The 248,863-nt window shown below is 44.6% G+C and overlaps 7 protein-coding genes across 28 annotated transcripts in view; 6 read left to right on the forward strand and 1 right to left on the reverse strand.

Annotated features, from left to right (window-relative positions):
• The window catches only part of LOC106610218 (hedgehog-interacting protein), a 44,805-nt gene extending 42,920 nt beyond the window's left edge, over window positions 1-1,885 (forward strand). The window contains exon 13 of the mRNA XM_045722765.1: window positions 1-1,885. This exon is cut by the window's left edge and continues 1,209 nt beyond it. The gene's annotated coding sequence lies outside the window, so the exon portion shown is untranslated.
• Window positions 1,886-20,909: 19,024 nt separating this feature from the next.
• si:ch211-194g2.4 (nephronectin) lies at window positions 20,910-37,961 on the forward strand. 2 transcript variants are annotated; one of them, XM_045722767.1, is made up of 8 exons: window positions 20,910-21,123; window positions 21,816-22,123; window positions 26,211-26,335; window positions 26,440-26,532; window positions 26,727-26,849; window positions 31,507-31,626; window positions 33,804-33,938; window positions 36,197-37,961. In XM_045722767.1, the coding sequence occupies exons 2-8, from the start codon at window positions 22,017-22,019 to the stop codon at window positions 36,415-36,417; spliced, it is 924 nt and encodes a 307-aa protein (XP_045578723.1). In that variant the 5' UTR covers window positions 20,910-21,123; window positions 21,816-22,016; the 3' UTR covers window positions 36,418-37,961. The 2 variants fall into 2 exon arrangements, with proteins under 2 accessions (XP_045578723.1, XP_045578722.1); XM_045722766.1 differs by having other exon boundaries at window positions 20,936-21,123; window positions 21,812-22,123.
• Window positions 37,962-50,015: 12,054 nt separating this feature from the next.
• LOC106610230 (mucin-5AC) lies at window positions 50,016-80,821 on the forward strand. Of its 2 annotated transcripts, none has more exons than XM_014209445.2 (10): window positions 50,016-50,224; window positions 51,450-51,701; window positions 51,920-52,039; window positions 52,141-52,194; window positions 52,383-52,462; window positions 52,658-52,751; window positions 53,236-53,307; window positions 60,312-60,530; window positions 61,888-61,979; window positions 79,192-80,821. In XM_014209445.2, exons 1-9 carry the CDS (start codon window positions 50,179-50,181, stop codon window positions 61,938-61,940), a joined length of 990 nt encoding a protein of 329 aa, XP_014064920.1. In that variant the 5' UTR covers window positions 50,016-50,178; the 3' UTR covers window positions 61,941-61,979; window positions 79,192-80,821. The 2 variants fall into 2 exon arrangements, with proteins under 2 accessions (XP_014064920.1, XP_014064921.1); XM_014209446.2 differs by having other exon boundaries at window positions 60,315-60,530.
• A 16,093-nt stretch (window positions 80,822-96,914) lies between these two features.
• On the forward strand, window positions 96,915-148,060 carry LOC106610216 (FRAS1-related extracellular matrix protein 2). Its single transcript, XM_045722768.1, has 24 exons — window positions 96,915-102,174; window positions 102,526-102,615; window positions 122,263-122,409; window positions 124,870-125,100; window positions 125,471-125,596; window positions 127,207-127,458; window positions 132,417-132,566; window positions 134,470-134,679; window positions 135,128-135,325; window positions 135,648-135,812; window positions 136,009-136,191; window positions 136,808-136,938; window positions 138,038-138,196; window positions 138,634-138,937; window positions 139,114-139,245; window positions 139,456-139,787; window positions 140,323-140,515; window positions 140,830-140,934; window positions 141,360-141,487; window positions 141,902-142,036; window positions 142,270-142,396; window positions 144,967-145,154; window positions 145,591-145,737; window positions 146,014-148,060. Exons 1-24 carry the CDS (start codon window positions 97,137-97,139, stop codon window positions 146,614-146,616), a joined length of 9,474 nt encoding a protein of 3,157 aa, XP_045578724.1. The 5' UTR covers window positions 96,915-97,136; the 3' UTR covers window positions 146,617-148,060.
• Window positions 148,061-148,179: 119 nt separating this feature from the next.
• Window positions 148,180-159,953, reverse strand: LOC106610209 (SWI/SNF-related matrix-associated actin-dependent regulator of chromatin subfamily A member 5). The gene is made up of 23 exons (XM_045722770.1): window positions 159,663-159,953; window positions 158,682-158,792; window positions 158,411-158,577; window positions 158,171-158,271; window positions 157,597-157,697; window positions 157,160-157,339; window positions 156,611-156,766; window positions 156,317-156,448; window positions 156,044-156,112; window positions 155,621-155,730; window positions 155,288-155,514; window positions 154,940-155,061; window positions 154,554-154,706; window positions 152,610-152,742; window positions 152,341-152,489; window positions 151,923-152,150; window positions 151,264-151,377; window positions 150,860-150,982; window positions 150,539-150,671; window positions 150,276-150,394; window positions 149,360-149,572; window positions 149,075-149,188; window positions 148,180-148,825 (listed from the first exon to the last, which is right to left on the reverse strand). The coding sequence occupies exons 1-23, from the start codon at window positions 159,735-159,737 to the stop codon at window positions 148,757-148,759; spliced, it is 3,099 nt and encodes a 1,032-aa protein (XP_045578726.1). The 5' UTR covers window positions 159,738-159,953; the 3' UTR covers window positions 148,180-148,756.
• Window positions 159,954-160,171: 218 nt separating this feature from the next.
• Window positions 160,172-169,779, forward strand: LOC106610239 (ubiquitin carboxyl-terminal hydrolase 38). Its single transcript, XM_045722769.1, has 11 exons — window positions 160,172-160,433; window positions 160,981-161,716; window positions 162,381-162,516; window positions 162,682-162,811; window positions 163,519-163,620; window positions 164,232-164,390; window positions 164,607-164,800; window positions 164,954-165,053; window positions 165,184-165,290; window positions 165,764-167,138; window positions 168,781-169,779. The coding sequence occupies exons 2-11, from the start codon at window positions 161,035-161,037 to the stop codon at window positions 168,943-168,945; spliced, it is 3,150 nt and encodes a 1,049-aa protein (XP_045578725.1). The 5' UTR covers window positions 160,172-160,433; window positions 160,981-161,034; the 3' UTR covers window positions 168,946-169,779.
• Window positions 169,780-174,269: 4,490 nt separating this feature from the next.
• Window positions 174,270-242,297, forward strand: gab1 (GRB2-associated binding protein 1). Of its 20 annotated transcripts, none has more exons than XM_045722787.1 (15): window positions 174,274-174,582; window positions 174,664-174,719; window positions 174,826-174,955; window positions 225,214-225,342; window positions 225,653-225,818; window positions 228,867-229,083; window positions 229,494-229,577; window positions 230,116-230,786; window positions 231,944-232,038; window positions 232,254-232,599; window positions 234,938-235,027; window positions 236,127-236,220; window positions 236,613-236,730; window positions 239,926-240,054; window positions 240,140-242,297. In XM_045722787.1, the coding sequence occupies exons 3-15, from the start codon at window positions 174,884-174,886 to the stop codon at window positions 240,296-240,298; spliced, it is 2,370 nt and encodes a 789-aa protein (XP_045578743.1). In that variant the 5' UTR covers window positions 174,274-174,582; window positions 174,664-174,719; window positions 174,826-174,883; the 3' UTR covers window positions 240,299-242,297. The 20 variants fall into 20 exon arrangements, with proteins under 20 accessions (XP_045578748.1, XP_045578745.1, XP_045578747.1 ...); XM_045722788.1 differs by having other exon boundaries at window positions 174,664-174,711; XM_045722792.1 differs by lacking the exons at window positions 174,664-174,719; window positions 236,613-236,730 and adding an exon at window positions 239,485-239,560 and having other exon boundaries at window positions 174,270-174,582; window positions 240,143-242,297.
• The last annotated feature ends 6,566 nt before the right edge of the window (window positions 242,298-248,863 follow it).

Consider the following 248,863-nt stretch of genomic DNA (forward strand, 5'->3'; position numbering starts at 1 on the left):
TGTCCCAAATGGCACCCTATTCCCCGTATAGTGCACTACTTTTGGCCAGAGCCCTATGGGCCCACGTCAAAAATAGTGAGCTACATACGGAACAAGGGTGCCATTAGGGACAGAGCCTATGACATTGTTAGGATAGAGCTCGTAGCTTTGCACTCCCAATGTCAACGCCAGTTTCATACATTTGAAATGGAGTCATCAACTCCACGCACTGTAATGTAATGATTTTTTGTGTTTCACAATCAAGGGCAGACGATTATGTTGGGACTAGTACGGTGTCCTACAGCAGTGACATTGTCGCACACTAACACAGTGGCACGCAGCAGGTCAAATCTCACTCTTAATCTCTCTCTCTCTCTCTCACACACACACACACACACACACACACACACACTCGCTACACAACTTCAGTGGTAGTTATAAAGGGACAGAAGCTGATGTATATTTCATACATAAAGAGCTGAACTAAGTACTACTTAGCCTTGCTAAATAATATAGCATTACTATTGTTTTGATAGAGGAGGGTTTATTTTTTTAACTGTGATAATGTATGGGAGAGGACGGTGTTTGTAGAAAGTGGTTTTGCATTAAGCTTAAAATAAATCATGTTTTTTTTTTTTTTTTTGCTAACACAAAACGTATGCAGTGTTTTTCCACTGTATAAAAACACACAGCGACATGTGCAGTACAGATCAGCACCGTGTGTTAAAGGCCATGCATGTCTACACCTGAATGGAAGAGTTTGGAACCGATCACTGAGACACAACACAAGGGTCTCTCTGTGTTTCCTTCCCGTAGTACGCCTCTGTCTGTGGCATTCAACTGCAGCGTAACGGTCGGTGTTTGGTCTTTGTTTTAGAAATTACCCGAGTTTCGCTAGGCCACCAACTTATTGGAGCCTGTTCACAATCGGATGAGAAGAGTTCCTCCAGGTAGATCAGATGAAAGATGGTTTCACACCAGACGCTCTACTCTACATACTGTGAGACGTTCAGATAACACAGATGGAATGATAAAATGTGTCAAGTATGAACCCAGACTTCTTTGATCCACTTTGTGGTGAACTGTGATCCCTTAACAAATGAACAGCATAAAGAAGACCTTGCTCATCTCAAAGCCGGGAATCAAAACCGTTTTCGGCGAGCCAAACGATAATTAAAAAAAAGACTCTAATTATGTTGGAGCCCATCTGTGTTGTCTTTCTTCAGAAGACGGTATAAAACACATCGCATAATGCCACTAATCTACAGGTTGATCAGGATTGGTTCATTTGATATAGTGCCATTGCAAATTCCTTGATACCATATTAATCTTGAGTCTCCTGACAGTAGTTCAGCAACGAGCAAAGCAACCTCTTACATCTTGTGCCAATGTTGTCTTTAAGTGCCTGCCCCCCACACAATTGGAATGTCTTTATTTCTATGATCATATTTTGTTTTGAGTTCCCGTTCTAAGCATGGTTAGAAGTGTTCAGGGTTTTCCAATTCCTCTCACTCTCTCACTCTCTCTCTCTCTCTCTCTCTGTTTGTTTTCTCCTCTGAATCCTCAATGACAGCAGTTGTTGAACCTCTGTCTCGCCAGTGTTCTCTCTGGTCTATAATGCGTCAAATGGAACTCATGCTGTAAAGTCGATACTATAATTTTAGCACTTAATGTGAAACTTGCATTTTAGCTGCTGAGACGGCGTGGTGTGAATAAAATAGAGTAACCGTTTTCATTATTTAAGTAGTTACGCAAACAAAGTTATTTAAGTTCTCTACAATTGTTTTTGCCGCTGTATGTGACGATTTTGATTTTGATCATGTATTGTAAATAAAACCTAGGGCTATCTTTTGTTTCTTTTCAGAAATATCTATATGTCTATTAAAGTTTATAGCATGTCTGAAAACCTCGTCACAGTGTCTGTTTGATGATGACGTCTAGGATGACGATGTAGCACAGAGCAGAATTTGTCTTCTTGAATAACAACCTGTAGAAAATAGTCATAGAATCTATTCATTCTATTTCTATGTGACTAACAATCCTTGATTCAGCAGGAAAGGAAATGATAGGTTGTTGCAGGATGATTACAAATGGAGACAGATTGAGGCCTTCTGCCAGGGTGTGGAAGAGTGACCTCACCTTAAATGTATCCTCGTAATGTTAGATCTGAGCACACAGAGGTTGTCTACAGGAGCTAGTCTATTTGGCCTTAGATTTCTACATTTCTGAGATTGGCATGTTGAGCCGGACAGTCTTTTACTGTTCTATGAGTGTAAATCAATAGCGTAACATCCTTCCACTATTAGTATTAACAGTGTAAGCAAGTGATGGTTGCTTAGTAAAAGAACACTATCCATTGACATAGGTTGCCCCCTCTGTCTGTCTGTCTGTCTGTCTGTCTGTCTGTCTGTCTGTCTGTCTGTCTGTCTGTCTGTCTGTCTGTCTGTCTGTCTGTCTGTCTGTCTGTCTGTCTGTCTGTCTGTCTGTCTGTCTGTCTGTCTGTCTGTCTGTCTGTCTGTCTGTCTGTCTGTCTGTCTGTCTGTCTGTCTGTCTGTCTGTCTGTTGTGGCCCAGTGCTGGGAAGTGCTTCATTAAATGTACGTCACTGAGCATTTCACTATTACACTATTATTCTACACTCTGTTGTTTACGAAGCATGTGGCAAATAAAATTTGATTTGACTCACCACATTTCCACCGTCACAGAAGGTTTTTTCTCTAGCTAGGTAAAGTGTACAGAGGGATGTTGAGGAAATGTTTGGGGAAAGCCAGCCCAAGGGCCAATGTGGATCATCGGCCAAAGTTTTCCCTAAAGTTTACTTGAATTGAAAAGTCTGTTAAGCAAAGCTACTGTTCAGAGAGGGAGGGAGAAAGAGAGAGAAGCCCCGTTTAAATCAAATCAAATTTTATTTGTCACATGCTTTGTGAACAACAGGTGTTGACTAAGAGCTTACTTACGGGGCTTTTACTTCCGGGTCTTCTATAAACTGTCTCCTCCCCTTCATCTACACTGATTTAACAAGTGGCATCAATAATGGATCATAGCTTTCACCTGTAAGTAAGCATGGGACAAATACAATTTGATTTGATTTGATTCACCTGGTCAGTCTATGTCATGGAAAGATCAATGTGTTCTTGTACACTCAGTGTACACGGGGCACCAGTACCGAGTCAATATGCAGGGGTATGAGGTAATTGGAGTAGATATGTACATATAATGTAGGTAGGGAAGTTACTAGGCAACAGGATAGACAGTAAACAGTAACAGCAGCATATGTGATTAGTTAGTACAAAAAGGGTCAATGCAGATAGTCCAGGTAGCTATTGATAACTATTTAACGGTCTTATGGCTTGAGGATAGAAGCTGTTCAGGTTCCTGTTGTTTCCTGACTTGGTGCATCAGTACCGCTTGATGGTGCCCACATTTTTAGACAGGTGAAAACTATCAAGACACATTGTGATCAGATCTTCAAGCCCACCTCCGGAGGAAGTCGCTCTGGATAAGAGCGTCTGCTAAATGACTTAAATGTAAATGTAAATGTAAGTCAAGCAGACATTGTGTAGATGGATCTGGACAGGGAAACTGGTTATTATCCCTCCCTCTAAAATCATTGACTGTCATTAATATGTGAATTCAAATAAATAAATACATATTTGTTCGAAATAATATCTGTCAAATCATTTGCATACAGGGAAGGACCAGGATAATATGGTCACAATACGGACACAGCAAACCGATAAGAGTCACAATTTAAAACATGTGGACAAGATCAGGACACAGGACGCCTGTTAGCTCCAGGTATAAACGAGACTAGAGAGAGAGACATATGTCCCTGATATAGACTTGATAGACAAGAGCACTAGAAGATATTTAGTGAGTATCATTGGAAGACTTGCATACAATGGCTATGGAGTTCACTACTACTTTCCCAGGATTTCCTTTTCAAAGGAAGAGTTTTTATGATGAGAATGTTTATAATGTTACAAATGATCCTGTAGTTATAGTACACAAAAGGGTTCTCCGGCTGTCCCCATAGGAGAACCCTTTGAAGAACCCCTTTTGGATCCAGGTAGAACCCTTTTTGGTTCCAGATAGAACTCTTTTGGGTTCAATGTAGAACCCTCTGTGGGAAGGGTTCTACATGGAACCCAAAAGGGTTCTACCTGGAACCAAAAGGGATTCTTCAAAGGATTCTCCTATGGGGACAGCCGGAGAACCCTTTTTGGTTTTATAGCAGCTTGTTTTATAAGTGTGTAGGTTTAAGGCATACATGTCATTAAAGCACCTTAATAAAATTTCACGGACTAAATGCATTGAGCATGAAGCTCAGACCTAAACTCTTAATTTCACCTCTCCCTACACACACACACGCACACACACACTCACAAATACATACACACAAACACACTGAAGCAACAGCCATCACTGATGGCATTATTAATTTCCTTCTGGAAATATCAATCAAGCTCCCTGGTTGTAAGGATAGTGGAGTTGGACCACCCACCTCACCACACAGTCCTCTCAGGCAGCTCCCTCCGTATTCAGAGTAATGCAATACTAAGTTGTCTGTGCACTGTTTAGAGCCAATCAAAATTGCGTAAAGTGGAACTGGGCAATTGTGCTTCAAGGTCCAAGCAGCTAGCAGGCAGCGTATATTTTAGTTCATACACTATCTGTGGCATGAATCATGACTTTTCCTTTGGAATAGTTTTCTTTTCCCCCTCCCATAGGGCCCTGGCCGGCATATCTGTCATAAACAGTGTAACCCAGCACTTTGAATAAACATGAGGAGTCTGAATGCTAAATATTTGTAGGACCAAGATGGCTAGAAGTGCATGTCATAATATTGTATACATGAGCTGAAGAGGTAGTCCAACCAAATACTATGTGAGGACAGACAGACAGAGGGAGACAGACAGAGAAAGAATGACAAAACATTTGACTCTTTGTGATTTGAATGGGAAAGAATACATTTAATCCTTTTCCCCAGAAACATTTTATTTCAGTGAGTATAACTTTTATAGAACTGCAATACCTCTCAGAACAAATGTAAATCTTTGGTTTCAAAATGTTGCTTTTCAAAAATCGGACCACAGCCTGTCATTATCGTATTTGTAGTATAGGGGACTGAAATGGTATATCTATCCAAAATAGTGCACTACTCTTGTCCAAACCACACAGGGCTACCTCATAAGGTCCTGGTCTAAATAGTGCACTACAGTGAGCTCCAAATGTATTTGGACAGTGACTCATTTTGTTGTTGTTTTTGCTCGGTACTCCAGCACAGCACTTTGGATTTGAAATAATACAACGACTGTGAGGTTCAAGAGCAGACTGTCAGCTTTAATTTGAGGGGAATTTCATCCATATCGGGTGAAACGTTTAGAAATTACAGCACTTTTTGTACATAGTCCCCCTATTTTAGGGGACCAAAAGTATTGGGACAAATTCACTTGTATGTGTATTAAAGTATTTGTTCCCATATTCATAGCACACAATCACTACATCAAGCTTGTGACTCTACACATTTGTTGGATGCATTTGCTGTTTGTTTTGGTTGTGTTTCGGATTATTTTGGGCCCAATAGAAATTAATGGTAAATAACTTTTGAGATTATGGAGTCACTTTCATTGTAAATAAGAATAGAATATGTTTCTAAACACTTCTACACTCATGTGGATGCTACTATGATTACGGATAATCCTGAATGAATCGTGAATAATGATGAATGAGAAGGTTACAGACGCAGCAAATATCATACCCCCCCCCCCAAAAAATGCTGGCTTCCCCTGTTATTGAAATGGTGAGAGGTTAGCATGTCTTGGGAGTATGATATTTGTCCGTCTGTAACCTTCTCATCCATCAAATCAAATCAAATCAAATGTATTTATATAGCCCTTCTTACATCAGCTGATATCTCAAAGTGCTGTACAGAAACCCAGCCTAAAACCCCAAGCACGGTGGCTAGGAAAAACTCCCTCATTATTCACAATTCATTCAGGATGATCAGTAATCATGGTAGCATCCACATTAATGTCGAAGTGTTTAGAAACATAGTATATGCTTATTTACAATAAAAAAAAGGACTCCAAAATGACACAATACATTATCACTCATTATTATTTAAAGATGGCAGTCTGCACTTTAACCTCCAGTCATTGTATCATTTCAAATCCAAAGTGCTGGAGTACAGAGTCAAAACAACAATGTGTCACCGTCCCAATATTTTTGGAGCTCACTGTACATAGGAAAAAGGGTGTGAGTTCAGATGGCTACTGATGTTCCTCTATATATCATATAGTATTTCTACAGCGCTGCAACAGATGGCTAGTAATACAGTCTAGCCGTAGACATAATGGCTGAGGCCACTAAGGTCTGTCAATGACAATGTCTTGGAAGGGTGGGTACCGTATACAAATGATCACTATGGCGTCGGCTCCAGCCTGACTTGACATCTAAACAGACTCCTTCAGGATGAATCATGGTTTCCATAGTAATCTAATGGTACAGTTCCATTTTACAGTACTGCGACAACTGGCGACTGAAGGATACACCATACAGATATGCTGTACGCTAGGCTCTCAGTACTAAAACAACACATTTTACTGCACCTATCTGGTGTACGTAACATAAAAACATCAATTTAATCAGTGCTTGTGTCATATGTAATGAAGCGTTTATGTCACGCTATGGAGAGGTCATAACATAACAGCATGAGAAAGATGATTTATCAAGTTGGGTGGATTTATGTACATTATCTACATTGCTCTCATGTATTCCAGTATTCCTATTGCTCTATTGGCTGATTTAAAACAACACAGCCCACACCGCTTTGTAACAATATTGATTTATGTGCGAGAGCTGGATTTGGCCTGTATAAACATCGATGGTGGTTTCCGTGTGTGTCAATCCCCTGGTTGTGTATCTGGTTTTGTCACACCCCTAATTGCGTAGTGTATTCTATTACTTCATGTGTTTACATGGCTGACTCAGGGACTACTACTGGTGTAATGCATGACCGACCCAGGCAGCTGAACTCTCATATTCCCCGGACCGAGCCACCGACTGATGAAGACATGCTTTCCTACAAAATGTGCACCTTTCTTTTCCTTCCCCCCTCTAAACATTCATCCCAAACCCTTATCACATATCAAAACAAACAAGGCAGAACCAAATCACTGCCCGCCATGTGTCGTGTTTGATTGTGAGCCTATATCTCTCTCGCTCTCTTAGCCTGAGAAGTCTTGGTTTTTTGGCATCTAAACTGAAAAAAAGGCCTCTCTCTCTCCCCCTCCCTCCCTCTCTCTCTGGCCCTGGATCCAGATCCCTGTTTACCTTTTCTAGGCCACCGCACTGACTCGCATCCATGAAATGATGCAATTAAGGTTCCCACTGGGGAGCAATCTGTCATGTAAACACAGAACGGGGTTACAGGCAGGGAGGATCGGCCCAGGGAGACAGGTAGGTAGGAAGGAGACAGGTTGAGGATGGGAGGAGAGAGATGGAGGAGGAGAGAGGGCTAGAAAGGGGGGAGGAAGGGAGGGAAGGAGTGGTGCGATGCGTACCCCTTTTGCTGCAGTGGGGCCGTACATTTGAATTAATACCCCCTCCCTCCCTCCCTCCCACCCTCCCTCCCTCCGTCCGTCCATCCGTCCGTCCGTCTGCCTGTCTGTCTGTGATTCTCAGCAGAGCTAGGTAAACAACTGCTGTGGGTCGGAATGGACCACCTAGGTACAAGTTTCCACGTTGAGGTAGGCTTTTCAAACGAATGCGGAGAAATTTTCCCAAACACATTAAAAAGAGTTGTGCAAATGGATTATGGGGGCGCTGGCGTGGTGCATTGTTATATTAATCTGTATACACTGCTTCTCGTCTTGGCACGGAGCTGTGTTTGCCTTATTCTGTTAATCTGCCCGTCTCATCGGAGCTTACATCACTGAGAGTCAACACTTCCATCCACCCCAGACCCACTGAGAGTCAACACTGTTCCATCCACCCCAGACCCACTGAGAGTCAACACTGTTCCATCCACCCCAGACCCACTGAGAGTCAACACTGTTCCATCCACCCCAGACCCACTGAGAGTCAACACTGTTCCATCCACCCCAGACCCACTGAGAGTCAACACTGTTCCATCCACCCCAGCCCCACTGAGAGTCAACACTGTTCCATCCACCCCAGCCACACTGAGAGTCAACACTGTTCCATCCACCCCAGACCCACTGAGAGTCATCACTGTTCCATCCACCCCAGACCCACTGAGAGTCAACACTGTTCCATCCACCCCAGACCCACTGAGAGTCAACACTGTTCCATCCACCCCAGACCCACTGAGAGTCAACACTGTTCCATCCACCCCAGACCCACTGAGAGTCAACACTGTTCCATCCACCCCAGCCCCACTGAGAGTCAACACTGTTCCATCCACCCCAGACCCACTGAGAGTCAACACTGTTCCATCCACCCCAGCCACACTGAGAGTCAACACTGTTCCATCCACCCCAGACCCACTGAGAGTCAACACTGTTCCATCCACCCCAGACCCACTGAGAGTCAACACTGTTCCATCCACCCCAGACCCACTGAGAGTCAACACTGTTCCATCCACCCCAGACCCACTGAGAGTCAACACTGCTTTACCCACCCCAGCCCCACTGAGAGTCAACACTGCTTTACCTACCCCAGCCCCACTGAGAGTCAACACTGTTCCATCCACCCCAGACCCACTGAGAGTCAACACTGTTCCATCCACCCCAGCCCCACTGAGAGTCAACACTGTTCCATCCACCCCAGCCCCACTGAGAGTCAACACTGTTCCATCCACCCCAGCCACACTGAGAGTCAACACTGTTCCATCCACCCCAGACCCACTGAGAGTCAACACTGTTCCATCCACCCCAGACCCACTGAGAGTCAACACTGTTCCATCCACCCCAGACCCACTGAGAGTCAACACTGTTCCATCCACCCCAGACCCACTGAGAGTCAACACTGCTTTACCCACCCCAGCCCCACTGAGAGTCAACACTGCTTTACCCACCTACCCCAGCCCCACTGAGAGTCAACACTGTTCCATCCACCCCAGACCCACTGAGAGTCAACACTGCTTTACCCACCCCAGCCCCACTGAGAGTCAACACTGCTTTACCCACCTACCCCAGCCCCACTGAGAGTCAACACTGTTCCATCCACCCCAGCCCCACTGAGAGTCAACACTGCTTTACCCACCCCAGACCCACTGAGAGTCAACACTGTTCCATCCACCCCAGCCCCACTGAGAGTCAACACTGTTCCACCCACCCCAGCCCCACTTAGAGTCAACACTGCTTTACCCACCCCAGCCACACTGAGAGTCAACACTGTTCCATCCACCCCAGCCCCACTGAGAGTCAACACTGCTTTACCCACCCCAGCCCCACTGAGAGTCAACACTGCTTTACCCACCCACCCCAGCCCCACTGCTAACACTGGAGCCCTGGGGTCAAGTGGGCAGAGATGTGTGTGTGTGTGGGAGAGGAGGGTGAGTGTGTTGACCTCAGTGACACACACACCAGAGAGGGGTTAGCAGGTTGAAGAGTCATGTCCACACCCTGACCACCCTAACAGGACAACGTCCCTCTGTCTATACTCTGTGTAGCTCAAGGCATTGGTTGCCAGACGCAAAGAGCAAACCCTCCTCTTCCGCCTTCTTTTTCCAAACACTCTGCCTGTCTCATACATAATTGCTGTTCAAACAGTGGGTGACTAAGCTTGACTCTGCTCCAGAGCTCCCCGCCCAAAGAGAACGGGAGAAAGAGGACAAAGTACAGGTGGAGTTCTATGCTACCAAAAGATGTGGTTTTCCTTCTGTGTTCTGGCTGGCAGCTTGGCTGTATCATTGAAGGGGAGCCAACGGCATCCACCATCCATCTGTACATTGGTCTGTCTGTCCCTCAGTCCTGACACGGGAATGTTCCTCCTCTTCTTCTTGCATTACAATAGCAGTGGATCGAAGGGATACTCTGTGGTTCTGACTGGTGATGTTTACCATCTAGCCCCATGTCATCCTCTGTCATGAAGCTAGAGTGTGGGGACGGTTTAGATATTATAATAAAACGCCATACATATTTTTTTTTTAAGGCGTTTGTGAGCTAACACTCGCACCTGACTCTTTTCCCCTTACTACCGCTGACTTTGCTGATAGCTACTTTGAGGAAAAATGTACTTTGACTGTGATATGTGGTTGTCCCACCTCTCTATCTTAAGATGACTGCACTAACTGTAAGTCGCTCTGGATAAGAGTGTCTGCTAAATGACAACTTTTTTTATCGAGTGACTTACTGTTCTCATCAGCAGTAGCACATTGTTACTGTATGGCTGCATTGGTATTGTCTCTCTGGCTTCCTCTGACATGGTGGTGTAGAAAGAAGGAGGAAGAGGAAAGTGTGTGTGTGTGTGTGTGTGTGTGTGTGTGTGTGTGTGTGTGTGTGTGTGTGTGTGTGTGTGTGTGTGTGTGTGTGTGTGTGTGTGTGTGTGTGTGTGTGGTGTTTATGAGTCTCCTATCATACTGAATTGCAGCAGCGAATGGCTGTTCCTGGTGGCCTGTTCCCGGTGGTTTAGACACACACACACACACACACACACACACACACACACACACACACACACACACACACACACACACACACACACACACACACACACACACACACACACACACACATGGCACCACTGCTGCCTCCTCTAAAGCTAAAGGAATAATCCTTGGTTACAGATGTAGGATCTTAATTTGAGCCAGTTAACTACAGCAGGAAAGATAATCCTGCAGCAACAGGAAATGTGAATTATTATATGGATTATAATACACTGCTCAAAAAAATAAAGGGAACACTTAAACAACACAATGTAACTCCAAGTCATTCACACTTCTGTGAAATCAAACTGTCCACTTAGAAGCAACACTGATTGACAATACATTTCACATGATGTTGTGCAAATGGAATAAACAACAGGTGGAAATTATAGGCAATTAGCAAGACACCCCCAATAAAGGAGTGGTTCTGCAGGTGGGGACCACAGACCACTTCTCAGTTCCTATGCTTCCTGGCTGATGTTTTGTTCACTTTTGAATGCTGGCGGTGCTTTCACTCTAGTGGTAGCATGAGACGGAGTCTACAACCCACACAAGTGGCTCAGGTAGTGCAGCTCATCCAGGATGGCACATCAATGCAAACTGTGGCAAGAAGGTTTGCTGTGTCTGTCAGCGTAGTGTCCAGAGCATGGAGGCGCTACCAGGAGACAGGCCAGTACATCAGGAGACGTGGAGGAGGCCGTAGGAGGTCAACAACCCAGCAGCAGGACCGCTACCTCCGCCTTTGTGCAAGGAGGAGCAGGAGGAGCACTGCCAGAGCCCTGCAAAATGACCTCCAGCAGGCCACAAATGTGCATGTGTCTGCTCAAACGGTCAGAAACAGACTCCATGAGGGTGGTATGAGGGCCCGACGTCCACAGGTGGGGGTTGTGCTTACCCAACACCGTGCAGGACGTTTGGCATTTGCCAGAGAACACCAAGATTGGCAAATTCGCCACTGGCGCCCTGTGCTCTTCACAGATGAAAGCAGGTTCACACTGAGCACGTGACAGACGTGACAGAGTCTGGAGACGCCGTGGAGAACGTTCTGCTGCCTGCAACATCCTCCAGCATGACCGGTTTGGCGGTGGGTCAGTCATGGTGTGGGGTGGCATTTCTTTGGGGGGCCGCACAGCCCTCCATGTGCTCGCCAGAGGTAGCCTGACTGCCATTAGGTACCTTGTGAGACCATATGCTGGTGCGGTTGGCCCTGGGTTCCTCCTAATGTAAGACAATGCTAGACCTCATGTGGCTGGAGTGTGTCAGCAGTTCCTGCAAGAGGAAGGCATTGATGCTATGGACTGGCCCACCCGTTCCCCAGACCTGAATCCAATTCAGCACATCTGGGACATCATGTCTCGCTCCATCCACCAAGGCCACGTTGCACCACAGACTGTCCAGGAGTTGGCGGATGCTTTAGTCCAGGTCTGGGAGGAGATCCCTCAGGAGACCATCCGCCACCTTGTCAGGAGCATGCCCAGGCGTTGTAGGGAGGTCATACAGGCACGTGGAGGCCACACACACTACTGAGCCTCATTTTGACTTCTTTTAAGGACTTTACGTCAAAGTTGGATCAGCCTGTAGAGTGGTTTTCCACTTTAATTTTGAGTGTGACTCCAAATCCAGACCTCCATGGGTTGATAAATTGGATTTCCATTTAATATTTTTGTGTGATTTTGTTGTCAGCACATTCAACTATGTAAAGAAAAAAGTATTTAATAAGATTATTTCTTTCATTCAGATCTAGGATGTGTTGTTTAAGTGTTCCCTTTATTTTTTTGAGCAGTATATATTTTTGTGTAGGGGTTGATACCTTTTTTTTATTAGAGTATATCAAGTCTGTCATCTAAACCTAGAATACACTACAAGTTTGCATTTCCTGGTGTACAGGAAAAATCTCAGCAACAAAAGTGTGATCAAATAAAGATCCTACATCTGTAGGTACAGAAACAGCCTGTGGAGGTGTTGTGATGTGTTGTGTTGTGTTCATCCCTACCCTAATCTCTCCCAAAGCTCTGTGTCCAATGGCTGTTTTCTGTTCTGTTCTCTGTTCTATTCTCCCTGCTGTCCCCACAGTCTCTCTGTACACCATGTCCTTCCAGTCTGAATGAAGCCAAAAGGCATCTGTGGCATGGTTGGATAGAACATAGCGCAACCTGGTCTCAGAGCATTTTGTATTATTCTGTACGTAAATCCGAGACACACAATTTAGTATGATACTGTATGCTACGTTTCGTATGATATGTATTAATTTGTGAATGTCCATCATCCATTTTGTATGATATGTTACGAATTACAATTTGTATGATATGTTAGGAATTGCCATTTGTACAATATGTTGCAAATTGTAATTCGAATTCACAAAACATACATTTAATACATTTGTAACATATTGTATGATATGTTACAAATTCCATTTTGTTGTTAGCAAACTTTAGCTAGGTGGCTAAGTGGCCAACGCCAACGTTAGCTAGCTGGCTTACGTTAGCTAGGCTAGGGGTTAGGGTTAGGGGTTAGGGTTAAGTTTAGGGTTAAGGTTAGAAGTTAGCTTAAAGGGTTAAGGTTAGGGGAAGGCTTACCTAACATGCTAAGTAGTTGCAAAGTAGCTAATTAGCTAAAATACTAAAGTTGTCCGTAATGAGATTTGAACACTGAACTCTTGGGTTACTAGATGTTCGCAATATACACCCACCCAACCACCCCCCTTAAATGTTTGCCTTAAGTAACGTTCTGTCTTATGTAACCATATACATATCACATATCATACACATCTGAGGAGAAAAACTGTGATTTTCATGGATAAACCCATCAAGCACACACTGGAAGAGCATAAAAAGTCAAGCACTCAGAAGGCAAAAATACAAATTTCCCTGCATAAAAAAAACAGCTGGAAAAAAGCAAGCCCAGACAAACCACACTGAACAACAACAAAAACTGTCCTGCTTAAGAAAAGAGCCAAAACAAAGCACATTGACCCAGAAGATTCAGACTCCTCCAACGAGGAAAACTTCTGCACTGTGTGGATGGACCACTTTAACAATTCCAAGTCCAAGGAGGTCTGGGAGCAGTGCTGGGAATGCAAATTATGGGCCCACCAAGCCTGTAGCCCAGGATAACCATACCAATGTCACAACTGTGACTCTGATTATGTGACGTCCAGTCACACACACAGACACGCATGCGCGCACATCACACACCTAGCCTAGTTGTTGTTTGGTTGAGAAGACCATTTAGTGGAGGGGAAAATAATAAACATTTTATTATTTACATTTATTATGATTTCTACCAAATGAAATGTTGAACAAGGCAATGTTGCTCTCATGGTCTCAATAAAGGTGTACAATAATTAGTTGCGTGCAATGATTTCTGCACTTTTTCATTCTGTTACAATTCACCCCAAGCACTGTTACAACTAACCGAGACCATGGGGTAAATTGTAACACTTCACTCCTTGTACTTAAGAAAACACCATGAATTTGCGATTTGATTTACATATATAATAACCACACCAATTTGTAAAGGACAGGTGTAGGTTGTTTGTATCAAGTTTTGAATATACTACCATAAACGATCTCTGAGAAACTGACGAGAAGGTAAAAGTGTTACAACCATCCCCAGTGTCCCTACATTCAGCTTATCTTCTGTCATTAGCATGTACAGTACCAGTTAATAGTTTGGACACACCTACTCATTCAAGGGTTTTACTTTATTTGTACTATTTTCTACATTGTAGAAACTATGAAATAACACATTATGGAATCATGTACACTTGAAGTCGGAAGTTTACATACACCTTAGCCAAATACATATAAACTCAGTTTTTCACAATTCCTGACATTTAATCCTAGTAAAAATTCCCTGTCAGGTCAGTTAGGATCACCACTTTATTTTAAGAATGTGAAATGTTTGAATAATAGTAGAGAGAATGATTTATTTCAGCTTTTTTTTCTTTCATCACATACCCAGTGGGTCAAAAGTTTACATGAACTCAATTAGTATTTGGTAACATTGCCATTAAATTGTTTAACTTGGGTCAAATTGGGTGAATTTTGGCCCATTCCTCCTGACAGAGCTGGTGTAACTGAGTCAGTTTTGTAGGCCTCCTTGCTCGCACACGCTTTTTCATTTCTGCCCACAAATTTTCTACAGGACTGAGGTCAGGGCTTTGTGATGGCCACTCCAATACCTTGACTTTATTGTCCTTAAGCCATTTTGCCACAACTTTAGAAGTATGTTTAGGGTCATTGTCATTGAAACTGGCTCTCATGAGGACCGCCACAGGAAAGGAAGACCCAGAGTTACCTCTGCTGCAGAGGAAAAGTTCATTAGAGTTACCAGCCTCAGAAGTTGCAGCCCAAATAAATCCTTCACAGAGTTCAAATAACTGACACATCTCAACCTCATCTGTTTAGAAGAGACTGCGTGAATCAGGCCTTCATGGTAGAATTGCTGCAAAGAAACCACTACTTAAGAACACCAATAAGAAGAAGAGACTTGCTTGTGCCAAGAAACAGGCAATGGACATTAGACCAGTGGAAATCTGTCCTTTGGTCTGAGGAGTCCAAATTTGAGGTTTTTGGTTCGAACCGCCATGTCTCTGTGAGACGCAGAGTAGTTGAATGGATGATCTCCACATGTGTGGTTCCCACCGTGAAGCATGGAGGAGGAGGTGTGATGGTGTCGGGGTGCTTTGCTGGTGACACTGTCTGTGATTTATTTAGAATTCAAGGCACACTTAGCCAACATGGCTACCACAGAATTCTGCAGCGATACACCATCCCATCTGGTTTGCGCTTAGTGGTACTATCATTTGTTTTTCAACAAGTCAATGACCCAACACACCTCCAAGCTGTGTAAGGGCTATTTGACCAAGAAGAAGAGTGATGGAGTGCTGCATCAGATGACTTGGCCTCCACAATCACCCAACCTCAATCCAATTGAGATGGTTTGGGATGAGTTGGACCGCAGAGTGAAAGAAAAGCAGCCAACATATGTGGGAACTCCTTCAAGACTGTTGGAAAATCATTCCAGGTGAAGCTGGTTGAGAGAATGCCAAAAGTGTGCAAAGCTGTCATCAAGGCAAAGGGTGGCTACTTTGAATAATCTAAAATCAAAAATATATTTTGATTTGTATATACATTTTTTGCTTACTACATGATTTCATATGTGTTATTTCATAGTTTTGATGTCTTCACTATTATTCTACAATGTGAAAATAGTAAAAATAAAGAAAAACCCTAGAATGAGTAGGTCTGTCTGAACTTTGACAGGTACTGTATGTTGCCCTAAAATACTAAATGATCCCTTGCTCACCAGAATGATGTCATAAATCGATAGAATGAATGCTTCAATCTGGTTTATATCAGTTGACATTCATAAAGTTTTCTCATCCATTCACGTTTCGGGAGAGTGGAGAAACTGCACAAAAAAATAACATCTGAATGACATCAGTTTGACTGGTTGTAAGGAAATATAAAGCTGTAAAAACGACCCATCAGATTTCAGTTCAGCTTGGATGCATATTCTATGTGGTTGAAATACTATCAAATCAAATCAAATTATATTGGTCTCATACACATGTTTTCAGCAGATTTTATTGCAGGTGTAGTGAAATATTTTCTGATAGCACCTCTACAGATGGTACAGTATCTAACTGCGCATTCACATTCTTTGAAGATGCTAAAAGAAAGAAATCATATTTCTCTACTCCTGTTCCCAAGTCAAAATTTAGCATACAATTGGTGTATCATTTTTTGGCAAGAAATGCTTAATTCTGAGATAATACTATGGCTATGTGAACCGTATTTTAAATCCACATCTTGTGAATGTCTAATTTGTATATAGCCTCACAGCACTGATATCATCTCTTTTACCACTTCACCAAATCTTTCCCAAACATGACTTTTCTGTCCCTCCCTTCTCTTTATTTCCAACTCTCCATTTTGTAGCTTTCCTCTTATTGAATTAAACTCTGATATTGCCCTTTTAGCCTCAGTAGATCGAAGTTAACTTATTCTGCCCTAAAGCTTAGGCTTATGCACTAATGCTAGATAGACAAAAATAATGAAAGAAAAACCTGAATGTAACCTATGCACAACAATGATACATTTATGGATTTTTTGAAAGGTATTGTTTTCTCTTTATTCAACCCGCCCTTCATCCACACAATATTTCATGACCCTAAACCAACCCTCCCCACTGCAGGTTATGAGTCACCCCCTCATCACTAGTGTGTGTATGTATGTGTGTATGCATGCATACGTGTGTAGGCCTGTGCATGTATGTGTGTGTGTGACCTCAAGTGTCTGTGTGCATCCGCCGGAAGGGCTAAAGTTACCAACTGACTGGGTGGGTTGAGTCAGAGTCAGTCGTTGAACCCACATCCATCCAGTGACCAGACCACATAGTGATGGATGGAGTGATACTTCAGACTTCCCCCTCTTCCCCCACTCTTCCCGTTTAGCTGGGGATCTGTCATTCAGCCCCTTCTGTCCCATGTCTCACCCTTCCTCCCACCCTTCCACACTCCCTCCCTTCCTCCCTCCCTGCCGCTCTCATCTGGCCCTCGCAGGTGTCCCTCCCGTCTGGTGACCTGAGCCTTGACCTATGCCCTCTCACACCTGGGAGACTCCTCCCACTGCAGCACGCCCTATGAACTCTGACCCCAGCCTGTTGTCACTCTGCCTGGCTACCTGCTAAACACATTAGGACCCAGTCCAGGAGCTGGTTGGTACCGGAACTTTCTCTGTGTTCTGAAATAAAGAGCCAGAGGGTTGATTCTGATTGGAATGTTGCTTAGGGTCTATTGGAGGTGGGTAGAGACCAAGGATTTAAAAGCAAGTTACTATTTTTAACTGCTGACTGGGCTCCTATTCATAAAGTGTCTCAGAGTAGGAGTGCTGATATAGGATCAGTGTTGCCTTTTAGATGATTATGCATAAGATTAAATGGACAGGGAAAACCTGATCCTAGATCAGCACTTCTACTCTAAGATGCTTTATGGGCCCTAGCCTATAGGAGACGGTGCTACGAGAAAAAAAAGGGGTCGTCTATCTTCCTGAAGCAGACAGAAGGTGGCAGTCCTCCCTCACAACTCTGGTTGACTGAACCACACTGACACCCTTAGAACAACCTCACACTGTCACTACCATCACTGCTGTTTCAGGTGTGGGCTCCCGAGTGGCACAGCGGTCTAAGGCACTGCATCTCAGTGCAAGAGGCGTCACTACAGACCTTGGTTCATTTCCAGGCTGTATCACAACTGGCCGTGATTGGGAGTCCCATAGGGCAGTGCATAATTGGCACAGCGTCGTCTGGATTTGGCCGGGGTAGGCCGTCATTGTAAATAAGAATTTATTCTTAACTGACTAGCCTAGTTGAATAAAGGTTAAATAAAAATAAATATCATTGCTTCGGTGACTAAATGGTTGGAGCATAATAATAATTTGGTGGGTGCTTATATTTGTCAAGTGTGTATTGGAAATGTGTTTCATGCATATCCTATCTCCCCCTGAGACACCATGGGAGAGTGGGTTCTCCAACTCCCCCTGAGACACCCTGGGAGAGTGGGTTCTCCAACTCCCCCTGAGACACCATGGGAGAGTGGGTTCTCCAACTCCCCCTGAGAGACCATGGGAGAGTGGGTTCTCCAACTCCCCCTGAGACACCCTGGGAGAGTGGGTTCTCCAACTCCCCCTGAGACACCATGGGAGAGTGGGTTCTCCAACTCCCCCTGAGACACCCTGGGAGAGTGGGTTCTCCAACTCCCCCTGAGACACCCTGGGAGAGTGGGTTCTCCAACTCCCCCTGAGACACCATGGGAGAGTGGGTTCTCCAATTCCCCCTGAGACACCATGGGAGAGTGGGTTCTCCAACTCCCCCTGAGACACCATGGGAGAGTGGGTTCTCCAACTCCCCCTGGGACACCCTGGGAGAGTGGGTTCTCCAACTCCCCCTGAGACACCATGGGAGAGTGTGTTCTCCAACTCCCCCTGATACACCATGGGAGAGTGGGTTCTCCAACTCCCCCTGAGACACCATGGGAGAGTGGGTTCCTCAACTCCCCCTGGGACACCCTGGGAGAGTGGGTTCTCCAACTCCCCCTGAGACACCCTGGGAGAGTGGGTTCTCCAACTCCCCCTGAGACACCATGGGAGAGTGGGTTCTCCAACTCCCCCTGAGACACCCTGGGAGAGTGGGTTCTCCAACTCCCCATGAGACACCCTGGGAGAGTGGGTTCTCCAACTCCCCCTGAGACACCCTGGGAGAGTGGGTTCTCCAACTCCCCCTGAGACACCCTGGGAGAGTGGGTTCTCCAACTCCCCCTGAGACACCCTGGGAGAGTGGGTTCTCCAACTCCCCCTGAGACACCATGGGAGAGTGGGTTCTCCAACTCCCCCTGGGACACCCTGGGAGAGTGGGTTCTCCAACTCCCCTGAGACACCATGGGAGAGTGTGTTCTCCAACTCTCCCTGATACACCCTGGGAGAGTGGGTTCTCCAACTCCCCCTGAGACACCATGGGAGAGTGGGTTCTCCAACTCCCCCTGAGACACCATGGGAGAGTGGGTTCTCCAACTCCCCCTGAGACACCATGGGAGAGTGGGTTCTCCAACTCCCCCTGAGACACCATGGGAGAGTGGGTTCTCCAACTCCCCCTGAGACACCCTGGGAGAGTGGGTTCTCCAACTCCCCCTGAGACACCCTGGGAGAGTGGGTTCTCCAACTCCCCCTGAGACACCATGGGAGAGTGGGTTCTCCAACTCCCCCTGAGACACCATGGGAGAGTGGGTTCTCCAACTCCCCCTGGGACACCCTGGGAGAGTGGGTTCTCCAACTCCCCCTGAGACACCATGGGAGAGTGGGTTCTCCAACTCCCCCTGAGACACCCTGGGAGAGTGGGTTCTCCAACTCAAATACTGAATATGTGTGTTGTGCAGTCGCTATTCCAACAGTTTTGACGTGACTTGTTGCACATCAGATTCCACCACTGTTTGATGGTGTTTCAGCCTGTCTGGTGCCTGTTTTGACAGTTGCCGGTTTCTTCAACCCTGAAGGCTTTGGTGCATCCGATAGAAGGGTTCAATAGACTGTAAAATACTCTTAATTTGATCCAGTTGGGCAGTCCCACCTTTGCCTTTATACCTACCATGATGCCATTGATCTACTCAACTGTCTATTCCATACCTGGGGTCTGAGTTATGGAGAAGTGTCTGTATGAATGATCTACTCTAATGGAGAACTGTCGGTTCCTATACCTTGTGTCTGAGCCACGGTGTACTGTCTGTCTGTCTGTCTGTCTGTCTGTCTGTCTGTCTGTCTGTCTGTCTGTCTGTCTGTCTGTCTGTCTGTCTGTCTGTCTGTCTGTCTGTCTGTCTGTCTGTCTGTCTGTCTGTCTGTCTGTCTGTCTGTCTGTCTGTCTGTCTGTCTGTTTGGCTGTCTGGCTGTCTGTATGGCTGATCTATTCTATTCTTTCTGTTTCTTTACCTTATGTCTGAGCTAGAGTGCACTGTCTGGCTGTATGGCTGATCTACTCTGTCTGTATCTATACGCAGCGTCTGAGCGGTGGAGTTCTGTCTGTATGAGGCTGATCTACTCTGTCTGTATCTATACGCAGTGTCTAAGCGGTGGAGTTCTGTCTGTATGAGACGGCCCCCCCAGGTTGAAGAGACAGACCACCACTGCACTGTATAGCTATGATGTGGTGGGAGAGGAGGACTTGGTGATTTGGTGTACTTTGTGGAGCTGCAAATTAACCATTCCCACAAAAATGAATGTGGGCATAATCGACGTAGAACAATCTCCTCCAGTACATTACTGCACTTCAAGTACCCCAGGGCTTTTAAAGCAAACAGAGTCAGAGACAGAGGGATGAAGAAGAGAGAGATGAGAGAGAATTTTACCATACAGAAGAAAACCACAGAGCATCAGAGAGAAAGTGGGAAAAAGACAGAAAGAGAGCAAGAGAGAGAGAGAGCAAAAGGGAGCGATTAGAGAGAGAATGACAGGAAGAGCCGCAGCACTTGCCACACATTGCGCTATCCACACACACAGACTACCGTCCCTCCCTTCCTCTCCTCCTCCTGTTCACCATGGTCACTAACTACACTTATCTTTTATTCTTCCCTTCTTTCGTTGCCAGGCAGGATAGTGTTTAATTGTATCATAATGACGAACGAGGTCTGAGGCTTGGCTGGGATTTTACTGGGTGGTTTCTTCTACCTCGCGTGGTGATGCGCAGCGGTGCACTTGACAAAAAACACACCGTGCGTGTGCGTTTCTCAAAAGAGCGCAGTCCAACCCCACCCCCGATGCCAAATGATTTAATCACGGTGATTGGTTAGATGTTGGAGGTTGGATACCATGTGTGGTTGGGGAGGTTTAAATGCCTCACATGTGTGTGCTCCCTGTACAGTGCGTGGTGGATGGTGGCTCTGCAGTCTACTCAGAGGAACCCTGAGGCGATCTATCTACCACAGTCATCTCATAATTAGCACAAGGGGGTTTGGAGAGCGCTGCCAAATATGTGCCATTTACAGTAAGTCTTTACTTGTTTTGGGGTCGGACAAATTGCGGTGTTGATTTGGAGCAGGGGAGCGTGTTCCCTCTCAGGATAAACAAGCTTGATGTAATGCAGGCCTACATAGGGATGCAATCAGCTCAGCGTTTTGAAATAAATACATCTAACTTTCGTCCTTATCAGAGGAAGCAATAGGAAAAGCATGCCTTTGCATTGCCCATTGAAGTAATGTCCCAAATCAATGCACAGCTTGTTTCCCTTTAACTGTCCTATATAGTGCCTGGTGTGATCACTATTTGTTTCATTCAGCCCACCATGCAGGCGATTAACCATGATTTCTGAGTCTAATGTAACTGATTGCTCACTGGTCATGCCTGGAAATAGTTAACGGTTTAGCGTGTTACTTCCAATGCTTTGGTTCTGCCGTTGTCACTGGTGATTCTCGCGCTTATTATCACAAAATGGGCCTTTAAACTCTTATTCCCATAAAAAATACATGTTTCCTACATGATAGAGACAGACCATGGGTGAGACCTTTGGTCCAGTGTCAGTCACGTCCACATGTGGGTTTAAGATTCTAACTAAATTAAGTGTGAATAAAAACTGAAATTGTCTCGCTATTTTCTGTCTGTGTATTTATTATTTAAATGTGATATTCAAAGTTGTCCATCTCTCTCTCTCTCTCTCTTTCTCTCTTTCTCGCCAGCCAGGTAACCTGTCCCACCTATTGGACAAAATTCCAAAAGTTCCAAGACACTCAATCATAAAATGAACTAGGAGGTGACCACGCCTTACTCCAGACTCACCGCAGGAGACATGCTGGCACAATAACGTGTCTCTGAAATGCGCTCATCACAAAATAAGGATAATAATATGTAGCTGTTTTATGAGCTGACAATTACCTTCGTGATATGATGGTATTTACGGTTGTCAGCGCGCGTCTGGTGCGCCAGTGGTTGCTGGTTATCACCGTGCGTTTTATTGCGATCTCCATGGCTTTTCAACAGGACAGGAGCAGGTATGAAACAACTATAATTTGCAGTTGCCGCTAATTAAATGATGTGCGGTGATGATGCAGGCTAAATCGCATGATTTATTTATCTACTGATCATGACTGTAGGTTATTCATCTCATGACACCTGACTATCCATGTTTAGAGACTCTTCTTTACTGTTCTACTACGTACAGTTACTATATTCTAAAGTCTGTGAATTGTTAGACCCACTTGGTTTGGGAGTAATCACTCAATAGTCTCCTTTTCCTAGCCTTATTATATACCACTTTGGTGTGGAGGTATGCACCCCTCAAAATGACTGCCTCTGGCATTTTGGACTGAAGATTGTAGGAAAGGTTTAACATCAGCTACACAGTAAATGGTATCAAATCTCCCCTGCAGTTTTGTTTATTTCCCTCTTTTTAATGAAACAGCAATTATTGCCATTTGGAATACAGCATGTGTGTGTCAAGGCTTCTCTCCACTGCATGTGAATCTAGAAGGTGTTTCATAAGTAGTTACAACAGCTCAAAATGACTTCCAGTCATAGAAATAGAATGTGTGTTCCAGAGTTCTGCTGTATTTGCTACAATGCTTTGTAATAGTGACTCCTTATGAATATGTTGTTACCAATTGATTATAGATCCTCTTCCACAAGCCTTAGAGAGCCTCTGCACTCTCAATTATACAGTAGGTTGTCCACATTTTGGACACACCTACCCACTGCAAGGTTTTTCTCTATTTTTACTATTTTCTACATTGTAGAATAATAGTAAAGACATTAAAACTATGAAATAACCCATATGGAATCATGTAGTAACCAAAAAAGTGTAAAACAAATCAAAATATATTTTATATTTGCGATTCATCAAAGTAGCCAGCCTTTGCCTTGATGACAGCTTTGCACACTCTTGGCATTCTCTCAACCAGCTTCATGAGGTAGTCACCTGGAATGGATTTCAATTAACAGGTGTGCCATGTTAAAAGTTAATTTGTGGAATTTCTTTCCTTCTTAATGTGTTTGAGCCAGTCAGTTGTGTTGTGACAATGTAGGGGTGGTATACAGAAGACAGCCCTATTTGGTAAAAGACCAGGTCCATATTATGGCAAGAACAGCTCAAATAAGCAAAGAGAAACGACAGTCCATCATTACTTGAAGACATGAAGGTCAGTTAATCCGGAAATTTCAAGAACTTTGAAAGTTTCAAGTGCAGTCACAAAAACCATCAAGCGCTATGATGAAACTGGCTCTCATGAGAACCGCCACAGGAAAGGAAGACCCAGAGTCACCTCTGCTGCAGAGGATAAGTTCATTAGTTACCAGCCTCAGAAATGGGCAATTAACTGCACCTCAGATTGCATCCCAAATAAATGCTTCACAGAGTTCAAGTAAGAGACACATCTCAACATCAACTGTTCAGAGGAGACTGCGTGAATCAGGCCTTCATGGTTGAATTGCTGCAATTAAACCATTACTAAAGGACACCAATAAGAAGAAGAGACTTGCTTGGGCCAGGAAACACAAGCAATGGACATTAAACCGGTGGAAGTCTGTCCTTTGGTCTGATGAGTCCAAATTTGAGATTTTTGGTTCCAACAGATGTGTCTTTGTGAGACGCAGAGTAGGTGAACGGATGATCTCTGCATGTGTGGTTCCCACCGTGAAGCATGGAGGAGGTGTGATGGTGTGGGGTTGCTTTGCTGGTGACACTGTCTGTGATTTATTTAGAATTCAAGGCACACTTAACCAACATGGCTACCACAGCATTCTGCAGCAATACGCCATCCCATCTGGTTTGAGCTAAGTGGGACTATCATTTGTTTTTCAACAGGACAATGACCCAACACACCTCCAGGCTGTGTAAGAGTTATTTGACCAAGAAGGAGAGTGATGGAGTGCTGCATCAGATGATCTGGCCACAATCTCACAACCTCAACCCAATTGAGATGGTTTGGGATGAGTTGGACCGCAGAGTGAAGGAAAAGCAGCCAACAAGTGCTCAGCATATGTGGGAACTCCTTCAAGACTTTTGAAAAAGCATTCCAGGTGAAGCTGGTTGAGAGAATGCCAAGAGTGTGCAAAGCTGTCATCAAGGCAAAGGGTGGCTACTTTGAAGATTTGTTTAACACTTTTTTGGTTACTACATGATTCCAAATGTGTTATTTTATAGTTTTGATGTTTTCACTATTATTCTACAATGTAGAAAATAGTAAAAATAAAGAAAAACCCTTGAATGAGTAGGTGTCCAAACTTTTGACTGGTACTGTATATATATATACTGCTCAAAAAAATAAAGGGAACACTAAAATAACACATCCTAGATCTGAATTAATGAAATAATCTTATTAAATACTTTTTTCTTTACATAGTTGAATGTGCTGACAACAAAATCACACAAAAATATTAAATGGAAATCCAATTTATCAACCCATGGAGGTCTGGATTTGGAGTCACACTCAAAATTAAAGTGGAAAACCACACTACAGGCTGATCCAACTTTGATGTAATGTCCTTAAAAGAAGTCAAAATGAGGCTCAGTAGTGTGTGTGGCCTCCACGTGCCTGTATGACCTCCCTACAATGCCTGGGCATGCTCCTGACAAGGTGACGGATGGTCTCCTGAGGGATCTCCTCCCAGACCTGGACTAAAGCATCCGCCAACTCCTGGACAGTCTGTGGTGCAACGTGGCATTGGTGGATGGAGCGAGACATGAAGTCCCAGATGTGCTCAATTGGATTCAGGTCTGGGGAACGGGCGGGCCAGTCCATAGCATCAATGCCTTCCTCTTGCAGGAACTGCTGACACACTCCAGCCACATGAGGTCTAGCATTGTCTTGCATTAGGAGGAACCCAGGGCCAACCGCACCAGCATATGGTCTCACAAGGGGTCTGAGGATCTCATCTCGGTACCTAATGGCAGTCAGGCTATCTCTGGCGAGCACATTGAGCGCTGTGCGGCCCCCCAAAGAAATGCCACCCCACACCATGACTGACCCACCGCCAAACCGGTCATGCTGGAGGATGTTGCAGGCAGCAGAACGTTCTCCACGGCGTCTCCAGACTCTGTCACGTCTGTCACGTGCACAGTGTGAACCTGCTTTCATCTGTGAAGAGCACAGGGCGCCAGTGGCGAATTTGCCAATCTTGGTGTTCTCTGGCAAATGCCAAACGTCCTGCACGGTGTTGGGCTGTAAGCACAACCCCCACCTGTGGACGTCGGGCCCTCACACCACCCTCATGGAGTCTGTTTCTGACCGTTTGAGCAGACACATGCACATTTGTGGCCTGCTGGAGGTCATTTTGCAGGGCTCTGGCAGTGCTCCTCCTGCTCCTCCTTGCACAAAGGCGGAGGTAGCGGTCCTGCTGCTGGGTTGTTGCCCTCCTATGGCCTCCTCCACATCTCCTGATGTACTGGCCTGTCTCCTGGTAGCGCCTCCATACTCTGGACACTACGCTGACAGACACAGCAAACCTTCTTGCCACAGCTCGCATTGATGTGCCATCCTGGATGAGCTGCACTACCTGAGCCACTTGTGTGGGTTGTAGACTCCGTCTCATGCTACCACTAGAGTGAAAGCACCGCCAGCATTCAAAAGTGACCAAAACATCAGCCAGGAAGCATAGGAACTGAGAAGTGGTCTGTGGTCCCCACCTGCAGAACCACTCCTTTATTGGGGGTGTCTTGCTAATTGCCTATAATTTCCACCTGTTGTCTATTCCATTTGCACAACAGCATGTGAAATGTATTGTCAATCAGTGTTGCTTCCTAAGTGGACAGTTTGATTTCACAGAAGTGTGATTGACTTGGAGTTACATTGTGTTGTTAAAGTGTTCCCTTTATTTTTTTGAGCAGTGTATATATGTGTGTGTGTGTGTGTGTGTGTGTGTGTGTGTGTGTGTGTGTTTTAGTCATACTGTTGAAGAGAGAAACAGTGTAGCAACACAAATAAGGCATTGATGACAACAACTATAGCCAGAAACCTTGGGGTCTTTCTTAATTGTGGCTGATGAACCATTAACCATTAACCCACTCTTCCTCTCCATCCACCCACCTTTCCATCTTCCTCCATCCACCCCTCCATCTATCTACCTATCCATCCATCCCCCCAGGACAGTGACAGTGAGGGACGTGTCTGGGCGTCTCGGTGGGCCGTCGGGGTCCGTGGGGCTCTGCACCTTTGGCACGTCTATTGCCTGCTGTTTAGGCTGGAGGAATGTCATGGGTGTCTGCCAACGTAAGTCAGCAGCCACTGGGCTAGTCCTCCAGAAACAACAACAATGCAACAATACACCAGCCGAGGTTATCATATGTGTTTACCTGCTCTCTCTGACCATCTAGCTGTGTGCCACAAGTCTTGCAGGAATGGAGTCTGTGTGGGTCCAGACAAGTGCTCCTGCTCTGTGGGATACAAGGGCCAGCAATGTGACCAAGGTGGCTATATTTGACTCTATATGATTCATGCATGTTGGTTTCAGATTCTGTATGATTCAAGCATGTTGATTCCAGATACTGTGTGATTCATGCATATTGATTCCTGGTTATTGATTCCAGATATTATGATTGATTCATGCATGCGGATCTTGATATGATTCCTGATCCTGATTGTTGTTGGTTGTTGATTCCAGATGTGAATGAGTGTGGTCTCCCAGAGCGACCGTGCTCCAACAGCTGTATGAACACCCAGGGTAGTTACCGGTGTTACTGCGACCCCGGATACAACCTCATGACAGATGGATCAACCTGCACCAGTACGTACCAGTTCAAACCGGTTTCTGCCCACTTTCCTGGAACATCATGTCCCAACCATTGATGGAATACCACGCCCGGGTAGAAGTTCCCCTCAGGCACTGATCTAGGATCAGCTCACCATCTTCTAAACTCTAACATTATACACCAGGGGGTACAATTTAAAACTGATCATAGATCAGTTTCTTGGGGGCAACTTCATCCTACTGTGAACACCACAGGGCTCAGTGTCAGGACTGCATGTACTGGCGTGCCGATATGGGTCAAATGTTATTATAGACAAGGGGCCAAGTTTCAGTGGTTCTGGATCTTGATTGGCTGCTCAGCTTCCCCGTCAGCTACATACCTCCAGTCTGGATGATATATTACCCAGAACCCCCCTGTTGTCCACGGGCCAATAGGGTCAAGTCTTATTCACTTGATCTGGAGTGTGATATTTTTGTATGGGGCACAGGGTTGGGTAGGTTACTTTATGTTACAGTCAGGGTTGGGTAGGTTACTTTATCGTACAGTCAGGGTTGGGTAGGTTACCTTATGGTACAGTCAGGGTTGGGTAGGTTACTTTATGTTACAGTCAGGGTTGGGTGGGTTACTTTATGGTACAGTCAGGGTTGGGTAGGTTACTTTATGTTACAGTCAGGGTTGGGTAGGTTACTTTATGTTACAGTCAGGGTTGGGTAGTTTACTTTATGGTACAGTCAGGGTTGGGTAGGTTACTTTATGGTACAGTCAGGGTTGGGTAGGTTACTTTATGGTACAGTCAGGGTTGGGTAGGTTACTTTATGTTACAGTCAGGGTTGGGTAGTTAACTTTATGGTACAGTCAGGGTTGGGTAGGTTACTTTATGGTACAGTCAGGGTTGGGTAGGTTACCTTATGGTACAGTCAGGGTTGGGTAGGTTACTTTATGTTACAGTCAGGGTTGGGTAGGTTACTTTATGGTACAGTCAGGGTTGGGTAGGTTACTTTATGTTACAGTCAGGGTTGGGTAGGTTACTTTATGTTACAGTCAGGGTTGGGTAGGTTACTTTATGGTACAGTCAGGGTTGGGTAGGTTACTTTATGGTACAGTCAGGGTTGGGTAGGTTACTTTATGTTACAGTCAGGGTTGGGTAGGTTACTTTATGTTACAGTCAGGGTTGGGTAGTTTACTTTATGGTACAGTCAGGGTTGGGTAGGTTACTTTATGGTACAGTCAGGGTTGGGTAGGTTACTTTATGGTACAGTCAGGGTTGGGTAGGTTACTTTATGTTACAGTCAGGGTTGGGTAGGTTACTTTATGTTACAGTCAGGGTTGGGTAGGTTACTTTATGGTACAGTCAGGGTTGGGTAGGTTACTTTATGTTACAGTCAGGGTTGGGTAGGTTACTTTATGGTACAGTCAGGGTTGGGTAGGTTACTTTATGTTACAGTCAGGGTTGGGTAGGTTACTTTATGGTACAGTCAGGGTTGGGTAGGTTACTTTATGGTACAGTCAGGGTTGGGTAGGTTACTTTATGTTACAGTCAGGGTTGGGTAGGTTACTTTATGGTACAGTCAGGGTTGGGTAGGTTACTTTATGGTACAGTCAGGGTTGGGTAGGTTACTTTATGTTACAGTCAGGGTTGGGTAGGTTACTTTATGGTACAGTCAGGGTTGGGTAGGTTACTTTATGGTACAGTCAGGGTTGGGTAGGTTACTTTATGTTACAGTCAGGGTTGGGTAGGTTACTTTATGTTACAGTCAGGGTTGGGTAGGTTACTTTATGGTACAGTCAGGGTTGGGTAGGTTACTTTATGGTACAGTCAGGGTTGGGTAGGTTACTTTATGGTACAGTCAGGGTTGGGTAGATTACTTTATGTTACAGTCAGGGTTGGGTAGATTACTTTATGTTACAGTCAGGGTTGGGTAGGTTACTTTATGGTACAGTCAGGGTTGGGTAGGTTACTTTATGCTACAGTCAGGGTTGGGTAGGTTACTTTATGGTACAGTCAGGGTTGGGTAGGTTACTTTATGGTACAGTCAGGGTTGGGTAGGTTACTTTATGTTACAGTCAGGGTTGGGTAGGTTACTTTATGTTACAGTCAGGGTTGGGTGGGTTACTTTATGGTACAGTCAGGGTTGGGTAGGTTACTTTATGTTACAGTCAGGGTTGGGTAGGTTACTTTATGTTACAGTCAGGGTTGGGTAGGTTACTTTATGGTACAGTCAGGGTTGGGTAGGTTACTTCATGGTACAGTCAGGGTTGGGTAGGTTACTTTATGTTACAGTCAGGGTTGGGTAGGTTACTTTATGGTACAGTCAGGGTTGGGTAGGTTACTTTATGGTACAGTCAGGGTTGGGTAGGTTACTTTATGTTACAGTCAGGGTTGGGTAGGTTACTTTATGGTACAGTCAGGGTTGGGTAGGTTACTTTATGGTACAGTCAGGGTTGGGTAGGTTACTTTATGTTACAGTCAGGGTTGGGTAGGTTACTTTATGGTACAGTCAGGGTTGGGTAGGTTACTTTATGGTACAGTCAGGGTTGGGTAGGTTACTTTATGTTACAGTCAGGGTTGGGTAGGTTACTTTATGGTACAGTCAGGGTTGGGTAGGTTACTTTATGTTACAGTCAGGGTTGGGTAGGTTACTTTATGGTACAGTCAGGGTTGGGTAGGTTACTTTATGTTACAGTCAGGGTTGGGTAGGTTACTTTATGGTACAGTAGGGGTTGGGTAGGTTACTTTATGGTACAGTCAGGGTTGGGTAGGTTACTTTATGTTACAGTCAGGGTTGGGTAGGTTACTTTATGTTACAGTCAGGGTTGGGTAGGTTACTTTATGGTACAGTCAGGGTTGGGTAGGTTACTTTATGTTACAGTCAGGGTTGGGTAGGTTACTTTATGGTACAGTCAGGGTTGGGTAGGTTACTTTATGGTACAGTCAGGGTTGGGTAGGTTACTTTATGGTACAGTCAGGGTTGGGTAGGTTACTTTATGTTACAGTCAGGGTTGGGTAGTTTACTTTATGGTACAGTCAGGGTTGGGTAGGTTACTTTATGGTACAGTCAGGGTTGGGTAGGTTACTTTATGGTACAGTCAGGGTTGGGTAGGTTACTTTATGTTACAGTCAGGGTTGGGTAGGTTACTTTATGGTACAGTCAGGGTTGGGTAGGTTACTTTATGGTACAGTCAGGGTTGGGTAGGTTACTTTATGGTACAGTCAGGGTTGGGTAGGTTACTTTATGGTACAGTCAGGGTTGGGTAGGTTACTTTATGTTACAGTCAGGGTTGGGTAGGTTACTTTATGTTACAGTCAGGGTTGGGTAGGTTACTTTATGGTACAGTCAGGGTTGGGTAGGTTACTTTATGGTACAGTCAGGGTTGGGTAGGTTACTTTATGGTACAGTCAGGGTTGGGTAGGTTACTTTATGGTACAGTCAGGGTTGGGTAGGTTACTTTATGGTACAGTCAGGGTTGGGTAGGTTACTTTATGGTACAGTCAGGGTTGGGTAGGTTACTTTATGCTACAGTCAGGGTTGGGTAGGTTACTTTATGGTACAGTCAGGGTTGGGTGGGTTACTTTATGGTACAGTCAGGGTTGGGTAGGTTACTTTATGTTACAGTCAGGGTTGGGTAGGTTACTTTATGTTACAGTCAGGGTTGGGTGGGTTACTTTATGGTACAGTCAGGGTTGGGTAGGTTACTTTATGGTACAGTCAGGGTTGGGTAGGTTACTTTATGGTACAGTCAGGGTTGGGTAGGTTACTTTATGTTACAGTCAGGGTTGGGTAGGTTACTTTATGGTACAGTCAGGGTTGGGTAGGTTACTTTATGGTACAGTCAGGGTTGGGTAGGTTACTTTATGGTACAGTCAGGGTTGGGTGGGTTACTTTATGGTACAGTCAGGGTTGGGTAGGTTACTTTATGGTACAGTCAGGGTTGGGTGGGTTACTTTATGGTACAGTCAGGGTTGGGTAGGTTACTTTATGGTACAGTCAGGGTTGGGTAGGTTACTTTATGGTACAGTCAGGGTTGGGTAGATTACTTTATGTTACAGTCAGGGTTGGGTAGATTACTTTATGTTACAGTCAGGGTTGGGTAGGTTACTTTATGGTACAGTCAGGGTTGGGTAGGTTACTTCATGGTACAGTCAGGGTTGGGTAGGTTACTTTATGGTACAGTCAGGGTTGGGTAGGTTACTTTATGGTACAGTCAGGGTTGGGTAGGTTACTTTATGAATGTAGTCCGTTAGAGTTACTGGTTACTTGTCCAAAATTGTTAATTCTTACATAACTTCTTACATAACTTTTAGATTATCCAAACTCAGTAACGTAGCGTAAAAACATCCTTTCTGAATTTAAACGTAATACTAGAAGTAATCTAGTTTTTCAAAAGTAGACCTATCTGTAATCTGCTTACAATTTTTTTGCTGGTAATGTTAGTTTTTTTGTAATACATTACTCCCCAACCCTGTGGGGGCAATATAGAGGAGCAACTGTTATCATGACTGGTGTAATCAATCTAAAGCAAGGAATATAATATGAGTATGACAGAAGACCAAACCAAGCTGGTTTTATATCACTGCTTGTGAGTCTATAGTATTACAGTACAGCACATGGTTTGTGTGTGGTGGCATGTGTTCGTTCCAACCATCCATTTCTGCCTTGACTCTCAGCCAGTTTATCCTGTGTTCTCTTCCAGAAGAGCCTGAGTGTTCCTCCTCACGCTGCCAGTTCAGTTGCCAGATCGACCGGGGGGGAGAGGTGCGCTGTCTGTGTGCCCCCGGCCTCCACCTGGCCGCCGACAACAGGACCTGTGAAGGTGGGCTTCCTCGGCAACCCCATGGTAACCCCGTTGCCATGGGAACCACCAAACTCCTCCCTCCCCTCTAGTTCTTTCAGTTCCAATGCCATGGGAAGTAGTAAGGGGGGACTGGGATTGGGAAACAGCCCAGAGTTTGGTCCATTCCCTTGGCATTACGACGGGGTATACTGTATGCTAGCCATGATCGTAGCGCGACAGTGTGTAGCTACTAGTTCGGTCTCTGCCATTAGAGAGCAGGTGGAGAAACAGGTTCCCATATGCACACTACTAGAGGACATGTTAACGACCTCCACCCAGCTATTACTAACAGCGCCTACCCACTGAGTCTGTCCACAGAACGATAAACCCCGCAATTACCTCAAGTGTTAAGAAAACAGACCCCGGGTCCCAGTAGCTGTACTCTACTCTTTGCCCTCTCCTCAGCCTAGCTAGCGCTCATTACTTTGAAGTCCCTTAGCTCGATAACTGTGGTGCGGTCGTAAAGTCCTCGCAGCAGACACCTCCTGTCCTGCTAACGAGGCCCAGCCTCCATGGTTGATCCTGAGAGCCCTTGCCACATTCTCACGCCACAGGAGAGTAGCTGTAGGAACTAACCAATCAGACCTGAGACCTCAGAGAAATCATAACAGTCATATACTGTAGGAAGTTACAGTGGAACATATTTTTAATTTATTTTGTATTCTTCCCCTCTAATCAGGAACTGATTTAGACCTGGGACACCAGGTGAATGCAATTAATTATCAAGTAGAACAGAAAAGCAGCAGTACTCCGGACCTCTTAGGGTAAGAGTTTACCACCCCTTCTCTAGGTACTGCAGAGGCCTAGTCAGCAGGGCTCACTAACCCTGTTCCTGGAGAGATACCCTCCTGTAGGTTTTCACTCTAACCCTGTTCCTGGAGAGCTACTGTCCTCTAGGTTTTCACTCCAACCCTGTTCCTGGAGAGCTACTGTCCTCTAGGTTTTCACTCCAACCCTGTTCCTGGAGAGATATCCTCCTGTAGGTTTTCATTCTAACCCTGTTCCTGGAGAGATATCCTCCTGTAGGTTTTCACTCTAACCCTGTTCCTGGAGCGATATCCTCCTGTAGGTTTTCACTCTAACCCTGTTCCTGGAGAGATATCCTCCTGTAGGTTTTCATTCTAACCCTGTTCCTGGAAAGCTACCGTCCTGTAGGTTTTCATGCCAACCCTGTTCCTGGAGAGCTACCGTCCTGTAGGTTTTCATTCCAACCCTGTTCCTGGAGAGCTACCGTCCTGTAGGTTTTCATTCCAACCCTGTTCCTGGAGAGCTACCCTCCTGTAGGTTTTCACTCCAACCCTGTTCCTGGAGAGATATCCTCCTGTAGGTTTTCACTCCAACCCTGTTCCTGGACAGCTACAGTCCTGTAGGTTTTCATTCTAACCCTGTTCCTGGAGAGATATCCTCCTGTAGGTTTTCACTCCAACCCTGTTCCTGGAGTGCTACCGTCCTGTAGGTTTTCATTCTAACCCTGATTCAGATAATTAGCTGGTTGATAAGCTGAATCAGGTTAGTTACAACAGGAGGGTTTCTCTCCAGGACATCGGCAGCTTAAACAGAAGCATTAGAACAAAGACAAAACCATAGCATCATCATGACAGGTTCAGTTCCCCTGTTATTATGTACTTGGACCAAACTCCTCAGTGTCTGAAGTGACATCATATTGTGGGATATAAAGTCATTTGTCACTCATTTGTCTTCATTTCAACTATATCTACATTGGAATAACATTAGAATTGTACTAGTTACAGAGAGAGAGAGAGAAGCACCTGAAAAGTATCACGAGTTGTTATTGTGTGTGAGTGTGTTGTGATTCCTTGTTGTTGAACAACAGCAGTGTACATTTCAAAGCACCTGTACAAAAAAAACTCCCAAGATGGCCAAAGCACTCATGTCCTCTTTCTGATGTATAGGTAACGATTGTTTTGATCTGAGAAAACCCTAGGTTCTTTACAGCACTTTGTCGTCTCCCTTGTATATGTTACATCTTGTGTGTGTGTGTGTGTGTGTGTGTGTGTGTGTGTGTGTGTGTGTGTGTGTGTGTGTGTGTGTGTGTGTGTGTGTGTGTGTGTGTGTGTGTGTGTGTGTGTGTGTGTGTGTGTTTATATGCATGCTCAGGAGTTGAGTTGTTGTGGCCTTGTTGTGCTGTTTTGCAGATGTGGACGAGTGTCGCGGGGCGCCAGATGTTTGCCCTCTCCGGCACACTTGCAAGAACACCTTTGGCAGCTTTGTGTGTGCGTGCAGGGAGGGCTTCGTGTTGGGGACGCTCCAGAACTCAGTGCGGTGTCGAGGTGCGGACAACCCCCATACTGTACAGCAGGCTGTAAAGACTCGTAGAAACCAGTATTAATATTAACAGGGAACGTAACGCTGTTAGATACCAGTATTAATATTAACAGGGAATGTAAGGCTCTTAGATACCAGTATTAATATTAACAGGGAATGTAAGGCTGTTAGATACCAGTATTAATATTAACAGGGAATGTAAGGCTCTTAGATACCAGTATTAATATTAACTGGGAATGTAAGGCTCGTAGAAACCAGTATTAATATTAACAGGGAATGTAAGGCTCTTAGATACCAGTATTAATATTAACAGGGAATGTAAGGCTCTTAGAAACCAGTATTAATATTAACAGGGAATGTAAGGCTCTTAGAAACCAGTATTAATATTAACAGGGAATGTAAGGTTCTTAGAAACCAGTATTAATATTAACAGGGAATGTAAGGCTCTTAGATATTAATATTAACAGGGAATGTAAGGCTCTTAGAAACCAGTATTAATATTAACAGGGAATGTAAGGCTCTTAGATACCAGTATTAATATTAACAGGGAATGTAAGGCTCTTAGAAACCAGTATTAATATTAACAGGGAATGTAAGGCTCTTAGAAACCAGTATTAATATTAACAGGGAATGTAAGGCTCTTAGAAACCAGTATTAATATTAACTGGGAATGTAAGGCTCTTAGATATTAATATTAACAGGGAATGTAAGGCTCTTAGAAACCAGTATTAATATTAACAGGGAATGTAAGGCTCTTAGAAACCAGTATTAATATTAACAGGGAATGTAAGGTTCTTAGATATTAATATTAACAGGGAATGTAAGGTTCTTAGATATTAATATTAACAGGGAATGTTAGAGAAACAGTCTGTCCTCTAAGCCTTAGATGTCTGTCTGTCTGTCTGTCTGTCTGTCTGTCTGTCTGTCTGTCTGTCTGTCTGTCTGTCTGTCTGTCTGTCTGTCTGTCTGTCTGTCTGTCTGTCTGTCTGTCTGTCTGTCTGTCTGTCTGTCTGTCTGTCTGTCTGTCTGTCTGTGTATGACTTTACCCGATGTATGACATTAATATAATTTCTTCCTTCAGCATCTCTCAGCAGATGGCCATGTGTCTCGTAAAATATGCTGTGGTAGTGGGTGTGTGTGTGTGCATTCATGTGTGTGTAAGCCACAGACCCACTTTTCTCAGTGTCAGTGCTGTTTAAATGAATGACTACCTCACAGCACGCCCTCACATGTTCTTCTCATTTAGCCTACGTTTCATTGTCAAACAGACCGATCCTCTGTAGATGAGCTTTGGCTGCAGCAACCCAGTGAGAGCCTGAATGTATTTCTCTAGCTTGCCTCCCCCGCTCGCTCAGCTGTGGTAGCTGTTATTGTTTATGCTTCCTTGGTGAACATTGCAACACCTATTTCCTGGAGCTTTGAAACAGACTAGTTGTTACTCAACAACCCCTTGACTTCACACTCAGTGAGTCGCGGGCAGGGGCCAAGTCAAGTCATGACTTCCTGCTGGCTCTCTCTGTGTGCTGGCTGGCCGATAATGTCTTCACCTCAGAGCCAGTGAAAAGGTGGAAAAGCTATCCAGTAATACTCAAAACAAGCATAGGTCTTACTGTAAAACTGCATGGGTTTGGTGTCTGCTTTCAGCTTGGTTTGGGTTGCCAAATTCAGAGCCCACAGGCAAAGGAGAAGTAACTGAAACACAGTTAGACTGCTAATACAACAGACCACCTGTTTGTGTTGAACGTGATGAGTAGTATTGGGATCAGGGCCAAGAGCGAAGGGGGAGAGGAGAGAGAGAGAGAGGAGAGGGAGAGGAGAGGAGAGGAGAGGAGAGGAGAGGAGAGGAGAGGAGAGGAGAGGAGAGGAGAGGAGAGGAGAGGAGAGGAGAGGAGAGAGAGGAGAAAGAGAGAAAGAGAGAGAAAAGAGAGAGGAGGGGAGTAGACAGTGAGAGAAGAGAGAGAGAGGAGAGTAAACACAAAGCTGACTGACATAGATGCTGTCTAGTACTGTAGATTAGGACATCTGGAAAGCATTCTTCAAACATCCACACGTGTCTCAGTGTTAGATTCAATGGAGAATTGACTGATTTGAATTCAGATCTGTTGATACTTTCAACATGACTGTTTCCGTTAGGATGAGACTGACAAAACAACACTTGTGTATTGATGTTGATTCTCTTAAGAATCCACACAAGCTTTATTGCTTGGTGCTGATAACCATCTTCTTCTCATCATGTCACCGTATCCTCCTCTCTCTCCCCCAGATAAGGACGAGTGTCTGGACAGTACTCACCTGTGTAGCCGTCATTCCCAGTGTTTCAACACCTCTGGTTCCTACACCTGTCAGTGTCTGGAGGACTACTCGGGCGACGGCCACACGTGCTGGCCGAGGAGAGCCTCCCAGTCCAAGACCTCCATGTACTACCGGTACAAACTCTCCAAAAGGACCAGGCCCATACAACAACCACACCATCCGCAGCTCTGACGGTGCCTCTGCTTCTGACTGATAACCCTGTTGTGAAGTAGTTACTGGCGGACATTTTGGGTCGAGCCGTGTTGAAGCAGCACATGAGAACTACGGGAGGAAAATAGATTTGTGTTAAAGCAGCCTCACAGGACATTTCACGAGGTAGATGTGCAGGAAAATTGAGGTGGAGTTTCACTATCACAACATAGTTAAAGCCGAGTAATGCTAAGAATTCCTCACACAACTGGAAAGTGTGGTAACGTTCTGTTTTAGCCTATCATCTGCCAGGCCTCTCTTCAGTTACTCAACAAAGACCCTAGATTGCTAAACGGTGCCATTAGTGGTCTACTGTTTGATGTCAGTCAAAGAAGCCACTCATTTGACAAACACACTCGTCAAGGAACCACACTCTGTAGTCTGCCTGCCATGCTTCAGACTCACCACGCTCTGTGATGACATGGAATTTTCCTTTGTTTAGGTTTCCCAGCTTATTGTCTCGGAAAAGGTCACAGTTAAGAACAAGTTTCACACGCACTGCCATACTGCTACTTTGGCATTTGTAACCAATTTCACAATACACATGTTGTCAGCATAAGGGATCTTGATAGGGACTTCATGTAGTGAGTGATTAGCAAATTTTCTGACAGGCCAGTGGGTGTACACGAGGGGACTATTAGTCCATACGGACTAGCCTTTGAGAGGAGTGTATACGTCATTATTTGTTAATAAAAGGCTGACCTCTGGTGGAAAGATAAGGGAGGATATTTGTCTTCTTCTTCGAGAGAGAGAGCAGCGTCATCCTGACTTCTCCATAGATGGGATCATAGATAGCAGCATCTCCCTGACTTCTCCATAGATGGGATCATAGATAGCAGCATCTCCCTGACTTCTCCATAGATGGGATCATAGATATCAGCATCTCCCTGACTTCTCCATAGATGGGATCATAGATAGCAGCATCTCCCTGACTTCTCCATAGATGGGATCATAGATAGCAGCATCTCCCTGACTTCTCCATAGAAGGGATCATAGATAGCAGCATCTTCCTGACTTCTCCATAGATGGATCATAGACAGCAGTATCACCCTGACTTCTCCATAGATAGGATCATAGATATCAGCATCTCCCTGACTTCTCCATAGATGGGATCATAGACAGCAGTATCTCCCTGACTTCTCCATAGATGGGATCATAGATATCAGCATCTCCCTGACTTCTCCATAGATGGGATCATAGATATCAGCATCTCCCTGACTTCTCCATAGATGGGATCATAGATAGCAGCATCTCCCTGACTTCTCCATAGATGGGATCATAGATAGCAGCATCTCCCTGACTTCTCCATAGAAGGGATCATAGATAGCAGTATCACCCTGACTTCTCCATAGAAGGGATCATAGATAGGCTACATAACCGAAAGCTGTTGAAATGCATGTATTTGTTGAGTCGTGTTAATTAATTAAGGCACTTTGAGAGATTGTCTGTTTGATGATGTAAAATGTCTGGAATAATGGTATAATTGTTGAATGGGGACCAACCAATAAAGTGTGTTGTTATTATTATTGTTGTGTGGGTTCTGTAATGTATTGTGGCTCCACTTGCCCTTCACATGGGAATGGAAGTCAATCGGGATTGTAGACGTTTCATGATTTTGGATTCCGGAGAGAAAATTGCCTTTAAATCCATATTGGGCCACAATAATGCTTCTGACTTACAGTACTAACATGGTCATCCCCATTTCATGACCCGTCATGGCAGGAAATCAGGGTAAAACAAGCTGCCACACACTCTACATCAGAGGTGGAAAGTACTTAAGAAAAAAATACTTTAAAGTACTACTTAACTAGTTTTTTGTGGTATCTGTACTTTACTTTAATATTTATATTTTGACTTTTACTTTTACTTTTACTTCACTACATTCCTAAAGAAAATTATGTACTTTTTACTCTATACATTTTCCCTGACACCCAAAAGTACTCGTTATATTTTGAAAGCTTAGCAGGACAGAAAATGGTCCAATTCGCACACTTATCAAGAGAGCATCCCTGGTGATCCCTACTGCCTCTGATCTTGCGGACTCACTAAACACGAATGCTTTGTTTGTAAATGATGTCTGAGTGTGACTCTAGCTATACGTAAATAAAAGGAAACAAGAAAATTGTGCCGTCTGGTTTGCTTAATAAGTAATTAAGGAATTTAAAATGATTTGTACTTTTACTTTTGATATTTAAGTATTTTTTAGCATCTACATTTACTTTTGATACTTAAGTACTTTTAAAACCAAATACTTTAAGACTTTTACTCAAGTAGTATTTTACTGGGTGACTTTCACTTTTACTTGAGTCATTTTCTATTAAGATATATTTACTTTTACTCAAGTATGACAATTTAGTACTTTTTCCATCACTGCTCTACACACACACACACACACACACACACACACACACACACACACACACACACACACACACACACACACACACACACACACACACACACACAGAGCAAGTGAGCACAGACAGGTCAGACCAAAAAAACAGATGTCTTGTTTCTCAGCACCTCTCTAATCCCTAACCCTTTCTGTAGTGACAACATAATGATATGTCCCATTCCTGCACTGTCTGCTCTCCCTGAGGTTGCAGTGACAGTGGCTGGTGGTAGGGGGCGCTGTGTTGTGCACTATATGGGCCCCAGTCCCAGTGGTTCTGGTTGTTGCTGTACTAGCAGGGCTCTATCTGGCACTGTGAGTGTCTGTGGCTGCAGTGGGAAGAGGCAGCTGCTGGATGGGCCCTGCCGCTGACCCCATTCATCCCAACAGCAGGTGTCATGTCGCGTTGCCCTCACATGCACACAGATGCACACACAGATGAGGGTATGTGTGTGTGGGGGGGACCTCAAACTACTTACAGCATAGCTGAGAACAAAGGGGGGAAATCAGGAAGAAATGCAGCCTCTTGGAATAATATCCCAAACTCACCCCCAGAAGCGCGAGAAAACCTGATTTCTCTCTTTCAAAGCAGCACAAATAGAAAACCTTTTAGATGAAAGGTTCCAGACCCCCTTTATGAAAAGGACCTCACACTAAGTTGTGTGTAATTCCTACTAGAAACAGCTTTATTTACCAAAAAATAATAAGATTTAATGCCAAGTGTTAGACTACAAATAAAGGACAACAAGGAGTGGGAGGAGAGGAAGGGGGGAGAGAGAGAGAGAGAGAGAGAGGGGAGGATCAGGAAGGAGTGGAAAGTTTCTCTTTGCTTGTGCTTGTTGTTCTCCGTCCCGTGTTTACGTGACACACTGTGTTTTCACATGGAGGAGTAGCTACAGGAACACAGCACTGGGACCGTCTGCGTAGAGAGAATGCCCTCCTCGGAAAAAAATAGGAAAACAATAAATATGCTAATTGAATTTGGACATCTGCGATGACAACAAGCTCTCCGGTCCTGCGGGCTGTGCTGTGTGTGTGGGGAATTCAACAACGTCCCTCTCGGCTTTCATTATAAAACAATATTAACATTTTCCGAGCAAGTGAGCAATGGCTCTGACAAGTGCAAAGAGCCAACTACAATACTGGGGAGAGATGGTAGTAAGAAGAAACCTTGCCACCCACGTTGCTGAAAGAGCATGCTTTCAAACACAGGCACTGAACTGCTAAACCACTAAAACCCCTGTCTTACCCATACTGTCCTATTCACTTTAGGTGAAATAAGCCCGTCTTTTCTCCCCTCGGCCTGGCCCATCCGGAAGGGATTTTCCATGTCTAATGCTGTATTATGTACCCGGTGTGGGACTTGGTTCGCGTCTCAAAATGGCACCCTAGTCTCTATATAGTGCACTACTTTTGACCAAAGCCCTATCAAAAGTAGTGCACTAGATACGCAACGTGGTGCCATTTGTGGACTCAGCCTGGGACTGCCACTGCTTCGACACCCAGACAGTCACTCTGAGTAATACAACACAGTCACGGTGTGTTTCCATGAATGAATAATTAAAATTATACATGCTGACCCGGCCCACTCCAGGGAGCTCCGGCACAGCTTGAGATCATGTCATAAAATGAGAGCTCGCCACACACACACACACACACACACACACACACACACACACACACACACACACACACACACACACACACACACACACACACACACACACACACACACACACACACACATGCGATCTGCGGTAGAGCAGGCGTGATATACCGTGCTATTACACAGCCTAGTGTGATGACACTCTTTCACAGGTTCGGAGAGTATTCAGACCCCTTGACCCCGTAACATTTTGTTACGTTAGTTAACAAACAGATTACCGACCATTTCGAACCTCACCGTACCTTCTCCGCTATGCAATCTGGTTTCAGAGCTGGTTATGGGTGCACCTCAGCCACGCTCAAGGTCCTAAACGATATCATAACCGCCATCGATAAGAGGCATTACTGTGCAGCCGTATTCATCGACCTGGCTAAGGCTTTCGACTCTGTCAATCACAACATTCTTATTGGCAGACTCAACAGCCTTGATTTCTCAAATGATTGCCTCTCTTGGTTCACCAACTACTTCTCCGATAGAGGTAGTATGTCAAATCGGACGGCCTGTTGTCCGGACCTCTGGTAGTCTCTATGGGGGTGCCACAGGGTTCAATTCTAGGGCCGACTCTCTTCTCTGTATACATCAATGATGTCGCTCTTGCTGCTGGTGATTCTTTGATCCACCTCTACGCAGACGACACCATTCTGTATACCTCTGGCCCTTCGTTGGACACTGTGTTAACTAACCTCCAGATGAGCTTCAATGCCATACAACTCTCCTTCCGTGGCCTCCAACTGCTCTTAAATGCAAGTAAAACTAAATGCATGCTCTTCAACCGATCGCTGCCTGCACCTGCCCGCCCGTCCAGCATCACTAATCTGGACGGTTCTGACTTAGAATATGTGGACAACTACACATACCTAGGTGTCTGGTTAGACTGTAAACTCTCCTTCCAGACTCACATTAAACATCTCCAATCCAAAGTTAAATCTAGAATCGGCTTCCTATTTAGTAACAAAGCATCCTTCACCCATGCTGTCAAACAAACCCTTGTAAAACTGACCAACCTACCAATCCTCGACTTCGGCGATGTCATTTACAAAATAGCCTCCAACACTACTCAACAAATTGGATGTAGTCTATCACAGTGTCATCCGTTTTGTCACCAAAGCCCCATATACTACCCACCACTGCGACCTGTACGCTCTCGTTGGCTGGCCCTCGCTTCATACTCGTTGCCAAACCCACTGGCTCCAGGTCATCTACAAGTCTCTGCTAGGTAAAGCCCCATCTTATCTCTGCTCGCTGGTCACCATAGCAGCACTCACCCGTAGCACGCACTCCAGCAGGTATATCTCTCTGATCACCCCCAAAGCCAATTCTTCCTTTGGTCGCCTCTCCTTCCATTTCTCTGCTGCCAATGACTGAAACGAACTTCAAAAATCTCTGAAGCTGGAGACTCTTACCTCCCTCACTAGCTTTAAGCACCAGCTGTCAGAGCAGCTCACAGATCATTGCACCTGTACATAGCTCATCTGTAAATAGCCCATCCAATCTCCCTCATCCCCATACTGTATTTATTTGATTTATTTATCTTGCTCCTTTGCACCCCAGTATTTCAACTTACACATTCATCCTCTGCACATCCTACCATTCCAGTGTTTAATTGCTATATTGTAATTGCTTTGCCACCATGGCCTTTATTGCCTTACCTCTCTTATCCTACCTCATTTGCACATGCTGTATATAGATTTTCCTACTGTATTATTGATTGTATGTTTGTTTATTCCATGTGTAACTCTGTGTTGTTGTATGTGTCGAACTGCTTTGCTTTATCTTGGCCAGGTTGCAGTTGCAAATGAGCGCGTTCTAAACTAGCCTACCTGGTTAAATAAATGTGAAAAAAACCAAAAAAACTTTACAGCTTATTCTAAAATGGATTAAAATAGTTTTTTTCCCCTCATCAATCTACACACAATACCCCATAATGACAAAGCAAAAACAGTTTTTTAGACATTTTTGCAAATGTATTGACAATAAAAAAACTAAAATATCACATTTACATAAGTATTTAGACCCTTTACTCAGTACTTTGTTGAAGCACTTTTGGCAGCTATTACGGCCTCGAGTCTTGAGGCTACAAGCTAGGCACACCTGTATTTGGGGAGTTTCTCTCATTCTTCTCTGCAGATCCTCTCAAGCTCTGTCAGGTTGGATGGGGAGCGTCGCTGCACATCTATTTTGATTTTGATGTTTGATCGGGTTCAAGTTCTGGCTCTGGCTGGGCCACTCAAGGACATTCAGAGACTTGTCCCAAAGCCACTCTTGCGTTGTCTTGGCTGTGAGCTTAGGGTCGTTGTCCTGTTGAAAGGTGAACCTTCGCCCCAGTCCAGGTCCTGAGTGCTCTGGAGCAGGTTTTCATCAAGGATCTCTCTGTACTTTGCTCAGTTCATATTTTCCCTTGATTCTGACTAGTCTCTCAGTCCATGCTGCTGAAAAACATCCCCATGATGCTGCCACCACCATGCTTCACCGTAGGGATGGTGCCAGGTTTCCTCCAGATGTGACGCTTAGCATTCAGGCAAAAGAGAATCTTGTTTCTCATCGTCTGAGAGTCCTTTAGGTGCCTTTTGGCAAACTCCAAGCGGGCTGTCATGTGCCTTACTGAGGAGTGGCTTCCTTCTTGCCACTACCATAAAGGCCCGATTGGTGGTGCTGCAGAGATGGTTGTTCTTCTGGAAGGTTCTCCCATCTCCACAGAGGAACTCTGGAGCTCTGTCAGAGTGACCATCGGGTTCTTGGTCATCTCCCTGACCAAGGCCCTTCTCCTCCGATTGCTCAGGTTGGCTGAGTGGCTAGCTCTAGGAAGAGTCTTGGTGGTTCCAAAATTCTTCCATTTAAGAATGATGGATGCCACTGTGTTCTTGGGGACCTTCAATACTGCAGAAATGTTTTGGTACCCTTCCCCAGATCTGTGCCTTGACAAAATCCTGTCTCGGAGCTCTACGGACAATTCCTTCGACCTCATGGCTTGGTTTTTGCTCTGACATGCAATGTCAACTATGGGACCTTATATAGACAGGTGTGTGCCTTTCCAAATCATGTCCAATCAATTGAATTTACCACAGGTGGACTGCAATCAGGTGGTAGGAACATCTCAAGGATGATCAATGGAAACAATTTCGAGTCTCATAGCAAAGAGTCTGTTTTCGTTTTGTCATTATGGGGTATTGTTTGTAGATTTATGATGGAAAAAATGTATTTAATGCATTTTAAAATAAGTCTAATTTAACAAAATGTGGGAAAAGTCAAGGGGTCAGAATACTTTCCGAATGCACTGTAGAGTCAAGTCAGTATATAGAACCTGACAGAGGGCTGACAGAGGGCTGTCAGAAACGACTGTGGCCATCATGCCTATATCCTCTAGCTCACATCTATATTGGATTTTCCATGTTATGTATCACTGTCTATACACACTGTCTATACACCTAAAAGGGTTTTCGGCCGTCCCCATTGGAGAACCTTTTGAAGAACCCTTTTTGGTTCCAGGTAGAAGAACCCTTTTGGTTCCAGGTAGAACCGTTTTGGTTCCAAGTAGAACTGCTTTTGCATTCTATATAGAACTCTTTCCACAGAGGGTTCTACCTGGAATCCAAAAGGGTATTTCTACCTGGCACCAAAAAGGGTACTCCTATGGGACAGCTGAAGAACCCTTTTGGAACCTTACTGTCTAAGAGTGTATGTAACACTGTCTCCAATAGAACACGTCCATGTACAGATATTTCATCTCCCCCACTAGGCCGTGCAGCGCTCTTTTGTTGAAATCCTCATTCATATTACTAACAATCCTGACTGATGAATGTAACCCAGCTTTGTGGTGGGTAACGTCGGTCGGTATGGCTGAAAAATGTGGAAATACCCCTCAGACTTCAAACCTCTTAATAACTTCACTCCCGGGACCCCCTGGTTTCAAACCACACACATACACACGAACACACACACTCTCCTCCAAGGGCTCCGACTCTGCCCTTTAACAGTGACCCTAATTCATCTACTCACGTCCACATGATGACTTTGAACTCTGTTTCCACAGTATAAGTAGTATACATTGCCCACTTTCTTGCCCCCTTCTTCAACGACAAAAGACCCCCCTCCCTTAACAATGTAAAACAATCGGAACACCCAAATCATGGGGGGTGCAATGAAAACTAAGGTCCAGCCATGTCCTGCTCTGGCCGGAATACAATGTGCCTAAATCATTCCTAATACACGGTCAAGGGATTATCCTGGCAGAGCAGGAAAGATTTCCAGCTAATCTATATCGGAATGCTTGGTGAGGACAAGGTAAAGGAAGTGGCCGAGACTAGGAGGGTTGCTGCTCTTGGAAGCCAACACTCTTCATTATTTTTTTGCATGGCAATTACGGGGTGGATGGATGCGAGAGAGAGAAGCTACAACCTATTTCTGGTCCTCTGGAACAACAAATTTGCCTTGAAATTACAGAAGGAAACTATCACTATTGTGTAATTTTGTGGTAAGAGGAAGGTTTCCGAGCACCAAACCTGGAGGTTGGCAACGTGGGAAAACAATAACACCAGGATGTGTAATGAACACCTGATAATACCGTGTCAGTTGGTGGCCTGACCTTATATGGTATTTCCTGACTTCTGAGATTATAACTGAGATGTTTTAATTAGGCCAAGATCACCTACTATTATGGCGCAATTGGTATTTATATGCCTTGCTGGCAGCAGGGTGCACCACTGCCCTGCGCTTAATTTTCAAGCAGCTCTGCAAAGGCATACGGGGAACATGAGGAAGGGAGGGGGAGCAGAGCAGAGAGAAGCCCACAGAGAAGGAATCAATTACATGATGATTTAATCAATGGAGGAAAGCGCGAAAGCAGTAAATTTAGTTTACAAAAAGGCTGGTCAATAACTCAATTCAACTGTGCAGTGGCAGCTGTTGGGGTGGGTTTAGGAGGGGGGAGGAGTTTGGGGTAGAGGGGGGAGGAGTGTGTGTGTGTGTGTGTGTGTGTGTGTGTGTGTGTGTGTGTGTGTGTGTGTGTGTGTGTGTGTGTGTGTGTGTGTGTGTGTGTGTGTGTGTGGGGGCGTTCTGGCAGGGACGGAGATGGGCGCCGTTTTAATTAGTTCTGTATTGGAAGTGGAACAGTGGGAGCGTTGTGGAGCGGGACGGAACAGCTGCAGCGGGGTGCAGGGATCGCTGGCTGGCCGACTGGCTAGAAGTCTGGCTGGGCTCTCCCTCCCTCCATCCCTCCATCCTTCCCTCCTCTCCTTCTCTGCTGTGCCAGCTCAGGTGTCTGGGTCTGCCTGGGGAGCGCTGGGTGGCACACACGGTTGTGTGGCTCTGCGTTGGTTGGCAGCGGGTGGGTAAAGGCCTGGGGCTGGGGGCGGTGTGGGGGAATGTATGAAAGGGCTGGTGGCTCGCTGGGCAGGCTGCCCCGAGGGGATCACTGTATGAGAGAGGCTGGGAGCCAAGGGCCTGTCACCGGCCAGCCAGCCCGGCACTCTGCCCTGCTCTTACAGGGCCAGGGCCCAGGGGCCGACACAGACAGGGAGACTACAGTGCATTCGGAAAGTATTCAGACCCCTTCCCTTTTTCCACATTTTGTTACGTTACAGCCTGATTCTAAAATTGATTAAATAAAAAATGTTACTCATCAATCTACACACAATACCCTATAATGACAAAGCAAAATTAGGTTTTTAGAATTTTTCCAAATGTATTACAAGTAAAAAAACAGAAATACCTTATTTACATAAGTATTCAGACCTTTTGCTATGAGACTCGAAATTGAGCTCAGGTGCATCCTGTTTCCATTGATTCTCCTTGAGATGTTTCTACAACTTGATTGGAGTCCACCTGTGGTAAATTCAATTGATTGGACAAGATTTGGAAAGGCGCACACCTGTCCATATACGTAAGATCCCACAGTTGACAGTGCATGTCAGATCAAAAACCAAGCCATGAGGTCGAAGGAATTGTCCATAGAGCTCCAAGACAGGATTGTAGAGAGGGCAGAAGGAAGCCACTCCTCAGTAAAATGCACATGACATTCTCTTTGAGTTTGCCAAAAGGCAACTAAATGACTCTCAGACCATGAGAAACAAGATTCTCTGGTCTGATGAAATCAAGATTGAACTCTTTTGCCTGAATGCCAAGCGTCACGTCTGAAGGAAACCTGGCACCATCCCTACGGTAAAGCATGGTGGTGGCAGCATCATGCTGTGGGGATGTTTTTCAGCAGCAGGGACTGGGAGACTAGTCAGGATCGAGGGAAAGATGAACAGAGAAAAGTACAGAGAGATCCTTGATGAAAACCTGCTCCAAAACACTCAGGACCTCAGACTGGGTAAAGGTTCACCTTCCAACAGGACAACGACCCTAAGCGCACAAGACAACACAAGGGTGGCTTCGGGACAAGTCTCTGATTGTCTTTGAGTGGCCCAGCCAGAGCCTGGACCCGATCGAACATCTCTAGGAAGAGACCTGAAAATAGCTGTGCTGCGACGCTCCCCATCCAACCTGGCAGAGCTTGAGAAGATCTGCAGAGAAGAATGAGAGAAACTCTGCAAATACAGGTGTGCCGAGCTTGTAACATCATACTCAAAAAGATTTGAGGCTGTAATCGCTGCCAAAGGCTCTTCAACAAAGTACTGAGTAAAGGGTCTGAATACTTATGTAAATGCAATATTTCCGTTTTTTATTTTAATACATTTGCTAACATTTCTAAAAACCTGTTTTTGCTTTGTCATTATGGAGTATTGTGTGTAGATTGATGAGGGGAAAAATCAATTTAATCAATTTTAGAATAAGGCTGTAAGGTGGAAAAAGTCATGAATGTTGTTCTGGAGGCAGCTCTGCAGAGTGGTCACTAGCTGGCGCAGCCACAAAGTCATACCATCTGATTTTAAACCTAACCTTAACCCTAACCTTAGCCACACTGCTAACCTTAACCTTAAATTAAGACAAAAAGGCATATTTTTGTTTTCATAAATGTTTACAATATAGCCAATTTTGACTTTGCAGCTGGCCTATCTAGCGGATATCGCTAAGTTCTGTGTTCATCCCAATAAACGTCAATCTGCCACACACACACACACAGACACACACACACACACACACACACACACACACACACACACACACACACACACACACACACACACACACACACACACACACACACACACTCACACACACACTCCTTCGCACTACACACTGTATTCCTCCACCCATCAAAGCGTTTCTATACACAGGCACAGCAACCTATTACATCCAGACACGTTTCGCTATTTTTTTATTCTGCCCTGTGTCGCTGTAGTTAGCCTATCAAAATATCATATCAAAGCCTATCAAAACATACATTTTTTGGGATGTTTAAAATATTTGTGCATGACAAAAGAACATGAAAACTAAGCCTAATGAGCCCTAAAAGGTGAACTAGTATTGCTCCATGTTATAGCAACCAGGCCAAACAGAACCTCAACTTCCACTCAAGTCTAAACCCCAGGAACAACCCACAACCCAAGACCTCACCTCGACCTAACCACACAGCACCACACTCTCACTCCGGTCCAATGTTGAGATCTTATGAACCAATTGGTTTAGATATTATTTTACTTTAGGCCTCAACTCTTGTCTACTTTGGCTCTGTAGACATCAACACTGGCCTGTACTGACTGTACGTTTAGCTACATGAATTACTAGCACATTATTTGAGATTAAAAGAGTTTCTCAGAACTTTGGCTTGTTTTAATGGGGAAAGTGTAAATCATTTGACATGGAATGTTTCTTGAGGACTGAGTCAGAGTCCAACTTTCCGCCCAAAGGTACCAGCAGCGTCTGTCTCACTGTTGGGTCAGATGTTGCCAAGACACTCTCAAAAGCTCCATTGACAAAGCGTTTTGGATTTAGAGGAGAGAGCTGTGGTGATGGTTTTATTTGCCTATGATACAATGCTGACCTCTTGTGGATAAAAATAAAACCGGCATTCTGATCTCCAATCAAATCAAATCACATACACATGTTTAGCAGATGTTATTGCGGGTGTAGCGAAATGCTTGTGTTTCTAGCTCCGACAGTGCAGTAATATCTAACAAGTAATATCTAATAATTACACAACAATACACACTGATCTAAGTAAAGGAATGGAATTAAGAATATCTAAATATTTGGACGAGCAATGTCAGAGCGGCATAGACTAAGATACAGTAGAATAGAATACAGTATATACATATGATGGCCAGCCTGATGGCCTTGAGATAGAAGCTGTTTTTCAGTCTCTCGGCCCCAGCTTTGATGCACCTGTACTGACCTCGCCTTCTGCGGGGTGAACAGGCAGTGGCTCGGGTGGTTGATGTCCTTGATGATCTTTTTGGCCTTCCTGTGACATCGGGTGCTGTACGTGTCCTGGAGGGCAGGTAGTTGGGTAGACCGCACCACCCTCTAGAGAGTCCTGTGGTTGTGTGTGGGGGGGGGGTGCAAATTGAAATATTATTTGTGCATCAGCGCATGTCACAAATAATATTTGATTTGATTGTATCTGACATTCACGCCCCGCATGCGGTTTTGCGCATGTGCTAGGTGATAGAAATGTCAGTACTGGTGCTTTAAACAGTCGGTTTAACAATTATATCATGTGGATATTTTGCCTCAAATTTCGAGCAGTTGAAGGACCAACCGCACAGATAGACAACTTATAGTGTAAGTTCAAATTGTATTCAACATTCTGGCTTGTAAGGAACATGTCCACGATTTTGCAGTGTTTGTTTGACTGCGTACCAATAATTGGTATCAAAGTATGATTTATTAGTTAACTGGAGAGGATGAGGAGTGTGCGAGAGGCCTTTAAATCCGCTATCACTACACTCTTAGAAAAAAAGGATTCATCTGCTGTCCCCAAAGGAGAACCATTTTTGGTTCCAGGTAGAACCCTCAGTGGAAAGGGTTCTACCTGGAATCAAATGGGTTCTACCTGGAACAGAAAAGGGTTAACTCATGGGTTATCCTATAGGGACAACTAAATAACCCTTTTAGGTTCCAGACAGCACCTTTTGTTCTGTGAATGTACTGCCTACTGCTATTGTAAGTAGATATTTCGTTATTTGTCCTTAAAAAGATTGCATGAGCTCCATCTTCGCTGTATGTGCCTGCTGTCTGACGCCTTCAAAGGAAAGAACTGAGAGGTTACAAGGAAGACACAAATACAGCATGAGGACTCAGATCAACAACAAGTATCTGTGGCAACCTGATAAAGACAGACATGACCCAATGCAGTCATAAGATGAGGTAAGATAAGGGTGTTGTAAGGGTACTGTATTACACACACACACCACAACACACGCAAGCATCAGGAATCAAATTCAGCGTCCACCTTTAACGATGGAATCAAACAATAAATGTCTGGGGTTGGGTATGGGCAGAATCCTAGATGATAGAAAAGCATCACTCCTCTGCTTTTGAGAGAATGTCTGAATTCTGAACCCGAAGGGGAGGGGGAGTAGTTTTGTATAAAAGTTTGTAATTTCCCCCAGTACTTTTTCGAGCAACGCTATTTCTCTATTATACATCCTGTGGTGGTGAATGTTCTCTGTGGCTTCATGGCCCAGCATCCTGAGAGGGATGCACTAGACTGCACTGCATTTCCTCACTCAGTTAGTGACACAGTCTACAGCAGGCTACTAGAGTAACAGGGAAAGATATCTATACACAAGGGTTACTCAAAATGGACAAAATACAGTTTACTTTTCCCTGTCTGATTGTCCTTTTGGGTAAGCTGCCTCTCTGCCTTTCTCTGTTTTTGCGACATTTACAGTATGTTTACATTTTAGTCATTTAGCAGACGCTCTTATCCAGGGCGACTTACAGGAGACATGTTGATGTGCCCTTGTGCAAGAGCACGTCAACCAAGTCGGCTCGGTGATTCGAACCAGCGACCTTTCGTTTACTGTCCAAAAGCTATTTTTTATCTTTAAAACAATAACAAAAATAGATTTTATTTTTTGGGGCTGGCCAAACACTCTTAACCACTAGGTTACTTGTTGAATTTTATCTAGTATAACATTACTTTGATGTACTTTGCTTGTTTTTTGTATTGGTAAGATCAAGTCTTTGATTATTTTGCACAGGTTATTATAGAAATACAAGATTGTTTTCTCAACTGGTTTTGTCAATTCAGTTTATCTGCCAAAATGCTGCTGATGTAATCAATGCTCTATCTATGCAATGGTTTCTTCTCTCTATATTCTACACAATGTTGGGGGAAGCTACTTTGAAATCATAGTTTACCAAACTCCCAGTTACTTTACATTGGAAGAAGATGAGCTACACTAAAGCTGCCCTTACAGGGCTCTACGAGGGGCATGGGTGCGCCTAAGTTGAAAAATGCAGGCATACACAAGTCAATTTAGGAGCACAATGAAAGATATTTGAGATTACATCCTTAATTTTTCTATTCCAGGTCTACACAGCAAAATAATTAGGCGCATATGCGAGTAAAAAGGTCGTGCAGTAGAGCCCTACCTTAAGGGAAATATAGTTTACTTAAATAACTTCTTATGGATCGGTGCCCCGTCTACGGGACAGTTGTTGCTCAATATGCATGATGTGACTACAATGTCGTTTTAACAACAACAAAAAAGTAGTTCACTACATTGAAGCTACTTTGTGAAAAGGATCATTTCTAAATCTGAAATATCATAGACCGGGGATTCCCAAACTCTGATACCAAAAAAAAAAGAAAGGAGATTATTTCCTACTTCACCCATACTTTATTTTCTTATTGCAAAAAACAAGTAGTGTGTAGTTCCAGTAGTTAGCTACACCACTACATGGCAACAAAGTAATGAACTACTGAAAACACTACCAAGATGTGAATTTAGTTCAACTACAGAACCACCAAGCTACAGCAAAATGTCATTAATATGACTAGTTGAACTACATGTAGTTCACTACTCCCCAACACTGATTCTAAACCATACCCATGTCTTTTTCCAGGTCTCATCCTGGCTTCTACCACCACAGCCCAGACACAGCCAGTCAATCCCACTGTAACCCAGCCCACCTCAGCCTCCAACCCAGCCAACGACACAGCCACTCCAGGACATGCCATGGCTGTAGACAACAATGATTTAACATTATCCGCCATAACCCCAAGCCTTCCTGATCTAATTTTTGATAACGGCCCTATAACCAATTCCACCGGGAGGCCTAACCACACGGTAACCACACCACTGAAGACCAATTCAGGTAGGTTGGAGTTTCTGCTTTCACTGTATGGTCAGTTTATGGTCAGTGGTCGATACTGGAGATGGAGTCTTGACCTCGTTGTCTTGGGTCTTGAGACCACTCAAGACCAGTCGATACAGTCTCGGTCTCGGGGGGGTCTAAGTCTTGGCTCCATCTCTGATCGATGCTAATTTCCTACCTGCTTTGGTGGAGGTAAAGTAACAGTCATTTCTCTCAAGATGCATCTCCAGGACCTACATCCTGGCCCTCACCAATGGAAGTCTCTACATCAAAGCCCCCAGCAGAGGCCAGCAGTACAACTACTAGCACTTCTGCTACTAGCACCACCAAGAATACAGGTGAGCTGATCTCACCAGAGTGAAGTGAATCCACTGCGAAGTGAATCCACTGTGAAGTGAATCCATCAGTACACAACTTCTATCTTCTCTTTATTTAAAAGGTTTGGCGGGAACTGCTCAACCAAAACCCTCTGCGAGAAAATCGCCCCACATTGGTAACGTGATTGCATTTAAAAAATGTCTCAAACTTGCCCAACGGTGTGTGTTCTGACACCAAATCTGAATTGGTTATCATTTGTCAGACTAACCCACATTATAAATAACATTAACATTTAGGTCCCGAATGACTTGCATGGCCTTTATCTTGTTGCTCAACAATGGATTGTTTTCTGTTTCTTAATAGGATTGATCATCTTGATTGTGATCATCATCACTTCCTGTGTGCTTGTAGCAGCATGCTTCTTTACAAAGAAGACATCAAGGGTGAGTAAGGTGTATGCTGTTTGTCAAATTCAATTCTGTGATTTAATCAATTCTAACGTTCTATAACAAATCTTCAGTTTGACTTTGTACTAACACCAAACACTAGCATTCAATGATGTCTGTAGATGCCTGTATGTTTTGTAGCCTGTTGAAGTGTGTGTGTGTGTGTGTGTGTGTACCCTGTTGTGTTTCCAGAGGTACTCTGTAGATCTCCGAGACAGGCATGAGGATCTGCCTCTGAGTACTGTGGATCCTGACGCCGTGTTTGACAACTCCTCAACACAGAAGGGTGACAACATAGAATTACATGGAATATGTATAGAATAAAACATGTATTATTATACATCTGCATGGATAAGAATACACTACATTAATTTACACTATCATCATGAATGATCATTTACTACACATTAATAGGGAAACTTAGACTTTGTAGAAGCCTTTGTACACAAGACATCACCAAAACACTTCTGTAAATCTTGATTTAGATTTTATTCATCCCATGCGTCATCCCATGCTAACAGTGAAACGCTTACTTACGGGCCATTCCTAACAATGCAGAGAGAAAGAGAAACTGAACTACCCAAAAAATAATAATGAGCATCTAGCTAATGTACATTAACTCGTGGTCAAACTGGTAATAGGTGTTAGACTAGTAGTAAGCATTTTTTATTGAACCTTTATTTAACTAAGTCAGTTAAGAACAAATGCTTGTTTACAGTGGCGGCCTATAAACCATGACTAATGCATGTTATCTTTGATCACTTCTCCAGGGATGGACACCTTTACCGCCGTGGATCTCAGCAGCACCGAGGTCCTGGTTAAGGGAAGTGAGGGAGAAAGAGGTGAGCTTGATGAAGTAATGGGGTCATAGGGTCAGTTTGCTGGGCCTATGATAGTGTGCCCCCAAAAGAGGAACAATTCTCTATTAGAATGATATATTTGTATTTTTTCTATGAGTTATTGAACAGTGATCTGTCAAGTGTGATGTATTGTTTGGTTACTGGAATGGGTTTTGTGTTCAGAGTGGATTTCCTCTTTTGCAACAGCCGTTAAAGAGAAGAGAGTCGAAGTGTGTTAATAACTATACTTTACATTCATAGTTATCTACATTTTAAAATGACTAGAGTCACAGCTGAAATAATACATTTTTCAACTTCATTTTAAAACTTCATGATGTCTTGTGTGGCAGGTGTGTGGGAATAATGAGAGAACTTAAAAGAAAAGACAAACCCCACTCACTGCTCTTATCACTGTTTTTATTCAAGTTTTATTCAAAACAGTGATAAGAGCACTGTGTAAGGTTTAGAGTCCCTAAGAGCTTACATTTACAGTCACGACCGAAATGATTGGCACCCTTGATAAAGATGATCAAAAAAGACTGTGTAAAATAAATAATGCAAATGCTGAGGTTTATTTATTTTGTATTTTTTTATTTAACCAGGTAGGCCAGTTGAGAGCAAGTTCTCATTTACAACTGCGACCTGGCCAATGTATGGGAACAAGTAATAAAACAAATCTAAAAAAGATATCAAAATGATTAGCACCCCTAACAATTCTTATGAATAAAATCAAACAAAATTGAATCAGCATTAACATAGCATACTTTTTTTGTATTAATCTCAGCTTAAAGGGGAACTCTACTCAAACTATAATTTAGTGTTTTTTTTCATTAGTCCACTGTTGATACAGTCCCAAAATGTTTTGCATGTCAGCAGTCAAGTTTTGAAGATATTTGTCCTGTTACACACATGTGTAATGGAAATGTGTTTTTTTGCACGTCACAACTCCCCCTGAAGCAAAGTGTCCCTGACCACTTATTCATGGTGACACAAAATGCATCATTTAAAGAACTGTGTTGTGGCCTTTCATAACTTCCTGTTTCACTGGGGTAAAAATTTGGTAACACGCATGTAAAATCCCTTTGTCATCCATCACAATGGGGAAAAGGAAACTACTGGGTAACATTTACAAAGTTTAAAACCACTGGGACAGTGGTTAGCAGGTCTGGTAGAGAACCCAAGTGTAACTTGTCCCCAATCACAGTGAGGAAGATGGTTAGGCAAAGAAAAGTCCAAGGGTCATCGTTGGAGAATTACCGAACTTGGTCTCATCCTGGGGTCACCAAGACTCCAAATCTACAAATAGACGCCGCCTCCATGCCAATAAGAGCCTTTATTGAGCAACAAATGTAAACACCTGGTGTTTGCTAAACAGCATTGGCACTTGGAATGGACCCGGGTGCTATGATCAGATTAGACAAAAATAGAGCTCTTTGGTCACACACACCGTGGTTTGGTGTTTAACAGAAAAACCCTCAAGGTATGGTGGTGGATCTTTGTGTTGTGGGGCTGTTGGTCCTGGGGCCCTTGCTAACTAAGGTCAACGGCATCATGAACTTTACCAAGATTTTAAAATTAATTTTGTATTTTTATTTAGCCTTTATTTAACAAGGAAGTCAGTTAAGAGTAAATTCTTATTTACAATGACGGCCTACACTGGCCAAACCCGGACGACGCTGGGCCACTTTTGCGCCGCCCTATGGGACTCCCAATCACGGCCGGTTGTGATACAGCCTGGATTCAAACCAGGGTGTCTGTAGTGACGCCTCTAGCACTGAGTTGCAGTGCTTTAGACCGCTGCGCCACTCAGGAGCCCAAAGTTACAGTACATCTTTGCCAAAAACCTGGTTGCTTCTGCCAGGAGGCTGAAACATGGCCCCAAGTGGATCTTCCAGCAAGAAAATTACCCCAAGAACACATCAAAATCCACAAAGAAATGGTTAATTGGCCACAAAATAAAACATTTGTGGTAGCCATCCCATCTCCGGACTTCGAATAATTTTGATACCCATCTTTTTTTAAATTACTTGGTAAACAAACTATGCATTGTTTAGATAGATAAGAACTTCCCCACTGGGCAAAAACTGGTTGAATCAACTTGGAAAACTGATTGGATTTGAAAGAAGTCATCAACGTTAGGGATTTTTATATTTTTTTCTCCTTACTTTTTAACCTAAATCCAATGAGATTGTGCCATTTTTTTGTCACGTTGAATTCACGTTAATTAACAACTCAACCAAATGTACTGTAAATCAAAACTAGACGTTGAACTGCCTAGTGGGTCAGCTCCCATTGTCCACTCCTTTGCGACACCATGGTCACCATCCATAACACATATGATTTGTAAAATATTTTCTCCCGCCCCAGGCTAACTCTGCCCGGTGTCAGATCACACTTTGAATAACCAGACCCGCATTACTCACGGAGGTTGAAATGCGAGAATAGACTGTATGACACGTGTATGTCTGTGTGTGACTTCAGTCTGATCTCAGTGTGATAACCTCCAGATAAGGGGTAGACTGACCTCTATGCAGCAGACCTGGGTTCAAACAGTATTAGTTTTCTTGCCAAAACGTTAAGCGTTAAGCATTTGACTGAGCTTGCCATGGAGTGCCAGATAAGAAGGGTTTACGCATTTGGGACTTCTACAAAACGTCAAATGATTAGCATTTCAGTGCTCTCAATCTGTTGAATGTAATACAAGAGACACTAGAAAATGGAATGTCCCGTCTTGCTCCATTGAATGACAGCACCCAACCTACTCTGTGTAATGTCATCTCTGTGGTGGGGTGCCGTACCAACGTCCGCCACTGGATGGAAACAAAACCCTAGAGAATAAACAGGAGAGTAAAAGCACAGAGCAAGTTGTTCATTGGTCTCTGATGGATATGTAACTTCAGCTTTTATGGTATAGGCTACCTTTTTATATGTTCTTGGGTTATAAGACATTACCTTTTATACTTTGGTCTGTTGTTCTCAGTGCTTTAAACAGAGGACATTTCAAAATAGTGACGGGTTTTGTGTCAGAAAATCCCATAGCTCTAAAATGCTGCTCAACTGGCTGTGGATAACCATATCCTCTTTTACCAGAGTGCTATCTTGTCAAAGAAGTGTATCGTCCTCAACCCCATCTTATCTGCAAAATAAACCTGTTTATGTACTAAATAGGGCTGACTCTACGCTGACCTTTTTTTTAGAAGGAGCACGTGTGCACCTGTGTTGAAAAATCTAGGTGCGCGCAAGTAAGAACATTTAGGAGCACAATGAGAAATATTAAAGCTTGAATCGTACATTTTTTTAATATGTGCACTGGTGCTCCTAAATGACAATTCCAGGTCGCACAGCAAAATATTTTGCCACGTATGCGAGAAAAATGGTGGCAGTGTAGAACCCAGCTAAATAGTCCTGGATGTCAGGCATCAGACACCTGTGTATTAAAACACACACAGTGAAATAATGTAAACATCAACCGTTATAGTAAGAGAAGAGAACACCATGCAGCATTAGCTGTTTTAATTCATTCTTTATCTGTGATAGTCCTTCCTTTAGACGTAACGTTTCATTCAGGTTGAAAGTGGTTGGAATTGTTATTTCTCTCCGAGATCTTCCCAGGATTTGTGACTGTCGTGGGCATGTCTGAGCTTGTCTTTCTCTCTTTGCCCTGGGTCACACTTTGTGGATTGGGTCAGTTTTGATTGGCGCTTTTAAAAGTAACTACCTTTTTTCCTCTCCTTTTTTTAAAATCATCAACTCAAGACGTTGCACTGGCATCATGTGTTACTACTGTTATGATACAGCTCAGTAGCGACAGACGTCGGCTTCTTTTGCAGTTCTCCCGGCCGTAACCTTTCACCTTTACTTTTTTCTGTGCTCTTTCTAAAAGAGATACAAGTCAAACAAATGAAACCATGGTCTGGAGAGGTGTGAATTCCACTGTTGTAAAAGCATACTGCTGCCCCATGACTGTAAAGTCAGTCTGTTAAAAATGAGAGACAACTGTCACTAGGACTGGGTTTGAGATGGACACCATGGAAAGGATCTTATGTGTATGAAGCAGAGTAATGAGAACAGTTTAACTCCTTTTAGAATGAATTAAACACGCGCACACACACTCAAACACAAAGGCCCACAGATACACAATTAGACATGGTCTCTATTTCTTAACCTCTCTGTGGTCTTTATGGGTCAGTGCCAAGATCCTTGCAGTGGAGTCCGTCTCCTTTACTAGAGGTGTGGAGAGAAAGCCCTTTTGAAATATTTTGGTTGTTGTCGGTCCTTTATGTATTTGTGTTCCTTTTTATGGTTTGGCTTGACCTACATGTCCGTCAGCTGATCGATTTGGTCGACTTCGACTTTGTAAGATTGTTTTTCAGTACCATGATGTAATGGCTAGATTGTGTTACTACGTACTTGGTATGATGTTGTAAGAACCTCTTGTTTAGGGAGATATGTTCTCTGCAGAAAAAGGGGACACTTTGCTATACTCGTTTTCAAGAGTTCTCTGCTTGCAGAAGTACACACACACACACACACACTCTACCGGTCCAAAGTTTTAGAACACCTACTCATTCAAGGGTTTTTCTTTTCTTTTGACTATTTTCTACATTGTAGAATAATAGTGAAGACATCAACACTATGAAATAACACATAGGGAATCATGTAGTAACCAAAAAAGTGTTAAACAAATCAAAATATATTTTAGATTCTACAAAGTAGCCCTTTGCCTTGCCCAAATTTCAATATATAAATAATAAACAAATCAAACTATAACACTTTTTTTGGTTACTACATGATTCCATATGTGTTATTTCATAGTTTCAATGTCTTCACTATTATTCTACAATGTAGAAAATAGTAAAAAATAAAGAAAAATACTTGATTGAGTAGATGTGTCCAAAATTTTGACTGGTACTGTATATATTTGTAACCATATTTTACGAACTATGAAAAACCCTAACATTATCATTAATCCTAGCTAGCATGCAGAGCAATGCCTTGGCCTCTAATTAGTCAGCCACTCTCAACTTGTACCTCTGCCTGTCGCTCTCTCATTCTTAGCTTTGGCTCCAGCTGTGAGGGATGACTTGAAACAACCTTAATCTCTACCAACTGCTCTGGCGACCGACCTTGACACTTTCTTTTCTCAATTATCGAGTCTGGTCCCAGAGACTGATTTAGCTCTCATCAAGGCTAATTACAGATCTCACTCTCCATTCCCACATTCCCTTGGACAGTAAATTAGCGTGTTGGTTTTGAGTGAGTCGGGGGCTTGGAAGAAACTGAACTAATGACGGGGATTAGCGTTAGCAACCAGCCACTGAGTGGGGCGGTGGTGGGCTGAGCATCAGAGACATACACACAGCTTTGTTTTCATGCATTTTGGGGGGTAAAAATGTATTCCCGTTCAAAATCCTATTTTCCTAAACCTAACCCTTAAGCCAAAAATAGGATTTTAACAAATTCAAGACATGAAAAAAGCCCTGACTTTTCAAAATGTGTCTTGTTTTCCTACCTTGTCAGAACATTCTGGTGACTTGTCAGGACATTGTGGTCCTGATAAGGTAGGAAAACATACACACACACACACACACACACACACACACACACACACACACACACACACACACACACACACACACACAGTAGCCAGAGGTGTCACGCCTGTTCCCGCTCCCCCCTCTCTGGCGCTCGAGGGCGCCAAGCTGCCCATCATTACGCGCACCTGTCACCATCGTTACGGGCATCAGCACTTCATTGGACTCACCTGGACTCCATCACTTTATTGATTGCCTCCTCTATATCTGTCTATTCAATCAAATTTCAATCAAATGTATTTATAAAGCCCTTCTTACATCAGCTCATGTCACAAAGTGCTGTACAGAAACCCAGCCTAAAACCCCAAACAGCAAGCAATGCAGGTGTAGAAGCACGGTGGCTAGGAAAAACTCCCTAGAAAGGCCAGGACCTAGGAACAAACCTAGAGAGGAATCAGGCTATGAGGGGTGGCCAGTCCTCTTCTGGCTGTGCCGGGTGGAGATTATAACAGAACATGGCCAAGATGTTCAAATGTTCATCGATGACCAGCAGGGACAAATAATAATAATCACAGTGGTTGTCGAGAGTGTAACAAGTCAGCACCTCAGGAGTAAATGTCAGTTGGCTTTTCATAGCCGATCATTCATAGTAACTCTACCACTCCTGCTGTCTCTAGAGAGTTGAAAACAGCAGGTCTGGGACAGGTAGCAGGTCCGGTGAACAGGTTCAATAGCCGCAGTTTGATCCCTGTGTCAGCAATAATGTTATGTTTCCCATGTCCAGACGCTGTCCGTGTTTTGTTTCATGTCTGTTATTTATTAAATATTCACTCCCTGTACTTGCTTCTGGTCTCCCAGCGTCTGTCCTCACAAGAGGTAGCAATGGTGGTTAACAGATACCGGTTTACAGATCTGAAAAAATGCTACAGATATGTCCAGAACAGCAGTGGTGTTCCTAGCACCCTTGTCCCCACCAGCCCCCTCAGTCCCCCCCATCACCTTGGGTAAGATAATAACGAGGCGGCCATACTTTCCCACAGCTCTTAACCAGCTGTGTGGAGCTGCTCTCCCAGCAAGGCCTGGTCAGTAATCAGGACCTCATTAGGCGACCAACCAGAGGCCTGGGCCTGGCCTGGATCAGCTGGTTCAGTAGAGGAGAAATCCCCCAACAGTCAAAGTGGGCAGAAACATTCTTGTAGGAACAGTAAGAGAAACACTGCAGGCCAGGAGACAGATAGGAAATGCTATCATTATAGCAATGCTTAAAGGTAATGACAAAGCACAGTCTTGCAGAGCAAGGTAAATATGCCTTTCTTAGCCGGAATTTGGGTGAACATGTGTTAAATACAGGCATATGCATTAATGGGTGTGTTGAAATGTGCTGTGGCAAGCTCTTCAGAGATAATTGTGTGTATAATTCGACTTCAATATGTTAAGACACTGACATGATTAAACTCTGTACTCCCTCTGTAGCAGATCGTGAGAACATCTCTGACTCCCCACCGCCTGCCAGCCCTGTGGACAAACCTGATGATGGGGCCCCTGGAGATGTGGCCCCTGAGGCCCCAGCGGGGGAGACTGATGACGAGAACACCGTCTCCAATAAGACCTCAGTGGAGTCAGTGGAGGCCAACGAGAACAACAACAACAACACCATCACCACCGCCAGGATGGCTTCAACATCTCCAAGAGGTTGGTATCGTTCAATATCTGCTACAACCTCTTCTGACGGGTTGGGGTAAAGAAGACACATTTCCGTTGAACATTTGTACACATCTTCTTCTAACGTCATGGTATCTATGGCTAATGATGCCGTTAATTGAATTTTGTTCCTCGCCGTTTAAAAAAAGTGGGCTAAACAAATCACACCTCTCTTTTCTCTTCTTTGCGTCGTTTGAAAATACCGACGAGACAGATTGGTTTATCCACTTCCTCTTTCTCTGTAATTGACTCAGGCATACAATGTTGAACAGAAGTGTTCTACTACGTCTTGAACATTCCTCTCCTGGGGAGAATGTCATTAACACAGCATGGTGATAACACTACAACTCCCAGACTATGTCCATATCTCAGCGTGAAGGATTCTTCTATAATTGGGTGGTGAAGACTGAACCAACAACTCAACAAGACAGTTAGTTCAAGCTGTCGTATTCTAAAGCAACATTCACTTAGGCTCTAATAGCAGTGGCGTTCCTCATAAGCAGTGGAACATAGATGAACGCACAATGGGGACACTTGAGTCCGTTTTAAATGTCCGATGGAAAGCATCACTATATGGTCAAGCCATGGCAAGTGAAAGGCAGTTGTTAGCAGCAGCAGATGTGTGTGTTTGACCCTCCCCCCCTACATGTCGCAGAGCTCAAACCAAGAGAGAACGCCAGTTGTCCTTTCAGTCTTTCAGCGGTCCAAAAATGCATGGGATATTTGTAAACTGTGGCTATAGGGTCACTCGTAAGGATGGCTGTAGGATTCCATTGTTTAGTCCCACTACTATCAGATGGTTCTACAGTATATGATTCAGAACACATGTTCTACCATCACATCAGTATTGAATGTTCTACTTTGGCAAAGATCCTGACTTTAGGTCTGCTGCCATTACTCAAATATTTTCTGGAATGTATGAGTGCAGGGATACAAGCATCCTTTAGTAACCATTAGCAGGTGAAATGTAGCCATAGATCTATAAGCATCCTTTAGTAACCATTAGCAGGTGAAATGTAGCCATAGATCTACAAGCATCCTTTAGTAACCATTAGCAGGTGAAATGTAGCCATAGATCTATAAGCATCCTTTAGTAACCATTAGCAGGTGAAATGTAGCCATAGATCTACAAGCATCCTTTAGTAACCATTAGCAGGTGAAATGTAGCCATAGATCTACAAGCATCCTTTAGTAACCATTAGCAGGTGAAATGTAGCCATAGATCTAGGGTTAAAACTCCCCATGGTCATCACTTCATCTATGCCCTGTCTCCTCATTATTTTGTTTCTCTCACGCACACTTTTCCTCTCTCTCTCACACTTTCTCTCTCTCTCACACACTTTCTCAGGACGGGCCATGACCAGCAGCTTCTCTGAGGTTCCTCTGGACAACCCGGCCTAAAAGAGATCCTCCTTTATCTGCAGCCCCTTCACAACCACGGTAAGCCCCCATCGGACCCCCAACCTCCCCCCTGCAGCTGCTGAACTACTTCCCCAGCTCAGGTGTTAGTAAACGGATCAGCCCCCCCCCCCCCAGCCAGGTCAGCAGGCCGCAAACGACTTCTGCTGGAAGTGCCAGATATGTTACTGAACCGGCCTCCCTGAATTAACGTTGCAGTATAAATAGGACGTCATAACCACCAATCTACCGGTACTGCTGGTCATTATCTATCAGTCTGCATTAGATTATGGGTTCCCATCTTCGTAAATCTTCTTGACGAGGCTAATCCACATTGATATATATATATATATATTCCTTGAAGGGATGTTTGTGGTTGTCGATGCATCTGGACTCAATTCTCCATTGACGGTCATAAGATATTCCAGCATATATCACAGTTGAATTACTTGTGTAACGAGGATTTATATAGGCTCCAGGTTGAGTGAGAGGGACACATGTAGGCGTATTTGTTATACCTCTGCAATTTTATAACTTATTTATTGGACAGACGTCGTTTAGCCTCTACAAGAACAAGTCGTACAGCTAGAAGGAAACGACCACAACTTGCACATCAAATATCTTTCGCAATCTACCAAACAGCTCCCAACCCTCTTCAAGATCTCCTTGCCCACTTGCCGCTAAACAATGCATTTCTGATTTCCACTCATACTCTCTCATACAATTGTTCTGCTCATAACTCTGCCTCTTATCTCATTTCGATCAGGCACTCCAGCTAGATTCCTCAGACAGACCCCAGCAGCTTGGGTCCTCTCAGCCAGTCAGTCAGTCAGACAGGAAGTTATAACTATAGCCCCCTGCACCTGTGTCTCTCTTCTCTCTGAAGCCTGCCGCCACTACAGTGCTGCAGCCCAGGGCCTGGACCCTGAAGACCTGAGGAATCCACCCCGATCTTAGCAGCCGATGATAGGCCCAGATCTTAGACGCAACGTGTTAACAGTCACAGGTCGCCTCCCATTTCACAAAAAAGCAAACCCCCAGAAATCCCTGTTATCTCACATCCATCAGGGGTTGTCAGTCCCTCACTTTTTCCCACCCCTCTCTTCCTCCCCCCTTTTCTCTATCGCTCAGTCAGTAGTTTTGCTTGGCCTGCTTTTTTTGTGTGACCCTTAAGATGACATGTAGTGTTGACATTTCCTCATACAGTATAGTAGAATCACATAATGTAGAAAGATGTCTAGTGACCATCCCTCATAAAACTACATTTACAGCAGAATGAATTAGGTCTCATAAAACTACATTTACAGCAGAATGAATTAGGTCTCATAAAGCTACATTTACAGCAGAATGAATTAGGTCTCATAGAACTACATTTACAGCTGAATGAATTAGGTCTCATAAAACGACATTTACAGCAGAATGAATTAGGTCTCATAAAATGACATTTACAGCAGAATGAATTAGGTCTCATAAAACTACATTTTCAGCAGAATGAATTAGGTCTCATAAAACTACATTTACAGCAGAATGAATTAGGTCATGTAGGAGAGTGCAATTAGAAGAGAAGTCTACTGCATAGCACCACTGACAGACCTGTCCTTTATGGGTATTTAGGAAAGGCTGGATAAGAAGGGTGGGGATTTGTAAGGCAGCCCGTTGCGCCATCCCGGTGGGAAGAATAGTCAGGTTTCCCCTTTTTCTCCCTCTCTCTTTATTTTTTATTTCTCTCGCTCTCCCCCCTCCAGGATGGTTTGAGCAGGAGATTTAGAATGAGGGTCAGTAGGGGGAGAGGAGAGGCAGTGGACTAATGGATACATTTTTATGAACACTGTTTTTATAATGCAGGTATGCATGTGTACACTGCATGTACACTAATATGGACAGTGTAACCATAGTCATTCTTAAAGATGACTGACGTGTCTCCAACCTCCGTCTTTAAGGTAGGGGAAACCGTGAGAGAAAGTCTTGGTGGCTATGCTGTGGCTGTGCATGTAATTACAATCATTGCCTTCGGACTGCCATAATTAGTTCATTAGAGGATTGGATAATTGGTCCAGACACTCTCTGAAGAAATTACTACCTTGGTTCAGAGTATTTTACAATACACAAGGCCCCATACACCTCATTGTCCCAGGATCCATTTCACGTGATTTATTAACAGATGTATTTAACAGAATCGTTGGAGACAGAGTTGACCATGTAGATGGAGAATAACTAACCGTAGATAATATATGACGACGTTAATAATCCTACATGTGTAATGTAGCAAAATACAGCTGTTAAAATAACATGTTTTATGCTAGTTTCTATTTACCTATGTCACAGTCATATATATATATAATCACATATACCCACCGTTTAACATTTTAGTTCCTGGAGATTCTGGCATACCATTGCCTTCCAGAACTTTCATATGACTTACACAAACAGTGAGAACTGAGTCTACCAGGGCTACCTTCTAGCAGCAGGTTATTGATATGGTTTAGAGTTTCACACTGGGGGAGTGATATTGGATCACGGTAACTACAGCGACATTATTTATATTTCGGCAATGGAAAGCAAGTATGCCCACTGATAGGCTTGGTAGTTACACTCTTAGAAAAAAGGATTCCAAACGGGTTCTTTGGCTGTCCCCATAGGAGAACCCTTTTTTGTTCCAGGTAGAACACTTTTTGGTTTCAGGTAGATCCCTTTTGAGTTCCATGTAAAACCCTCTGGTAACGTTCTACATGGAACACAAAAGGGTTCTTCAAAGGGTTCTCCTATGGCACGTGTCAAACTCATTCCACGGAGGGACGAGGATTTTCGCTCCTCCTTTGTACTTAATTGATGAATTAAGGTCAACCTGGTTGTCTAGGTCTTCACTGAAAGGGAAAAACAAAAACCAACAGACACTAGGCCCCCATGGAATGAGTTTGACACCCCTGTCCTATGGGGACTGCCGAAGAACCCTTTTAGGTTCTAGATAGCACCTTTTTTGTCCTAAGACTGTAGCTTATTATTCTCACTGTTGAATTGTAGTTATTAACTCTATATTCTAAATACAGTGGAAAAGACGACGGATGATACAGCAGCTTCAGTTGTGGATTTCACATTTAGCATGAGGAGAAAATGCCCTTCTTGGAAGGAAAGCTCGGCCTTGCTCATACACAATAAGAAAAGCTGTCTATTTTGTGTTGTAGATACTGTACATAGAAAACAGACTGAATCGACCTTGAAGGAGTCATAAAAAGGAAAGAAAGAGAAAAGAAAGAAACAACCAGTCCTTTCTTCCTTCCACCTGGTTTAGGTAGTGATGAGCAAGCTGGAAAGCCTGAACTTGAAAGGCCTCTTGTCTCCCCCATCCAGGGGAGATAATGGACATGACCCGACAGCTCATGAAACAGCATAATTAGCTGGTTAGGCCGGCTGTGTTATTTTCCGATCGGGTTTGCTTTCATGCCGCCCGCTCTCGGGGGTTATCATAAATTTGACTGTGGAATAGCCCGTCGGTCCAGAGAGAGGGGAGAGAATGTGGGCAAGCCTAGCTAGTAATTAGTGTGGGCTATTTTATTGTTCAAGAGGTGCTTTTGTTCGATGTGATTGGACACATAGGTTCAAAGACAGGGCAAGGCTGTGTGGAGACTGAGGTCAAGGATCAGATGATGTTATCTCATGTGCTTATGAACAGATCTACTAACTTTGTGCTTAGATATATTTGTCATTCATCGGCCCCAAAATAAATATTTTTCTTGTTTATGTAGTGGCAATGCTGTCCCCAGTAATAACTAAAATAACAGACCTCCATTTTGTGGTTTGAGACCACCATTTTGGACATCCCAATGGCTCTATGGCAGTGTGAGAGGGGGCCTGGGCTCAGTAATAACAGTGGCTGGATGCTGCTGGGTGGTGTTTCCTGCATGTGTGGGTTTTGATGTGGTGATGGAGATGACAGGGCTCTGTCATGTCACCTGACTGGCTTGATGTTTTATCACAGGGAGGGACTAGTGGAAAGGCAGGCTGGGAAGGCCCCGTACACACACACAGGACAAAAACAGCTGGTGTCAGCTGATCCCAAATCTGCCTCTTGTGTCCTGTGCAACACAACAATGTTAGCCCACTAAGCTAAAAGCCTAAGCATTTGCTTGGGGAGCTAACAGAAGTCTTCAGGCCTCAGGCAGTTACTCATCAGACAAGCTTGATTCCCCAAACCATTACATAAGCAGTGTACAGTCGTGGCCAAATGTTTTGAGAATGACACAAATATTAATTTTCACAAAGTCTGCTGCCTCAGTTTGTATGATGGCAATTTGCATATACTCCAGAATGTTATGAAGAGTGATCAGATGAATTGCAATTAATTGCAAAGTCCCTCTTTGCCATGCAAATTAACTGAATCCCCCAAAAACATTTCCACTGCATTTCAGCCCTGCCACAAAAGGACCAGCTGACATCATGTCAGTGATTCTCTCGTTAACACAGGTGTGAGTGTTGATGAGGACAAGGCTGGAGATTACTCTGTCATGCTGATTGAGTTCGAATAACAGACTGGAAGCTTCAAAAGGAGGGTGGTGCTTGGAATCATTGTTCTTCCTCTGTCAAACATGGTTACCTGCAAGGAAACAAATGCCGTCATCATTGCTTTGCACAAAAAGGGCTTCACAGGCAAGGATATTGCTGTCAGTAAGATTGCACCTAAATCAACCATTTATTGGATCATCAAGAACTTCAAGGAGAGCGGTTCAATTGTTGTGAAGAAGGCTTCAGGGCGCCCAAGAAAGTCCAGCAAGCGACAGGACCGTCTCCTAAAGTTGATTCAGCTGCGGGATTGGGGCACCACCAGTACAGAGCTTGCTCCTGAATGGCAGCAGGCAGGTGTGAGTGCATCTGCACGCACAGTGAGGCAAAGACTTTTGGAGGATGGCCTGGTGTCAAGAAGGGCAGCAAAGAAGCCACTTCTCTCCAGGAAAAACATCAGGGACAGACTGATATTCTGCAAAAGGTACAGGGATTGGACTGCTGAGGACTGGGGTAAAGTCATTTTCTCTGATGTATCCCCTGTCCAATTGTTTGGGGCATCCGGAAAAAAGCTTGTCCGGAGAAGACAAGGTGAGCGCTACCATCAGTCCTGTGTCATGCCAACAGTAAAGCATCCTGAGACCATTCATGTGTGGGGTTGCTTCTCAGCCAAGGGAGTGGGCTCACTCTCAATTTTGCCTAAGAACACAGCCATGAATAAAGAATGGTACCAACACATCCTCCGAGAGCAACTTCTCCCAACCATCCAAGAACAGTTTGGTGATGAACAATGCATTTTCCAGCTTGATGGAGCACCTTGCCATAAGGCAAAAGTGATAACTAAGTGGCTCAGGGAACAAAACATCGATATTTTAGGTCCATGGCCAGAAAACTCCACAGACCTGAATCCCATTGAGAACCTGTGGTCAATCCTCAAGAGGCGGGTGGACAAAGAAAAACCCACAAATTCTGACAAACTCCAAGCATTGATTATGCAAGAATGGGCTGCCATCAGTCAGGATGTGGCCCAGAAGTTAATTGACAGCATGCCAGGGCGGATTGCAGAGGTCTTGAAAAAGAAGGGTCAACACTGCAAATATTGACTCTTTGCATCAACTTCATGTAATTGTCAATAAAAGCCTTTGACACTTATGAAATGCGTGTAATTACGTCAGTATTCCATAGTAACATCTGACAAAAGTATCTAAAGACACTGAGGCAGCAGACTTTGTGAAAATTAATATTTGTGTCATTCTCAAAACTTTTGGCCACGACTGTACTCTCTGCCCTGGCTCACCAACTGAGATAGACATTGTGCAGGGCTCCACACTGAGAATCATTCAACAATAGACCAGCTCAGGTTGTGTAATATGACAACAGCTGCATGTATCTACAGACTGATATTTATAATGTTAGATTAGATTAGTATTCAGCCGGTTATGTGGCTCACATAGCATGAGTAGTCCTCTACCCTGACAATTATCTAGTTATTACTGTATATAGCCATGAGATTAAACACTTATTGTGTTTGAATGAGATTAAAACACACATGTTTGTGTTGGTGGCTGACTGCTGCCTGTGACCAAAGTTTGAATGTGGAGTGCGTGGAGTCCGGTTTCAGTGTTGATTGTACTTAACTGTCTGAGGGTCCCAAATGCCCTATGACAAAATGGCGTCTCTGGCGTCTAGCTTTTTAATGTGATACTGTTATATACAGGCTCTGGATGTTACTGTTAGCCACTGTTCTGTCAAAAGACATTTCTTTGATCATGAAATGTATGCATCTTGTTTGACATCAATTCCTGACCTAATATCAACTTGTAATCCCTAAATTCCATTACTGACTGAAAGACCACATAATGAGCATCTTCATAGTCATTGTTTATCACACAACACTGTCAAACGACACCCCACATCTCATTTTGTAAAGGCATTACCCTCAACATTTCATACACCCCTTCTTTAATCCCTTGTGCCCTACTTATTTAAATCAGCTCTACACAGAAGGTCTTGAATTGCCTCCCTGTCTCCCTGTTTCTACTCAGCCAGTGTGTTGAGAGATGCAGAGTAAAGGTTCCCTTTGATGCTCAGATAAAGAGTTAAAAGCCTTCAGACACACCCTATGCTGGCTGGGCTCCGCACACTCTCTCTCTCACACACACACACACACACACACACACTGGCCTGGGTCCCCTCCTACGTTGAAGTCACTGGAGGCTGCTGAGGGGAGGACGGCTCATAGTAATGGCTGGAATGGAGTCATTGGAATGGTAAGAATCACATGGAAACCATGTGTTCGATACCATTCCATTGACTCCATTCCAGACATTATTTTGAGCCGTCCTCCCCTCAACAGCCTCCACTGTCTGACGTTACTGTGCTACATCCATCACAGATGGTTGATTTCTCTGTAAATCTTCACACCTTGTTTGTTTGCCTCTATTTATAGTGCTGATCCAGGCCGGATTGAAACAGGATAGGTCTAGCAGTGGATCTATTGACATATACAGGACCAGACACACCTACTAATTCAAGGGTTTTTCTTTATTTTTACTATTTTCTACATTGTAGAATAATAGTAAAGACATCAAAACTATAAAATAACACATGGAATCATGTAGTAACCAACAAAGTGTAAAACAAATCAAAATGTATTTTATATTTGATATTCTTCAAAGTAGCCACCTTTTGCCATGATGACGGCTTTGCACACTCTTGGCATTCTCTCAACCAGCTTCATGAGGTAGTCACCTGGAATGCATTTCAATTAACAGGTGTGCCTTGTTAAAAGTTAATTTGTGGAATTCCTTCTTATTTTGTTTGAGCCAATCACTTGTGTTGTGACAAGGTAGGGGTGGTATACAGATATAGCCCTATTTGGTAAAAGACCAAGTCCATATTATGGCAAGAACAGTTCAAATAAGCAAAGAGAAACGACAGTCCATTACTTGAAGACATGAAGGTCAGTCAATCCGGAACATTTCAAGAACTTTGAATGTTTCTTCAAGTGCAGTCACAAAAACCATCAAGCTCTATGATGAAACTGGCTCTCACAAGGACCGCCACAGGAAAGGAAGACCCAGAGTTACCTCTGCTGCAGAGGATAAGTTCATTAGAGCTAACAGCCTCAGAAATTGCAGCCCAATAAATCCTTCACAGAGCTCAAGTAACAGACACATCTCAACATCAACTGTTCAGAGGAGACTGCGTGAGTCAGGCCTTCATGGTCGAATTTCTGCAAATAAACCACTTCTAAAGGACACCAATAAGAAGAAGACTTGCTTGGGCCAAGAAACACGAGCAATGGACATTAGACCAGTGGAAATCTGTCCAAATTAGAGATGTTTGGTTCCAACCGCTGTCTTTGTGAGATGCGGAGTAGGTGAATGGATGATCTCCGCATGTGTGGTACCCACTGTGAAGCATGGAGGAGGAGGTGTGATGGTGTGGGGGTGCTTTGCCTGTGACACTGTCAGTGATTTATTTAGAATTCAAGGCACACTTAACCAGCAAGGCTACCACAGCATTCTGCAGCGATACGCCATCCCATCTGGTTTGTGCAACAGTTATCATTTGTTTTTCAACAGGACAATGACCCAACACACTTCCAGGCTGTGTAAGGGCTATTTGACCAAGAAGCAGAGTGAAGGAGTGCTGCAGCAGATGACTTGGCCTCCACAATCATCTGACCTCACCCCAATTACCTGACCTTACCCCAATTGAGATGGTTTGGGATGAGTTGGACCGCAGAGTGAAGGAAAAGCAGCCAACAACTAGGCAAGCATATGTGGGAACTCCTTCAAAACTGTTGGAAAAGCATTCCAGGTGAAGCTGGTTGAGAGAATCCCAATAATTTGATTTTATTTTTTAAACACTTTTCTGGTTACTACATGATTCCATGTGTTATCTCATAGTTTTGATGTCTTCACTATTATTCTACAATGTAGAAAATAGTAAAAATAAAGAAAAGGTTGGTGTAGGTGTGTCAACTTTTGACTAGTACTGTACATCTACATGTACAGTGCATTCGGAAAGTATTCAGACCCCTTGACTTTTTCCACATTTTGTTCCGTTACAGCCTTATTCTAAAATGGATTAAATTGTTTTTTGTCCTCATCAATCTACACACAATACCCCATAATGACAAAGCAAAAACAGGTTTTTAGAAAAGTTTGCAAAAAATTCAAATAACTGAAATATCACATTTTCGTAAGTATGCACACCCGTTACTCAGTACTTTGTTGAAGCATCTTTGGCAGCGATTACAGCCTCATGTCTTCTTGGGTATGACGCTACAAGCTTTGCACATCTGTATTTGGGGAGTTCCTCCCATTCTTCGCTGCAGATCCTCTCAAGCTCTGTCAGGTTGGATGGGGAGCGTTGCTGCACAGCTATTTTCAGGTCTCTCCAGAGATGTTTGATCGGTTTGAAGTTCGGGCTTTGGCTGGGTCACTCAACGACATTCAGAGACATGTCCTGAAGCCATTCCTGCGTTGTCTTGGCTGTGTGCCAAGGGTCGTTGTCCTGTTGGACGGTGAACCTTCGCCCCAGTCTGAGGTCCGGAGCGCTCTGGTGCAGGTTTTCATCAAGGATCTCTCTGTTATTTGCTTTGTTTCTCTTTCCCTCGATCCTGACTAGTCTCCCAGTCATACCGCTGATAAACATCCCTACAGCATGATGCTGCCACCACCATGCTTCACCGTAGGGATGGTGCCAGGTTTCTTCCAGACGTGACGCTTGGCATTCAGGCCAGAGTTCAATCTTGGTTTCATCAGACCAGAGAATCTTGTTTCTCATGGTCTGAGAGTCATTTAGTTGCCTTTTGGCAAACTCCAAACGAGCCGACATGTGCCTTTTTTACTGAGAAGTGGCTTCCTTCTGGACACTTTACCATAAAGGACTGATTGGTGAAGTGCTGCAGAGATGGTTGCCCTTTTGGAAGTTTCTCCCATCTCCATAGAGGAACTCTGGAGTTCAGAGTTACCATTGGGTTCTTGGTCACCTCCCTGACCAAGGCCCTTCTCCCCCAATTGCTCAGTTTGGCCAGGCTGCCAGCTCTAGGAAGAGTCTTGGTGGTACCCTTCCACAGACCTCTGCCTCGACACAATCCTGTCTCAGAGCTCTACGGACAATTCCTTCTACCTCATGGCTTGGTTTTTGCTCTGACGTGCACTGTCAACTGTGGGACCTTATATAGACAGGTGTGTGCCTTTCCAAATCATGTCCAATCAATTGAGTTTACTATAGGTAGACTCAAATTAAGTTGTAGAAACATCTCAAGGATGATCAATGGAAACAGGATGCACCTGAGCAAAGTTTTGAGTCTCATAGAAAAGGGTCTGAATGCTTATGTAAATAAATTATTTTCCTAATACATTTCTAAAACCTGTTTTCGCTTTGTCATTATGGGGTATTGTGTGTAGATGAGGGGAAAAAATGTAATCCATTTTAGAATAAGGCTGTAAAGTAACAAATGTGGAACAAGTTAAGGGGTCTGAATGCTTTCCGAATGCACTGTTTATTCAATCTTTGACACTCTTACTGACAGTTGTGGCTGCTTTGTGTGATGTATTGTTGTCTCTACCTTCTTGCACTTTGTGCTGTTGTCTGTGCCAATAATGTTTGTACCATGTTTTGTGCTGCTTCCATGTTGTGTCGCTACCATGCTGTGTTGTTGTCTTAGGTCTCTCTTTACGTAGTGCTGTGTTTTCTCTCTTGTCGTGATGTATGTTTTGTCCTATATTTATTTTTCATTTTTAATCCCAGCCCTTATCCCCGCAGGAGGACTTTTGCCTTTTGGTAGGCCATCATTGTAAATAAGAATTTGTTCTTAACTGACTTGCCTAGTTTAATAAAGGTTAAATAAATAAATAAATATTCCACGTGGGAGTATATTCACTTTTGGTTGGTAGGCAGAAACAGAAACACTTCCTACAACTGTAACCCAGCTGTCTTTTCCTTTGGCTTTATCGGTCAGGTGTGTTTCGGACGATCTAAATGTGTTTAGAATGCAAGAGGGTAAATTTACAAGAGGGCCACTTACAGGTGCTAATTAATCTATTATAAACATACACCCAAGGCTTCCTGTTAGCTTTGCATCTGTCATGACCGGGTCGTATCCCTTTGCCCTTTTCCTGTTTTCTTTTCTTTTTTTTCTCTTTTTCTTTTACCAACACTCAGCGAAACCATTAGTATATTTAACCTTTACTATATTTAAACGTTAGGATGCAGCCCTGCCTCACAGTACAGTACACAACTGCTGGTGTGGGTGGAATGTAGCTAATGTAGCTATCTAGCTGCTCGTTATTGAAACACTATCACATTCTGTGGCAGAGGTCAGAGCAAACTGGGTGTCAAATTCATCTTGTGAAAAATCCAATAACTGAGTGAAAAAGACATTTGCTAGTTCAGCCAGTTGATTTAGTGGCAGTTGTTTGCTATAACAACCCTAAGTATACAAGTCAATAAAAGACAAAATTCAGATAACCCCTTAGCTAGTTTAGATACCGTTTGGCTCATTGACTATTATGGATCTCCACCAATGTTAACACCATGTCAATCTTCATTTGTAGCCTGTGCTAGAGGACATGGCTTTCCAAACAATTTAGAGGCAGGTTGTTTTGAAAGAAAGCCCCATTATGTGGTCATCATGGCTTGCCTTTGTAGAAGAAGCTGAAACCTTGACAAATGGGGTCAAGTCAAACAGATGCTTGAGAGCTATCTATAACCAATAAGGAACTCCAACCTCCTTCTCCAACCACTCTCTCTCTCTCTCTCTCTCTCGCTCTCTCTCTCTCGCTCTCTCTCTGTTTGAATGATAGTTTAGCTGTTTTATCATATACTTACACCATACTCATATAGTCGCCTAAAATATAGCCTTCCGTTGCTATCAAACTCTTGTTGCGTAGTAAGCTGATTAGCCTTGTTCATTAGCTTTCTGTAGAATACAAGGGAGTATAACTGAGACATTGATTTGAGTATCTATTGCTAGCCCTGGTCCGTGATATTTTTACACACTATACTGTGCCTCTCTTTATGAAAGGAAGCATCTCTCCTTTATGTGACCTGAAACCATCCCCCAACCCATTAGTCATATCGGCAGTGCGTTTACCACTGCTATCTGGTCCAGAGATCAGTCAGATCGCGTTTGTATAATACCACACACATCTCACGTGTTCACTTCCTGAACTTGTCTCCACATCACAAAACCGCTAGGTGGGGTCGGTCCAACTTCCTGCTTGGGTTCCTTGACCTTCAGTGACCCTTTGCGGTGGGAGCTAAGTGAAAAGGTCAGAGGTCAGCGCAACCTAATTAAAGGGTATACGCTGACCACAAGGAGGGGAGTGATGTACTCCCTGTGTCCTAGGAGACACACCCACATTCTTTAGTGGTCACTGAGACATGTCCATGCAGAGGTTGAGCTAGAGGGAATTGTCCTCAAGGAACCTCTAGACCTGCACACACTTAAAGCTGCAATATGTAACTGTTTGGGGGACCCGACCAAATTCACATAGAAATGTGTCATTCTCAACTCTAAGAAGTGGTAGATATGTTCTAGGTGCATTATTTCTATGCTTCCCGTTCTTACCTTTCGTTGTTGCGAAATTTACTTTCTGTTTCATACACCAGCTTCAAACAGCAACATATTTTGGGGTATTTTTATAAGATATTTCACAGCGGTTTAGATGGTACAATGATTCTCTACACTATACATTGCTTGTTTGGTCACATAAACTAAAATTAGGCAAACTATTAGAAATTTAGCAACCAGGAAATGGCAGAGCGATTTCTGCATATTGCACCTATAAACATACAGATGACACACACACACACACACACACACACACACACACACTGTCACGACTTCTGCCGAAGTCGATGCCCCTCCTTGTTCGGGTGGTGCTCGGCGGTCGACGTCACCGGTCTTCTAGCCATCATTGATCCATTTTTCATTATCCATTGGTTTTGTCTTGTCTTCCTACACATCTGGTTCCAATCCCATTCTTTACATGCTGTGTATTTAATCCTCTGTTTCCCCTCATGTCCTTGTCGGAGATTGTTTGTGGTTATGTGTTCGTGTATTTTGTATAGGTGTGCGACGGGTTAGTTTACCCATGTTTATTTTTTTATGTACTTTGGTTTTGGAGTTTGTTTTATATATATTAAACTACTCCAGTTACACCAAGTTGGTTTCTCCTGCGCCTGACTTCCCTGCCACCTACACACACACACACACACACACACACACACACACACACACACACACACACACACACACACACACACACACACACACACACACAAGGTAAAGGAAGATAATTCTTAAGAGCTCACTTTTACAATTTCACTGTTCACTATACCCTCTACCTAACCCTGGACGGTGACCTCTGACCTTTTTTGAGTGTTTGTATTTTAGACTCTTCCCAAGAGTTCCACCATAGCTGTCACGTTTTCCCTTCTCACTCTTGTATTCTCACCATGCTACCAGACAGCTGGTTGCCAAGTGCTGTAAGACACACACCGTCACTGACTTCGCTTTAGGAGCTAAATAATAATAATAATAATAATAATAATAATACTGGTCTGTCAACAAAGGAAAGCAGATGATAGAAAGGCAATGGCAATAAAATAATATGGCTATAAGTTTGATATGCTATATGGAAATGGTATTTACACCTTGGTAGCTTAGCTTGTCAGCGGTCACCCAGGTTCCATAGCTCTCTAAATAGAGGCCCGTTGTTCGACACCACAGGGTTTTCCGAATAGCACCTAGTATCTTCATTGCAGCTAGCAGCAGCCCTTGACATCGTGTGTGTGATCTGGTAGCATGCTATGATGTGATGCCCACTTTGCCCAGACACTATTCCTAGAGATAGAGGCTACTACTCTATTCTATTATTGCATCCGGATGTTCCATTGAGCTTTACAAAGGAGACCAGGCCAAAGGCCAGTCTATTGCAGATGTAGGATCTTCATTTGAGACAGTTTGCAACAGGAAACGTGGATTAAAATTCATCTACATTTTTGTTGGGGTAAATACATATTTCGTAAGGGAAAATCAAGTCTGAAATTTCGTCGTGGAATTACTAAGCCTTTTTGAACCTCAAATAGTCCACAAGTTTTAAATGTCCTGCTTTGCAGGAAAGTTCTCCTGCAACAGGGTGATCAAATTAGATCTGTCCCTATACTCTGAAGTTGAAATCCGGTATCCTAGACTAACAATGAAGGACAATAATACAGTCACTGAACAAAATCCTTACAGTTCCTCTGACCAACACCATCTGTCACTTCCAGTTGTTTTACAGACAGTCAGTGCTTTGAGGACCTACTAGTAGTTCAGAAAATCATTTGTGGGGAGTTGGGAGGTGCAGTTAGTCGAACGTCTCTAGTAGTCAGCAGAACTAAGGTCAGGCTTTGTTTACTGAACAGAATTCCCCTGGGGCAGGATTATCCAGATAATCTCCTGGGAATTGAGTCCGCCCGCCAAATGCCGGATTAGGGAAGTGGCCGATCCTTTCAGCTCCTCTAGAGTCCCTAGGCTCAGTTTTTCAAAAGTTATCTAGCTGGATTTTGGCAATCGGATACGATTTAAATGAATAGAACGAGTGTCCCAATTCAAGTCAATAATTACTCTGTTCTATTCAGTCTATTTCTATGCATTTAATCCTATCCGATAGGCGAAATCTAGATAGATAACTGGGCCTGGCGATGCCTTCTCCACACTCATTCACAAATACTGTCACCTTTCTATGTACAAAGCAATAAGTACTGTGGATGGATTTAGTCTTAGTTCCTGACAAGGTATTTCTATTCTCATGAGCCATAACCAAATCTCTACATCAGTCAAGAGAGAGCATGGTATTTCCAACTATCTTACTATCTCTGGATGGACTGATGTCATAGTACCAAACCAGTCATCGTTCTGATCTCATTGACAGTCCCCATGAGATCAGATTCTGTCCTGGAGGCACACTGTTTGGAAGGAGCAGCAGCCATAACAGCTTCATGTCCATCCCCATAATGCGATTCTGCCTGTGACTTCAATAGTATGTAAGGGATAGACCTGTCACCATCCTCTGCTTGGTGTATTTTCTGCCGGTGTCTCCATCCAACGTAATTGGTTGTTTTAGCATTCCTGTCCACTCCTCCTGGGTCTAACCTACTCTCCGGGCCTCTGGGCCTACTGTGATCAGAGACTTGGTGAAAGATGGACATTCACCTGCTGGTATCGCCTCAAGCATCAGCTCCAACCTCCAACATTCCTTCCTCAGGCCCAAACTGACGAGTCCCACCACGGCTTAACATGCCTGTGTCTTTCAGTGTGTTAGTCATCGCGGTTGGGGGACTTTTCTCCCCACTCTCTAGGTGTTAGAACAGTTTACTTTAAATCAACGCTTTAGGTATGTTACACTGCGGCCACTATTGCTACGTTTTGATGTGTGTGTATGGTGGTTTTAAAATAGAGATGTTTTACCGGATGTTTGATAGTGAAATGTTACTGGTTGAGAAATAGTAATACAAGTTGACGCAGGGCTGTGCATATTCATGACTATGATGAATTTGGCTTTTGTTGTTGTAAATGTAATGCATTATGTTTATATTGCACGTAAACCTATTAGAAGAAACACTGTACCTTTAAATGAACTTGCGGTTTTGTTCTTCCTCAGCAAGCTTTCACATTGATATTAACAACTGCATACTAAATATGTAGTAAATCGCTGCATTGCATTTTTTACATTTACATTTTAGTCACTTAGCAGATGCTCTTATCCAGAGCGACTTACAGTAATGAATGCACACATTTCATTTCATGCATTTTTTTTTTTCTTGTACTGGCCCCCCATGGGAATCGAACCCACAACCCTGGCGTTACACACACCATGCTGGCATTGCAAACACCATGCTCTACCAACTGAGCCACAGGGAAGGCCACTGTTGCTTTGACCTGAAAGCTATTACGATTAGCTATTAAACTTTTCAGCACTTAACCTTTCAGTTGTTAATCTGTCAGATCAAACCGGTTTTTGCTTCCCTAGTTATTTTCTCTGTTTTTACATGCCCATACTAATAGGTAGGTAATTAGCTTAGACACATGCATTGCTCTTTCATTCAAAGTGTTTCCAAAAACGTCTTTATGGAAACGTCTTCTGACAAAATGGACAATTACAGTTCTATTGTATTCTACCATGCAGTGTAGGAATATTGACTGCATGGAACAGGTAGTTTAGAGGAGACCGTTGTGATGACGAGTGGACGGTTCCAAGAGGCCAGATCTGCTTTACTGCACGCTGTAAAAGCCCAGGGGAGATGGAAAGAGCGGTGATAAATTGTAACATTTGAAACTGTCCCTCTGTGATGTCATAAAGCAATGATAAAACAGGTATATAGTCAGTTTAGGACAGAAAGGATTTCGGATTTCACTTAGTTTCCACCTGTCGTTTTTAGAGGGGGGTAAAGGTGAAGGTAGTAAACAGGTCTATGCAGGTTGTAGGTAATGAGACTGAAAACCGGTTGAGGTTTTGGTCTATTACTATCCGTTAACAAAATGATAGGTGGAAACTTACCTCCGCTACAGTTCAAACACTTGACTCCTAGGCCTTACTACAATGTGAGCAATCTAATCAATTGTAATCACTACTTTTGTAAGCCAGCATTTGAGCTCTTGTTCAGAGACCAGATTGAGGAGGTGGTAGTCTCTCGCTGGACTCAGGTTAGCCTTCGTAGCATTTTCCCCAGAGTCACTAAATCCCCAGTGGAATGTCAAGCCTTTCAGTGACTAGGTTTCTCCTTCACTATAGTAACTGCCTAACTGGGGGTTCTCTCCACACAGATCCCTATCTGTTCCTATATGGCTCAACTTTAGCTCAGTTTAGCCCAGCCACTTCACAGAGCTGTGCGAGAGCTCAACTGTCCTGCAATATGCAATCAGACCCTTAGTAATCACATAAAGCTGTTCTCTGTTACCCGGTCTCCTTTTTATTGCATGCATTTGAGATTACCGGGGGTCACATTTGAAAGTGCAACGGCAGGATATAAGAGCTGTGAGGATGAGACACTCCTACAGCATGGCCGGTTTTCATTGATTTGGTGATGTACTATAGACTGCACTCCATCCATATCCAATAAACACCTGTTAGCTGCCTTCAGTTCTTATTTATAGGAGTTTTATGTATGAAATCTGTACACGCAGCTTTTTGTCGATCCAAAAGTGAATCTAGTCTAAGTCACCAATTGCTTTTTAAGGAGTTGAACCACCTCAACTCCACGGTCTTTACACCTAGGGGGCATACACCGGTTCGAAGAATCCATAAAAGGGTCATCATAAATCAATTCAATAGAGATTTTTTTTTTTCAATGTCCGGTATCCTGTCCCGCAAACAGATGTTTCAGCACAGGTGTCAAAGGTCAGAGGCCACGTAAACATGGTCAAAGCAGAAGGTACGGCAGGGGGTTACAGGTGATGAGAGCCAGGATAGTGGTGTCACAGGATGACTAAGGACACAACTTTCCAGGAACATCCAGCCAGGTAGAAATATAGATGGAGAAAACTGAGGAGAAAGTTAAAAAGCCCTGAAAGGTAGCCCAGTTTGATCTCCCCATCGTGACGCTTCATCGATTACAAAGCAGGATTAGCAAAGGTTGAAGCTAAGTGCTTTTCAGATGAATAACTGTTCTGCACAACAAAATGAATCATTTGAATCATGAATGACCCACTGACTTCATGCTGACTTCCACGTTGTTTCTTTGTGTTTTTTAGGCTGAAGAAAAAACGTGAAGTAAAAGGTAAATTCATCGGGAAACGCCTGAAAACAAAGTATTTCTTTCAATTCATATTATATAGGCTAGTTGATTAAGTTGATGTTTTCTCTGTCTATAAACAATTTAACTATTGTTGTCTTTTATATCTCAGGATAACCTACGGAAATGCTAAGTTAAATTTCACAAATGCTATCATTATATTCTGGTACTTTTATTATACTGTATTTTTGTTATCATAGCCTTCGGAGTTAATACGCCTAATTTTGATTCATTCATTTAAATTCTAAACATATGCCCTGCGTCATAGGGTCCATGTCTCGTGTGTGTGTGTGTGTGTGTGTGTGTGTGTGTGTATAGTATAGATAGGAAGTATGTCTTTAGGGAAGAGTAGCAGTGTCAGTATGTGTTCATGATGTTGTTCTGATTTAATTAGGATTTATACCACGGCATTGTTGAATACTGATTTCTGATTGGCTTGAAGGGCATTCTAGAAAGCTGCATTATTTATTTACATAAACTCATATGAAGTCATACGAGATATGAGGTCATGTATGAACTTAAAATTGTTAAGATCTCTGTTTCCAAGATACATTTTTGGGGAGATCAGTTTCAAATCTTTATGCAGATTTTTCACATTCCCCTCAAGCTATATTGTCAATTCATTTGTCTTTTTGAAAAAACGGCAATACTTCCATTGTCATGTTCTGTACATTTTATTTGCATGGATTTGATTACATCCTTTTTGGCTGTTTTGATGTCAGTAGCTAGATAAATGTAGTGAATGTGTCACAATATGTCTGTTATTGGGCGATCTCAGTCCTACTCAGCGTGAAGCTTGTGTTTTATTCATGTTCTTCAACTTCCCCTCGTGTCAGCTGGGCCTCGTTCAGGAGCCAAACGTTGTGGAAACGTTGCAGATAGAAATGTCATGATTAGAGCTGACGTGATACCTGATTCCGCATCTCACAGAGGCATGTCTGTTCTGCAAAATATATTTCTGAACGTTTCACAATGTTGTGCCCTGCTAAATGCAGCCATGGTCCCCCACATACAGTGAACTGGACCCTGCTATTGCGAGGCCACCTGTTAATACCCTCATGAATTAGAAACCAGGCTATCGAGCCAATCCACTGCATCTCCATCCAAGAAGACATCCTAAAAGGCTTATGGGTGGATTGCTCTGGATGATGCTAATAATAGCAGATATGCTATAATTTCCACGTAGTAAAACACAACAAATAAAAGGAGAGGAAAGGGAGGCCAGGGCTAGATACAGTCCAAGCCAAGAAGATAGCAGTGTTGGTTCATGATCCAGGGGAAATGAAAGTGATACTGTGATATAGCTTAGCTATGACAGAAAGATACAGCTGGGAGAGGTGGGATACGGGCGAGAACTCCAAACTGTTTCCTTTACAGGATAGTTTATCTTCTTTCTACACACTCATTCACAAACATCCCAATGTAGTGTGTCAAAATATACCTCCTTTTTTTTCATGCATCAAGTCTAAAATCTTGACACAAATAAAATGTTAAAAGCTAAGTAGTCTAGAAGACGTTTCCATAAACAATGCTCTGTCTAGAACACCTGTTTCTCTTGTTTGTACATTTTAATAAATCTATCAAAAACATCTGTAGCATCTAGCTGTGGTTTTTCTAAAAGTGTGGAGACGGCACTTCCTTCTCTCAGATTTTTCAAGGGGAAAAAACATTTCTAGAAACCTTTTTAAAATAGTTGTCATTGTAACAAGGTTCCCCTAGTCTCAAGGTTCCCCTAAACATGTAATTTCTTCTTGCTGACCGGCCAACTGTCCAGCATCTCGCCTCCGGTCCAGCCGGTCATGTTATGGTGAGTGTAAACACGGGCTACAGGTGTCAATGCGTTCGCTTCAAAGTGACAGCGTTAAAAGACAGGAATTCCCTGACACTGTGCCACACATTCCTGGGACTGCAGTGCAGCACTCCCTCAAGTCTCTAGCAGGGCTCTTTTAGCTGGACTGGCGTTCAATAGCTAGCTCATTATCACCGCTAATTAGACCTTGAATATAGCCTTGGAACATGGATCGACCATGACATTGTGTTTGTAGACTACCTAGCACTCCATCTAAACTCCTTCAGTGTGAACTCCTTCGGCCGTGTGCCTTCTCACACCGCTGGAGGTGTACAGTTATTCCCTGACAATGCACAGTCTTGTGCATTAATGCTTACTTATGACCATAAATTACTTGTGATCATACATACTTTTTAAAGTCTTATGTAATGTAGTTATAGTACCACCCATCTAGTGCCTAGTTTTTGGGCCTGTTCCAGGTGCTATATGAAGCTTGTCTCCAGGGCTTCTGTCCTGTTCTGCCTAGTGATAACGCCAGGTGATAACACCAGTCCCTACAGCCAGCGGACCAATCGGGTGGTTTTTACATCTTAATCCACCATTAAGAGCTGAAATGCTGCGTTGGGCCTTGTGGTGAGTTCGTGACGGCAGGAGAGGCACTGGAATGCAGGCTCATACCCTCCAAAGCTGACCACAGTCATTGGGACCTCGCGCCAACCAGCTAAAGGAGGCAGAATACTACCCTCCTCCCATCCTCTCCCTGAACTGAACCGGATCCAAATGTATTAGGATCCTTCTTGGTATCCCCTATTTATACACTGTGTATTTTTACAGGCGGGCCGGATGATTCGGATGCTAGCGTCAAAGGGTGAAAGCAAAGAGAAAGGGGTTATGGTGGACCCTCTTTCTGGGTGCTATTCTGAGGATGTGGAGGGGGGCTTATCAGAGGTGATCAGGGAAAGGTGGCCACTAGAACTTCTCCATGTTCAGAATCTGGTAAATGGGACCTTCTAAACGTGCACAACATGACCAAAAGTATGTGAACACCTGCTCGTTCAAACATCTCATTCCAAAATCATGGGCATTAATAAGGAGTTGGTCCATCCTTTGCTGCTATAACATCCTCCACTCTTCTAGGAAGGCTTTCCACTAGATGTTGGAACATTACTGTGGGGACTTGCTTCCATTCAGCCACAAGCATTAGTGAGGTCGGCCATTGATGTTGGGCGATTAGGCCTGGCTCACAGTCGGCGTTCCAAAGGTGGTTGATGGGATTGAGGTCAGGGCTCTGTGCAGGCCAGTCAAGTTCTTTCACACCAATCTCGACAAACCATTTCTGTATGGACCTCTGTTTGCGAAAGGGGGCATTGTCATGCTGAAACAGGAAAGGAATTTCCCCAAACTGTTGCCACAAAGTTGGAAGCACAAAATGGTCTAGAATGTCATTGTATTCTGTAGCGTTAAGATTTCCCTTCACTGGAACTAAGGGGCCTAGCCCAAACCATGAAAAACAGCCCAAGACCATTATTCCTCATCCACCAAACTTTACAGTTGGCACTATGCATTGGGGCAGGTAGCATTCTCCTGGCATCCGCCAAACCCCGATTCGTCCGTCGGACTGTGAAGCGTGATTCATCACTCCAGAGAACGCGTTTCCACTGCTCCAGAGTCCAATGGCAGCGAGTTTTACACCACTCCAGCCAATGTTTGGCATTGCGCATGGTGATCTTAGGGTTGTGTGCGGATGCTCACCTATGGAAAACCATTTCATGAAGCTCCAGACAAACCGTTTTTGTGCTGACAATGCTTCCAGAGTCAGTTTGGAACTCGGTAGTGAGTGTTGCAACCGAGGACAGATGATTTTTACGCGCTTCTGCACTCGGCAGTCCCGTTCTGTGAGCTTGTGTGGCCTACCACTTTGCGGTTGAGCCGTTGTTGCTCCTAGAAGTTTCCACTTTACAATAACAGCCCTTACAGTTGACAGGGGTATCTCTAGCAGGGCTGAAATTTGATGAACTGACTGGAAAGGTGGTATCCTATGATGGTGTGACATTGAAAGTCATTGAGCTATTCAGTAAGGCCATTCTACTGCCAGTGTTTGTTTATGAATTACACTATAATTTTAGTAATTTAGCAGACGCTCTTATCCAGAGCGACTTACAGTAGAGTGCATACATTTTTATTACATTTTTACATACTGGCCCCCCGTGGGAATATTGCATGACTGTGTGCTCGATTTTATACACCTGTCAGCAACGTGTGTCTGAAATAGCCAAATGCACTAATTTGAAGGAGTGTACACGGGTTCAAAATAGCAGATTTGGACACTGATAGGCATTTTAAATTGGATGCAGTGGCTGTACAGTAACATGCTATACATGATGTCAGAGGTCAAGGTCTCCACTTCACAATTCAGTATTGGTTTTGACTGACAGCAGTTCTGAATTTGAACATCGCGAGCAACAAAAAATTGTTGTGCAACATATTTTGTTGTCTGAGTGAGGGAAATGCCGTAAATAAAGAGGACTCTATGTATTTTGAAAGACGAGGTGATTAGGATTATAATAAATATACCGCTTTGATGTCATACAAGCCAAACACCAGTGAGTCCAAATGTGCACGTCACATTTCCATATCATAAAACTCAGGTCTTATACAGTGTCAACGTTTATGATCACTAAGCTTGATGTACAGTTACAAGACGACATGGCGTCATGCCCTGGGTTGTTCTGAACAGAATGAACCCGTTTCTACATCTGCGTTTTCTGAGAAAAATGTGAACATCTCACTCACTTGTTCTATGAATGTAAATCTGTGATAGATTTTTGGGAAAACCTTGCTGAATATTTATTTACCGTTTTGAACACTACCCATGTTTTTGACATGAAGGATATAATATGTTACTATTGCAATGATAACAAAACCATTGAAATGATAGTGAATTTGTTTTATTCTTGTTGCCAAATACTTTATACTCAAATAAAAATTACAAATATTTTTGATTGAATTGAATCATCATTGTAAGACATTATCCATAGTGAATAACAAAAAGAATAACATCTTACTGAATCATTATAATGCCGGTTTTTTTCAGTGAATACAATTGCACTTTAATATATTTTTTTTCTTTTTCTTTGTGTGTATTTAGTATTTTCTTGTTTATACCTGTGTTTTGTTTTTGTTAGACATGTTTGATGTAGAGATGTAAGTTGTTGATAATTTTGTATAATAATTTTTAAAAATCTATGAGCCTGTTTGTCATATTGTGAAGAAATTTGGCGTGGAACAAGCATCCGAATGCACTCGTGACTATTCTATGCACACCAAAATTACAATCTGCTTCTCTGAATTTCCTTGTGAAAGCCTAACACTGTAAGATCGTAAGAATGGCTTACCAAGAAAAACTTCCTAGAGGACTCATTCAAGATAAAAAGAAGTTGGAGCACCCAGCAACACAAAAGACAGCCACTGCATTTTGTAACTTAGCTAGCCATGTTGGCAATAGTGCACGCTTTCAAATGATGCCCACCTGACCAGATTTTGATTCATAATGGACCTTTTTTGGAATGTGTAAACAACAGTAATTGTGTGATGCTGGGAATACAGGGCAGTGTTCAACAAGTCTGCTTGCTCTAGTTCCTCAACAGCAGCTAAGAGAGCTGAAAAAAAGCACCTTATAGTTTTAAAGACTCTTTGAGTCATAAAAGTGCATTGAATTTACTTTGGAGTGGTGTGTGGCCACTTGGGGAAAGAAACCAGTTAGTCCTCTCACTCAAGCACTTAAAAAAAAAATGTTTTGTCTTATGTTGTACCTACCCCAAATGTCCCATGAATATTCATATCATGTTACCAGAATGTATCCAGAGTATTTTCAGATTTCGTTATAAAAAAAATGCGGGGAAAATTACAGTAAATGTAAAATGCACATAAAATCAACACTGTAATGTTTGGATTCAGTCTTGTCAGATTGACTGTTTTGTCCTCGCCTTTAGTCGAATAATTTTCTCAATCTCCAAACTGTTCATTTTTAATTGCTACTATGGTTATGCATACGCTTTCCTGTAAGAAACACTTTAATTTCGCCCTATCCATATAGGCCAATTCCCACGATTGTAAGCGGTTAAAGTAACTTTATACCTGACAGAATGGGGACAGCATGGACAAGTGGGCTAGTCTGGTCATTCAACGACACAGTACAGTGCAATGTAACATTCCTATGTAATATACTGTAACTGTGGCAGACAGCGTCCCAGCAGGGTGCATGGCTTTTGCCTGGACAGCAGCTGCAGACCCAGCTCTGCTATATAGGACACTCCATCCACAACTTAGAAAACATTCCACCCCACTGCAACTGTACTGTCCCCTTCCCTCTTCCCCCAAGATGCATGGTTTGACCCTTATGTAGCCTACAGTTCCAGGCTTTCGACTAGAAGTGCTAGGGCCCATAGGTTCACTGAAGTAGGATTTTCTATAACAAGATCCAAGTATGAGGTGACTGAATTTAGTGTGAAGTATGAAGGTGCTGAGTATTTGCCATTGCCTTATTGTCTGTGACTTCTAGACAATGACACTGAAACAAATTATTGGTTTGAGAAAGACTCTTTATTAATTGTCACTGCAATGTATCTGTCACGTCCTGACCATAGTAAGTTGTTATTTTCTATAGTAGAGTGGTCAGGGCGTGACAGGGGGTGTTTTGGGTGGTTCTATGTTTTCTATTTCTATGTTTAAGTTCTAGTTTTTCTATTTCTATGTTGGTATTGTTTGGGTTGCTCTCTAATTGGAGGCAGCTGATCCTCGTTGCCTCTGATTAGAGATCATATTTAAGTAGGGGTTTTTCTCTTCTGGTTTTGTGGTTTATCTTTTGAGTAGTGTGGTTTATTATCTTTTGAGTAGTGTGGTTTATTATCTTTTGAGTAGTGTGGTTTATTATCTTTTGAGTAGTGTGGTTTATTATCTTTTGAGTAGTGTGGTTTATTATCTTTTGAGTAGTGTGGTTTATTATCTTTTGAGTAGTGTGGTTTATTATCTTTTGAGTAGTGTGGTTTCCTCTCTGCGTCACGGTTTGTTGTTTTTGTATATTCAGTTATTTTCATGTATTGCATTTAGTTTCACAATAAAGAAAGTATGTGGAACTACGAACACGCTGCATTTTGGTCCGATCCTTCAAACAGACGTGACAGTATCGCCAAGAAGTAGTAAAGCTTAAATTCAATATTTTTATCAAATAATGTTTGTTTTTTATAGCCACAAGGGACCTAAAATTCAAATATCTAAATGATCCTTGGTATGTCCATCTTAAAACAATTCCATTTGTTAGCTTAGTAGAACCCCCAATGTGTCCATGTGAAATTATCTAAAACCGTTGTTTATAATATGTTGGGATGTCCATGTGAAATTATGCATTTGTGATAGAAAGGTATGGTGGGCTATCATGTTGGAACATTCCTAGCGGAAAGGAGTTCCTGGAAAGAATACTTAGTGCTCAATTTGCCTTTGCCTGGGAGAGTGCAGGCTGGGCAGGTAGCAGGTTGGCTAGAGTAGAGCCATACCTGAGTTTTGTTATCGGCAAATAGTTGTTGCCTGAATAGTTTACTGAGAATATCTTAGATTTTTTTCAAGTCTTTGTCAACGTCCTGTTTTATTTTCTGTACAATGTTTATTGGCCAATTAGTCCTGCACCTGTTAATATTGTAAATCAAAGCCTCTGAGTGGTGAGCACCAGAACATCCTGTCTGTCTCCTCACTGTCCGATCCTCCACCTCAGCATCTGCTTCACACTTATTAACAGTCCTGACAAAGCTTGCTCACTTGAGTACAAAACTGTGGGTGATTAGGGCTGCGTTTACACAGGCAGACAAATTCTGATCATTTTCCACTAATTGGTCATTGACAAATTACATCAGATCTTTTCACATCAGATCTTTTTCAGAACTAATCTGATTGGTCAAAAGACCAATCAGTGAAACAAAAATCAGAATTGGGCTGCCTGTGTCACAAACAGCCAGAATGCATTGACACTATAATTTGTCGTCTGTTAGCACACCAGCGTTGATGGCACATAGGTGAGCACTGAGCGGCCTAGTAAAATAACGGTATGTCCTCTACCAGTAACGTTACTCCCCTTCACTACTGACATTGGCCTACAGGGATGCATGTCCACAACTGTCCGTGCAGCTGTGACTAGCCATTCATCATCACCATGATGTAGAGGTTATGAGATGTTCAAGATCTATAAACTTTACGGACTTGTTGAGAATGTATAGAATGTTTTTAAACACGGTGTGAACACAGTGTGACAGATATGACCAGACAACCTACACGACGAGATGGTGCTACAGTCACAGCAGTACACAGAAGTGGTGTCATGGACATGGTTAGGAATTTACAGACATAACACTAAAGTAAAACAAATGTTTATGTCCTTATATGGTAGCCTAAAAAAGGGTTCCAAAAGGGTTATTCAGCTGTCCCCATAGGAGAAGCCTTTTTGGATCCAGGTAGAAACCTTTTGGGTTCCATGTAGAACCCTCTGTGGAAAGGGTCTACATGGAACCTAAAAGGGTTCTACCTGTAACCAAAAAGGGTTCTTCAAAGGGTTATCCTACGGGGACAGCTGGAGAACCCTTTTAGGTTCCAGATAGCACCTTTTTTCCCCGAAGAATGTAGATTCTATAATTAAATGATTTTTCATTATATTCTTTTGCCAGGTTACTCTTAATGCCAATTTTACCCAATAATAACTTTGTTAATGCATTAATTTGATTACAAAGTGGAGAAAGTCATATACTTGGGTTATTCAGATTTGTGGTTACTTGCTGCCCTGGGCATACAGGTGAGTATTCATACACTGAGTATACAAAACATTAAGAACACCTGCTCTTTCCATGACCAGGTGAAAGCTATGATCCTTTATTAATGTCACTTGTTAAATCCAGATGAAGGGGAGGAGACATGTTAAAGAAGGATTTTTAAGCCTTGAGACATGGATTGTGTATGTGTGCCATTCAGAGGTTGAATGGGCAAGACCAAAAACGTAAGTGCCTTTGAATGGAGTATGGTAGTAGCTGGCAGGCGCACCGGTTTGAGTGTCAAGAACTGCAATGCTGCTGGGTTTTTCACACTCAGTTTCCCATGTGTATTAATAATGGTCCACCACCCAAAGGACATCCAGCCAACTTGACACAACTTTGGGCCAGTCAACATGGGCCAGCATCCCTGTGGAACGCTTTCGACACCTTGTAGAGTCCATGCCCTGACGAATTGAGGCTGTTCTGAGGAAAAGGGGGGTCCCAACTCAATATTAGGGAGGTGTTCCTAATGTTTGGTGTACTCAGTGTACATGATAGATGTTTGACAATGTATATGCATGACTAGTCATCTGTTAGGGACTTCTGTAAATCAAATTCATGGAAGATAAAGACAAAATTACGTGAGCGCTTGGGATTATCAATCAAATGTATTTATAAAGCCCTTTTTACATCAGCTGATGTCACAAAGTGCTGTACAGAAACACAGCCTAAAACCCCGAACAGCAAGCAATGCAGATGTAGAAGCACGGTGGCTAGGAAAAAGTCCCTAGAAAGGTCGGAACCTAGGAAGAAACCTAGAGAGGAACCAGGCTCTATGGGGTGGCCAGTCCTCTTCTGGCTGTGCCGGGTGGAGATTATAACAGAACATGACCAAGATGTTCAAATGTTCATATATTACCAGCAGAGTCAGATAATAATAATCACAGTGGTTGTAGAGGGTGCAACAGGTCAGCACCTCAGGAGTAAATGTCAGTTAGCTTTTCATAGCCTCTCATTCAGAGTTAGAGACAGCAGGTTCGGTAGAGAGAGAGAGTCCAAAACAGCAGGTCCGGGACAAAGTAGCACGTCTGGTGAACAGGTCAGGGTTCCATAGCCGCAGGCAGAACAGTTGAAACTGGAGCAGCAGCATGACCAGGTGGACTGGGGACAGCAAGGAGTCATCAGGCCAGGTAGTCTTGAGGCATGGTCCTTGGGCTTAGGTCCTCAGAGAGAAAGAGAGAGAGAAGGAGAAAGAGAAAGAGAAAGAGAGAAAAAGAGAGAGAGAATTAGAGGGAGCATACTTAAATTCACACAGGACACCGGATAAGACAGGAGAAATACTCTAGATATAACAGACTGACCCTAGCCCCCCGACACAAAGTATTGCCGCATAAATACTGGAGGCTGAGACAGGAGGGGTCGGGAGACACTGTGGCCCTGTCCGACGATGCCCCCAGAAAGGCCCAACTAGGCAGGATATAACCCCACCCACTTTGCCAAAGCACAGCCCCCATACGAATAGAGGGATATCTTCAACCACCAACTTACTACCCTGAGACAAGGCCAAGTATAGCCCACGAAGATCTCGCCCACGGCACGAACCTGAGGGGGCGCCAACCCAGACAGGAAGATCACGTCAGTGACTCAACTCACTCAAGTGACCCACCCCTTCTAGGGACGGCATGGAAGAGCACCAGTAAGACAGTGACTCAGCTCCCGTAATAGGGTTAGAGGCAGAGAATCCCAGTGGAGAGAGGGGAACCAGCCAGGCAGAGACAGCAAGGGCAGTTCATCGCTCCAGTGCCTTTCCGTTCACCTTCACACTCCTGAGCCAGACTACACTCAATCATAGGACCTACTGAAGAGATGAGTCTTCAATAAAGACTTAAAGGTCGAGACCTAGTCTGCATCTTTCACATGGATAGGCAGACCATTCCATAAAAATGGAGCTCTATAAAGCCCTGCCTCCAGCTGTTTTCTTAGAAATTCAAGGGACAGTAAGGAGGCCTGCGTCTTGTGACCGTAGTATACCTGTAGGTATGTACTGCAGGACCAAATCAGACAAATAGGTAGTAGCAGGCCCATGTAATGCTTTGTAGGTTAGCAGTAAAACCTTGAAATCAGCCCTAGCCTTAACAGGAAGCCAGAGTAGAGAGGCTAGCAGTGGAGTAATATGTTCACATTTTTGGGTTCTAGTCAAGATTCTAGCAGCTGTGTTTAGCACTAACTGAAGTTTATTTAGTGCTTTATCCGGGTAGCTGGAAAGTAGAGCATTGCCGTAGTCTAATCTAGAAGTGATAAAAGCATGGATACATGTTTCTGCATAATCTTTGGACAGAAAGTTTCAGATTTTTTCAGTGTTACGAAGATAAAAAAGCTGTCCTTGAAATATTCTTGATATGTTCGTCAAAACAGACATCAGGGTTCAAGAGTAACGCAGAGGTCTTTCACAGTTTTATTTGAGACGACTGTACAACCGTCAAGATTAATTGTCAGATCCAACAGAAGATCTCTTTGTTTCTTGGGACCTAGAACTAGCATCTCTGTTTTGTCCGAGTTTAAAGTAAAAAAAATCCCCTTTAAGTTTATATCTGCAAAAAGATGATTCTGAGATCATTGGCTTTAAAGTTCCGAACCCTCATTGGCTTGAATGGTGTCAGTGATTAGTATTCTTTGGAACTTAACAACATGAATTGGGGTATTTAGAGTACTATATAGGTAGAGAACATTGAACAGAACAAGGCTATGGCAATAATTCAATTTTGACAAAAATGCAGATAGAACCTCATAGTCCTAAATTCTCGATGGTTGTAATGGGAAAGTTTGGAAGATGGGGAAAATATACATTACCGGAAAGCATGAGTCATGTAAGCTTCTGCCTGGACCTCAATTTGACTTCACCTTAGTGGAACCAACAACTGCTGCAAACGTCAAGCATGACATAGACAGTAGGAATTCCCAATCTCTTCTCAAGGAGGAAAGAGGGGGATTTGAGAATACACTTCGGCTTTGTTCTCCATCCATCATGGGTCATTAAGGGTCTGTCATCGTGTGCCTGTCCCCAGGATGGGGAAGTGAGACCTGGCAGCAGCAAGAGCTGAATGCCCTGGCCCCTGCCCAACCTCTCTCTGTTTACCAAAGGCCATCAATAAGAGCATGGCCCCAAGGGAACAGAGAAGGTAAACCTCACACAACTAGGCCATTGATACAGTACAGTCAAGCTAATGAGTCAGTCAGCACTATGCCATGTGTTATATACTGTTACTGTACTGTGACTCAACAGCTATGGCTAATGCTAACACTAGGCTAATGCTAGGCTTGTGCTAATGCTAGGCTAATCCTAGGCTAATGACCCTTATTAGCAGCATCCACAGGCAGCACATACACTCAGCAGTCACTGCTAGCATTTTCTACTTAGCATTTAACCCCTGGAACAATCTAATGGTCCATAATGAACTACAGTACTGCCTTGGTTGGATGACAACTAGAGAGGAAACCCTATCCTGCTTGGAGCGAAACAGAAATAGTTTCTTAAACCGTAGAAATAAAGTAAATAACCATTGGGGTTATACAGTTATATAAAAAGCTTGGTTTGTTTGTTTCTATAGTTACACCATTCGGACACACCCACCGTTCCATTCCTATAACTGTCCAGACGAGCGGAGGTAATGCAGGACTTATTTAGGAGATGTAATGAAAGGACCTAGATGCAGAATGCATGCCATGCTGGGTATTCGGCACACGTTAAGGGGCATTTGTCACGGGAGGAGGTTGCTAAGTGCCATGCAGTGTTGTCCGAAACGCGTCAGCATCTCCAGAAACAGTACAGCCTTTTATTTTTATCAGCGTTATTTAAGGTATAAGTTCAGCAGCTCACCCAGAGTTCATCCACCCATGCATTGTTCAATGGGCCCCCTTGTAAAAATCTCTTCCCCGGGGGGACCGAGTGGCGCAGAGTTCTAAGGCACTGTATCACAGTGCTACAGGGGTCACTACAGACCCGGGTTTGATCCCGGGCTGTATCACAACCGGCCATGATCGGGAGTCCCATAGGGCGGCAAACAGTTGGCCCAGCGTCTTCTGGGTTAGGGGAGAGTTCGGCCAGGGTAGGCCGTCATTGTAAATAAGAATTTGTTCTCAACTGACTTCCCTAGTTAAATAAAGGTAAAAAAATACATTTTAAAAAATGTACAAAAGATTTGTGTCCAGTGCTTCCTATCCGTATTAAAGAGATTTATAGATTGAGCCCATTTCACCAGAAAGTGATTCAGTGACAGAACAGCCATATTAATCACTTGAAACTGTATTTCATTTGTACCAGCTGTGGTAGATTGAATGAATGAGAAATTATTGCTACACTTACATTTCTAGAACAGTAAGTTTGGGTTTCTGCAATAATAATTCCTTATTCTCCTTGAATATACTTGGTAATCATGATAAAAGAGAAAGAACTATAGAAGACTTGCGTTTTTAAAAATTTAAACTGTGGACCAACGTCCTCATGATTATAGCTTAATAGCTATCATACACGTTACTCTATAAAAGGTCACTAAGTATATTTATCTTAACGTGACCTTGCGCCACGCCATACCGACGGTGCATTCTCACATTCTCCCTGGTTCCCCAATCTGACCGCAACACGTCTCTCTGTGTCATGCTGTGTCGTCGTGACCCACCATCATGAGAACCCAGCGAACCCTCATGCTTACTGTCGTCCAATCGAATGTTTAGATGAAAAATATAATAATCCTAAATAACATAAGACATTGACGTGAGAATGCTGACGACCTGGCTGCTGAAGACCTGGCTGCTGGCGACCTGGCCGCTGAAGACCTGGCTGCTGAAGACCTGGCTGCTGGCGTAGATGCCGAGATCATGTGTCGCGTCATGAGATGAGATAAACTCCTCTCCATCTCTCCATATCCAGGGAGGACGGGCCTCGGAGGGGGTTTCCATCATTGCATGGCTTTAAATCTGATGCCAGTAACAGCCCACCGCAAAGGATATATTTGGACTTTCTACTAATAATTTATAGGAAAGGTCATCCAGTGCTTTTTTTAACTACAGTAGAGACATGGTCTATCGAATTCTGCAGGTCACTTCCAATCATCTGTAATATAGCCTAGCTATAAACGATTATGACAAGAATTATAAATATGATATTTACTCATACACATATGGAAAGCCTGGTTCCTCTCTAGGTTTCTTCATACTTGGGAGTTTTTCCTGGACACTTTGTTTCTGCTTCTGCTTGGACTTTGGGGTCTAGGACTGGTTATTGTAATTTATAGATTGATTGACTGATTGATTGAAATGGCTTTTTGCTTACTGTATCTGTCTGATTGTAACATAAGCTGTTTCTAGTCTAGTGTCATTAAGTGAAGGGGTTTGTTAGGGGATGAGGCCAGTGTCCCAGGGTCACTGTCACCCCACCTGCCCTGCTAGGCCAGCTGATGCCAGGTGCTGGGTGGTTCTCAGTGTGTGACCGAGAGGAGTTTGGTACCGGGGTGTCCCAGAGACCTGACCCTAAAGGGCACCAACCCGTGAACAGATCATAAACCGCCACATGACCAGGTCACACATGTCACGTTGTTTAACTTATTGAGGCGTTCAATATTTGCCCTGTAGGCCTGTATACCTGGTGCCATTTTGTTTTGCTGTTGACAGTTGCAGTTTGAAAATGTATTTTGTTCAAGCGAGTGTTGATGTTGAGTTAGGTCAATGTGTACTGTTTGAGTGGACTAAGAGGCTGAACATCCATTTTGTAAACTGATCCTCCAATCTCTACTGTTGTCCATGTCAATTTCTCAGGGACGAAGGATAATGTTAAAACATGGCTCATGTTACCAATAAAATCCTCTCCCTTAGTTAATTTTATATTACACAGGCGTCATATGGAGGACTACATTCAGTGCATTCAGAAAGTATTCAGACTCCTTCCTTTATTCAACATTTTGTTACATTACAAACTTATTCTAAAATGGATTAAATAAATGTTTTTCCTCATCCATCTACACACAATACCCCATAATGACGAAGTGAAAACAGGTATTTAGAAATTTTAGCAAATGTATTAAAAAATAAAGCAATTCAGACCCTTTGCTATGAGACTCGAAATTGAGCTCAGGTGCATCCTGTTTCCATTGATCATCCTTGAGATGTTTCTAAAACTTGATTAGAGTCCACCTGGAGTAAATTCAATTGATTGGACATGATTTGGAAAGGCACACACCTGTTTATATAAGGTACCACCGTTGACAGTGTATGTCAGAGCAAAAACCAAGCCATGAGGTAGAAGGAATTGTCCGTAGAGCTCTGAGACAGGATTGTGTCGAGGCACATATCTTAGGGAAGGGTACCAAAACATGTCTGCAGCTTTGAAGGTCCCCAAGAACACAGTGGCCATCATTCTTATACGGAAGAAGTTTGGAACCACCAATACTCTTTCTAGAGCTGGCCACCCGGCCAAACTGAGCAATCGGGGGAGAAGGCCTTGGTCAGGCAGGTGACCAAGAACACGATGGTCACTCTGACAGAGCTCCAGAGTTCCTCTGTGGAGATGGGAGAACCTTCCAGAAGGACAACCATCTCTGCAGCACTCTACCAATCAGGCCTTTATGGTAGAGTGGCCAGACGGAAGTCACTCCTCAGTAAAAGGCACATGACAGCCCTCTTGGAGTTTGCCAAAAGGCACCTAAAAAAAGATTCTCTGGTCTGATGAAACCAAGATTGAACTCTTTGGCATCAACTCTTTGGCATCAGAGGAATGCTGCCTATGACCCCAAGAACACCATCCCCACCGTCAAACATGGAGGTGGAAACATTATGCTTTGGGGGTGTTTTTCTGCTAAGGGGACAGGACAACTTCACCGCATCAAAGGGACGATGGACGGGGCCATGTACTGTCAAATCTTGGGTGAGAACCTCCTTCCCTCAGCCAGGGCATTGAACATGGGTCGTGGATGGGTATTCCAGCATGACAATGACCCAAAACACACGGCCAAGGCAACAACGGAGTGGCTCAAGAAGAAGCATATTAAGGTCCTGGAGTGGCCTAGCCAGTCTCCAGATCTTAATCCCATAGAAAATTTGTGGAGGGAGCTGAAGGTTCGAGTTGCCAAACTTTAATGACTTGGAGAAGATCTGCAAAGAGGAATGGGACAAAATTCCTCCTGAGATGTGTGCAAACCTGGTGGCCAACTACAAGAAACGTCTGACCTCTGTGATTGCCAACAAGGGTTTTGCCACCAAGTACCAAGTCATGCTTTGCAGAGGGGTCAAATACTTATTTCCCTCATTAAAATGCAAATCATTTTATAACATTTTTGACGTGTTTTTCTGGATTTTCTAGTTGTTATTCTGTCTCTCACTGTTCAAATAAACCTACCATTAAAATTAGAGACTGATCATTTCTTTGTCAGTGGGCAAACGTACAAAATCAGCAGGGGATCAAATACTTTTTTCCCTCACTGTACATTTGCAAAAAAAATCGAAAAACCTGTTTTTGCTTTGTCATTAGGGGGTGTTGTGTGTGATTGAGGGGTAAAACAATTTAATGTGGAAAGTCTTTCAGAATGCACTGCATAGGATGTCTTGGGAACAACACTTAAAGGTTTTCTTTCTGCATAGGTTTTCCTTGTGCATATGCTGTCGAGTGTTTTCTGCTGCATTAAACATGAATGCTTTGTATGATGATATTCTAAACCTTATCAAATATCATCCCATGTAGCGAAAAATAGAATAGAAGCTTGTTAACCCCAAGGTGTGAGGGGTTGTGGTATGGTGATACACCAGGGCCCCTGATCACAGGAATAGAGTGGAGAGGAGGAAGAGGACATTACGTTACTGACCTTGGCTTTGGGTATTCTCTGGTAGCCTGTCTGTCAGGCCACAGTATGATAAGAGAGATGTCATGGTTCATTAGCATTGGATCTGGCCCTTCTGAAAGACCCCACTGTTCACGTGAAGCACAATGTGAAAATACCATGGCGATCGCTGATGATATAGCCTATCAGAGCACCGGGTTGACTTCAAAGTGTCTCCGAAACTAATGGGGCAGGTTACCTGCCTACCTATACCTCATAATATCTGACCACGAAAATACCCTGAGGAAAACATTGTGACATTTTAAAACTCTTATTACTTTATGTTTTGCATTTCATATTTAACTGATTATGTTAACTGACTAAATGGGATTTTTTTTTGTTTTCTATTTTGGTTGGAATGTAGTTCAATAACCGTAGTTCATGTAACCTGCACCAGGTTACCCAATAGAGGGCACTATCGTCAGTGTTCCATAGTGTCATTGCCTTGCACTTCAAACACTCCTGTTCAGTGTTTGATCATGCTTAATGCACAATGAAAGCGAACCTCTAAATCAGCACTGGTGTTTGAATCTGAAATATTTAACGTAATAGTCCACAAAATCATCACATCCTCCTTAGTGTAAGACTCATTCAAAATAAATATGCATTAATCAAACTGTGTATTTATGTAAGGAGGTTTATTATCAATGTGTTTAGACCAGGGGTTCTTAAACTTTTTCAGCTCGAGACCCAAATGAGAAATTGATGTTCCTCCCGTGACCAAAATTGTCCCCCAACAACCCAAATTAAGAAGAAATAGTGTGTGATTACAGATGTATTTTCATAACCTGTGACCCTTCTCTCACATACATGCCCAGGGCCCACTTTGGGTCCGGACCCACATTAAAGCCAATTCTGCATGTGTTGTCTTGGAAACCTGGACACTGCATTTTTGGAGGTCTTCAACTGATGATTTAGGTTTCTTTTGGAGAGGGGGAGTGGTTTAGGTAGTTTGTTGGGTGGCAGAGGAGGATGGGGGGGGCTGAGACAGGGAAGGCTGGGGGGGTATAGAGGAGGAGGGAAGGCTGGGAGGGGATAGGCAGGGGGGGAAGAGAGAGGGGAGGGAGGGGATAGGCAGGGGGAAGAGAGTGGGGAGGGAGGTGATAGGCAAGGGTACTGGAGGGGCTGTCCAATGTGCTTTCTTAAATTAGCTGTTGGGGGCAGGAGGCATTCTCTCCGTGTTGTCAGAGGGAGGAGTCTGGGGGCGCTGTCACTGTCTACTGCTTCAGTATTACCTGCACCATAAGATCAACTACACTTTTCCTGTGTGAGTGTGTGTGTGGACAGAGAGAGAGAAAGAGGGAGCAGAGAGAGAGAAAAAGAGACCCAAGCTTCAACTTTTCAACAGCCAGAGTGGGGTTTACTTTTTCTCATCTTTTTTCTTCTCTTGAGAGATTTGATTTGAAGGACATTTATTTCTGCTGAGTTAAACAAAGTTGCAGGGCAACTGGCAGTGGACATGGCTGGTTGTCTGCAAAGGACAGAACTTTGTAAAGGGCAGGCACGTTTGTTGAGATGCCTCTTTATGCTTTTCACTCTGGTCTTTTGTTTTTCCTCTGTGGACGCAGAGCCCCACCAATTCGATTCTGCTTTCCTTTACCGACAACGACAAGGACATAATGCTGACAGCATCATCGTGGCCAACAATGGCCTCCGTGTTCCCTTCGGGAAGTCTGTGTTCCTGGACCCTGTCAATGACCTGGTGACTGAGGTGCAGCCCGGAGACCGCTGCTCCATCACGGTCCTGGAGAATGACCCACTGGCCCAAAAACCCGGAATGCTTAGCCCTAAGAAGTTCCCCTGTGCGTTTGACGGTGATGAGGTGAAATACACTCATTTTGGTTCCCGGAGCCCCAGTAAAGACAGGGTGAAGCTGCAGCTACGCTACGACTCCCAGACGGACACGGTGGTCATCCCCTTCATGCTGGAGGTGGAGGTGGTCTTCCAGCAGCTGGAGGTCCTCACCAGGAACATGCCCCTGGCTGTGGACAAGCTCAACGGCAACAGCAACCCCATCGACAAAAAGGGCCTGGACTTTTCCTTTGAGGATGGTGTCACTCAGTGCAAGGTCGCCACGCTGGTCGGCGCCGGCGGTCTCCCCAGGTATGGCACCCTTTTAAATAATTCCACTAATGGCCAGATGATGGACTGTGATGAGTTTCTTAAGCAAGGCATTCGCTACAAGCACACATCCACCACCAACTCTCCTAACAGAGACTATATCCCCATGTTGGTAGAGCTGCAGGATAATGAGGGAAACACCATTATGCAGGAGCATTTCCAGATCATGGTTAGAATCAGAGAGGGTACAGAGAACACCCCTCCTAAGCCTAGTTTTGTTGCTATGATGATGATGGAGATTGATCAGTTTGTGATGACAGCTATCACCAGTGACATGTTGGCTGCCGAGGATGTTGAATCTGATCCGGACGACTTAATCTTTAACATTACTTCCCCCCTGGGCCATCAGCAAGGCTACATCATCAGTACAGATGATCAGAACCTCCCCATCACCTCATTCTACCAGAGAGACATTAAAGATTTGAAGATAGCCTATAAGCCTCCGTCTGAGGATTCAGAAGTAGAGAGGATTTTCCAGCTCGAGTTTGAAATTGTAGATACAGAGGGCGCCGTCTCTGATACGTTTGCCTTTATGATTGTGGTGAAGCCTATGAATACTCTTGCTCCCGTAGCAACCAAGAACACAGGGCAACTTTTGTTTGAGGGCCAGTCCAGAACTCTCTCCAGCTCTCACAACTTAGAGATCAGTGATGAAGATAACCTGGACAATGTGAAAATCACAGTGGTGGATGGCTTGAAGCACGGCGAGCTGAAGGTGCTCGGCACTCGCAAGAAATTCTTCACACCTGCTGATTTAGATGCCGGCATTGTGGTTTACCAGCACGACGGCAGCGACACCTACAGCGATAACATAATTTTTAGAATGACTGATGGCAGCAATGAGGTTGAGTTTTTGTTCCCTATCACTATAGCCCCCACTGACGACGAACCCCCTACTATCAATGCAAACACCGGCCTGGTGCTTTTCAAGAATGAAATCATGCAGATTTCCCCCTTCATTCTGAGCGCCACAGACATAGACTCAGAGGATTCTACCATTAAATTCATCCTTGAGGCCCCATACTCCACTGTAGGGGAGCTTATCCTCAGACAAGTGGAGCCTCCCTCTGACCCCTCTCTCTGGAAGTTCAGTGAGACAGATGAAATGTTTGAACAGGTGGTGACCGAATGTTTCCAGCAGGACATTCTAGATGGGAAGCTCTTCTACCGCCACATTGGGCCTCACAGCACCACCACTGTGATGGATCAGTTTGTGTTCCGCGTCCAAGATGACAATAACCCACCAAACCAGTCCGGTGAGCATACCTTCACCATTAAAATCCACCCGGTGGATGACCTCCCACCAGAGCTCTACCCAGGGACCACACTTCACATGACAGTGCAAGAGTATGAGCTGACTCACTTCAAGAAGACGTTTTTGCGTTACACAGATCTGGACTCGGATGACAGGGATCTGAAATACACCGTCACCAAGCCCCCCACTGACACAGACGAGAACAACCCGGCCCCCCTGGGTGACATTGTTCTGACTGACAGTCCCGACTCTGTGATCAGTGAGTTCACACAGGCGCAGGTCAACCACCACAAAGTGGCCTACAAGCCCCCAGACCAGGAACTGGGCATCACTCCAAAAGTCCTTCAGTTCACATTCATTGTGGAGGATACTGCTGGGAATACAGTAGATGGAATATTCACTATTTTCTTACAGCCCGTCGACAACAAGCCTCCCTTTATCACCAACACTGGTTTCACTTGCCAGGAGAGAAGCACGTACATCATCACTAAGAAGGAGCTCGATGCCACTGACCAGGACACAGAATATGAAAATATTCTATTCACTGTGACCCAGATTCCTCGCTATGGGCAGTTGCAGTATTTAGGGATCGATATGTCAAACAGTGAGACATTTGTCCTGGAGGACATCGAAAATGGCCATATTGCCTACATCCATGGCGGGGAGGAAAGCCACAGTGACGTTATCAAGTGTGACGTCAGCGACGGCTTCCATGAGGTACCTATCATCATCAAGATCTCCATTAACCCAGTTGATGACGAGACCCCCACCATCATGCTCCCTGCTGGCCTTCTAGGGGCAACCATCGATGTCCTGGAGAACGGGGCAACTGAAATCACCAGCAACGTCATCCAGGGCCGCGACGAAGACACTGACGACCTCATGCTGACCTTCATTGTTGAGGAGCCCCCCAGGCTCGGTGAGATCCTGGTGAGCGGTGCCCGCGCCGAGAGGTTCACCCAACAGGACATCATCAACGGCGTGGTGATGTATGCCCACACTAGTGGTGAGATTGGCTCCTTCAAAGAGCATGACTCCTTCAACCTCACCATCTCCGACATGTCCGATGAATGGGTGGTCGGGGGCAACAAGGTCCAAGGAGTCCGGGTGCTCGTCACCATCCTGCCCGTCGACAGCATCCCACCCATCGTCAGCGTCGGGGAGCAGTTTGTGGTGATAGAAGGGGAGAAGAACGTCATTACTCTGGATCACGTTATGACTGAGGATATGGACACAGACAACAATGACATCCTGTGCACCGTTATTGTCCAATCAACATCCGGGTACGTGGAGAATATCTCCCCAGCTCCAGGTTCTGAGAAGTCCAGAGCAGGCACCGCCATCACCGCCTTCAGCTTCAAAGATGTCATCCTCGGTCATATCTACTATGTCCAGAGCATCCACAAAGGTGTGGAGCCTGTGGAAGACAGGTTCACCTTCCGTTGCTCCGATGGCATCAACTTCTCTGATCGCCACTTTTTCCCCATCGTCATCATCCCTGCCAATGATGAGAAACCAGAGATCTTCATCCGTGAGTTTGTCGTGATGGAGGGCATGAGTCTGGTCATCGACACACCCATCCTGAATGCGGCCGATGCAGACATTCCAGGGGACGAACTGGAGTTTGAGATCATAAAGAACCCCAAGCATGGCAAGATAGTTCAGCAGCTTACAACGGGCACAGTCCCTGTTGTCAGGTTCTCCTTGGAACAGATAAATGAGGCCTCCAACATCATCTATGAACACGACGACTCAGAGACCAAAGAAGACAGCTTCGAAGTTAGGCTCACAGATGGGAAACACACAGTGGAGAAGAAGATTCTCATCATGGTGATTCCTGTCGATGACGAGACACCGAGAATGGCCATCAATGACGGACTGGAGGTTGAGATCGGAGAAACCAAAATAATCAACAACAGGGTCATGAAGGCTACCGATCTGGACTCTGAAGACAAAGAGCTCATCTACGTTGTGCGTTACGGCCCAAGCCAAGGCTATCTCCAGCGTATCACCAAGTTCGGACACGTTGTGGGCAACATCACCCTCGACATGAACTTCACCCAAGACGAAGTCGACAAAAACCTGATCCAATATGTGCATACGGGCCAGGAGGGTGTCCGTGACCTGCTAAAGTTTGATGTTACCGACGGCATTAACCCCCTTATCGACCGATACTTCTACATCAACATCGGAAGCATCGACATGGTTTTCCCCGATGTCATCAACAAAGGGGTGACCCTAAAAGAAGGGGGCAAAGTGACTCTCACCACTGACCTGCTCAGCACCACTGACATCAACAGCCCGGATGAGTTCCTCAGCTTTAGCATCACACGTGCCCCTAGCAGAGGCCATCTTGAATGCACTGACCTCCCAGGTGTGCCCATCTCCACCTTCACCCAGCTGCAGCTGGCCGGCAACAAGATCTACTACATCCACACCTCAGACGATGAGATGAAGATGGATAGCTTTGAGTTCGAGGTGACGGACGGCTACAACCCGGTCTTCCGCACCTTCAGAGTGTCCATCACGGATGTGGACAACAAGAAACCTGTCCTGAGCGTCCACAAGCTGCTGTTGGGAGAGGGTGAAAACAAGCTCATCACCCCATTCGAGTTGACTGTGGAGGACCGTGACACCCCAGACAACCTGCTGCGCTTTGTGGTAACCCAGGTGCCGGTTCATGGCCAGTTGCTGTTCAACGGCACCCAGCCAATCAACACCTTCACCAAGCAGGACCTGAACGAGAACCTCATCACCTACAAGCACGATGGCACCGAGTCCAACGAAGACAGCTTCTCGTTCACTGTCACCGACGGCACACACAACGACTTCTACGTATTCCCTGATACCGTGTACGAGACACGTAAGCCTCAGATGATGACCATTCACATCAGCACTATTGACAATGGGGTCCCCCAGATCGTGGTCAACAAGGCTGCCCCCTCCCTAAGGGTTCTGCATAGTGGCCACCTTGGCTTCCTGATCACCAGCAAGGCCCTGAAGTCCGAGGATCGAGACAGTCCTCACAAAGTCCTGAAGTACTCCGTGGCCGAGGCTCCACAGCACGGCTTCATCATGAACACCGCCCTGGGCAATGACAGCATCAAGGCCTTCACTCAAGGTAAGACTAGCATTTAATATTACATATATAAAAATGTAAAAAAAACTATTGAGGAAAAAGTGAACGAACATTCAAAACAATTAAAATCTGACAAATGTACTTTTACATTTTTTTATTCTAAATTGATTGAAGTTCCGTACTTTGGGAAAATTATGTTTACAATATCAGTAAGACCAGTATTCATACTCTTGCCAGAATCATTATTGTAATGCCTTTGTCTTTGACATAATCTAAAGTGATGCCTGAGGGCTGTAAGTAACCTTCAGTAAAAAGTGGAGTAATCATCTGATGTTCTAAAGAGTGTAGAGATTCTCCTCCTTACATTTCCAATTCACCCTTTCATGTCATCAGCTGATATCGACGAAATGAAGATTTGCTACGTGCTGCTTGATGGTAGCAATGCCACAAGTGATATATTCTACTTCACAGTAGAAGATAAAGGTAAGACCCTGTTTTTTAATATTTGAACCTCATGCTCATTGACGTTGTAGTTTCCCATTACTGCAGACTTACATCACATGGCCTGTAGACATTCTTTTCGGCATCAGCCTTCTTTTCAGATTGAATCTTCCTGCTCTCTGTCCAAAGTGTTTGCATCACAAAGACTTAAATGCAGTTCGCCATGACTGACAGCTAGCACAGAGCCCCTTCTCTCTCCTCGCCCCACCGCTGAGGGTGGCAGGTTTAAAGGGGGTTTAAAGAAGGGGTGGAAGAGGTCAGTGGGGACATGGGCCAAACAGTGTCCCTGGGTGTGTTAGGAGTGAAAGAGATGGAACGCCCGGCAATTAAAAAAACTCTTAACTTTATTGTATCATGAACAATGGGGCTTTTCCTTTGAGGTTTTTGTCCTGGGTTTCCTTCAGTGTTTGAAGTGATAGCATGAAACCACATTTGCCACCTTCAATGCCTCCAAGGCATTCCAAGTATTCATCAAACCATATGTTCATTTTTATGGAAATCGATCCTAGATAAGTGAGAATAGCATGAGCCTTTGACCCTGTGTGTAGAGGAAACCACTAATTTTGAACAGCAGTTTTGTAAGGATGAAGGTGACTGTTAAGGTCCTGGCCTGCTTCATTGCTTCTCAAGGTTAGTGGAACAGAAACGTGTGGCTTCTCAGACACACGTAACTATTTCATAGTGAAGTTAGCAGGTTTTGCATCACAATCCCAAATTCTCATGGAATCGTTTTAAGTGCTTCTATTTTTTGGATTCTATTTTCTGTTTGACTTGTCATCACCATCCGATATGGTCTTCTGCGTTTTGCTGCCAGATCCATTCCTTACCTTCTCTAGGGATCCTTTGCTTGGGAGGCTTTGGATTTCAGTAGCTGTGTGTATTTATATTCCCCTGGAAATTAACTTTTGGTCCGATGTCATATGAACCGTTCCTTATTGGATTTCATAACTATCCACACAGGTTGCATTTCTATCGTGACAATCCTATTGGTGTTTTCAGTATACAGTCATTAATATGCATGATTATGATGTTAGTGTTTGTATAACGTAGCTTTTCTATCTTATTGTCGGTAGATTTCAACTGTTGGAGTAATGCATGTATATCATAAAATATGTTTTTGGTTTCAAAGTATATTCTACATATTCTACACATTTGTGTATCACACACAGACTGTAGAGTTTTGAAACAAATCAGTTATTGGATATTCGTTTGCACTTTGTTATGGTTCACTTCGTCCAAAGTACCATTATGGACCTACTTTAACTGCATCACAGATATATATAGCGAATGCAAAGCAAAGGAAAAAAATATAGCAGGTGGGGATGGGGGCATGCGTTGCTATTTTAACATCAGCTGTAAATGCTTAACACATTCTGAGGTTTTGAAATGCATCCCTCCATGACACACTGTAAGAAAAGTTTGGGCTATATTTATGCTGGATTGAGGACTAGCTAGCTAGCGCAATATCATCATCATCATCATCATCATCATCGCCATGGTTGTTGGCCACGGAGGGTTTAGGTGTCATGGCCTTTTGGTCAATTCCTCTAGTTGTTTTCACCAAATTGAACCCCTCCTAAGTTAACCCTTTCATCTCCATGTTAGCGTTCACTTCCAGTAATTAACTCTCCTGTTAGGACAGAGAATTGGCTGTGAGAACAGAGTGGGAGAAAGGTTAAATAATTTCTGAAGGTATTGCACAACAAGGAATTATTTTCCCGTACTGTCCCGATTCACACATGCTGAAATACTGAGACTTATTTTCTTAATTATTAATACTTTTTAATGCATGTGTCTTCCCAAAGTTTCCGTATGTTTTGGATGGACACTTCCTCTTACTCTGCTAAAGCAGAACATGCTGAATTCCAGATGTCGCTCTCAGACAGTACAGCCTTAATGGATAATGGGGCTTTCTTTCTCAGGGCTGTCTGTAATTGAGGGTCTGACTACAACAGGAAGGGGACACAAGGGCTTCAATTAGCTCCACAATCCCCTGTGTTTGTAGTGTAGTCTGTCCCACTGTTCTGTTTGAGATTCCAGCCAGCACATCTGAACCAGGTGCAGGGTTGGCTATATACCTCTCTGCCATCTGTCTAATGTGACTTTGTTTCTGTCTGACTATGGTTCACATGTGCAGAGCACTGAGTCAGGGCTGGTAGGACACACACCACACACACACACCGAGTAACATCGAATAAAGGCATGAAAAGGCAACAATTGCCTGAGTCGTAAGTCTGTTACTGTCATGTCGGAACAATTTGAAACAGCATTCTGTTGGTCAGCGAACATGCACATAAAAGTTTAGTGTTTTTTTATGTGTGTGAGAAACACCGCTGGACGTTCTAGATTCTATAGAATAAATGTTTGCAGCAGAAATTACCATGAACAATACCTTAAAACTAATACTATTTACACCCTAAGCGTGCAAAATTCACCTAGAAAATAGTCAAAATGGCTGCGTTGTCTCCCTGTAGAGTTTTATTGCTGCATTGAAACAACATGTCATAAATAATGTGTTATGCGCCTTTTGGGGGCCCTATGCGAGACTGTAGAGACTTATTTTAGTTTTAAAGTTAATTTCCTGCAATTCTACACATTTGCCATTATTCGGCCATGATTACTACAAGTTTAAATAGCTGACTGGACTAACTTACCAATCTAAAAATTGTTAGCTGACATGGGCTAAATGAGTGACAACCAGTGACTGACATAATGAGAAAAAACTGCTAATGCACAACCAAATGTCGAAATTGCACCTTGTGTATTCTACTATTCTTACTCTCAATAGTATGTTGAGACCCTGACTGAATTCCTTTGAATGAAGCTCTCCCCTTGTCCCTCACCTTGATGGGAATGTAGTGATATAGCATAGCATAGCGTTAGCATAACCTTTATGTGTGAAGTGGTGATGTAGCGTTAGCATCCCTTGGTGCGTTAGCATACCTCAAGACAAAGGAGATTATTGTAGACTACAGGAAAAAGAGGATAGAGCACACCCCCATTCTCATTGACAGGGCTACAGTGGAGCAGGTTGAGAGCTTCAAGTTCCTTGGTGTCCACATCACCAACAAACTAACATGGTCCAAGCACACCAAGATAGTTGTGAAGCGGGCACAACAAAACCTATTCCCCCTCGGGAGCCTGAAAAGATTTGGTACGGGTCCTCAGATCCTCAAAAGGTTTTACAACTGCACCATCGAGAGCATCCTGACTGGTTGCATCACTGCCTGGTATGGCAACTGCTCAGCCTCTGACCGCAAGGCATTACAGGGGGAAAGTGCGAACGGCCCAGTACATCACTGGGGCCAAGCTTCCTGCCATCCAGGACCTCTATACCAGGCGGTGTCAGAGGAAGGCCCTAAAAATGGTCAAAGACTCCAGCCACCCTAGTCATGGACTGTTCTCTCTGTTACTGCACGGCAAGCGGTACCGGAGCGCCAAGTCTAGGTCCAAGAGGCTTCTGAACAGCTTCTACCCTCAAGCCATAAGACTCCTGAACATCTAGTCAAATGGCTACCCAGACTATTTGCATTGCCCCTCACCCCCCTCTCCACACCACTGCCACATCTATGCATAGTCACTTTAATAACTCTACCTACATGTACATACTACCTCAACTTTTTGAAACTGCACTGTTGGTTAGGGGCTCGTAAGTAAGCATTTCACTGTTGTATTCAGTGTATGTGACTAATACAATTTGATTTGATTTGCTGGTGTGGTGTCACCCTGGCTACACTACAGCTGCCCAGGCCTTCCTGGGGCAAGTGGGCACATCTGTTGATTGGGGTTCTGACAAGGAGAGCCAGGCAGGGTGAACTGGGTCCAGGCAGGCTCAACTGGGTCCAGGCAGGATGAACTGGGTCCAGGCAGGGTGGCGGTGGCTCTGGTCCTGGTTGTTTTGGAGGGAGAGACCAGAAGAGACAGGGGTTTCAGCTGAGTCAGATACTGTGTGAAATGTGCCTTTTTCTCTATGTGGTACCACACCTTTTACACTTAAATAGACCTGCAGATACATTGATAGTTGCAGCTGTCTTTAACCTTTTACAGTAGTGGGCTAAAGTTGCAGCTGTCTTTAACCTTTTAGGGTCATACAGAGTGATTCTTGGTAGTCTTAAACAAATCTACTTTGAAACAAAAGTATACACCTCACACACGGTTATGGGCTTAAACAAAGAAGACACCTGTACCATGTCAGATATAGAGATGAAATGTATTACATTTGGAGTTTGCATCTGACTATTGATCTAGTGTCAGCCCTCTGTTCTGTCACAATAACAAAACTATTTGACATAGAAACACCGTCATTTCAGTTTATTTGTATTTTTTATAATGTTTATTAATTATGAAATTATGAAAAATATGAATAACATTCCACCCATGAGGCCACAAGGTCATTTGACTGTAGGAAAGGGCTACAGTGATTAGCACCCTTTAAATGGATTAAAATACCTGCCAGGCGGATGCATGTAGTGCACCAGACTCCCTTGCTGCGTCCCAAATGGCACCCGATTCCCTTCATATTACAGCACTTTTGAAAAGCAGTGCACTATATAGAGAATTGGGTGCCATTTTTGGAGGCATCCCATAGCTTTCTAAGTGGAACAGGCTTGTTAAACACACATCATCACAAACCTGCCTAGCAACACAGGACCTCAGCCTCCCCAGACAGTCAGCCAATACCAATATGTAGCGGTCCGGTATGCATCCTCCCTTTTCAATACATACTGTACCTACCTTTTCTGTACCAGTATATGTGTCAAAGATTAGAAGTCTTGTCAAGCTACACATGAAAAAGAAAAGGGGAGCCGCAAACTCTAGGAGCTCAGATGCAATCATTTAATAACCTAATATCCAACGTTTCGACAGAGAAGCTGTCTTCATCAGGGTATAATGACAAACACTGCGGGTCACCAGTTTATATAGTGTCAAAGGACACACAGGTGTCTGTAATCATGGCCAGCTTTGGCCTGATATTATTGGTATATTATCATATATAAAGATAACGTACAAAAAATATGAATGTATAGCATACGATCATAGATACAATTTGGCTACATAGGCCTACAAACATTTATAATGAATAACAAAATCACATTAATCACAGGAATGGCTTAAGATCAAAGTCTACATTGAGACCGAAGGGAGCAAGGATCTCTCCTAGAGAGGGTGACATGTCCGATGCCGATCTAACGTAGGGACGAAATCGAGTGGTTGGCTTCCAAAAAGGGGGAAGCTACACACACATGCTAGTTACACGGTCTTGCATGCGATGGATGGGTACACACTCAATCTCCTTACCTTTAGAGACTTACAGTCTCTATGGTGGAGAGGGTGGTGAGGAAAGGGGGATGAAAGAGGGAGGAAGGGGGAGGAAGGGGGGAGGAAGTATTTCCCAGTCCCAGCAGGTGTCGAGAGACACAGAGGCAGCGGCGGCTCTACCCATAGCACGGCTGTGTGTGTGTGTGGGGGTTTAGTGATGACTTCCCAGTGTCTCTGCATTGTTCAAGAAAGGGGTCAGCAGTTGCCACACTGCAGGAAGTCCTGTCTCTTGAAATGGACAGTGGCCACATTCCAAGTCCTGGTAGCATATGCTATCCTTTTTCTGTCAGGACCCCAGAGGGAGGCCCTGCGGAGTGCCTGTTTAACTTTTCACCCTTCAGGGAGATCCGATGGACGGAGGAATGTGTAAATCACCAGTCAGCCCTGAGGAGTTGCAATTAAAAAATGTAAATGCATTTTGGAAATGGTTGTTTAGAAACTGATGTCAGTGTTATACAACAATAAGCAGACTGCCTGAATCATAAGTGACAAACTCAGACGGGTTCCCTTCATTCAAGCCTTAATGTATTATTCGATGAGGGAATACCTTATCCCTTGAGGCCCATAAGGACACAACCAGCCCACTGGTTCTGTTCTGAGGGGAGATTATGAGGGACTCTGATGGATAAGGTGAGCTGAGGTATAGACCTACTCCCTCATCTCCAGGCATATGGCTGTGTAGAGATTTCCTCTTCGTTGAGTGATGGACTCAAGGAGGAGTTGTTAGAACAGGTGAGAATGGTTAGGGTTAGGAGGACAGGGTATTATCAACCCTCCGTCCCTTCACCTAATCCTGCTGAAAGACACAGCAAAGCCCTGACCTGGAAGGGAGGGAATTCTGCCTCGCTCAAAATGGCCACCTTTGAATGTTTCCTCAACACAGTTTTTGTTGTTGTTGACTATCCCTGTGTGATAATAGGTTTATGACCAGGTGCTTGGATGAAAGGCAGTGTCATTCTATCATTAAAGGCTAGATGTATTTTTCTATCCCAATAATGAAGTTCAGTGTGTCAGTTGGGATTACTCCTCTTCTGTCATCCAGGACTGTCTACAGACGAGTGGTCCATCAGGCCAGGGCTACCCTACCAGAGGCTAGTAGTAACCCCTTAAACTCGTCCAGACTCGTCCAGACTTCTGAAGGGTTTTTCTTCCTCCTTTTGTCTTTTTTACCTGTTGAACCAAGAAAAGCCCATTGAGACCTGGCCAAGAAGGCAGCAGCATCAATACAACATTACAACATTAAAAACATACAATACAATCAGCCCAACAATACAATACAATCAGCACAACAATACAATCAGCACAGCAATACAATACAATCAGCATAACAATACAATACAATCAGCACAACAGTACAATAGAATCAGCGCAACAATACAATAGAATCAGCACAACAATGCAATACAATCAGCACAACAATGCAATACAATCAGCACAACAATGCAATACAATCAGCACAACAATACAATACAATCAGCACAACATTACAATAGAATCAGCACAACATTACAATACAATCAGCACAACAATGCAATACAATCAGCACAACAATACAATACAATCAGCACAACAATACAATAGAATCAGCACAACAATACAATCAGCGCAACAATGCAATACAATCAGCACAACAATACAATACAATAAGCACAACAATACAATCAGTACAACAATACAATACAATCAGCACAACAATGCAATACAATCAGCACAACATTACAATACAACCAGCACAAAAATACAATACAATCAGCACAACAATACAATCAGCACAACAATACAATCAGCGCAACAATGCAATACAATCAGCACAACAATACAATACAATAAGCACAACAATACAATCAGTACAACAATACAATACAATCAGCACAACAATACAATACAATCAGCACAACAATACAATAGAATCAGCACAACAATGCAATACAATCAGCACAACAATGCAATACAATCAGCACAACAATACAATACAATACAATCAGCACAACAATACAATCAGCACAACAATACAATACAATCAGCACAACAATGCAATACAATCAGCACAACAATGCAATACAATCAGCACAACAATACAATCAGCACAACAATACAATACAATCAGCACAACATTACAATACAATCAGCACAACAATGCAATACAATCAGCACAACATTACAATACAATCAGCACAACAATGCAATACAATCAGCACAACAATACAATCAGCACAACAATACAATAGAATCAGCACAACAATACAATAGAATCAGCACAACAATACAATATCATCAGCACAACAATACAATACAATCAGCACAACAATGCAATACAATCAGCGCAACAATACAATCCAATCAGCACAATACAATAACAATTGACCCTCCTCCTGAACAGAGTCTTGCATCAGAGTTTTAAACTCATCCAGTTAGTACAACAATACAATACAATAAGCACAACAATACAATCAGTACAACAATACAATACAATCAGCACAACAATACAAAAGAATCAGCACAACAATACAATAGAATCAGCACAACAATGCAATACAATCAGCACAACAATGCAATACAATCAGCACAACAATGCAATACAATCAGCACAACATTACAATACAATCAGCACAACAATGCAATACAATCAGCACAACAATACAATCAGCACAACAATACAATACAATCAGCACAACAATACAATACAATCAGCACAACAATACAATAGAATCAGCACAACAATGCAATACAATCAGCACAACAATGCAATACAATCAGCACAACAATACAATACAATCAGCACAACAATACAATACAATCAGCACAACAATACAATCAGCACAACAATACAATACAATCAGCACAACAATGCAATACAATCAGCACAACAATGCAATACAATCAGCACAACAATACAATCAGCACAAAAATACAATACAATCAGCACAACAATGCAATACAATCAGCACAACAATACAATACAATACAATCAGCACAACAATACAATCAGCACAACAATACAATACAATCAGCACAAAAATGCAATACAATCAGCACAACAATGCAATACAATCAGCACAACAATACAATCAGTACAACAATACAATACAATCAGCACAACATTACAATACAATCAGCACAACAATGCAATACAATCAGCACAACATTACAATACAATCAGCACAACAATGCAATACAATCAGCACAACAATACAATCAGCACAACAATACAATAGAATCAGCACAACAATACAATAGAATCAGCACAACAATACAATATCATCAGCACAACAATACAATACAATCAGCACAACAATGTAATACAATCAGCGTAACAATACGATCCAATCAGCACAATACAATAACAATTGACCCTCCTCCTGAACAGAGTCTTGCATCAGAGTTTTAAACTCATCCAGTTAGTACAACAATACAATACAATAAGCACAACAATACAATCAGTACAACAATACAATACAATCAGCACAACAATACAAAAGAATCAGCACAACAATACAATAGAATCAGCACAACAATGCAATACAATCAGCACAACAATGCAATACAATCAGTACAACAATGCAATACAATCAGCACAACATTACAATACAATCAGCACAACAATGCAATACAATCAGCACAACAATACAATCAGCACAACAATACAATAGAATCAGCACAACAATACAATAGAATCAGCACAACAATACAATAGAATCAGCACAACAATACAATAGAATCAGCACAACAATGCAATACAATCAGCACAACAATACAATACAATCAGCACAACAATACAATAGAATCAGCACAACAATACAATCAGCACAACAATACAATACAATCAGCACAACAATGCAATACAATCAGCACAACAATGCAATACAATCAGCACAACAATACAATCAGTACAACAATACAATACAATCAGCACAACATTACAATACAATCAGCACAACAATGCAATACAATCAGCACAACAATACAATCAGCACAAAAATACAATACAATCAGCACAACAATACAATACAATCAGCACAACAATATAATAGAATCAGCACAACAATACAATAGAATCAGCACAACAATACAATAGAATCAGCACAACAATGCAATACAATCAGCACAACATTACAATACAATCAGCACAACAATGCAATACAATCAGCACAACAATACAATCAGCACAACAATACAATAGAATCAGCACAACAATACAATAGAATCAGCACAACAATACAATATCATCAGCACAACAATACAATACAATCAGCACAACAATGTAATACAATCAGCGTAACAATACGATCCAATCAGCACAATACAATAACAATTTACCCTCCTCCTGAACAGAGTCTTGCATCAGAGTTTTAAACTCATCCAGTTAGTTAGATAGATATGGGAAGTCTACATCAGGTTTTTTTAAGAGCGTTCGTTAAGAAAATGATAAGCTAGTGAGTAGATAGTGAATATTAGCTTCCAGGCAAACTCTACCAAGGTTAATACGTTATGCAAGAGGAGGTCGTGTCGTTTTAGTTTTCATAGCAATAGCAATGATCAAAATGTACATATATAGTCATGCTAATTGGTTGTATTTTGAAAATAGCCTCCCTGTGTTGAATAGAGTTTAATCATTCTCGGTTTTCTAATCTGGTAGCTTCCCCTTTCACTCCAGGCTCATGTTGCATGGAATAATAGTAGACCAGTGGCAGAGGTAACAGTGTTATGCGATCATTCCTGGGAACAAGGAATGTGCTTCCTGCCTTCAAGACTCCCGTCTCCTGCCACACACACAGACATACCTGGAAGTGAAGTTGGAACACTAGTAGACAGGTGTATGGGACTGGGAGAGTTCCAGGACCGGCAGTATCCCCTTTCATAGTCCCCAACAGACCCCACTCACAACCCCCAGAAATCAAAGCCAATAGTCAGATAGGATTGTTTGACTGCATTACAGCCCCCTGTTCTGTTCCAGAGGGGTAGAATGGCACTTTTTCAGAGGAGGGGAATAGTCTTTTTTTAGAGAGAGAGAGAGAGACAGAGAGCGACACAGAGAGAGCATGTATGATGTTCCATAGTTGTTCCCATGCTAAAACATTTGTTTCCCAAAGGGCTAGTGCACAGCACATAACAGTACTGTAGGTTTGAGTGCTGTCGAGGCAGTGAGAGCCAGTGAATGAGGCTTGAGTGGGTCGCGGCCATTTTACACAGCAGGCACCATGACTTCCTAAGTGTGTTCGGATCTAACCTGTCAGCCATGTCAACAGCCGGCCAACGATTTACTGTCCCCTGGTGCCAGTTGAAGGTCTACCTACATGTATACTGTGACTGTGAGGCAGAGGCTTCTTCCTCTCCCTCTCTCTCGCTCTCTCCTTGCCTCCTGACACGGGGCAGATAGATTTATTGGTGTTGGGAGAGTGTTGGTGTTATGATGTATGGCTCCTAGAGGTTATTCATGTCTGCTTCCATATGGCAAAGCCGTCTGCTGCTCCCCATACTTTCTTTTAAAAGTGTCTTTATATTCTATACTTTACATTATATTCTACTCTCTCGCTGTCTATTTAAAGATGTGTCACTTGCACACTTGTTCTGCACAGATGTAGGGTCTTAATTTGAGCCAGTTTGCCACAGCAGGAAAATAATCTTTCAGCAACGGGAAATGTGAATTATTTTTTATAATTAATAGACATTTTTTTAGGGGTTGATACATTTTTCATAAGGGAAAATTAAGTCTGACATTTCAGAGTGTAAATTACAAATTTCAGAAGCATTTTTCAAACCTCAAATACACTACATGTTTTAAATGTCCTACATCGCCGAAACATTATCCTGCAACAAGGGGATCAAATTAAGATCCCACATCTGTATGTCTTCCACTTAAGCTATAACGTCAGTATCTATTCTCTCTTTCATTTATATTTACATTTTAGTCATTTAGCAGATGCACCTTTCCTTTCCTCTCTCTCTTCTATCACTCCTTCCCTCAGTCTGTACGTTCTGTGAGGATTCACTAAGAATCCTGACACCACTTAGTCGTTTCATTTAGCTCAGTTGGTAGAGCATGGCTCTTGCAATGCCAGGATAATGGGTTCGATTCCCGGGATCACCCATACGTTAAATGTATGCAAGCATGAGTGTAAGTAGCTTTGGATAAAAGTGTCTGCTAAATGGCATATAGACTGAGTGTGCAAGACATTAGGAACACCTTTCTAATATTGAGTTGCACCCCTTTTGCCCTCAGAACAGCGTTCCACAAGGATACTGGCCCATGCTGACTCTAATGCTTCCCACAGTTGGCTGGATGTCCTCTGGGTGGTGGGCCATTCTTGATACAGAAGGGAAACTGTTGAGCGTGAAAAACCCAGCAGCGTTGCAGTTCTTGACACACTCAAACCAGTACACCTGGCACCTACTACCATACCCCATTCAAAGGCACTTAAATATTTTGTCTTGCTCATTCACCCTCTGAATGGCACACATACACAATCCATGTCTCAATTGTCTCAAGGCTTAAAAATCCTTCTTTAACCTGTCTCCTCCCCTTCATCTACACTGATTGAAGTGGATTTAACAAGTGACATCAATAAGGGATCATAGCTTTCACCTGGATTCACCTGGTCAGTCTATGTCATGGAAAGAGCAGGTGTTCTTAATGTTTTGTCCACTCAGTGTTGTGTGTATATATGATTAAATTATTCATTTTGGCATGTTGCCATGGACAGTTAGATTCGTTTTCTCCAAAATGATGCAATAAGCGCCAGTGGCACCATTGGGGGTGACCCAGTCTCTCTGTCACCTTGTGATGTGCGGCATGCTGCCTTTCCGACCCAGATCAGGTCACTGTTCTGGAGTCAGTGTTATTTTACAGTACACGGCAGTGGCCAATAGGATCTATTAATATGCCTGGCTCCTCCAATCCAAAATCCCAACCATGGGATCTTCGGAATGCCCCAGAGGAAACTAAGTTGAGCACTCTGGCATTTGAGAATTCACTTTCTGTACTGTAGCGCCAACGTTAAAAAAAGAGAAAGCTGTTGTAATTGAATAAATGGTATAGAAATTCTGATCATACACCTCAATATAATGACTCAATGAATGGACCACATGTGAAATCTATATTCACACAGGTGTTGTTGATGGTTTTAGCTGCAGGGACTGTAATAATAAGGGCCATAGGTAGCCGAGCGGTTAGAGAGTTGGGCTAGTAACCCAAAGGTCGCTGGTTTGAATTCCTGAGCTGACAAGATGAAAAATCTAGCGATGTGCCCTTGTGCAAGGTACTTAACCCTTATTTGCTCCAGGGGCGCCGTACTACCCTGACCCTGTAAAACAACCACAGGAGGTTGGTGGCACCTTAATTGGGGAGGACGGGCTCATAGTAATGCCTGTAACGGAATTCATGGAATGGTATCTAACTCATCAAACAAATGGTTTCCATGTGTTTGATTCCATTCCAGCCATTAATATGAGCTGTCCTCCCCAATATGAGCCGTCCTCCCCTCACCAGCCTCCTGTGAAAACAACACATTTCATTGCACCTATCCGGTGTATGTGACAATAAAACATTATTATTATTTTTGTATCTATGTGGTTGTTTTGCCTACTTTAGTTGACTGCAAATCACTCTGGATAAGGGAGTCTGCTAAATTACTAAAAATGTACATTTCTGCAAGTTTATACTGTGCCATGTTGCAGAGTGCAATGTGACCCAGTATAAATAAAAAGAGGAATGAGGAAATGTAATAATCATGGTCCTCATTCCTGTCACTCAGCGGGGATATACTTACATGGGCGTCGCTTTCTGTTGCTCACCCTTGCATCATTCTCTTGGCTGTCAAAACCTCATTCTGACCAATGATATCCCCCCCTCCTCTTGAGTCCCACCCACTATCCTAAGTATATCTATGTATGGCTATGAATACTGTAGCAATGTAAATAGGACCTGATGACCTGATGAAGAATGTGGAATGAAAGGACACTGAGGGGGTTTTCTGTAGGGCTGCTGGTTGCTTTATGGATGGATTGCTGACCATGGTCTAGGTTGAAGATGACAAACGTTAAAACAAGGGTATCTAATATCCCATAACTCTTTGCAACAATGGGACCTAGTTAGCTAAGGTGCTGGTAGTTAGCAATGGCGGACAGGCTCATTGTAATGGCTGGAATGGAATAATGAAACGGTATCAAACACATCAAACAAATGGAAACCACGTTTGACTCCTTCCATTTATGCCATTTTAGCCATTACAATGAGTCCATCCTCCTATAGCTCCCCCCACCAGCCTCCTCTGATGTACAGTCAGGAGATACAATCAAACATGTTTGGAATCGGAATGAACCTAACTGATGTCTCCATTATATCCTTAGTTATCGGGGCTCACAGGAGACCATCTTGAGAATCTTGGCTAATCCCCTAACAGGTCATTAAAATGACAGTGGTAAATTAATTTGACCTGTTAGCCACTAAAGTTACATGTTGTTGGAGCATAGGGGGGAGAGCTAGCTAGCTACCGTGTGAGTTAGTTATCCAAAGATGGCTGCACCGTAGGGAGCCCCATACCTGGAAAACATCCAGTCTTCTCACTCAGGTCTAAGAACATGAAAAATGTCCAGGGGCCAACACTTAGCAGTGGCTGTGATATACTGGCCATGCTTACTGCTTACTCAAACGATTAGCCTAGCATTAATAAATCACTCTAAGGACACATTTATTAAGAGCCTGAAACAGGGGCGTTTCAAAATGCCGTCTTCTATAAAACATTTCATCTGATGGTGAGAATGATTATTATTGTCAGTTTGAAACGCAAAAGAAATGTGAGCTGGGAGTGTGGTTGATATGTTAGTTGTAAAGATTGTAATAAATGAGTTCGTAAATCAGTTAGAGACATCAGAACCCCTCCATTTTGATCTATTCCTGTAACTTTCTGAAAGTCGCAGCAGAGACACCTGGTTCAGAGGGAATGTGGCCATTACTTAGCCTTACATACTCGATCCACATTATTGCTCTCATAAATACCAAGGAAGGCGTCCCGCTCCACTTCGGCAAGACGCCTCAGTTCATTTAAATAGGCAGCAGCGCTGAGCACTAATCAGTCTACATATCATTTGAGATGGAGTTTTATACAAACACTGAAAGGCTACCGCTCAGTTTCACTTTAGGTTTATCTGAATCAGTGCTAGTGATGTGACCTTCTCTAATGGAAAGCAGAAGGTGTATGGTGTGCTTGACAACACACCACTGGATCTGTGTCTGGTGTAGTTGGATTCCATGCCAGGTCTGGACACGGTATCTGACAGGATTCACAAAAGGAGCCAGAAGAGGATCCCCTCCTCTGAGTTTGAGAAAGGAAAGCAGGCAGGCAGGCAAGGAGGGAGGGAGGCAGAGAGACATGCCAGAACAGTGGGCTGTGGGCCACCCAGACAGTGGCCTGCTGTCCCTTGTTCATCCTGGAGGGACAAAGCCAACATAGGGATAGAGGGATGGGGTGGGAGGGGCACAGCTGTCACTCAGATTCTTTTTCTGGAATCTGAAGTTCTGGCAGGAGTTCTCTGAGACACCGAGCGAGAGAGAGAAAGAGGCGTTTTTTTGAATCTGTTCTTATTACTTGAAAAACAGATGTTTCCGGTTCTATTGACCCCACTGAAGGTGCAGAGCTTTAGGTTCACTGTGGGCAGAGTGGACACATTTTAATGACAATGGCTGACTGGAGTGTCACACCGGCCGGATCTGAAGCCCCCTATCTCACTGTCACGTCTATGGCTCTGACCATGTCCACCTGGGGGATGGAATGAGATATTAGTGTAATTCATTATACACAGACAGCTCAGATTGTAGTGATATCACCTTGTCATTTTTTTAAAGGGTATGTTTGTCTGCTTGTGTCATTGTAGCAGGTGCTGATTTGTTTTTGAGGCCTGCCTGCCAACCAACTCTCTTGGACGACACACAAAATATATGGATGATGACGACATTGCCTTTGTCATAGTTGTCATAGAGTTTTCAAAGGCTCAGATATCACACAGCCAGGGCTTTGAGGTCCCCTCCACTGGCTGTGCATCTATGTATAACATGATGTATGTATAACGTCACAGCGATGTCATGCTGTCACAACATACAGTATCTCTATCAGGTCTGGGAAATGGAGACATGGTTAGACTTTTCCTCAGCTCTTTTTTCAGTTGACTCCCATCCGCCCCCCGGTCGGAAATCCAACTCTGTTTTTAAACAGGCGTCAGGTCAGGTGGTAAATGCTAGATGTCCTTAAATCTCGCCTGTCCTATTTTATCGACATGTTGATTTAGGTTATTCTGAGGATTTAAAGTCAAATGAACTCCAAGACCTTGTTTCACCCTTATTGCACCTTATTGAGAAATAACAGCAGCTGATCAATTAAATTAAATATTGTCATTAGCGCTTAATTTCCCCAGTGCAGAATAGTCTTTCTAATTCTTACTGGTCAATTGACTCCTTTGTTTTCAATATTATTTTACTTACATAGTCTCATCATCTACAGTATTTCACCAGACAAACTACACCACGTTAGAAACTGAAGGTATTTCTATGCAATCCACAAGACAAAATGTCATTATTACCCGATTATTACATGTCTTGAGGCTAACAGTGTCAGAGCTGAAACCAGAAGCTGTCAGATAGACTGCCAGTCTGGATGCCAGAATGATAGAGTCTTTTTGTCTCTGACCATGTTCATACGATAATCCTATCTGACACACAATACAGGCTCACTAAGCTCAATATCAGCTCTGTGTAAACTGGGCAGCCTGCCTAGGAACACGTGCTGTTCTGAACAGAAACACTCCTTCAGATTCTGTGGGTTTGAGGAGATATGAGCAGAAAGGTATACAGGTTTTATAAATCAAGTTTCTTCCTAGATAAGGGATTATTATACTTAATGTGATGGACTGAGGTGTGACTGATGTGTCTGTAGCATTTAGTTTATGTGCACTGTACGTTATAAGTACAGTGACGGACGAAAGTCAACAGTCACTGCACTTCCATTTTACATTTCAAAGATGCTTAAGAGGTGTTTGATATTTCCACTCAGGCTAAATGAAAATACACTTAATCAAACACTCAACTCTTCTTTTGAAGTTAGCTGGCTCGTCTTGTCTATCAATTGGCCACGTGCACACTCATCAAGCGTGGTGGAATTTGGGGCAGGCAGAGACAAACATGATGAATGCTTCCTGTATTTTTAGCCGGAGCTGTCAGAAACATGAGCATGGTCAAGGATAGCCACCGTTAGGTGCTAGGGGCTCCTATGTCAAACTGGGACTCCATGGCTACTATACTATAGCTTGGGGGATGGCTTTTGTTTGTGTTTGTGTGTGTGTGTGTGTGTGTGTGTGTGTGTGTGTGTGTGTGTGTGTTTTAGAGTAAACAACATAGTGAAATGATCCAATTTATCCAATGCCCCAAAAATCCACTAGTTGGTATCAGTTCAATTCAATCCACCGTCATTGACATCCAGGCTTGGCGGAGTGTGGTTTGATCCTGGCCCTGTTGTGTCTTGGTGCTGGCCCGGTGCGCCATGTTGACATGTGGGTTTGAGGAAGTGGCCCCATTTCCTCCCTCCAGTATTTTCATTCTCCCCAGTCACATAGCAGAACGCCCACAGCTCCTTTCTCCCTCAGCCAGGCAAAACCAACCCCAATGCAGGCTCAGTGTATGAATGAACCAGATGCTCCGTGCTGTTGTCCTCCATAAAGCCTAGTGAGAGTTTATTTCTTTAGTTAGCCTCCTCTCACAGGTTCTCTGTTACCCCTCAGAGGATTGGTTCTGCTTCCTTTCCTTAGTGTTCTGTTATGTAGGGGTTAATATCCAAAGGGTCTTTTCTCCGCATTGACCTACCAAATCCTCGACTCTGGTGCTGCAACCATCATGCTGCAAGAGTGAGATAATAATGATATTAATAACACATAATAATACATTGAATTTAGAGCACCTTTCAAAAACCTCAAGGACACAACAGGGTTAATAATATCAAGGGTATTTACTTCTTGACACGGACCTAACCAAATCCACCACCATATGTTTGCAACCACTATGCTACTAAGCTAACACTAGCACTCCTCTGCTAGAGGGAGATCAATGGTTAATATCACAGGGTTTTTTCTCAGTCTACCTACCAAATCCTCAACTCTGGCGCTACAACCATAGAAATAGAATGATATTCTGATGACCACAACCATCATGGTGCTACACTAAAGGAAGTAAAGGGTTAATATGAAAGGGTCTTTTCTTGACATTGACCGACTTCCTCCATGGCTGATCAGAGTTAGACTCAGGGGTCAGGTTAATAACAGGCTAATAAGGCCTTTCTGCCACTGTGACCAGCGGTGCAAAACCGACCAACACCTCTCTAACCTCCGCGGCTCTCTGAACCCACTAAGCTCTGGCCAAATCAGACACAAGGTCAAGGGTCCTCCTAGGGCCTGTCAGAGAGGGGATAAGCCAAGGCGTTTGGACATTTGGCCGCAGTTATAAAAAAGAAGCTTGGGATTAAGATTTAAGCATTAAGAAAGTTACTGGCTAAGTAAGTAACTCTGTCTGTCTAGAGCGGCCAATGTCAAGCGGCGAGTGGAATACTTTCTTTTGAAGGATAAAGGAGTCATGTGATAGTATGGATTAAGGGCAGAGGAGGCAACGTATAGTCAACGGTGATCAGTTCCAGGTGACTACGAGCTTCAACCTGGGTTCAAATACCGTTTGATATCTTATTTAATTGTCACGTCCTGACCATAGTAAGCTGTTATTTTCTATGGTAGAGTAGGTCAGGGCGTGACAGGGGGGTTTTCTAGTTTAGTTTTTCTATGTTGTTATGTATTTCTATGTTGGGTTGCTCTAGTTTTGTATTTCTATGTTGGGCTTTGTTTGGGATGATCTCCAATTAGAGGCAGCTGGTCATCGTTGTCTCTAATTGGAGGTCATATTTAAGTTGGTGTTTGTCCCACCTGGGTTTGTGGGAGATTATCTTTGAGTCAGTGTATGTTTCACTTCTGCATCACGGTTTGTTGTTGTCATTCAGTTTATTTATGTATTGCATAGTTTCACAGTGTAAATAAAATGTGGAACATCACACACGCTGCATTTTGGTACGCTCCTCCTTTCGACAGCCGAGACATTAATACCTTTAAAAAAAAGGGAGGGGGGGGTTGTACTTTTGGGACTATTATATTGGTCCTATTGCGTCAGGTAAGCTTAATAGAGACCAGGCAACATATTTGAAATTATGAAATTATTTAGAATAGTACTTGAACCCAGGTCTGGTTAATATGTGTGTTTTATGGCACCTGTTCTCTTCATTAGGCCTAATGAGGTAGATACACTTCAAGCTGAGAAAAATGACCTAGATATGAAGTCTTAACCGCTTTAAATCTGGGGTTTTACAGAGGGTCATGTCCAGGTTCAAATCTCAAGTTAGAGGTTTCCGTATGCATGGGTCACAGACTCAAACATTGTAAGGACTAATGAGTTAATCTTTCTGTTTTTCACCACAACAAATGTGAGCTACTTTCACAATACTAAGGTTTAACACCAAGGGGTAAAAGGTATATTTTAAGCCTATAGACATGAAGTTACCCTTGTCCCTCAGAGGTGCTGCTGGTGCTTAAAGGGATACGGCTGGTGCTTAAAGGATATGGCTGAGGCTGCCATGTCAGTGAGTCACCAGGAGTAATGGAGCTTCTCTCTGCACCTCACCTTTAACCCCTCTGCTAATACTGTCTGGTTTGGGTCAGAGGTGACAGACAGACAGACAGACAGACAGACAGACAGACAGACAGACAGACAGACAGACAGACAGACAGACAGACAGACAGACAGACAGACAGACAGACAGACAGACAGACAGACAGACAGACAGACAGACAGACAGAGAGCAAGAGAGACGAAGAGAGACGAAGAGAGACAGGGATTCCCTTGAAAAGACCATCACTTACAGTAGCTATCTGAGTCACTGTCAGCAAGTGATCCATTAAAAACTGGTCTCTCGCTCTCTGTCCTGTTTTGGCCCATTCCCTGAGACTGGTAAGGAGGTACGATTCTCGCCAGGGACAGACAACCCTGCCAAAGGAGCCAGGGAACTGACACACGTATGTGGGTGAGGAGGTGAGAAACCCTAGCCAGGCACTGTCTGAGAGGGGGGGGGGGGACGGGGGGACAATGGAGTGGGAGAGGAAATTAGAAACTAGGCATCATTCAAGAGGCCTGTGATGGAGGATTTGGGGGTAAGCCCTGACATTAAGTTATCAAGTTACCCTTCACAATTTAAAATACTTTCCAAAAACTGATGTCAAAGTTTTGTCTTCCAGGTGGAAACAAGCTGAAGCCGCAGCCATTCCGGCTCAACTGGTCATGGATCAGCCTGGAGAAGGAGTACTATCTGGTGGATGAGGACGCCAAATTTCTGGAGGTGATGCTCAGACGCAGGGGATACCTGGGAGAGACATCCTTCGTCAGTGAGTATTGGAAGTCTTACACAGTATTTACCACAGATCTACAGCAGTCTTTACCTAAACAGATAAATACAGTGACTAAAATGGGACCTATAGCCATATTTACCTCTAAAAATAGATATAGAATGACTAGAATGGATCCTAGGAGAGTATTTAACTCTAAACATTGATATAGAATGACTAGAAGGGTCCCTATAGCCGTATTTACCTATAAACATAGATATAAAATGACAAAAATGGACCCTATAGCAGTATTTACCTATTGACCTAGAAATACAATGGGACATGTGAAGTGTTCCAAAAAAAAACGTTTTCACATGATTTCACATGTGAAATCTAACGTGAAATTGTGATTTTCCACATGTGAAACCATGTGGTTTTTATGTAAGGGAACATAGATATGATTTTTGATTTATTAGGATCCCCATTAGCCGACGCCAAGGGAATGCACTCTTTGAAAAAAAGGTGCTATCTAGAACCATAAGGGGTTAACCTGTTGGGGCTACAGGTTAGCAATGAACCCCGAGCCGGGATTGCTAACAAGGCTGGAAATTCAAAACATCAAAAATCTAATAATTTCAATTTCTCAAACAATCAACTATTTTACACAATTTAAATGATAAACATCTCCTTAATCTAACCACATTGTTCGATTTTCAAAGAGGCTTTACGGCAAAAGCATAACGTTAGATTATGTTAGGACAGTACATAGCCACAAAAGTACAAACATCCATTTTCAATTCAAGGTCAGGCGTCACCAAAAGCAGAAACCAGCTTGAATTATGCACTAACTTTTGTCAATCTCCATCAGATGACACTCCTAGGACATTATGTTATACAATACATGCATTTTTTGTTCCATCAAGTTCATATTTATATCCAAAAACAGCATTTTACAGTAGCGTGAAATTCCGATTTTTTTCTTCTCTGAAATGCTTCCGGTGAACATAACAAAATTACTATTCGAAAACATTGGTAAATTATAATATTGTCATTCAAAGAATAATATATTATCATCTCGTAATTGCTACCGAATGGCCAGATCTCAAAATAACTTTACTGGGAAATCACATTTTGCAATAAACAGTGTGCTATGCTAAGAACAACAGGCTATGCTATACAGTTAGCATCATCTAAAATCGATAATAACATTGTAAATATCCCCTTACCTTTGATTATCTCCATCAGAAGACAGGCATCCCAGGTCCGGAAGGCATCCCAGGTCCGGAACAAATGTGGTTTCTTTTGACAAAGTTCATAATTTATGTCCAAATAACACCAAGTACTTAGCGTTCATTATGCTCCCACAAAACGTGGTGGGGGACTGTAAAATCACGCCGAAAAGCTAAAAAAACCTAGTAAATAATCTATTTATGTTCGTTCAAACATGTCAAATGTTGTTTAGCATTAATCTTTTGGTCCATTTTTAACGTTAAACATCAGTAATATTTTCGAGAATGAAGACAATGAAGACAAAACTCACGTTTCTCAGATTTATGCGCAGGCGCAAAAAAATGAAGTGATGACATGTCAACTTCCTTGGATTCTAATTTGCTCTCTGTTTATCATAGACGCTTCAAACAACTTTATAAAGATCGTTGACATCTAGTGGAAGCCGTAGGTGTTGCGAAATGAATCCTTTCTCACTATGGTATCTATAAAACAATGACACTAAATAGTACAGTCACAAAATTCACATTTTTTTAAATCTATTTTTCACAGGTTTTTGCCTGCAATATGAGTTTTGTTATACTTACAGACACCATTCAAACTGTTTTAGAAAATTCAGAGTGTTTTCTATCCGAATGTGTTAATAATATGCATATCCTAGCTTCTGAGTTGGTGTAGGAGGCAGTTAAAAATGGGCACATATTTTTTTCAAAATGTCTCAATACTGCCCCCGAGCCCCAACAGGTTTTAAGAGTCTTCATGCAGTGTATTTATCTATTATTACCCTGCCATTAGAAGAAACCTAAGAATAAAACAGACCCCCTGGTTATCAATCTGCCCTGTCTGTGTTCCTGTTTGACTGATGACCCATTTCCTGTCTCGCTGGTGAAAAACCTAGTTTGATTGAGGGGTCAGATAGCCCTTCCTCATAGAGGTCACCAGGTAATGTCAACATACTTGTCTGTTTGGCTACATCCAACACACAGGCTTTTATTGGGTACACTCCTATATTCACAGTTGTCTTTGACGACGCAGTAGTGGGCAAATATGAACAAAGACAGACAATGAGAGCTAACCAGGCAACTACAGTCTGTAAATCACAGTCAACCTGCAGTCAACTCACATCCTCTGATGCCCTACAAACTATACAGTGCTACGTGCCATTATTATAAAGCTATTCAGTTCAATTAGGTTCAATTCAATTCAGTTCAGCTCAGCTTACTTCAGCTAAATTCCTATTAAATGTAATTCAATTAGGTTCTATTAAGTTCAGTTCGATATGGTTCTATTCAGGCATCACCACCAAGGATGGCACGGCGGAGAAGGACAAGGACTTCCGGGGAAAGGCCCAGAAGCAGGTCCAGTTCAACCCAGGCCAGACAGTGGCCACCTGGAGGGTGAAGATCTTCACAGACCAGGAGTTTGAGACCAGCGAGACCTTTGAGATCCAGCTGTCAGAGCCTGTCATGGCCGTGCTGGAGTACCCCGATACAGCCACTGTGGAGATAGTGGACCCTGGTGATGGTAAGAATGAACGGCCTTATCTTCAGATTGTCTGTTTGATTTGCCCTCCGACATGAAATCCTTTATGAATAGTAGATAGGCTTAAGTCAATTGGAAAGGCTACATTAATTTACATGGATTGACACATAAAAAAATATAATTGTATCCTTCATTTAAGATTCCGAATCAGATCATGTTTATTGTTCCATTGCTGGGCAATTTGATGGCAGCAGCAAATATGCATGCATCAAATAAGTACAGACCCACCTGGGCTTGTAAACTCTTCTTCTCTTGTTCTCTATGGCCTATCCTCTGTGTTTCTCCCATAGAGATCCTACTAAATTACTATTCTAATTCTGAATTCTATGGTTTCTCCCTCTTTCCTCTGCAGAGTCCATGGTGTTCATCCCCCAGGCAGAGTATAAGATAGAGGAGGACATTGGGGAGCTGCTGGTGCCTGTTCGCCGCTCTGGAGACCTCAGCCAGGAACTCATGGTCATCTGCTACACCCAGCAAGGTGAATACAGTCAATTATATAATTCAAATACATGGGTTTTTACAAAGATTAAATGCATGAATAAAATACACATAGATATACAGTGCATTCGGAAAGTATTCAGACCCCTTCCCTTTTTCCACATTTTGTTACCTTACTCTAAAATGGATCAAAAATATTAATAATCTCATCAATCCAACACACAATACCCCATAATGACAAAGCAAAAACAGATTTTTTGAATTGTAAAAAATGTAAAATAGAAATACCTTATTTACATAAGTATTCAGACCCTTTGCTATGAGACTCGAAATTGAGCTGAAGTGCATCCTGTTTCCATTGATCATCCTTGAGATGTTTCTACAACTTGATTGGAGTGCAGTTGTGGTAAATTCAATTGATTAGACAGGCACACACCTGTCTACATAAGTTCCCACAGTAGACAGTGCATGTCAAATCAAAAACTAAGCCATGAGATCGAAGGAATTGTCCGTAGAGCTCCGAGACAGGATTGTGTCGAAGCACAGAGCTCGGGAAGGGTACCCAAGAACACAGTGGCTTCCATCATTCTTAAATGGAAGAAGTTTGTAACCACCAAGACTGAGCAATTGGGGGAGAAGGGCCTTGGTCAGGGAGGTGACCAAGAAGCCGATGGTCACTCTGAAAGAGCTCCAGAGTTGCAGAAGGACAACCATCTCTGCAGCACTCAACCAATCAGGCCTTTATGGTATAGTGGCCAGACGGAAGCCACTCCTCAGTAAAAGGCACATGTTAGCCCACTTGGAGTTTGGCAAAAGGCACCTAAAGGACTCTAAGACCATGAGAAACAAGATTCTCTGTTCTGATGAAATCAAGATTGAACTCTTTGGCCTGAATGCCAAGCGTCAGGTCTGGAGGAAACCTGGCACCGGTGAAGCATGGTGGTGGCAGCATCATGCTGTGGGGATGTTTTTTTTAGCGGCAGGGACTGGGAGATTAGTCAGGATCGAGAGAAAGATGAACAGAGCAAAGTACAGCGCACTCAGAACCTCAGACTGGGGCGAAGGTTCACCTTCCAACAAGACAACAACCCTAAGCACACAGCCAAGACAACGCAGGAGTGGCTTTGGGACAAGTCTCTGAATGTCCTCGAGTGGCCCAGCCAGAGCCCGGACTTGAACCCGATTGAACATCTCTGGAGAGACCTGAAAATAGCTGTGCAGCGACACTCCCCATCCAACCTGAAAGAGCTTGAGAGGATCTGCAGAGAAGAATGGGACAAACTCCCTAAATACAGGTGTGCCAAACTTGTAGCATCATACCCAAGAAGACTCAAGGCTGTAATGGCTGCCAAAGGTGCTTCAACAAATTACTGAGTAAAGGGTAAGAAAACTTATGTAAATGCGATATTTCAGTTTTTGCTTTGTCATTATGGGGTATTGTGTGTAGATTGATGAGGGGGAAAAACAATTTAATCCATTTTTGAATAAGGCTGTAATATAACAAAATGTGGAAAAAGTCAAGGGGTCTGAATACTTTCTGAATGCACTGTAGATATATTGTAACATAAAAGTACTCTCCTCCCCCCACAACTGCCTGTCATTCTTCTATTGACCCTTAACCATTGACCCCTGAACTCCTTTTCCCAACAGCCAGTGCGACGGGCACCATCCCCAGCACGGTCCTCTCCTACAGCGACTACATCACGCGTCCCGAGGACCACACCAGCGTGCTGCGCTTCGACAAGGACCAGAGGGAGAAGCCCTGCCGCATCATCATCATCGACGACTCGCTCTACGAGGATGAAGAGAGCTTCAACGTGACCCTCAGCATGCCCATGGGGGGCCAGGTGGGAGCCACCTTCCCCAGCGCGAAGGTCACCATCCTGGCCGACAGCGACGACGGTGAGTGGGGTTGTTGGGCGTATGGTGGGTGGTGGCATCTATAGTCACCTGTTGAATACAGAGGTCACTCAATTGTCATGAAACCCTACTTGAAACTTGAAACCCTAGCTCAAATAGTTCAACACACAGGTTCAAGTCAACTTGAATGCTACTTGTCAATGGCAACAGACTCAATGATTCCTGACCCTTTACTATATTGACTATAAAGGAAACTCTACCAGTATCAGATTTACTTCCTATTCAACCCCCCAGTCTCTTGGGTTCAGTGAACACGGGTACAGTCTTTTAAAAAAAGTGTGATCTAGAACCTAAAAGGGTTCTTTGGCTGTCCCCATAGGATAACCCTTTAATAAAAAAGTTTGGTTTCGGGTAGAACTCTTTTGGGTTCCATGTAGAACCCTTCCACGGCGGGTTCTACCTAGAACCAAAATGGTTTATTCTATGGGGACAGCAGAATAACCCTTTATGAACACTGTTCCTTTCAGCTTTTCCCTATGATTTCTTGGGACTTCCTATGGGTCACTCCTAATGATATGACTTCCTGGGACTTCCTATGGGTCACTCCTAATGATATGACTTCCTGGGACTTCCTATGGGTCACTCCTAATGATATGACTTCCTGGGACTTCCTATGGGTCACTCCTAATGATATGACTTCCTGGGACTTCCTATGGGTCACTCCTAATGATATGACTTCCTGGGACTTCCTATGGGTCACTCCTAATGATATGACTTCCTGGGACTTCCTATGGGTCACTCCTAATGATATGACTTCCTGGGACTTCCTATGGGTCACTCCTAATGATATGACTTCCTGGGACTTCCTATGGGCCACTCATAATGATACGACTCCCTCTATGTTTGTTATGGGGGCTTAACTGTTGCCCGAGACACTTTGATTTTCCCAGTTACAATTTACAGGTGTGTGTGTGTGTGTGTGTGTGTGTGTGTGTGTGTGTGTGTGTGTGTGTGTGTGTGTGTGTGTGTGTGTGTGTGTGTGTGTGTGTGTCAGTCTCTGTCTGTGCTGTGTGTGTCTTTGTCTCTGGGTTTTTGTGTGTCAGTCTCTGTCTGTGCTGTGTGTTGTGTGTCAGTGTGCACCTGTGATGCCTTAGCAACCCAAACCCTTTCATCCACATTGATTTATTATAATTTGATCTCCCAGCAGTTGTCTAATATCAAACACAGTCGCTGAAAACACAGAGTCATGCAAATAGATACAACACTATTGAACTGATGATAAACACGTATCAATAGCATTACTTTGCTTCACTCTTTGTTCTCCTGTTAGTGAGGTAGAATAAAGGAACAATTGATGCAGCCAAAAGCACTAAGGTAGAGAGGAAAGACAGGAGACTGAAAGAGAGAGAGCTGGTGCCAAACAGTAGATGAAAGGAGAGAGGAGAGGCAGGAAAGATGTGGTTACAAGTTGGTTTATCAACAACAAAAAACAACTGAGCCACATAGGAACTACAGTAGGGCTTGTGAGAGCATGTACTGTAGGACTGTACAAAGCCCAGTGAAACCTCTTTGGTGAGAGTGGCACCATCAACACCATAACTCAGAGGCCAGGTGCTGAGGATCCTCCAGCCATCATCAACAACATAACTCAGAGGCCAGGTGCTGAGGATCCTCCAGCCATCATCAACACCATAACTCAGAGACCAGGTGCTGAGGATCCTCCAGCCATCATCAACAACATAACTCAGAGGCCAGGTGTTGAGGATCCTCCAGCCATCATCAACAACATAACTCAGAGGCCGGGTGCTGAGGATCCTCCAGCCATCATCAACAACATAACTCAGAGGCCAGGTGTTGAGGATCCTCCAGCCATCATCAATACCATAACTCAGAGGCCAGGTGTTGAGGATCCTCCAGCCATCATCACCACCATAACTCAGAGGCCAGGTGCTGAGGATCCTCCAGCCATCATCAACACCATAACTCAGAGGCCAGGTGATGCCCTTCTTTACTGTAACCACTGGTCTCTACGTGTAATCTATTCCACTACAGGTCCACTCATGGATGGCGCCATTCCCCAAAGCCACACACAGACAGACAGTGGCACACAAACACACTCAACCCAAGACAAAAGCACCTCTCCCAACATGTTTGTCCTGACTTCCCTCTCTTTGCCGGGTCCTTCCCCTCCTCCCTCCTCTCGCTCTACCCCTGACTACACACTCCATCTGTTCTACAATCCTATACTTCTAGTAACAGGTGGTAGAACTGGGAAGAGAGAAAACGGAATAGAATAGAAACTCCAGTCTTAACTACACCGGACAACCCTCTGTCATGACACATAAAAGAGCTCTCTGAACGTGTTTTGTTCTGAGTCACTCCTCCAACTCCACCGTTCAGTGGAGCTGGGGGAAACAGAGGGCTTCCCTTTGTGTTGCAGGGGCCAAGAGGCAGGTAGGAAACAGGGATTTGTGGGAGAGGAATGTCAAATGACAGGCATGTTTTTCCTCCGGCTCCTGTTTGATGGCGTTCAGCCTCCATTTTTGTTTTAATTGTGTAGCTGTTATCTGAGATGGGGGTGATGGTTTGTTTACAACTTCAAGAATGCTTTGGAGGTAAAAAAAAAAAGAAAAAAGAAAGTGCAACATATTAGGATATCATATCGACATAAATGTTCCCTCTTTTCGTTTGCATCTACGTCAAATATCACCCGTAGGCTTTAGATGAGAAAAAGGAGATGTGTTTGTTTCTTGGACACAGGTAAACCAAGAAGCACGTTCAATGGAGATTTTCCATTGATAATGATTGTTAATCCAGGACCAGTCTTAAAGGTCCAATGCAGCCGTTTTTATCTCAATATCAAATCATTACTGGGTAAGAATGAATTACCTCACTGTGATTGTTTTAAATTAAAATGGACAAAAATACACAAAAAATTGCTTCTTAGCAAAGGGTAATTTCTCAAGCGAGAACTACCGTTACTGGTAGAGAGGTTTAGACATCTCTTTCTTATTACCACATGGTGATGTCACCATGGAAGGCCAAAACTCCATCCCAACAAAACAGGCTGATATTTCAGGCGGCCTTTTCAAACAGCTCTTACACTAACAGCTATTTCACAGTATTATTCCAAACTCAAAGTGTGGAAGTATATATAAAACACAGAAAAATCACGAAAATCAGCCTTTAATCTGTGTCTGGGAAACTGCCCCTTAGTGTTCAAGTGATTAACTTTCTGAATCTGAGGCCACTCCAGTCCTCCCCATCCATCTATCTGACTGAATGAGTCATTTATCTCTCTTTAGTTGTCTTTCTGAGCCATTCCTCTCCTCCTCCTCCTGCACTTCTCTCCTCCTCCTCCTCCTCCTCCTCTCCTTCCTCTCTCCCACCCTTCAGAGCTCATTCATTTCACTAACTGGTTTGTTCTAATGACAGACACACTCACAGTCAGGGCTACACTCCCCACTCCCTCCCCTGTAATTTGGAGTACAATGGGAACGTTATGTATAAGTAATCAGCGTGCATTCCCAGACATGATCTCCAGGCGACAAGAGGAGATGTCTTCTCAATGGAAAGATTCATTCCTCCATTGTGCCACAAACTTCTTGGTGGGTCCTGAAATCTGAAGTGACAACACTCTGTGTGTGTGTGTGTGTGTGTGTGTGTGTGTGTGTGTGTGTGTGTGTGTGTGTGTGTGTGTGTGTGTGTGTGTGCGCGCAAACCCATCTTCCTGGCTGAGTAAACCTGTGGTTGGGACCAGCCAGCATTAGGCTTCATTGTTATTAGTCTGGCTCTTCCTTCTCAGTGATCCTTTAAGGATTGCCATGTCTCCTTCCCCCACACCAGCCACCCCTGGTACTAAACAGTATCTCTGGTGATTGAGAGGCATTGAGAGTAAGCTAAGTTTCAGCGGGTCAGTGGTGGTTGTCTGACTGTGGCAGTACAAGCCCTAGTCTAAAAACATCTCTAGACCACCTCTTAAAATAACAGTCAGTTAAATGTGTACATACTTCCTATTCTCCATCTTACTTTTACTATTTTATCCAGCTATAGACTAAATAATCACCAGTGTCACAATATTGTATCTGCCCCTTATAGAGATGGCAGAAAGCTCAATTATAGATCAACCTCATTAGGGGTGTACAGTAGACAGCGGTAGCTTGTCAGTGATGATCAGTCTGGCTGTTATAGAGGGGTGTGCAGTAGACAGCGGTAGCTTGTCAGTGATGATCAGTCTGGCTGTTATAGAGGGGTGTACAGTAGACAGCGGTAGCTTGTCAGTGATGATCAGTCTGGCTGTTATAGAGGGGTGTGCAGTAGACAGCGGTAGCTTGTCAGTGATGATCAGTCTGGCTGTTATAGAGGGGTGTGCAGTAGACAGCGGTAGCTTGTCAGTGATGATCAGTCTGGCTGTTATAGAGGGGTGTAGAGAGATTAATCCGCTGTGTGTTCCAAAGATATGCATTCCTTCCCTCTAGTCTATTACTCAGAGAGGGAGAGGTAGAGAGATCCTCCTGCCTGTGCTGCCTCCCCCATCTCCTCCCTCTTATCAGTGCTACTGTCATCAGACAAGGAGGACATCCCATCCCTCTTCTGCCCCCCAACTCATCCCCCTTTCACTTATCCACCATTTCTACCTGGCTTTTTAGGTGTGCACTGTAGACCTCTGGCACTGAGTTCAGACGACACTGTCTGGCCTCGATGAGGGGAGGATGATAAAGGGATGAGTGGGGTGACAGCTCTCTTCCTGGAAAAAGAGGGGAAAAGGGGGGTGACCCCGTCAGCCGTACCAACTGTATCTGACAAGCCGAGTTCATTCCAGAAATGTGGATTATCCCATGACAGCTTCTTCCCTTAAGACATCCTTAATTGAAACCACATTTTTGTAACTTAATGTTCATATCTGTAAGATGTAGATGATAATATACTGACCTGACCTCTCTCTCTCCCCCCCTCTCTCTCCCTTCCCCCCTCTCTCTCTTTCTCCCTCTAACCCACAGAGCCCTCTCTGTATTTCGGAGAACTAGATTACATTGTGGATGAGAGTTCAGGCTACGTGGAGGTCAGGGTCTGGAGGACTGGCACTGACCTCTCCAAGACGGCCACAGTGACCGTCCGCTCCAGGAAGAGTGACCCCGTCTCTGCTGAAGGTCAGAAGAAGAACGTGGATGTTAGATCTATTATTCCTATCCTCTTTGTGGTGTAGCGTTTCCAGAATACAGTGCTTTGCAAAAGTATTCATCCCACTTAGCGTTTTTCCTATTTTGTTGCATTACAACCTGTAATTTAAATGGATTTTTATTTGGATTTCATGTAATAGACATACACAAAATAGTCCAAATTGGTGAAATGAAATGAAAAAAATAACTTGTTTCAAAAAATGTTTAAAAAAATATATATATAAAAAAGGAAAAGTGGTGCGTGCATATGTATTCACCACCTTTGCTATGAAGCCCCTAAATAAGATCTAGTGCAACCAATTACCTCCAGAAGTCACATAATTAGTTAAATAAAGTCCACCTGTGTACAATCTAAGTGTCACATGATCTCTCTATATATACACCTGTTCTGGTGGTGTTGCAGGCCCCGGAGTCTGTAGCACCACCAAGCAAGCGTCACCACCAAACAAGCGTCACCACCAAGCAAGCGAGACCAAGGAGCTCTCCAAACAGGTCAGGGATAAAGTTGTGGAGAAGTACAGATCAGGGTTGGGTTATAAAAAAATATCCGAAACGTTGAACGTCCCACGGAGCACCATTAAATCCATTATTAAAAAATGGAAAGAATATGGCACTACAACAAACCTGCCAAGAGAGGGCCGCCCACCAAAACTCACAGACCAGGCAAGGAGGGCATTAATCAGAGAGGCAACAAAGAGACCAACGATAACCCTGAAGGAGCTGCAAAGCTCCACAGCGGAGATTGGAGTATCTGTCCACTTTAAGCCATACACTCCACAGAGCTGGGCTTTACGGAAGAGTGGCCAGAAAAAAGCCATTGCTTAAATAAAAAAATAAGCAAACACGTTTGGTGTTTGCCAAAAGGCATGTGGGAGACTCCCCAAACATATGGAAGAAGGTACTCTGGTCAGATGAGAATAAAATTTCACTTTTTGGCCATCAAGGAAAATGCTATGTCTGGCGCAAACCAAACACCTCTCATAACCCAGAGAACACCATCCCCACAGTGAAGCATGGTGGTAGCAGCATCATGCTGTGGGGATGTTTTTCATCGGCAGGGACTGGGAAACTGGTCAGAATTGAAGGAATGATAGATGGCGCTAAATACAGGGAAATTCTTGAGGGAGGTTCACCTTCCAGCAGGACAATGACCCTAAGCATACTGCTAAAGCAACACTTGAGTGGTTTAAGAGGAAACATTTTAATGTCTTGGAATGGCCTAGTCAAAGCCCAGACCTCAATCCAATTGAGAATCTGTGGTATGACTTAAAGATTGCGGAACACATCCAACTTGAAGGAGCTGGAGCAGTTTTGCCTTGAAGAATGGCCAAAATCCCAGTGGCTAGATGTGCCAAGCTTATAGAGGCATACCCCAAGAGACTTGCAGCTGTAATTGCTGCAAAAGGTGGCTCTACAAAGTATTGACTTCGGGGGGGTGCATAGTTATGCACGCTCAAGTTTTCCGTTTTTTTGTCTTATTTCTTGTTTGTTTCACAATAAAAAATATTTTGCATCTTCAAAGTGGTAGGCATGCTGTGTAAATCAAATGATACAACCCCCCCCAAAAAAAAAATCTATTATAATTCTAGGTTGTAAGGCAACAAAATAGGAAAATAGCAAGGGGGTGAATACTTTCCCAAGCCACTGTATCTGTCACAGTATTTACATTTCCCCTGGAGTCCCTCAATCTCTGTTTTCACATTATTCACAATCTCTAGTGTAATTACACAGAATTCCCAATCGTTCCTAATACTTCTCAAACATTCCGGTGTCATCTCTTTCATGGTAGTATTCCAATGCCCTTACTGACTCTCTCCCCATTAAGCTATATGTGTAATGTTCTATTTCTATGTTCCCCGTGTCTCCCTGCCAGCTGGCCTAGACTACGTGGGCATCAGCCGTAACCTGGACTTTGCCCCCGGGGTGACCATGCAGACATTCAGAGTGACCATCCTGGATGACCTGGGTCAGCCGGAGCTGGAGGGGCCGGAAACCTTTGACCTGGTGCTGAGGATGCCCATGAACGCTGTGCTGGGAGAGCCCAGCAAGACCACCATCACTATTAATGATACTGTTACTGACCGTGAGTTATACACACTCTGTTACACATACATGTAGATATATAGCCCCCAGAGAGACCACCATCACTATTAATGATACTGTTACTGACCGTGAGTTATACACACTCTGTTACACATACATGTAGATATATAGCCCCCAGAGAGACCACCATCACTATTAATGATACTGTTACTGACCATGAATTCTACAGACACACACACTTTCACACACTGTTTTAGCGTTAACATAACCCCTGTTTTAGCATTAACATAGGCTGTTTTGTTATCCATATAGAAGTAGCTTTGAGATGATGGTCTAAGGCACATTTAGTCAGTGAGCAATGAGAAAATTAAGCTATGCTCCCTATGCAGAAGCCATGAAAAGAATATTGAGCTACTAGAAAACCACAGTACTGATAAGTAGTATTCTGTTCTCTTCAGAGCCTAATTCAAATCTATTTATCATTCCAGTGCCCAAGGTTCAGTTCAAGGATGCTGCCTATAAGGTGGATGAGGCGGACGGGGAGATGAAGGCCGTAGTGTATCGTAGTGGAGACATCAGTCACAGGTCTACGGTGCGCTGCTACACCCGCCAGGGCTCTGCCGAGGTCATGATGGATTATGATGAGAGGCCCAACACGGACGGGTCACTCGTCACCTTCTTACCAGGTAACCCCAGTCTCTCTCTCTCTCTCTCTCTCTCTCCGTTTCTCTCTCTCCATCTCCCTCCCTTTCTCTGTCTCTCTCTCTCTCCTCTCCCTTCCTCGCTCTTCTCCTCTCTCTTTCTCCTTTCCTCTCTCTTCACCTCTCTCTCTCTCCCCCTTCTCTTACTCTCTCTCTCCCTTCCTCCCTCCCTCCCTCACTCCCTCTCTCTCCCTCCTTCCCTAGCTCTACCCCTTCTCTCTCTCAATGTCTTTTTATATGCCAACCCCCCATATCCTCATATTTCTATGTGTTAACGCTGTGTTCCCCCTGTCTGTCTATCCTATAGGGGAGAGTGAGAAGGAGTGTGTGGTAAACCTGGTGGATGATAACCTGTATGAGGAGGATGAGGAGTTCCGCCTGGTGCTGGGAACGCCCAAGAGCAAGTCACCCTTCGGAGCCTCCATAGGGGAACAGAAAGAGGCGGTGGTCACCATTACTGACGAGAAAGACAGTAAGCATTACCCAAGGAACACGGAGATATCTACCACACCTAACATTGGGCTAACATTGTATAGATCTATCTAATGAAGTATTACAAATAAAATGCCAAAATACTCTGTTTTATTAATTATTTTATTCAGTCTCTAGAGAGTTAGAGTTGGTAGTATGTTTTGTATCTGGAGTCTAACCTGATTCTCTCTCCTCAGAGCCCATCATCCGTTTCAGTGAGATAAAGTACAGTGTACGGGAGCCCCAGATCCAGGGGGAGACAGCCGTGGTGAAGATCCCTATCCTGAGGCTAGGAGACACCTCCAAGGTCTCCCTGGTCAGGGTCCACACCAAGGACGGGTCAGCCACCTCTGGAGAGGACTACAACCCGCTGTCGGAGGGTGAGTCCTACCATTAAGTTCTCATATAGTTTAATCATGTAACACAGACATAACCAACCCTAACGTCTGGAGAGGACTACAACCCGCTGTCGGAGGGTGAGGGCCATTACCACAGTAACAGAATGATGTTGAGACTCAGATTTGATGCTTTAAAATGGATGTCAAAGAAAAAACAATGATTGCAAAGTAAAATAAACCATACGACTCTCTGCACAAGGACGACTTTTAACAATGTCCACTGAACATTTTTCAAAAACACATTTACTTGAAGAAACAGCACAAACCGTCATTCTGTTACCAAACTTTGCATCTGCACTGTTCTTCAAGTAAATTCGGTTTTTTTGTAGAATTTTCAGTGTAAATTGTTAAAAGTAGTCCTTGTCAGAGAGTTGTATGGTTCGTTTAACTTTGCAATGATATGTTTCATGTTTGACAGACATTTTAAATTCTCAGCATTATTCTCTTTCCTGTTACCGTAGAATTGCCCCTATGCAGCCATCGTTGTCATACTGTGTTGGGCATTGTCGTGTATAACCCATTCACACCAAAAACGACCTGATACATTTTTAATAGAGATCCTTATTAAGCTCTTGTTTAACCGTGTGTGTCTCTCAAGATGTGGAGTTCAAGGAGGGCGAGACAGAACTCTTTGTGGAGGTGCAGATCCTGTATGACGGCCAGAGAGAGATGAGAGAAGCCTTCGTCGTCCACATGAAACCTGATGAGTACATGGTCGCAGAAACGCAAGTAAGACTGAGGGCATGGGATCTCACTCACTCACTCATTCACTCACTCACTCACTCACTCACTCACTCACTCACTCACTCACTCACTCACTCACTCACTCACTCACGCACTCACGCACTCACGCACTCACGCACTCACTCTGTATTTATTTAAACCTTATTTTACCAGGTCAGTTGACTGAGAACACATTCTCATTTACAGCAACAACCGGGGAATAGTTACAGGGGAGATGAATGAGCCAATTGTAAACTTGGGATGATTAGGTGACCGTGATGGTATGAGGGCCAGATTGGGAATTTAGCCAGGACACCACCCCTACTCTTACGATAAGTGCCATGGGATCTTTAGTGACCACAGAGAGTCAGGACACTGTTTAGCTACCCATCCGAAAGATGGCACCCTACACCAGGCAATGTCCCCAATCACTGCCCTGGGGCATTGAGATCTTTTTTATTTTAGACCAGAGGAAAGAGTGCCACCTACTGGCCCTCCAACACCACTTCCAGCAGCATCTGGTCTCCCATCCAGGACCAACCCTGCTTAGCTGCTTAGCTTCAGAGGCAAGCCGGCAGTGAGATGCAGGGTGGTATGCTGCTGGCACCCACCTAGACACACACACACACACACACACACACACACACACACACACACACACACACACACACACACACACACACACACACACACCATATAAATACCCTCAGCAGGTCTCAGGGCATGCACACACACTTGAACACACAAATAGCCAGGCAGCAGCTGCCACTGTCAGCAGCCCCAGCACCCAAATCACCAGCTATTATAAAAAGACGTCCTGGTTGAGTCCATGCTATGAGAATGTCCCTCAAGTCATCCCACAGAGCAGTGTGACCTACAAACACAGCTATGTGGCATCCCAGACATGTACTGTACCATACCACTAACCTGCCACAAATAATGCTAGAGGCGTACGCTCACTTTAACTCACTTTTCTCCTTTGGTATTACAAATATGCTGTTCTAAAGGAGGACCCCACCTTCTCAAACGTCCAAGTTTACAATGTAGAACAAGGTGTACCATACCCGTGGAATGGTGTTTTGAATCTCTCTCTCCCGTTCATCAGATGAGTAAGGCAATTGTGTACATCGAGGAGATGGACAGCGTGGCAGACGTCACCTTCCCGGCTGTGCCTACTGTGGTGTCCCTGCTCATGTACGATGACACTGCCCGCGCCAGGGACAACCCTCACCCCTCTACTGGCTACCCCATCGTCTGTGTGACGGTGAGTGGTGGCCACTGGGTCCAGACACACACACGCAGAATGCAACCACCTAGACACACACACCTTACATCCAGGTGTTTAACCATGTAAAGCTAAGCTAGCGACAATGTCGGAATACTTTCATCCAGTCCAAAAAGCCGAGGCTTCAAACTGAAGGTCTTTGTGTTTCGTAGTTTCAAAACCTGTTGTTTAAGTGGTAAATCAATCCATTTTCCATTGAAATGCTTTCTCCAGTTCTGACTAAATCCTAAACGTGAAACCCTTTCACCGGCATAACAAATGTACACGTGTATTCTCAAATACATATTACCGATATACCATTGCATATAGCCTCGTAAACTTCACTTCACGTGTTGAGCGCGGTTTACAAGACTACTGTGTATAGTCCTATTACATGCCATAATCCCACATACATGTGGCCCCTCCCTCACCTGCAGGCCTGCAACCCCAAATACCACGACTTTGACAAGACGGGCTCCATCTGCACGGCGGAGAGCATCAACGACACCCTGACCCAGTACCGCTGGCTGGTCAGCGCCCCCAGCGGGTCGGACGGGGTCACCTCGCCCGTGAGAGAGGTGGACACCAACACCTTCTTCACCAACACTAAGTCCATCACCCTGGACTCCATCTACTTCCAGGCTGGGTCGAGAGTCCAGTGTGCTGCCCGGGCGTTCAATACGAACGGGGATGCTGGTCTGGAGCTGTCCAGCCCCATCATGGTGGTCAGCAAGGAGGAGGGTGAGTAGAGACCGGGGACGACGACGACGACTTCAGAGTTCAGTGACATCAACCTTCATGACTGTTGATGACATCTGTTATGTGTCCTTATTAGGACAGAGTTACGTAGGCCTTGTGATGGAGAGTTCAAGGATGATTGTCTGTCCGACAATAATATGTCTCGTGTGCCTGTGTAGGTCTGTGTCAACCCCGTATCCCTGGCACGGTGGGAGCTGAGCCCTTCTCTGCTAAGATCCGCTACACCGGCCCTGACCACCCTGACTTCCCCAACCTCATCAAACTCACTGTCAACATGCCGCACATGGACGGTGAGTAACAGGCTCTGTCATGTCCTTACATACTGGTCTAGAGTCAGTTTGATTGTTTAGCTAACATGACAATAGGACTGAGGTAGAAAGAACTGATTCAAGATCAGTTGTCAAGGGTAAAAAGTTACCAGGTCATTAAAAGAGTTATAAATGTTGCAATTGATTGATGATGTATTGAAACCGTCTCTCTCTCACCTCTCTTCTCCTCAGGCATGTTACCGGTCATCTCTACGCGGCCCCTGTCCAACTTCGAGCTGACCCTGTCTCCGGACGGCACGCGCGTGGGCAACCACCGCTGCTCCAACCTACTGGACTTCAATGAGATCCAGACGGGCCACGGCTTCATCACCGACGCCACCAAGAACCCTGAGATCATCGGCGAGACGTCGCCCTACCAGTACAGCACCGAAATGCGCTCCACCAACAGCCTGAGATTCTACAGGAACCTGAATCTGGAGGCTTGTCTGTGGGAGTTTAATAGTTACTACGACATGTCCGAGCTGCTCACCACCTGTGGAGGTTCTATCGGGACGGATGGACAGGTACTGGAGAGAGAGAGACATACACACATATGCACTGATGCAAACACACACACACACACACTGACACGCTGGCTGTTCTCTGTGTGCAACTCCCGATTACTCAGTCTGCTGTCATTGTTTTTTTCAGTAATCTGTCAAGTTGAAAGTAGACATTTTGAAATTCCCTCTGTGTTAAATTCCCTCTGTGTTAAATTCCCTCTGTGTTAAATTCCCTCTGTGTTAAATTCCCTCTGTGTTAAATTCCCTCTGTGTTAAATTCTCTCTGTGTTAAATTCCCTCTGTGTTAAATTCCCTCTGTGTTAAATTCCCTCGGTGTTAAATTCCCTCGGTGTTAAATTCCCTCTGTGTTAAATTCCCTCTGTGTTAAATTCCCTCTGTGTTAAATTCCCTCTGTGTTAAATTCCCTCTATGTTACCTTTCATGCTTGAATGCTCTGAAGTGTTCCTATCCTTCTGTTTTGTACTGTGGTATATGTTGATCCAGGTACAGTTGAAGGTGACCCTGACTATGTATCTCTGTGTTGCTCTCCCTCTAGGTGCTGAACCTGGTCCAGTCCTACGTGACTCTGCGCGTGCCTCTCTATGTGTCCTACGTCTTCCACTCCCCCGTGGCCGTGGGAGGATGGCAGCACTTTGACCTGCAGTCAGAGCTCAAGCTCACCTTTGTGTACGACACCGCCATCTTGTGGCAGGACGGAATCGGCAGCCCGCCGGAGGCTGAGCTACAAGGTACAGCCAATTCGGCCCACTGTTGGCTATTTTAAGTGCTACAGTGAGGTGGATGACTTGCTGTATAACTCACTTAATACCTGTATAATTAATAGTCTGCAGGCACATTTGATTAGAATCTCCTAGCTGACGAGGTGAAAAATCTGTCAATGTGCCCTTGAGCAAGGCACTTAACCCTAATTGCTCCTGTAAGTCGCTCTGGATAAGAGTGTCTGCTAAATGACTAAAATGTAAATAATGTCTTATGCATTATTTCACCAGTGAATGATAGAGGTGGACAATAACCCTGGTTCGATGGAACTGTGTCCCTATAGGATCCATGTACCCCACCAGCATGAGGATCAACGAGGAGGGACGTCTGGTGGTCAACTTCAAGACTGAGGCCCGCTTCAGGGGACAGTTTGTCATGTCCCACCCAGGTATTACACACACACACACACACACACACACACACACACACACACACACACACACACACACACACACACACACACACACACACATACCCGATAGGGTGATTGCATAGCTTTCTCTCCTATTGGGTTGCACTGTGACCCAGATTCTGTAGCCGCTATTAGAATGGACCCGTCTTAGGGGTTGTTCTGCTAAATGTCAACAGGACATTACCCTTTTTCAGTAAGAATAAAACTACCATCAACAACGTAAAATGTGTATACCTTACAACGAGGTGCGTTCATCTTTAACTTAGACATACAGTCTACAGTACAACGGCGGTCCTAAGACGGTGTGTTCATGTATGCCCTTGTCAGACACATAAAGCAAAGAAACGCTCAACAGAAATGTATGTGTGAGACTCAAGAGAGGTTTGACTGTGTGTTTCCAGGAACCACTCTGTCGTCCATGGTGATGTGTGCTGACCTCTCTGGCCTGACCTTCACCCTGGCCCTGATCAGGACTGAGCCCACCTACAACCAGCCCATGCAGCAGTGGAGCTTCGTCTCTGACTTCGCTGTGAGCTGCCATCTTGATCATTGTATGTCTTAAAGGTAGACTCAGCGATATGACGTGGATATTGCGATGCGCGAGATGCAAGACTTCACTGTCACACACAGTATCTGCGTATGTGCACGGGTTCGCTTCACGCTGTTCGAGCGTGGTAGGTGCAGGACCAAAACAGCTGAGCGCTCTTAGTTGTTGAGGAAATGGACCCACTATGCTGTTTACTTTGTGTACCTATGTCATATTGCTGAGTCTACCTTTAACTTTGTATTCTTAGTGTTTGTGCTGAAGCCAACTGGTAGATGGTAATGACAGAAGACTAGCGTTAGCTTTAGCAGCACATACAGTATGGATACCAGACCAGCAGTAACTACCTTAAATGGTTGGTGTGTTTTAAAGTTGTTTTAATGATGTTGTTGTCTGTAGGTGCGGGACTACTCTGGCACGTACACAGTGAAGATGATCCCCTGCAGTGCCTCTCCCAATGGGGAGTTCAGCATTCCCCCTGTGTGTCACCCACGAGAACCCCTCACCTTCCACATGGACATCCGCTTCCAGCAGGTCAGAACCACCACCACCACTGCATACTCACAGTCTCTGGCAGACTAGCATACCCAAGACGCTAGAATCAAGAGGAAACTTTGTCATTCACCAATGCTGATTTGTCTTGGTGTTGTATGAGGCTAAAAACAATAGTAGTAGATACTTGTTGATTAAATGCATTGAACCAAACGTTTAAATCTTATCAACTCTCTTGGTGCATGTGTTTGACCTTTGCCCTCTGACCACCCCAGGTGAGTGACCCGGTGGCGGCTGAGTTCAGTCTGAACACCCAGATGTTCCTGCTGTCCAAGAGGGAGCTGTGGCTGTCGGACGGATCCATGGGGTTCGGAGAGAGCACCGACACAGCCTTCTCAGAGGGTACTGGACTACTACTGACCCCTAGTGGGCACTCTAGGAACCACTAGTCAACATATAGATAGATACACCACTAGTCAACATATAGATAGATACACCACTAGTCAACATATAGATAGATACACCACTAGTCAACATATAGATAGATACACCACTAGTCAACACATAGATAGATACACCACTAGTCAACACATAGATAGATACACCACTAGTCAACATATAGATAGATACACCACTAGTCAACATATAGATAGATACACCACTAGTCAACATATAAATAGATACACCACTAGTCAACATATCGATAGATACACCACTAGTCAACATATAGATAGATACACCACTAGTCAACATATAAATAGATACACCACTAGTCAACATATCGATAGATACACCACTAGTCAACATATAGATAGATACACCACTAGTCAACATATAGATAGATACACCACTAGTCAACATATAGATAGATACACCACTAGTCAACATATAGATAGATACACCACTAGTCAACATATAGATAGATACACCACTAGTCAACATATACATAGCTATACCACTAGTCAACATATAGATAGATACACCACTGGTCAACATATAGATAGATACACCACTGGTCAACATATTGATAGATACACCACTGGTCAACATATAGATAGATAGATACACCACTAGTCAACATATAGATAGATAGATACACCACTAGTCAACATATAGATAGATAGATACACCACTGGTCAACATATAGATAGATACACCACTGGTCAACATATAGATAGATACACCACTAGTGAACATATAGATAGATACACCACTGGTCAACATATTGATAGATACACCACTGGTCAACATATTGATAGATACACCACTGGTCAACATATTGATAGATACACCACTGGTCAACATATTGATAGATACACCACTGGTCAACATATAGATAGATAGATAGATACACCACTAGTCAACATATAGATAGATAGATACACCACTAGTCAACATATCGATAGATACACCACTAGTCAACATATAGATAGATACACCACTGGTCAACATATAGATAGATACACCACTAGTCAACATATAGATAGATACACCACTAGTCAACATATAGATAGATAGATACATCACTGGTCAACATATAGATAGATACACCACTAGTCAACATATAGATAGATACACCACTGGTCAACATATTGATAGATAGATAGATAGATAGATAGATAGATAGATAGATAGATAGATAGATAGATAGATAGATAGATAGATAGATAGATAGATAGATAGATAGATAGATAGATAGATAGATAGATAGATAGATAGATAGATAGATACACCACTAGTCAACATATAGATAGATAGATAGATAGATAGATAGATAGATAGATAGATAGATAGATAGATAGATAGATAGATAGATAGATAGATAGATAGATAGATAGATAGATAGATAGATAGATAGATAGATACACCACTAGTCAACATATCGATAGATACACCACTAGTCAACATATAGATAGATACACCACTGGTCAACATATAGATAGATACACCACTAGTCAACATATAGATAGATACACCACTAGTCAACATATAGATAGATAGATACATCACTGGTCAACATATTGATAGATACACCACTAGTCAACATATAGATAGATAGATAGATAGATAGATAGATAGATAGATAGATAGATAGATAGATAGATAGATAGATAGATAGATAGATAGACCACTAGTCAACATATAGATAGATACACCACTAGTCAACATATAGATAGATACACCACTAGTCAACATATCGATAGATACACCACTAGTCAACATATAGATAGATACACCACTAGTCAACATACATGCTCTTTCCATGACATAGACTAATCAGGTGAATCCAGGTGAAAGCTATGATCCCTTATTGATGTCACTTGTTAAAGCCACTTCAATCAGTGTAGATGAAGGGGAGGAGACAGGTTTAAGAAGGATGTTTAAGCATTGAGATAATTGAGACATGGATTGTGTATGTGTGCCATTCAGAGGGTGAATGGGCAAGACAAAAGATTGAAGTGCCTTTGAACGGGGTATGGTAGTAGGTGCCAGGCGCACCGGTTTGAGTGTCAACAACTGCAACACTGCTGGGATTTTTCACGCTCAATAGTTTGTGTATCAAGAATGGTCCACCACCAAAAGGACATCCAGCCAACTTGACACAGCTGTGGGAAGCATTGGAATCAACATGGTCCAGCATCACTGTGGAACACTTTGGACACCTTGTAGAGTCCATGCCCTGATGAATTGAGGCTGTTCTGAGGGCAAAGGGGGTGCAACTCAATATTAGTAGGGTGTTCCTAATGTTTTGTCCACTCAGTGTATATTATTTGCTTTTTTATCTTATAGAACTCACACAGCTTTCTATCTAACTGCTTTCTGAGTTTGAATGTAAAGATCATATTTAACAGTCTAATAACCATTTAATGAAGCTTTCAGTGCTTGTTGAACTGTCACAGAGCAATGGACACCACCCTCCTCTAATCTCTCCCTCCATCCCCCTCCATCTCTCCCTCCACCCCCCTCTCCAGGCTCCTCTATCTACGGCCGTGTGATGGTGGACCCAGTCCAGAACCTGGGTGACTCCTTCTCCTGCAGTATAGAGAAGGTGTTCCTGTGTACAGGAGCTGACGGTTACGTCCCCAAGTACAACCCCACCAACAAGGAGTATGGCTGCCTGGCCGACGCTCCTTCACTGCTCTACAGATTCAAGATCCTGGTGCGTACGGAATTCCTCTGGAGTTTTGTTATGGTCACTTTGAATGCAGTTTGGTCAGTTTTGCTATATTTAGTAATTCACAAGTAATTTCTTGCTTCAACCATCTACAACCATTTGTGTTCTTGACATCTCAGTACGTGAGCTATGCTGCTGTTAGGCTGTTGAAATACATTTTACGTTTTAGTCATTTAGCAGACGATCTTATCCAGAGCGACTTACAGGCGCTATTATGGTTAAGTGCCTTGCTCAAGGGCACGTCGACAGATTTTTCACCTAGTCGGCCACGGTATTCGAACCAGTTACCTTTAGATTACTGGCCCAATGCTCTTAACCGCTAAGCTACCTACCTCTAATCCATAGACATTCTATATAATCTAAGTTAGGTTCTATCTCTAATTATTTCAGCGGTCTAACCTGTGTGTGTTTTCCTCCTCAGGACAAGGCTCAGCCAGAGACCCAGGCCACAGCGTTTGGAGATGTGCTGTTTGATGCCACTCTGGCCCTGGACACTCCTGGAGGCCTGCCTCTGGTCAGACAGCCTGGTTCAGACGGATTCGCCCTGTCCTCCTCGCCTCTCTTCCAGGTCAGCTGACACACACACACACGCACGCACGCACGCACGCACGCACGCACGCCCCCCCCCGCGGCTCTCTCTTTGACTCTAATCGTACCTAATGGTCTGTAAACTGGATACCAATGGGAAAATAGTCTCTGCATGGTTGAATTCAATCTGGTTTCTGAAATCTGAGTTTGATTACTTGCACAAAAAAACTACAATTTTCTTGTAATCACACACTCAAAGGTATAGGCCAAAGTCTTTATCACTAACCTCAAGCTCCACTGTGTCTGGATGTTCCAGGTGGCTGCAGGTCGGGAGTGGTTCATCCACACCATCTACACCGTCCGCTCCCGAGACAACGCCAACCGTGGCATCGGCAAGCGCAGCCTGGAGTACCACCACAGCCTGTCCTCCGTGGCCGACACTCAGCCCGACCTCCACCCCTCGTCCCTGGGTCGCTACCGTCGTGCCGCCCCCGCTCCGGACCTGGCCCAGGACATTGGCACCGACAACAATCGGGGAACCAACATCCAGCACATCGCTCTGGACCGCACGGACCGCCTGGTGGTGAGCCAGCGCCAGCCATGGGGTGGACGTGACCGGGCTGGGTCGGACCGCGACTCACCCTTCCTGGAGCGCCCCCTCCTGGAGAGCTCCGGCAGGGAGCCTGTGGACACCTCCACCCTGCCCACGCTGGTAGGCCTGGCCGGGTTGATCCTTCTCACCTGCCTGGTGGCCATGGTGGTTATTCTGCTGGTGCGGCGCAAGAGGAAGAACCAGAAGAAGAGCCAGTTCCCTCCCTACTCCACCTCGTCGTGCTCGGCCTACAGCGGAGGGAGTGGCAACAGCAGAGAGGGCATGATGGGTACTGGGCGCAGCAGCTTGGACAGCTCCGAGGTCTAGGCTCAAGACTAGAGGCAGCCCTCCTACCAACACCATCCCGTCCCCATGGCCTTCTGATAAGACATTGACAGTTGTCAACAGTTCCACCCTTTACCACTGCGGTGCCGTCTAATGGCTCTATCCAATCCTTACCGCTGAAGCGTTATAGATTGCGTGATAGAAATGTAAAAGGTCATTTCCGATTGAGCCGACATATGCAGCGTTTACCGTGAATACAGCCTCCGCTAACTCGGGAACAATGGCATTCAATTTCAATCGCGCTGTAACACTTGAACTTCAGCAATACGGATTGAATAGAGCCCTAAGACAGGGCTAACCCTGCCTTCTGCTAGCACTGAAGACAGCACAGCCAATTCTTGGGACAGTTGATGTCAGTTGTGTGTTGTGGGCCTATAACCAGAGTATGAATGCATGCATGGCTGGCCAAGCCTGGAGAGAAAGTCATGTGAGGATCCATGAACCCTCAAAAGTGTTTTCACCCCTTTTCCTGTGGTATAACATGGGTTTTAGTCCCCCTCAACAACTCAATTGTCAGAACTCCATTCAGGTGTGCTTTAGTTCATGTGTCAAATATTAGGAGTCCCCAAGGGCTGATGTTGTGGAGAATACCCCTTCCAACTATGCTAACTGCCATAGCTGAACATCCCAATTAAATCTTAAAACAGTAATGGCATCTCCAGAAGGTAAAAGCAACTAAATGTCCCCCTTGATAGTGCAGAGCAGCTTTGAGGAGACTATTCTGTCCTGTTTTTCTTAAGAGAACTAGCCTATCACGGTATGTTTGTTGTCGGTCGTTCAATCCGTGTCAACTGATATGTTTTTTGAGTGCGAGATAGAGAGCCAAGTGGATCGAATGTTGTGTCGGTCCGGTCGAGGCTGGCTGATCAAATGCGCTAAATTTGTGTATTTTCTAATATTGATTGATGCACTGCAAAGCCCTCAGTCGTCAGCAGGTGTGCCCACTGCAGCAGAGCATAGACATGGTGCTATTCAATGGGATTGTGATTTTAGCCATTCAAGTGCGTAAACTATTAATTCAGAATGTTTTTATACATTTTTGTTTCAGGTGCGGTTTTAAAAGAAAAAAAATCCCATGTATGTGCATATTATTAACTCTTATAAGTCTGTACATACCTGCATGTATAGGATGTTCAAAGTCAACACAGGACAATGCAAACAAAAAAGGTATTAATTACTAAACCCTGGTGCAACTTGAAGAATATGTAAACCCCACATTTGATGCTGTTTATCAACTGAAGAATGTGACCATCTTGATCTTATGCAAGTGACAATTTAAGTTAATAGGTGCCAATTAGTTAAGGTATAGAAATTTGTCTCCGACCAATTTAGATCAAATTGGTGACTTATCAATTTTGTGATAATTTCAATCAATTGTTTGATGTACTCCAACTTTAACTGCCAAATACAAATGTACTTTTCTGAATGATTTTGGTCCTAGTCTTCACTCAGACTGCTTGTGAACGTCCACTGCTCTTTGTGTGAAAAGCTTGCACAAATATTCAACATAAGTATTTTTTTTTGTTGCATAAGAATAGACTTATTAAAAAAAAAAAAGGGGTAATTTATTAGTGACACGTTCCAAAAATACATTTTCTACAATGTAGGTCGGTAACATAACAGAGTGGGAGTGGGGGTACATACAGGTATCGTTACAATCAATGGAATGTGATAACATAACCAACGGGCATAAATACATTTCTCGTCACCTCAAGTACTAGTAAAAAAGGGTAGAAAACAACCAAAAAATTCAACTAAATCAGCGCATCTGCAGTATGGCAGTTAGTCCCTACTAGCAGGCCTGTGAGTAGAAGGAATACTATAGGGAAAGGGGGATACCTAATCAGTTATATAACTGAAATGTGTCTTCTGCGTTTAACCCAACCCCTCTGAATCAGAGAGGTGCGGGGGGCTGCATTAAATTGACACTAAGAACCTAGGCTCCCTCCTGGAATCTTCTAGATAGAACGACACGCTATAGTGAAGAAAAGTTCAGTCCTCTTGGGTTTTATACAGTAAATCATCATCATCATGTATCACCACGGTAACCCGTACAAAACAAACAGACGCTACGGCTACTATACTGCTGCCTGCCGCTGCCCTCATTCTGACCATCACCACCTCACAGCTTTAGCTTTTTCCTGCGGCCTCCTCGCTGGTCTGGGGTCCCTTCTCCCTTACGCTTCTGAGCCTGAGGAAGTGTGGGATGAAGAGGAAGACAGAAAAGGAGTGTCAGCTCAAATAATCATAAAAATCGGCACTTCATAGAATAACGTCTGCTTACAATGCTATATTGGTATAGACAAGATTATATAGTGGAAAAGAACATTGTGTGATATTGTTAGTGTCGTGTGTGTCTTCCTGGACAATGCACAGAGATAGAGGACTGCATGACCAGAGAGTTCAGTGATGGGCAGGAAGTGGAGCGTTGTGATCTTACAGAAGACTGACTCCGTGGTCCTTTCTTCTTCTTCTCCGCCTTCTCCCTCTCCTCCAGCTCCATGTTCTCTCGTTCAATCAGGGTGATCAGGGTGTTGCATCGCCTCTGGAGCTCCTACACACACACGTATACAACCACAACTCTTGAAATGTAGAATGTTTTGAATGAATGGTTATCATGTTACTGAAGAAGTAAAGACACATTTCCACCTTCAGGTTGTACTCTATTGATTCTACAACAAAGTTGTACTTAATTCCACTGTCGGCCCGGGGCCACTCCACTCACCATGGCGGTCCTGGACTTGAGGAACCAGTCGAAGCGGAACTGGGGCGAGTTGCGGATGCACTGGCGCAGCTCGTCGTAGACCGACTCCTTTTCGAAGCCCAGCTTGTGCAGCATGCAAATGAGGAAGCGGTCCTCCTCCTCTGTGTAGTTCTTCCCCTTGTTGGTGCCGTACGAGATCCTCAACTGGTGGAACGGCGCCTTGTAGCGACCAATCTACAACGAGGGAGAGAAAAAGATGTCCTTCAGGGTGTATGGTAAGCCTCTGGTAGACATGATCAGACACCAGCTCCAGACACATTCCTTCAGAAGGGTTGGGAGTGCCCAGACACATTCCTTCAGAAGGGTTGGGAGGGCCCAGACACATTCCTTCAGAAGGGTTGGGAGGGCCCAGACACATTCCTTCAGAAGGGTTGGGAGGGCCCAGACACATTCCTTCAGAAGGGTTGGGAGGGCCCAGACACATTCCTTCAGAAGGGTTGGGAGGGCCCAGACACATTCCTTCAGAAGGGTTGGGAGGGCCCAGACACATTCCTTCAGAAGGGTTGGGAGGGCCCAGACACATTCCTTCAGAAGGGTTGGGAGGGCCCAGACACATTCCTTCAGAAGGGTTGGGAGGGCCCAGACACATTCCTTCAGAAGGGTTGGGAGGGCCCAGACACATTCCTTCAGAAGGGTTGGGAGGGCCCAGACACATTCCTTCAGAAGGGTTGGGAGGGCCCAGACACATTCCTTCAGAAGGGTTGGGAGGGCCCAGACACATTCCTTCAGAAGGGTTGGGAGGGCCCAGACACATTCCTTCAGAAGGGTTGGGAGTGCCCAGAGGTTTTCACAACTGTATCGAGCATCTGATCAAAATAAAAGGTCTAGGCTCCCCAACGTTGTTCATGTTAATGATGACCTCACTGGAATGGCTTACCTTTGTGTCCAGTGCTTTCTTGATGCTGATCCTCCTCTGGATGCGGGCCTCTCCTCTCTCGATCTGAGCCATGATCTTCTCAATGTCCTGCAGCTCGTTGCAGCGCTCCCAGAACACAGCTGTGTGCACACACACACACACGTTTAGATCTCTGTCATACACTTGGGAGTAATGTCCACTAGCTATATAAGACGTAGATTCAGATACATTTCTGCGATTTGAAAAAAAAAAAAAAAAAAAAGGTACATGTTTTTTCTTCTTACCGGAATATTCCATGACTTCCTCTGGGGTTTTGCCCTCCACCTCTCTGGCGATGTTCTCGATGTCGTCTCTCCCCCACTTCTCATTGGCTTTGATGAACTGGTTAAAGTCACGCTTGTTCCAGATGGTGAAGCCCTGTGGAGAGATCGATGACAGTTTGTAACGACACTAGCCACAAATGCTAACATTTGTCTCTACTTTGTAGTTGAAGCCATTAAAGAGTATCTCAACTGAACTATATGTAGTTCTATAAGTATGACATGGAGTAGGGCACTATGATGAATGTCTAGAGTGTTTAAGTTGGTCTTGTTTCAGCCAATTACCTGCGAGAGGAGGTTCTCCTTCTCCTCCAGCTCCTCCTCTGATAGGCCCTCGGCCTCGTCAATCTTGGCCTGCTCCTCCTTCTGGTGCTGAGCCGAGTTGGGCAGTTCTGGGTTACGAGGAACCTGGAGAGAAAATGTATATCACTTAAACACTCAACGGATACATCCCATTCTAAACTAAACCGACTGTGTTGGTTTGAAACTGCAAAATGGCCGCCGTCTGATGGAACATTATCATACTGACGGCATCATAATTGACCACAGAAGAGGCTGGTAAGGGGAGGACAGCTCAAGCACATATATACCATTCCAGCCATTACTATGAGCCCATCCTTAGATTTTAAGTGGCACCTGCCATCACTGATGTACCACCAGTTACACTAGTAACAGTACATGTTGTATACCTTGTAGCCAATAGTCTTCCTGTAAAATAGGATCTCTTTCTCCAGCAGTTCAAACAGCCTTGGGGGGAAGAACTGGAAGTCCTGCACATTGGGCTGCTTAGGTGGACGAGGAGCCTGGAAGAGAAGAACAGTAGTTTAAGTCATGGAGAAAGATGGTCTGGAAGAGGAGAACAGTAGTTTAAGTCATGGAGAAAGATGGCCTGGAAGAGGAGGACAGGAGTTTTAGTCATGGAGAAAGATGGTCTGGAAGAGGAGGACAGGAGTTTAAGTCATGGAGAAAGATGGTCTGGAAGAGGAGGACAGGAGTTTAAGTCATGGAGAAAGATGATCTGGAAGAGGAGGACAGGAGTTTAAGTCATGGAGAAAGATGGTCTGGAAGAGGAGGACAGGAGTTTAAGTCATGGAGAAAGATGGTCTGGAAGAGGAGGACAGGAGTTTAAGTCATGGAGAAAGATGGTCTGGAAGAGGAGGACAGGAGTTTAAGTCATGGAGAAAGATGGTCTGGAAGAGGAGGACAGGAGTTTTAGTCATTGAGAAAGATGGTCTGGAAGAGGAGGACTGGAGTTTTAGTCATGGAGAAAGATGGTCTGATTCATTCCACACAGCTATCCCAGTGGCATGCATATACATAGCCAGAGGCCGGCGGTAGCGAGGCTTACCTTGGGTGCTTTGGGCTCGCTGACACGCAGGGCCTCTCTGAAGTAGGCATCCACTGCGTAGTTGGCCTTCCTCTCTCTCTTGGGTGGCTCGATCCAGTTGGTGACCACCTTCTTCTTCTCCCTGTAGTCCTCTCCTTCGAAGGTGTACACACTGTTGTCGGACTCCATGGTGAAGTTCCTCAGGGAGCTCTCGCCCATGGTGTTCATCTTCTCCTTCAACTCCATGGTCTGTCAGATACAAACACACAGCAAAGCGTTAGCATCTAGCTACACATTGCTAATGTGTTTGGCCTCTAGATATCAACCCACATATAGCAATGCTAATGCTATCACATATTATATAAATGATCTGAGTGCAGATAAATGCTAATGCTAGGCCCAATGCCAACGCTAGGTCCTTGTCCGTCTGTGTTCTGACCTTCTTCTCGCCTCGCTCCAGGATCTCGTCGATGTCATCGTCGGTGATATCGCTCTCCTTGGAGGCGAAGACGTGCGTGGCGCCGTGCCGGATGATAGACAGCATCTCGTCCTTCCCCAGCTTGTTGGCATTGGGATCCACTAGCCTTCCTGCAGAACAGACACAGTAGACACAGACAAGTCAGCTAGTTGCATTACCAAGGCATTGACTTCAATAGTGTAGATTTGAAACTGGGAAGAGGAGATCCAAAATGGCCACCGGTGCAGTACCTTGCTGGATGACGATGGAGTCCAGTTGGAGCTTCATCTCGGCCCGCTCCACGATCCTCTCCTCTACTGTGTTTTCCGTGATGAAACGGAACACACGCACCTGCTTCTTTTGACCAATCCTGTGAGCTCGGTCCTGAGAAGAAAAGTTAAATGAACCAATCAGGTAAGTGTCTAACAGTTACCAGGTACAGTGGGGGAAAAAAGTATTTGATCCCCTGCTGATTTTGTACGTTTGCCCACTGACAAAGAAAGGATCAGTCTATAATTGTAATAGTAGGTTTATTTGAACAGTGAGAGACAGAATAACAACAAAAATATCCAGAAAAACGCATGTCAAAAATGTTATAAATTGATTTGCATTTTAATGAGGGAAATAAGTATTTGACCCCCTCTCAATCAGAATGATTTCTGGCTCCCAGGTGTCTTTTATACAGGTAACGAGCTGAGATTAGGAGCACACTCTTAAAGGGAGTGCTCCTAATCTCAGCGTGTTACCTGTATAAAAGACACCTGTCCACAGAAGCAATCAATCAATCAATCAGATTCCAAACTCTCCTCCATGGCCAAGACCAAAGAGCTCTCCAAGGATGTCAGGGACAAGATTGTAGACCTACACAAGGCTGGAATGGGCTACAAGACCATCGCCAAGCAGCTTGGTGAGAAGGTGACAACATTTGGTGCGATTATTCGCAAATGGAAGAAACACAAAAGAACTGTCAATATCCCTCGGCCTGGGGCTCCATGCAAGATCTCACCTCGTGGGGTTGCAATGATCATGAGAACGGTGAGGAATCAGCCCAGAACTACACGGGAGGATCTTGTCAATGATCTCAAGGCAGCTGGGACCATAGTCACCAAGAAAACAATTGGTAACACACTACGACGTGAAGGACTGAAATCCTGCAGCGCCCGCAAGGTCCCCCTGCTCAAGAATACATATACATGCCCATCTGAAGTTTGCCAATGAACATCTGAATGATTCAGAGGACAACTGGTGAAAGTGTTGTGGTTAGATGAGACCAAAATGGAGCTCTTTGGCATCAACTCAACTCGCCGTGTTTGGAGGAGGAGTAATGCTGCCTATGACCCCAAGAACACCATCTCCACCGTCAAACATGGAGGTGGAAACATTATGCTTTGGGGGTGTTTTTCTGCTAAGGGGACAGGACAACTTCACCGCATCAAAGGGACGATGGACGGGGCCATGTACCGTCAAATCTTGGGTGAGAACCTCCTTCCCTCAGCCAGGGCATTGAAAATGGGTCGTGGATGGGTATTCCAGCATGACAATGACCCAAAACACACGGCCAAGGCAACAAAGGAGTGGCTCAAGAAGAAGCACATTAAGGTCCTGGAGTGGCCTAGCCAGTCTCCAGACCTTAATCCCATAGAAAATCTGTGGAGGGAGCTGAAGGTTCGAGTTGCCAAACGTCAGCCTCGAAACCTTAATGACTTGGAGAAGATCTGCAAAGAGGAGTGGGACAAAATCCCTCCTGAGATGTGGCAAACCTGGTGGCCAACTACAAGAAACGTCTTACCTCTGATTGCCAAGAAGGGTTTTGCCACCAAGTACTAAGTCATGTTTTGCAGAGGGGTCAAATACTTATTTCCCTCATTAAAATGGAAATCATTTTATAACATTTTTGACGTGCGTTTTTCTGGATTTTTTTTGTTGTTATGATGATCATTTCTTTGTAAGTGGGCAAACGTACAAAATCAGCAGGGGATCAAATACTTTTTTCCCCCCACTGTAGAAACATCTTGATAAATTAAGTTACTGGTGAGAGATTCTATTGAATGTAAGCTCACTTGTGATATGATTCAAACTAGGGGCAATTGACCATGTTAAATCTGTAGGGCAAATTCTAATTAAAGTAACAGTAAAATGTCATATAAAAGACTGATTAATTAGTCCACTAACGTGGGTCAATGAGAGGTACTGACCATGGCCTGCAGGTCGACCTGAGGGTTCCAGTCTGAGTCGTAGAGGATGACCACGTCAGCTGTGGCCAGGTTAATACCCAGCCCTCCGGCCCTGGTGCTCAACATGAAGATGAACTTAGGGCTGTTCTCCTCATTGTACGCGTTGATGGAGATCTAGAGGAACAAGGGAACATGGGAAATGTAGTGTTAAATGAAGTGTGTTCAAACTGCAACGAGTTAAATTATTTGTATTTACAAGCCATTTATTAGCCTGGTCCCAGATCTGCGTGTGCTGCCCTGCCAACTCCTACGGTCAATGTCACACCAAGTCAGCACAAACAGATCTGGGACCTGGGTAATAAGCCACTGCCGTTAATGAGATCCAGGAGTGGGAGTCATAGTCGTACCTGTCTCTCCTCGTGGGGCGTCTGTCCGTCCAGGCGACAGTAGCCAAAGTTGCGCCACATGCAGTAGTCCTCCAAGATGTCCAGCATCCTGGTCATCTGGCTGAAGATCAGCACACGGGAGCCTGGGAGAGGGAGGTGAGTTCAAAATGGCCGCCAATCAATCATCCACCATGCCTACATTTCTGCAACTTTAACATAGTAGTTTGAATCACAAAAAGTCAAATAGCCTTTACACAACACTGTCTCCATATCAACTTTAAAGTTGAAAGGGCCACAGAGCCATCAAACAAGCCATAAAAACACCAATTTTGTAACTGGTCTTAGAGGGGAGCCATTCGTTCCACCCACCCTGAGCCTTCATCTTGGGCAGCAGCTTGTCAAGGACGGCCATCTTGCCGCTGTTGACGGCCAGGTGCAGGTCGGTGGTGTAAGGCGGGCCGGGCTCGGCCCCGTCAAACAGGTACGGGTGGTTGCAGCACTTCCTCAGCTGCATCAAGACGTTGAGCAGACGCATCTTGTCCATCTTCCCTGCAGAGTTCAGGATGTCTATGTCCTTCATCAGGATCTTGGTGTACCTGAGGAGTGACGGGACAGTGTTTTCAATACACATTATAGTGCATAGGGCTGAAGAATTTGTTTGGCAGGGAAAGGGCACACGTTGACTGTGTGTGGGCTACTCACCATTCTCTCTGCATCTTACTCAGCCCCACGTACATCTTGATCTCTTTCTTAGGCAGCAGAGACTTCTCCACCTCATTTTTGATACGACGCAGCAGGAAAGGACGCAGTACCTACACACAGAGAGAGAGAGAGAGAGAACATGGGGAAAGGCCCCATAACACTATTTGATAAAACCTTACATGGTTACATCTTTAGTTCATTAGGATCCCCATTAGCTGTTGAACATGCAGCAGCTACTCTTCCTGGGTCCACAAAAAAACAGTTATAGACAAGTACATAAGATGTTATTACATTAAAATTGAAAGTAATACATTATCAAGGCACCAAGAGACAAAATTACTATTTACTCACCATTCATATATACACAGTACATATTCACGTATACAGTACAGTTAAATGTAAGGAAGTGTTTCAGATACTTACAGTGTGAAGACGTTCCACCAACTTCTGATCCCCCAGGCAGTTGTTGGTGTCAAACCACGAGTCAAAGTCCTTCGAGAGAAAAATTAAAAGTTAAATCAATCCATATTTTCGGGACCCTTTAAATAAGTGAAAAATAGAGAATATTGTTATTTTCACTAAGTGTTACTAAGCGTTATTCCTAAACTGTAGTATTAATAGAGGGCAATTGTCTGTGTTCAACAATTTGTTCCCCTCAGGTAAATTAAAGTTCATCCTATTTTATCTGCCTCTTACCTCTGAGGAGTTGAAGACGTCTGGCAGCAGGAAGTTGAGCAGGGCCCAGAGCTCGTGGAGGTTGTTCTGCAGCGGGGTGCCGGTTAGCAGCAGACGGTTGGTGGTCTTGAATTCACGCACTATCTCAGACAGCTACAGCACAAACATACACAGGTAAGACAAACCACCTAAGAGTCTTTTGTGAGTTGAGCCCATTGACGTTTTGTTAGTGTATATACACATTTTAAATCACATATTTACATTTAATCAAATATGGATACAGTGCGAGTGTGTCAACTTTAGAAGCTCGCTAACCTTTGACTTCTCGTTCTTGATCCTGTGGGCCTCGTCGATGACCAGGTACCTCCAGTTAAACTTCTTGAACACGGCCTTCTCTATGATGAGCATCTCGTAAGAGGTGACACACACATCCCACTCCCCTGGCAGCAGCACATCTCTGATCAGGGCATTCTGGGGGGGAAAAAAAGAGGGTGAAGATACAGGGTTATCGGTGGGGCACAAGACCAAAGCCCCAGCAACATCACCAGTCTAACGCGCTGCAACTGCTGTAGTACAAGTTATTGAAAAATGACAAGCATTGGCTTGCATTATGCAGAATCTCCATTAGTAGTCTTATTTTGCAGGAAATCTACGTGTTACGTTTTCAGTTGCAGACGGAGATAGACATTAACTGACTATTTCCATGAAAACATTTCTTCCCATATGGAACATTGGAAAACACATAAGCCTCAACACTGTCCCACAGTCACCACCCAATGCTTTCCAGTTGATCTACAGCAATCAACATGCCCTGTTCATTTTACATCAGAGAATTCATGTGGTCTGCTGCTGCTCATAGCTCACCCTCTGCTCTCGGTCTCCGATGAGGCAGACTGCTTTGAGGGAGGGGACCCAACGTTTGAACTCGTTCATCCAGTTGTACAAGGTGGACTTGGGCACCAGCACCATGTGGGGCCCGGGGATGCTCCTGTAGTGCTTCATGTACCCCAGCAGAGAGATGGTCTGCAGGGTCTTACCCAAACCCTGAAGGACAACAAGCAAGGTGAGTATATATACAATTTAAAAAAAGCACAATAATTTGAATACCGAATTTTAGCATGAATGGGTCTTTGGATGCTGTTACTGATGTAGTCCAGGACTAATCTTCATGAGTCTCTCACTCACTCACACACACACACACACACACACACACACACACACAGATCAAGAGATATACATGTAGAACTACCAGAATACCAAAAAGGTAACATTTTTCACTTTATTTTGAAACGAGAACCTACCATTTCATCAGCAAGGATCCCGTTGATTCCGTTCTCGTACAGAGAGATGAGCCAGTTCAGACCACGGACCTGGTAGTCTCTCATTGTACCCCCTTTTACAACTGTTGGGAGATAGATACAGCACAACATACTCAGTAGTGCACAAGTTTGATATACTTTCCATTCAACTATGGACTATAGTAGTCCCGGTCAGGACTTTGCTACATTAAAGATGCACTATGCAGAAGCCATTTCATGGATGCTAAAATTCTAATAGTTCACCTAATTTCAGTTTGTGACAAAACAAGTAAGTTTAGTGAATCTTTGTACCATCTAAACCGCTGTGAAATGTATTTTCCATAACATTTTGTATTTTCAGCTGTTTGAAGCTGGTGTACAAAACCGAAAGTAAAAGATGCAAAACTTAACCATGGATTGCACAGAAAATGAGTACCTAGAACAGATCTACCGCATCTTAGACTTGCTTTTAATGTGAATGACAGATCTATAACACGCATTTCTATGTGAATTTGGTCAGGTCACCCAAGAGGTTACATATTGTAGCTTTAATAAGTAAAACCATGTGACTGCTTACAGGAGGGAGATTCGTCGAAGCGGGTGCAGACGTTGGTGGTCTTGCTGCTTTCGCTCAGCAGCTCTTCATCCTCTTCCTGCTCTGTGCGACGATGACGGTTACTGTCAAAGAGAGAAAGGGGTACCCGCAATTCATCAGAGACAGCATATCAAATGCCCCAAACGTACACCAAACGTACTCCCACGGAAGACTGACGAATCATCAGGTCAAGTTGTTCTGCGTGTTGCGTTGTATACTCACTCTCCGACCGAGAGGAGATTCTGTTTCTCGTCCTTCTTGACACGAGGGCGTCCTGGCTTCATCTTGAGCGGGGAGGTGGGGGTCTTCTGGGCCGCAGGTTGGATGAAATGGGCAAACACCTCTGTCTGCTTCAGTAGGTACTCAAATCGGTTGGTCCGGTCTGATGCCTACACTCAGAAAAGCAGTGAAACTTTGTGAGCAACAAATTACATTTACAACCGGAAAATTAGATATTAAAACTGTAAATGAACATCTAGCAGTGTGCCATTACCACTTTCTCCTCATAGGCTGGCGCTGTAGATGAAGAGGGGTCCTCATCTTGGGCATCCTGTCCGGCTTCAGAAGACTCCTCCTTGCTGGCCTCTGACGCATCATCCTTTTCCTGGAAAAGAGGAATGTAACGCCACTTTCAAAACAACTGAGAACTCAGAAATCTCTGACTTCTGACCTAAGTGGCTTCAAGACAAGTGGGAACTCGAGAAAAAAAGAAGAAAAAAACAACCTCCAACTGGGAAAAATATTTTGAAAGGTCATCTAACTCGGAATTCCAAGTCTGAAACTTGGGCATCTTTCTAGAGCAGTGTTTCCCAACCCTGGTCCTCGAGTACCCCCAACAGTACACCTGTTTGTTGTAACCCTGGACAAGCATACCTGGTTCAACTTGTCAACAAGCCCTAAATGAGTTGGATGAGGTGTGTTTGTCAAGGGGCTACAACAACGAATCTGTTGGGGGTAGTCGAGGACCAGGTTCTGGAAAAACTGCTCTAGAGCTCCGACTTTCCAACCTGAAGATCACTGGCGTCACGATTTGACTGGGAGTTCCCAGTTGTCTTAATGTGAGATAAGCTGCACTAATATAAAGAGGATCGAATGCAGCTTCAAACAGATGTAAACAACTGCTACAATTGTATAGAAACCCTTGATGCGTATTAAAATAAAGTGTATTAGCTGTAACGTTAGCTAGCATAGTGAGCTGAGTGTTTATGAAACAGGCTAGCTGCTAGCTCTACTATACAGTACTGCGAGACACACTCTCCAGGAAGATGGGTCGGAGCTGTCGATTAACGTTAGCTAACGACGCTAATGCTTGCTAGCTAAACAACTCGAGCTAGCAAAGACAAAGTTTGAGATGGCTCGATTTGGAAGTCACAAAAGACATACGGTTGATTTTAGCATAATCTAAAACTTGTTGAGCCATTTTTTCGAATGATGGGCTCAGAATATGTATTATTATTATTTTGTTCAGGCTCACCTCCACTCCTCCGGTTTCTTCAAGTTCAACTGCTTGCTCTTCCCGCAGCTCCACGCCGTTTCCAGTCTCGGACATTGTTACCGAATTTCTTCCTCGATTTAAACCGATCGTCTGTTTATTCGATTACTTCGTCCGCCTATAAATGGCAGATATGGTTTTCAAAAACTTTCTTTCAGAAAATACGCTGCTATAGTCCTACTGTTTATTATGAAAGAGACTGGCTGGCTACAAGTGATTCATTCGCTAGCTTCCTTTCCCCGCTACCCGCGTTCACAAAGGTTCCGCTTTGTCTCGCGAGACTTTGGTAGCGTGGCTGCGTGTTTACTCCCAAAATGCAAAAACTGCACAAATGTACTGACTTATAACCCATCTGCTACTCTATCAGTCTAAATGCTATGCCTGTCCAATGGCTATGAGCTCAGTTTGCGCGTAAAATAAATCCGTGGAATAATACATTTTGTTTTAAGTCATTACAAACCATTGTCAGTATGTTTATATTTGTATTTAAACAAACCTGTAATTCACAAAATGTTTATATATTTTATTTTATAGTCGCCATTTTTGTTCTTTATTAAACAGGCAATGAGATCGTCAAAAGCAGAAGGCTCCTAGAAAAATTCGTGGTCCATCGGAATGACGTTTCTGCAGGGCTTTTAAATCAGCTGATTTTATAATGTCAAAATAAGAGATGAATGAGTTGTCAACAGGCGACTAATGTCAACTGGCATTTTATGATATTTTCATCGGATGCTGGTGTTATGAATTATATTGGTACGTGATGTTTGGGAAGATACATTTCTGCTAGCTAAATTAGTTACATCTCCGGCCTGCTTTGTTGCAATACCATACACAGCTAACGTCATGCTAGCATAGCTAGCTAGTTTGTTAAAGAACGTTAGCTAGCTAGATTGCGAAAAATAAGTTTGTTATCCACACATGTTTTATTTGTGCATCAATGTCTTTAATCTCAGATAATTTGAATTCGATAACATGCCGCTTGTGGTTACTGTAACTATCTCAATGTGTTAACTTGTTTAACTAGCTAAGTTAGCTGACTTTGTGATGATAAGGCAAAGCATGATGCTGTGTTGTTTTTGTTTACCTGTGGCTAGCTTCATAGCCGTGTGATATTGCTATGCTTATACAACTTTTCAGCAATGGCAAAAACGATTACAGTTTGTTATTTACAAGTTGTTGACCGAATCATACGTCTAGCTAGCTAGCTGTGGTGGACATGCCATGAAGAAATGGAAAGCTAGCCAGAATAAGTAACTGGTCACTAATGGTGGTTGATGACCTGCTCGCTTTCGTCTTTTAGGTGTGGACTGCTTCCTGATCTTTCCCCTCACAGCTATATAGATTGCCTGCCATCATGGACAAGATTCTAGAGGCCCTGGTCAGCTCCTCTCACTCAGTCCCAGTGAAGAAGGCCATCGTGAAGAAGGTAGTCGAAGCCGCAGAGAAAGAGGTCACGGCGGAGCAATGTCAGGCCCTGTACACTCTCACCACTCGCCTCATCTTCTTGGGCGAAGACGCCTTCCAGAAACAGGTGGGCTTCCAGGTACTGGAGGCCTATGCCCGCTACCACCGTGCTGATTTTGAGCTCTTCTTCAGCAAAGACTTTGTTCTGGGCCTGTTACAGCAGGGCTACGGCCCCCTGGACCGCAAGGACCCGGCCGTGGTCGACTACATCCATGGCTGCCTGCGGCTGCTGATCAGCTGCCCCTCGGTGCTGGATATCTTCTCCATCATCCAGACAGAAATCCTAAGGATGGTGTGCGAACGGCCCGAGCCAGCCCTGTGCGCCCGTCTTGCCACCATGCTCTCAGACTTCGTACAGTGCATCCCCCGGGAGAAGGCTGCCATTTTGTTCTGCCAGCAGTTGGTGAGGACCATTGGGTACTTCCACTGTCCGGCCAGCCAGGAGCAGGAGCTGAGGGAGTACGTGGACCAGGTGACCAAGGTCAGCACGTTGCTACAGAACATCTGGAAGGCGGAGCCGGTCACACTGCTGCCATCTCTGCAGGAGGTGTTCGCTATAATCTCCTCCACTGGTGAGACTGAGGGAGGGTGCACCACACACAGTCACAGATGAGCACACACGCACAGATTGCACTGTATGTGTCTATGCATCAATGCCCCATACAAGTTGGGGTGGCAGGTAGCCTAGTGGTTAGTGTTGGGCCAGTAACCGGAAGGTTGCTACATCGAATCCCCGAACTGACAAGGTAAAAATCTGTCGTCCTGCCCCTGAACAAGGCAGTTAACACACTGTTCCCAGGTAGGCTGTCATTGTAAATAAGAATTTGCTTATAACTGACTTGCCTAGTTAAATTAAGTTTTATAAATCATTTGAACAAAATAAGCAGTTTCAAATACAATAGCAATTTTTACTGTACAGAAGTAAAGTACACTATAGTATTTTCTAATGCAGTCACTAATTTGACCTCCATCTTCACCCACCTATGGAAAAACTAGGAATGTCAGGCTTGTTAGCACATGCTTGAGACTTGGAACGGTAACTTCTTTGTCATTTTAATGATCCAGGGTGGTGGAGAGTTCATGCACCGCTCAATATCAGACTTGAATTGGGTCACTTGGTTAGGGTAGAGGTTGTAAACAACACATTTGAATACAATTGGGACATATTTCATAAGCTGTGACCCCCCCAAAAAAACATCAGTCAATTATACTCAAGTTTTTTTGTGTTCTGCACAGACCCCTCCTTCGACCCCTCCATTGCCCTAGCCAGCCTGGTCCAGCACATACCTCTCCAGATGATCACAGTTCTCATCAAGAGCCTTACCACCGACCAGAACGTCAAAGACACCAGCATGACTCAAGCACTCTGCAGGTCACTGGGTGCCTTTACTGTGTTTTTTCATTAGCTAAACTGAATAAATGAATCCGTTGTATTTGCGGTGTGTATACTAGATGGGATGTAGTGATTTAATAGAGCTTTTCTGCCCTTCACAGAGCTCGTCCTTATACTGTTCTCTCCATCTCTTTCCTTCCTCAGGATGATTGACTGGTTGTCCTGGCCTCTAGCCCACCATGTGGAGATGTGGGTCATTGCCCTGCTCAAGGGACTGGCTGCGGTGCAGAAGTTCACCATCCTCATAGATGTCACCCTGCTTAAGATTGAACTGGTGGGTAGTGTACTGACCACTATTACCTCAGCAGGGAGTGTCAATGCACCAATGAGCTAAGATGGTAGTTACACATGGTAATAGCAAAGACAGTACTCTATATGAAGATGGGCAGAAATTGCTTCTCCAATAGAAACCCCCGATCACACTGTAGGTGACGCCATGGCGACGTTGGCTAGCTAAGCCCATGCGCAGAAACCCGTCATCGGGTCGAACGGTCATCTAGCGCTGAACTGTGCAGGCCGTCAAATCAAAGGCACTCCTTCCATATAAAGTAGTATTCGACGAAAATTAAAACGTGTCAGTTTGTCACTTTCACGAGGTTGGAGTAATAACATGTTCAACTACTGAAGACATTGGCTGGAATCTAGGCTGTAGCTTTAGATTTTGAGACAAGCCACAACTAAGGAACAATTTTTCACTTCTCTCATTGACGTATCAAACCCCAAACCCCGGCCTGATCTGTTTCGCAAGCGTTCCCAGAAGTCTTACGATGTTGCGCCTCTGGGTTTAGAAACTCTGTGGTGATAGTTATAGATGCTACAAGAGTAACTTCAGTTAGAACTGATGAATAGATGATCACATGAACGAAAATGAGTTCCTGTAGTTTGGTCATTATGGTGTCTAGCTATATCACTTCTGAATTGTGTTTTTCTGTGTCAGTGTGTATACAATACATATGCTGTATGTTATATCTTTGTGTGTAGGTGTTCAACCGTCTGTGGTACCCCATCGTGCGACAGGGGGCCCTAGTGGTTCTATCCCATATGCTGCTGAGTTTCCAACACTCTCCCGAGGCCTTCCACTTGGTAAGAAACACACAATACAACTCGTTCTATTGTGCACCGCATGTCTTTCCCTCCCTCATTCCCCCCATTTAGCTGAAATACCTTCAGGCTCCATTAAACTCCATTTCCCAGAAGCACTCTCCTCTCAGCAGGGCTCTTCCGCTAATGAGGTGTAAAGTGTTTAAAGCACCATGATGGTCCTTTAGTTGACTGGCGGTGGTTTCATCTGCCATGATTGTCAATTCATTTTAAAAGGTTGATTACATTGAAGTCAGTGTGACCCCCACCCCAATGACAGAAAGGGAGGCTTAATGTAGCATGTGAAGGTTGATGTTTTTACCAGTCACTACATCAGTGTGTTTAGTGCTGTTCTACTGCTATATGCAGTGCCTAGTTTCCTCCACTGCACCTTTCCACCTTGTAACAGATTAGAACAGATGTGATGTGCATATGACCAAGAACATCATGTCTATCAGCACTGACTTAGCTGATGAGGATAAATTGACGTACCACGACTGTGATACGTTGGTTGTCTCACCTAGCGATCTTAGGATGAATGCGCTAACTGTACGTCTGCTAAATGACTTTAATGTAAATGTTTGTCTACAATACGTTCAATGTGTGTTCCCCAGGTCGTGCCACACATAGTGGACCTGGTTCAGAGTCTGAAGAGGGACGGCCTGCCCACCAGTGAGGCTTTCCTGCTGCACTTCACAGAGCTCGTCCACTGTATGATGTACCAGTACTCTGGCTTCCCTGACCTCTACGACGACATCCTGGAGGCCATCAAAGTAAGACACCTTGACAACGAGTGATCACTCGAGTGGTGCCCTTGGGGGGGGTTTACGTTATTTATGTGACCAACTGTAGTGTTTGTGGCGTCGTGAATAATGTCGTCATTATTGAAGGATAGACCTTTAAAGTTCGGACAGTGTACAATACTATGCAGCTCATGTATAGTAAACGGGGTGTATGGAGTGTCTGAAAGCTGTCTCCCTCCCCTCTAGGAGCTACCTGGGCCCGGGGAGGAGAAGATCAAGCTGGTTCTGAACCAAAGTGCCTGGACGTCCCAGTCCAACTCGTTTGCCTCAGGCCTGCTGAGGCTGCCGGGCAAGTCTGAGACGGGCAAGACTGGCCTCGTCAACCTGGGAAACACCTGCTACATGAACAGTATCATACAGACACTCTTCTCAGCCACAGAGTGAGTAGTGGATTTAGTACACGTGGTTAACAAAGCTGTCTATATACATTCTCACTTGAATCCCCTCACGATAGAATGATATAATGCTGTAATATTTATGTAGGACGTTCTTATGAAATGCTCTGCACGAACCCTTCTATGGTCCTGTCCCAGTTTCAGGAGGCGTGTCTTATCGTTACATCTGAATGATGCCACTGCCAACACACTGATGAAGAAACTGCAGCTCCTCTTCACCTTCCTCTCACACACCCAGGTTTGTCTCCCGCTGCTGTTAGTGGCCATCGGGTTTTTCAATGGAAATGACTATGGCTCCATCCCTGACGTTTCACTTGGTGTGTGTATTCGGTGAGTGGTCGTTCAGTTTGTGTGTGTCTCTCCTGCAGAGGGCAGCGTACGCCCCCAGAGTCTTCTTTGAGGCGTCTCGGCCCCCCTGGTTCAATGCAGGTTCCCAGCAGGACTGTTCTGAGTACCTCCGCTTCCTCCTGGACAGGTAGGTACACCATCTAGTAGCCTGCTGGAGCACCCTACAGCTCCTTCCTCCTGGACAGGTAGGTACACCATCTAGTAGACTGCTGGAGCACCCTACAACTCCTTCCTCCTGGACAGGTAGGTACACCATCTAGTAGACTGCTGGAGCACCCTACAGCTCCTTCCTCCTGGACAGGTAGGTACACCATCTAGTAGACTGCTGGAGCACCCTACAGCTCCTTCCTCCTGGACAGGTAGGTACACCATCTAGTAGACTGCTGGAGCACCCTACAACTCCTAAAACCTGTATGACTCCAGGTACAGATGGAAAGAATGTATGTATAAATCTAGTGTTTTGAGAGAAGATTTTAAGAAGTTAAAGAATTCATGTTCACTCGAATGGGTGTTATTGAAAAGGACAGCTCCATTTTATTATGCTGTTACATTCATTTGCATGTTGAACTTTCTCTTGTCTCCTCGTGTTCTGTTGCCAAGGTTACACGAAGAGGAGAAAACCATCCAGGTTCTCATGTCAGCCAAGTCAAATGTCTCCCCTGGCAACGGACCGAGCGACGACACCGGGGGTGAAACCTCTGCGGAGGGTGCCGGAGTGTCACCCGTGGCCCCTGTGGAGGGGAAGTCCGAGGGGAATGACGAGAGGACGCTGATTGAGAGGATGTTTGGAGGCAGGCTGAGCACGGGTATCCGCTGTATGACATGCAACAGTGTCTCGGAGAAAGAAGAACCTTTCACTGACCTATCCCTGGCCTTCTGTCCCTCCACCACCTCCAGCCCTCTTCAGACCGAGGGCCCCTCAGAGGAACCCCGGGGCCCCTGCCAGGGGGCTGTCAACGGGGGCAGTGAGGCTCCCGAAGTAGGCCCTTCTCCCAAACCCGCCACGGCCTCCACCACCGGTGTCCATTTTGTTCCAGGGTCCAGCGAGCCACCGCTGTCTGTTCCTGACCTGGTGGACTACTTCCTGGCGCCAGAGATCCTGGACAAGGAGAACGCCTACTTCTGCCAGAAGTGTGGCTCGCTGCAGCGGGCGGAACGGGGGATGAGGGTGGTGGCGGCGCCCGAGTACCTCATCCTCACGCTGCTGAGGTTCTCCTACGACGCAAAGTGCCACGTGCGCCGCAAGATCCTGGACAACGTCACCATCCCGCCGCTCATGAGACTGCCCGTGCACGCCCCTCCACCCAAACACTCTTCGTCCTCTTCCTCGCCACCATCCTCTCCACTCCAAGTGGACTCACCCGAGAGCAGCGAAAACCTGGCCAAGAAACTGAAGCCGTCGCAGAGAGAGGAGGAGGAGGAGACTGGGCTAGAGGGCGACAACGGGATGGCAGGAGGAGAAAGTGAGGTAGGGGTGTGGCCGGCGGCCCAGTTCGTTCCTTACGTCCTCAGCTCTGTAGTGATGCATTCTGGGATGTCGTCGGAGAGCGGCCATTACTACTCCTACGGCCGCAACCTCAACGGGGCCGACGGAGCCCAACACCATCTAGCCAATCCCCTCGCCCTGGGGGAGGAGCCTGGGAACGGGCAGACTGAGCCCATCGCACTCACTTGCTCCGGGGTGACTCATCCCAAACAGGAAGTGGAGGTGGTGTGCGGAGGCCAGGCGGCCGGGGATTGGCTGCTGTTCAACGACAGCAGGGTGACGTTCACTTCGTTGGGGTCGGTTCAGAACGTAACCAACCGTTTCCCCAAGGACACGGCCTATGTGCTGATCTACCGGAAACAGGACGTTACCGGGGGGCAGAACAGTACCGGGGGAGTGACGACCAACGGCATGAGACTGGGCTCTGAACCTCCGCTGCAGAAAGAACTGATGGACGCCGTCACCAAGGACAACAAGCTCTTTTTACAGGTGAGAGAAGGGGGTGTGAGGAGTTACAGTATAGTGAATGAGGCGTTTTCTGTTTGCTCGTGTTTATCCAAGTGCTCTACTCACTTTCATTTACAGTATGTTCATTTTTGGTTTGAAACCTTAAAAAGGATTTGGTCTCTTTAGTTATCAGTGCTTTTAAAAAAAAAATTAATCGAATTAACTCTTAAATTGGTGACGTGTAAGCAGCCTCTTCCATTGGCTTTACAAGTAGGACAAGCCTCACCTTTGACACCCAGCCTCTTAACCACTAGAGGGCAACAACCCATATTATAATAATCTACTTTCATCTCTCTCCCCATGACCAGTTTTAGATAACAGGGTAGCAGAAGGGTGAAAATCCGATTCACTCAAACCAATTATCACTATATAAAAAGCCCTCCAGTCCCACCCTGTGTCGGAGCCTGTCATTTGTCACTAAATACAGGCCAAGGAGGGGTGACGCAGCCATTAGCATAACCGTTTAGTGTGATCCTGACCTAAATGATGCATCAGGCTATGCTAATGTATTGGCCCAGGGAAGTGGACTGTGTTCACTTATGATCACGCTAGCCTCCAATAACCTTCCTCTAATTGCTTGATTAGCATGGGATGCTGAGGTGCATGCGTATTTACATTTTAGTCATTTAGCAGACGCTCTTCTCCTGAGCAACTTACAATTAATGCATTCATCTTAAGATGGCTAGGTGAGACAACATATCATAATCGTATCAGTACATTTTCCCTCAACAAAGTAGTTATCAGCAGGGGTGCAACTTTCACTGGGGAAGGGGGGACATGCCCCCCCCCACACACACACATACACACACACACATAAATGCAATTTCAGAATGTTTGTCCCCCCCCCAGTTTTATCATTGGAATGTGATACAAAACAAGGCAACAGTGTGCTTTAGGACCATGCGGACGCCTCTGAGTGGTCGGTAGGCTGTTTGGCGTGTTTATCTGACTGGATACATAAAAAAAAAAAATTGTGTCCCCCCACTTCTAAAACCAAAGTTGCGCCCTTGGTTATCAGCAAAGTCCGTGATGGTGGGGAAAAATAAATATTAAAAAAAATAAAAAATGTTGTGGGGATGGCATCAGTATGTCAGACACGTTTCCATATTCTTCAGGGTATTTCTGGTAATGTCATGCTTTGCTCTTCTCCGTTGGACTTGTTTTCGGAATTTGTCCTTTCAACTTGTGCCCATGTTCAAAATTTAACAGGACCCTGTTTTCCATGTATCCATTGACAGGAGTAAAGTAGTTCTGTAAAGCTTTGATCAAAACATGTTGCAAGTATTCAGAAAGCCAACCATACACATGTTACACATTTCCTTTGTGCTTTCAAGTTGCAATTAGTCAAGTGAAATTTTATGAGTCGTTAATCTCTCAAAAAAATAAGACTTCAACCACACATTTGCAGAAACCACTAGAGGACAGCAGAGCTGCATTTTCTTGCTCAGACAGACTACCCAAACTCCTGGGTCATACTCATTAGGACAGGCAACATTTAAAAAAGTTCTGCAATGGAAAATTAAACTCCAGGTAGTCCCTGCCTGTTTCTGTGTTCTTCCATTTTGTCCCTAATGAACGACCCTCTGAACAGTGTTTAATGGTCCCGAACTCCTTTGTCCAATAGGAACAGGAGCTGAACGCGCGGACCCGAGCTCTCCAGGCGGCCTCTGCCTCCTGCTCGTTCAGGCCCAACGGACCAGACGACAACGAACCCCCGGGCAGCTGTGGTCCCTCGGGGGGAGGAGGAGGAGGTGGGGGGTTCAACACTGTCAACAGACTGGTCTTCTGATGGAGGAGGGACTGGGAAGAGTGAGAAACAAGTAAATATAACACTGAAAGACCACTGGACTCTATATATGAGAGACATGCACAGAGAAGTCTGGTTGGCTACTCATCCAGTGGATGGTGAAGCACATGACCGTAGAGAGAGCGCTGAAGATCTTGGAGGGAGCACTTGAATACAATGCATAATGTACACGCCCACATGGACTTAAATCCAACACACAACACTGGACTCAACCTTACAGTGAGGGTCTTACCTCTCATGTCTGCCTCTGTTGTTTTATTATCATCCATAACTCACAACTTTCTGCCTCGGGACAAGCTAGACCTCATAACCTTTTCTGGTTTGCATGCATTTCTCTTTATTTTTTTTCAAGCGGTGGGTTTGATTTTTGATAAGGAGATTCATTGACGTGTACTTGTCATAAGACATTTTCATATGCAATAAAATTTACAGATATGGGTGCGAAAGTATATTCAATAAACATGGAATGATTAACTAATGCCATGAATACTGTATACAAAAAGTATAAGATACGATTAATCTTTTAATACAAAATTTGTGTCATTTGCGTGAGAACAATTGCATGCTGAACGTTTGACAATGTTCTTAAGGTGGGGTTATGGTTACTAACATTGACTCATATAATTAAGTTATTCATTCAGGGATACTTTTTTGTTGCAGATTTTGTGCCTTTTAGTTAGATACTATTAAACCAGATTTTACAAGCAGAATTTGACTGGAAAGACACAAACCTCAGCCTTGCTGTACAGTGTTTTAAAGTAATGTACAATACATGATTTTTTTCCCCCCCCCAATATTAAAGATGAATTGCTGAAAGGGTCTTGTTTGTGTCTTCCTGCTCTGTCCACCTCGCGCTACCCACAAGCCCCCCCTGGTGAGTTTATTATTTTATTTTTTTACACACTCTTTTGCTTACATTTCACATTCTTCCACAATTGTCATTTAGATGCTCTTGTATTGTTGGCTTCTCTGAACACACTGCGGTAGCTAGCTATCGGCCGTGTGAATGCATGGCTGTGTTCAGCTTCATGTGTTGTCAGTGGCCAGTCTGCCCACACATAATCAATGCCTCCTCCCTTTTGTCTTATTCAACATTATAATATCGTAGGTTGGGGTTGCTATGTGTATTGTTTTTCTTTTCATGGCATTCCTCCGCTGTAGCCATACTAAACATTTACATGTACTGGCTATGGTTCTTAGGTTTCCAATTGGCCACTTGATGTTTGAGTGAATGTTAAGTCTGGTTTTGAGGCACTGTTAATGATTGAATGTCCAGACATTTACCTTTGGGTGGTGTTCCTATTTAATGAAGTCTGTTGCTGTGATACAGATGAACGGCATGCTAAGTTACAGTGGCGGTAACATTTCCTCTGCCAGTGTGGATGTGATTTCATCAGATAACTTAGAGGGGTTGGGTTAAATGCGGAAGACATGTTTCAAGTTGAATGCATTCAGTCGTGCAGCTAACTATGTATCCCCTTTCCCTTCCGTAGATCAAAGACCGAGCAGAGTGGCTTTGAAGCTGTAGCCAAGACCACCTGCTTCAGGTGTGGTGCGTTTATCACTGCTGTGGCGTCTCAAGGTCTTTCATGCACAGTACCGGCATTCGGTCAATTACCGGTGCTCTTCTATGCCCATAGGTGAATATGTTTGAGTAAGACTGAAGGACTGTCCAGGAAGAAGGAAATAAATCCATCCTCCTTGACAATCTCGTATAATACCATGGGTCGTGTTCATTAGGCACCAAATGGAGGAAAACGTTCTGAAACGGGGAAGTACTATCTGAACATGTCCGTTAACAAAAAAACGCACATTTTTGTTTTACGTTGCACAACATTTTGAAATGTTTTGTTACGGTGTGCCCTAATGAACATGACCCAGTAGAGAGATTATAGGAGTAACAGAAGGGAGAGTTCAAGGTGATGTCAGACACCTTCCATGGGAAAGCCTCATCATTCAACTTACCAGCCAGGATAGGTGTCCTTACCCAGTGGAAACTGACCCAAAACCTCTTAGACGGGGCCGACATGTTATAGAACCCTTACCCTCTCCAAAAGGAGATCGAGAAGCATCTTTATGTAATGGGTCTTAAAACAGTAGTCAGACTTGCAATAGTGGCACTACATGAATAGAAAATGGGAGAGAATGGTATGCAACGGTTGACCCTATCAGCACACTTGCTGTTGCTAATGGCATAGCCAATATGTGTAATGTAGCAATGCAAGCTTGTGGTTTGCAAATGGGGCATTTCTGTGCTATTCGGTATCCCTGCCATTAGGTTTACAACACACTGTAGTAGTAGCACTGTAATCGCCTCAAAAAGCATTTGGGAAAAATCAATGGCACTCAATTATTAATTGACTGATCCATTTGCGTTTCACTTCTACAGTTTTGTAAGGACACATCAAAAGTTTTATTGAGCAATGGCATTCACTGTAAGTTATACAACTCAGTGTTGTATGATATCAAGTGTGGCCTTTTTTTGATAGCACCAGAGCAGCTTCATCAGCAGGTTCAGATATACTGAAAAAAATATAAATGCAACATGTAAAGTGTATTGGTCCCATGTTTCAAGATCCCAGAAATGTTCCGTACTCACAAAAAGCTTATTTCTCTCAAATTTTGTGCACAAATTTGTTTACATCCCTGTTAGTGAGCGTTTCCCCTTTGCCAAGATCATCCATCCACCTGACAGGTGTGGCATATCAAGAAGCTGATTAAACAGCATGATCATTACACAGATGCATCTTGTGCTGGGGACAATAAAAAGTCACTCTAACGCAATGCCACAAATGTCTCAAGTTTTGAGGGAGCGTGCAATTGGCATGCTGACTGAAGGAATCTCTACCAGAGCTGTTGCCATATAATTGAATGTTAATTTCCCTACCATAAGCTGCCTCCAACCTAATTTTAGACAATTTGGCAGTGCGTCCAACCGGCCTCACAACCGCAGAACAAGTGTAACCACGCCAGCCCAGGACCTCCACATCCAGCTTCTTCACCTGCAGGATCGTCTGAGACCAGCCACCCGGACAGCTGATGAAACAGGAGTATTTCTGTCTGTAATAAAGCCCATTTGTGGGGGAAAACTAATTCTGGTCGGCTGGGCCTGGCTCCCAAGTGGGTGGGCCTATGCCCTCTCAAGCCCACCCATGGCTTGATTAGGGCCTAATTTATTTATTTCAATTGAATGATTTCCTTATATATCCCTTATAACTGTAACTCAGTAAAATCGTTGAAATTGTTGCATTTATAAAATTTTTCACTATTGTATGTAGATTTGCCTGGCTGCAATTTTTAGGAGCAACTTTTTCAGTCTATTGTATTTACTGCCATGGTGGCAAAACAACTTCCCTCTGGGAACATATGAAGTACACTACAATTCAATTCAATTGAAGTTATGAAATACTATTATTGTGGCGGTGGGCTTTAAAATGGATGCTATAACCCCTCTATTATTGCAGAGATTTCAATGTGACAACAATGAAGGCAAAAACCAACGTGAGATGAATTGATGAGCAGCTAACATCCCCACACAAACACAAAAGCATATTGTTTGATCCCTGTTTTGATTGTTTTTATTTTTCTGTGGTTGGTCTCCACCCATGGCACGTCAAATGCAATTGGTTTTAATGCCTTTCTCATAAAAGTTTAAGTCCATTGCAAAAGCATGAACTCTGGAACCACTCATTTAAAATGTAATTTAATAAACATAATGCTTTCTCTGTCTCCCTCCCTCCCTTCCTCTCTCCTTTTCGATTTCAGTCTATTGGGGACCATGGAGTTGGGATTTATGCTCCTGTTAACCCAGTGACTAGCATGGCTCAGCAAAATTCCAGTGACTAGAGCAACTTTTACCACAGCAATATCTTTCTTTCAGGTCTATGGTGTCATAGACCCATCTTGAGGAGCACACAGTAAAAAGGAAAAATGATCTCCCGGGCTGAATAGTATTTTGGAAGACATTGACAAGTAGGAGCAATAGTATTATGGATGGTAGACTGACAAATGTACTCAATTGTTGTCCTCACTGGTTGGGCTTGCCTGCTGTATGGAGCTATGCTGTGACAAATATCTTGAATGGCTATGTGAATGTTTAAATTGATTAATATTAGAATGTAAAGTCTCACTCACAACTGGGTGGGTCATGACTGTACTTAGTTGTGAATCTGCATATGATTAATACATTGTATTACTAGTCCAATGCTCTAACCACTAGGCTACCTGCCGCCCTGTGGTGGCTGTTGTGCACAATAATAGTTATTCATTTGTAATAGTAAGTTATATGAAAAGTTAATATTTGTTTTGGTACATCAGTTGACTATTCGTTAATCACAACAATATTGACCTTCATGTATACTATGCTCAAACCCATTAGAAATTGGCAGTCAAACATTATAGACGCACTTACAAATACAGGCTAATAGCCAAAAGACAGTGGAGAGCTTTTTACCATTACAATAACATTCCAGGATTCCACAGATACTTTAACCGTCATGGGAACTTATCTCTGTCAAATTGCCAATAGTCAGGCTCAGGGTCTAGAAGAACAACACCACTAGAGTCTTCAAGGGATGGATAGCCTACTCTTGCAATGAAGCAACAAAGACATTTCATTAATTTGGGCTCCTGAGTGGTGCATGGGTTTAAGGTATTGCATTGCTAGGGGCGTCACTACAGACACCATGGATCGAATCCAGGCTGTATCACAACTGGCAGTGATTCGGAGTCCCATGGGGCACCCGCAGAATTGGCCCAGCGTCGGCAGTCATTGTAAATAAAAATGTGTTCTTAACCGACTTGCCTAGTTAAATAAAGGTAAAACATATGAAGAGATCTGTTTGATTTATTGTTGCTGAAATTATAATATTCCTATTCGAGTTGTTGTTGTTTCTGGTTTTGGTGCTCACACTTACACACATGGATATAATGTAATGGAAATCGCCAACTTTCTAATTGTACGGTCATTTCTACACTGTCCTCGAGGTTGCACGACTTCGAGCGCACAAATGGCGCGCATTGTGGTAAGTGTAGTTTCCACGTGCGCATGGTATGAGAGGTCCTACATTGAACACTGGAATGCAGTTTCTTTGTTATTTCGTTCAGTCATTAGAAAGCCATCTTTTCCCCCGGTATTCAGTCAGATGGGTGTAAATCTATACTAACCATATGCAAAAAATAATTTATCAAAATGCGGTTATTTGTTTTGGGGGGGGGAGTAACGCCAAACAATTGAGAACTACATGTCCCATGGTATGTTGGTTAATTTTTCCTGCACGCCGCCTCTCCCTCTGCCTGCGCGTTCCAAAGGAGGCTGTCAGGCTGAGTTCAGGGAAAACACAGAGCTGCCGATCTGTCAATCATAATTAGCAACCACAGGGAGTGAAACTGGGAGGAAGGTCGGTGAAACGCTACGTTTTTGGGTGAAAAGGCACTGTACTTTCCGTGAAACAATTATGCGTCGGAAAGGAGAGGAAAATACGTATCCTAGTGTGCTTAAAAATATTTGTTCGACTTTGGAAGGAATTGCATAAAAGCGCTTTCACTGAAAGCCGAACTCGGCGAGTTTCACTTGCAAGCAACTATTCTGCTTGGAGTACGAAACATATCCAGAAGAAGGTAACCACGGACGCACGACACTTTGGGATTTAATTTGGCTATTTAACACACTTCTTGACAAAAGTGGTTGATACATTTCAGAGGACTGTCTTAAAGTCGCTGTTGGTGACTCGCAGCGCAGACTAGGAGGTGTGACGGCATTTATCGCTTACCCAACTCGTAAAATCTCAACCAATGCGACATTGTAATTTTTTTTTCAGCTTTTTTTTTTCTCCATTGACCGCTCCCTGTCAATATTTGCAGGTTCACTCAAAACAATCTCGGCCCAAACATCCAGACGGCGAGGAAGAAAGGAGGAAAGATGAGCGGGGGAGATGTGGTGTGCTCGGGCTGGTTAAGAAAATCTCCTCCAGAAAAAAAGTTGAGACGTTACGTAAGTCTAAGCTTGATCATATTCATATCTTGTTTTGGATCGTTACCACAGAGCGGTTCCAGTGTAGCTATGCAAATGTAACACTTTCGATTATTTCGAATTTGCCTACGTTGCCTCGCTGATTATTTCCCCCAGCTGCACAAAGTTTATGCAGCATCTCGAATCTGTGTTTGCTACAACAAAACTATCGACAATTCATGAATAGCAAGAAGTGGATTTCAAATCCTTTTGTAGTATTGTCAAGTGACAATGGCCTCCTAGGCTACATCTTGTTATGATGACAGCCTGCATGCTGTTGACCTTTTCAGTGATTTGATGCAAATTCCAACAGTGGGCCTATTTCAAAGCATTCATGAAAATGGTCCCATACTGTGCAACATTCGCATTCCACGGCAAGGCAACTGAAATGCTTGTCTTGTCTAGTCATAGCATAATAGTTTGAGCACAAGCTTTAATGTCAAAATCCTAAATGTAGGTTTGACTAATGTACGGATCTAACAACCAGATCACATTGACAACTCTCACAATGTCGTGAATGAATTCCAATTGACTTGTGTTCTTAAAAGGAATGCTTTTGAAAGCAGTTCCTGGTTGTCACAGGAAATGAGAATGTTCCGTCTTCTCCATAGTCTAGTCTATGTAGACTAGGGAAACGCACTTCCCACGCCACTTCGATACCGAAGTGACATTTTTTTGTAGCAGGTTAGGAGAACTTACGCAGCAGGTTAGGAGACTGAGGTTAAGGTTACCAAAAATCCTCTCCTAACCTGCAACAAATCACTTTGTATCAAAAGTGGTGTGAAGAGTGTCCCATGTAGACTCGAGACTCGGCCTAGTTACGAGACAGGGAGGTATGCCCATATAAATCAGTACAGTATTCAAATAATATGAAAAAATACATTTCAATCACAGTTGCATAGCTAGAACATGATTATGCAAAATAATGGTTGTCTCTCTATAAATCACACACTTCTTTGGAAGCTGGATGTCATTGTTGATAGTCTTACATGACCTTTGTGTTTTTAACCTGAAAAGTATTAACATTCTCACACCCATAATGAAATTGCCACCCTGTATATGTCCCCTTTCTTTACTGTGTGAATCAGTGGGCGAATCAGTTGGCTCTATATTAGTTCCCATGATATTGGATCTGTTATCTATCCAAAGAACATCTATCGCCATTGTATTCGTGGGCCCTCTATCAGTTGTATTTGCTCCAATCTACAAAGATGGCGTATTAAAGAGACTGCACGCCACAACTCTGAGACACAAATTGCCATTTTTAAAAGAGTCTTGCTGTGTCCAAAAGGCTGTTAAGTGTTGTATTTGTGGCTTATTGGATATCTATCTTATTGGATATCTCTATTGATGTTTGCATTAGGAACTGGACAGCCCTGCACTCTACATGTTTTCACAGCAACCACAGTTCTCCTCAACCGATCTCTCAGGGAGAATCTCGATTGTATACCCCTCGCGTCCTCTCTCCTCGCCGCCGCCTCAAAACCCACTGGAGGCGAAGGACCTCTGGCTTTCTCAACCAATGGGTTTTGAGAAGGAGGCGGATCAAGAGGAAGATGCGAGGAGGATGCAATGAGATTCTCCCAATGTCTCTGGTTGGCTATACTGAACCAAGGCATCGCCTGCCAAATACCATTCCTTCTGTCCGTCCTCCACTGATGTTATGATCAATCTGAATCGGCACAGAACTGTTCATTGTTCCCCATGCCTAGGACCCGACGCTCTAACCACTAGGCTACCTGCCGCCCCAATGCTAGAGCCTGCATCGAGGGCCCAGAGCGTTTCCTGTTCAGGTCACATGGTCAGGATAAGAAGTCCAGCCCCTAGTCATGATCAATCGGCACCCGGAGCTCAACACTCCCTCTGTCCTTGTGAAGTGTGACAGTCAGCCATGGGGGTGTAGGGGTTATTATGGGATGGCTAGTGGTGGTGACACAGTAACCATGGTGATACAGTAACCATGCCCTCCCACAGCAGGAACAGATGAGACAGGAGACTGATCACATGACACTTAGTGACCAAAGTTCCTTATTCCCAAGACACAGGGAGACCGTGTGTGTGATGATTTAACTGGTGGGTAGTGTAGGGAGCCAGCCCAGCTGCTGCACACACTGAGGTTGTGTAACTGCTAACTTGGTGGACTGCGACACCCTGAGGTGTTCATTCATCAAGTCCATCTTACTTACAGCATGTCACTCTGAAGTGACAGACTGGGAACATTTATCCTTATGTGAATGGAGCACTGAGAACGGTCTACTCCCTTAAAAAGTGGACATTTTGTTAAGTGCATAATCCAATGCAGTGCGTTGCATTTCACCAGGCCCCTGAGCAAACTGATTGTGACCTGATTGCACTGTAGCCTACTACTTCACTACCCTCAGGTCTATAGACTAGTGTGTATTTATCTCACCCTACATTTATTAGGCCTTAAGAATGTGTTTATCTATTTGTATGATTTGGTACGTGTCCATTCTGGCCTAAATGGCTTCATTGTGCCCCTATAACAGCCTGTTCTGCTGCTGCCTCGTTGTGGCCCTGTAGGAACAGCCTGTTCTGCTGCTGCCTCGTTGTGGCCCTGTAGGAACAGCCTGTTCTACTGCTGTCTCTGAACAACTCTTTGACCCAATTCATCTGATTCACACTTCTGCCAAAGCCTGGCGGCGTCTGTTTAAACACCGCTTTTGTAACCTTTTGTGTGTGCAATTTTTGGAACTGTGTGTGTCCTTAATGGTGTTCTACAATATGAATAGCTGTGTTTAACCCTCCAGTGTTAATAGGATCTGTGTGGTGTAGATGAGGCCCTGCATGCAGTATGAGAAGGAACACTGATCACTGACAAATTGTTGTTTCTGGTTGAAGCTGTTAGCTGGAGCCCCCACTGAGTTACACTAGGCCAGGTGTGTGCGACCCACTTGCTGAGTGTGTGAAACTGGCCGGGTGTGACAGTGGCTAACGACAGCAGCGGTTGTGGGTGGAGGCGACCTCACTTGAGCCCTCTCAGGACGGCTTGGGTCTGTGAATAACAGAACCCATTATGCCTAACACAGCCTACGGGTCCTCAGGATTACGCCGTAACCACGACATCATGACCCGGTTTCAGGTGCCCATCCAGATTATAGGCCAACATAATATACAGTACTGTTCAAAAGTTTGGGGTCACTTAGAAACTTGTTTTTGAAAGTAAAGCACTTTTTTTGCGTTAGCACAGCTGAAAACTGTTGTTCTGATTTTAAAGAAGCAGTAAAACTGTCCTTTAGACTAGTTGAGGTATCAGCATTTGTGGGTTTGATTACAGGCTCAAAATGGCCAGAAACAAAACTTATTTCTGAAACTTGTCAGTCTATTCTTGTTCTGAGAAATGAAGGCTATTCCATGCGAGAAATGGCCAAGAAACTGAAGATCTCGTACAACGCTGTGTACTACTCCTTTCACAGAACAGTGCAAACTGGCTGTTTCTGTTTCTCAAACTAGACACTCTAATGTACTTGTCCTCTTGCTCAGTTGTGCACCGGAGCCTCCCACTCCTCTTTCTATTCTGGTTAGACAGCGAAGGGAGTAGTACACAGCGTTGTACGAGATCTTCAGTTTCTTGGCAATTTCTCACATGGAATAGCCTTCATTTCTCAGAACAAGAAAAGACTGACAAGTTTAAGAAGAAAGTTCTTTGTTTCTGGCCATTTTGAGCCTGTAATCGAACCCACAAATGCTGATGCTCCAGATACTCAACTAGTCTAAAGAAGGCCAGTTTTATTGCTTCATTAATCAGGACAACAGTTTTCAGCTGTGCTAACATAATTGCACAAGGGTTTTCTAATGATCAATTAGCCTTTTAAAATGATAAACTTGGATTAGCTAACACAACGTGCCATTGGAGATGGTTGCTGATAATGGCCCTCTGTATGCCTATGTAGATATTCCATAAAAAAAACAGCTGTTTCCAGCTACAACAGTCATTTACAACATTAACAATGTCTACACTGTATTTCTGATCAATTTGATGTTATTTTAAAGGACGAAAAATGTGCTTTTATTTCAAAAACAAGGACATTTCTGATTAACCCTGAACTTTTGAAAGGTAGTGTAGGTCTAACTCTGGCAAGGGTTCTGAATGTAAAGGTGACCTTACAGATACAGGATTGGGTATTTTGGTTGTGTGGAGGTGTTGACTGAGAGGAGGGGTCAGAGAGGTGGTTCTGTTGCTTTTTGTCAGGGAGACGGGTCATCTATAGACTGTGTAGGTTGATCTAAGTAGACCTTCTGTTTGTGTGCCCTCTCATTCTCCAGTGTTGACCCTTACCGTCTGAGCATTCAGCCTCTACTCTCCACAGTAGCTCCAGTCCAGACACGTAGCCCTGCCGGCTGCCGCGAGGTTAACCACTCTGGGCAAAGTTTGTCCCCGGCTGGCCAGCTCAGCCCCTGATTGGACGAGATCAAGGGTTAAACAGTTCAGCGGCCTGCCTGTGTCTGCAGCACCGCCCTGTTTACCGGCAGGCAGAGCACTGGGCCGCTCAAAGTGCACACTAAGGCCTTTTTTCAATTTTATGGAGAGTGGAGACATGTAGGCACACAGACAGCGTATATAGTGGGAGCGTAACCATGACAGTGCAGGGCCCCAGAGAAAGGGGTCTCTGTCACATGGCTAGGGGCCATACGTTGGCATATAGACTTCATGGACCACAGGGTTGTGGGTGTTTAGTGTGTTTATAAGTTTATCCATACACAGGATGGGTATTTTTTTTTTTCAATTTGATATACTATAGCCAAATTCAACTCTGGACCTCAAAGCCAGTTCTGCTGCTTTTTTTCATTGTTCCCCTCTAATCAGGTGCTGATTTAGACCTGGGACACCAGGTGGGTGTAATTCATTATCAGGTAGACGAGAGAACCAGCAGGCTCCGGACCTCGTAGAGTAGGCGTTGAATTCCCCTGGCCTATAGGATGTATTAATGTAAGGTCACCTTCAGAACCGTTCTCCTTTCTCGTCTTGGTGAGATGGTATGAGGAAACCTACCACAACCACTTCAGTCTGATTCTTTTTTTCCCCCCCAGCCGCAGAAATGTAAACGTTTGCGCTGAACATGCATCTCTGTTAGGTTTTCATTTCATTGACATTGCACTTTCCATCTTTCTTTTTTACCAACTTCCTCTTTCGTTTCTCGCAATCTGTGAATTTATGGAGGTCCCGCTTGTAAAGCTTTCATCAGAGAGCCCTGCAGGTTGTGTGTCTCGACATCTGCGCTCTGTTTTCTACACTACCCAAGGAAATGAAAGGGGACAGAAGTTGGTTGTTACTTCGTCAGCTCCACTTAATGTGCGGAGACAGTTGAGGCCGGGAGGCAGCAGGGGGGAATCTCTCTCGGTGTCCCCTCCCCGTATGGTGACATGGATCGCTCCTCTCCGCATAGAAAGCTCAATTGGTTGGTCCCATCCAAAGCTTTCAGAGGGGTTATTCACGCTGTGCTTTTCCCATCCTTTCCCTCACAGGGCCTCAATGTTTGAACAACACCACTCTGGAGACAGGCTGACACAACGAGCTGAGAGGGAAAATGTTGAACCCTAAAGGTCCCTGTTTTGAGTCTCTCTCTCACTGTCCCAAATGGCAGACTGTTCCCTAATATAGTGCACTACTTATGGGCCCTGATCAAAAGTAGTGCCCTATATAGGAAATACGGTGCCTTTGGGACAAATCCATAGGGTGATGGCAGTAGACTCACTGAGGACATCCTCTAGCCGGCTCAGAAAATATCCTTCCACTCCTGTAAATGTCTCTCCACCAGTTAGCAGCTTGAGGGAGTCTGTCTCCTGACCTGAACCACTTACTCTATGTAGCTCGCTGCAGCGCCCTGTAAGCCATTACTCGTGCTCAAGCCTAATTTAACATTTTTGATTTGCGACCAACCATGGAGGAAATTCTGCAACTTCTGAACAAACGACAGAGCGGACGGATAGACAGACGGGACTCAGTGGAGTGGTCAAACGAAACAAAGGAATAGCTTTTTTGTTGAGTACAGGATTAAATCTGCTTAGCAAGTGGAACAGAGAAGCGCTTGTGTGGCGTTAGCGTAAGAGGCTATTCCTAGCCAGCATACATTATTGTTTAGACCAGGGCTCTCAACCCTGTTCCTGGAGAGATACCCTCCTGTAGGTCTTCACTCTAACCCTGTTCCTGGAGAGATACCCTCCTGTAGGTCTTCACTCTAACCCTGTTCCTGGACAGCCATCCTCCTGTACGTTTTCACTCTAACCCTGTTCCTGGACAGCTATCCTCCTGTACGTTTTCACTAAAACCCCAGTTGTAACTAACCTGATTCAGTTTATCAACCAGCTAATTATTAGAATCAGGTGCTCTAGATTAGGGTTGGAGTGAAAACCTACAGGACGGTATCTCTCCAGGAACAGGGTTGGAGTAAAAACATACAGGATGCAGTATCTCTCCAGGAACAGGGTTGGAGTAAAAACCTACAGGACGGTAGCTCTCCAGGAACAGGGTTGGAGAGCCCCTGTGTCCCAAACAGCACTATTCCCTATGTATTGCACTGCTTTTGACCAATAAGTAGTGTACTATATAGGGAACAGGGTCCCATTTGAGATGCAGAGTATGTCCTCCTTGCTACCACGACAACGGAACAGTCCATTTTGAAAAGCAGCAGACTGCTGTTGTTGTGTGGGAGCAGTCATGCCCAGAAAATAATGGATTGCATCGGCCATCAATTATTTAAATGTCCATTAGAAATATAAAGAAAAAAAGGCATACAAAATTAATGCAGGGTGATATCTTGTTGACGCAGCAATTACAATGCCGTTACATATCACTTACACCCTGTTTATCCCTTTTTTTCACTCGTTTCAAAAGACTGAAATTAAAGTTGAAATATTTTCCAAACAGATTAACTGCATCAGACCCATTCATTGTTTGTATTTGAATGATTCTCCAAAAGCCAAAACGACCACCTGACTAGTGTTTATGTACCCAGAGCTCCACCAGTATCACCAGACGACCCAAGGCGCTTTTCGCTTGTCGAAGTTTTCATTTGCTTGTTTACGTAGCGGGGGCCGCTTGAAACCCAATCACGACATGATAAACAATGGGCATAACCACAATAACACAGCAGCCAATTAAAGCTAAACCCTATGAATAAAGTTTGGGTTATTTTACAGGGGACACGCATGGGTGAAAACCTCCGTCAGTGTTTTATAACATCGAGGAAGCCTGATTTAACATGACCTGTGCTGTCTGGAGAGGTAGTGTATTTGAGCGGCTTGTTTTTCACTCAGGTGTGTGTGTGTGTGTGTGTGTGTGTGTGTGTGTGTGTGTGTGTGTGTGTGTGGCAACGGGAGTGCTCGCTTTCGCCTGATTTGGTTTCATTGGTGTAGTTAGCAATTCAGTGATGAAAGCCATAGGTCTTTTTATAACAGACACTAGACAGTTAAAGTATGCACACTTTCTGCTTGATAGTCTGTCTGGGACTCGGGGACCAAGAAATAGGGCTGTGAGTTGACCCACGGCCGTAAACTCACAGGCTTAGTGCTACAGCAGGTACGTGTAGCCGGTCAGACGAGGCACACTGTCTGACAGCGTGGACTGCAGTGATATCATAACAGGGATAAGATCTATTCAACTTCTAAGTTATTAAATATTTATAACTATTAAGTATACATTTATCTGTATTTCCTTGGGGTCTGTCTTGTTGTTGTGGAGTGGGAAAGGCCACCAGAACAGACCCCATCCTTCCCCATATGTAACAATTTCCTTGCGTCACTCACTACCGCTGTGTGGCCAGCCCTGGTGACCAGTTCTCTGTTTCTGTGGCTATTCTCGTCAACTGCGGCGGTGGTCATGTGGCGTTCTAGGCCCATGTCGTCTTTCCAAAGTCCCCCTGTTATAACTCCCAACGTGCTCCGCTGACAAACACTGCTAATAATGCTACCACCACCCACCCAACTATTCTTCTCTCCCTCTCTCCTTACCGCTCCTCTTGGGGAAAATAGCAACTAGTTGGAAGTTAATCCCCCCTTTTGAACAACAAGCTTTTTGTCATGTTGCTTGGTGGCTGGGCTGCTGGCCTCACTTGGTGCACTCTGTAAACAGCTGTGTTCCTTTATTGCCTGGCTCTTGCTGTTTGAACTGTCATTGAGTCTTTATCTATCTCCCGCTGAATGTACAAAACATTACAAACATCTTCCTAATATTGAGTTGCACCCACCCACCCCTTTTCCCCTCAACATCCTCAAGTCGTCAGGGCACGGACAAAAAGGTGTCAAGCCTTCCACAGTGATGCTGGCCCATGTTGACTCCAACGCTGCTGTTGACTCCAACGCTGCTGTTGACTCCAACGCTGCTGTTGACTCCAACGCTGCTGTTGACTCCAACGCTGCTGTTGACTCCAACGCTGCTGTTGACTCCAACGCTGCTGTTGACTCCAACGCTGCTGTTGACTCCAACGCTGCTGTTGACTCCAGTTGTCAAGTTGGCTGGATGTCCTTTGATGGTGGACCATTCTTGATACACACAGGAAACTGTTGCGTGAGAGACCCTACAGCATTGCAGTTCTTGACTCAAACCGGTGAGCCTGGCACCTACTACCACACCCTGTTGAAAGGCACTTCAATATTTTGTCTTGCCCTTTCACCCTCTGAATGGCACACATACACAATTCATGTCTCAATTATCTCAATGCTTAAACATCCTTCTTAAACCCGTCTCCTCCCCTTCATCTACACTGATTGAAGTGGATTTAACAAGTGACATCAATAAGGGATCATAGCTTTTACCTGGATTCATCTGGTCAGTCTGTCATGGAAACAGCAGGTGTCCTTAATGTTTTGTACACCTACTGTGTGTATATACACACACACACACACACTCTTTGTGTGGAAACTCTCCTGTGGTTGTTGTAGAGCTCCACAGTCCCATGGCGTTATGGTTGAATATGCCAACTCTAACACTATCCAGAGCCAGTTCTTATGAAGCACAGAAGACACTTCTCCAGACTCTTGGCATGGCTGTTGTGCACAAGACTGGATATGTTTAAATGCTAGCCTGTACCCAGGGCAGACAATTAAGCCAGATTTGGTCCTAAGTTATGCAATGCAGGCTACACAAATGCAACTTGCAGTATGATATAATATGAATGTGTTCAGAGTTCAACTTTAGAAATTGTTATTTATTGTTCCATGTTAAGCCAGTCCAGTGACATCTGGCTGGACAAATGGCTCGCTGTAAAGATATTGCCTGGCTACCCAAACGCTACGCCACGACCATGGATGCTAGTTTCTTCTCTGCAATTTATCTGAGTACCTACTACTTCCCCGACGCAAACATTCTAACCGTTCTGATTGGTCTCAGAAACCGACAGGTTGGGCGGGTACGCTCGTGGGTAAATTGCCGTTTTTATTTTTTTTTACATTTGTCATTGGCTTTGATACTCCGATTGGTTAGAGATGATCCAATCGCTGATTACTTTGTTCTGTACAACACCCCTTATTTTGACGTTGCCATCGTTGAAGTAGTTGGTGGCGGTCTCAGACTGAATTATGTAGTGAACAGAGCAGCGGAAGAATTCGGTTGGAGTCATCGGGCTAGTAAAAATAGACCTTATGACGGAGAGAGAGAGGCTATTTCCAGCCCCAACTTTGAGTCCTACTGCTGCTCCAGAGAGGGGGCTGTTGCAGGGACCCAGGAGCACACAGATGTCCAAAGATGGTCCCTTTGCTTTGGCCTCTCAGGCAGAGCTGGCTTCCCCTTCCAGCAGCTCACGGGACCAGACCATAGAAATACAAATATGACCTGCAGGCCATCCACTCATCACAGAACATTGACTTGAATGGGAATGCTTTTTCTAGTGATCCTGTTTCTATGGTCCAGACCACTGGATTGTTTGTGCAGTCATGGGAACAAGTCTCTAAAGCTGAGAGTGTGTATGGAGCCTGTGTATAAGCACATGTGAAATCGTCCTGGAAGGAGTTCAGGACCAGTTCCGAGGCGAAGTGAGCAAGGTGTGTGTGCATGTGTTTGGTGTGTGCATTTTGGGATATTCCAGAATGTCAATCAATAACCCCATCCACCTCCTCATAGGTCATCGGTAGGGAGAGAGTGGGAGGGAGAGAAAGGAAGGAAAATAAAAGATGCACTGAGCTAGCCTCAAACCCACACCATTAGCCAGCCTCAGTCAGCCTACTCTCTGTCCCTCTCCCTGCTCAGGGCTCCTCTTGGCAGGCTGTGGCAGTAGGAATGTGAGCCTCTTCTGTGCTTCTGCTGTGTTCAGTGAGGGCTGGCCTCTGGCTGATTTGTTGTTTCTGCTGAGCGCAGCGCTGAGTCTGATGGGGGGAAAAAGGCGCAGCTCCCTGGCGCCCCAGCACGGCATGGCGGCCGCTTCCTGTGTGCGGTGCTGATGGCTACCAGATGTCTGGAGGGAGAGAGGGAAGAGAATAGTGGTCTATCACGCTGGTGTCTAGTGTTTTTCATTCTGTTTCACTTTTGTGCTACCTCCTTCTTCTCGGTCACTCTCTCTCGGACAGTCTGACAACTCCTCTCTGGGTCGCTCTGTCGCTCGGTCACTCTGACAACTCCTCTCTGGGTCGCTCGGTCACTCTGACAACTCCTCTCTCTGGGTCGCTCTCTCTGGGTCGCTCTCGCTCTGTCGCTCTGTCGCTCTCGCTCTGTCGCCCTGTCGCTCTCGCTCTGTCGCTCTCTATGGGTCGCTCTGTCGCCTCCTCTTTCTCTGGCTCTAACCTAATCCCACAGTTTGTGGGTGTGTATCAGGGTGTGAGCTGCTGCTGTGGGCTGTTTAACCCAGTAGAGGTTGTTAACTCTGCCTGTCTCTCAGTGCTCCTCTTAGTCAGCTTATAGTTGAGCCTTTTCCCAGATCCACTTTCATAGAAAAGACATGCTTCATTAACAACTACCATTAAATCATCTTCCCTACTCCTGCATGCCTTGGTCACGTCCCAAATGGCACCCTATTACTTATCTAGTGCACTACTTTTTGACTAGGGCCCATAGGGCTCATGTCAAAAGTAGTGCTCTATGTAGGGTGCCATTCTGGGACGCAGACATGAACTAGATGAGCATAACGGGGCCATAAAGCCTGTAATGCTACATTTTAATATCCAGACCTCATACATTTTACAGCCGCTGTAATTCATGGTGGTTGAGAGAAAATGGTGTGCCCTTCACATTTCAGTGTTTAATGACTTTACTGTTTGATCTAGAGATCTGGACTGTTTGACTCTTTATCAATCCATGTGAGTGGTCTACTGTTGAGAGTCGACCACAAGGGACCGTGTGTAAGTGCACCTGTGCTTCTGCAGGGCCTTCATACAGCCTCTAGACCCACTGCTGCTGTGGCCTAGCCCCTCTTTGTGTGGCCCAATCTCCCCTCTTGAGGATTCCTGTGTGTGTTTGTGCGACAGGGGGGAGGGGGCACCCTGGAGACAAGCTGTGAAATGCCCGCCGCCGCCCCGTGTAATTTCTCGGGTTACTGCGAGTCAGCCAGGCCCATACGGACAGACATACACTCCTCCCTACCTCTATCGCTCTCTTTCTCTATTTTTCGCTTTTCATCTTGTTCTTTCTCTCTTTTTAAAATCATTATATAAATGAGTTCATACCAGAGAAAAAGAGATGTGTGTCTAGTCAAGAGGTAGAGGGGGAGAGGGGCAGGCCAGTCCTTTCTTAGCCTGTCCCCAATGAGTGTCCTGCGGCCAGGCTGATTGCATTATAGAGCTCTGCTCTGGTGCTGCTCTATATCTCTGGCCTGGCTACCAGCCAGAGGAAGGGGGGTGACACACACACACACACACACACCTCCCAGTGAAGACCCTGTTGTGAGAGTGGGCTAGTTTACACTCCCTCTGATTGGTGGCTGAGAGACGGTGAACTCCCACCTTCTCTCTCAGTATTCCCATGTACTCTCCCAACGTTATTTCCGTATATCTCTCGGGTACGTCTCAGAACCCTGTGGAATAGCTTGAGTGCTCGACCCGTCGACATTTTGTAGGGCCGACTTTGTCTCTCGCTCTGATATACCAATGGCATTTGGCTAGGCGACTGGACCGGTCGATCAGGCATTGAATTCCAGGTCAGTACTACTATGCAGAATGTAAGCATTTTTGTTTGATTTATTGTTGAGGGAATTCTATTGAGTTAACTACTGCATATCTGGACATTTTGGGGATTTCCAACTAGACCCTGGCTTTCTGGTTCCCAGGTGGACTCACAGGCTGCAGGTGTTCACACAACTCAAGACACCAGCCGTTGGAGCTTAGCTCTTTACTGCTCCTTCAACACACCAACTCGGCTTCCCCTATTCAGAAACCGTACAGCCTATTCAGAAACCGTACAGCCTGTGACGGAGTCTCTAAGTGTTGGGTCAGTGAAAGTAATGTGGTTTTGGTTCTCAAAACGATCATCCCAAAAACAAAAGATCCTTCCTCCATAGTTTATTGGTAAAGTAATGGACAACATTCCAGTAAGTATTCTGACATGCTGGTTGTCTGGAAGGGATTTGTTGTTTACAGTAGATACGCCTCAGCCAGATACTGCTCTTTCAACTAGAACTTATCGATCAACAGGCCATTAAGTTGATCAGTGTTATGCCCATAGATGTGGTTATGTGGGGCTCCCAAGTGGCGCGGAGGTCTAAGGCACTGCATCTCCGTGCAAGAGCCGTCACTGCAGTCCCTGGTTCGAATCCAGGCTGCATCACATCCGGCCGTGACTGGGAGTCCCATCGGGCGGCGCACAATTGGCCCAGCGTCGTCTGGGTTTGGCCGGGGTTGGCCGTCATTGTAAATAAGAATTTGCTCTTAACTGACTTGCCTAGTTAAATATAGGTTAAGAAAAGTCAAAGGTCTGGCATTGGCCGTGCATTCATTGTCATACTTCCTTAACATGTAACATAACACATGGCATAGCCTTGTCTGTTTTGCGTGTTCAGCTCCACTATGCCAGTGTGTGGTTTGGACCACTACTCTGCCATTTGGCTTGTCGAGTTGTTCGCTCAGTCATTCTCTTGTGTGTACAGACCAGACACAGACACGCACTCTCAGGCCAAGACAGACCACGGCAGAACTAAGAGGGGAATTGTCTGGGCCGCTAGTCTTCCCCTCAGCCTGGCTGCTCGCTCTCTGCAGCCAAGAAACACTGATCATGTGAACGGCCCTGCCCTGCCAATGGAATGTGTTGAATTCCTAAAGATGCAGTTTTGACAAACACATGTGATTTTGGGGGGGGGGGCTGCCGTACATGTTTTGATCCTCAACCTTTGTACAGATGTTATTGTTGAGAACCAACTTGAATATCAGGCAAAGAGGAGATGTACAAGGGGAGGGAAGTCTCTGCCACCTACCTCCACCATGCCTGCTCCCCCACGTTAAGTAGACAAACGCTGTTGAACAGCACAGCTAGAAATGTCATGAGTAGAACCTACAGTATTCCTCCTAACATGAGAGAGCATGTTTGTTCCCCATAATATATTTATCTGAGCCTTCCACATTGTTGTGCCCTGTACTGCTATAGTCAGATGACCCAGTCCGAGCCCTTATCTCCAGTCCCCCATCAGTTCTCACGGCTGATCGGTTGCCAGTTCCACTAACAACAATCCCCCTAACTGAATACTATCCTGCATAAATTGAATAGGCTACTGTATAGCAACAAGGGCAATTAACTACATAAATATGGGAATCGCTCTTAGTAGCGGTTCCGTTAGATAAACAATTAACGTGTGTGTGTGTGTGTGTGTGTGCGTGCGTCTGGAAGTAACTGTAGTCCTCTGTCATTGCAGGCCTATTAGGAAGAAAGGACACTATTCAAACTCAAATCATCTAATCCTTCAACCAATCAATAACTCAATAAACCTACAAATCAACGAGTCAATTCTATCAGGTTATTGGGTTAACAAGCTAATAGGGGTCAACCTACTGTATGACTGACTAAAGCAGATCTCTCTGCAGTCTGTCTATCCCATATAAGGAATTCTAAACTAGAATTCTAAACTAATCTGAAACATGAATTACTGTTGCATAATTTATTATTTAGGCAAACAAATTGCTCTTGTTTTCTGTAATACAATTGGAGTACAACCCATCTTATTTGATGACGGAGGCCTACACCACAAATGGACTCTTTCGCGTAGTTGAAGTATTCTCCCATACATATACAATAGCTTACTGTGTTTTCCTTACAAACATGCAACAAGTGAACACATGGACTCCACCTCTGTTCAGTTGTCAGTTAGATAGAAGCCAGTTGGTGTTGTGTTCTCCATTGGGCTAATCAGTGTTTGACTTGGGCAGGAGCTCACCGGAGCTGAGTACCGACACGTCAGATTTTCTACTGCTTGAGCTCCTGTTCCTCTTATAGAACATTAGCTCAAAAGTATTGTGGAGCTCCTGCACTTAAATATAAACAGTACCGGCCCCCAAAATAAGTACCGGAACCCATTTCAGTCCAAGTCGAGCACTGGGGATAATAGCTATTGAGCTTTGGTTTCTGTTGCTCCATCCCTCTACCACAAACCAACATCTATACAGCTCCACCAGCCAATAGCGAAAGTGCATGAAGATGGCGGCCATCATGTACTTACCACAAGTCACATAAGTTGCATGGACTCACTCTGTGTGCAATACTAGTGTTTTAATGTGATTTTTGAATGACTACCTCACCTCTATACTCCACATATACAATTATCTGTAAGGCCCCTCAGTCAAATCAAATTTTATGTCATATGTGTTGGAGGCAACAGGTGTAGTGTGAAATGCTTACTTACAAGTGCTTAACCAACAATGCAGTTCAAGAAATAGAGTCAAGAAAATATTTACTAAAGTAACACAATAAAATAACAATTCTGACGCTATATATAGGTGGTATCGATGTGGGGGGTACAGGTTAGGTAATTTGTACATGTAGGTAGGGGTAAAGTGACAATGCATAGATAATTAACAGTGAGTAACACCAGTGTAAAAACAAAGAGGGGGGTGGTGGTGGTGTGTGTGTCAGTCAATGTAAATAGTCCGGGTGGCAATTGGAGGAATTGTTCAGCAGTCTTATGGCTTGGGGGTAGAAACTGTTAAGGAGCCTTTTGTACCTAGACTTGGTGATCCGTTACCGCTTGCTGTGTGGTAGCAGAGAGAACAGTCTATGACTTGGGTGACTGGAGCCTTTGACATTTTTTTGGGCCTTCCTCTGACACCGCCTAGTATTTACAGTTGAAGTCGGAAGTTTACATACACTTAGGTTGGACTCATTAACTCGTTTTTCAACCACTCCACAAATTCCTTGTTAACCTCTATGGGCTAGGTGGGACGCTAGCGTGCCACCCGTGGTGCACTCCATCAACAGCAGGTGCATTTCAAGAGCGGCAAATTTGAATCCAAATAAATGTCAAAATTCAAATTTTTCAAAAATACAACTATTTTACACCATTTGAAAGATAAACATCTCCTTAATCTAACCACGTTTTACGATTTCAAAAAGGTTTTACGGCGAAAGCATAAATTTAGAGTATGTTAGGACAGTACATTTACAAGAGTTGTGTGTAATGTTTTGTCAAGTCAAAGACAGGGTCACCAAAACCATAAAACCAGCTAAAATGATGCACTAACCTTTTACAATCTCCATCAGATGACACTCCTAGGACATTATGTTAGACAATGCATGCCTTTTTAGTTCTATCAAGTTCATATTTATATCCAAAAACAGCGTTTTACTATGGCATTGATGTTGAGGAAATCGTTTCCCTCCAATAACCGGCAGTCAAGTCAGCGTCACAAATTAAATAATTAAAATTAGAAAACATTGGTAAAATATTGTCATTTAAAGAATTATAGATTTACATCTCTTGAACGCAATCAACTTGCCAGATTTAAAAATAACCTTACTGGGAAATCACACTTTGCAATAATCTGAGCACTGCGCCCAGAAAAATACGCGTTGCGATACAGACTAGACGTCATGTTGGGGAGATCTAAAATCGAAAATACTATGTAAATAATCCATTACCTTTGATTCTCTTCATCAGATGTCACTTCCAGGTATCACAGGTCCATACGAATGTAGTTTTGTTCAAAAAGCTCATCATTTATGTCCAAAAATCTCCGTCTTGTTAGCACATGATCTAACCGCCGGACTTCATACGAGGGAAAAATATATTTCCGTTCGTCAAATTCAACTTTGTAAATCATTAGGGCCTTTTTAACCAAAAAAAACAGGTGGACGAATGCATACTCTTTTATAACGTATTGGAACGAGGGTACCCAACATGAACTCGCGCGCCAGGTGTCTAATGGGACATCATCGTTCCATGGCTCTTGTTCGGTCAGATCTCCCTCCAGAAGACTCAAAACACTTTGTAAAGGCTGGTGACATCTAGTGGAAGCAATAGGAAGTGCCAAAATATTCCTCAGCCCCTGTGTTTTTCAATGGGATAGGTTTAAAGTCAATACAACACATCAGGTATCCACTTCCTGTCAGAAAATGTCTCAGGGTTTTGCCTGCCAAATGAGTTCTGTTATACTCACAGACACCATTCAAACAGTTTTAGAAACTTTAGAGTGTTTTCTATCCATATATAATAAGTATATGCATATTCTAGTTACTGGGTAGGATTAGTAACCAGATTAAATCGGGTACATTTTTTTTATCCAGACGTGCAAATGCTGCCCCCTAGCCCTAACAGGTTAACAAACTATAGTTTTGGCAAGTCGGTTAGGACATCTACTTTGTGCATGATAGGTAATTTTCCAACAATTGTTTAGACATTATAATTCACTATCACAATACGTTTACATACAATAAGTTGACTGTGCCTTTAAACAGCTTGGAAAATGCCAGAAAATGATGTCAAGCTTTAGAAGCATCTGATAGGCTAAATGACATCATTTGAGTCAATTGGAGGTTTACCTGTGGATGTATTTCAAGGCCTACCTTCAAACTCAGTGCCTCTTTGCTTGACATCATGGGAAAATCAAAAGAAATCAGCCAAGACCTCCACAAGTCTGGTTCATCCTTGGGAGCAATTTCCAAACGCCTCAAGGTACCATGTTCATCTGTACAAACAATGGTACGCAAGTATAAACACCATGGGACCACGCAGCAGTCATACCGCTCAGGAAGGAGACGCGTTGTCTCCTAGAGATGTTGGGGGGGCAGGGTAGCCTAGTGGTTAGAGCGTTGGGCTAGTAACCAAAAGGTTGCAAGTTCGAATCCCTGAGCTGACAAGGTACAAATCTGTCGTTCTGCCCCTGAACAAGGCAGTTAACCCAGTGTTCCTAGGCCGTCATTCAAAATAAGAATTTGTTCTGACTTGCGTAGTTAAATAAAGGTAAAATTAAAAAACTTACTTTGGTGCAAAAAGTGCAAATCAATCCCAGAACAACAGCAAGGACCTTATAAATATGCCGGAGGAAACCGGAACGAAAGTATCTATATCCACAGTAAAATTAGTCCTATATCGACATAACCTGAAAGGCCGCTCAGCAAGGAAGAAGCCAAAACCGCCATTAAAAAAAGCCAGATTACGGTTTGCAACTGCACATGGGGACAAAGATCGGTCTGATGAAACAAATATGGAACTGTTTGGCCATAATGACCATCATTATGTTTGGAGGAAAAAGGGGTAATCTTGCAAGCCGAAGAACACCATCCCAACCGTGAAGCACAGGGGTGGCAGCATCATGTTATGGGGGTGCTTTGCTGCAGGAGGGACTGATGCACTTCACAAAATAGATGGCATCATGAAGAAAAATTGTGGATATATTGAAGCAATATCTCAAGACATCAGTCAGGAAGTTAAAGCTTGGTTGCAAATGAGTCTTGCAAATAGACAATGACCCCAAGCATACTTCCAAAGTTGTGGCAAAATGGCTTAAGGACAACAAAATTAAGGTATTGAAGTGGCCATCACAAAGCCCTGACCTCAATCCTATAGAATATTTGTGGGCAGAACTGAAAAAGCGTGTGCGAGCAAGGAGGCTTACAAACCTGACTCAGTTACACCAGCTCTGTCAGGAGGAATGGGCCAAAATTCACCCAACTTATTGTGGGAAGCTTGTGGAAGGCTACCCAAAATGTTTGACCCAAGTTAAACAATTTAAAGGCAATGCTACCAAATACTAATTGAGTGTATGTAAACTTCTGACCCACTGGGAATGTGATGAAAGAAATAAAAGCTGAAATAAGTCATTCTCTCTACTATTAATCTAGACTTTAAACATTAAAATAAAGTGGTGATTCGAACTAACCTAAGAGATGGAATTTTTACTAGGATTAAATGTCAGGAATTGTGAAAAACTGAGTTTAAATGTATTTAGCTAAGGTGTATGTAAACTTCCGACTTCAACTGTAGGTGATGTACTGGGCCACAGTGATGTACTGTGCCATACGCACTACCCGCTGAGCAGTTGCGATACCAGGCGGTGATGCAACTGGTCAGATGCACTTGATGGTGCAGCTGTAGAACATTTTGAGGATCTGGTGACCCATGCCAAATCTTTTCAGTCTCCTGAGGGGGAAAAGGTGTCGTTGTGCCCCCTTCACGACTGTCTTGATGTGTTTGGACTAGGGTTGCAAAGGGTCGGAAACTTGCCGGTAAATGTTCCATGGGAAGTTAAGCCCTGGAATTTTGCTTAAATTCACCAAAAAAGTTAGCTTATAATTGAACCTTTTTTGTGGGACACACAAGGCAATTCTAGGTCTTGTGGCATATTTTGGTTAAACTATCCCCAATTCAATGGAATTGCAACCCTCAGCATGCACAGTGCATTCTTCCATCACATGTGCAGTGCACTCTTACATCACATGTACAGCTGATTCTCAAGATCTTGCACACTAATGAGATGCTATTGAGCCCACGCTACATGCTTTCTGGTAAGTTTTGATTACGATACTGGGTGGGGTGAATATATTTTATATGACATGATTTTTGTTAACTAGTAAATAGTAGCCTACAGCAAAGTGTGTTTAAATCATTTCATACTTGTTAACAATTTCTTCTAGTTAGTTTTTGCTACCATGTGGGTTTTAGCTTGCTTGAGCCTGCTGACTGAGGAGTGTTAATTCACCTGTGTCCATACATTGTTTGATCTAACTGCTTAACTATTTATCTGTATGTGGAATTGTGTTTTTGTATTTTTTTATTCATTTTTGTCTAATCTTTACAGGAAAATGCCTCGGACTATCTGATGTATGGAGACATTTCACTGCAGCTAATGTAGAAGGAAAAGCGGTGTACATTTGCAAATACTGTGCCAAATCATATGTGAAGAATGCAACAAAGATGCAGAATCATCTGGCCAAGTGCATAAAGTTCCCTCAGCGCTCACAACAAGCAACCTCTGACAAAAGTCCCTCTACTTCTATTCAAGTTGAACATGTTGAATCAGACCTTAACTTATCGATAGCAACAGCTCATGGTCCTCCTTGAATCAGAAGTTTTTTTTTGACTCAATGGAGGAACCTAGTCAGAGAATTGCTGATGAATGTCTTGCTCGAGCTGTGTATGCAACTGGTTCACCTCTGATGCTCACAGGCAATGTGTATTGGAAGAGATTTCTGAATGTTCTTCGCCCAGCTTACACCCCTCCAACCAGACATGCTTTTTCTACTCATTTGCTGGATGCAGAGTTCAGGTGAAGGTCAAGCAAATCATAGAGAAAGCAGACCGTATTGCAATCATCTCTGATGGGTGGTCGAATGTTCGTGGGCAAGGAATAATTAACTATGTCATGTCCACCCCTCAACCAGTATTTCTACAAGAGCACAGAGAAGGGACAACTCACACACCGGTCTCTACATTGCAGATGAGCTGAAGGCAGTCATCAATGACCTTGGAACACAGAAGGTATTTGCACTGGTGACAGACAATGCTGCAAACACGAAGGCTGCTTGGTCTGAAGTGGAGGAGTGCTACCCTCACATCACACCAATTGGCTGTGCTGCTCATGCATTGAATCTGCTCCTCAAGGACATCATGGCACTGAAAACAATGGATACACTCTACAGGAGAGCCAAGGAAATTGTTATGCATGTGAAGGGTCATCAAGTTATAGCAGCAATCTACCTCACCAAGCAAAGTGAGAAGAATAAGAGCACCACATTGAAGCTGCCCAGCAACACTCGTTGGGGTGGTGTTGTCATCATGTTTGACAGTCTCCTGGAGGAGGAGGCTCTCCAAGAAATGGCCATTTCAGTCTGATATGGACAGCCCCATCAGGATCCTCCTGGATCAGGATCCTCCTGGGAGAAAGTGTTAAGCAGCCTGAAACTCCTGAAACCTATGGCAGCTGCCATTGCATGGATTGAGAGAGACAATGCCGTCCTGTCTGATGTTCAGACTGCTTGCCGATATAAGAGAATAAATCTGTACTGCCCTGCCCACTTCACTGTTGCTCCAAGCAGAGGTAACTGCAGTTCTGAAATACATCAAAAAGTGTGAAGACCTCTGCCTGAAGCCCATACACACCACAGTGTACATGTTGGACCTCAAGTATGCTGGCAAGAGCATCTTGTCTGGAGCAGAGATCAACGAGGCCTATAGTGTCATCACTACTGTGTTTCGCCACCTTGGCCTGGATGAGGGCAAGGTTCTTGGCAGTCTGGCGAAGTACACTTTCAAGCAAGGGCTTTGGGATGGAGATGAGATGCTGGCATGACTGCCATATTTCATCAGCCACCTGGTGGAAGGGACTTTATGGATCTGTGGCTCTTTCCCCTGTTGCATCCATTCTCCAAATTCCACCAACATAAGCCACCTCAAAGCACAACTGGTCCTTGTTTGGGAACACGCACGCAACAGGCTGACCAATACAAGGGTTGAAAAATTGGCGGCCATCCGGGCAAATTTGAGGCTTTTTGAGCCTGACAACGAGCCATCCTCAACAAGGTTGGAGAGTGACAGTGACGATGAGGCCTCAGTCTGATGTTCAAGAGCTGGACATTGAGGTCGTTCAGGGAGAAGACATTGAAGCCTGAGAGGAAGACAAGCAAGGCTTTAGTCTAGAAACTATCATTTTACAGATGTTTGTTGAAAATGTTTTCTAGAGATGCGATGGATTATTGGGATCATTCAATATTCCATTGTTGTTGTTCAGTGAAATCATCCCATGTGAAGAGTCAACTCATTTAATTAAAGCTCAATTCGTAATGATTTTTTTTTTTCTATTGGAAGGATTTAATCATTTGCATTTGTCTACTTATAAGGTTAATAGTTTGTTTCTGTCTCCATATGATATGGTAAATATATCCAATGCAGAAAACATCTACATTTAAATGGTATTAATATTAATTTGCATATTTCTGTAAATTCCCATGGAAAGTTTCCAACTTTTGAATATTCCCCAAAATATGCAACTCTAGTTTGGACCATGATAGTTTGTTGATGTGGACACCAAGGAACTTGAAACTCTTGAACCCACTACCGCCCCGTCAATGTGAATCGGGGCGTGTTCGGTCCTCCTTTTCCTGTAGTCCACGATCATCTCCTTTGTCTTGATCACGTTGAGGGAGAGGTTGTTGTCCTGGCACCACACTGCCAGGTCTTTGACCTCACTAAAGATACAGGCATCCTTCTTAACTTAGTTGCCGGAGAGGAAGGAAACCACTCAGGGATTTCACAATGAGGCCGATGGGGACTTTTAAAACAGAGTTTAATGGCTGTGATAGGAGATAACCGAGGATTGTAGTTACTCCACAATACTAACCTAATTGAGAGTGAAAAGGAAGCCTGTACAGAATAAAAATATTCCAAAACATGCTTTCTGTTTGCAACAAGGCACTCACTAAATTAATACTGCAACAAAAACTTTTTGTCCTGAATAAAAAGTTATGTTTGGGGCAAATACAACATATTATTGAGTACCACACTCCATATTTTCAAGCATAGTGTTGGTTGCATTATGTTATGGGTATTTGTGTAATTTTTAATGACTGGGGAGTTTTTCAGGATAAAAAAAAAAATGTAATGGGGCTAAGCACAGGCAAAATCCTAGAGGAAAATCTGGTTGTCTGCTTTCTACTAGACACTGATGAATTAATCTCCCATTCAGCAGGACAATAAACTAAAACACAAGACCAAATCTACACTGTAGTTGCTGAAAGGCCGAGTTACAGTTTTGACTTAAATCTACTTTAAAATCTATGGCAAGACCTGAAAATGGTTGTCTAGCAATGATCAACAACCAATTTGACAGAGCTTGAAGAGTTTTGAAAATAACAATGGGTAAAATGTTGTACTATCCAGGTGTGGAAAGCTCTTACAGACTTACCCAGAAAGACTCAAAGCTGTAATCACTGCCAAAGGTGCTTCTAAAAAATACTGACTCAGGGGTGTGAATACTTATGTAAAATAGGCATTTCATTTTCAATATATTTGAAAAAATGTAAAAAAAAAAATGTCTATTTTTCACTTTCATTGTGTGTAGATGAGTGGGGAAAAAAAGGATTTCATAAATTTTGATTTCAGGCAGTAACACTACAAAATGTGGAATAAGTTAAGGGGTAAGAATACTTTATGAAGGCACTGTAATTGAGAAGACTAGGCAACCAGGCTTATTGGCACTTTGTGTGTGTGTGTGCGCGCACGCACACTCTCACTTCCCTACAATTCCTCTCAGACGCAAACAAATGTAAACAAAATTGTGTCACAATACTGATGTGAAAACGGTCATTTAGAACACAAAAACCAGCCCACTGTTATGTGGCAGAGCATAATATAGTGCTTAGTAAGACATTCCAGTGGCTTGGGGGAAATTGCTGCTGTAACACAGTAGGCTGTCATTAGACTAGCCTTGTTCTATCTATGGGAACACATACACAGCAGACTCACTGTAAATCTCTATATAGCCTACGGGCCATTGGCTTTCATTATTTTAGATTATTAAAGTTTATGTCCACTGGGTTCACGGAAACCCTCTGTCCTGTTGGCCAAAACAGTCAGGGTAATGTTATGGATGGAGTAAAGGCCTGGGGCTGGGCCGCTGCTTTATTTGGTGGTGCTGCTGCTATGGCTCATGCTGTTAAGAGAACGAGACACTGGCTGGCTCTGTTGTTTAGAGGGATGGAGACCATTTAGTAGTGGTTTGGTGGAGTGGGATAGGAGTAGGGACTAGAGAGGGTTGGTGCGGTCATGGAGGGGAGAGCGGAGGTGGGGTTATCTTGACGGATCACGAGAGGAGACGCAGACAGAAAAAAAACAAAATCCCATTTGGATTGGTTAGTCCGGAGAGAGTCTTGTCTCTGGCAGCAGTGTAAGCAAACTGTTATGCTGTTTGTCTTGACTACTGTAAACCACATAGACAGCCGCACAGTTCTCTACTCCTGTCTTCTTATTGTCCATCAAGGTGTCTTTGCTCTAGAGGTCGACCGATTTTAATTGGAATGGCCGATTTAATTAGGGCCGATTTTTCAAGTTTTCATAACAATCGGAAATCGGTATTTTTGGACGCTGAATATTCTTTTTCATATTTTTTTTCTATTTTTTTATTTAATTTAAATTTTTTAAGACCTTTTATTTAACTAGGCAAGTTAGTTAAGAACACATTCTTATTTTCAATGACTGCCTGGAAACGATGTGTTAACTGCCTTGTTCAGGAGCACAATGACAGATTTTTACCTTGTCAGCTCGGGGATTCAATCTTGCAACCTTACGGTTAACTAGTCCAACGCTCTAACCACCTGCTTTACATTGCACTCCACGAGGAGCCTGCCTGTTACGCGAATGCAGTAAGTAGCCAAGGTAAGTTGCTAGCTAGCATTAAACTTATCTTATAAAAAACAATCAATCAATCATAATCACTAGTTAACTACATATGATTTATTGATATTACTAGTTTATCTAGCCTGCGTTTCATATAATCGCTTAGGTACACGTTGCTCCAACCATAAACATCAATGCCTTTCTTAAAATCAATACACAAGTTTATATTTTTAAACCTGCATATTTAGCTAAAAGAAATCCAGGTTAGCAGGCAATATTAACCAGGTGAAATTGTGTCATTTTGCGTTCGTTGCACGTAGTCAGGGTATATGCAATAGTTTGGGCCGCCTGGCTCGTTGCGAACAAATTTTCCAGAATTTTACGTAATTATGACATAACATTGAAGGTTGTGCAATGTAACAGGAATATTTAGACTTAGGGATGCCACCAGTTAGATAAAATACAGAACGGTTCCGTATTGCACTGACAGGAAAAACTTTTTGTTTAGGAGATGATAGTTTCCGGATTTGACCATATTAATGACCTAAGGCTCGTATTTCTGTGTGTTATTATGTTATAATTAAGTCTATGATTTGATTTAGCAGTCTGACTGAGCGGTGGTAGGCAGCAGCAGGCTCGTAAGCGTTCATTCAAACAGCACTTTTGTGCGTTTGCTAGCAGCCCTTCGCAATGCATTGCGCTGTTTATGACTTCAAGCCTGTCAACTCCCAAATTGAGACTGGTGTAACCGATGCGAAATGGCTAGCTAGTTAGCCGGGTGCGCGCTAATAGCGTTTCAAATGTCACTCGCTCTGAGACTTGGAGTGGTTGTTCCCCTTGCTCTGCATGGGTAACGCTGCTTCGAGGGTGGCTGTTGTCAATGTGTTCCTGGTTCGTGCCCAGGTAGGAGCGAGGAGAGGGACGGAAGCTATACTGTTACACTGGCAATACTAAAGTGCCTATAAGAACATCCAATAGTCAAAGGTATATGAAATACAAATCGTATAGAGAAATAGTCCTATGATTCCTAAAACTTCTTACCTGGTAATATTGAAGACTCATGTTAAAAGGAACCACCAGCTTTCATATGTTCTCATGTTCTTAGCAAGGAACTTAAACGTTAGCTTTTTTACATGGCACAAAGTGCACTTTTAATTTCTTCTCCAACACTTTGTTTTTGCATTATTTAAACCAAATTGAACATGTTTCATTATTTATTTGAGGCTAAATAGATTTTATTGATGTATTATATTAAGTTAAAATAAGTGTTCATTCAGTATTGTTGTAATTGTCATTATTATAAAAAAATCGTCCGATTTAATCGGTATCGGCTTTTTTGGGGCCCTCCAATAATCGGTATCGGCGTTGAAAAATCATAATCGGTCGACCTTTACTTTGCTCTGTTAGTCACTGTCTGCTCCATGAGGTTCTTCGGATACCAGTAGAGTCCTAGTTGTGCCTTAATGTCTTGAATCTACAGTGAACTGTTGCGCTCCACCACTGTCAAATACATTATGCTTGGAAAAGGTATCGTTCCATGTAAAACAGTGCTAACCTCACGCAATGTAGTTGTGCCCGTGCAGTGTTATGAACGGTTGCACTCCTGAATGCTGCACCCCTGGTGTTAACAGAGTTGCATGTCAATAGTTCCAGAGAACTGCTTCAGGAGTAGGAAGTGGGGTGGTTGCTGTTCTTTCCATGAACACAGTGGTGTTTACCCCATTTAAGGAACTGAAACCCCCTGCAGGCTCTCAGCTGTGGTGTGCAGAGTTTAACAGGAGAGACACATCATGACACAATTCTCAGGAATACACACACTGACAGGCGTACGCGCACACACACGCATCCCAGTCAGATACGCACACAGACACTCTGATTTGTCACATGCTTTGTAAATAACAGGTGTAGACTAACAGTGAAATGCTTACTTACAGGTCCTTTCCCACAAGATAACCTAACTCGTTGCACACGTCATAGCACTTAGTCAGTGTGTACAAGCCTGCTGGGCCTGAGTAGGCACAAGTCAACCCCCGTCCTCTGGAAAAAGGGCCAAAAAACATCTAGAAAACTGTTTGAGAAATTGCTGACATTGTTTTGGGGCTGCTTGCATTAGGCCTGACTTAGGAAATGCTTCACATTTCTCCTCCTGCTGCTGCCTGGTGGCTCCAATCACACACACTATCCCCTTCAATCGAAAGTGAAGCATGGTGTCAGTATCGATGTTATAATCTGGGCCAATGAGAGGGGGAGGTGTCTCCTTGCTATCTGAACAACATGCCTCAACAGGCCCAACACCTTTTTAACACTTTTTTTTTTTGTTACCTTTATTTAACTAGGCAAGTCGGTTAAGAACAAATTCTTATTTTCAATGACGGCCTAGGAACACTGGGCTTAACTGCCTTGTTCACTGGGCTTAACTGCCTTGTTCAGGGGCAGAACGACAGATTTGTACCTTGTCAGCTCGGGGTTACTAGCCCAACGCTCTAACCACTAGGCTACCTTGCCGCCCCACTTCTTAGAGGGGAAACACACAGGCACGTCATGTGACTGGAGTCACTATAGAAACGGCAGGATTATGATCCTCAAAGGGATATACCTGCACTTGTAGGAGGAGACAGGTGTGGTATAACTTGATTTAAAATAAACTGCTTCTCACTGCTTACTTTAGTTGCACGTGTTGAAGTGTTCACATTTGCAAGTAGTGTGTGTGAGAGCTTTTAGCCCTCATAAGGAGTGTTTGATTATAGAAGGTCAAGTATTGCAGTCGTGTTGGTTGCTATATTTCTTTGAACCAAATCATTTGTAAATACTCATTTTACACTGAGTGTACAAAACACCTACTCTTTCCATGACAGACTGACCAGGTGAATCCAGGTGAAAGCGATGTTCCCTTATTGATGTCACTTGTTAAATCCACTTCAATCCGTGTAGATGAAGGGGAGGTGACAGGTAAAATAAGGATTTTTAAGCCTTGAGACAATTGAGACATGCATTGTGTGTGCCATTCAGAGGGTGAAAGGGCAAGACAAAAAATGTAAGTGCCTTTCAACGGGGTAGGTGCCAGGCACAATGTTTTGAGTGTGCCAAGAACTGCAACGCTGCTGGGTTTTTCCACGCTCAATAGTTTGTGTATCAAGAATGGTCCACCACACAAAGGACATCCAGCCATCTTGACACAACTGTGGGAAGCACTGGAGTCGACATGGGCCAGCATCCCTGTGGAACACTTTCGACACCTTGTAGAGTCGATGCTGCGATGAATTGTTGTTCTGAGGTCAAAAGGGGCTGCAACTCAAATATTAGGAAGACGTTAATGTTTTACACTGTGTACTCTAGTGGTTTGGTGAGGAAACAAAAACGTGATGTCCCTTGCGACACCAAGCACATCCACATGTCTGCGACTGTCCGTTCCATTTCCTTATCTTTAAATATAGTCAGTGCAACTTCAGGCCCATTTCCTCTCCCTCCTCCTTAGTCATAGAGCAGAGGAATTGGATTATGGTTGAATCAACGCAGCCCGGGGCAGTAAATGTCATTTAGTCTGGGTTAGCTCTGCTCTCTGATTGGATTAGAGACGGTCTGTGTCTGCTGCTGGTCACTATCTTCAGACACTCCGGATGGGACCCAGGAGAGAGAGAGCGAGAGGGGGAGAGTGTGTGTGTATACCGGCCAGGGATTCCCCGTTAGATGCATACACACTTACTCAGACATGTAAACACATGCATTCACTATGGCTGCCACAGTAATCGTATGAATGTGTAACTGACAATTATGGACAGTAAACGTGTGTAATTATTTATATTTTTTTGTTATGGTCTCAATATATTCATTTTAGGAAGAGGGGGATTTGAACAGTTTTCCATTTCCCCGTGAGGAGGGTAAGGTTGGTCATTATTTTACGAGCAGAACCACATGGTCGTAGCTCAATTTTGAAGATTCATTAAAGCGCACATTTTTTTCCAAATAAAAAATGACCATGACTGTCATTTGCATGAGAATTAATCGTTACCCAAAATCACGTAGTCGTCACAGCCCTAGCATTCACACTCGTACTCAAACCCACATGACACAGGCATGCACGTACACACACACACACACACACACACACACACACACCCTCAGTGGGCAGTGAGAAGGTCTGGTTATGTGTCTGGCTGGCTGGCGTCTCCACCACCCACAGCCTGCTGCTGTAGTGTGGCTGCTCTACTGATTAGTGCTGTCTCTCTCTGGTTCCATCAGCTTCATCAACATACTATGGTTGTGTCTGTCAGAAGTTAACCTGTCCTTCATGGGTAGTGGTGAAGCCCCGACCTATTAGGCATATCATCGTCTTTTGACCATCTGTTAGTAAGGTCATGAACTTTGCATGACGACGTATGACAACAGGTCGGAACGGACTCAACAGGTTGTCAGCAGGCCTTGTGGGCCAGACTTAAGGAGAACTAAGGTCCTGACTCCATTTGGCCACAGCCTGGCGATGGGCGGACGGTGAGGGTGTTTTCTGTCCTGCCTCGCCGCTGTACGACTGGCCTAGCTAGCGTAGGCCCCTCTCCTCTCGGTGGAAACAGCCTGCCGTAGCTGAGCGGGGAATAGGAGGTGGTGGGTGGAGGGGAGGTGGCCTCTGTTATTTTCAGTCCATTGTGTCTACTTCCTGTGGGCCAGTGGTTATTGGAGCAGGGTGTTAGACTTGACGGAGGTGGGGAGGCAAGGAACCAGACTTGGTCGACTTGATGCTGGCTGGCTGGCAAGCAGCTTGGATCACTAGCTACCACGCTCCTGTCTTCGCTTCCCTATACCCGTCTCCACTCCGAATCGGCACCACCAGGTAAAACATTGCCCCCTGATTTCGTTGGCATACTAGTGGTAGCCATGTTTTCCTCTTGTTGCTATGCAGGTTTTTTACTTGTTGTTGGGGAAATTGTTCGATCACCCATGTCTGGCGGGTAACACCTACCCTCACTCAGCGCCTATGGTGCCTATTTCTTTCAAGTTGGACGTTGTAGATCGTCTGTCCGCGGCTTGTTTCTTTATCTGTTGCGTGTGGACAGTGTTTGCCGCCGCCGCTAAAAACCCATAACACGGGAGACAGGAAGTGGGCGGTGGAAGTGTGCCATCCGCCCTCACTCTTATGTAAGGTGAAGCCTCCTCCAGGGTGGCCATGGTAGGCGACGTGTATTATTTGAAGACTAGGAGAGGAAGCTGGGCAGTACCTGTGGTAATAACACTTCTCAATGAGAGCCTTTCTGTATGATAGCATTGGGCTAAACGGTAGACCTTTCTCAAGGGAGCTAAATCTCATTAGGTTTACTTGCATGTCCATGTCAACGGGGGTATTGAGTTTGTAACCTGCACTGTACAGTATATTATCTAACCTGTGTAATCAGTGTGTGAATCCGTTCCGCTCGGTATTGCATTGAGACAACCAAATGGTACACTTGTGGAGTTGTGGGGGCCCAAAGGGGACCTGGATGGATGGGCAGGACATCCCCAGTTCCCCTCACACTCAGGACAGGGCCCCTCTCCTAAAGGATTCCCTCCTCCCATGGGGGGGGGATCTATAGTTAGCCCTGACCAACGGACCCCTGCCGCGTGACAACGGAGGCAAAACAGGAAGTCTTTTTGCCATGTGTGTGTCGGGAACAGATGACCAGGAAGATTAAAAAAAAGAGGAGAAAAATGCCAACAAAGTGGAAACTTCCAGCAGCAAGGGATGGTTTTTCCTTGTGTGTTTGTCTCTCTATCTCCTCTCTCGCTCTTGTGTTTTTCTCTTCTAAAAGACCCTGTTTCCTGGTAAACATTGAGAGAGAAGAGGGGGGGTATTTGGTTTGGCGTTTGAGAAATGGATTAGTACCTACTGTTCAGTCAGTGGTTGTGTTTGTGTGTTCAGTCGCTGTGGGAGAACTGTTACTTCACCACGCTCTCTCAGCCGTGAACGATGGGAAATCAACCAACACGTTAATGTTTAAGCCCACTCACTCATAGTTAATGCTTTACCCGCCTTAGGCCTCTGCAGCCTAACCTGGACTGACTGGAGCTATACATACTGGGGGATGTGGTGGGGAGGGAGGATTTCTCCACTCTGGCAACCATCAACCCTGTCTGTCGCTGGGGGTTTCGGGTTGCTGGTGGTTGAGGAAACGGAACCAGTTGAAGCGGGAGATAAAAACGGTCCTCGGTTTCTAAAACCAGGCCATTCCCACGGGACCGCTGTTTCTGTTCAGGGCTATTGATCTCCCACTCTCCCTTGTTCTCTCTTGCCCTCTCCCTCTCTCTTTTCCCTTCCTCCCCCCTCTCATTCTCTCTCCCCCCTCTTTCTTTCTCTGCCTTTCCTAATGAATGATTGTGGCCTGACCCCTGACTGAGAGCTCCTCTTGTCTCTGCCTTAAGAGTCAGTAACAGTCAGTCACACAGCCCTAGCCTAGCCGTCACAGCAGCAGTAGTACGGCGTTGGGTGGCAGTATGACAGGTGGACAGCAGCAGAGATGGGACTAGTAGGATCTGGTGGACAGGGGAGCTGCCTCTAACTGGTCCTCTGTGGATAACGCCTCCCAGCTGACCAACACTCCCACAGACAGGTAAGAACTAAAGCACCTCGGTTATCTCAACTGGGAAGATGCAGAAGGTGTTGTTCCAGTAGTGCACACTTGTTGTCCCAAGACTACAGGAAAGCCTTTGAAGAAGCGTGTGTGTGCGTGTGTGTGTGTGTGTGTGTGTGTGTGTGTGTGTACACTGTTTGGCTGGATAGCAGGGCTATCAAACATGGATTTGTGTTCTTTGGACTGTCAGTGTAGAGGGCGGTTGATGGATATGAGGTCCGACGGTGACGGCGCCTCGCTGGGTGTGAATTTCACAGCTGCACATCAAAGAGCAGGACTGTGGGACAGCAGAGGGAGGGAGGGAGGCTTGTTTTGTTCATCATGGTAGATCAATACACAGTGATCACATCCAGCCAGCCAGTGCAGCTCAGGGTCTGATGCATACAGCTATAGCACGATACTGGAAGGTTATGTAGATGGGATGCTCTCTATGCATCGCCACTTAGATACATCCCCTCAACAGGACATGGAATTGTAAGGTGAGGATGCTTCTCTTGCTATTGTTTGTGTGTAGGGCTTTTTGGCAGAATACTGTACCTTGGCTGTTTGGTCACTTCATTGTTAACGTCATATGAAAACAAGATGAGATAAGTGGAGCTCCTTTTAAAAAAAAATGTTATTCTGCTCTCGCAACATCACAGAAATCATCATCATTAGTCACTCTTCGTCTCAGCAAAGCAACGTTTTATGAACTCTGCGTCGGTTCTTTTTTGGGGGTCGCCATATTCTCCGGTCTGTCTCCATTGTTATTGCGACCTCATGTGCATGAAGACTTATGCGGATTCCATGCTTTTTTCTGTTGCTGTTAGCAGTGCTCTGCATAGACTGTAGGCTATTTTTACAGCTGGCCTTTCCCTTACAGAGATGAGGAGGAGGAGGAGGAGAGAGGATCGTCCTTATGTTACACGGCAGATGTAGGTCCCGGCCAGTGTATTTCCAGGGGGAGGAAAGTGTTTAAGGTCACAGTATATGATGACGACATTAGGTGGACTGGCCACTGTTTTTCCTTCTGATGTTGGCTCTTATTCAGAAGAGCCTGTCCAGATTCAAATCTACTGCAACACAGGACCCAGGAGTTAGCCTGCTAACGTGCCTAAATATTCTGAATTAACTTTTTTTTTTTTATGTTTAAGATAAGCTTGAAATGGGCATGGTCTACTTAACTCAACAACCAAAAACACATATCTAAGTTCAGCTTCCTTTTATCAACCAGAAAATAAACCTATTTCTGGTTGTTTAAGAAAGTAGCCTACACCTGGCATGGTTGTTGTTTACGAGGTCGCTGTACTAGAAGGTCACGGGTGCTCCTCAGCCCATTCCTCCTCCGTGTCTTTCCTTACCAGTATGACTTTATTTTTCTCTCTCCTTTTTCCCTCTATTTTGCTTAAACACACACAGGAATTGAGGGGGAATCTCCATGATTCATATTAGCCTAGGGCTGTGTAATGTAAGTGTGTGGCCTCCTCACCCCTGTGTCTCCACCTTCATCAAGCCTGCTGCCGGCTCACATATCAGTTCAGGTGCTGGAGATAGGAACTAGGGACTGACTCTCTGTAGAGGGGTTGTGTTAGGGCTATGGGGCAATCAATCTATGGTTCTATGGTGGTTTTCCTGGAGACAGCGTTACCTAATGACCTCAGACTGGATGTGGTAGTCCCCCCCCCCATTTGTGGTTTTCAAATACGGTTTTCTTTTCTCCTGCTTGTAATGTGGGAGAGTATTTTTTTATATTTTTTTATTGGAAGCAAAATTAGTTTGAACTGAAGTTTTGTAACTGACCTAATGTCAAGTTAATCACGATGGGTTGGCCGAATGTATTTATTTTTCCTGTTTCATTGTAATGCCTCAAATTATCCAGTTAAACAGAGCAATTTATGCTCTGGTATAAAAAGCAAGCACCTTAGTCAATATGCACAGAGCTGCGGTCTAGACTGTCATGCATGACCACTCCCTGGGTGCTTGGCAACGTCACTCACTGTGTGCCTTTTTTTAGAGGGCCACTCGTATTCTATTTGGACAAAAATCCCCTTTGCCCCTCGTATGGGTTCTAAATGAGCGCGTAGACTTTGTGCCCATAGAATATTCTGTTAAAGGCAGGCAAAGCCTTTGCATCAACCACTCTCTTACCTAGCCCCCTGTTTCAATCAATTATCAACAAAGTGAAATCCGTGTTTGGTTTTAAATATGAACTCTTTGTTCAGTTCATGCTAGTCCATTTCATACCAGTCAGTCGACACTAGTGGACTTGAGAGGACCACAGTCCGCCCCAGTAACTCCCCTCAGTAAGAGTGTTTTGGTGGCGTAACAACACGGGAGTGCCTCTGACAATTTGCTATGAAATGACACACTAAACAAGCAAAACAGAGCAGTGAATTTAACAGATGTTTTTAATAATTAACATTCAGGATAATGTGTATCCAGGTCTTTACTGTGTTGTGCTGTCAACAAATTGCACATCCTGCTTTCACTGGACATCTTCATTAGTTTAGGAAACGATCAGAAATAAACAGCGCAACGCGGAAGTGTCAATTGTCACTTAGCAACGGAGCTGATAGAGGTAGAGAGGTGACGCTCTAGCTGGGGCCGTGTGTGTGTGGGCTCCTGTGAGTGTGAGCGAGTGACATGGGGAACAGGGAGGAGGGAGGGAGAGAGGAGCGACCGCAACCAACCAATCAGACGTGTTCTAAAGTAGACTAATAGTATAGCGTGAGTCCTACACAGTTACAAACAACTCCGTTTAGAATATAAATGTAGCAGCCTACTGTTGTACTTGGCCGTTGTAGCCTAACCTTCTCCTTTCATTTATAATTTCAATATATCTCCTAATTTTTTTCCCCCACATGGAGGCTCTGACTGTACCTTATTGCTGCTTTGATGACTTATGATTGGCCAACAACAAGAAGCTACGCCCACTACTCTCGTGAAAAGCAAAGAGCTGCAGCATAAATGAGTCTCACGGTCTCTCTCTCTCGCTCTCTCTTTGTCATGGGAAACGCATGTTTACATTGCCAAAGCAAATGAAATAGGTAATAAACAGTACGAAATGAACAGTAAACATTACTCAAGTTTCAAATGTCATATTATGGGTATATACAGTGTTGTAACAATGTGCAAATACATTGAACAAAAATATAAACCACATGTAAATTGTTGATCTCATGTTACTTGACTGAAATAAGAGATCTCAGAAATGTTCCATATGTATTTCTCTCAAATTTTGTGCACATATTTGTTTACATCCCTGTTAGTGAGCATTGTATCCTTTTGTCAAGATAATACATCCACCTGATACCAAGCTCTGGTGGACATTCCTGCAGTCATCATGCCAATTGCACGCTCCCTCAAAACTTGGAACATCTGTGGCATTAAGTTGTGACACAACTGCACATTTTAGTGGCCTTTTATTGTCCCCCAGCACAAGGTGCACCTGTGTAATGATCATGCTGTTTAATCAGATTCTTGATATGCCACATCTGTCATGTGGATGGATTATCTTGGCAAAGGAGAAATGCTCACTAACAGGGACGTAAACAAACATTTTAGAGAAATAAGCTCTTTGTGTGTATTAAACATTTCTGGGATCTTTTATTTCAGCTCATGAAACATGGGACCAGCACTTTACATTTTGGGTTTATATTTTTGTTCAGTGTAAGAGGGGGGCTGTGCTCTGTTAATGGGGAGTGTTTGGCGACCAGGCCCGGGAGGAAACCGACCACGCAGACCGTGCCGTCTCCAACCTCTTTTTATTGACCGTGCAGGAACAAGACCATAAACTGCACAGGAAGGAAGACTTCGCTGGCTCAGGATTCAGGAGATTGGTTGAAGTCTGAAGATGTGACACTGGCTGGAAAAATAATAAAATCCTGATTCTTTGTCTGCAAGAAATGTGGCTGTCTTACTGAGAAGCAAACGTTTTGGTCTTTTAGTTACTGGTAGTGCTGAGATGTTTTTTTGTGGTTGTGATTAGGCCTGTGAAGGTTAATGGAATGACCACCTGCACTAACAAAAATTTGAATAGTATCATTTCTTTTTGGTGCACATTTTCTCCTCTCCTCTGTTCCTGACCGCATGTGCTGCTGGGGGGGGGGCGCGTTGCATAGGCAACCAAATTCTTGTTTGCCGCAACATCTTGCTTGTTTCAGCAAGGAGCAACAAAGTTCTATCATGTTTAGAGGTCATGTTACTGCGGAAATGGACTGAACCTCATGAATGCCCGGCCGTCCCCTCTTCAGTCAGTTGTTCGTTACGCGATTATACAGTAATTGTGGCAGCCCGAGCAACCAGGCCCAGGAGGAAACTAACCGAGCACAGGAAGTAAGACTCTTAGCTGGCCCAGGATTCAGGAACTAGGTTAGTCTCAAGATGTGACACTGAGCATGATTACATGCACATTAATATTTCGATATCAAACTGATTATGGCAGAGTATGGCATTAGTCACGTAAACACCTTTATCTGCTTGTCTTAATTGGGTTAAGGTCCTAATTGATGTAACACCTCGTTCTGAGCAATCTTTTGAATTACTAGGATATTTAAAGGGATTTTTCGGCGTTCCAGCTGTGTATTTGATCTGCGTATGTGCCAGCACCGGTCACGCAACCCTCATATGAAGTGTGTTCAAAAGAACTTAGTATTCACACTTGGTCAATTTCAGCCAATTTTTGTCGTCTCGTGTGCCAGCACATTGGTAGGTTAATTTGTTGTGCGGTGTGAGCACTCCATTTTGAGAGGTGGCCTGAGTTCCGTTCGCTTGAATTACCATATCCGGTTCCCTTTTGTTTTAGGGCAATGTGAACACAGCTCCCCAGGTTCGTGATTCTTCCCGCACCACACACGCCACACCGTTTACCCGACCATAACCCCTCACATTGGTGCCACAACAAAGAGAAGATGTGTGGGTTTGCAGAAAAAAACGTGTCCCGTTTTTGGATATTGATTAACCGTTGTCAAGTATGCACAGGAATTCCAAAATATGTGTGGAGTTTTTAGTTCAAGATTATTTGTTGGCAATATGTGATCTATAGTATAGGCTTAGAGCTTCATAAGCTGTTTATTGGTTTGAATAGTGTATTTGGTGTAAGTCATAACAGGGTACAAAATCTATCTATAGTTGTCACATACAAACGTTATGTCTGAACTGCGAATCGAATATTCTTTGCAAAAATAACACGGTCACTGTACTAGAATGTTTATTTTGATGATTTTCTGAGTTTATTCAAGTCCCATGAGTTGGCCTGATGTCAGATCTGTCCACAACAGGATTATTAGGGACATTTTTCTGCTGGTAAAGCATGTAAACCTGTCTTACTGAAAAGGGAAGGGGATATCTAGTCAGTTGCACAACTGAATGCGCTCAACCGAAATGTCTAACGCATTTAACTCCACCCCTCTGAATTGCCCGGGGAGCAGTTGTTGTTGTTGTGGAGTTAACTGCCTTGCTCAAGAGCAGAACGGCAGATTCCTACCAGCGACCTTTCGGTTACTGGCCAGAAGCAAGGTGTTCGTCTTTCAGTTTGTCTTTTAGTCACTGTTAGTGCTGAGGGGAATTTTGAAAATGTTGTGGTTCTGATAAGTTGTGTGTGTGTGAAACGATGACCATATCCTCGTTCTCAAAGAGGAGGAAGAGAGACGTAAATATTAGAGGAAGACTCTCCCCATGACTGCTGAAGTCAGTTATCCATCAATGTCAGTGAAATGAAACATGATCAACTTTTATAGTGCAATGGGAACTGGTGTGTTTGCTTTTCAGAGATGCTCTTGGGTAATCGTTTCACTATCTTTCCAAATATATGTGTGTGTTGGGGTGCATTTAAATGTTTTAACACACACACACACACACACACACACACACACTCCACCCCTGCCTGTGTCTGGCCCTCCCCCTCTGATTTAGTGGTGGGTTGGGGGCTAGTGGTTGCTGCTTTTTGCTGTGTGCTGCTGGCAGTTAAGGTCTGGGACCACCTGATTACACTACACAGGAAGTCAGAGGGAGAGGTCAAACTGCAGCCCCGCGCAACACACTGCACCTCTCCATAAAGACAGGAGGAGAGCAGACAACAACAAACTCACACTTTAACCAGACGCTTAAGGAGACTCATCAAAACCCCGCGCAGCACTCGTAAGGTACAGTAAAAGGGTACGCTCGGTCTCCTGTGTTTGTTTGGACAGTGTGTCAGCCAGGGGAGGTAATATCAAATACATAAAGATTGTGTGCGTGCCAAGCTGCCAAGAGGGTTGCTGGGAGAGGCCAGGTGAGATGACTGAAACTCACCTGTGGAGTGTGTGTGTGTGAGACAGTGGAGCAGCATGGGCTGAAACTCTGGTCTGTGGTAGGTGTTTGGGGTGGAAGAACGGAGTCAGTGGTCGAGGTGTTTTGCGCTCTCCTTTTTGGCCTGATCCCTCAATGTAACTGGAGCTTCTGCTCCTGCTGCTTTGTATTTGACAGGGTCTGTCTCGTTGACATTGGGCGACATGCGAGAGGCTGGCGTAAGGAGGACCATGCAGCCATACACTATAACTGAACAAATAGATCCAGATGTTTGTTCTATTCAGTTGTTGGAGGGAGTACTATTAAATCCACTCATGCTTGTTGAGGTGTTAGCTCAGTATTTTATTACTGATTGAAAACCAATGGCTTTACAATAGCTGTGAACTGAAACACTTGCCACCTTTTTGTTTAACTATTTTATTTTGGCCTCCTATGTCTGTTTATGACATGAACTGTACCAGCGGTTTAGATGGGTTTTGAATTCCCCTAACGACTGTGCCAGGTTGGACAGAGCCAGATGCTAGCACAGAGACCATTTTCCCTCTGTTCGGTCTCTCTCCCGCTTGCGGGAAAACTGCTATTGCTCCTCGGTCTCAAACTGCCATCGCTCCTCCAGCTCCCAGCCCTCATTTCCTGCCCCCGCGTGGCTCTTTCTCTTTCCCTCTTTCCTTCTCTCTCTTATTCTCTGGCTCTGTGTGTCTGTCTGCAGGGGCGGCTGGCCCGCACCCTGTACCTCTGTCTCTCTTCTCTCTCCCTGGGTTCCTGTCTGGCCAGGGGGGACTGTTAGGACACATACCGACTCCCACTGATTAGAACAGAAACAAGGCAGGCCTTTTCTCACGTAAGAGGAACCTTGAATAAACTCACATTGTGGCAGTTGGGTGGTTTGTCAATGGCCTTTCGACACACTGACAGTTACCTTCCCTAGTAGAATACTATGTGAAAACACTGTTCAATGTATCAGCACCAGTATCATCACTCTGTTTTGTTTCCCCAAACCTCTAGAGGTGCCATACTCATGTCTTTGTGTGCACAATTTGCCTTTAAAAGCAGATCCAGGACCTGTTATGTTGTTGCTAGTGATTAAAGTGATAGTTGCTGGCAGAGAAAGCTGATCCCAGGTCACATGTTGATGGCAGTGAATAACAGGAGAAGGGACTGACCACTGACCACCAGTCTCCAGGCAGCTGGACCTCAGGTCTGCCTGCCTGCAGATGGAAGTCCCCTTTCCCTCCAGCGGGGGAGGGGGATGACGCCTGGGCATACACACTGCTCGAGCGTCAACTGGCCTTCGTTGACCGCCATATCTCTTGTGGCCTATGAGGATGTAAAAATAGCTGTTTAGCAGCAAGAATCTTAGACATGCCCAGAAAACAAAGACTGATTTATGCAAGCTACTGGGCTAAGCATAGAGAGGCTTTTGTGCCCCCAACCTCCCTCTCTCTCCAGACCTCATCACCAAGGCCGCGAGCGCCAAAACCTCTGACGAGCTCTAATACTCTACTTTAAGAACGGGCATTGTTTGGGACGGCCTTGGGGTCCTTGCTGATTGGCTTGGAGTACCACAACGGTGTACGCGATTGCATTTGTTTATAAGCCCTGACGTTGGACTGCGGCGTCATTCTGAATGTGTGGTTGGTTTCAGGACATTTTTGAGTAAGCAGAGAGCTATTTCACAATAAAAAAAAATATAAAACCGTTTATCCTTATCTGGTAGTGGGGGTTGATTCTCACTAGTGCTTTCACGTCTAGTTCTACTAATACTATTTCCAGCAGTTCTGTGTTTTTATTGGCTTCTCCCAAGTCATTACTGGAAGGCTTGACTTGTATACCTGTTGCAACACTGAGCTTTTAAAGAGGACAGCATTATGACGAATGCCAGAGCCAATAGTATTGCAACTGAATGCGTCTCGCGTCTGTCATGAACACGGAACAGGAAAAGTTCCAGAATGGCTCCTCCCACTCTCTTTACCTTTTCCCAGCACTGTTGCACAAACAGTTTTGTGGCCTACCTGTCTGCATGAGCAGATCTATAAGAAAGACAACAAATGCTCCACTACCTGGAATGCCCAATAGAATCTAGGCTACATATGCTCTGAAACGCACTTGATTAGAACACATGCTTGCTGGGCAAACAAGATCTCAATGAGGGTTATTCTGTTGAAATGACCTGCGTTTGCACGGCACCGTCTTTGTTTGTGGGACCTCTCAAAGAACAGTTCATGCGTTCAGTCTGGAAAAGCAAAGTGTAATCAGAGGCAAACCAACCAACGTGTGAGAGATGACTGCAGCGTATCGCTGTGTGGTTGTTAATAAGAATGGCCAATGACGTGCGTACACCGTGGATGTGTTCTGTGGGTTTTCCTCATCTTTTTCTATCCTGGTGCTGGAGCGGAACCCGACTTGAGAACAAACAGACCTGTTTGTTCAAGGTAGAGGGAGCGGGAGGGAGAGGGGAACAAGTTAGTAGTTTGGTTTACAGGCAGAGCTGAGAGGAGGTTGTTGTCGAATGGGGGGGGGTGGCAGCTGAAGAACGCTTCGTTCTCCGGTTACCGCACCTGACGCCTCAACTAGCTCCTTTCTCCCTGGCTGCCTCTCTCCCACAAGACTCCACTCTATTCACCACAACACATGGCTGGAACAGAAGCTTCTACTCTTACTCAGGGCTAGAGATGTAGTTGAAGTCAGAAGTTTACATACACGTCGGTTGGAGTCATTAAAACTCGTTTTTCAACCACTCCACAAATTTCTTGTTAACAAACAATAGTTTTGGCAAGTCGGTTAGGACATCTACTTTGTGCATGACACAAGTCATTTTTCCAACCGTTGTACACAGACAGATTATTTCACTTGTAATTCACTGTATCACAATTCCAGTGGGTCATATGTTTACATACACTAAGTTGACTACCTTTAAACAGCTTAAATTCCAGAAAATGTAATTGCTTTAGAAGCTTCTGATAGGCTAAATGACATCATTTGAGTCAATTGGAGGTGTACCTGTGGATGTATTTCAAGGCCTAGCTTCAAACTCAGTGCCTCTTTGCTTGACATCATGGGAAAATCAAAAGAAATCAGCTAAGACCTCAGAAAAAAAATTGTAGACCTCCACAAGTCCATCCTTGGGAGCAATTTCCAAACGCCTGAAGGTACCACGTTCATCTGTACAAACAATAGTACGCAAGTATAAACGCCATGGGACCACGCAGCCGTCATACCGCTCAGGAAGGAGACGCGTTCTGTCTCCTAGAGATGAACTTACCTTGGTGCTGAAAAGTGCAAATCAATCCCAGAACAACAGCAAAGGACCTTGTGAAGCTGCTGGAGGAAACGGGTACAAAAGTATATATCCACAGTAAAACAAGTCCTATATCGACACAACCTGAAAGGCCACTCAGCAAGGAAGAAGCCACTGCTCCAAAACCGCCATTTAAAAAAAAAAAAGACTACGGTTTGCAACTGCACACGGGGACAAAGATCGTACTTTTTGGAGAAATGTCCTCTGGTCTGATGAAACAAAAATAGAACTGTTTGGCCATAATGACCATCGTTATGTTTGGAGGAAAAAGGAGGAGGCTTGCAAGCCGAAGAACACCATCCCAACCGTGAAGCACGGGCTGGCAGCATCATGTTGTGGGGGTGCTCTGCTGCAGGAGGGACTGGTGCACTTCACAAAATAGATGGCATCATGAGGAAAGAGAATTTATGTGGATATATTGAAGCAACATCTCAAGACATCAGTCAGGAAGTTAAAGTTTGGTTGCAAATGGGTGTTCCAAATGGACAATGACCCCAAGCATACTTCCAAAGTTGTGGCAAAATGGCTTAAGGACAACAGTCAAGGTATTGGAATGGCCATCAAAGCCCTGACCTCAATCCTATAGAAAATTTGTGGGCAGAACTGAAAAAGCGTGTGCGAGCAAGGAGGCTTACAAACCTGACTCAGTTACACCAGCTCTGTCAGGAGGAATGGGCCAAAATTCACCCAACTTATTGTGGGAAGCTTGTGGAAGGTTACCCAAAACATTTGACCCAAGTTAAACAATTTAAAGCCAATGCTACCAAATTCTAATTGAGTGAATGTAAACTTCTGACCCACTGGGAATGTGATGAAAGAAATAAAAGATGAAATAAGTCACTCTACTATTATTCTGACATTTCACATTCTTAAAATAAAGTGGTGATCCGAACTGACCTAAGAGATGGACTTTTTACTAGGATTAAATGTCAGGAATTGTGAAAAACAGTTTAAATGTATTTAGCTAAGGTGTATGTAAACTTCCGACGTCAACTGTACCTCTCTGGGTTTGGTCTCTGCCTGGTCTTTTCCCTTTGGACTACTGACTGCTTATGGTTTCTTTATGGCTTAGGTTAGGCTATGTAGTCCATATGAGAGGGGTTTGGTCGTATGTCACCTCCAAGTGACCTAGTCTGGAAAAAAAGCAGTCACTGTCTGCAGACTGGCCGGCCTGAAAATATGTGACCCCGTTCTTTGTTAGTGTCACCAGGCCATCTTGTTATGGCATCATCAATACCCTGACCTCTTCTCCCCTCTCCAATCCTTTCCTCTCCCTCCCTCCTCCTCCATGCTCACTCCTGCCTCCTCTCTGGTTCTGTCCTGTTACTCTCGGGTTCTCTCCCCCTCTCTCTCCCCTCTCTCCTCTGTCTCTCTCTCTGGGCTTGGAGAGAAGCTGTTTTCAGAGGAACAAATGGAGAGGCTGTTCCCAGCCGGGGATGAGTCAGTGCAGCTGGAGCTGCAGGTCACACGCCCCCGGCGCCCTCTCTCTCTCGCTCCCTCCTTCTCCATCCCACCTCTGCCAAGATTGCCTTTGCTGGGCCCAGTGCTAAATGCTAACACACCCAAAGCCACTGAGGGAGCTATGCTAGGCTTATACTGCTAACAACCACACCAGAGTGATTGAGGGAGCTAGGCTATTATAATGCTAATAACATGTGCAAAGTGAGTTGTGTCAATGCTATGCTACAAATGTGTAATCGCTGTTAGCCCCATGCTTTTGCTAATACCAAACCCAGAAAAACAGAATAAATCTATTGCATTCCACAAGTCTGATTTTAAGCAGAGAGTTCTATGCTAATGCTAACAACAATCTGAGTAAGGGATAGTTCCAGGCTAATACTGACAACTGACTCAGTCATGGGAGCAAAAGGTTCAGGACACTATCATCCAGACGCTACCTTTCATAAATCAACAGACTTTAATACGCTGCTCTTTTGTCAGTCTCTCCCTTTGAAACTCTTAAGAGAGAAGATGGTTTACAATTACATAATTATTCAGGTCAAGACCGTAAAACAATCTGACCTCACCTCACCCCTTACTAAGCACACACAATGGCCGAATGAGGAAAGGGGGACTGAGAAAAAGGGATATTTCGTGAGGCACCTGCTGTCTTGAGTGTAGGAGAGAGACTGTAAATAAACGTAGCTGCTCCATCCATTTAAAGTTAACATATGCTCTTGTTTTGAACCAGAGAGGGAGAGAACACTGGACCAGAGGGGTAATGGTTGACTCTCCACTACGACACTTGCTTAACCCATTAGCCCGGCTGCTCAGACATAATAGCCCCAGAGATAACCACAGGGCGTGTGAGCCTTTAGACCTCATGCAGTTTCCACCTCCCGGAGTATCATCTAGGCAGAGGCATTATGACCTGTTCTGGCCCTTGGAGCAACTGGGAAGTGGGAAGGAAGGGAATCCCAATCCATCTGGTAATGACTAGATGAGGAAATGAGGAAAGTGGCTTTTGATTTGGTTGGTGAGTTGGTTAGGGTTTACCATAGCTTCAATGAGTGACATCACTCCCCTGCAGAAACTGAGTCTCAGCCATTACAATGCAATTAATTGATGTACTTTGAAAGGTGAGGCAATGGCAACGTTTTCAGCGGTCAATTGCCTTTGTAGATTGCAACCTTATTTCCTTAACAGTATCTACTTTTTACGATCCTTGTATGTACTCACTACAGTAAGGCGCTCTGTATGAGTGTCTGCTAAATGACAAAAACATTTAAAAGAATGTAAACTTGGCCTTGATTTTTGTTTTCCTATTGTACCAACCCACATGCTTTCACTTGTCACTAGGCAGCATAGGCCTGCAGTGTTAAATATAATGGAGCAGGAGGTGAGAGTTGGTTGTTGTCAGCGAAGGTGACTGTCTGACTGTGTTGTAGCTAGGCAGAATGCTGTAGCTGACAGACACTGTAACCCTGTGTTGGTGGCAGTGCCAGCAGCACGAGGGGTGGATGCCCGGGACTCTGCCCTGACATGTTTGTGACACACACTGAACACAAGCCAGCGTGCCTGGCTTAGTCTTTCCTCTCAAAGGTAGCAGCTGTGTGTGTTTATATATGGAGTTGGGACAGCCGGGCTCTGGTCACAAATTCCTACACAAACAGCCCCAGTAACCTCTGTAATCAGTTATGTAACCCAGTCAGTCGGTGGGTTATGATTCGTCTCGTGGTGTTACGTTGGTTCGCTACACTTATCAGGACAGATTAAACCCTTCAAGTTAATTTCCTGGTTTACTGTAGTGCATATCCGATTCCAGTGCCAAGTTTGTTTTTGGTCTTTGTGTGCATCTCCTGTTCTTGGCTCATGCCTGGGTGAGTCAGTTGATTACTAGGCCGATCTGTGGTACTCCTTGTTGAGCTGCTGACATCTTAACACCACCCCCCCCCCCCCCCCTGAACCATTCACCACCTGGCTCAATGTGGGAATATCTGTTCCATGTGCAGGTAGGCCCTTTATGAAGAGGCAACCAAGCTAAAGTTGGCTGTAACAGCTATATTATAGACAGCTAATTTCCCCCGGAAGACTAGCACCATGGCTAAATCCCTGACATGTCCAACCAAACACGGTCAGTTTCCACTATTAGGACCAACCCAAGAGCTTATGGTTAGCAGTGGCTATGTGGTTAGTGGCTCCTGTTGTCGTTCCAAATGGACTCGACTCCGCTGTTCCAGCCCAATGAGTCTGACGGTCCAGCAGGGCACACGCTGTGCCACATTAGACCTCGTTGGCACACGAGCCAGGGCCCATTTCACACTTACAAATGACTTCAGCGTCACCTTTCGCCTGCTAATCAGTCGCCGGTGCTGGTATCCTAGGAACAACACCGTCCTATATCTTCAATTGACGGTTCTCTCTTTTGCTCCAAATGCTACTGTGGCAGGCAAAAAGCCCAAGGCCTGCCGTGCTTTAAGTTGAACTATTTGTTTGAAACAATAAAGCCTCCGCCTCTGTTTTGTTAAGGAATGGACCTAAAGAAGTAGAACCACTCTCATTCATAGAGCTATGGATGCAAGGACCAGCCATGATATCAAAATGATAGTTTTAACCATGTTTTGAGGCTTGTTTGTTTACATTTTACTTAGTTAACAAACATTGGAGTAAAACAAGCTGATATTTTGGGTGCTGATGGGTTATGACAGTTGAACTAAGTTAATGGGTATATATCATTAATTTATAAGACCAAAAATGATTGTAGCGCAATTAAGGATTCTAGCTTTAACTCCCAAACCATCAGATATGTAGAGTATATGGATGTGTTTAAGTGTGCCATTTATCTACCCTGGAGGACCATCCGTAGCCATCGGTGCTCTTAAAGGCTCTTCAGGTGCATTAGCTACCTTTTTTTTAATTGCAATATAATTAGACCTCATAAGTGCAGGAAGGAGCTACTATGTAGTTAGCAATGATAAAGAATATATTGAATATTATGTTGCTGGGCCCATATTCACATAGTATCTCAAAGTAGGAACGCTGATCTGGGATCCAGGTCTGGCCTGTCTATGTAATCATATTCATTGAGAGCTATCTAAAAGGTGAAACTGATCCTAGATCAGCAGCAGTCCTGCTCCAAGGCGCTGCCGTCTCAAGGTTGTTAAACACTAGCCAGCTCCTCCAGCTGCCTGGCCTCATTTCTAGCTACAGTACCGGAGAATGTCATTAATCACTGTCCTAAATGGCGGCATAATGTCCCATTCTTCTTCTCCTTCCAGAACATTCTTTGATTAGGATTAGAGCCCGGTGGAACTCCCCAACCAGCTGGTGCGCTTATCCTTCTGGAATGTTCACTTTCACTATTACGTCATTTGGTTGTTTATTATGAGAGGTGCCACAGTTAGACTATGTAATAGATGTTAGTTAGTATGTTAGAACAGTCGAGGGCGGTTGCACAGAGATTAAGCCTACGCCTGGACTTCTTTAAATAGCTTTCAATGAAGATTCTCCATTATAAACACTAAGTACAGGAGTGGTGTTAATCTGGGTCTGTGTGTGTCACTATAATAAACCAGACGCTAGGCTACGTCATGCTGTATGATGGGTTGGTATTGTTTGGTTTTAATCTGGGTCTGTGTGTGTCACTATAATAAACCAGACGCTAGGCTACATCATGCTGTATGATGGGTAGGTATTGTTGCCACCTTCCCAGAATGTCAGTGTTGGTACAGTAATCAAATCAAAGTTTATTGGTCACGTACACAGTTTATCAGATGTAGCTAATGCAGAGAAACGTTTGTTACTAGCTCCTAACAATGCAGTAAAATGTCATAGTAAACAATATATATTTTTTTTACACTGGAAATCAAGAAATATCGGCACGAATCCAATTAACAGCCAAACAGCACTGTAACAGTAATCCAAATTCAATATATATGTACACTGCATGAATCTACACAAGATCTACTGCATCGTATGTACAGCAGTAGATATGTCAAGACTCCAGTATATAAATACATATGTATGGGCAGACGATTGGGTAGTTGGGAGTCTCTAAAGCTCTGGGCCCTTTGTGGCCCCTATCTATCAGGCAGAAGGTTGAGACTGGAGCCCTGGAGCTCCAGATATTCCAGGGGGCAGCTTAATAAAGTCAAGCCCAACAAAGGCCACTGTTCTCTGGATAGGAGGGCAGGGCCAAGGCCATAGCCAGGAATGTGGCGGTTCAGGGCCCCGTGCCCCACCCACTGTTACCCCCTTGCTTAATGTCTGTCCCTGTCCCTCTGATTCACCCACCACACCCCATAACCAGTCTTCAATGTGGGGAAACCCCCAATGTGGTAAAGTGCTTCAAGTCTATTGTATTAGCTTTCTCTCTCCCTCTTTCCTTTTCTCACTCACTCTTGTCTTCTTCCTCCTTTACCTCTCTTCTCTCTATACTGTTCATCCATCTCCCTCTCAGACACTCCATCTCTCTCCCCTTCTCCCCCCTCTCCTCTCTGTCTCTGGGTCAGTGGGGCCCTGATGGCAACAGTGTGACTCCACTCGGATGGCATTCCCCCATCCAGTCCTCCCGGTCGTCCCCTCAATGGTGTCTCTGTCTGGCTGGAGGCTGGAGCGGGCACAGGGGTCTCTTCCTGCATCACACCCTATCAGAGGGCAGGGGAGGGTGCTTGGGGAGGGGGGGGGGGGACAGCTGCTGCACCGGGGCTCCTCCTGTCTCGTCCCACCCCGTCCCACTCCACTCCCCCAGACAGTGAAGAGTCAACACACACTTGGTTACGACTTAGATTGTTTGGTTGGTTGTATGTAAGGACTGATTTGTGATCAGTTGATCGACTCTATCGTCTTGGGCCTTGGGAAGTAGACTAACCTGGATTAGCTGTGTTCTGTGATCAGTAACGACTGCTCTCAGATCAGTTTGGGGACTGTTGGATTATTGACTGTTCTGTGCTCTGTGCCTCATTGACTACAATGGAGGAGAGGACAGTAACAGGAGTTCAGCACTGCTAGAGTCCTCATTGCCTCTGCTGGCCTTTTCAGGATCAATAGCACAAGGTAGGTCTGTGCTGGTCTGGTTCCAGATCTGTTTGTGCTGTCTTGCCATCTCTTATGGTAATTGTCAAAACAAGGGCCATAAGAGTTGGCAAGACCACACAAACTGATCTGGAACCAGGCTAGGTCTGTGGACAGTTATTGTCTAACAGTGCTGCTATTCAGCTACTGTGTGCATCAGTCACTGTCATGTGTGGTTGTTGTGAAGAGCTTTTTGGACTGTTTTCCACTGACAATAGAAAGTATGTGTCAGCGAGATGCCATTGGCTGTCTGGCTGGAGACACCAATGGCATTTCTGGTTGCGTGCAGTTTCACTGAATACGAACCTGGCAGGGGTTTACAGGGACCAGTTTAGCTAAGATTTAACTAGAGTAGAGGTGTGATGAATGGAATGGCCACGTGTGGGTCAGTGGAGAAAGCGAGCTTTTGAGAGTGATTCTCATTGCTCATGTTTTCACACAGCTTTCCATCCCTGACCATTTTCCTCCCACCCCTACACACTATCTGCTACCATGCTAATATGGGAAAAGCACCCCTTAATCAAGTAGGCTTGTAAAACTCACTCCGTGTTGAAGCTGCAATGAAGCACCACTCAAACAAGCCTTCTTCAACAAGCTCTTAACCAGCACCATTGAAACTAGTCAGACCAGCTGTTACTATGGACAGCAGCAGGGCGGCAGGTAGCCTAGTGGCTAAGAGCGTTGGGCTCGTAACTGAAAGGTCTCTGGTTCGAATCCCCAAGCCAACTAGATGAAAAATCTGTCGACGTGCCCTTGAGCAAGGCACTTAACCCTAATTGCTCCTGTAAGTTGCTCTGGATAAGAGCATCTGTCAAATGTCCCCGTGTGTTTAAACCAGGGTCGTTTTCATTAGGCACCAAACGGTAGAAAAAGTACTGAAACGGGAAGGGACTACCTGAGCTTGTCCAATAAGAAATGCTTAGCAGAAATGAACACGACCCTGGCCTAACCTCTCGCTCTTTCTCTCCCCCAGTGTAACCTCACCCCATGGCCCTATCGGTGTCCCCACAGGGTAACCTGAGCCCAGAGTGCTTTGTCATGTACCAGAGAGAGTGGTCGCCCTCTTTTGTCTGACCGCAACAGAGCAGCGCAACAACAACATGCTAATGTGTGCTGCTTGGGTTAGGTTAGGCTGCTGTTCATGCTGGACAGGACCAGTTCTACACAGACTGGGTTAGTTGCTCTGTGTATTGTTATCTGGAGGCTGTTTTTGGTCATGTTTTATGGTTGAATAAACAGTGATTATTAAATGGGGTTGAAATTTTAGAGCAGAGCTTCTTGTGGGGCGTACTGTGTGGGAGCGGGGCGGGGTCAAGCAGACCTCTTGAACCCTGCGCCGGCATGTTTACTTGTAGACTGTAAGGAGTGTTAGGGTTTTTGCAGGGTTGTGCCATGAATGTAGGCCTATTAGAATTTCAAAGGGTGTGTGTGTGAACGTCCATGAAAAGTTCCTCCTTCAGCCAGCCTGTTTATTTCTCCAGGGTCGGCTCTCATGTTGACAGAATAGGACAGCAGGACGATGCTCTCTCTCCTCCTGGCTGTTCTTCCTACCCGGAGCTCTCTCTCCTCTCCTCCTGGCTGTTCTTCCCACCCGGAGCTCTCTCTCCTCTCCTCCTGGCTGTTCTTCCCACCCGGAGCTCTCTCTCCTCTCCTCCTGGCTGTTCGTCCCTACCCGGAGCTCTCTCTCCTCTCCTCCTGGCTGTTCTTCCCATCCGGAGCTCTCTCTCCTCTCCTCCTGGCTGTTCTTCCCACCCGGAGCTCTCTCTCCTCTCCTCCTGGCTGTTCGTCCCCACCCGGAGCTCTCTCTCCTCTCCTCCTGGCTGTTCGTCCCTACCCGGAGCTCTCTCTCCTCTCCTCCAGGCTGTTCGTCCCTACCCGGAGCTCTCTCTCCTCTCCTCTCCTCCTGGCTGTTCTTTCCTACCCGGAGCTCTCTCTCCTCTCCTCTCCTCCTGGCTGTTTGTCCCTACCCGGAGCTCTCTCTCCTCTCCTCCTGGCTGTTCGTCCCCACCCGGAGCTCTCTCTCCTCTCCTCCTGGCTGTTCGTCCCTACCCGGAGCTCTCTCTCCTCTCCTCCTGGCTGTTCTTCCCTACCCGGAGCTCTCTCTCCTCTCCTCTCCTCCTGGCTGTTCTTCCCTACCCGGAGCTCTCTCTCTCTCCTCCTGGCTGTTCGTCCCTACCCGGAGCTTGGCCCGCTAACAAAGGGAACTCTGTGGATGGAAAAACAATTGAAGGGAGGGTGAAAAAAACACACAGCATTGTTAATCCGGTTCAAATCTTAACCCTAAAAAACAACAACAAAGCTTTTAGTTTGCATTCCTCACAGGCCGTTGCTGGCTGTGTTTGGGTGAGGCCAGGGCTCTGATCTCCAAAGGGAGTTGTTTTTCTACCGTTTTGGTTTACCCTCCTTGTTTGAAATCCATGAATAGCATTTGTTTTCTGTTATGTCATCTTTTGTATCCATTTTCACTGTTCAATATTCAATACCTCTATCAAGTGTCCATTGATAGGCAGAGTCTATTTTGCTCCACAATATTGCTCAACCTGAAGCGGATTGATTAAGCACAATTAAAGCTGCAATCCGGGAATGAATCCTTCCAAAAAAACTCAAGCTTAGCGTAAGTGACTCAGCGAATCAGAGTTGGTGGCTCATAGCAATTAGCCACAGTTTGTTTTCATGATGTGCTTTTTACTCCTGCTTATCCTTGAGTTAGCTTCTCCTAGTTCAGGGAGCGGGTTTCATTGAACAAGTTAACCACGTTATAAGTTTAAGCTACACAGTTTAGGTGAAAAGACATCTAGATGGGCCGGGCCTCATTTGTAAAAATAAAAGCATTAGAGAGCGGACTCCTGTTTAGACATCTCACTTGGTTCCGTCTCGTTTTCTCCTTTGACTGACTTTCGGATGGTAGTGGCTGACGATCATTGACACCCGGGATTTATTCTTAGTGCCTTTTGTGCAACTAAAACTAAACCACTCCCCATTGTCAACCTATCCATCCCACAGTCTTAAGTCTGCCATAGAAATAGAATGGGATTCTATTTAGATTCTATTTCTTTGCCATATCCCATTGTCTGGGTTTTGTACCCAGTGTTTAAACCCTAGCTGCCTTGGAAGCTCTGTGCCTGTGTACCAAATGGAACCCTATTCCATATAGGCCCTGGTTAAAAGTTGGGCACTATATAGGGAATAGGGTGCCATTTCTCCCGGAACCTGTGTCTCCTAGACAGATGGAGGACAAATCCTATTGTAAAATCCTAATTGCCTGTGGCCCTTTTTAGAGTGGTTGGTTGTGCTCTTCCACAGTCGGGCTACTAGACCTAACCAGACCAAACTATGTCTGTCTGTGGTGACTGTGGGCTCTTGGTGTTCCAGACACTTAGTTCTGGCTTGTCTGTCCTAGTGGGGCTCAGAGGAGAGAGCTGAAGAGGCTGTAGAGGGAGAGGGATGGATTGGGATATAAGAAGAGGGGGAGAGTGGGTGAATTTTGAGCACAGGCCTGTCCTTGTGTGGCTTACAGGACCAGAGGAAAGAGCGATGGAGAGAGGGAGGGCTAGAGAGAAGCACACAGAGAGGCCAGGGTGGAAAAACAAAGCCCCTGTCCAGCCTGTGGTCAGCCAGGAATGGAGCCGTATGAGCGAACACACAGTGACCTTTCTCTCCCTGTCCCTCTTTCTCTCTCTCGCTCTTCTCTGGTCCCCTGAGCCACTCTAGGACAAGGCCATACCCCAGAATATGTGTTGTGAAGTCTTCAGGGGTTTGCTAAGCTTTTCAAGGGGGGGTGGGGGAGTTTTTCTGGGTGTACTGTGGAATTTAAGTAAGGGATGATATGTGAACAGATCAACATGAAAATGTCTCCTGTCTCCCCTCTCTCTGCAGGCATGGAAGAAGCGGTGGTTTGTTCTCCGCAGCGGCCGTCTCTCGGGCGACCCAGACGTGCTGGAGTACTACAAGAATGACCACGCCAAGAAGCCCATCCGCGTGATCGACCTCAACCTGTGTGAACAGGTGAAACACTACTTATGCTACGGCTGATTAGGGCCCGGAGTATGTTACTCTGGACCCTAGTTATGTGATACGTTTTTTGTCAGGTCACGTGATCAGGGAAAACTAATGGTTCTAGTAATGCTACAGTACCACTAGCTAATACTGCTAAAAGGCAGTTATAACAGTAATGACATTGACAGTGGCTTATAGCTGCTGTGGCTACAACGGATATTGCTACCCCTATTGTTTGTAATGCTACGTGCTAATGCTAAGCCCTATTGTTAAGTAGTTGGTAATGCTACATGCTAATGCTAACCCCCCCCCCCCACAGGTGGACGCAGGGCTCACGTTCAACAAGAAGGACCTGGAGCACAGCTTCATCTTCGACATCAAGACCATCGACCGTGTCTTCTACCTGGTGGCCGACACGGAGGACGACATGAACAAGTGGGTCCGCTACATCTGTGACATCTGCGGCTTCAACCCCACGGACGACGGTAATGATGATGCTTCACACGCACACGCACGTACCACGCACATCCCTGCGCAGGCACGCACACTCGCATGCACACACGAGAGGAACTCTGAGATGTGTCTATACAATGAGAAAAGCGAGAAACGCAGAAATGCAACAGAACAGTAATATGCATGAGAAAACGGTAGTCTTTCCCCACACGTATTATTCTCACATAATGATCACATCCTGGTGTAGTGTAGGTTTGGTTTGAACACGGTGTGCCAAGCGGCCTTTGTTTCCAGCACAGGCTTAATGAGGCCTAACGAGCCGTGTCTTCAGGTGGGTTCACGTTACCACATGTTTCCCTGTATAATTAAAGCATTGTGTGCCCCCTCCCTCCCCCCTAAGCTGAGCCCCACTGCCACTTTATCTCCTTCTCTACCTTTATTGTTCCCCCTTTCTCAGTTGCTCTCTCGGTTTGTTTTCTCTCGCGGTCTTTCTGTCACTCATTTGTTCTCCCTCTCATTTGTTCTCTCACATTCGTTACTTCGTTCGCACGCGCGCTTACTCAGGGAAAAGCGAGTAAATGGGGACCACCAAACCAGAATTGTGGTTTATTTAGAGTTCCTCTTTCTACGTCCATTCCCACCGTCATCAGTGGGGGCCACATACAGGTGCCTCCGGACCTAAACTTCCCTCTCAGCTGACACGGGAGGTACTGTCGAGTTCAGGGCCTAAAAAGTATATTTTTTTAGATGGAAAAATCTACCAGCCACTCAAAACGGATGAGCATGCTTTGTAATGTTTCTAAAACAATACATTTATTACTAGTAAGAAGTAATGTGGTATATTAATTACATTTTTAACCAAAATATCACAGATGAGACAAAAATGTTCCTGTCCCTTTAAGAGCGGGGTTTACCGTGGTAACGCGGCTCCAGTCTTCGTGTTTGTGCCTGTGAGATTGAGTCTGACTAGAAGAGTTCTCTTCTCTAGCTGTTGAAACTCAAACATAGAAAAAAAACCTAGCTTGTGAACAAAACAATGTAAATGGCCAAGAAACACAAGGACAAATTCTCACATCAGTAGACTTACATTTTTCTGTAAATTAGACCAACGTTTATGCCTGTGCGTAGCGCTTCTAAAAATGTATCTTTCACTCTTCAGGTGCGCACAGCCTCCAGCCCAGGCAGTGTCGCAGCAGAGGTGGGATAGGCTATATATGATTCGTAGTTCTTTGACTTTGTGCGACTCATTTACCAGCTATGAAACAAAACCAATGCCCAAATCTACCTGCATTTTGCAGCTGGCGCGTGTTAATTTTAGGCTGTGGTTGAGTTGCAGAAATGGACCCTACAGTCTAAACTCACTATTGTAATGCATGTGGGTTTAATCAGAATGTTAGGGAACCATTTAGAGGCCCTAGTCGAGGAGAAATGTCCTGGACTATGATATCAGCAGTACCCACTACATCTATGACAACAGGGAGACCATGTATTCAACAAGGTCAGCTTCACTCCTTCCTCGGTGTTGTGGCTGCATCCTACCCTCTCTGTTCTAGTGTAACTTCAACCACAACATAATATCTATGGGGCCGTTTTGGAAGGTTGAGTTTATTATGGGTTCCAGCAGCAAGTTTGTCTTAATACCCATGCAGATTTCTGTGGTCGAGCGGCGTGGCTCTCATATTGCAGAGGGGCCTTGGCTACTGCTCTCTGTGCCTTGCGAAGTCTCGCTCGCTGATCATACAGCACAAACAAAGAGGGGACAGTTCAGCCCACTCCCGCGCCCAGGCGAGGGTGCACCGTGGCTGGGGAAATGTCAGCGAGTGGAAGGGGCTGGAGCAGCAGGGCTGTAAACCACCGGTGTGGGAGGGGGAGAATAAGGAGGAAAGGGATTCTCCTGCTGCCTGGGTGAAGCCGCACATAAGACAGACAAACAAGGGGATGGAGAGAGTGAGTGTAGTGTATAAAGCAGGATAGTAGTGTGTGGAGTGAGAGTAGGAGGGGAGAGTGGGAGGGAGAGAACTGAGGAGGGGAATGGGGAGAAGAGACGAGATGAAGGGATGCAATGTATAGGGAGTGAGAGAAGGAGAGTGCACAGGATAAAGCAGGAGAATAGTGACTGATTGGGGCGCGATTGAGGGAGAGGGTGTACAAGAGAACAGTGGAGGAGAGGAAGGGCGGGATGGGACGAGAGGGAGAGAGTAACGATTCAGAGAGCAGCTGTCATCTCAGGGTGCGCATCCTTGAGCTTGAGCACTTAGGGAGCCGCTCAAAGACTGTGTGCGTGTGTGTACGCCACACTGAGAAGTGTAGGCGGGGAGTAATGCAGGCAGAGAGTAGGTTATGAATAGAGCACAACCAAGCACAGTCGCCTCCACACACAGTCGCCTCCACACACAGTCGCCTCCACACACAGTCGCCTCCACACACAGTCGCCTCCACACACAGTCGCCTCCACACACAGAAGGACAAGGCAGAGACCTTGAGGAAATGCTGTTTGGCCGTGGTTGGGATTCAAAAGGCAAAACAGATTTGGATAAGAATACAGCTCAGTATTAAAGGTGTGAACAACATTGGCAGATACAGTAGCTGTAGGAAGAAAGGAAGCATTTGGGTTTATATTTCCCTCAGTAAATTCCCTCAAACTGTAATGTACATGTAATGCTACATTTTAGTTTCATGGTTGTATTTCTCATGCGTAATCATTGATTGTTAAGATTTGAAAGTCAGTATTTGCGTGGTTCACAGACGTGTGTGTGTGTGTGTGTGTGTGTGTGTGTGTGTGTGAGAGAGGTGTCCTTCAAGTCTGACTCATCACCTGTTTATACTGGATGTATCTTGCGGTATCTCAGTCATGTGTTCAACTCCCGCTGCTCTGTAGTGCTTTTATAGAACGTTATACTGTTTTCTGTACACAAACAAGTCAGAAATCTAACCATACAAACACCTATAATATCATCACAACAGAACATGTACGTTTCGGTAATAACTGTTGTGCATGGAAGCATTCTCAACAACATGATCCTAACTCCGGTGCACAGATGTTCTGACTGTCTCCCTCCCCCCCTCTTTCTTCCCCACAGAAGCGGCAAAGGCTGCCCACCAGGCGGCCAGCAGTGGCTCTGTGGTGGACACGCCCCCTCACCCTGGCCTGGGGGGTCCTCCGGCCATGCTGACCAACGTGCCCCCTCCCTACCAGCCGGTCAGCGTGCGCCACCTGGACTCAGAGTCCAGCCTGGACGAACCCCAGGACTACCTGTGGCTGGTCAACTGTGAGAGCAAGAAGCCAGAGCCCAACAGGTGAGTGTGGGGTCATGATATGACAGTGCAGTGCTGCCATTGGTGCAGAGTGGAGAGGTGTTGTGACATTTCCCTATGTGTTTCTCTGACATCTAGTCTCCATCTAGTCTCCTGTTAGAATGTACTTTAGGTTTGTGTCCTTTTTTTTTAACTAAGTATGGTGTCTTTAGCCTTGCTCCCCCCCCCCCCCCCCACCCCCACCCCGCGCTCTCCTCCCCCGCCTCGCTCTCCTCCCCCGCCCTCTCTCGCTCTCCTCCCCCGCCCTCTCGCTCTCTTCCCGGTTACTTTTGTGTGCTTTAGTAGGTCTCTTGTACTGTCTCTATGTTGTCCATATTTTAGTGCCTCTTCTCTCTTGTTGATGTGGTTCTCTGACTCTCTCCTCCTCCTCCTCTCTGCGTGTGGTGGTGTAGCTCTGTGACTCCTCTCCCCCAGGAGTACCTCCTCCTGGAGGAGTGTGAGAGCAAAGGGGCTTCTTCTCCTCCCCAGGTTAAGCAGTGAGTCTGGAGCAGCCTGTCTAGTGTGGAGTGACACGCGCATGCATGCACGCACACACACACACACACACACACACACACACACACACACTTGTGCACAAAGTCACACAGGTTCATAAACATGCACATATACATGTAGACACACACAAATACACACACATTGTAAATACACACAAAACTAACCCAGCACTTACCTTTGGAATTGATGTGTTTGAGAAGTGTTCATTAATCCAAAATGCAGCACAGGGAAATGAGGAATGATCCAGAATAGCTTAATATGTCAATGGACCTTTGGCAAAGGACAGTGCAGTGTTTGACCCTGCATGTTTTGAAATGACCCACAGGATGAAACATGGATCATTATACTGAACCTACAACTCAATGAGATCTGCTCAACAACATATCCAGTGGACCTCAATAGGAGTTATTGGTGGTTCTGTTGACGTAACCCATATCACTAATCTATGTTGAAGTGTGTGTGAAATGTTCACACACCATTCAGCCTCCTGATGTTTATCTATCTGTGCCGTTGCCATAGAGCCCACGCCGAGTGTTCCAAGTCGACCTCGTCGGAGACGGACCTGAACGACAACGTCCCCGCCCACCGCACGCCAACCTCCACTAGCTCCTCCTCTAAGCACGCCAACGGCTTCTTCTCCTCTGTCCTGCCCCCTCACCCCTCCTCCGCCTCCTCCATCTATGACTCTCCGCCTTCCCGCGGAGGCGACCTCTCCTCCAGCCTCTACCACCTCCCCCGCTCCTACTCCCAGGACACTGTGCTCCTTCCCAAGTCGGCCTCCGCCTCCTCGCCCCCCGTCCCGGTCGACGGCGACGCCCCGGAGCTCTACGTCTTCAACGCGCCCTCGCGGAAGCCCTCCATGGAGACTCAGATGAGGAACCTGTCGGTTAGCTACGATATTCCTCCCACACCAGGCAGTAACTGTACCTATCAGGTGCCTCGGGGTCCAGCGAGTGGTGGGTCTGAGGGTGGGGATGGGATGCCTCCGCCCCGGCCCCCCAAGCCTTCCCTCAGCACCCTGACCCCGGGGCACCCGCCGCCCCCCGCGGAGCGCTCGCCCACGGACACGTACTGCGTGCCGCGCTCCATGTCGGAGACGGACGGGAACTACTGCGTGCCCACCAGCGCCGGGAACAAGGCCCTGAGGAGCAACACCATCGGCACCATGGACTCATCACGCCTCAGGAAAGGTATGGCTCATTGATTGATCTTGATTCATTGGTCCTGATTTATTAGTCCTGTCAAATAGATGAGAAACATGTATAATTGATCACGAGCATTCCATTTGACTCTCACTTTTTGCTAAGTGACAGGGTACCACATCCTTTCACTAATCATGAGGCTAAGTGATTGTGTGTGTGTGTGTGTGTCATCATTATAAAGGCTAAATACACATGCTAGCAACGATAGGATGTTCATAACACATGGCTGGTGTGTGCTGTTGTCAGCCAACACTATCATCTGCAGCGCAAAGCAAGTGTCTAATCCTCCAGGATAATTATCTTGACGCGACAGATGTGTTTTTGAATGGCTAATTACAAATACTTTTTCACAGCCGAAGACTGCCTTGCCTCCAAGGACATCTGGTGTAGCAGTATTAGTGGTGTTCGGTTACCATGCAGACAGACAACACGTACTTTCAGAGTTTAGGAGAAAGCATTTTGGTGCCTTAGTTCCAACCTCTATGTACAGTCGATGCTCCCAACCCATTTTTTCTACTAGCAGTAGAGAAAAAACACTGATCATCACCCCCTCTGGTGGTGGCCGCTGGTAATAACCCTTGTCCCCCCCCCAAAAAAAATGTCTAATATTTTTCTTGTTAAAGGACAGTCATTTACACGACCAAAAAAGCATAGGAGGTTAAAGTTCAAGATAAAACATTATCCCCAGCTACATCCGGTCCAACTCTGTTCCTATCATTTAACATGAAACGGGTCTGTTTAACTAACACAAAGACGTTTTGCAAATGTCCCGGGATTCCCCGTTTTGTCTAGTCGTTTGTGTACCAGAGTAGGCTTTGCTTTGCTTGCCTTGGCTTTAGAGTCTGGCGACCTCCCAAGTCGTATCATCCTGTTTGTCTGAACTCCTTCTGAAATGCATTAGTGTGAAGTTACACATGATGACCAGAGCAAGAACGGCAACTATAGTCCAGAGTGCCGAGATGAGACAGACTTCACATATCCCTGTTCAACACTTACTGTGGTTCCAATGGTGCATTTGTATGCCCTTTTTTATTTAGTATTTAACACCATTTTGATTCATACTGCTGTAAGCCCTACCTAGACTACTGTACTGTAGGTATGTTGTGTTTACACTGGTTTTAAGTGTTCTGTCATGTTTGTTGCAGATTTGGGCTCCCAGGACTGTTACGATATCCCCAGGACGTTTCCCTCTGACAAGAGCTGCTCGTTTGACTTCAACGAAAGCTTCAACAGCTACTTGGTCAGTCTTTCCACGACATGCTCCCGAATCAGTTTTAAAACGATCAGCATAAAGGACCTCTCACATCGATACTGAGCCTTCCAAGTATTAGACTGTTATGACTATGGAGTTTTGAAGTGTACTAAGGTGCAGATTAAGATGAGGAAGCTTGCATGCTCTCACTACTTTTCTTGTGTATGTGTTTTTGTCTTATGTCTGTCTATGCCCTCATGTAGCCTGCCTCTCTCTCTGCACCCCCTCCCCTCCAGAAAAACAAAGGCATGATGCCAGTGGGCAGCCAGTCCATGGAGGAAGTTGACCAGAACTACGTACCCATGAGCGCCAACTCCCCATCCCACCACCGCTCCGGCAGCCTGTCGGGCTGTGAACCCATCATGGAACCCAACTATGTCCCCATGACCCCGGGCCCGGGCACCTTAGAGTTCTCCCTGGGCAAGCAGGTTCCCCCGCCGGCCCACATGGGGTTTCGCTCAAGCCCCAATACCCCACCCCGCAGGCCCATGCTCATCAGCGATTGTCAGCCCCCGCCCGTGGACCGCAACCTCAAACCGGACCGCAAAGGTGAGGGGGGCAGGGAGGATGGGTGGATGGCTGGGGGTGAAGGGGTGTGGCTGTGAAGGGGAATGGGGGTGTAAAGGGGTGTGTCTTTGAATGAGAGAGAATCTTGGTACGTTTGTCTTTATCTGCTGTTGCATCAATGTTTTCACAACTGCTCGTCTCTCTACATCCTGGCATTCAACTCTAATTCACGCTCATTTACATGTGCTGGCTCATGGTTATGAAAGGCAGATGACCATTGCATTATTTAGAATTATAAACTGGGTGGTTCAAGCCCTGAATACTGATTGGCTAAAAGCTGTGGTATATCAGACCGTATACCACGGCTAAGGGCTGTATCCAGGCACTCTGCATTGCGTCATGCGTAAGAACAGCCCTTAGGTGCCCCCGAGGAGCCTTATTGCTTAAGTAGAACACTTCAGAATGTGTCATTATACAATTCCAGTATGGCATCAGACAGGAGTGCAGATTGTTGTGGCTCACCCTTTGCTCCTCTCCTCAATGTAGGCAGTGTTCTAGACCTCTCTCCTCAATGTAGGCAGTGTTCTAGACCTCTCTCCTCAATGTAGGCAGTGTTCTAGACCTCTCTCCTCAATGTAGGCAGTGTTCTAGACCTCTCTCCTCAATGTAGGCAGTGTTCTAGACCTCTCTCCTCAATGTAGGCAGTGTTCTAGACAAAGCCTCATCCACCCTCCTCTCAGCCTCTTTTAGCTTAGCCTGCTCTCCTCCTCATTTTCTATCCCCCTCACCTCATTCAAAGGGACTTTTGTCCCTGAGTTCAGGGGGCCCTCTCTGGGGCTTTGGGGGGGGTGACCGGCCTGGGCCACCATCACCATGGAGCCCCCCCCTCTGAAAGGGCCTCTTTGATGGCGCAACAACCCCCTCCTGAACCACATTTCAATCTAGAGCGGGAAGGACTTGAATATCCCACGGGGGAGGCAGACCCAAAGCAGAGGTCATTACCAGTCACTGTCAATGGTAGAGAAGAAAGGGGGACTCAGTGTCAGGGAAGATGTTAGAAATCCTGAAGTCAGTCCCTCTCTATTCACGGCTTAGAGCTTTAACTTTCAGATCAATGACTCTTGGCTATTTTCATTCCAGTGTCTACCATGGTGTCACAATGGGGTGCTGAATGTGAGTGATTCAGTGCAAGGACATGTTAGACTGGAATGTTACTGTGGTCATGGGGTCCTTAGTATGGTGACAAAGGGATAGGCATACAGTTACTTTAGTTTTTTACTTTAGTTTTTCATAACCTTGGGCCGTCACCGTAAACTTCCATCTCAATGCAATCTCTGTCCTCACCTTAACCACCACTGCTATCCACCTGCTGAGTTTGGGACCTCTGTTGTCCAGCCTGTGTGTTCTTGTAGGGCTGTTGTGTTCTGTAGTCTTCAGGGTTAATCTCTCTAGCCTTCTCGCTGGCTCTGGTACAAATCGACCGCTAGACTCTATGCACTTGGTGGAAGTTTGACCACATTGCTTTAACAAATCAATTCCTCTCAGATCTCCACAATTGAATAGGGTCCAGGGGTCAATTTGGGATTGGGCCTCTCTTGCTTGGTTTGGTTCTGTAGGTGAGGTCTTGTGAGGCTGAAACATCTGTGGTCGATGCCGACAAGTAGCTTCATTCATTCACTTTCCTTATGGCTTTGTTATGGGGTCAATTATAAATGTCTGCCATGGTTTTATCTGGGGTATGCGGTGTTTTCTGGCTATAGTGATGGTTATACATAAGGTTATAACTTCAGTCTGCTGGTGTACAGATACATGTGCGCTTTTATTGTCTGCTGTTGTGGATGTGTTGTTGCACTCAAAATGGTCCTTTCAGTGGATCTTCCACACTCATACTGGTGCATGTTGTTGTCCTGTTAAGTCTCTGTTGAGGCCAGCCATGTTGCAGGGTTCTGACTAGAGGGAGTACAGCTACGACCGGAAGTTAGTTTTTCATAGCTGGTTAGGAGAATTGACCCAGCAGGTTAGGAGACATGGGTTAAGGTTAGGAAAATGGTTAGGGTTAGCTAAAATGCTCTCCTAACCTACTATGAAAAGTAACTTCCGGTCGTAGCTGTACTCCCTCGTCACAACCATGTTGCGTGGAGTGAGGTGCATGATGGGAAATGTCATCGTCTGCTGTTGCCATGGCGATGGTCCTGTCTATACTGTATATACACCAATAGGGACGACGCAATGGTAGGGTGGAAGTAGTGAGTTGTCTCTCAACAAAGTCTGTTGATCTGTCGGCTTTGCATGGCAGGGTTTTATTAAGATAGGGGTTACAATGATGTCATCGTTTTATCAATGATGGTAATGTGAAAAGTCTTCTTTTTTAACCAATCAGGTCAGAGTCCTAAAATAATAAGAGCAAAGGGGGTTGGTTTAGAGCGAACCGACTCTCAGACCGTAGGGGAGTTCCCAAGACGACGCAAGGGTAGGTACTACCAAACAACGACGCCTGGTTCTGAATACTCATCTCTCATTCTCCCCGAACGTGTCTGAACTCAACGCATGCTTCTGAATGTTCTCCTGTGACATCACGCGGTATCTTGTCTCATCCAATCAACTAACTCCTGGACCAGCGGGGGCCCCTCTTCTGTTCAGTTGTCATTTCTGATTCCACATTTTGTTCTCATAACATGTTTTTGAACCGCACCAACACCCTACAGATATTATCCTCTAGGCTTCTTCAGGAAATGGTGGAAAGATCATATCTCAGGAATGTTATTGTTGTCCAGTGGTAGATCTCCAGTACGTAGGAGAACGTTGTCAGTGTACTAGTGTACCGCACCAACAACCAAATCTCAAGCCCACGTATTCAAAGTAATCAATAGCATTAATGTATTACACGAGTACAGTAATTGTTTCTTAGGTTACTGACGCACACAAACACACCAGTGATGGACTGTTCTAACCAATTACCTCTTGTATTTTTAACACTTTTTGGCATGCTCCTGTTTCAACATGTAATAAATTCTATCATGTGCTCTTTATTGTATTTGTAATGGAGGAAAGTTTATTACTCAGGTACGATGAATGATATTTTCCCCTCTTTATGTTCTGTTCAGATATGTGTATATATATCTCTGGTTTGCATGAAGGGTGTTTAGTGCTGTACTGTAGGCTGAGAAGTGTTAGTGCTGCTGTCCTGTAGACTGCAGCACCAGATGGTGTTTTCTAGCCAGGCTGAGGGAGCTATGCTGAATGTGTTTCTATAGCACCCGGGTTGCCAGATTGGGCTCTGTTACGTTAACCATGCGGGAACGGTTGGCTGTGGACACTCAATGTGGACATACTCTATAAACCTATAACCAATTGATTACATTTTTGTATTACACTCAACTTCTCATATTGGAATCCAGCCTACAGTTTTAGTCTTGTAATGAGGTATTGTGGCTTTTAGGGACCTCTGTTGGCCAAATGAAAGCCTACCTCCCCACCACCTTTTGAATGGTGGAATAGAATGTATTGTGTTGCGATGATGGTACGTGATGAGAAAGATTGACGGGGGTGTTTGCCCCTCCCCTCTACAGCCAAGCCCGCCCCTTTGGAGATCAAGCCCCTACCTGAGTGGGAGGAGTCATCAGCGCCTGTCCGCTCGCCTGTCACCAGGTCTTTTGCTCGGGAGTAAGTGTCTTACCCTTTGACCTTTTACCTCTACAGCAGCTCAGGGTCAGTGGCCCTTACGCACAGATCTAGGATTATTGTCGCTCACCGCATCCTAACCATTTGGGAGTAAAACATAAAGCTGACCTTTGGAATTCGACTAAGTTGACACTGACCTTTCTACTGCATATGACTGTAGGTTTGGCATTATATCAGAACACTAACCCTCCGCATGATTGTAGTCACCTCATAACATGTCAAAGTAGTCATGTCTTAGAAATATGCTTTTTGTCTTTTTCCAGTGAGTCATTTTTAATCTGCAGGGAACTCTGCAGGCACTGCTGCTATTTGTGTGTGTGTACCGACAGTGTGTTAAACGGTGTGTGTGTGTGTCTGTGTGTGACGCTGCTCAGTCCCTCCAGGTTCCCCATGCCCCCCAGGCCTCCCTCGGTGCATAGCACCGCCTCCAGCACCGACTCCGAGGACTGTGATGAGAATTATGTAGCCATGGTCTCTAAGGCAGACGAACTAGTATGTAACACACGTCCTCAACTACTCTCTTCTAAAATATTCATGTTAAATCCTACAGTGATTTATGTACATTTTCTAACAACAAACTTGTCACATTAATAAGCTAATGTTCCACATACAGTCAGTAGCCAATGAATGTATTACAATTCAATTATAAAAAAAAAAATATTCACGGTGAAGTGCACCATTTGCAATGTAATTTATCTGATGGCATATCTTAGTGGGCTGAATATCCATAGAACATCAGTATGCAGAATAATTTAAATACACTACATGACCAAAGGTATGTGGACACCTGCTCTTCCAACATCTCATTCCAAAATCATGGGCATTAATATGGAGTTGGTCCCCCTTTGCTGCTATAACAGTCTCTACTCTTCTGGGAAGGTTTTCCACTAGATGTTGGAACATTGCTGCGGGGACTTGCTTCCATTCAGCCACAAGAGCATTAGTGAGGTCGGGCACTGATGTTGGCCTAGCTTGCGTTCGGCATTCCAATTCATCCGAAAGGTGTTCGATGGGGTTGAGGTCAGGGCTCTGTGCAGGCCAGTCAAGTTCTTCCACACAGATCTTGACAAACCCATTTCTGTATGGCCCTCGCTTTGTGCACGGGTGCATTGCCATGCTGAAACAGGAAAGGGCCTTCCCCAAACTGCCACAAAGTTGGAAGTACAGAATGGTCTAGAATTTCATTGTATGCTTTAGCATTAAGATTTCCCATCACTGGAACTAATGGGCCTAGCCGGAACCATGAAAAACAGCCCCAGACCATTATTCCTCCTCCACCAAACTTTACAGTTGGCACTATGCATTGGGGCAGGTAGCATTCTCCTTGCATCCGCCAAACCCAGATTTGTCCATTGGCCTGCCAGATGGTGAAGCGTGATTCATCACTCCAGAGAATGCGTTTCCACTGCTCCAGAGTCCAATGGCGGCAAGCTTTACACCACTCCAGCCCACGCTTGGCATTGTGCATGGTGATCTTAGGCTTGTGTGCGGCTGCTCGGCCATGGAAACACATTTCATGAAACTCCAGACGAACAGGTCTTGTGCTGACGTTGGTTCCAGAGGCAGTTTGGAACTCTGTAGTGAGTGTTGCAATCGAGGACAGCCGTTTTTTACGCCCTACGCGCTTCAACACTCGGCGGTCCCGTTCTGTGAGAATGTGTGGCCTACCACTTCGCGGCTGAGCCGTTGGTGCTCCTAAACATTTCCACTTCATAATAACAGCACTTACAGTTGACCGGGGCAGCTCTAGCAGGGCAGATATTTTATGAACTGACTTGTTGGAAAGGTGGCATCCTATGATGGTATCATGTTGAAAGTCACTGAGCTCGTCAGTCAGGCCATTCTACTGCCAATGTTTGTCTATGGAGATAGCGTGGGTGTATGCTTGATTTTACACCTGTCAGCAACGGGTTTGGCTGAAATAGCCAAATCCACTAATTTGAAAGGGTGTCCACATACTTTTGTGTATATAGTGTAGTTTGACTTCACTTCAAAACATACTGTTTTTTGTTAGTGTGGTGATATTGAAATGATGAGTCCACATTTCTTGTTTCTAATTTCCCATGTTAGTATAGTATACCTAGTAAAAGTTATACTCCGTTATCATCCTCCTCGGCCTCCCAAACCTCATCTTTTATGGATAAATTGATGGTTGCCACAGAAGGACTCCTCTTCAACACTTCTATTTTCTTCACCTCTTCTTTCCCCCTCCATCACTTGTCATCCTGCTTTTTTTGTCTTTTTCGTTTGCGCTTTCACTCTTTTCCCCCTGCAGGTATTCAGTCCATCTGATCGACATCTCCTCCTTCTCCCTGCAGGTATTCAGTCCATCTGATGCAGGTATTCAGTCCATCTGATGGACATCTCCTCCCCCTGCAGGTATTCAGTCCATCTGATGGACATCTCCTCCTTCTCCCTGCAGGTATTCAGTCCATCTGATGCAGGTATTCAGTCCATCTGATGGACATCTCCTCCTTCCCCCTGCAGGTATTCAGTCCATCTGATGGACATCTCCTCCTTCCCCCTGCAGGTATTCAGTCCATCTGATGGACATCTCCTCCTTCCCCCTGCAGGTATTCAGTCCATCTGATGGACATCTCCTCCTTCCCCCTGCAGGTATTCAGTCCATCTGATGGACATCTCCTCCTTCCCCCTGCAGGTATTCAGTCCATCTGATGGACATCTCTTTTTTGCTTCTTCTATTCTTCTAACTTGTGTTTTTCTTCCATCAGTTCTCAAGGACCCTTTTTGTTGACAGGTCAGATATAAATAATTTTCCCTGGCTCAGGCTCCATGATCTGGTGGTGTAGGCACGTGAACACAACCCCGGTGACCAGGGTTTGATTTCTGTCTCCACCTTTCCCACGTTGTCTCCTAATTTGTCTCTCACTAATTTGTCTCACCACTGTTTCTAATCTGTCTGAATACAGCAAAAATGTCCTAAATATATTTATTTTCCCGGTGGGAGTCATAAATTGAACAGCATAATCACTGTTTAACGTTGTTCCGTTCTCTCCTAAATTGACTGGTTAACTTCACCAACAGCAAAATGGGTAATTTCCTGTATAGTATGTCTGCTTGATTGATATGTTTTCCCTTATCGTTTCTTCGCCTTTACCCAATGTTTACTTCCTGTTGCTTTTTTCACTCATTTATATTTTTTCCTAGTCCCTCTCTTCCTCCTCCCCCTCTCAGTACATCCTTTGTTATTGTTTGACCTCTGACCTTTCCCTGCTGTCTCTGTAGAGAGGAGTCCTTCTACTGCACTGTCCCCATCACCCCTGTTAAGAGGGAGATGGAGGGCCTTGACACCGTAGAGGAGGTGAGACGGGTTGCCAAGTGTGGTTAGACAAGCTGCCTGGGTTGCCAGTTTGGAGCCTAACCGGAGATGCCCATAGAGCCTATGCTCTCACTGCATGGTGTGGGTTGTGGTGTAATTTCCCCTCAAAACCCACTAAGATTTCAGGCACCGTCTGCAGTGGTAGTGTACATACTGACGTGACTTGAGGTTTGCGTAATACCTCAATGTATGTTTAATAGTAGACTGTTCTAGTTCTGTCTCCATTGTAGCTGTACTACCACTCCTCTTGCCCACTCCTAGAGTGTAGCACTAACATTTAATCATGCTCTGTGAGTGTTATCATCCCCCTATCTCCACTGTAACATGGTATCTCCATTGTTGCTTAGAACATGAAGCTGGGTGCGCCTATGACGGCGGACGGGGGGAGCAGCCCAATGGTGAAGCCCAAAGGAGACAAGCAGGTGGAGTACCTGGACCTAGACCTGGACCCCGGCAAGTCTACCCCACCACGGAAGGTGAGACCTCACTCACTCACTCACTCACTATTGAAGCTGACGTGTGTGTGTGTGTGTGTGTGTGTGTGTGTGTGTTCCTCTCCAGAAGAAGAGTAATGGGATTGGTCTGGCAGTGTCAGATGAGCGGGTGGACTACGTGGTGGTGGACCAGCAGCGGACACAGGCCCTCAAGAGCACCCGGGAGGCCTGGAACGACGGACGCCAGTCCACAGAGACAGACACCTCCACCAAAGGGCCCAAGTGACCCCCAGCTCACCCAGCTATAGCCTCACGCTGCTGGGCCGCAGACATTACTCCAAGCCCGGGCTCGGGCCCCGGCCTTCACCTCCTCCACCACCTCCAGACTCCTAGTGCCGAAGTGAAGGGGCCGGTGGACCTCCAGGGCCGCTGAACTGTCTTTAGTTTACACTGCCATCAGTCAGTCCGAGGACAGAACAGCGACAGCACAGCGCCCCTCTGTGGCAGACAGGGGGTATGTGCCAGGAATAAGCTGAATGCAGTATGGATGCAAGTAGGTTTGATTGATGTATCAGTCCTCACCTGCCTGATATGGGGACTCTGTAAAGACATTACCACATCCACAAAGACTTGGAGTCTGGAACACTTACTGCCACTTATGGTGGATTTCAGTTTAGATTTTTCCTCTAGTTGGTTGGAGAATGACCAGGAGAAGACTTAAAGACATTTCCTTTATGATTAAATCACAACACTGTGGGACACTGTCTGGAGTCTGTTTTGGGAGAGAATGGGTCATCTCTCTTTCAGAATCAGAATGCTTAGTGTCTACTTAATACTTTACTGCCAAGGTTGCCTAGTTTTGCTGGTAGGAAATTGGGCCATTTTTGTCTTGTACAGGTCTAATATTATCCAAAACATTGTAAGAGAGAGAACCAGGTTTTCTTAGTGAAAAACTTGTTGTGAATGCAAGGAAATAGAATACAAGTAACTTTTTCTGAAACGCAACTGACCAAGTGCTCAATCAAAGGTTTGGATTCACTGAAACGTCGTAATTTAATCGACTGAGAAATTATTCTCTTCCTCGTTTAGTTTTTAGCGGAAGAGGAAACGGCTTGACATTTGCAAAACAAAAAGTCTGTACAAAGTGTTATGTATATAAACAGAAAGTGTCCTTTATTCAACACTATATACGGTGTGTGTGTGGTAATTCTGCAGGGTGGAATTCCATACACTCTCCGAGATGGTATCGGGACATGTGATATGAAATGACAGAATCAACTGTGACGGCTTTTAACGGGAAGCTCCCCGACACTTTCTGTGAGTTATGCGAAGGTGTCAAACGTAGGTTTATAGAAGAGAGAAATCAGGTACTCATTCAAATACTAATAACAGCTATTTCCATTTCTAATTTATTTTGAGTTATCTCAACGATAGATGTCCATGTAATAATCTATCAACGGACAGATTTGATGCTATAGAGCAAAGTGCTGTTGAAAATGCCTTCTCAACGAGCGCCAGTCAATTTGTTTCAGGAGTTTATTATTGTGATGGCGTGTCGATTTCATTATCTCTCTTAGGTTTTAATTTATTTCAAATGGATTTACACACACACACACCTTCTGGGATTTGATGTATGTATGCCTTACGATCTACTTTACTTGATATGTCTTTGTAAATAGTGAGAAATTGTGATGTTTTACCTAAAAAGAAAATACTTCAGAATCGTAGTGGGTTTTTTTTCATGACGACTATTGGCTTTACTAACTTTCCAGGGACCCTATTCACAGTGTCTGAGTAGGAGTGCAGAAGCCGGTTTCCCGAAAGCATCTTAAGGCTAAATTCATTGTTAGAACCATAGGATCCTACGGTTCTAATGATGAACTTAGCCTTGAGATAGTTTTGGGAACCCGGCCCTGGTTTAGGATCAGGTCTCCACTGTTCATGTAATCTTAGTCATTGTAAAAGGCAAAACAACTGATTCTAGATCAGCACTCTTACTGAGATGCTCCATGAATACAGGCCCATTTCTCTCTAAATCCTAAGCATGTTTTACCAGGAGAGTTAGTCTTTGCTGTATATATTTGCACCAACTATTCCAGCATGTATCATTTGAATTGAAAAGCTGTGCCTGTACTGTCATTTCCATACTACTTAATTCTCACCATCCCATTGCAGCTTTCTGTCTCGAGACCAACTGCAAAACGTTGATGCTTTATCTTTTTTTAATGAATCAAAAGAAACATTTCCATTTGAAAGTAAACTAAATAAAACAACCTTTTTTTGAATCTTCTGTGTTGTCACCTACAGTATGTCACCTATGTTAAAAAAAATGTTGGGTACTATAGGGAGGAAAACAATGATAGAGAAATTAAGGGAACAAAGGCCAGGAAGTCCCACCCACTGAGGCTGGTGGGAGGAGCTGGAGTCGAACATGGTTTGTGTTTGACCATCTATTCCATTCCAGCCATTACTATGAGCCCGTCCTCCTGTAGCTCCTCACACCAGCCTCCTCTGGACCACAGACATTTCTACAGAGGAATGAGAAATGCACGCACAAAGTGATGTGCTGTACTAAATTGTGCCATTCTGTTTCAGGAAGTGTCCAAATGCCTACCACTTCCCCAATCAATGATTACCTCACCTGTTCACTATTCTCATTTTAATTTGATAGCTCTCCATTTAGCCAACAAGGGAAAAACCTCTTCAACATGCAGTAATTTACATATAAATCTAATCTCTCCCTTGAAGATTTGGAGCAACATGTAATCTGGATGAAAAGCGGACAGTTGTCAATGTATGGGAAGTGTGCTTGGACTGAGTGGGTAAGTGTCTGTAGAAAGATGAGAGAATTGATTGCACTTAGGGTTTTTGTACTACATTGGCTGTGTTAAGACAGGCAGCCAATTTTTTTTTCTTCACTAATTGGTCTTTTGACCAAACAGATCAGCTCTGAAAAGATCTGATGTGATTGGTCGAAAGACTAATTAGTGAAGAAAAATCTGAATTGTGATGCCTGTGTAAACGCACCCTTCTAGCCTTTACTCCTCTCATGTCACTGTTTGACACAGTAGCTTGCAGAGACTTATGTGCACTAATAATACATTATTAGCATGTTCCTGTCATTTTGACACATTTAAATGGAAATCCAATTATTATAAAAGGACTGGAATCATAATTAGTCAAATTTACTTGAGGTGCAGTGGAAATGTGGCTGGTGGAGATGGGCTGAAGTATTCCAGTTTTTTCTATGATTACTCGTCAACACATTTTTATTTTTTATCATTTCTTTGTGTCTGATCCATTTTTTTAGCATATCCGATTCGAACAACCAAAAATGACATGGAATCGGATATTTCAAGGTACATTTCAAACCACCACCGTATGTCGTTTGAAAATGAGATAAAAATCTGACTCCAGGCCTGGCGACTTGTCTGAACAGTCAAATCTGATTTGCCCTCAAGTGATTTTTAGACTTACGTGGCATATCTTGTTGCTTGCTAGCTTGTCTGTTAACAGTTTTACTGAAACGTGGTAGCTAAGTAGCTAGCTTGTTAATTGTTTACAAACGAATTAGTGAATGTGCTAAACAGCTACCTAGGTAGGTAGTTGATTGCTGTGGCTGGCCAAAAAAAGACGGGTTTTGAAAGTTGGATCATCTTATCCTTCGAGGCTTTAAAAGCGTTTTAACACTGATTTTGAACATTCGGAGCAACTGGCAAACATCCATGGCAGGCATTGTTGTCACCTTAGCATGCTACACACTTAGTTGTGCTCACACTTAGTTGTGCTCAATCTGATGTGAAAAGATCTGATGTAATTTTAGTGTAAAACGCAGCCTTCAAGCCTCTACTTCACTTCTCTTATCACTGTTTGCCGCAGTAGCTTGCAGAGAGACTTCTTACGTGCACTCGTAATAAATGAGCCTTTCATGTCGTTTTTGACACATTTTAAATGGAAATCAGCAGAGGACCGTAATCATAATTGGTCTCAAATTGAACTTGTTGAGGAGCAGTGGAAATGTGGCAGGCGGAGATGGCCTGAATACTCTGGTTTCTATTATGATTCATATTCAACACCATTCTTATTTTTATGTCTGTGTTTGTTTTCCATAGTTCCCAATTTATTTACTTCTACTGTCGGGATCTTTAAGTTGGGCGTATTCCATAAATTATGAGTATGGCATTGTTCTTGGATGTCTAATGTTGTTTTGTTCTGTTTTGTCTCACTGTTCCTCTGGTTGAAAAATAATGGTTAGAAAGAGGAACCACCATGTAAAACAATGGGTAGGGACTTCTAGGAACCAACACGTAAACTAGTCATTTATCAATGTCAGTCTTGCCATTGCTGTTGACCAATTACACCACTAGGGGGCATTGTTGCTTGACAAACCAGTGAAGAAGTTGACGGGCTCTTCCACATTGGGCGTCACGTTGAGCGCGACAGGGTGCTGCAGTACATTCTGAGAAAGATTGATGGACATTGTTTCTTTCTTAACAACACTCACCCATGTTATTATGGGAGAGGAGTAATGATATGTAGCCTGAACTTATCACATACACATCATAAGATACATTTTGTAACACTTATTTATTGGACTTCATATCATGAGAATGGTAGAAACACCTTCAGGACTGGTATCCTAGACACAGATTAAACCTAGTCCTTGACTAAAAAGCGTCCTTAATGTAGAATCTCAACTGGAAGTGTTTTTAGTCGAGGACTAGGCAGGGAAACCGTCCGTCTGTGCACATTGGAAGCTGCAGGATCAGCTAAAGGTTGAATATGATAGGTTCTACTCCAGTGGTTATGATGAAACAACTGGCACCACTTCAATGAATCCACATTGGTTTTCAACCCAAGTCCTATAGGTGGACAATAAACCAAGACACCCTCTTAAATCTCACACGTTTACTTTTAGCCACATATAACATCAAAGTAACTTTCCAAAGGGCATACATACTATATCACAACATAGTCCACTAGGACAATATATCACTCTCGATATATCACGGCAGAATTCTCCCCCTTTCCCAGTCCCAAAGACATTCGGCAACACCTCAACATAAATCTCGGAGTACTTCCTCTAACCCGTGTCATACAGATTTATGCCGTTGAAACCGGTCTCCCATTTATTCCTCAAATACAGAAGTGCTAGAGCGAATGGCGCTAGGCTAGCTACCGTTGGGCGGCCATCTTTAATCCTATAAATCACTACTACTCCACATCTGAAGATAGATTTACTCTTTGGGTACAGTGACAGATGTCTGTGTTTTGCTGTACTGCATTAAGACTCTGATCGCTGAGTGAAGAACCTAATTGAAGTAAATTAGTTATGATTGACAGTCTATTGCTGTAGTGCATGGGTGTCAAACTCATTCCATGGGGGGCCTAGTGTGCTGGTTTTTGGTTTTTCCTTTCAGTGAAGACCTAGACAACCAGGTGAGGGGAGTTCCTTACTAATTGCTGACCTTAATTAATCAATCAAGTTCAAAGGGAGGAGCGTAAAGCCACAGACACTCGGCTTTCCATGGAATGAGTTTGACACGTGGTGTAGTGGGACAGAGAGGGAAGCTGTGATATTGCTACTGGGTTAGCTACATTACCTGGGTTGTCTCTACCAAGGCTACTGTATGCGAGCATTCATATTGCTGTAACATCATATACCCAAATGTCATGTTTGTCTCAGCTGTTTACCAAGAAAAGTGACGTGGTGTCCACTTTGTTGTTTGAATCACAGATTGCCCCTTTAATTTCCCGGCTTTCGTCCAATAGGTGACTAAGTCTGTTGACTGTCACTCTGCTACTCGATGCTCTTGACCGTGTTCTTTTTAGTTGTACTAAAACATAATACACATTTCCATAGATTACAGTATACGAGCTGGTCGCTGTGACATTTTTTACCTCACATTCTCTGTGGTGCTGAATGTGCGAGGTACTGGTATGCCTCGTTATGATAAGAATAATGGCATACATTTGTTTGGAGAATGTAGAACCCATTTAGCTTTCCTTGATCAGTGTTATTCTGACTTCAAACACTTTGTAGTCAATAGAGATGAAAGATAAAGGTGTTTTGTTTTAGGTTGCTAACAAGCATTTTAATGTAGAGATGTTAGATATCAAACCAGCCTGGGATGTTGAGAAGCCACTGGAGGGGTGTGTGTGTGTGTGTGTGTGTGTGTGTGTGTGTGTTGTGACGATACCAGTATCGCAATATTTTTTCCATAGCAAAAATGAAAACACAAGCAAACCAAACTCTCTGGTCCTTTAATAACCTGCTGTATGTAACATATGGTGCTACAGCTTGGAAAATAAATACATGTGACTCTGGATGACATCATGTTTGTTTCCAACATTAGAGCTGATTTCTAAACAAGTTCAATCCGCTTTGTGTTTTGTTCCCTTACCACCATACTAAAGAGTATCACCATACTGGTATCGTCCCGGCCCTAGTGTGTATGCGTGCTTGTGTGTGTTTGACAATGTGTTCATGTTGTTGAGAAAGATATAGAGACAGTCTGTGGGTGCGTTTTTGGGAGAAACAGCAGGCAGTAGAGGGAGTGTGAGTGTGTTTTTGACACTGTTTGAGAGATGGAGAGAGACTGTGTGCATATTTTTGGGAGAAGGAGAGAGAAAGACGGAGGAGGAGGGATTGTGTTCCTGCCTGTGTGTGTGTGTGTGTTATGCTTCTCCATGCAGATTGGGATGTGAGGCTCTCTCTGCAGTATCTTTGACAGTGTGTGAGTAATGGAACAATCCCTCAGTTCCAAACAGGGCCAACAGAATAATGATGAGCCTGGCTGGGAGGCTGGGGGAGGATGAGAGCTGCTCCTGAGTGAGCTGTGAGCTCCGGGCCTGCCTGCCTGACTGTCCTGCTGGACCTCTGCCTGGACTGATGGGAGCTGTCAATAACTGAGCCCGGGACTCGCCTGGGCTGCACAACCCTGCCAGCATGTCTCTGGCTGTGGGTCTGTCTGTCTGTCTGTCTGTCTGTCTGTCTGTCTGCCAGCCAGCCAGCCAGCCAGCCAGCCAGCCAGCCTCTTCTCTAAGTCTGACTGTTTGCCTGCTGTTTGCCTGATTGGGGGAGTGTGTCTATCTGTATTGGGTGTATTATCCTGTCAGTCTGTCTGTCTAGCTTATCAGTGTCTCTGTGGCCACCTGTATGTCCTTGTGCATGCGTGTCCATGTGTCTCACTGGCAGCCTGCCTGTCTGTCTACCTCTCTAGCGCTCTTTCATTCTGCCTGTCTGTCTGCTTCCCTCTCTCCCTGCAGACTCCCACCCAGCCGTCTCCCTCTCTCCCCCCAGACTCCCACCCAGCCGTCTCCCACTCTCCCTCCAGACTCCCACCCAGCCGTCTCCCTCTCTCCCCCCAGACTCCCACCCAGCCATCTCCCACTCTCCCCCCAGACTCCCACCCAGCCGTCTCCCACTCTCCCTCCAGACTCCCACCCAGCCGTCTCCCTCTCTCCCCCCAGACTCCCACCCAGCCGTCTCCCTCTCTCCCTCCAGACTCCCACCCAGCCGTCTCCCACTCTCCCCCCAGACTCCCACCCAGCCGTCTCCCTCTCTCCCTCCAGACTCCCACCCAGCCGTCTCCCTCTCTCCCTCCAGACTCCCACCCAGCCGTCTCCCTCTCTCCCCCCAGACTCCCACCCAGCCGTCTCCCTCTCTCCCTCCAGACTCCCACCCAGCCGTCTCCCTCCAGACTCCCACCCAGCCGTCTCCCACTCTCCCCCCAGACTCCCACCCAGCCGTCTCCCACTCTCCCCCCAGACTCCCACCCAGCCGTCTCCCACTCTCCCCCCAGACTCCCACCCGGCCGTCTCCCACTCTCCCCCCAGACTCCCACCCAGCCGTCTCCCTCTCTCCCCCAGACTCCCACCCACCCAGCCGTCTCCCTCTCTCCCCCCAGACTCCCACCCACCCAGCCGTCTCCCTCTCTCCCCCCAGACTCCCACCCAGCCGTCTCCCTCTCTCCCCCAGACTCCCACCCAGCCGTCTCCCACTCTCCCCCAGACTCCCACCCGGCCGTCTCCCACTCTCCCCCCAGACTCCCACCCAGCCGTCTCCCGCTCTCCCCCCAAACTCCCACCCAGCCGTCTCCCTCTCTCCCCCCAGACTCCCACCCAGCCGTCTCCCTCTCTCCCTCCAGACTCCCACCCAGCCGTCTCCCTCTCTCCCTCCAGACTCCCACCCAGCCGTCTCCCTCTCTCCCCCCAGACTCCCACCCAGCCGTCTCCCTCTCTCCCTCCAGACTCCCACCCAGCCGTCTCCCTCCAGACTCCCACCCAGCCGTCTCCCACTCTCCCCCCCAGACTCCCACCCAGCCGTCTCCCACTCTCCCCCAGACTCCCACCCAGCCGTCTCCCACTCTCCCCCAGACTCCCACCCGGCCGTCTCCCACTCTCCCCCAGACTCCCACCCAGCCGTCTCCCTCTCTCCCCCAGACTCCCACCCACCCAGCCGTCTCCCTCTCTCCCCCCAGACTCCCACCCACCCAGCCGTCTCCCTCTCTCCCCCAGACTCCCACCCAGCCGTCTCCCTCTCTCCCCCCAGACTCCCACCCAGCCGTCTCCCACTCTCCCCCAGACTCCCACCCGGCCGTCTCCCACTCTCCCCCCAGACTCCCACCCAGCCGTCTCCCGCTCTCCCCCCCAAACTCCCACCCAGCCGTCTCCCTCTCTCCCCCCAGACTCCCACCCAGCCGTCTCCCTCTCTCCCTCCAGACTCCCACCCAGTCGTCTCTCTCTCTGCATCTAAAATGTTTGAATCCCATTAAGACCTGAACAGTGTCGGGGTGAATCTCAAACACTTCCAGATGCGTCATCAATGTTGTGGGCCTCCAGTCAGACA

Source organism: Salmo salar, chromosome ssa08 (assembly GCF_905237065.1).
Source record: "Salmo salar chromosome ssa08, Ssal_v3.1, whole genome shotgun sequence".
NCBI lineage: Eukaryota > Metazoa > Chordata > Actinopteri > Salmoniformes > Salmonidae > Salmo > Salmo salar.

Coding starts and splice junctions, on each gene's coding strand:
- LOC106610209 (XM_045722770.1), bottom strand. CDS start 159,737: ATGTCCGAGACTGGAAACGGCGTGGAGCTGCGGGAAGAGCAAGCAGTT. Junction 151,378..151,922: donor GCGAGCCCAAAGCACCCAAG/GTAAGCCTCGCT, acceptor CTTCTCTTCCAG/GCTCCTCGTCCACCTAAGCA. Junction 149,189..149,359: donor TCAAGTCCAGGACCGCCATG/GTGAGTGGAGTG, acceptor GTGTGTGTGTAG/GAGCTCCAGAGGCGATGCAA.
- si:ch211-194g2.4 (XM_045722767.1), top strand. CDS start 22,017: ATGATGGTATTTACGGTTGTCAGCGCGCGTCTGGTGCGCCAGTGGTTG. Junction 31,627..33,803: donor CGACAACAGGACCTGTGAAG/GTGGGCTTCCTC, acceptor GCTGTTTTGCAG/ATGTGGACGAGTGTCGCGGG. Junction 33,939..36,196: donor GAACTCAGTGCGGTGTCGAG/GTGCGGACAACC, acceptor TCTCTCCCCCAG/ATAAGGACGAGTGTCTGGAC.
- LOC106610216 (XM_045722768.1), top strand. CDS start 97,137: ATGGCTGGTTGTCTGCAAAGGACAGAACTTTGTAAAGGGCAGGCACGT. Junction 135,326..135,647: donor ACTCGTCACCTTCTTACCAG/GTAACCCCAGTC, acceptor TCTATCCTATAG/GGGAGAGTGAGAAGGAGTGT. Junction 136,939..138,037: donor ACATGGTCGCAGAAACGCAA/GTAAGACTGAGG, acceptor CCCGTTCATCAG/ATGAGTAAGGCAATTGTGTA.
- LOC106610230 (XM_014209445.2), top strand. CDS start 50,179: ATGGACAAAATACAGTTTACTTTTCCCTGTCTGATTGTCCTTTTGG. Junction 50,225..51,449: donor CTGTCTGATTGTCCTTTTGG/GTAAGCTGCCTC, acceptor GTCTTTTTCCAG/GTCTCATCCTGGCTTCTACC. Junction 60,531..61,887: donor GGCTTCAACATCTCCAAGAG/GTTGGTATCGTT, acceptor ACACTTTCTCAG/GACGGGCCATGACCAGCAGC.
- gab1 (XM_045722786.1), top strand. CDS start 174,884: ATGAGCGGGGGAGATGTGGTGTGCTCGGGCTGGTTAAGAAAATCTCCT. Junction 174,956..225,213: donor AAAAAAAGTTGAGACGTTAC/GTAAGTCTAAGC, acceptor CTCTCTCTGCAG/GCATGGAAGAAGCGGTGGTT. Junction 232,600..234,937: donor CCTCAAACCGGACCGCAAAG/GTGAGGGGGGCA, acceptor TTAACCAATCAG/GTCAGAGTCCTAAAATAATA.
- LOC106610239 (XM_045722769.1), top strand. CDS start 161,035: ATGGACAAGATTCTAGAGGCCCTGGTCAGCTCCTCTCACTCAGTCCCA. Junction 161,717..162,380: donor CGCTATAATCTCCTCCACTG/GTGAGACTGAGG, acceptor TGTTCTGCACAG/ACCCCTCCTTCGACCCCTCC. Junction 162,517..162,681: donor ATGACTCAAGCACTCTGCAG/GTCACTGGGTGC, acceptor TTCCTTCCTCAG/GATGATTGACTGGTTGTCCT.